Source organism: Macaca nemestrina, chromosome 1 (assembly GCF_043159975.1).
Source record: "Macaca nemestrina isolate mMacNem1 chromosome 1, mMacNem.hap1, whole genome shotgun sequence".
Lineage (NCBI taxonomy): Eukaryota > Metazoa > Chordata > Mammalia > Primates > Cercopithecidae > Macaca > Macaca nemestrina.
The window spans coordinates 63,642,111-63,927,639 of NC_092125.1; the positions used below are offsets into that span (position 1 = coordinate 63,642,111).

The following is a 285,529-nucleotide window of genomic DNA, read 5'->3' on the forward strand; positions in this document are numbered from 1 at the left end:
CTGGGAGCAGGGACAGCAATGCTAGTCTCCCCTTTGACTCTTCCTGAACATTGGCTGAGCATCAGTTTCCTACACGGGCAGAAGCGAGGCACACAGTAGGCTTTCAAGGACAGGGAGGAGGAGGACTGAATGCTTAGAAGACAGCAAAGTACATCACAGGCTATTGGGTTGGAAAGCACCTACAGGATCACCTAGTTTAATCGTTAGACTTGGTGGTTTTCTAACTTTACTGAGCATAGAATTATTTGGAATAGATTGTTTAAATGCAGATTCCTTTTCTTTCTTTCTTTCTTTTTTGTTTTTTGTTTTTTGTTTTTTGTTGAGACGGAGTCTCGCTCAGTCGCCCAGGCTGGAGTGCAGTGGCGCGATCTCGGCTCACTGCAAGCTCCGCCTCCCGGGTTCACGCCATTCTCCTGCCTCAGCCTCCCAAGTAGTTGGGACTACAGATGCCCGCCACCACGCCTGGCTAATTTTTTGCATTTTCCAGGGCCCTACCTACTGAAATACAGTCTCTTGGGTGGATTCCCAGGAATTTCATTTGTAACCAGCTCCAGCAGGTGATAGCCCATGCAGGTGGTCTGGGTGGACACTTTGAGGAACACTGCCCTGATTCCTGACTCCTCTCCATATTTCGACTACATTCCTGCCACATACCCATGAGAAAACTCACAGAAAAGAGTTCACAGAACGCCTCTGCTCTCAACTAATTCACAGTCTAGCTGGAGAAAGAGGACAGCCACAGGAGCAGTTAGTGCTCAGGTCCTGACCGAGGGGCTGCCATGGGAGTTCAGAGGCAGGCTGGCCCAGCTCAAGGCTCCGGGAGGAGACAAGGTTTGAGCAGGGCCAGGACAACCGGATATGGTTTTCTTCCCCAGTCAGCTAAGATCTGTTCTTAGTGGAGGTGCCCAATTAGCCAAGCTCATGAATTCTGCATGTCTGACTGACTTTCATCCACCTCCCTCTCCTCCCTTCAGATGAAACCCTCTGCTCTCTGGGATGTAATTATAATATCTGGCCTGTTTTAATGAAGGCAAAAATATTCAGTATTTGTATGCGACTTCTCCCATGTTGGAGACGGTTGGAGGGGGCAGGGCGGGGAGGCGGTGCTTTGGGAGAATGAGAGACTAATAACCGCACCTTGCACTACCATCTAGCGTCTCAGTTCACAAAGTCTGTTCACATGTATTTTCTCATGGAATCTGTGGCCCTACCACGGCAGCCAAGTGGTTTAGAACCACTTGTGCCAGCAAGGTGTGCCTGCATGGTGTTTTAAATGATGTTGACATTATGTCAGCTCAAGTAAATCAATATTTCCATGTCAACCAACTCATTTAGCTGGGAGTTCACATACCAGGATATCAGTTAACTTACATCAAAAATGTTTCATTAGGAAGTCAGTTTTTATTTCTCTTATTGTTCATGGTGATGTTCACTGACCTGTTCCTAGCATATTACACTAACCTTGAACCACTGATTGGAATAAGCACAATCATTTTACAAACCACTAGAAAAATAAAGAGCTTTATTAGTTACTATACAACCATTGCTTGTAAACTATGTGCCAATTTCAAAGATACTAAAATTTGAAAAATAATGCATGTTGACATCAGGAAAATGGGCCAGGCACAGTGGCTCACGCCTGTAATCTCAGTACTTTGGGAGGCCGAGGCAAGCAGATCACTTCAGGTCAGGAATTCAAGACCAGCATGGCCAACATGGAGAAGCCCGGTCTCTACTAAAAATAAATTAGCTGGGTGTGGTGGCAGGTGCCTGTAATCCCAGCTACTTGGGAGGCTGAGGCAGGAGAATTGCTTGAACCCGGAAGGTGGAGGTTGCAGTGAGCCAAGATCACACCACCGTACTCCAGGCTGGGCAACAGAGCAAGACTTCATCTAAAAAAGAATAAATAAATAAAAATAAATAAATAAATCAGGAAAATGGTTTAGGTGACAATGAACACAACAATAAACATTAGTCCACCTGACTTTGGCACGTGAATTTTCTTTTTTGAGATGGAGTCTCACTGTGTTGCCCAGGCTGGAGTGCAGTGGCACAATCTCGGCTCACTGCACGCTCTGCCTCCTGGGTTCACACCATTCTCCTGCCTCAGCCTCCCAAGCAGCTGGGACTACAGGCGTCTGCCATCACGCCTGGCTAATTTTTTTGTATTTTTAGTATAGACGGGGTGTCACTGTGTGAGCCAGGATGGTCTCTGTCTCCTGACCTTGTGATCCGCCTGCCTCGGCCTCCCAAAGCGCTGGGATTACAGGCGTGAGCCACTGCGTCTGGCTGGCACATGAATTCTTTTACTCAACATTGATCCCAAATTCAATAGCAAATGGGAGAGGTACAGAAGGAGAGAGATGAGAGGCAGTTTCCAACTTATCAAGCTAGAAGATCATAGGTCATTTTTCTTATGCTCTAAAAGAGCATAGAGACTTAAAATTTTACAGTTCCGTTTCACAGGTGAAATTACCAGTGCTCCAAGACAAACATGGCTGCTCAAGGCCACACAGGTAGGAGTGGCGTGGAACTCAACACTAGGGCTTCTGCTTCAAAATTCAGTGTCCTAAACAACTCAAATTCCATCAGCTGATGGGTGAATGGATAAACAAAATATGGCATAACCCTATGTTGGAATATTATTCAGCCAGAAAAAGGAGTGAAATACTGATACATGCTACATGGCGAACCTTGAAAACATTCTGCTAAGTGTAAGAAGTCAGACACAAAAAGCACACGTTTATTTATATGAAATATCTAGAATAGGCAAGTCCACCAACAAGAAAGCAGATGAGTGGTCGCCAGGGGCTGAGAGGAAGGGGGCAATAGGGAGTGACTGCTCAGGGGAATGGGGTTTCCTTTTGGGGGGATGAAATGTGCTGGAACTAGATGGTGGTGATGACACACATCCAATGTACTAAATGTCACTAGTGGCCGGGCATGGTGGCTCATGCCTGTAATCCCAGCACTTTGGGAGGCTAAGGTGGGCAGATCACAAGATCAGTTTAAGACCAGCCTGGCTGATATGGTGAAACCCCATCTCTACTAAAAATACAAAAATTAGCCAGAAGTGTTGACGCATGTCCGTAATTCCAGCTACTCGGGAGGCTGAGACAGGAGAACTGCTTGAAGCTGGGAGGTGGAGGTTGCAGTGAACCAAGATTCTACCACTGGACTCTAGCCTGGGTGACAGAGCAAGACTCCATCTCAAATAAATAAATAAAAAATAAATGTCACTAGTGGTAAATTGTATGTTCTGTGTATTTTACTACAATTGAAAGGAAGGAAGGAAAGAAAGAGGGAGGGAAAGAAGGAAAGAAGTAGAAAGCAAGAAGAGAGAGAAAGAGGAAGGAAGGAAGCAGGGAGGGAGGGAGGGAGGGAGAGAAGAAAGGAAGGAAGGAAGGAAGTCAGGGAAAATCGAATATTCCGTGTTCCCTCCTCCCTGATACTGTGCAGCCCTGGTCTGCAGGCTGGCACAGCATTACCTACCACACAGGGGGTGTTGAATACATTGTTGATAGAATTGGGGGTGACCGCTGTTTTAGAGAATTGTAGGAAATTCCCAGAGAAAAGACAGTTCATTGCTCTGGACGTAGGTCAGGAGGCTGGGGGCGGAAGGGGCAGAGAGAAAAAGAAGTGAGAAAAGGGAGCTGTGGAGAGACAGGCAAATGGGAGAAACAGGGAAAAACACAAGAAAGAAGAGAGAAAAGTGCGGAAGGGGCAAGGGCCTTCTCCCCAGAGAAAGCAGGGCAGGAAGGAGAGAAGAGGGCGGGCTGAGGTGAGAGGAGGAAGGAGGGGCAGCAGGGAGAAGCTGGGGCAGCTGGAGCGCTAAGGTGCCAGAGGAGAGGGCACAGTGGGCACTTGGCAAACCCATTCCCCACCCCCTGTCCGGGTTGTGCCCCTCCTCCTCCTGCAGGAAGATGAGCAGAGCTGGCCTGGGATCATCTGTCTTCATTACACCGTCCCCACTAGCCCCGTCACTTCTTGCCAGAAAACTCATCAATATTCCCCTGTGGCTTGTCAGACCCAGCCCCCTTCCTCCCCTGCCCCCACCCCAACCCCCTACACTGTCCTCCCAGGCCATGTGCCTGGACCATCTGATGAGCACACCCCAGTCCTCCACTCCAGGGTCCCTGCTGTCCTCTCTCTCCTCGGCAGATCCAGCCATGACCTTCCCTCCTGGCTGCAAGGTCCCTGCTAGGGAGGAAATGGACACATTCCCCGGAGCTGGGAAGGTTTCCCGGAAGTCAGCCGGGCTGAGAGGTGCTATCTCAGTGTGTCAGCCCCATGGGGAAGCCATCCTTGACCCCTGTGTTTGAAATTTCAAAGCACCCCCCAGCACTTGGTATCCCTTGCATCCACTTCATTTTTCTCTAGTCTAAACCCTTGCCCATTTTCTAGTATGGGCTCTGTATGTATTGCCTATAATGCGTATTTATGTTGTTTATTCGTCTCCTCCTTGTAAAATACTCTGAGAGGGCAGGGCTTGTGTCAGATGTGCTCACTGCTGCATACCCACGCCTAGGACAGTGCTGGGAACATAAGTAGAATGAATGAGTGTTGCAGTGTTGGGTTTGGATGCCCAGCAGCGAAGTGTTGGCACCTTATGGGTGCCTAACAGGCTCACTAAAGACTGGGATAGGGAAGTTTCAGTACTGAGATCCAATGGCTTCATTACCAAGAAACAAAAGCAGAAACCAGATTTAAAAATTCCTCTGATTCTCACCCATCCAGTGGCCTCTGTTACCTTTAGAGTAAAACTCAAACTATTTCCCAACCTGGCCTAACTTGATGAGGCCCCTGGCTGCATTTTTCATCTCATTTCCTACTAAGCTCTGCCTCTTTCACTCTGCAGAAGCCACTGTGGACCTCTTGCAGCTTCTCCAACCCTTGTCCCAACCTACCAAGGTTATTCCCCACTCAGTGTTTTAGCACCACAGCCCAGACTTTAATACAGGCAGGTGAGCCCGGAGAGTTCAGTCAGTAGAGCATCAGGCTTTTAATCTGAAGGTCCAGGGTTCAAGTCCCTGTTTGGGAGCCCTGTTTTGGCCGGACATGGTGGTGCACGCCTGTAATCCCAGCTACTTGGGAGGCTGAGGCAGGAGAATTGCTGGAACCCAGGAGGTGGAAGTTGTAGTGAGCTGGCATTGTGCCACTGCACTCTAGCCTGGGCGACAGAGTGAGACTCCACTCCGTCTCAAAAAAAAAAAAAAAAAATACAGGCAGGCAACTGGCTTCAGATAGCCTGTCCCTCATTCTATTTAGGTCTCAGCTAGAATCTCACCTCCTCAGAGATGCCTGCCCTGACCACCTGAGCTAACACAGTAGCCCCCATCCCTCTCCATCCCCTGACCTGCTTTTTCCCTTCTGGGGCTACCTGACTATATAGTACTTATGTTTGTTTATAGCTCTTTCATTAGAATGTAAGCTCCATGAGGGCAGGAGCTTTGGTTCACCCCAGATAGTAGGTGCTGTTGGTACTCTGCTCACCTCCTTTGCTCTAACTACAGAGCTGTGCTTAACCATCCACCAGCATCTGCATTTCTTTGCCAGATGGCTTTCTCCTGCTGTGCCTGCTTTGCTTGCCTTGTGATATGGTTTGGCTCTGTGTTCCTACTGAAATCTCACCTCGACTTGTAATAATCCGCATGTGTCAATGGCTGGACCAGGTGGAGATAATCAAATCATGGGGGTGGTTTCCCCCATACTGTTTTCATGATAGCGAGTGAGTTCTCACCAGAGCTCTGATGGTTTTATAAGGGGCTTCCTCCCTTGCTCAGCTCTCATTCTTCTCCTTCCTGCCGCCATGTGAAGAAGAACATGTTTGTTTCCCCTTCTGCCATGATTGTAAGTTTCCTGAGGTCTCCCAAGTCCTGCGGAACTGTGAGTCAATTAAATCTCTTCCCTTTTTAAATTACCCAGTCTCAGGCATTTCTTTATAGCAGTGTGAAAACAGACTAATACACCTTGCATCCAGCAAAAGTTAATTCTCAGGAAACTAACACACACCCCAGAAACTCTCAACCAATGGTGGTTAATAGCTCTTGGGTAGCAAGTATTATTAATAGCATAGTTCGTGAACCTGAGGTATTTTGAGTACAAACAAGTGTCACAAGTAGAGGAAAGGATCCTACTAGTGTGTAAAATAAGAAGTATGAGCTTGGATTAAGGTGTTCTCGTTGGTTGCCTCAGTGGGTGATGATGATTAGGGTAGAAACTAATCATTGCTGGGAGCTGGTGTATAACATACCTCTGCCCCTTTGCTTCCCAGGTAAAATGACTCTGTGGTGCAAGTTCTAACCTGGCTCCCAGAGTTACTCAGTGACCTTGAGCTTTGATGACTCCCAAGGGTAATTTGCCTGATAATGATCCTTTATTGGCTGCCTTCCCTTCCCAGTTTCCCTTCCCTATTCCACTCCTGGTAGTTCCTGGGATCACTTCCTAAGTAAAATTCTACAGTTAAAACTTTATTTCAAATTGGAATGCTTCATACATTGCTGGTGGAAATGTAAAATGGTGCAGCTGCTTTGAAAAATAGTTTGGCAGGTTCCCAAAATGTTAAATATGGAACTACCATATGACCCAACATTTCTACTAGGTATCTATACCTGAAAGAATTGAAAACATATGTCCACACAAAAACCTGTACATAAATATTTAGAGCAGCATAATCCATAATAGCAAAAAAGTGGAAACCACCCAAATGTCCATCAAATGGTGAATGAATAAGCTAAATGTAGTACATCCATACAATGGAAAAGTATTCAGCCACAAAAAGGAATGAAGTGCTGATATGTGCTACAACATGGATGAACTTTGAAAACATTATGCTAGATGAATGAAACTAGTCACAAAGGGCCACATATTGCATGATTCCATTGATATGAAAGTCCAGAATAGGGAAATCTATAGAGATGAAAAGTATATTTGTGATTGCTAGCGGTCAGGGGAAGAGGAGAATGGTACTAGCTGCTAATGTGTATGAGGTTTCTTTATATGGTGATGAAAGTGTTCTAAAATTGTGGTGATGGTTGCACAACTCTTAATATACTAAAAATCACCACATTATACACTTTGAAGGGGTAAATTATATAGTATGTGAGTTATAGCTCATAAAGTTTTTTAAATTTTTTTTTTTTTTTTTTTTTTTTTTGAGACGGAGTCTCGCTCTGCCGCCCAGGCTGGAGTGCAGTGGCGTGATCTCAGCTCACTGCAAGCTCCACCTCCCGGGCTCACGCCATTCTCCTGCCTCAGCCTCCCGAGCAGCTGGGACTACAGGCGCCCGCCACCGCGCCCGGCTAATTTTTTTTTTTTGTATTTTTAGTAGAGACGGGGTTTCACCGTGGTCTCGATCTCTGACCTTGTGATCCGCCCGCCTCGGCCTCCCAAAGTGCTGGGATTACAGGCGTGAGCCACCGCGCCCGGCCTTTTTTTTTTTTTTTTTTTGAGACAGAGTCTCACTGTGTCTCCCAGGCTGGAGTGCAATGGCGCGATCTCAGCTCACTGCCACCTCCACCTCCCAGGTTCAAGTGATTCTCCTGCTGCAGCCTCCTAAGTAGCTGGGATTACAGATGCCCACCACCACACCTGGCTAATTTTTTGTATTTTTAGTAGAGATGGGGTTTCACCATGTTGGCTAGGCTGGTCTCAAACTCCTGACCTCAAGTGATCTGCCCGCCTCAGCCTTGCAAAGTGCGGGGATTACAGGCATAAGCCACTGTGCCCGGCCAGCTTTTTAATTTTTTAAAAGCCCTTGTCTCAAGGTTCACTTCTTGGGAAACCTAAACTAGGATTCCCTAGAACCTAGAATTGTGACTAGCACATAGTAGGTGTTTAATCAACGTGGAAATACATGTTGAATGACTGACTGAATATTGAACAACAGCAAACTCAGGTTTAATACGTCACACACACACAACTGCTAATAGAACCATACCTCCATTCCCATAAGCCAGGCCTCGACTGCCACCTCATTCCCTACTGGAAACATCAAGTCTGCAGGCATGTCTGTTTGGAATTATGTTCGCTTGTGAAAGGAGCGGAGTGGTGTGTTTGTGTGTTAGTGAGATGCTGAGGGAGGGAAAGGGATGTGTGTGCTGTGTATGGGGTTGAGGATGTGTGTGTGTGATGTGTGTGTAGTGTGTGTGGTGTGAATGTTGTGTGTGTATATGTGTAGTGTGTATATATGTGTGCGGTGTGGTGTGTGTGTGCACGTATGTGTAGAGTGTGTATATATAGTGTGTATGGTGTGTATATATGATGCTGTACATATGCACGTGTGGTGTATGTGTGGTGTGTGTGTGTATTCATGTAGTGTGTTTATATGTGTGTGGTATGGGGCCCCTGCAGCAGGTCACTGTCACTCTGCAGGATGTCCCCACCCGCAGGGGTTTGGCCGACATCCTCAGTCGTCCATTGGTTGGCCAGTCCCATTTTTCGGGGTTCAAAGGCTGAGAAGAGAAAATGGAGCCCGACTCTGAACAGGTTTAGAGCAGAGGACACCCCTCACCCATGATCCAACATGCCAGACCCTTTCTCATCTGTTAGCAAGAAAGCCAGTCCTTGGGGGACTTAGAACACTCCAGTCACCATTAGAATGTGCTTCCCAACATCTGTCACTCAACATCCCCCTCAACAGAGTGAGGCTGTCAGGTCCCTGCCCCCATCCTCTACCCCTACCCGCCATGGCCTAGCTGAGCTCCAAGGGTGAAGACCACGTGGCCCCATGTGTGCCCTACGAGGCTGTATGTGGGGTGAGGAGTGCGCTGGTGAGCAGGGTGTGAGCCCTGGGCCTGTAGAGGCCCCGTAAGGTGCAGAGCAGGCTCCTTCCCACCTTGGCCCCGGTCTCCTCGGCGTGTGGTGAGGCACGGGGCTGGCCGTCTGCTGACACTCTGAGTCCTTCCAACAGGGTACATCCTCTGCCCTTCCCCGTGAGGGGGTAGCCATCAGGACTGCCCCTGTTCCTCAAACCCTGGCAGTTCCAGGGGTGCCCTCCGCCCCAGGCCTGGCCTGGCCAGCTGCCCCCTCCATTCTGCAGGGCCATGTGGACTCCCTCTAGCTGTCCCTGGTCCAGGCGCTCAGTGGCAGAACTGTAAATCCTCTAGGCTGGCTCCAGACTCTACCTGCCTGGGCACCTGCTTCGGAGGACGGGCCTGCCTTTCCCACCCCGGCAGATGGCCCCTGCGCCTTGGGATCTGCAAGCAGGAAAAGCAGCACCAAGCGTCCCCTGACTGGGCCTCCCTTGGCCCTGGCCTGCTTCCCTCAGACCCCTCCCCAGGCAGCGTGCCCCCCGCCTACCTCTGGGCAGCACTGGCTCTCAGCCCCAGCCCATCCCAGTGCTCATTCTGACGGTTAAGTCAGACGTCACTCCACAAATATTTTTGGCCTCCCTGCTCTGAACCAGGCACTGTGCCAGGCCCTGGGGATACCAAGATGAATGAGGAAGCTAGAGGGTACTGCCCACAAGGACTCGGGAGAGGAATGCAAGTAACACAGAACGCAATGTAGTAAAAGCAAGGGCATTGTTCATAAAACAGAGCTAACCACGCGCAGGCACTGCTGTAAGCACTTTATGTACATTAGGTCATGTAGTTGCACAGCTCCATGGTGCGAGTCTCATTATAAATACAGAAGCTGAGGCTCGGAGAGGTGAGGACATTTGTCCAGGGCCACCCAGCTACTACAGGGTTGAGGTAAGATTCAAACCCAGGCTGTCCAGCTGTCCAGCTCGAGCCTAGCATTTATTTAATTATTTATTTATTTATTTATTTATTTATTTATTTATTTGAGACTGAGTCTCACTCTATCACCCAGGCTGGAGTGCAGTGGCGCTATCTTGACTCACTGCAACCTCTGCCTCCTGGGTTCAAGTGATTCTTGTGCCTCAGCCTCCAGAGTAGCTGGGATTACAGGCATGCACCACCACACCCGGCTAGTTATTGTATTTTTCAGTAGAGGCAGGGTTTCACCATGTTGGCCACGCTGGTCTCAAACTCCTGACCTCAAGTGATCTGCCAGTTGAGCCTAGCTTTTAAACAACGTTAGACTGCTTCCAGATGAACCCAGGAGGAAGAAGCTCAGAGGGCATCTCAGCTGCCTGGAGAGGTCATGAGGGATCGCTGGGCAGCTGGCTTTCTCTTCCCAGAGACATTGAACTGATTTAAATATGGCTCTAAACACAGTGAGCTGGCAGGGCCTTGGGGCCTCACAGTATTAAGCCCTTAATGATGTAAAGCCCTTCCAGGTACTAAAGGGCAGCAAAGTTGGCCCTTGGCATGGGAGGGCAGGGAAGGAGGAGGGCCATGGTGCCAAGAATCTGTAACCACAAGACATCATGTCTTTAAAAAAAATTTTTTTTTAGAGACAGGATCTTGCTCTGTTGCCCAGGCTGGAATGCAGTGGCACAGGCTGGGCCCACTGCAGCCTCAAACTCCTGGACTTAAGCTGTCCTTCCACCTCAGCCTCCCAAGTAGCTGGGACTACAGGTGTGTGCCACCATGCCAGTCTAATTTTTTAATTTTTTGCAGAGGTGGAGTCTTGCTATGTTGCCCAGGCTGGTCTTGAACTCCGGGCTCAAGCAATCCTCCCACCTCAGCCTGCCAAAGTGCTGGGATGACAGGAGTGAGCCACTACTCCTGGCTAAGATACCCTGTCTTTGGCACCAATATCACCACATGAGCAGAGGGCAGTCCTGGGGGTCCTAATGAGGCCTCTCCCTCATTTATTTTATTCATTCCATTACACTCTATACTTTCTTGATCATAACTCGCCACACTTATTTCATTGCCTGTCTATCTCCTAAGTCTCCAAGTTCTCCGGGACCAGGGGCTGTGTGTGTATTAACCAAGGTCGTGTCCCCTGCAACTAATACCATGCTTGGCATAGAAGATAATGACTTAATGAAGCTGCCGAATGAATGGATGGATGGGTGAAGAATGGACGAGTAGATGAACGTGAGCCTTCCAATCATCCTGGGAAGCGGAGTAGGTATTGTTATCCCCATGTCATGGGCCCTGGGCAGTGGCATGGCAGAGCTGTGGGACCAGATCCCTGTTCTGACTCCAGTCCAGGAAACATTGTTGGGTCACTCTGGGGGCAGGTCCCTACGGTCATAGGAACCAGTGAAGGCCCAAACAAAGTTGGGGTGGAGACCTCTCACTATGACAGCTCCCACTTTCCTTCCCTTTCGCCCCCTCCCTCTGCTGGGTCCCCCAGGAGGCCGTAGTCCCTTTCCCTGACCTGGCCCGTCACTGTGTGCTTGAAACCCATAGTAGTGGAGCAGACACATGACCTGGGGGACACAAATGTGGGGTTGTTTTTTGTTTTTTAGAGATGGAGTTTCGCTCTGTTGCCCAGGTTGGAGTGCAGTGGCGTGGTTTCAGCTCACTGCAACCTCTGCCTCCCGGGTTCAAGGGATTCTCCTGCCTCAGCCTCCCGAGTAGCTGGGATTACAGGTGCCTGCCACCACGCCCTGCTAATTTTTTGTATTTTTAGTGGAGACGAGGTGTCACCATGTTGGCCAGGCTAGTCTTGAACTCCTGACCTCGTGATCCGCCTGCCTGGGCCTCCCAAAGTGTTGGGATTACAGGCATGAGGCACTACACCTGGCCCTGTTTTTTGTTTTGAGACAAGTTCTCACTCTGTCGTCCAGGCTGTAGTGCAGTGGCGCAATCATGGCTCACGGCAGCCTCGACCTCCCAGGCTCAAGTGATCCTCTCACCTCAGCCTCTGGCATAGCCAGGACTATTTTTGTAGAGATGGGGGCTTGCTATGTTTCCCAGGCTAGTCTGGAGCTCCTGGGCTCAAGCAATCCTCCCACCTCGACCTCCCAAAGTGCTGGGAGTACAGGCATGAGCCATCAAACCTGGCCAGGGCATGAATGTTAACATGTATCCCCAGGACCATTGTGACACCTGGGAAAAATCCTCCTACATCGACATAAGCACCCCCACTACAAACTCTCAGGGAGCTCCCAGAACTCTCCGGGAACAATGTTGCATCCATTCATTCAACACATATTTATCAAGGGCCTACTGTGTACCATGCAGGATTTAGGCACCAGGAACCCAGATCTGCCCTCAAGGAGCTCTAGTGCAGCAGGGGAGATAAAGAAGAAAGCAGGCAGCCACACACTAGGGAGAGCCAAGGCACGGGGGAGACCAGTAGCTGACTCTTGGGGGTGGACTGAAGACTGCAGGGTGAAATTATCCCTTTGAGGGGCCCAGACACTGAGCTGAGAAATGGCACAATTGCTAGAGAGAGAATTACAAGAAAAGCTGAGCCTCAGACGCAAACATGTGAGAGAGAGGGGCAGGAGAAGAAGCCAGGTTGGCAGGAGTAGGGGGGTAATAATCCCAGTTCTAACTGCTTCTACACAGAAAAACTAATTCAGTCTTCACAACAAGTCTATGAGGCAGGTAATCTTAAAATACCGATTTCATAGGTGAGAAAACCATGGCACAGAGAGGTTCAGTAACTTGCCCTTGGACACACAGCTAGAAAGTAACAGGTAGTTTTTTTGTTGTTGTTTTTTGTTTTTCTTTTTGAGAGAGTCTTGCTCTGTCACCCAGGCTGGAGTGGAGTGATGTGATCTCAGCTCACTGCAACCTCCACCTCCTAGGTTCAAGCTATTCTCCTGTCTCAGTTTCCTGAGTAGCTAGGATTACAGGCGTGCACCACCACACTGGGCTAATTTTTTGTATTTTTAGTAGAGGTAGAGTTTTACCAAGTTGGCCAGGCTGGTCTCAAACTCCTGACCTCAAGTGATCTGCCCGCCTTGGCCTCCCAAAATGCAGGAATTACAGGTGTGAGACACCGCGCCGAGCCACAAATAGGATTTGAACCCAGGAAATCCGGCTCCAGCATCTGTGCTTCTAACCACCATACTGCACCGCTGTGGCAAGCAGGAGTCAAACCATAGCCACCCTTTTGGTCATACTAAGGAGCCTAAAATGCTCTCCCAGGGGATGGGGAGACCCTGGAAGTTTGAACGGGAAAGAGGGATGAGACTGGAGGATGGGTTTCAGGGGTGAGGCGTGAGGGCAGCCAGGAGGCTGTTGCTACAGCCAGGTGAGAAGAGGGCCAAGGCAGCGGTGGGAGAGGACAGGATGAATTTGAGAAAAACCAAGAAGGTAAACTTGGCCAAATGTGTGACTGACAGGAAATGAAAGCTTGTGAAGAGGGAGGTGTGTAGAGGGGCTTTCCGATCTCTGGCTGGGTGCTTGGGGGAGGGTGCACCACCGGCCAGGCCACCGAACACAGGAGAAAGGCTGTCGGAGTGACGCTGAGTTGAGGTTGGGGTGTGTTGTCTTGGAAGTATTTGCGGGACGCCCAGATGGAGGTGCACAGCAGTCAGGAGAACCTCACAGCCCTGCTGCTACACCGGACCCACCTTCTCCCCACCCACCCCGCCCCTTCCCCCAGCCCCATCTTTCTCACCCCCCTCCTCCCTCCACCCTAGGAATCCCTCCTTCCAGATTCCTGGAAAGTCCCAGTGCTTCGTCTGGGTTCCAAGGCCTTGCACCTGTGTGACACCAGGGCCTCCTCCCTGCAGCAACAGTTGGCCTCCTGTGGAGTGGGCATCGCAGATCTGTACCCATTTCCTGCCTGCCCTTAATGTCCTCAGTTGCTGGGATGGGACTTTTCCAGTCTGTTTTCCCCTGGCAGCAGTAGGGACTTGATCTCCCTCCACATCATGTGGCCACAGCCCGTGACTCCATCCCTGTTATGTGAACCAACACCGAACTGAGGAAGATTCCGTGCCAATCTGCACACTGATAGCGCAAGTCTGCTCATCAGGGATCCTAGAGGCAGCCACCTGCGCTGTGGCAGGGGAAAGGACTGGGTGGGTAGGGGAATCAGGAAGGGGGACATGTGGCAGACAGAGCTTGGGATGGGATGGGACCCAGTGTGCCTGGGGGAGACCTCTCACCAGAGGTCAGGAATCTAGATGCTAACCCTGGCCCTGCTACTGCGCTGCTGTGTGACCTTGGGCATGTTACCCAACCACATGCATCTCCTCTGTCATACACAGGCTAAACAGCATAGCCTGGCAGCCATACACCTGGGCTCTGGACCTCCCTGTCTCACCCTCCTGCAGGGCGGCCTCTCAGCCATCAGGAAAGAGGAAGCCCACAGAGCCACAGTGAGCAGCGCTGGAGGGGTGGGCACTTGGCAGAAAACCCAGCAAGGTGTTTTAGCAGCAACAGGACAATAGAGCGGCTTAGCGCTGGGAGCTTATTCTGCTTATTTTCCCATCTGTGTGTCGAGACATGCCAGGGCTGGGTGTCTACATTTCGGTAAGCCTCTTGCTACAATAGCATTCTCAGCAGCTTCAGTCACTTAGACCACAGCAGTAATCCGCTCAGGAAGAGCCCGGCCCTCGCCGCAGCAGCCCGGGGGGCCGTATTTGGGGCAGAGCGCCCGCCTGCCTCTGCAGCCACTCCTATTGCCTGCCTGCCTCTTTTCCCTTGTCCAGTGTGTCACCTTCAGATGCCCTACAGGCCCCCCAACAAGGGCGGGTCAGTGGGAGCACCGATGGGTCCCTCCCAGCTGAAGGGAATTAGGTTAGACATGAGGAAGAACTGTCCCAGTGTTGGGATGGTGAGTAAAGAGGAAGGTGGCTTCTTTTTCCCTAAGCAGTTTTTAAAACAGTAGCTATTCTTCTATCTGAGGTACAATCAGGTGCATTTGGCCTGGGGACAGGGAGATGGCCACTAAGCCCCTGGAAAAGAGTTGAGTGGGGCTGGGTTTGGGGGTGGGAGGGCTACAGCAAAGACATGGGTGAGGAGGAGCTCTGGAAATAGCTTCCCAAGACACAGCTCCCCTTCCCCCTTGAGGTAACTGATCAGACTGTGAGTTCTGAGTCCCGGCTGTAAGGGCTGCCAGATTCTATAAGCCTCTCTGACTCCCAGGTTGCTCTTCTGTCACACAGTTTTTGAGTAACTATAAAACATCTCTGGGCTGGGTGCGGTGGCTCACGCTTGTAATCCTAGCACTTTGGGAGGCTGAGGTAGGAGGATCGCTTAAATCCAGGAGTTTGAGACCAGCCTGGGCAACATAGCAAGACCCCATCTCTACAATTTTTTTTTTTAAAAAAGTTAGTCAGGCATAGTGGTACACATCTGTCCCAGCTATTTGGGAGGCTGAGTGGGGAGGATCGCTTGAGCCTAGGAGTTCAAGGCTGCAGTGAGCTGCGATCACACCACTACACTCCAGCCTGGGCAACAGAGCAAGACCCTGTTCTCCCTCACCACTCCCCCTCAGAAAAGTATCTGATCTGACACAGCGTTTGATACTATTCACCCCTCCTTCCATTTTGAAATGTTCTTCCTTAATTATTGAAAGCAACATTCTTCAGGCTCTCCTCCATCTTCCATAGGAATTAGGAATCTTCTATTTGCAGGAAACAGACCTCTCTTCCTAACAGGCTAAACAATAAAGGACATCTATTCATTCACAAACGGTTCCGGCAAGGACTGATGGAGCAACTCAGGGATGTCACATCGGGCCAGTTCTTTCTTTCTGCCCCTCTGTCTTCCTCAGCCTCAGCCTCCCTCCTAGGCTGGTGCTCTTGGTGCCACCTGCCTCTTCCTTCACACACTTGTGACAGAAAGAGCTTCTTGTCCCAGGATGTCATTCAAAAGCCCTGTAAGTCTCTGGTTGGCAAGACTTAGAAGACATGTCCCCCTCGAATCAATCATGATACCATGTGCTCCACTCCAGAGCCAGAGATGCCTCCAGTCCCCAGAGTTGCCAGGATCTTCCAAATGAAAATAGGAGCTGCTGGGGTGGGGAAGGGGACCGGCCACTGGGGAGACCTCAACACATACCCTTGCCCTGACCCCTCCCGCCTCTAGTTCTCTTCCTGCCGGCCTCAGCCTCCCTCTCCACACTGGTTCCCCCGGCGTCCAGAGTCCCTCCCCAGCTGCACGACCATGCCCCTGTGGCTGACTCCCTCCTCATCCACATTGAAGCCCTGACTCTCTTCCAACATTCCGTCCTGTATCTTGATCTGTTCACAAAGCATTTCTACTTGATGTCCTCAAATTCACGCTCATATGAAAAGAACTAATGATCCTTTCCCTGACATCACACACCCGCCCCCAACACACACACACACACACACACACACACACACACACACACACACACTGCTTGGCTCTCCAGTTATTCCCATGTTGGGCTAGTCCTTCTCCTTTACCCCCAACATCACATCCTACAGGACACCCTGGCAGTTCTCCATTGCGTCTACAGTTAGTTATCTTAAGCCTGGGCCATAGAAACATACTCCCCTAGTCTACAAAAGTTACCCTTCCGTCCCAGACATCCTCCCAGTCTCCTCCTCCCTTGGTGTCAGCCTTCCTGAAATGCCACTGCTTCCTGTCCCGCCTCCCTCAAACACCTTCAATGACTCCCCATCTCCCACATGACTACATTCACCTCCCTTCGCCTGGCATTTGAAGCTCTTTGAGAACCAGCCTCCTCTAACTTGATGGACTTCGCTCTGCCGTCTGGTACAGATGTCTGTCTGGTTCACCATATACCTGGAAAGACCCTGAGCGTTCCTGCCTCTTCACTCCCCTGTAGCTTCCCAAAGGCCCCCATGCTGCTGGCAGCCTTCCCTGACCACCACAGCCCCACAATCTCTCTGTCACTGTCTGGGTCAGTTGCCTGGCCCTCAGACTCACTGCCCAGCCTCCCATTTTTGTGTGTGTAGAACCGTCTGCCTTTGTATTCCCAACTGCATCCAAAGCCCCTTGAGGTAAGAGTGCTGTCCTCAAATGCCCTGGGGAGCCTGTTCTTGATAGAAATGAGCTCCTGTGCATGGAAGCACCTTGTACCATTCTGAGTTCTGAGAGGGCAGAAAGGGAGGTTTGGTGTTTTACCAGGGAGGAGGTCAGGAGCAGGACCATTGAAAGAAACTGCAGATATTAGAGTCTCCTCAGGGAGGGTGCAGTTGTTAAGGGCAGCCTGCTTACAGGAGAGAGCCACATCCTGGCTTCAGAAGACACCAACTACGACCGGCATGGTGCATGGGCGCGGTGGCTCACGCCTGTAATCCCACCACTTTGGGAGGCTGAGGCGGGCGGATCACCTGAGGTCTGGAGTTCGAGACCAACCTGGCCAACATAGAGAAACCCCATCTCTATTAAAAATACAAAATTAGCCAGGTGTGGTGGCGCATGCCTGTAATCCCAGCTACTCAGGAGGCTGAGGCAGGAGAATCGCTTGAACCCGGGAGCGGAGGTTGCAGTGAGCCAAGATCAGGCCATTGCACTCCAGCCTGGGCAACAAGAGTGAAACTCTGTCTCAAAAAAAGAAGAAGAAGAAGAAGAAGAAGAAGAAGAAGAAGAAGAAGAAGAAGAAGAAGAAGAAGAAGAAGAAGAAGAAGAAGAAGAAGAAGAAGAAGAAGGAGGAAAAAGAGGAAGGAGAAGGAGAAGGAGAAGAAGAAGACACGAGCTATGATCCTAGCCACGCTGCTCACCAGCCGTGGGATCTTGGAGAAGTCACTTAGCCTCTCTGAGTTTTGGTTTCCTCACCTGGATGAAGGGGTATCATGTCGCGTGCTCTGCCTATATCCCTGGGCTGTTGGAGGAGCATGTAAGGCAATGTGCACGGAAGGGCTTTGCAAAACTCTGCAAATAGACTGGCCAAGGAGTGTTTACCCAGTGGCCTGGCCTCAGTCTGGCCTGCCAGTGGGAGAGGAGAAAGGGCAAGAAGGAAGCCTGTCCTGCCCCCAGCGGGAGGCTCTGCGCCCGTCTGGCCCTCAGCAGGCCATGGGGAGAACAGGAGCTGATCAAAGGCCAGGGTTGTAAACAGCAGGGGAGGGCACCTCTCCCCAGGCAGGGGGACCTGCAGACCAGCTCCATCTGACACCCTCCCAGCCGCCAGCAGGGCCTTCCTGCCCTCTAGTGGACATAGTTAGGAGGTGCGCCCACTTCTGAAGCTGAGCGGCCTGCGGGCTGCCTGGCCTAACAGCTGCAAGATCTACAGATTGCAGAATGCCATCTGGCACCAACAACTGTGGCATGAACTTTGTTATCTTTTGGAATTCTCAACAGCCTTTCAAGGTTCGCATTATTATTCTCCTCTTACAGAGGTAGATCCTAAGGCTCAGAGGGTATGGAATCACTCAAAGCCATAATGGTGGGGCTGGGCTTCCTCTCCGCACCAGAGGGTGTGTGGAGGGTGGTCTGAGTCCCTCTAGGCCAGGTCTCATGGAGCTGGGAGTGGGAAGGATGTGGGCTCATTGTCAGGAAAGCCAGGCATGGTGGCTGATGCCTATAATCCTAGCACTTTGAGAGGTGAAGCCGACTCAGGAGAATCGCTCATGCCCAGGAATTCAAGACCAGCCTGGGCAACATAGTGAGACTCCATCTCAAAAAAAAAAAAAAGAAAAAAGAAAGAAAGAAAAGAAAATCAGGACAGCTGGTGTTCTGGCAAAGACCCCCTGAAAGCCCACCCCCTTCCCCCCGTCTCTGTCTGCGCTTGGACTTCCCTTCCAATACGAGGGCCGAACCTGTGGCCCATGACCCTCATCCTCTAAGGTGGGGTTGACAAGCTTTTCTGTAAAGGGCCGGATGATAAACATTTTAAGCTTTGTGGGCCCTATGGTTTCTGTTGCAGCTACTCAACTCTGCTATTGTAGCAGAAAGCAGTCATAGACAATGCATAAGTGAATGAGCATGGCAGTGTTCCAATAAAACTTTATTTATAGACACTAGAATTCGAGTTTTTATATAATTGTCATGTGTCATGAAAGACTGTTTTTCATTTTGGCTTTTTTTTTCAGCCATGTAAGAAAGTAAAAACCATTCTTAGCTTTCAGGCAGTCCAAAAACAGAGGCAGGCCGTGATTTCCCGATCTCTGCCCTAAGATGCAGGAGTCCATCTCTAAAGTATTGATGCTTCAGCTCCTCTCGTGTAACTGTTCCAAGTCCCTTTCCCTTGTTCCATTTCTTCTTCCAGTGCCCTCAGTGATGTCAGAATCCAAGGTCCTGCCCTCAACTCTCTGTCCTCCCTTCCAGGGGACTTTTCATTCCATTGTCACAGTCAGCTACAGGAAGTGCCAGCGTATGCCCCTTTGCCCTCACTCCTCAGCCACAAAGCCTTTTCTGACCACCGACAGCTCACCCATCCTTCAGCTTGCCTCACACCTCACCTCAACATCTGTGTGTTTTAAGAGCCATTTGCTCTTAAAACAGTGGCTCACACCTGTAATCCCAACACTTTGGGAGGCCAAAGCAGGTGGATCACTTTGAGGTCAGGAGTTCAAGACCAGCCTGGCCAACATGGTGAAACCCCATCTCTACTAAAAATACAAAAAAAAAAAAAAAATTAGCCAGGCCTCGTGGTGGGTGCCTATAATCCCAGTTACTTGGGAGGCTGAGGCATGAGACTCCCTTGAACCCGGGAGGTGGAGGCTGCAGTGAGCCGGGATTGTGCCATTCAGCCTGGGTGACAGAGTAAGAGTCTGTCACTCTGTCTCAAAAAAAAAAAAAAAAAAAAAAAAAAGAGCCATTTGCCTTCTCCAAATCCTGAGGAGAGGCATGGCATGCTAGAGAAAGCAGACTGGTTTTGCCACCACTCTAACTTGGATCTAAATCCTGACTCTCCCATCAGCCAGCATGCGATCTTTATCCTTTCCCTCTCTGGGCACTCACTGTGTCCATGTTTTATGCTCGTATTGGAGAAGTAGTGTGATGCTGTGATGTGAGCACTGAGTAAGGAGTCAGGTGCCCCGGGGTCTGGTTCCAGTTCTGCATTTTGTAGCCCTGTGACTTGAGGGAAGTTACAAGGTGCTGGAGGGCTCAAGCCATTTGCATCAGGATAGACCTGGATCTCAAAAGAGATCAACATTTGGGGCCAGGCACGGTGGCTCACACCTGTAATCCCAGTACATTGGGAGGCCGAGGCAGGCAGATCACTTGAGGTCAGGAGTTTGAGACTAGCCTGGTGAACGTGGTGATATCCGTCTCTACTAAAAAATACAAAAATTAGCCGGGCGTGGTGCCGCGCACCTGTAATCCTGGCTACTCGGGAGGCTGAGGCACGAGAATCACTTGAACCTGGGAGGTGGAGGTTGCAGTGAGCTGAGATTGTGCCACTGCTCTCCAACCTGGGCAACAGAGAGAGACTCTTAAAAAAAGAAAGAGATAAACATTTGGGAATCGACAGCTTATAGATCAGGGTTATCCAATCTTTTGACTTCCCTGGGCCATATTGGAAGAACTGTCTTGGGCTCCACATAAAATACACTAACAATAGCTGATGAGGTTTTAAAAATCTCATGATGTTTTAAGAAAGCTTACGAATTTATATTGGGCCACATTCCAGGCCGTCCTGGGCCACATGCAGCCCACAGGCTGCAGACTGGATAAGCATGCTACAGATGGTCACGTAGCTGTGGCGAGGATGTCATCACCCAGAGAGAAGTTGAGTACCAGGGACAGAGTCCTGAAATACGCACATAGGGTCAGTCTTAACCCTCGGTGGCCAGGAGGTGGCAGTATATGCCATTAAGGGGTGTTCTGAGGGGCAGGAAAGGGGCACTCAGGAGAGAGAAGCAGGTGTCCCAAACTTTAGATTTACCTGCTAGCTGGGCAGTGGTGCCTTGCACCCAGGTGATGTGGTGAGTGGGGGACGAAGCAGGTGGAGATGAATCAGAGGGAAGTAGAAGTATATGTAGCTTTTTCCAACTAAAAACTCACTGGAGGCTAGGCGCTGTGGCTCACACCTGTAATCCCAGCAATTTGAGAGGCTGAGATGGGCAGATTACTTGATTCCAGGAGTTCAAGACCTGCCTGGGTAACATGGTGAGACCATGTCTCTACAAAAAAATTTTTAAAAAATTAGCCAGGTGTGGGTGGTGTGCACCTGTGGTCCCAGCTACTTGGGAGTTGGGAGGCTGAGTCAGGAGGATCGCTTGAGCCCAGGAGGGTGAGGTTACAGTGAGCCGTGTTCGCACCACTGCACTCCAGCCTGGGCAACAGATCTCCTGTCTCCAAACAAAAGCAAAAACACAAACCTCACTGGATGGGGATCAAGATGTTACATTGCGAGAAGCACTTAACTAGGAGCCCAAAGGGTAGGGTATCTAGGTTCAAATCCGAGTTCTACTGTTTACTAGCTGTGTGGCCTTGGGCAATCTATCTAACCTGTCTATGTTTCAGTTTCTTTGACCATAAAATAGGGACAATGATAGTATCTATCTCCATAGGGCTGTGTATTAGATGAGTTGACATATGAAAAGTTTTTAGAACAGCACTTGGCACATATAATGTGCTTATAAATATTAGCGATTAATGTTATTATCTTTAAAATCATCCCTGAATGGGAAACCCTTCAAGTCCCCCTTTCCTATGAAGAGGGCCCAAGATCTAAGTCTGGGACTCAGAAAGGTACCAGTCATGTAAGATCAGCTATTGGGAGAAGGGTCCTAGCAGACAGGTACCACACCATGCCATTCTAGGAGCCTCAGACTTCAGAGGCCATGCCAATGGAAGGGTAGGGTCAGAGGCCACATACCTCCTTACCTTGATTTGTTTTTTACTTGACCGGGGTTTAACACCTCCCTTTCTCCAGTGTCCAGGAGGAACTGGATCTAGAATAAACCTAAATGTGTGTGTGTGGGTGGGGGGTGCAGGTGGACAGGGGTGAAATCTCTCCTCTTCTCTGACCACTCCAGTTTGTCCCTGATCCTGAAGTCAAATGGTGAAGCAGAAAGACCCCTGGGCTGGGCATTAGGTCACCCGTGTTCCAGTCCTGGCTCTGTGACTTTGGGCAACTTACTTTCCCTCTCTGACCTCAGTTTCTCAAAGTTCCCTTCTAGCTGAGATATTTCATAATCTTTGAGTCCGCCTATGATTCTCCTCCCCAAGTCCTGCAGCTGCACTTCAGACTCCTCTTCCATTGTCCTCTCCCTCATCACCACCCCCACAACTCCAGTGTCCTTGCAAAAGGCTGCTAGATCTAGAAATGGCTTAAATTGTCTTTCGAGAGACAGAGAGAAAGAAAGAGCAGACAGACAGCCTCCCGATTTTCATTTCCCCTACAGCCGTGCTTCTCAGGGGTCAGTAGATGGGTCAAGACTGCCAATTTAGCAAACGCCTGGGCCCCTGGGAACAGGAGTCTGAGAACAGCTAAGGTGCAGGCACTGTGGTGGTCAGATGCTTCCACACAGGATGCAATGGAGGGAGGTGGTGGGCTGAGCTCCGGCTCCTGGAACACCTGCCCAGGTGATCACTTCCTGACCTTGCTGCTCAGAGCTCTGTGTCTGCCCCGGGCCTATAGCCCTCACCCTAGTGGGTGGGGAGGGGCCCCAGCACACTGCTGGGGCCCGGTGGAAGACGTGAGTCCCTGGAAGCTAGGGGCCTCTAACCTTTCGAGGCATTTAATATCTTGCTGTTGGGCTGGTGGCATCAGGGAGACCACCCTTTGTTGCCAGAAACCAGGGCTCAAGATTCTCCCTCAAAAATCCCTCTCCTCAGAACAAGCAGGGGTATGATCTGTTTTCATCTCCCTGAGGTGCCAGAGAGCGAAGGAGAGTTGTGGTTCTGTCTGGCTCACTCTGATTTCTTATAAGCAACAGCAAGATGCACGGAGGATAAGCAGAGAAGCATTTCCTGGGCAGACAAAATCATGAAATGATGAAATGGTGGCTTGTTTCATAGTGTGGGTCACAGGTAGTCCTTTCTGGATTCAAGGAACTAAACCCACACCAATAACGCAGATGGGCTAGATAATTTGCAGGATCTGATGCAAAATGAAAATGCAAGCCTCCTTGTTCAAAAAGTATTAAGAATTTAAACAGAACAATAAAGCATTAAAGCAAGCAGGAGGCCCTCTGAGTGTGGGGCCTTTCTGAGCACAAGCCCTGACAGACTGCATGATGCGTGCCCATTGAAGCCAGCCCTGCAGAGAACTATCATTTCTTAAGCACCTACTATGTGCCATGTTTTAATTTAATTTAATTAATTAATTAATTTTTTGAGACAGAATCTCATTCTGTTACCCAGGCTGGAGTTCAGTGGCACAATCACAGCTCACTGCAGCCTTGACCTCCCAGGCTCAAGTGATCCTCCCACCTCAGCCTCCTGTGTAGCTAGGACTACAGACACGTGCCACCATGCTTGGCTAATTTTTAAATTTTTTGTAGGGACAGAGTCTCATCATATTGCCCAGGCTGGTCCTGAATTCCTGGGCTCAAGTGATCCTTCCCTGCTTAGCTTCCCAAAGTGCTGGGATTATAGGCGTGAGCCACCACACGTGGTCCATGCCAGATGTTTTATATGCATTATCTCATTTAATTATCAAACAACCTTAGACAAAGGCATGACGAGGTTCTCTTTGTGGATGTGGAAACATAGAGAAGTTAAATGGCTCGCCCAAGGTCACATCTGCTCATGAGTAGCATCGGAATCCAGAGTCTTCTGAGGTCCGAGCCTATGTCCTCTCTTGAGTGGCGCTGCCTCTGATTCAGAGTCTTTAGGGGGCTGCCAGGAAGCAGGCGTGCACCAGAATATGGGCACACTGAGGTGTGGCAGAGACGCTCTCCTGAGTCTGACCTGCCCTGTGCTGGGCTGCTGGCGTCCCTCCCTGGGTCTGGAGCTGTTACAAAAGGCACACATGCTTGGGACTCAGACCTGGGTGCTCTGCCTCATACTGAGTGACTAGGAAAGTCAGATAACCCCTGTGAGCCTCAGTTTGCTCGTCTGTAAGATTGGCTAACCACAGCAACTTCGTGCTGTCCTGAAGATTCACTGTAGTCTGGTGTATAGGGTGCCTGACACACGGTAGGTGCGTGGCAAAGCCTGTTCTCCCCAGGACAGCACCCCACTGCCCCTTCCCTGCCCCCGCCCTCTCTCCTCAGCAAGCCCCACCCCACCTGCTCCTGCTGCTTTTGAAGCACCCCAAATTCACTGTCCCTAGGGCTTCTCCCCGAGGCCGCACTGGTAAGGGAGAGCTCCTGGCTGCCTCTCCCTGAAATCGCCCTTTGGGTTCCAAGATTCATTGCTAATCACACCAGGGAGAATTCAATTACAAGGCCAAGGGTGGGGAAATCACCAAGTTTCTGGATTCACCAGGTTTCTGGAGTGGCTGTGGCCTGACCGCTTTCTGAGGTGGCAGCCCCGGCCCTGGTACTCATGGACCACCCACTGCCATTCCTCACTGAGGGTCTCACTCCAGTCCCTGGTCTTTCCTCCTCCCCATCCCTTTTCAGGGAAAGGCCGCTTCCTGCAGGACAGCCTCCTTTCCCTGGAAGCCTCCGACTGGGGAGGCTCCTTCTCCTCTCAAGCTGGTGGTCTGGGTTTCTCACCTCCCGGCTGAGGTTCCTCATCTACTTGGCTTCACTCCTCTCAGGGACAGTCCCCTGGAGACAAAGTTCCCCTTCCAGTCCCCTCCCCAGCCCATGTCAGGAAGAGGAGGCAGATGGTTAGATGGGGAATACCTAAGGTCTGAGAAAGCCTCTGGCACCAGAGAAAACAGCAAATCCTCCCTTCCCCTCCCCCAGACCCAGCCAACTGCAACTCCAGGCTGCCTGGAGTGACACCTGCCCTTTTGCCCTCTTTCCAGGAGTAAATATTGGATCAGGTTCAGTCACCAGCTGTTCGACTAAGAGCAAAGTCAGTTGTGGGATCATGAATGGCTGGGATCTCAGGGAAGACATGCTGAGAAATATCAGTGCCCCAGGGGACCCACAGGAGAGCTCCTGGAGCAAACAGTAGGCCTGGGGAAGTACAGATTCCGGATGACAAATCCCTTTGTTTCCCTGGCTACACCAGGTACTGCCAGATACCAACCTGCAGAGCTAGGCTGGCCCTGGAGGAGCTGGCCCCCTGGCGTAGGTCTTTCTTGCCAGGACATTTGGCATAATGGTCTGATTTGGAGGCAGTTTGACATATTCAGGTATTATACCAGGTAAACTTACCAGGTACCACTGCCTGGCCACTTAGGTAGTGGCACCTGGTAGTAACCTACACACTCAGGTGCATTTTGGTTGGATATACCTGTTCATGTGGGTGCAGGCCCCTGAGTCTCGCTGATCATTCAGGATGTCTGAGCTGAACAGGCTTGATATCTGCCCCATCACTCCGCTTGCATGCCCGCGAAGCCCTGGTAACGCGAACCTCCCGGGGCTCAGCCGAGAGGAAAAGGAAGTGTGAGTTTAAACCCTGACCTCTTCCTCGCTGGTCCTGATGTGGTTCCCACCTTGCGCCTGTCCAGACTGTTCCCAGGTCCTGACCCCTCCCTGTTCTGCCAGGCCCCACTCCCATCCCTGGGGCCACACCTGGCTGCTCTGTGGGCCCCAGCCCCTCCCAGGCTGCAGGGAAAGGGGAACCTGGTCTGGGAGGAAATTAGGGAAATTAGCTGCAACTCCAGGAAACAATATCCCCAGGACTGGGCTCAGGACTCTGTGCTGGTCCCACAGGCAAGGGAACTGGGTGCCTCCAGGCTGAGGTGGGGGCATGACAGCTGTTTCTCCTCAGTCTTGGGCACAGGCCCCAAGCCTGGTCAAGGGCTGCTTCTCAAATTGAGCTTCTGCGTGAGGAGTGAGAGGAGCACAGCCTGCCCGGGCATTTCTCTGGGCTGTGCTAACCTTAGAGGACAACACTGTGAGTCACCACCACAAGGCTGTCCTCACCCCTGCCCCTAAGATGGAGGGAGGCAAGGAGTGAGCAGAGGAGGCAAGGTCTGGGGCCAAAAATCACAGTGTTGGGCTGGGGCCAATTGGAGCCAGAAGAACCACCAGGGGAGAAGAGCAGGGGCTGGGGGAATTTCTGTGCACTTTTCTGATGCTGTCAGCAGAGTTAGTTCCCTGGGCTCTAGCTGAATGCTGGCACCAATGCAGCGACTCAGTTTTAACATAAAATGCCATGCAAATCTCTGCCAAATAGCATCCACATCTTCTACCCATGCCCTGGTTTCAGAGGCTCTGGCCTCTGCGTCCCCCATCTCTGTCTCCAGTAAACTCGCCTGCTTCCCTGTGTTGCACGATTTTCTCTCAGGCTCTGTCCTTCCCTATCAAGATCCAGTGGCTGGAGCTGGAGCCTGGAGTCATCCCGGCCCAAGCTGCCCAGGCGGGGCAACCAGAGAACCCAGAGGTGGGGATGCAGGTGGGAGTGCTCCCCTCCCCAGGCTCCAGGCAGCTGCCTTCTCTCCTCTGTGTTTGCTCCCATCCTGGCTCTCCCTGGGCAGCAGCAGTTGGGTAGGATTTAGAAGCCTGGAGCAACTTCTCCATCCCCCCTGGTGGTCACGGTTGGCAGGAGACAAGTGGGCGAGCAGGGCAGGCTAGTCACTTGCCACCTCTTCATGGGGACATCTTTTAAATATTTGTTCAAAGTAGGTTTAGAAGAGATGCCAAGGGCTTTGTGGGGTGGGCAGCGAAGAACTGCTGGGGCCAGCCTTTGTCCCTCTCCCCTCCCCAATCTGGTCTGTGTTCCTCACCCAGCAAGTAAGAGCCCTGCTGTGCAGCCAGTCCCACCAGCTTGTCATTAGAGAAGTCACCATAGTGAGGGGCTCACTTACAGCTTACACACTTGTCAAACAATTTGTTTTTTCCTTTCTTTTTCTTTTTTTAGAGACGGGGTCTTATTCTGTCACCCAGACTGGAGTGCAGTGGTGCGGTCACAGCTCACTGCACCCTTGACCTCCTGGGCTCATGTAATCTTCCCACCTCCGCCTCCCCAGCAGTTAGGACCACAGGCACATGCCACCATGCCTGGCTAATTTTTTTTTTTTTTTTTTTTTTTGAGTCAGGGTCTCACTCTGTCACCCAGGCTGGAGTGCAGTGGTGTGATCTCAGCTCACTGCAACCTCAGCATCCCAGGTTCAAGCAATTCTCCTGCCTCAGCCTCCCGAGTAGCTGGGATTACAGGCTTGTGCCACCAAGCCTGGCTAAGTTTTGTATTTTCAGTAGAGATGGGGTTCTGCCATGTTGGCCAGGCTGGTCTCGAACTCCTGGCCTCAAACGATCCACCCGCCTCAGCCTCTCAAAATGCTGGGATTACAGGTGTGAGCCACTGCACCGGCCTAATTTTTTTTTAACTTTTGGTAGAAAGGGGGTTGGGGGGCTGGCAGGGAGGCAGTGGGGGAGGGACACTATGTCTCACTATGTTGCCCAGGCTGATCACAAACTCCTAGACTCAAGCAGTCCTCCTGCCTCAGCCTCCCAAAGTGCTGGGATTATAGGCATGAGCCACTGCACCCGGCCCCAAACAATTTCTCTAACCACACATCTTGATACTTTCCAAGGGCATTCTGTGGACCTGCCAGCTGGACACCCCTTACTCCAGTTCTGGCTACAAGGCCCTTTGGGGTCCACCTTGTCTAGCAACCTGACAGTGCCCCAGCATGCATCTCATCAGCCTTTGTCTGGCTCTAAACCAATGGAGTCTACGTGGGTGTGCTCAGATGTGGGTGGTGGAGTGAGTAGATGTTCTCAGACAATCCCCCTCTTTCTAGGACTTCATTTCCTAAAGTTGAACCTCAGAATATCCTGCAGAAGCCAGCGTGGCCCATTTGCTCTCTTGGTCCCAGGCGTTCAGGTAGGAAGAAGGTGGGACTCCCTCCTCTCATTCCATGCCCTTTCACTTCCTGTCCCAAATCCCCTCCCAAGGTCATGGGAGAGCCCTGGGCTGTCTGCTCACAGCTCACTCCTAGAAGCAAGGCCTCACCTTGGCTCTGTCCCTCCCTCACTGCCTCTGTCCCCGACAGGAGGGGTGGCAGGTGCCTCCATGAGGTTGGGATTTTGTGTTTAATTATGGAGCAGGAACTTGGCAATGAGGCGGCTCCCAGCAGGGTGTGCAGTGTCTGCCGGCACCCAGGCTAATGAGATAGTGTGGAGCCAGCTGACAGAGGCAGGCTGTGTAATTTACGGGTGCCTAATTGCTGTGGAGGCTATTGCTTTTAATATGATCAAGAGCAAAGGCCTTCTTTTCTTTTCTTTTTCTTTTAAAATCCATTCCCCTGGGGGAAGCAGAGTTCTGGTTTCTCTCCTAACGTGTTTTAACCTGGACATGCTATTCAGTGGCACTGGGACAGTCCATTCAAATGCTCTTTCCTCCTGAGTAGCTGTTTAGGGCAGGGTCCTGAGCTACTTGGGGGTTGGGAGATGCAGAGGGGAAGTTCAAGGTGCCTTAAGTGCACCTCAGACTAACTCCTCTTAGCATCTGTCCCAGTGGGATGCCACGTTCAGCACTCAGGTTGCTCACTCACTGGACCAGTGGCTCTTGGAACCTTTTGAGAATTTCACAAAAGTTCCTCTCTCTCTCAAAAAGAACAATAACTAGTGTTAATTGTCCTCTTAGTATGTTCCAAGATCTATGTTAAATGTACGTACTTATCCCATCTAACCCTCATCATGGCCCTATGAGAAGGGTGCTATACCCCCATTTTACAGATGAGGAAATGGAGGTACAGAGTACCAAATAATTTCCTCATATCACATAGACAGGACTTGAATATGGCAGATTGATTCCACTTGAACATGTTAATTTGTAGAGATTCTCTCTCTCTCTCTCCCCACCTCTCGACAGGGTCTCGCTTGTCACCCAGGCTGGAGTGCAGAGGTACAATCTCAGCTCACTGCAACCTCCGCCTCTCAGGTTCAAGTGATTCTCCCAACTCAGCCTCCCGAGTACCTGGGACTACAGGCATGCACCCCTATGCTGGGCTAAGTTTTGCATTTTTTTTTTGTAGCGATAGGGTGTCACCATGTTGTGTTGGCCAGATTGGTCTCGAACTCCTGATCTCAAGCCATCCACCTGCCTCTGCCTCCCAAAGTGCTGGTATTACAGGCATAAGCCACTGCACCCAGCTGAGATTCTCTCTTTAGAAACATACAGTCTCTGTTTCTCTATCTCACATAACACACACATACACTTACACTCACAATGTTGGCATATATAATGTTATGGGTTTTCAGACTCACTAAAGCCCTGCAAGGACCCTCTTCTACTGCTCAGGGATATAATAGGGATATAAATAGGTATATAGAACTCTCCTATTTAGAAGGCTGGAATCCAGACTATGAGGTGCCTGAGGGCAGGAACTGTGGAAATCACCAGGACTACTGAATTCAAACGCCACTTAATTAGTGTTTACTGAAGCAAGGAAAGGGGAAGGAGAGAGAAAAAGGGAAGCAGTGAGGGCGGGCACGATCCCTGCCTTCAAGAAGTTCAGAGGTCTGGCCGCAAGGTGCTTATGCCTGTAATCCTACCACTTGGGGAGGCCAAGGTGGATGGATCACCTGAGGTCAGAAGTTCAAAACCAGCTTGGGCAACATGGTGAAACCCCATCTCTACTAAAAATACAAAAATTAGCTGGATGTGGTGGCGGGCGCCTATAATACCAGCTACTTGGGAGGCCGAGACACGAGAATTGCTTGAACCCAGGAGGCAGAGGTTGCAGCGAGATGAGATGGCGCCACTGTACTCCAGCCTGAGCAACAGAGCGAGACTCGGTCTCAAAAAGAAAACGTTCAGAATCGAATTAGTCAGACAGTCTATTAATATGCAAAGACAAATGAGACTTGTAAATAACAGTTCAAAAGAAGAGAAGAGCCATCCCTCCAGTCCAAGCAGGATCCATTGCGCCAACTGGATAAAACCCCCGAATACTTACCACAGGAAGTCAGACAACAGAGAACCGCTGGTCTAGCGGGGATTGGGGTGGCAGGGGACTAGTTGGGCGACCAGGTGGTGGGCTTGGAGCTTTTCAAGAAGAATTCATTAAGGGTGTACACGGTGTTCCTGACAGCAGCTGTGTTTGCTTTCTCTCCAGGGTGGGGGTTGGCGGTGGGCAGGAGAGAAGGGCCAGGAGACTGGCACAGTCCTTAGCTCCTGTCTCATTTCAGCTCAGCCAAACAGCTCAGCAGCCACCAATTCTCCCAGTCTCCCTCTCCCGCCTTCCATTCACCCCTCAGCCCACCACATTCAGGCCTCTGCCCTACTCCCATCTCCAGAATTGCCCTTGTCAAGGTCACCAATCCAGGGTTACCAACCATCTCTGTTTGCCCAGGACTTTCAATGCTAGAACTGGAAGAATCCTATGCAAACTGGGCCTGTGGCCACCCTACCAATGGCTTCCTAGTTGCCAAATTCAATGATGTCTTTCAATCTTGCTCTGTGGGCACCTCCTGACTCCCCTTTCCTTTCTGACACCTCTCTTCCCCTTGCTCCTGTCCTAACTTCTGGTCTGCTTGTTCTCTTCTTCCTTCATCAGTTTTGCTTCCTCGGCCAATTCAGTTCTGCCATGTTGGTTCTCTAGACCAGTGGTCCCCAACCTTTTTGGCACCAGGGACCAGTTTCACGGAAGACAGTTTTTTCACGGACCGGGCAGGGAGATGGTTTCAGGATGGTTAAAGCACGTTACATTTAGTGTGCACTCTATTTCTATGATTATTACATTGTAATATACAATGAAATAATTATACAACTCACCATCATGTAGAATCAGTGGGAGCCCTGAGCTTGTTTTCCCGCAACTAGATGGTCCCATCTGGGGGTGATCGGAGACAATGACAGATCATCAGGCATTAGATTCTCATAAGGAGCGCACAACCCAGATCCCTCACATACGCAGTTCACAACAGGCTTCGTGCCCCTCTGAGAATCTAATGCTGCCACTAATATGATAGGAGGCAGAGCTCAGGTGGGAATGTGAGTAACTGGGAGCGGCTGTAAATACAGATGAAGCTTTGCTTGCTTGCCTGCTGCTCACCTCCTGCTGTGTAGCCCAGTTCCTAACAGGCCGCCAATAGTTGGGGACCTCTGTCCTAGACCCCAGTGAGCACCTCATATATACTAGTCCTGGGCATACAAAGGCTAAAGATGTGGTCTACAGTCTCAGGAAGCTCTCAGCCCAGTAAAGGAGGAAGACATGGAGCCCCCATGCACCGGGAGGCACACAGCGAGAGAAGTATATAGAACAGACATGCTTTCGACTGGGGAGTGATCAAGCCTGCGTAGACAACATTGAGCCTGTGTGTGCCAAGGAGGCAGTGACTCTTGAGCTGGGTTTTGAAGAATGAATAGGAGTTTACTAGGTAAGTGGTGAAGGAGAGAACCTCTCCTGTAGGTGGGAACATGTACCAAGGCAGGAAGGAGTGAAACACAGTGGCATGTACAAGAGAAGTACTCATAGTTTTATGTGGCCGGACACAACAAGAGAGGGAGAAAATCAAGATGAGTTGACGAGGGAGGCAGGGCTGGGTTGCAGGAGATCCATATGCCACAAAGGAGTCTGTGAATGAGCACAAGGAGGCCCATAGCTCCTGAAAATGAATGGAAAATATTGTGCATATGTGTTTTGACTCCTCAGATTTCATCAGATTCTGAAAGAGGGGTTGGGGACCCAAAGGCCCCCTGTTGAGGAGTTATTGGAAGCAACTGGGCAGAGGAGGAGCCACTGGCAGACTGGTTAATGGCTAAGGTTAAGGCCTCTCTGGCATCTGTCTGAAGGAGGGGTGTGGAGCCTGGAAGCTAAAGGCCAGCTGGGCCGGTGGGGCGGGCAGGGTTCGAACCTCGGCCTTCTTCCTTGGCCCTGAGCAAAGTCTTTCCCAGTCAGCCACCTCCAGAGCACCATCCGACAGGCCTCCGGAGCATTTCTAAAAGCCTTCACCAATATGTTCAACTGACTTCTCAAGTTCTACCTGGCTACGGCTAAAATCAGCACCTGTGCTTGGCCCATGGCAGATATTGAGTAACTGCTTTCGAACTGAACTGAGATCCAGCTGTCCAATGAACTCATGAGCTGGGTTTTAGGGTTTGGTTTTAGGTCCTCCTGGGGATCAATCAACTCTCTTGTGTCCAAAAGTCTCAAAATTCTTAAGGTTTGCTGAAAAGAAAATCTATGGTTCCTATCCTTATCAGTTGAGAAATAATTTCATTATATTTCACTATAATCCAAGTAGGAGCCTTTGACCCCATTCTCTAGGGGTAAAGAATAGGCTTAGAAAGCCCAGGTAAACCAGCTGTCTCTCCTCCCCCACCCTGCATAGAGATCCTCTCAGTGGCCCACCCCAGCCAGTGTGGCCTGCAGCCTCACCCCAAAGACTTCCAGTCTTGTTCCTAAGGACCACTTTCCCATTTACACCAGCTTTGTGTGGTGATTCTGTTGTCATGGCAATGCGTCAACCTGAAGGGAGTGTGTGTGTGTGTGTGTGTGTGTGTGTGTGTGTGTGTGTGTGTAAGTTTGGAAGGCACCACTGGATGCAGTGGTGGGGTTCTAATTGGTTTGATAGTTGCTAGGGTCAACTGGTCTGTGATTGGCTGACTCTATTTATGTGTCCACCCTGTCCTAGAACCCTCTGGGGATGCAGCTGTTGCCTCATCTGAAATCTAGAATGGGGTGTGTGTGTGTGCACGCATGCGTGCATATGTGTAAACACATGCATGGGTGCACACATGCCTGTACTTTCACTACAAATAGTGAAGGAAGGATATGACACTTGGTGCAGTGATAAAGCAGAAAGTCCCAGGCTCTCTGCTGGAATCACACTGCAATGAGGTAAATGATATTCTTCTCCTAATCATCCCCACTTCTCATAAATCACTGGGAAACAATGGCCTAGGTTTAGCCAGAGGAGGAGTAAGAGTTGGCTCAGTCTAGCCAAGTCCTGCTGTCCCAATGACTCACAGACCTCTAACTAGCTAGGCCATAATGGGTCAGTCCATCTTCAGGTCTCTGCTGCCAATCTCCCTCCTGCCTGCCAAAGGCAGGCTGTTGAGGTGAGTTTCTCTGTTCTCACTTGGCTTCTCATTTCTCATGTCTTCACTTGATTCCTGGAACCCTAAGAAGGGCCCTTTGGCCAAACACTAATGATCTCATACACATGCAGATCATTCTACAGTGTGCAAAGCACTTTGACGGTCACCTTTGCATTTAATTCTCACATTCTGAAAGGCAGGTATTCACACTATTCCCATTTTGCTATAGAGGAAAACAGAAGCCCAGATAAACAAAGTGATTTCTGCACCTTAGGGGCAGAGTCAAGTCTCCGGCTTCCTAAAGGTCCCTGCAGGGCTTTCAGAGATTGTGCCTGCTTGGATGCAGGGCCAGAGGGGAAGGGAGCCCGTGACAATGTGCAGAAAGGAGATTCTCTGTTGGCTGAACTCTCCTTGTCTGGATGCTGTGCCTCCCAGGGGAAAGTGGGGTGGGCGTGAACTTTGGTTTTTCAAAAGCTATTCAAATGCACTGCCCACACAGTCTGTGAGGGAGAGCTGTTTCCAGTTTCCCTGCTCAGCCCTCAGGCACCCAGGGACGCCTGTCCTATCTGCAGAGCAGTGGCATGTCACTGGCAGTGGGGAGGAGAGACAGGAGCAGAGCGGGGAGTGGGCTGAGCTGCCGCTGGGCCCACCATTGTCATGCTGCTCAGGCCTGCCAGCATTACACTGCTTCACGGCTAGTGTGACCAGGGCCTCCCAGGGATGCCACAGATCCATTAGACTAGCAGAGGGGAAGGGGGCTGCAGGGCCCACAGGGGATGGGCCCCAGGGACTGGGGTGCCAGGGAAACCCCCAGCTGAGAGTCTGTTGTCTGTCCCTCTGCAAGAAGGGAGTTAATGGGCTGCAGAAAAGAGAAACAGCATTGATTGGGTGCCAAGTTTACATCTTATTAAAACCTCACAACAGCCCCATGAGATAGGGACTGTTACCATCTCCATGTTATGGACAGGAAAGGAAGTCAGATACGTCAGTAACTGCCCAAGGTCACACAGTTTATGTGGCTTTAAAGCTCAAAGTATTGCTTGGTAAGGCAGCAGGGAAGCAGTCCCTCCTTAGTGGAAGACCTAGGTAGTGCTGCTTCGACTGTTTTGGGCTTATTGCGAGATGCACAGAAAGAAAGTTGGCATCGGAGGGCAGGGGACACCAAGGGTGTCCAAAGAGGGAATTTTTGGAATGATACAGATGAGAAGCAGAAAAATTAGGATGACCCAAAGAGCACACATACACAGGCCACTGATGTGTATGACCGCATATCACGGGCTCCCTATCCAGCTAGGAAGCCCTGCCCAGGGTCACTCTTACCTAGTTCCCCCCTCCCACCTGCCCATCTGCACTTCCCCTTTCCTGAGGTGGCCAAAGCTTGACGTGCCATTCTCCAGGCTTCATATAGATGCCCACCTGCAGTTCATCCTCTTCCTTCAACCCTGAGAAGCAAGATGATGCTTCAAAACTGAAGCTTTCAGAGATTCTGAAGCAATCTCATGTGGTGGGGGGGAGGGCAGGGGGTGACGTGACAGGCTCCGAGCGGGTGGCTGGCCCTACATCATTTCAGTGCCATCTCTCCTCTGTGGAGCTGTCCCAAATTCTCTTGGGCAGAGTTAAGGGTTTCTTCCTCTGCTCAGCCCATATTGCTTTGGTAGTTGACTGTTGCTCTGAACATCTTTCTCCCCCTGAATAGTGAGCTGCATGAGAATAGGAGCTCAGACTTAAAATAATCTATCCAATGCAAGGATTCAGTATAGTCCTTGTCACAGAGCAGGTGCTCAATAAATGTTTGTTGAATGGATGAATGATGGTAATTATATTTATTATCTATTGAGTTCTGCATTATGAGCCAAGTCCTATGCTAGGCCCTTAGCATACATTACCCTAATATTCACAACAACCATACAAGATTGATTTTAGCAACTTTGTTCTACAGATGGCCTCAGAAAGGTTAGTTCGCTTGCCCAAGTTCAGAGAGCAACCTAAGGAGGTGCTGGGAATCAAGGCTCACTTAAGAAGCTCCAAGGTTCCACTCAGCCTATCACATCAGTGCTTCCAATCTTGACACTCTTGGCTCCCTTATCTTCTAGAATCCAATAGTCACAAGGCTCTATGACCCTTTCTCCTACCTATCTCTCAAATCAGTTCTCTCCTCTCCTCCCTGATGCCGCTGTGTGGTCTAAGCTCATTCTCATTTTCCACTAGGATCAGCCTCCAAATTGGGGGTCTTCAGGACCCAGCACCTGCCTGCCTCTACAGTGTCACCTCCACCCCAGACTTTAAGCTCTGACCTCATAGAACTGTGGGTCCATATTCTTTCACCCCTGCACTCTGCACAAGGGATTATCCCTCCTGGAAAAACAGGTAAAACCCTTCCTCCCCTCTCTTGTCCCCTCATCCTGTAACCCTCACCTCAAGCAGAACAGCTCCTCCCAGGCATCCATAACACTAAGTTCCCTCCTATAGCATCCTAATTGTTTGCTTCCCTGCCCCATTACACCATGAACTTCTTGTGGGCAGGGACTGGGTTATATTCATCTTATGTGCCCAGAGTCCTGGCTATCATTTGGCATATAAGAGATGTTGAGAAAGTGTTTGTGGAGACCTCTTGACTTCACCCCCTTAGTTCCCTGAAACTCTACCCTTTGGCCCCACTCTCTTTAATCTGCTAGTAAAGCTAGTAAACAGTTCCTTAGCTGTAGTCCTTCTCCCTTTCCCTCCCTGCCCCTTCCAAACCTCTTCATGGCCTCCTGCTCCCCAGTCTTCCCACCACCCACTGGACTATGGAGCCAGGCAGGTTGCTGCACACCTAAAGGCTCTGGATCCATGCACCCCAATAACACTTGGCGGTTTCATTTTTAGGAAGTGCTTGTACCCAGGAAATCTGCATGCCCTAGCAGAGAAAGCAGAGGTTAAAAAAAGAGTTGGGAGGCCCCCTGTGAGATGTCAATTACCCACAGGTCACTTTCATGCATGGGCCCAGTGTCTTCCTCCATTCTCCTGTCTCCTGCTGAGAGGGGGACCTCAGGCCCATGTCTTCCAGAAGGAAACTGTTCTATTCTCAACAACTCACGGTCCCCAGGGAAAGGGTTCGGGTAGAAGCACATGTACACTGTGGAGCACCCCCTCCTAAGGAGACCTTCCCTGTTGGAGACCCCAGACTGAAGTAGCCAAGCCCGCTGGGAGGGCAGGGGACACAGACCTCCTTGACGAGGTGCGGTAGAGCCAAGACACATCTCCTCTCCTCACAGCCCTCAGGAGGAAGCAGAGATGAGAGGGGCCTGGCAGTGGGGACTGTGCCCTGCACCTCCATCCCCAGATTTTTGTTTTGTTTTTGTGATCCTTGAAGTCAGATGATGTGGGTACAATGGCCATTGGTCTGAGTTCTAATCATGGCTCTCCATTAATTCTGGTAGCACTTTGGGCCAGTTCAATTGCTTTGCTGGGCCTGTTTCCCCTTCTGTAAAATGAGAGTGCCACTAGCTGAACCAGCCATTCTGTAACTTTTCTTGGGTGATTCTCAAATATCCTGTGGAATTTAATTCCAAAAGGACACGTTGAATTATCCTTCGGGGAGGAAAATGGGAATGATGGCTGGTAGCAAGGGCTTCATTCAGGTCCCGGAGAGGTGGGAACTTTGTCTGGAAAGGTAAGTGACAAGTCCCACTGGATAGAGTAGAAGGGGAGCCCGAGGGCTACTATTGTCAAGAAAATGACCATCAAAATTTGTCCATGCACATTCGTTCCTAGGGCGCTAGGTACTGGGAGGTACCTAGAAGAGGTAGGAACACTGCTTTAGAGATAGGCAGGCACTGTCAGTGTACCCCTGGCGCCTTGGTGTCCTGGGGTAATCCAGTCCAGAAGGCCTCATCCCCTAGCCAAGGCTCTCAGGGCCGGCTTTAGAAACGAAACAAGAAGAGGCACTTGGACCCTGGTTCCCAGAGTGGGAGAAAGGGGTGGGCACCCGGGCAGAGGGAGCCCTGGGGATTGGTAGCGGCTGTGGGCAGGGCGGGAGGCCCGGGGGCGGAGTCAACTTGTACATGTGAAAAACTCTGGCGGGGGCCGGGCATTTTCCTTCCTCCTCCTCCTCCTCCTCCTCCCTCCTCTTCCCCACCTTCCTCCACTCCCTCCCTTCCCCTCCCCTTCTACCTCCTCCTCGGCCAGCTCAGGTTGCAGCTTCTCTGGGGAACTGCTCACCTTTCCAGAGCAGGGGAAGCTGCCCCGTGCCCGGGCGGAGACCCCAGCAGGGCACAAGGCACGGCACCTAACCCCGCGGCACCCCGGCCGTCGCGGGAGGGAGCGGGCGCACTGCAGCCCCCAGGACACGCGCGGTGAGTCCCGCGGGCCGTGCGCCGGGGAGGAAGGGGAGGTCGGAGGAGGGGGCACCGCGGCGCCGGGTGTACGGAGCAAAGGTAAGCGGAACGGCTCTTAAAGGCGCAGTTTTGCTTTTGCCCTGGGGCGGGAGGTTGGAGGGAAATACCGGAGCGGCGAGAGGACAGCAGAGGATCACGAGGCGTGATCTGTGTGATACTGTGTTGTGTGTTGAGGGGTGGGGGGTACCCTGGAAAGACCACTCCTAAGTTCCAGGTGCTGGAGAGGGAGGGCTATTTTGCAGTCTAAGACCCTGCGCCCCCTCAGGGAGTCTCCATCTGGGATCACTTTGGCCCCTGGGCTCCTGTCTGAACCCTACAAAGCAAAGTTTTCCACCCAGTCCCGAACCAGGCGCTTTCTAAGCTCCCTTCATTCTGGGAAGGGCAAGGGGCAGGAGTCTCCAGACACCAGAGGACCCGAGAGTGTGGGGCCACATCGCCGCCTTGAAGAGCTTCCTGGGCTCTGGTGAACTTTCCAGAGCGGCAGGCAGCGGGTGGGAGGCCGGAGCCCTGGGAAGAACGTGGAAGGACACGTGAAGCCCTGCAGGTCCCAGTTCTGGGGCAGGCAGGGGTCTGGGGAATGCTGCCTCTTCTCTCATTCCACCCCGGAAGACCAAAGGGGCAGTGCCCCCTCCACCCCTCATCGGCAGGCGCCAGAGGGTTAATGCAGCAGTGGGAAAAGAGGCGGGGGCAGGGGAGAGGGGGGGAGTAGTGGGCGGTGACCTGTTGGGCTAAGGAGATGTGCCTTGAGGATTCTGCTGTAGTTGGGGGAGACCATCAGGAATCTGAAATCCAAAATCGGGTCTGGACTGGAGGCCTCTGTTTTCGCCCTGTTGGGGGCGGGGATTCCCTGAAGGTGTCTGCAGACCTTGTGCTGGGTGGGAGTTGGGCTACAGAGACAGCGAGGGGTTTTCTGTGCTGCAGGGTCAGCGCCCTCTTAGGCACCGCCTCTCTTCCTTCTCTCTGGGCACCTCCTGGCAGTCGGGGTGGGAGGATTGACACTGTGGGAGTGGGAGGCCCTGGAACCTCTTCTGCGCTGTCTGCTACTGTCTCCCCTTCCTCTCCACCCCAGCCCAGCCCTCAGCAGTTACCCAACTGTGGCCTGGGCCCTGTGACTCACTGACACCACCGGCTTGCCCCTCCTGTGTCAGCACCCGGTGAGCTTTGGCATGTTCGCGTGGCATTCCCCACCCGGGCATGGGCACGCGGCACATTCCTGGACACTGTCCTGAGAGGATGCCTGGAGCGCCTGGTGGACTGGCATGTCCTCAGAGATCCTCTGCCTTTAACCTGGCCTTGGGAGGGGCCTGAGAAAATGGTGCTGAGGGTGCTGAGGGTCGGTGGAGTACAGGGTGACACTGGCTCCAGGTCTGAGTTTGCATCCTGAAGGCGTTCCAGAGAGAGGGTCACCTTGCCACAGCAAAGCTACTATCTCGGGTTACCCTGTCCCAGCCACCTCCTGCGCAGCTGAGGAGCCTGTGGGGCTGATCTCCCCCACCCTTAATCTGGGGTATACCTGACCATTAGGTTCCCAGGACTCTCCCCACTGGGTCTCCAGGACTCTCCCCATACCCTGCCAGGAGAATGGAAGAAGCTCTCCACGCGTGCCAGAAGAAGTTCTTCCCAGACTTATCGTGTGCCAGAGGCAGAGTAGACAAGCCTTAGTGGCCACCATTTGTTGAATATCTACTGTGTGCCAAGCAGTGTGTCACAACTTTATGAAGTAGGTATTATTATCATCCCCATTTTACAGGTGAAGAAACTGAGTCTCTGAGACCAGCTTTTCCAAGGTCACACAGAGGTGGGATCCAGCCCACTTCCTTCTGACCCCAAGCCTCTGCTGTCAACCCCTGCCCCATTATGGGGAGGTTGCGGCCCACTCTGGGGTTCTCTGGTCTGCATCAGTCCTCGGGAGAAGGAAGAATGGGGGTGGTGCTCCAAGTATTGAGGCTCCCATCTGTCTGTCCTGCACTAGGCAGAGCCAGGCTTCTTCATGGGGCACAGGAGAGAAGGCACCAGATTGGAGGAGCAAGTAGGTTCTTGTTCTGAGATCTTGTGGGATCAGGCTGCCAGCCCTGCAAACCCCCACTCGGATCTAGAGGACATGGAGCTGCCTTTCAGGGTGCATTTGCTTCCTCTACAGACCCGGACTCTGTCCTCTGCCTACTTGGGCCGTCCTGCACTCAGGGGAATGCGTCCCACACTGTAGGGCAGAGCCCAGCTTGACTCTTCCCAGTTCCTACCCTAACCAAGCCTCTACTTTCTGGGATCACCCTGTTGGGACTTTTGTCCGGCATCTCCATCTACTTGTCCTCTGATTCCTTCTGTTCTTCTCTAACTGAGCTGGAGACCTAAAGGGGAGGGCAAACCTCTGGCCTTGGTGGAATCCAGCTCCAGCATATAGTAGCTATGTGACCTTCCCTTCACTAGCACACTCATGAACTTCTCCCAGCATCTGTTCCCTCATCTGTAAATGAGGATCATAACAGAGAGGGCTGTTATAAGATTTAAATGAAATAATGCACAGTGCCTGGCATGTAGCAGAGACTAAATAACCGGTAGCTATAGTGGTTGGTGGTGCTTGTTTGGCAAGGGAATTTCCTAGTGATTGTACCAGGGCTGGTCTAGAGACCAAGGTAGATTTTCCCAGCCCCATCATGCCAAGCTCTTAGTTAGACAGAATCTTTACTGCTCTTCTAGGTTAGGGAGGAGGGCTCTGTGTAAGAATGGTGGTGGTGGTAGGGCAATGGGTTGGATGGAAATCTTCCAGGAGCGGCCAGGAATCTGTGCTGTGGGGGCCCTACCTTCTAGCAGGTATGAATGAGACAGGCACTGGGAGCTGGAGAGGCAGCAGCCTCCTGCTCTGAGGGGCCTCTGGCAGCGCCTTCTTCCCCTGATGTAGGAGGACCCTCCCCTGGTACTTAATTAATTGCAGTCCCTCTTCTGCTCTGTTGTTCAAAGTGAGTGGCTAGCCTGGTTCCAGGTCCACCTGATTAGGGCACCTTTGTGAATAAGTCACATTTCTCTTCCTCAGCCCTGTGTCCCACCATAACCCCTTCCGTCCCCTTCCCTGGACTTTTCACCTTTGCTCTCCAGGCATTCCCTGCTGAGTGGGCACTTTCCCATATCCAGAGGGTGGGAGCAGACCAAGGTTAATCTTGTCCTGGCTCCCACAGCTGCTTATACACACACACGTGCATGCACATGCACACACAGGCTGGGCTCACAATAGCTCAGGCCGAGGGTCTGGGACCCAGGAACACTACAGAGCTGGTAGCTGGGCCTGGCTGGAGCTGGCCAGTGGATCAGCAGCAAGTCCGGAAGAGGAAAAGCCGTGGGCGCATCTCTGCCAGACCTCCTGTCTGAAAGAGAGCCCATCTGCTCCTAGAATCTCCACAGCTACATCTGCAGAGGAGGAGGGGTAGTGAGGCAAGTGTGAGGTTTGGTTTTAAACTAAAAAGGGAGGTGGGTGGATTGCTTGAGCCCAGGAGTTCGAAACCAGACTGGGCAACATGGCAAAACCCCACCCCTACAAAAAAATACAAAAATTAGCCAGGTGTGGTGGCACATGCCTGTAGTCCCAGCTACTCGGGAGGCTGAGAGGGGAGAATCGCTTGAGCCTAGGAGATTGAGGCTGCAGTGATCCATGACTGCATCACTGCATTCCAGACTGGGCAACAGAATGAGAACTTGTCACAAAAAAAAAAATTGAAAAGGGTCTTAGGCTGGGTGTGGTGCTCACACCTGTAATCCCAGCACTTTGGGAGGTCAAGGCAGGCAGATCACTTGAGGCCAGGAGTTCGAGACCAGCCTGGCCAACATGGTGAAACCCTGTTTCTCCTAAAAATACAACAATTAACTGGGCGTGGTGACATGTGCCTGTAATCCTAGCTACTCGGGAGACTGAGGTAGGAGGATTGCTTGAACCCAGGAGGTGGAGGTTGCAGTGAGCCAAGATCGCACCACTGCACTCCAGCCTGGGCCAAAAAACCAGAAAAACAAAAAAACAAAAAAAAACGGGTCTTGAAGCAAAGCTCCCTAACAGCATGAGTAACCTGGAGAGACTGGACAGCTTGCTCTGGGAGACATGGGCCAGAACTTTTGAAAGGACTATGATGAGATCCTCTTCCCTGAAACTCTTGATAATGATCCCACCCTCTGAGCGTCCCTACCCCCACCATTAAATAAAAGTCTTCCCTAGAAATGGTGGGGTCGCGGTAGACAAGATGACCCAATAATGGCTGGCTGATGTACTCATGATTATTTATATGTTGAGTGTATGTCTCCTGTCCACGATGGGTGGAGGCAGTTTATGGACTTTGGGGTCAGTTCAAATTCTACCTCCTCCACTCAGTAACTGGTTGCCTTAGGTTAAGTAATTTGCTCATCCAGGTTTCAGTTTCCTCTTTTATAAAATGGGAGGATAATACTATTATCTCATGTGCTTACGAGGACTCCAGTGATATAATGTCCGCCCAGTAGCTCTTTGCTTTGCCTGATGTCATTATCGAGGAGTGGTGGCAGAGTTAGTGGGCTACATTTGGTAGTTCTCAGTGCCTTTGGCCCACTTGATATTTTTTCTGAAGTCAGGGTCCCTGCAAACATCAGGACTCGGCCCCCAAATTGGGAAGATAACTCTATTCTTAAAATGTTTCTGGCCAGGTATGGAGGCTCACGCCTGTAATCCCAGAAATTTGGGAGGCCAAGGTGGGTGGATCACCTGAGGTCAGGAGTTCAAGACCAGCCTGGCCAACATGGTGAAACCCCATCTCTACTAAAAATACAAAAATTAGCCAGGCGTGGTGGCAGGCACCTGTAATCCCAGCTACTCCAGAGGCTGAGGCACGAGAATCGCTTGAACCAGGGGAGGCAGAGGTTGCAGTGAGCCAAGATTACACCACTGCGTTCCAGTCTGGGTGACAGAGCGAGACTTTGTCTCAAAAAAAAAAAAAAGTCTACCCTCCCTCACTCTGAGCACTGTTCCCCATCTTATCATTATTGAGGGAAATTCAGACAGAGCTCTGGAATGATTACTGCCCTCACGACTTGCTTCCCTAAAGAAGCCTGCCCTTTTCTGCCTGGGGAGTCTTCTCAGGAACCAGACCTTCTTCTCTTCTCTGGCCCCAGCCATCCAGCACCCCAGGATGTGGGGTGACCAGCCCAGGAGGGGACAGGGCTGTCCTTCCCACATGAAGCAGGTGGGCGGTAGGTGTTATGCTAGAGGGCATCACTCTTGACAGAAGCAGCGCTGGCTCCCAACTCTGCCTGCAGCATGGGATGAGCCCAGGAAAGGGGTCACAGAGCCCCTCCCTGATCTTGCCATGGAGCCCAGCTGGCAGCATCCTCTGCTGTGGCTGGGCTGGGCGCCGTGTTCTGTGTGGATGCCAAACCTGGCATGGCTCCTTCCCCAAGGAAGGTGGCCCTTGGGGAGGCTGTGACTTTCTTGGCTGTGGTACCCAGTAAAGAGAGTGCCATCTCTACGCAGACCCATGCAGTCCCTTCCAACCCTGTACAAAGTCAGAAGCCCACAGTGTGGTTCCAGCTCTGCCCCATCACTCTCAGTGGCCTCGGGCAGATCGCTCACCTTTCTGAGCCTTGCCTTCTTTGCCTGAAACAGGGCGCAGACCAGGGGATTTCCAAAGCCCCTTCGGAGGCTGCTGGTCTGAGTCTCCGACTTTTGCCAGTGCTGCTAATGAGGCGAGCTGTGTGCTGGGGCCCCAAGAGGGGCTCAGCCTCCTGTTCCTCCAAACTGTAGAGCCAGGGGCTTCCCCCAGCTGATATCTGGGTACCTGGTCCCTGCCGTGCTCAGATGGGCAAGGAAATCCTGGAATGCCTCAGCCCTGTCAACTAGGAGGAGAAGAAGTACCTCGCAGAGAAATGGATGCTGGATTCAAACACTACATAGGCACGGGATGCTCATGGCCAAGGGTTGGCAAACCATAGCTCTTGGCCAAGTCCTGCCTGTTTGTGTATGGCCCATGAGCTAAGAATGATTCTTACATTTTTAAGTGGTCGACAAAAAGTCAAAAGAAGAAAATAAAGTTTTGTGACCCTTAAAAATTTTATAAAATTCAAATGTTAGTGTTCATAGTAAAGTTTTACTGGTGCGAGGCCAAATTCATTCATTTCCATCTTGCCCATGGGTGCTTTTGTGCTACAAAAGCAGAGTTGCAGAGTTGCAACAGAGACTATGGCCCGCAAAGCCTAAAATAGTGGCTGTCTGGCCTCTTACAGAAAAGGTTTGCTGACCCCTGCTCAAGATAATCATAGCTCTCTCCAGACTTTGCACTAAACTGCTCCAGGATCTCAATCTAAAAGTACTTTCTTTTCATTTAAAAATAAGTGTTGCTCTTTTCTTCTTATGTAAGCAATAAGTGTTCATTATGGAAATATTAGAAGATGCAGATAAGCAAAAAGAAGACATTAAAATCACCCATTAATTCTACCACCCAGGAATAACTACTGCTGGTGTTTTGACTTACCGCTTTCTGGGTTATCAGTGTGCTGTGTTTATATGTGCATGCCTGTGACACATGTGTATATCCTGCATACATACAGCTTTTACAAACTGTACACATCTGTCCTCTTCACTTAAAAACACATCTCGGCCAGGTGTGGTGGCTCACACCTATAATCCTAGCACTTTGGGATGCCGAGACGGGCAGATTACCTGAGCTCAGGAGTTCGAGACCAGCCTGGGTAATATGGTGAAACCCCGTCTCTACTAAAATACAAAAAATTAGCTGGATGTGGTGTCATCCGCCTGTAGTCCCAGCTACTCGGGAAGCTGAGGCAGGAGAATTGCTTGAACCCAGAAGGCAGAAGTTGCAGTGAGCCAAGATCGCGCCACTGCACTCCAGCCTGGGTGATTCCGTCTCCAAAAGAAAACACATACACACACACACACACACACACACACACATCTCAAACTGAACCCTTGGGGGACACCCAGGCAGGGTGCCCAGCAGGCAGCTGGACCCAAGCATCTGGAGCTGAGGGGCTTGGTGGGGCCACGGCTACAGATCTGGAGTCATCAGCACGTGGGTGGTGGTTTCCACTTCGGGAGGCGATGAGGTCACCCAGGAAGCATGCCCAGAGGGGAAGAGCAAAGGGCCAAAGAGGGAATTGTGGGAGTGTTGACATTCAAGAGACAGGTAGAGGAAGTGAGTCCACCAGACCCAGGAGGAAGGAAGAAGCAGGAGGAGACCCAGGCTGCCAAGGGAGTGGAATCCGAGGCCCAGGGCCCAGGACAGTGCCTGGCGCTGAGCAGGTGCTTGTGAAATGAGTGAGTGACTTTGAGGGGGCTGAACCCTGGTGAGTGAGTGACACTGAAAAAGGACATTTAGAGAACAACTGAACAACTATGAGATGTTCAGAGGCCTGGAGGAGGCCATGCAGGCCAAGGAGGCCTCCTGGGCCCGGCCTGGTGGGAGGGAGACGCGGGGCAATCCAAGTGACCAGAAACTGGGAGCTGGTCAGAGGAGCCCAGTGGAGTTCTTGGCGGTGACATGAAGCTGCTTTTTAAAGCCAGTTTCTCAGATTGGAATGAGGAAGGTTGGAGATGACCAGCCAGGGGTTCCTGTCAGAATGTGGGCACTGGGTGGCGTGGGCCAGCCTGGTGGGGGTGGAGTATAAATAGGAATACGGTTTAGAGATGCTGGGAAATCCTCCCCCTTCCCTCCCTCCTCATGAGACTGAGAGGTCCCCAGGGATGCCAGGCTCAAAGGCCCCTGCAGCTCTGTTGCCAAAGTTGGGCATGGAGAGAAACCCAGAGACATGACTGAAGGTCCCATGACAGGCCAGCAGGAGAGCTGGATGCGGGATGTCTGGCTGAGAGAGGGCTACTGGGTGGGTGGATTTGACACTCTTCATTTCTTCTCCGATTTATTGTATAAAAGATGGTAGGCGTCAGTTTCTGTGCCAGAGCAAGTGGAGAGGAAACAGAAGCTGTTTCCTCTGGGATTTAAGGAAGACCTAAGGAAAGGTTCCAGACTTTGGGATCTCAAAAACACAAGACAGTTGGGGAAGGACCTTCCTCAAGGGTCTTTAAAGAGGGCTGCTAAAAGGAGCAGAGAGGGCTCCTCTGGCTGGGAGAGTAAGGCGGGCTTTCTCTGGAGGCAGGAGGATGTGGGAGATGGAGGCCAGGCCTATCCTGGCCCCTTGCCCCTTCTCTAGTCTCTGATCTGGGATGTCTGTACGCCCAGGACCAGAACTGACAGAAGGGCTCCTTGTCCCATCTTATCACTTGGACATCCTGAGCCTCCTCAGAGAGTGCAGACCAGCTTTAGCTGGGCCCCCAAAAAGGGTCAAAAGGAAAATACCAGAAGATGCAATATACCTCTATTCCTTGAGCCTCAGGAAGCCAGACAGCAGCAGGGTGGACATCAGTAGGACTGAAATGGAGCCACACAGAGGGGCTAGACGCGAGGTCGTGTGGGGTCAGGAAGGGTCATCTGTAGGAGTCAAGGCCAACATCTGAGCCTGAGTAGTGCACCTGCCCTGCAAGGCTCTGAGAATCTTCCCTGAGTGACAGAGCCAGGAAGAGGGCCACAGGCCCCTCCAAACCCCATCCCCACAGCTCTGGAGGCCCTAGCTCAATGCATGTTGCAGGAGGAACTTCTCATTCGGGTTTTTCTCATTCCAGTCCACTCCTCAATGTAGGATGGCGCCTCCAGCCCCAAAACCTCCACAGACCTCACTGGGGGAGTAATTGCTGGGCAGGACACTGCTCCCACTGCCCCAGCCCATCTCCCACTGCTGTCGGGCCACATGCTGGCTAGAGGAGGAGGGTCAGGTTTCAGCTGAGGCCTAGAGTCCAGCTTTCATGTATCATTTGCTAGTCATTTGAGGGCTCACTCTGTCTTGGGCCTTGGGTCAGGCTCTGGGGGTGCAGTGACGAGTCACGCCACAGTGCTTGCCCTTAAAAAGCTCACAGGCAAACTAAGGAAATGACAAGTAAACAGTTATAGGACAGGGAGCCAAGTGCCCTGTCTTGGGACGTCAGAAAGCTGTGGGAACACAGAATAGGGACCATCACCTGGCTGGGGACAGTGGAGTTTCAGGCTAGAGGAGATGCAGAGGTCCCCATGGCAGGATGAGTAGCACGTTGTTGGTCTGTCCCTAGTCCCCCCTCCATCTGCTTGGGTACCAATCCCTGTATTCCTGTTCCCTCTGAGACCCAAGAGAACTGAGGAGGAAGCATGTCCTGGGGCGTCTGGGGCTGCGTGATTAGACAGTCTAGGCTTGCTCTAGTGTGGCCAGAAAGAGGACAGGGCCAGGCCCACCCCGTTCATGCTCAAGTCCCAACTAGGACAGGAGCTGGCCTGATGAGAAGATACATCTAGAAACAGGTCCCTGGCCTGCCTGAAAGTGGAAGGAAAGGCACCAACATTTATTGCACGTGGCAGTGTGTCCTGGATCTTAAAGGTGACTAAGATACGGTCTTTGTCCTTGAGGGATCTCATGTGTCTATCTCTGTAGAGGAAAGAGGTTTAAACAAGTCATCATGAAACAGTGGCTCGATGGCCTCATTCAGTCACTTGTCCATGCGTTCCACAAATGCTGAGTACCTGGTGGGCTCCTTACTCTGTGTAAGGCACCAGGGAAGCAAAAATGTTAAGGCCCTGTTCTTGTCCTGAAGGATCTCACAGTGTAGTTATGAGTGTGTGCTGGCTGCTCTGGAAGGGACAAGGAGGAAGGATCTCACTCTACCTAGAGGAAGAAGGTGTGGTCACGCACAGCCTCCCAGGGGAAGTGACCCGTGAGTTGAGTTTGGGAGTGGTTTTACCGAGGGGAAAATTGAGGAAGGGCATCCCAGGCCAAATGATTGCAAAGCCGTGGGGTGTGAGTGGAGTTTGCTCTGGGAATGCCAGGTACATCTGATAAAACCAGACCCTTTGGGGAGGGGTGACAGCTGAGACTCAAGAAGACAGGGATCCAAATACAAAGGCCTGGTCTGCCAGCCCCTGGAGTTTGGACTTTTTCCTGAAGGCAGTGTTAGCTTTGAAGGATTTTTTTTTTTTTTTTTTTTTTTTTGAGATAGAGTCTCGCTGCAACACCCAGGCTGGAGTGCAGTAGTGCCATCTCAGCTCACTGCAAACTCTGCCTTCTGGGTTCAAGCAATACTCCTGCCTCAGCCTCCCAAGTAGCTGGGATTACAGGCGTGCACCTCCATGCCCAGCTGATTTTTGTATTTTTAGTAGAGACAGGGTTTCACTATATTGGCCAGGTTGGTCTTGAACTCCCTACCTCAGGTGATCTGCCCGCCTCGACCTCCCAAAGTGCTGGGATTACAGGCGTGAGCCACCACCCCAGCTGCTTTGAAGGATTTTTTTTTTTTGAGACGGAGTCTCACTCTGTTGCCCAGGCTGGAGTGCAGTGGCGTGATCTCAGCTCACTGCAAGCTCCGCCTCCCGGGTTCACGCCATTCTCCTGCCTCAGCTTTCTGAGTAGCTGGGACTACAGGTGCCTGCCACGTCGCCCGGCTAGTTTTTTGTATTTTTTAATAGAGACGGGGTTTCACCGTGTTAGCCAGGATGGTCTCGATCTCCTGACCTCATGATCCTCCAGTCTCGACCTCCCAAAGTGCTGGGATTACAGACTTGAGCCACCGCGCCCGGCGAAGGATTTTAAATGGGCAAACGACACCATCAGAAAGCAGTTGAAAAAGTTAAGTCTAGGATGCTTATGGCGGTTGGATTGGAGGCCAAGTATTATTCTCAGTTAGCAGCAAGGAAACTGAGGCATAGGGTGTCTTCCCAGGTCACAGCTACTAAGTGGGGTTTCTTCCATGACCCCAAACTGCAGAGAATTTTGGAGAGCAGGGCTAGACACCCTGTGTTCCTCACTGCAGGACATTTCTGGTTGGAGTGAGACTTTAGGAGACAACGGTGCATTTGTCTGGAGCAGAGGTGACCCTGATCCCCACTTTGCCTCCTGAGCAGACATCCGACAGGTTTGCCCAAATTGCTCCCGGAAGGCCTTCCCCGCCTACTTCCTGCATTCCAAACAGAGGCTGTGGGAATCCTCCTGGAGCTCTGGGACTGTCCAGAGCATCTGTTCATTGGCAGGGTGACTGCAGGCCTGGCTATGCTCATTTCTGACCACACTGAAGATTTCAGGCCTGCAGCCTCTCTCATCTAGGCTGGGGCAGGGCAAGGTTGTGAGGAGGCCCCAAGGCTTCTGCTGCTGATGCCACCACAGCTGCAGGCACCTAAGCGGTGACTGGCTTCCCCTGAGGTTTGTCCCAGGCTCTTGGAGACTAAGGCCTCCAGCTGTGCAGAACAGGGTCAGCTGGAGGATGAAGGAAGAGATGGTATCTGCAGGCTCCCAGCAGGCACAGTTCTCCCTGGGAGGAGGGAATGTCTCTGAGGTCCTAGCTCATGACGACTGCAAACTTGGTCAGCCATGGCCTCTACTTATTTGAAATTCACCCAAAGCCCAAAGTGGCTGAGTGACCGAGGCGGGGGCAGGGACTGGGAGACAGGGTGTCATAGGGATCCTGGCTGGTGGTCAGCCTTCGTGACTGAGGGGCAGACCCTATGGGCTTCAGATAGTGGGCAGCCGCAAGTTACATCCCCCAACCCCTGCCCCCGGGCCCACAGAGACCAAGATTGAAAAGAAAAGCAAACAAAACAAAAAGAGGGACTTGGGGATGCATCTAACATGTGCCTGGAACACAGCAGATGCTCCATATGTGCCTGTAAAGCAGACATGTGCCTGCTGTATGCCACCAGCACCAGGCATAGAGACCAATGTGCTCCAGGTGAGGGAGACAGGTGAAAAGTCATGCCCCATTGAAGGAGGGGCACCTGGTGGTCCTGGGGGTGTGGGGTGAGTTCCGGGAAGCTCCTGAAGGCCCCATGGACTTATACAGCATGCAGGGGACAACGAGGAGGGGCAAAGCCAGAGAGGAAGGGGCCCCAGATCTTGAAGGGCCTTTAGGTGCAGGCTGGGGAATCGGGGCTTTGTTCAAGAGGAGGGCAAAGAGGCATCTTGAAGGGGTTTGCTGGGAGGAGACTCCAGTCCTGGCCCCAGGAGCTTAAGAAGTGAAGCTGGCTTTCCCGCTCTCCAGTGTACAGCATCCCAGATTCCCAGGATGCTCCATCAACCTCCTTCTCCACCTCCATGGTCTCTAGGTCAAGGTCTCTCAGGGGTCTGGCCCCAGGGCAGGTGTTAGGTCTGGGGCCTGGGACAGGTTGTCCCAGCTGTCAGTGGGCTGGGAATCTGCCCTGTCTGGACACTGGGGCCCTGGGGCTGGCCGGGCCTGCTCTGTGGAGCTTTCTTTCCTCCTAAGATAGAAGATGGAGATTGTCTGCCAGGAGCCAGGGTTCCCTGCCTTGCACGGGCCCCACCCTGAGTGGCCCTGCAGTTGTCTAAGGAGGGGGGACCCTGCCTCCCTGGCCCTTCTCCCCCTCACATCTGCCAAGAGATGATCCTGCTCCCTGTCTCCTGGCCCTCTTCTATCCTGGAATCCGAAAGCACTTTTCAATAAGGAAGTCTGCGTGGATGTTTGATGAAGTTTATATGAGGACTCTTTTTGTCTGGGCAGGAACTTGAGAGACGAGAGCCAAGCTTTGCTGGACATCTTCCCTGTGCCAGCGGTGTGTTGTGTTGGCTCACCCAGCATGTCCACTCAGATACCACTGGACATTGAAAATGTCACCTGCTCAACATCCAACTCGTGGTCTTCCCACTGAAACCACTACTCCCAGAATGCCTTGTCTCCTCCAGTGACTGTTCCATCCCTCCACTCCGGCTGCTTGGCCAAAACCCTGCAGAGTCATGCTTGACTCTTTTCTCACCCACAACATGCAATCCATCTGCAAAGCTCTTTGGCTCCACCTTCAAAACATAGCCTGAATCCAGCCACTTCTCACCACCTCCGCTGCTCCACACTGGTCCCAGCCACCACCAAGCTCTCTCCCCTGGGCCTCAGCAGCAGCCTCCTGCCCGGGCTCCCTGCTCTCCCATTGCTCCCCTTGTCTGTTCTCAACACAGCAGCCTGTTAAAGCCTCAGTGAGAACATGTCAGTCATCTGATCAAGCCCTCCTTACCCCTCGAGGCCCAACACAGCTGCTCCGCGCTCCCATCCAGCATCCTCTCCAGCCACATCATCATCCTGCAGTGAACCAGACTCACTTCTGCCTCAGGACCTTTGCCCCTGCTGTTCCCTGGCTGACCTGCTACTCCCAGACCCTGCAAGACTGACCCCCTCACCTTATACCTACTCTGGATTTCTCCTGAGATGTCACCTGCTTCTCGGGGAGGCCTTCCTGACCACCCTGCTTAAACTTGCAACTGCACTTCCCACACCTTCCCTCTTTCCTGCATGAATTCCCATCATTGCACTTGTCACCATCCATCATACTGTGTATTCATTCTGTGTATTGTCTGCACCTCCCTGCCCCTGTTGGAAGGTATTAGGAAAGGAATTAATATCTGTTTCATTCATCTGTGATTCTCAGGGTCTGCAACAGTGCCTGGCATGCAGCAGGTGTTCAATGATTGTTGAATGAATGATTGGAGCCAGGAGTGAGAGGGGTTTTATAACGTTATTGCGATTCCACAGCCCGCTAGTGGTAGCAGCAGAGTTTGGGTTTGTTTGGCATGCAATTCAGAGTGGGAGAAAACAGTCAAGCCTAGGCCACAGGGAAGGGGCAAGGGCAGGGAGGGCTCCAGGCAGGAGAAGAAAGGAGCAATATGGTCACGTTTGTGCACTTCGCAACAACCAGGAAACTGCTGCATGATCTCGAGCAAGTCATTTCCCTTCTTGGAGCCTCAGCATCTTCACTGGGCAAGGGATGGGGATGGAGGGTGTGTGAGCATCTTCCCCTGCTAACATTCTGGGAGGCCAGCCCTGCTCACTGGGTGCACAGTGGCCTCTGGCAAGTGCTGGCTTTCCTCCCAGCCTGGCTCCTCCTTCCTCCTTCTGTGCCACTCATGGCTTTGGCACCAGCAGGAACTTCTGGGCCGGCTGCTGTGTCCCTGGAAGGAAGCAACTGGAGCGGGCTGAGAGCTTTATGACTTACCTGGGCAGGGAGGTGGGAGGGGAGGCTGGCTGGGGTCTGCCTGCCCACCCTGCAGCTCCTCAGTGGGACTCTGCTCCTTCAACTTCCCCCACCCCCCACTGCCAGGCCAGCATCCCTGGATGCCCATTGCCCTCTTCCCCTGGCACCAGTTGCACGGGGACAGCCCCAGATGGCTCCTTGGCCTGAGGACAAAGGCTGTGCTGTGCCTGGCCCTGGGCTGGCCTCAGGCTGGTCATACTGAGTCCTTCTGTCCCCACTTGGGGGTGAGGGGCAGACAGCACTAAGGTGACAGGCCTTTTTCCTGTCTCCCTTCCCCCTCAACCCCCAAATCTGAGGAGCTGACTCTCCCAAGGGAAAAATGACAGAGGCATCTTGTGTCTTGACCTAGGGAACAACAGACTATTCACTGCCCAGTCTGCCCTGTCACACCCAAGACCCTGCTGGGTTCAATGCCCCGATTGTCCCCAGCAGAGAGAGACATCCACTCTGCTGTGGTCACCACCCCCACCGCCTGCTCCCCTGTCACCATCAGGAAGTCCATCCTACATCTGACCTCCATCCCTCCATCAGAAAGTCCATCCTACATCTGACCTCCATCCCTCCATCAGGAAGTCCATCCTACATCTGACCCCCATCCCTCCTGCTACTGACAGACACTTCCTCTCGGGCTCCTCTCCTGTGGGTGGAGAACAGCTGTTCTGCATCGCCTGCACTGCTTGGCCCCACATTCTTGCTCCACTCAGCTGCCTCTGGCCTCACCCTCCCTCCGTCTCCCTGCGTTCACCCCACCCCAGGCACAGGCTGGTGTCTCCTTGCTCCTCACTGAACCTTGGGGAGAGCAGGTGTGACTCAGGGCTGAATCTCCTTTGTCTTGCAGAAATGGGGGGCCTCCTTCCCGGAGGCTTTTAATGAGCTCCCCTCCCCTCAGCCTACAATCGAGAGCAAGGGTGTGAGATTTATGGCTGCTACTTGTAGATTCCTGAGCTGCAAATCCAACAGGCCATCCCATAAATCCCAGACTGCAGGACAGTTTTATGGGGAAGCCCTGTTTTTAGAAAGGGGTGTGGCTGGTCTCCCTCCTGGCAGAGCTCAGACCCCAGGGAGCCAAGTGCCCGCCTCTCCCCACCCCCAGAGAACAACCATGACAAAGCACGGGGACATCGGTTGGTGCCGTGCAGATGCGCCGGCTTCCAGGACAGAGAGACTTTCTCTCCTGTGGGGGGCCTCCTGCTCTGAAGATCCCCTGCCTCAGCACAGGAGGGTAGTCTGGAAGCCTGGGCAGATAACTGTCCCTGACCTGGACCTTAGATGTTTCCTGGTCACGGCTCCAGGTGTACATCATTGGAGATGTTTTTTCAAATGCATTTTCCCAGACACCATTCTCAGAACCTCAGTTCCAGAATCTCAGGGTAAGACCTAGGAATCTGAATTTTTTTACAATGCTCCCTGGTGATTCTAATGCTCAGCTGTCTTTGAAAATAGTTGGCTGAGTGCAGTGGCTCATGCCTGTAATCCCAGCATTTTGGGAGGTCGAGGCAGGCAGATCACTTGAGGTCAGGAGTTCGAGACCAGCCTAGCCAACATGGTGAAACCCTGTCTCTACTGAAAACACAAAAATTAGCTGGGTGTGGTGGTGCAGGCCTGTAATCCCAGCTACTCGGGAGGCTGAGGCATGATAATTGCCTGAGCCCGGAAGGTTGCAGTGAGCCAAGATCACACCACTGCACTCCAGCTTGGGTGACAGTGAGACTCCATCTCAAAAAAAAAAAAAAAAAAAGAAAGAAAGAAAAAAAGAAAATAATTGATCTGTAAAGGGGGCCATCTCCACTCTCCTATCTTACTTGGAAATGGGAGTCACCAGGTAGGAGTGTCTGGGTCCTCTTGTCACTGGGACCCATACCTCCTGCCACCATCACGAAGCCTCCAGTGGCCTGGATGCTATACACAAGTGTGAGGCTTGGTGGCTGCCCTCTGGAAGCTTCCTGTCTGCAAGAGTCCTGCAGACAGCAGACCTGAGACATTGCACAGAGCCATGGAGGAGCAGCTGAAGATGACTGACAGGAAGGAGTTTAGGGATGGGGAATCAGGAAAGTCCAAGGCTGGTGGGCTTTGCCAAGGAAGCCAAAGAGGAAGCACTTTCAGCTACCTTCTCATCAAAGGAGGCATCACCAGCCCCTGAGTTCCTTGAGAATAGGGACCACCCTTTACTTGCCTCTGAAACCCTCATGCCTGGCACAATGCTGGCGCATATTAGGTGTTCAGTTTTTTTTTTTTGTTTGTTTGTTTTTTGAGACAGAGTCTTGCTCTGTCACCCAGGCTGGAGTGCAATGGCGCAATCTCCACTCACTGCAACCTCCACCTCCAGGGTTCAAGCGATTCTCCTGCCTCAGTCTCCCAAGTAACTGGGATCACAGGCATGTGCCACCACGCCCCACTAATTTTTTTTGTATTTTTAGTAGAGACAGGATTTCGCCATGTTTGGCCAGGCTGGTCTCGAACTCCTGACCTCAAGTGATCCACCTGCCTCAGCCTCCCAAAGTGCTGGGATTATAGGCGTGAGCCACCATGCCCGGCCAGTTTGTTTATTGAGTGGAACTGAGTGAGACTTCAGGGCCCACTGACAGAGATGGACCTTCCTAGCACTGCAAACACGAGGCCTCCACTCTGAGAGGTGCCAGCCTGCTGAAGGAATGAAGGAGAGCCTGTTCATACCCAGCCATGAATCTCGGCTGGGATCAGGGTGGCTGGAGGGCCACCACTGAGCTGTGTTTGGGGGCAGCCAGGAGCATGCGCTGCCAGACAGAGGACCCTTTGCAGGCTGGCTGAGGACAGAAGGATGTGATCATTAAGCAAAGCCAACATGTTACTGATCCATAATCCCTTAAACCAGGAGGATTCGGGAAAGGCCTGGTCGCCTTGGCAACCAGGTGCTGGCCAGTGGCAGGGCTGAGAGCATCCTCCAGGAGTGGGCTGTGCCTGATGCATGGGTAACAGCTGGGAGCGGGTGCAGCGCAGCCCATCATAGGGCTCACCCCGTGGTGCCTTCTTGCTGGCATGGGCAGAAGCCCTTGTGAGGCCTCAAGGGCAATGTGTGCAGAGCAGGATGACGGGGGGCTGCACTGAGCATGTAGGAAACCATGAAGGGAAGTGGAGGGGAGGTGGGACAGTGCTGCTCTGGGTTTTCAGGGCAGGAGGGAGAAAGGAGGGTCTGCAGGAAAAAGCAGTTGCATGGGTCTCATTGGGTGGCCAGCAGGGCATCCTCTATGGGGGTGTCTCTGCCAAGAGGATAGAGCTGCAAGTCTAAGAGGGACAGGCATCAGCTCCCCTCCCTGCCTCTCTGTCCTGAGGGAGAGGAGGGTAGCCCCCCTCCCCCAGCCCTGTGCTCCTCCCCTAAGACCAGAGGGCACGAGGAGCTGGAGAGCCTGAAGAAGAAAGCTTTCATGGTTGGGGACAGGGCCGTGGGGGTGGGCAGAAAGCTCACACTGCTCCTGCATGGTGTTCTCAGTAGGGGATACCTGCCTGCCTGGAGGGCTCTGGCCTGGGAAGAGGCCAGCAGAGATCAGGCCTCATCTTCCCTAGGGCTCGACTGTATTTCTGGCAAGCCTCTGTGTTTGCCCTGAGACCTTCCACTGTTCTTGACCTCCCATATTTCAGCTGGAGAGGAGATGCAGCTGGCCAGCTCTGATGCACTCTTCCCCTCCCTCCTCCTTTTCCCCTCTTGCCTCCTGGGGCGTGCCAGAGCAGGGACCTTCATGTGTCAGTATCAGAGGTGAAATGAGGTTTGGACCCAATCATGTCCCAAGGGTGTTGGCCAAGCTGACATTCAGTTTATGGGCCTTGGTCAGTAAGATTTACTGGCCGTTGACACATTCAAGCCCTTGGACACAAGTTAGTAAATTTCTCCTGGCCCAATGACTGCCCGGTTCTGGCACCCTCCCTGCCACCCCAGCCCTTCCCCCAGAACTCTCTAGACCTCTAGCAGCTAAAGGGCTCAGGTCTGGGGGGCCTTCAGGATCCTCTTTGCACATCATGCCTGCTATTATGACCAGTACTTTGCTGGACTAAGTGGTCCATAGAGAACTGCACGGGGTGTGGCCGGGTGGGTTGTTGGCGGGAGATGGGGGCAGTGCTGAGAGTTGCTGAGAGGAAGAGGGTAACTGGGAAGAAGAGGGTGAACACCCACTCTCAGGGGGGTCAAACTTTGGAGAAGACACAACCCTGGCTCCCAGTGATGGTGGCATACAGGTCGACAGAACTTGATGGAAAGAGACAGCTGAATTCCCAGTTGGTGGAGACCCAGACTGGTATGCCTTGTTCATTTCACCTGCTCTTCTCACACCTCCCATCTCAGGACCTGGCTGCCCGGTCCCTCATGATCATGAACAAGATGAAGAACTTTAAGCGCCGTTTCTCCCTGTCAGTGCCCCGCACTGAGACCATCGAAGAATCCTTGGCTGAATTCACAGAGCAATTCAACCAGCTCCACAACCGGCGGAACGAGGGTGAGAGGTCTGGGTCCACCCAGCACCTCTCCCACTTACCAGACACTCCCCAGGCACCTCCTTCCCCTCCCTGCCCACCCCCTCCCCACTGGCCTTAGGAGAGGAGCACAGGGCTGGGGGAGGGGGGGCTACCCTCCTCTCCCTCAGGGCAGAGAGGCAGGGAGGGGAGCTGATGCCTGTCCCTCTTAGACTTGCAGCTCGGTCCTCTTGGCAGAGACCCCCCGCAGGAGTGCAGCACCTTCTCCCCAACGGACAGCGGGGAGGAGCTGGGGCAGCTGTCCCCTGGCGTGCAGTTCCAGCGGCGGCAGAACCAGCGCCGCTTCTCCATGGAGGTGAGGGCCTCTGGAGCTCTGCCCCGGAAGGTGGCAGGATGCACGCACAGGGGTGTGCACAGGAGGGCAGCTGCCTTACAGCCAGACTTTGTGAGTTCAAATTCCAGCTCTGCCATTCATTAGCTCTGTGACTTTGAGCAAGTTACTCAACCTCTGTGCACCATGGTCTCCTTGTCTTTAAAATGGTCATCATGGATTAAATGGGTTAATCTATGCCAAGTGCTTAGAACATTCCTGAACTTAGCAAGGGCTAGACAATTTGACTATTTGATCCACACACATAGGCCCAAATATATGAAAAAATATACTTACAGAATCAGTGCCTGTAAGGGCATGAGATTGATGTTGCACAGATGGTGATACTGTGGCCCAGAGAGGCGGAGAGTGACCTGGTTGTGCTAAGGTCACACAGCAGCCCCGGGTGTTCATGTGTATGTCTTGAGCACACACTGGGAGCAGCTGTGAGCTTGGGGTCACAGCCTGTGATTGGGCTCTGAATGGTTGTTCTGCAGGGAACGCTAGGTCCAGAGTGAGCGTCTGGGGCCCCACAGCCCTAGCTACCCTGAAGCCAACAGTGGTGTCCCCATCTCATCCCTGTCACCACAGGACGTCAGCAAGAGGCTCTCTCTGCCCATGGATATCCGCCTGCCCCAGGAATTCCTACAGAAGCTACAGATGGAGAGCCCAGATCTGCCCAAGCCGCCCAGCCGCATGTCCCGCCGGGCCTCCCTGGTGAGTCCCAAGAGGGTCAGAGGACACAAGGTGGGGTGATATGCCCTTCCCAGCACAGGCATATCAGTCCCAGCTGAGGCCTATATGGTGTTTCCAGGAAGATTCCTGGGCCTCTGGCGCCACCTGCTGGCTTGAGTGCATTCAACTAGATCGTCCTCCTACATCATCCATTTCCTAGATGGGTCCCACTTGGGCTAGAATGGGACTCTAAGCCCACACCAGGTCCCACGATCTCCACATGGTTAAGATCAATAGGCCAGCTGGCATGTGCCTTCCAGTCCTAGCTGCCTATCAGAGCTGTTTGGGACATCTTACAAAACACAGACTCTAAGACCCCTCCAGACGCCTATAGAATCAGCCTCTCCGGCTAGGGGGTCCGGGAATCCATCTTGTTAAGGGTTGGATACACCTGAGCTAGAAGTGTGCTGATGAGACACACCGTCAGGTAGGTGGGTTCTGAACTGGACACTCAAGGTAAAATGGGAAAAAAGGCAGCGTTCACTCTGGAGGAGCTTGTGGTCTCAGTCGGAGACACAGGTAGCCAAGATGTGCAACAATCCCAGGTGCCACAGCCCTGGGCTCCACACTCTCGGCTGTCCTGAGAGGAAGAAACTCACACTTCCATGAGCTCTGTCCTTTATCACAGGGATAAAGGGAAAACGAGCCCCTTCCACCATGGGGTCTCATCCCTTCCCTCCCAGAGGCTGGAGTTGGGGGAGGTGTCATGTCTGTGGAGCTGCTAAGGGCTTCAAGCTCATGGCATTCTGTGTCTCTCCCTCTCAGTCAGACATTGGCTTTGGGAAACTGGAAACATACGTGAAACTGGACAAACTGGGAGAGGTAAGAGGCTGGGTATGGTCTTCTCCAAATAGCCAGGCAGGATGGCTTGGAGGAGGGGCAGACCTCCCTGGTCGGCCCTCTCTGGTTGGCCCTCTCATGGCCCCTGCCCCATAGAGGTGCACAGTCTTGGTCGTGCACTCTGGCCCAGCCTTTGGCAGGGGTTGAAGTGGGCTCAGATCCTGAAGGAGGGCGTGAGGATAGAGTAGCCATGGCCCTGGGCAGAATCCAGTCTTTTTTTTTTTTTTTCTTCAAGTCCTTCTTGCCTGGGTTCAAAACCTACCTCCGCCATTTACTAGCTCTGTGACCTTTGGTGAGTTACATGACCTCTCTGTGTGCCTCAGTTTCTTCCTCTGTCCAATGAGATAGTAACTGTCCTATCACATAAGGTTATTGCGAGGATTGGGCAGGTTATGTACAGCACGCAGACAATGCCTGGCACGTAGGAAGTGCTATATCACTTAAGTATTTCTGTTGTCACTGTGCAGAGGCCTGGGGTGGGTGAAGGTTTACAGAGAGGGCAACACACAGCCCTTTCCCTCCAGGAGCCCAAAGAGGTGACCTCTGTGTAAACATCAGCATCATATAGGGAAGAAAAAACCTGGTGTTATCATAGAGGGGCACACGGCGTGCTGGGGCTTAGAGGAAGGACGGATTCACTCCAACTGGGGGTCATTAGGGATGCTTCCTGGAGGAAGTAGGCTTTGGAGGAAACAGCATGTCAGTGAAGGGAGGAAGGGCACTCAGGCCCCAGTCATAGCCCAGGCAGAGGCACAAATGGGGAGACACTGGGCAGAGGCCAGCAGCACCTGAATGTGCCTGGGACCGCTGCGGCCCTCCATCCCAGGGCACCTATGCCACAGTCTTCAAAGGGCGCAGCAAACTGACGGAGAACCTCGTGGCCCTGAAAGAGATCCGGCTGGAGCATGAGGAGGGAGCGCCCTGCACTGCCATCCGAGAGGGTACAGCGTCCTAGGCTCCCACACTCCCCCTGGGGCTTCAGGAGGAGGGGTTCACCAGCCTGCGCCCTGGTAGGAGCTGGGGGTGGAGGGTCATTGCTGGAGTGGGACTCCTGGAGCTGACCCCAAGAAAAGAGGGTATGGGGACACATGGCGTCCTGGGGACCCAGGCAGGCCCGTCTCCCCGCAGTGTCTCTGCTGAAGAACCTGAAGCACGCCAATATTGTGACCCTGCATGACCTCATCCACACAGATCGGTCCCTCACCCTGGTGTTTGAGTACCTGGTGAGAGTCGGGCTGGGGCTGGCAGCCTCTCCCTCTTGTGGTAGAAACAGGGTGTGGGTAGGGGAGTGGGAAGCTGAGGAAGTGGGAGAGGTGGGATGAGGGCGAACCAGGCCTTGTTCTGGAATCAGGTTCTCAGATGTTCCCGTGCAGGAGTGGGCCAAGAGCTCAGGCTTAGGGGTGGCTCAAGCCAGGGACCTGTCCCACTAGTGGGCGTGGGTCCTTCCCAGGGAGGGGCTTCCTCTCCTCAGCCTGTGTCCGGGCTTCTGGCCATGGGGCAGGACTGAGTCACGCTCTGTGTTCCAGGACAGTGACCTGAAGCAGTATCTGGATCACTGTGGGAACCTCATGAGCATGCACAACGTCAAGGTGAGGCCTCAGGGGCAGGGTCCCCCCATCTTGGCAGCCACCTGTTCAGAAGCCCAGTGCGGGGACCCACTCTCACCTCCAGGGATCCGGCTGCTGGGGTGGCTCAGACCTTCTCACCTGGGAAAGAGAGAGAGGGCAGTGCCATCAACGAGTCTAGGAACTGGGTTGAGCACTTTACCTCAGGAACAGACACACACTCTCTGCCACTGTCTAGCTGTTGGTATAAAATCCACTCCCAACTCTGAACATCAGTTTCCCCATCTGTCAAATGGGGGTGTGAGCTACCTGCCAGAATGCAGGGAGGCTTCTGGGGAAACTGGGGGTTATGAATGACCTCTTCTGGTGTTTGTTAAAGAATCAAGGCTGGGCGTGTTGGCCCATGCCTGCAATCCCAGCACTGGGAGGCCAGGGCAGGAAGATGGCTTGAACCCAGGAGTTTGAGACCAGCCTGGGCAACATGGCAAGACCTCATCTCTACTAAAAATTGAAAAATTAGCCTGGCACAGTAGCGTGCACCCATAGTCCCAGCTGCTTGAGAGGCTGAGGCAGGAGGACCACTTGAACCCGGGAGGTTGAGGCCGCAGTGAGCCATGATCACGCCACTGCATTCCAGCCTGGGTGACAGAGTAAAACGCTGTCTCAAAAAGAAAAAAAAAAAAAGATCAAGCACATATGTCTCCACATAGGCAGGCATCCTGACCCCCGTGCTCCTGACTGAGACTTCTCTGGCCTCCCCCACACTCACTGCCTCTTCTGCATCCCTGGTGTCCTCCCCTCTGGATGGGACTCCCTGGTGTGGGTTGGGCCCAGGATGGGGGCTGCAGGGTGGGCAGGAGAATGAGGGGCTTGTGCTGACCTCACTGCCAAACCCCTGCCCCCATCCCGGTCCCAGCCTTGGAGCAGAGGCTTAGGACCACCTTCCACCTCACATTTCTCTTCCCCCTCTCCCAGATTTTCATGTTCCAGCTGCTCCGGGGCCTCGCCTACTGTCACCACCGCAAGATCCTGCACCGGGACCTGAAGCCCCAGAACCTGCTCATCAACGAGAAGGGGGAGCTGAAGCTGGCCGACTTCGGTGAGGCTGGGGCTAGGGCCGGGGTCTGATGCCACTGGGGTGCCTCAAGGTGTGGGTGCAGTGGGGGAGGGCATAGCAGTCAACCCCACAGCACCTGTGGACAGAGGTCCAGTGACATGTCTGCCCCCAGGACTGGCCAGGGCCAAGTCAGTGCCCACAAAGACCTACTCCAATGAGGTGGTGACCCTGTGGTACAGGCCCCCCGATGTGCTGCTGGGATCCACAGAGTACTCCACCCCCATTGATATGTGGTGAGTGAGCGCTGTCGGGACCGAGGAGGGGAGGACAGGCCTGGCCACACCTCCAGACTCTCTTGCTGCCCCAAGGGCCTCGGGGAAGAACTTCCTAACTTCCTTTGCCTAAAAGCCATGTGACATCCTGCTGAACTAGATGTTAAAAAATTAAGTCTGAAATATAATCGGTTAGGGTTTCCCTGGCTTAAATAGACCCTCCCCCAGGGGCCTGTGGGAGGTTACCAGAGACCCAGAGAGTCCAGGAGGGCCCCTATAGTAAATACGATGAATCTTCCCCAAGCATCAGTCCCAGTGAAAATTTTGAAAGAGAAGTACTATTTTTATGTTAAAATGAACAAGCGTATGATTTGGTGTAAAATGAAAAATCAGCCCAAATTGCAAGCCGAACCGCCAGTGGTGATGAATGGCTGCTGTGACTCCGCCCCGAGGTTCCCCCGGAGAACGGATTTATGTACTTCTCTCTTCCAGTGGGGCACACAGTGGAGAGAGTTTGAGACAACACTGCTGAGAGAATTGCCACATGGGCGCTGGCTGCACAGACCCAAACCTCACAGAGCGAAAGGGGAGAGGTCGCAGCTTTCCCGAGCCCAGGGAAGCCCCCAGAGAGGGGCTGTAGTGGGGGCTGGGCAGTTCTAGGAGCCTCCACTGCCCTGGGCCACCCCTCCGCCGCCAGAGCCACGACCCCTGCAGCCAGCTGTGGCAGGTCGTCGTTGGTGCCCTGGTGGAGCAGCCCTAGGAAGGGCGGCCGCCCCTGCCTGATGCCGCCCCTGCCCCTTGCTCCCCGCAGGGGCGTGGGCTGCATCCACTACGAGATGGCCACAGGGAGGCCCCTCTTCCCGGGCTCCACAGTCAAGGAGGAGCTGCACCTCATCTTCCGCCTCCTCGGTCAGTCTCCCGCTGCTCCGCCCCTCTCACCACCAGGGGGCGCCGGAACTCCGTCCAGCCCAGGCGCCGAGCGGGACGGGGAGGAGCGGCTCGCCTAGTTCTCTCCCGGGCGGGGACCCCCCTGTGGCCTCGGCCATCTTTGCTCCCACCTGCTACGTTGCATTCCTTTCAAGTCGGCCTTGGCCCTGGGCCTCACTCAGGCCCTCCCCACCTTCTCTCGTCTCCCCAGGGACCCCCACAGAAGAGACGTGGCCGGGCGTGACCGCCTTCTCCGAGTTCGGCACCTACAGCTTCCCCCGCTACCTCCCGCAGCCGCTCATCAACCACGCGCCCAGGTAGCCCCTGCGCCCGCACCGCCCCTCCTGCTGTGGCCCTGGCTCTCCCACCCCCGCTCAGGCACAGCCTGTGTCCGCGCCTTCTCCTTGCAGGTTGGATACGGATGGCATCCACCTCCTAAGCAGCCTGCTCCCGGTGAGTGACCTCCCGGCGGGGCCCAGGGAGAGGCAGCCAAAGAGCCGAAGTCCCCGTGCCCCATGCTAGGCCTACGTCCCAACTTCTGTGGCTCGTGTGTTCACACGTCTTTGAAACATCTTCCCTGTACTCTCCACCCCAAGGCCCAGGGGAGCGCTGGCCTCCATACACATCCTCTGGAGTCTCTGCACTGCGAGCCCAAACCGTTACTAGCTGTGTAGCTCTGGGCAAGTTACAGAGCTCCTCCATGTCTCCGTTTCCTCCACTGCAAAGTGGGATTAATTCCTATTTTATAAGCTGGCAGTGAGGATACATTGAGATGACAGGACACACTTAGTGTGGTGCCTGTCTTCTAAGGCACACGATGAAGGGTCGTTATCGGCACAACGCTATGTTCTCCTTCTAATCATGGTTGGTTTGCATCTGTATTTCTATCTCAAGAGAAGGTCACTGTCCTCAAGTTTCATTTCTGGTTTTTTCTGGTGGCTGGAGACCAAGGAGCCTTCCCCTGAGTCTTGAGATGGCTTGAGGTTGGATTTGTGGTAGGGGCTGGAGGCTGACCTAGGGCTTCTCCTGTTAGTCTCAAGCCCCACCCACCTTGGTGCTCTAACCAGCACAAGAGTCCTGCTGCTCAGAGGGTTCCCTGCAGCCCCCCAGCCAGGGCCCAATAGCCCCACCCTGTGCCTTTCAGTATGAATCCAAGAGTCGCATGTCAGCAGAGGCTGCCCTGAGTCACCCCTACTTCCGATCTTTGGGAGAGCGTGTGCACCAGCTTGAAGACAGTGAGTGTTGTCCGGGCAGGGAGCAGGGCCACCCAGAACCAAGGAAAGGGGGTGGTGAGTGTGGGTAGAAGAACCAGAACAAAGAGGCCAGAAGCCCCAGGCCCAGCTGAGCAGCCCTGGGCACCTGGCCTCCCCTGCTGGGGTTCTCACTGCAAACTGAGGGGGCAAACAGTGGAAATGAGACGCTGCCTCCAGGGCTCAGTTGGTCCCGCTCCACCCAGCTCTCTCTCCACCATGTCCTCTCCCCCAGCTGCCTCCATCTTCTCCCTGAAAGAGATCCAGCTCCAGAAGGACCCAGGCTACCGAGGCTTGGCCTTCCAGCAGCCAGGTAGGGGCTTGTGCTCTCCTGGAGCCCTTCCCTTGTTAGTGGAAGCCAGGACAGGCTACCCCTCCCCAGTGGGGAATCCCATGGTCCCTCCGCCACTTTCTTCCCTTTGGAGTCTTCAGGGAGCAGAGAAGGGGTTGGTTTCTCCTGCCTAGGCTTCCTCGTCCAGCTCTTCCCTCTTCAACCCTCACCCCAGACAGGACATTGTGTTTGACAGTAGCCCTGGCAAAGAGGCATGCTGTCTTTGGTGCATTCTCTTTGCAAACTCTGAGCTCTCTAATCAGATTCCATCCTGGGAGAACGGTCCTTTGTTCCTAGAACAGTCAATGGCCTTGGACATTGACAAATGCTTCCCATGCATCCTGTCCTTTAATCCTTAAAACACCCCTTGAAGTTGGTACTACTACTGTTCCCCATTTCATAGTCAATGAAACTGAGGCTCTGGGAGGTTAAATCACAAGACATGCAGCTAGTAAGTAGCAGAGATGGGATTTGACACCAGGTCGGACCCCCTCCTGCGTGCATGCCCTTGCTTGCTCTGTCAGAGCAGCTCTGGGGGACAGTGACTGTCCCTGCTGGTCTGGGGTATGCCTTGGCCCAGCCTCTTCGCTGCAGCCCCACCTCCTCCATTCTCCAGGACGAGGGAAGAACAGGCGGCAGAGCATCTTCTGAGCCGCGCCCACCCTGCCGTGGCCCAAAGGACAAGAGATCACATGGACCACAAATTCGGGTAGGATGGAACCTGTGTGGCCCTTGGAAGACTGAAGAACGAGGGCTGACAGCCAGCCCAGAAGACCGTTTGGCAGCCCTGCTGGCCACGGCTGTTTCTTCTCTGTGCTTCCCACGTGCCTCCCCAGTAGTCCTCACCTGCATACCAACCCCTCCATTACCCACGTTGGGGCTGGCATGAGCTGCTTCCCTGAGAAGACATGAGAGGGAGGGGGGACCTTGTACCCTTTCCCACCCTGAAGTGTTTGGGCACCTGCGTGGGATGCACATGGGCGAGAGAATTAAGGCGCCAGGATGGGCACTGTGCCCTGGATACAGGCTTTACCCTCCTCCCCCAGGGGCCTGCCTAGGGCCAGTTTGGTAGTCCCCTTTTCTGGTCCCTTGGAGCCCACAGATGTGTCATCTTTTTCCCTTCTGAGAGCAAGAAGAGACATGGCATGCTCTCTGGGACCCTGGAATCCTAGGTAACCACATGTGTGCCAAAGCCTGCCCTACCTGGCAGGTGTCCCACAGCAACAAAAGGAGTAGTAGTCCCCTTTCTTTCCATCAGCCCTACCCCACCCTCATTCCCCCGACACCCTCTGGCTTGAACCGTGGCTGAGCAGCGCCGGCATGCTTGGATGCCCAGCTATGTCCGGAGGTGGCCTGGGTCCGCCAGTTGCACGCCTGCCACCTCAGCCAGCCCCCACCCAGCTCACCAGTCTGAATGGAGTTGCCTTAAATTGGCAGGTGGTAGCGTGCTCACTGCCCTTGGAGCTGTGACCGGCTCCTGCCTGTCCACCCCTTCCCCAGGTGGCTTCTGCTTATCTTATCATCCTGGGGCTCCGATTAGCCAGGCCTGGTCAGGGTCCTGGGGACAGCACCCAGATATGCAGAGTCACCCTGACGCTGGTACCGGGCTGACCTCAGCTCCCGGAGGGTCGCACAGCCTCCCCATCCCTTCTTCCCGGCCCTTGTGGCTCGTGTCCACCTGATCCCAATACCAGCTTTCCCGAGCCCCTGCCACCCCAGAGGGCAGCCACGACAGGGAGAGGTATAGATGCCACCATCTGAGGTAGAGGAATGTGGACCAGGAGCAGGCTGTGATGCTGAGACACTTGCCTCGGGGGGCCGGGAGCCTGGGGGGCCAGGGCCCCTGAAGAAGGCTCCCCTCTGTATCCCCCAGGTGTCCTCAACACTGGACTGATCCTGAATGGCACAGGCCAAGGGGAGGCTAGCCTCACCTTTCTACCCAGGGCCCCTGCCCTGCCCACCTCAGGCCCCCACCCTCCACTCCTCCCCACGGTACTGTGAACATCCTGTGACTCAGCGCAGAGACGGATAATATATTTAATTCATGTTGTACAGAAAGGAGCGAGCGGTCTCATACAGAAAAGCTGATTTTGATAGATTGATGCCAAAGATGGAGAACCGAAGGCCCCTCTCCAGGCCTAATGAGTGTGGGTGGGGCGTGCTTGTGTGCGTGTGTGTGTGTGTGTGTGTTGTATATATATATATAAAATGAGGAGAGAGTTTGATTTGTGTGTATCTCTGACCTCCGCCTCACCCCAGGCTGTGGGACAGGTGCCTAGCATTCCCCCTGCTGTATCCTGGGTGCTGCTGCGTTTGGAGCGAGAAGTTGGCTTTTGCTGAGGAGCATCACTGGTGGTTGTGGGTAGGCAGAGGAGCCCCAGGCCTGGGAGTCTGACCTGTGGCCTGGCATTGGCCCAAGTTGGTGCCTGTGGGGTGGGGCTGGCCAGGAGAGCAAAGAAGGACTCCTGGGCAGGGGTCTGGGGTCTGGCCGTGCAGATGATGCCTGTGTTCCCAGCACCAAATGGCCCCTTGGCTTCTGGGGAGGGAGGAGGCAGGATCAAGATGGGGTTGACATGGGAGATGGCCAAGACCAGGGCAGCAGGATGAGGGTGTGAGCCTTGCTGTAATTCAGGCCCTGCAAGCATTACTGCAGACCTCGAATACACCTCCTGCTGTTGCCTACACCACCTCCCCATCTTTGATCTGGACGCAACCCCTGCCCACATCACACACAGCTCCCAAAGTGCTCAGAATCCTGCTGTTGTCCAACTCAGTGTCCAGGTTTGTTCTTCCCGAGACCACTCTGAGAATACCAGGCCCCAATCCCTGCCTCGTGTCCTGTCCTCATGCCTGGCCTTAAGCACTTTGCAGTTTGCCGGCATGGTTTGCAGTTACTGGAGAGGGTGGCTGCTTTCCAGAGGAGGAAGCTCATGCTGAGGCTGATGATGTCTCCCAAGGCTCTGGAAATAAGGGGCGGGCCAGGGCTCCATTCTCAGCCCAGCACCAGTTCTACCCAACGAGACCTCCTCACTTTGCTTGTAGACAGCCAGACACCAAAGTAGGATTGTAACTCAGACAATTAATGCTTGAGGGGAGGAGAAGGGCTGGGAAATGCAGTGGTGGGAATTGGAAACCAGACATTTATTAAGCTCCCTGCTGGGTGCCAGGCAGCCCTGTGCCCAGGCATTATCTCACTGAATCCTCGTGGAAACCCCCTTTTCTCCCCACTTTGCAGATGAGGACATGAGCCTCCCAGGGGTAGCCTGGGGTCACATACCAAATTAGAATCCCAGATGTCTGCCCCCCAGCCCTGTGGTCTTCAAGGAGTGGCAGGCGTGAGGAGGGTTAGGTGGAGACAGTGCAGAGGCCCTGGAGGGAGGAAAACACACAAGGAAGGACATGGGCAGATGCTGCCTTAAGGAGCACTTTGCAAGGCCATCCTTGTGGCAGGCAGAGGTGGCCCGGCGAGGCTGCATCTTTAGGAGTCGCTGGGGGCAGCCATTCTTGCTGCTGCAGCTGTGGCCCTGCGGTGGAGGCACACACACTTCTGACATCAGGCACTCTGAGCTTCTGCCCTAGAAAGCTGCCAGGGCTGGGGATGCGGGCCAGCCTGGGGTTGTGGAACTCAGCTGGACAGGCCCACACCAGGCCTTGGATATGGTTGGTGCTCAAAAAGTGATGGCTCCGGAGAAGGAAGCTGGGTTCGGGCATGAAGAGGGGCTGAGTGATTTTGGCCATGAGCTGCTACTGGGTTCCCAGGGACCAGGCTGAGCTACAACACAACCCAATGTCCTGGAGTGTCGGTTTCCTGGGCACCCCTGCAATCATTTCCTTATGCTAGTGACTCTCAAAAACAGGAGCCTGCCCCATTCTGCAGGAATTCCCGGCCCAAAGCAGCCCTTTGCAAGTCATTTCCCCCTCTGGCCTCACTTTTGCCATCTGCCTGCTTCTGGGACAGGTCAGGAATATCCAGGGTGCAGATGCCTTCCCCTCCACCATGGCAACTTGGCAGGGGCATTTGAGGCGTGCAGCAGCCCTGCAGCTTCAGACAAAATGTCCTATTTGCTGAACTCTACAGGGTGGGGGTGATATCAGCTCCCATGCTTGGCACTGCCCACATCATCCTATACCCCGGTGGGATCTAGAGCTGGCTGTCCCCTGCCTCACCCTCCTGTGGGCTCCCACTCACCGTTCCCCTACTGTCTGGGTCCAGTGGTCAGGGCTGATGTCTAATAGGCTACCACTCCTCTACCCTGCTAGGCCCCCTGGGCCAGCCAAGTGTCAGGCACTGTTGCAGGCCTGCTCCTTTCCTCCCTCCTTGAAGCATCCCAGCCTCCTTTGGGCCATCTCCCCACCTCTATCTCTGCTCAGACCCTTGCTTTTGGCCGTGACACTCTACAGCACCCCCATTGAGCCCCTTTATCTCCAGAAGCAAACCATCAGCACCATGAATTGGCCACAGCTGCCTCCATGCCTCGCCCTGTGGTAGATGCCAGGACATCAAGATACATGACATTCCACCCCCACCTTCCAGAAGCTCAGACCTGCCGGCAGAGATGGCCTTGATTACAACAGGTTTTATCAAGAACCTGCTGTGCATCCAGTGCTGTGCTAGGCACTGACATACATCTGTGAACAAGATGGACAACCCCTATTCTCATAGAGCTTATGTTCCAGTGGAGGTTATAAGACGTTATCCAAATCAACAGGCATATCAAGGGGGTCATAAGTGTGATGAGACAAAATAAAGCAGGGGCAGGGTTGAGGGGGAAGAATGTGATAGCATAGGGTGGGGAACTGCCTGGTCAGGGAGGGACCTCTCCATCGGAAGTGAGCTATGGGCTGGGCATGGTGGCTCACACCTGTAATTCCGGCACTTTGGGAAGCCAAGGCAGGCAGATCGCTTGAGCCCAAGAGTTTGAGATCAGCCTGGGCAACATATCGAGACCCTATCTCTATTAAAAAAAAAAAATTAGCTGAGCATGATGGCTTATGCCTGTAGTCTCAGCTACTCAGGAGGCTGAGGTAGGAGGATCACCTGAACCCAGGTCGAGCTGCAGTGAGCAGTGATCATGCCACTACCGTCCAGCCTGGGCAATAGAGTAAGACCCTGTACAAAAAAAAAAAAAAAGTGAGCTAAGTTGTGTAAGGGGGCCAGGTGGACTGTCAGGGACAGAGTATTCCAACAAAGGCCCTGAGGTGAACATGCTTGAGAACGAGTGAGAGGCAGTGAGGCCAGGGCAGAGTGAGCCAGGCAGCATGGCAGGAGGGCTGGATCACGTGGGGCAGTGGCTCTGCCCATTAGATCCACCTGGGAAGTGTTTAAGATGCGCTGCCATCCGACCCCAGCTCAGATTGATTCAGATGACCCTAACATGTAGCCAGGGTTGAGAACCGCTCACTCTTGCGGGGGCTTGTGGGCTGTGGTGGGGGTTCTGGATTTTATTCTGAGATGGGAAGCCACTGGCCTGTGTTTTTAAAGGCTCAGAGGGTCTAATAGGAGATGTCAGTCCCTATGAGGACGATGCTGGGGCAGGGAGAGGAAGGGTCTCCCGTGTGGTAGTAGAGCAGCAGCAGGTGTGGTGGGAAGGGGGAGGGGAAGCACCTGCTCTCCTGTGTTGCTGTGAGAGGGACTGTCATCCTAGTCCCAGGGAGGGCCACAGAGGCTCTACGGTTAGGTAACCTGCGTGGCCACACAGGGAGTAAGGTGGACTGTCAGTTCCAACCCAGGTCAGCCTACCTGAGCAGCTGCCTCTGGGCAGGTGTCAGCGCTGGCACGGACATCCCACCTCAGTTGTTTGCATGGAGAATGGGCATCTGGTTTCCAGGGACTGGGAAATCTTTGCCTTCTGGTCACCTAAAAGCATTGTCTGACAGGCAGCCAGTAGGCACCTGGGAGTTGGGCAAAAGTCACTGTCCCCCACCCCACCAAGTGCCCCCTGCCATCACCCAGCCCCTCTTCTGGACCCTCAGAACCTCCTGCCATCTGCCAACTAAAGGCATCATTGGGCGCCGGGGCCCTGCTCCCACCCTAGCTGTGGAGGCCCGGTGGCTGGCGTCATTGCTGATGGTCAGTGCCCAGACTCCAGGCGAGTGTGTGCCAATTCTCCCAGACAGGACGGGTGGGGCCAAGGGTAGCTCTGATGAGATTGCAGGTGCCACATGGCCACTTCCACTTCCTCCCTTGCTTTCGCCTCTCCCTTCCTCCTGCTTCTTTTTCCTTCTCTCAGTGCCCCTTGGGGGCACTAGATATTACTCAGTGGGCGGCCCTGAGTAACTGAAATCCAGAGATCAATAATCTGACCCAGCCTCTTCTCTAAGGAAGGAGATTTTGTAGCCTCTCCCTTGAATCACCCAAGCTTCCAGATCCTGAGGTGTGTTCTCAATGCCAAGCATCAACCCTTGCTCCTGCACCCGTGGGCCCTTCCTGGCGATGTGACGCAAACATGGAGAGCTGAAGCATGGACAGGGCGTGGCTGGGAGGATCCCCGCTGCCCTCCTGCGTGTGGTCAGCACTCCTGCTTGCCCCTTTCTGGGCTAGAAACTTCTAGCCCAGTTCCTCATCTTCCTGTCTTCTCCAGAGCTCCTCCCTCCCTAATTTACTCATTATCCACCAGATGGTTCCAGACTCTGTGCCGGGCTCTGTTTTCAGTACCCAGGATACAAACTTGACTCTGACTTAGACCCCACTCCTAGTAGCTCAGCGTCTCAGAGGCGGCTAGGATGTAATCTTTTATTCCTCTCAGCTTCTTAAGGTCTCAGCTACTTGGGGGAAAGACAGTTGTCCATTAGTCATTCTATTAAAATTTGCCAAGTTTTTTTTTTTTCTTCGAGAACAATAAAATGTTTTAATGTCCTCATGTTTTCCCTGGAGGAGGGATTGGCTGAGTCCTGGGTTCCTGGGGAGAAGGAATCTTCCACAACCAGGGAAATATCACACAGACTCCAAAATCACACAGACTTGGATTCAAATCCCAGCTCTACGGCTTGCAAGCTGTGTCAAGTTGGGAACGTTCCTTAACTGCTTTGTGCCTCAGTTTCCCTTTCTGTAAAATGGAGATAGTGATAACACCTGTTTCACAAGGTTGTGAGGATTTAAGAATGAATATTCAGGCCGGGCGCGGTGGCTCATACCTGTAATCCCAGCCCTTTTGGAGGCCAAGGCGGGTGAATCACTTGAGGCCAGGAGTTCGAGACCAGCCTGGCCAACATGGTGAAGCCCCGTCTCTACTAAAAATACAAAAATTAGCCGAGTGTGGTGGTGGACACTTGTAATCCCAGCTACTTGGGAGGCTGAGACAGGAGAATTGTTTGAACCCAGGAGGCAGAGGCTGCAGTGAGCCGAGATCGCGCCACTGCACTCCAGCCTGGGTGACAGAGACCCTGTCTCAAAAAAAAAAAAAAAAAAGAAAGAAAGAATATTCAGGAGGGGCCTGACCCAGAGTGCTAGGTAAGTAAGTTTCACATCCTCACTCTGCACACTTCCACCCACTTCTCCACAAGCAGGAATTCCAGCTGTCTCCCTCCTGGAAGTAAAGCGGAAGATCATATGCTTTTATTTCTTGCATTCTTCACTCTTGATAAGATCTCAATCAGCAAGAATGTATTAAGAACATCCTACTTAAAATATTTTGCAAGACTTTTAAAATGACCTCAACCCAGAGTTTTTCTCCATGGGAGCTTTAAACGTAGCTGGGAAAGTAAACATGGAAAGAGAATTTATGATAAAAGGCACTGGGTCAGTGTCACTCAAAGTGAAATCTGCTGCCTCTTGAGGTAGTAAATGCTTTGTTCCCCAGACTGGGAAACCACTTGGGAATTCCAGGGGCACCACTGCCTCTGGTACGTCTTGCCAGGTTCCTGAGGAGGCAGTGGCCAGATCTGCACCCGGCCTGACCCTATTCCTTGGATCTTTCTTTTTTGCTGTGTGGAGTAGCAAAGTGTAACTGGCAGATGAGACATTCCTCAGAGAAGCCAGATGAATGTGGCAAAGCATGATTCTGGGCTAGACAAACACCATTGTCCTTGGATTGCAGGATGCCAGGGGTATCCTCTCAGTCCTGTCACTGGCTTTGAGGCCAGACTTGGCTTTTCAGGACCTAGGACTGATTCTGGGGTGTGGGAATGAACTAATCTGGGATTTTTTTTTTTTTTTTTTTTTTTTGAGACACAGTCTCACTTTGTTGCCTAGGCTGGAGTGCAGTGGTATGATCTTGGCTCACTACAACCTCTGCCTTCTGGATTCAAGCGATTCTCATGCCTCAGCCTCTCAAGTAGCTGGGATTATAGGCATGTGCCACCACATCCAGTTAATTTTTGTATTTTTTTTTTTTTTTTTTTTGAGACGGAATCTCGCTCTGTCGCCCAGGCTGTAGTGCAGTGGCCAGATCTCAGCTCACTGCACGCTCCGCCTCCCGGGTTTATGCCATTCTCTCCCTCAGCCTCCCGAGTAGCTGGGACTACAGGTGCCTGCCACCTCGCCCGGCTGGTTTTTTGTATTTTTTAGTAGAGAAGGGGTTTCACCGGTTTAGCCAGGATGGTCTCAAACTCCTGACCTCGTGATTCTCCCGTCTCGGCCTCCCAAAGTGCTGGGATTACAGGCTTGAGCCACCGCGCCCGGCCAATTTTTGTATTTTTAGTGGAGATGGGGTTTTGCCATGTTGACCAGGTTGGTCTTGAACTCCTGGCCTCAAGTGATCCACCTGCCTCGGCCTCCCAAAGTGCTGGGATTACAGTCATGAGCCACCATGCCCAGCCCTCAATCTGAGATTCTTAACATTGGAGTTGATGAGAGTAGGAGGGCCACCTCAGAGAACAGGGGATGGGGCCAGAGGTTAGGGCTCAGTACTGTTTCCTGCCTTGGGCAGATGGCTTGAGTGGGTGCCTTCAGCCACCTGTGATTCCACACCTCTGGCCAATGTTCCACTTGATAATGGAATTTACTGCCTGGCTTCTCTGTAGAAGAAGAAGAGTGGGGGTGAGACAAGGTTGAGATTTACAAGCAATAGAGGCAGTCCTGTGCCAGGCTGCCTCAGCCTGAATCCTGGCACCACCACATCCTAGTTGTATGACCTTAGCCACATAGCATGGCTTCTCTCTGCCTCAGTTTCCCCACGTGCAAAATGGGGTGATCATAGGATGAGTGTGGATTAAATGAATTAGTATATGAAAAGCACACAGAGCCCAGGCACGGTGGCTCACGCCTGTAATCCTAGCACTTTGGGAGGTCAAGGTGAGCAGCTCATGAGGTCAGGAATTCGAGAGCAGCCTGGCCAACATAGTGAAATGCTGTCTCTACTAAAAATACAAAAATTAGCCAGGCATGGTGGTGCATGCCTGTAATCCCAGCTACCCAGGAGGCTGAGGCAGGAGAATCACTTGAACCTGGGAGGCGGAGGTTGTGGTGAGCCGAGATTGTGCCACTGCACTCCAGCTTAAGCAACAGAGCAAGACTCTATCTCAAACAAAAAAAAAAAAAAGAGGAAGGAGAAGAGAAGAAGAGGAAAAAAGAGGAAGAAGAGGAAGGAGAGGAAGAAGAGGTAGAGAAAGAGGAGGAAGAAGAGGAAGAGGAAGAAGAAGAATAATTTCCTGGTCATGTAGAAAGCACTACACAGTGTAAGCTGCTGTTATGTCATCTTTCCCTGAGGGTAGAAGCAGGCATCACCTGCCTTCTCTGTGTCACTGTGAGGGCTGTGACCAGGAGCCAAAGGTTTCTTACTAAAAGGAGGAATGGTTCCGTGGGGCACACAAGTGAATAAAACCCTTTCTGTGTATGGAGAACTACCTATCTTCCCAAAATGCCATTAGAGTTTGGGAATTCTGGTGTCACTTATTCTAACAGATAGATGTTAGGCAAAAGGCGATGAACTTAACAAACATTACCTAAATTTTAAAACTTTTTAAAAGTTAAGAGACATTTATTAAAACTTTTGGGAGCCAGGCACGGTGGCTCACGCCTGTAATCCCAGCACTTTGAGAGGCCGAGGCAGGTGGATCACCTGAGGTCAGGAGTTCAAGACCAGTCTGGCCAACATGGTAAAACCCCGTTTCTATTAAAAATGCAAAAATTAGCTGGGCGTGGTGGCATGCACCTGTAATCCCAGCTACTCAGGAGGCTGAGGCATGAGAATTGCGTGAACCGGGAGGCAGAGGTTGCAGTGAGCTGAGATGGTGCCACTGCCCTCTAGCCTGGGCAACAGAGTGAGACTGTCTCAAAAAACAAAGAAAAAAAAAAACTCCTTGGGTCCAGGTCCAGTGACTCACACCTGTAATCCCAGTGCTTTGGGAGGCTAAAGCGGGAGGATTACTTGAGGCAAGGGGTTCGAAACCAGGCTGGGCAATATAGCAAGACCTTGTTTCTACAAAATACTTAAAAAGTAGCCAGGCATGGTGGTGCATGCCTGTAGTCCCAGCTACTCTGGAAGCTGAGGCAGGAAGAGTGCTTGAGCCCACGAGTTTGGGCTGCAGTTAGCTCTAATTGCACCACTGCACTCGAGCCTAGGCGACAGAGCAAACCTTGTCTCAAAAAAAAAAAAAAAAAAGTCTCCTTGGCTTAGACCACTCTGTGAAACACTAGAGATTCAGAAATAAATAGAGTGTTCTATCCTCAAGGAATTCACAGCCTGGTAAAGGAGAGAGACATCGGTTGCAGAAATAACAATGGCTTTGAAGTGGGCTTTGGTATCTGCATTTCACAGATGTGGTAGAGATTATCCCAGAGATTGTAAACAGCTGCCCAGATGACTTGCTCCTTCCACCTCCCTCCACTGCCCTTCCTCAGCCCCTGCAGTACCTACCTGGTTTGCAAGCCTCATAAACTGAGTTGGGCCTCACTGCTAGGCTCATAGCGGTGAATGAAAATATGAACATGAAATGTCTGCTGCATCAGGAACTTGCTGGAACCCACTCTTGCCTGATCAGCTCTCCCCCTTCCCTTCCATGCAGCAGCAGGCACCTCAGGGCTACCCCTGCTGCCTTGAGCTTAGACTTCAGACTCCAGTGCTCATTTACAGTCACGGGGTACAGCCAATTTGGTTCCAAGGTGATTCCAAACTCTACTCCCCAACCTCCACCCCTAGGTGTTCCTGGGCTGCAGAGGGGCTCCAGAGAGGCTTCAGGACATCCCGCTGACTGTCCCACTGTAACCACTAAGGGTTGAGCCTCCTCGCCAGCAAGGTGCCTAAGCCCCTTGGACCCTGGCTCTGACTTCTCTGCATACTCTACAATCTTGCTACTAGACCAAGGACCCATTTTCCCTGAGGGCACCTCTTTCCTCAAGCCCTTGTGCCTGAGTCTGTCCACGTTCCCTCTGTTTGGACTTCCTTCTTTCCTTCCAGCTCCCTGCAGCACCAGTTCCAGTTTCAGTCACTGCGCCTTGGGCAAACTCCCTCACCCGGCTGAGACCTTGGTGCTTCTGTCCCTACAATGAAGGTGGGCCCTGGATGCCCTCAGAGTCTCATTCTTGCTCCTGGATTTTACATAAACGTGTCTGCTGTCACTTTCGTGTTTTATAATCCCCCCTCTTCTTCTTTCAAACATGCCTCCAACTCCCTTCCTCCAGGAAGCCTTCCTTGATCAGCCCTGTGAATACTCCCATATGCACTCAGTTCTGTGGTAGCAAGTGGGCCTATGCCAATGCTGGTGCCAAGGGGTCCACAGGGGCCTTAGCTCCCTCATAACCTCCATTGCCTGAAAGGCCACCCGAATACCTACAACCTAAGTAAAAAACAGAGCTTAGCATAGGAACAGTGACCACTTCTCAGTAAATTTCCCAAGCATTCTCCCAATCCCCAACCAGACTTACCCCAAGCCAGACAGTCTAGAAATTCTAGCTGTCTATAGTCTACACTCTTTTTTTTTTTTTTTTTTTTGAGACAGAGTCTCACTCTGTCACCCAGGCTGGAGTGTGGTGGTGTTATGTTGGCTCACTGCCACCTCCATCTCCTGGATTGAAGCAATTCTTCTGCCTCAGCCTCTCAAGTAGGTGGGACTTACAGGCACCCGCCACCACACCCGGCTAATTTTTTGTATTTTAGTAGAGACGAGGTTTCACCATGTTGCCCAGGCTAGTCTTGAACTCCTTAACTCAGGCAATCCACCCGCCTTGGCCTCCCAAAGTGAAAGGATTACAGGCGTGAGCCACCACACCCAGCCTAGGCTACACTCTTGTATCTAGGTTTTCAGTGTCTTAAGTCTTTTTGAGGTTTAAGTTGTAAGCTGCCTGGGTTGAAAACGGCCATGCTTTCTAATTCCTGATTGTGACCTCCCCCAGTGGCTTTGTCAGGGTAATGACACCACTTGGTGACCAAGTAATTTTTAAAATAATTATTTGGGTTTTTGTTTGTTTGTTTTTATTTTTTGAGATGGAGTTTCACTCTTGTTGCCTGGGCTGGAATGCAATGGTACAAACTCAGCTCACTGTAACCTCCGCCTCCCAGGTTCAAGCAATTCTCCTGCCTCAGCCTCCCAAGTAGCTGGGATTACAGGTGCATGTCACCACGCCTGGCCAATTTTGCATTTTTAGTAGAAACAGGGATTCACCATGTTGGTCAGCCTGGTCTCGAACTCCTGACCTCAAGTGATCCACCTGCCTGAGCCTCCCAAAGTGCTGCAATTATAGGCATGAGCCACTGCACCTGGCTAATATTTTTAGTAATTACGAAAATGCTTTCATGCCCAGTAGCCCTTGTTGCCTCACCTTCTGTGAGGGAGACAGAGCATGCACGATTTCCCCAATTCAGTGGATGGGGAAACTGAGGCTTTGGGATTTTGAACTCCTTGCACATGGTTGGTTAAGTGGCAACAGTTGGCCTCCTATCAGGCACACCCCTGCCCCAACCCTGTGCACCATAGGTCAGTGACTCTGAACTGCTTTATTTGCCAGCTCAGGTTTTAATCCGTTTCAGCATCAGGGCAGTGAGCAGTGGCCCCAGGGCTGGCAGGAGAGCCAGAATAAGCAGATTTGACTTCTAATCTGACTCACCCAACTGGTTCAGAATGCAGCCAAGCGGGGAAATTTGGGTGAGCTCCTCCTCTTCCCCTCCCTTGCTTGCTCTCAGAGTTGTCCTCTAGCCCCTCTCTCTACCCTCCCCACCCCCCCATGTAGGGGCGGGGTCCTAGGAGGATGTGAGCCCAGGGCCGCGCAGGCGGGATGTTTTTCTCCTCGGCATTGTTCTCCCATGCCCATTGTATGCGCTGAGAGCAGCACGTCACCAAGTCGCCTGGCAAGCTGTCAGCAGAGCTGGGGAATGTTTCCGGAGTGGACTAACCCGTTACGAATGGCCGAAACTTTTTAAAAGCGCTGGCATTTCTTTGGATGGCCAGACTGGGAGAGCCAAAGAGAAGGAAGGACTTGGAAACTCCTGACTTTGAGGCTAAAGGTCCCAGGGACCTTGGCAGACCCATGGTTTGCCAAGAGGGCCGTTCAGACTGGGCCTGCCACCCAGTGAGGGATCTGGAAATGTCACGTGGAGGGGAAATGGCAGGTGGGGCAGTGGATGGAGGGCTCAGCTGGAAGTGCGGAGGGAGTCAAAATTGTATTATAGTTTGTTTACAACACCTGACCCCAACTTGGAACTTGGGATGGCTCACACCTGAGTATGGGAAAGGACCTAGTCACCTTTGAAAGCTTCACTGAGCTCCCCACAGAGGAAATGGAAAGTCAGAATTGTTTTGGAGCAGGTCAGTGTTTGCCAGTGGGTGAGCAATGCTCAGCGCTCCCAGCTCTTTCCTCCCAGAGAAAGTATTCCTCTATGCATCCCTCTCTTTACCACTAGACCGGGGGCGCCATCTCTCCGAGGTGCTTTGCGTACATTTCCTCATGGTTTGATTGGTCTTGTGAGGATCAACTCACAGCAAGACCAATAAGCTTGTGTAGTAACCCATTTCTTATAGATGAGGAAACTGAGTTTCACAGAGGCTGAGATTGCTCCAGACCACACAGCTACTTTGTGGCAGAGCTGGGACTGGAACCCAGGTCTGTGACACTCCAAAGTCCATGTTCTATGACAGAATTTCTCAAGTATTCATGTGCATAAGTGATGACTGGGGTGCCAGCTGAGAGTGCAGATTTCTGAGCCCTGTCCCCTCTTCCTCATCCTAATTTAACAAATCAGAGTTGGGGGCAGGGATCTGTATCTTTGACAAATAACAGGTGACTCGGAAGCTGCTGGGGCACAGGTTGAGAAACACTGCCTTGGGGCTCTGTTGTTTTTTGAGACAGAGTCTTGCTCTGTCACCCAGGCTGGAGTGCAGTGGCGTGATCTTGGCTCACTGCAACCTCCATCTCCCAGGTTCAAGCAATTCTCCTGCCTCAGCCTCCCAGTTAGCTGGGATTACAGGCATGTGCTACCACACCCGGCTAATTTTTTGTTTTTATTCTCCAATTTAAAACTTTTAATTAAAAAGTAAACTTTAATGTCAAAAATGCAAATTTGGGGAGGGCAGAAGTATCACACACAAGGCTGTCATGTCACACTTGGAGGGTTGCACAGCAGACTGGGCAGAGGTGCTCCTCACATCCCAGACAGTGGGCAGCGGGGCAGAGGCCCTCCTCACTTCCCAGACAGGGTGGCAGCCAGGCAGAGGAACTCCTCACTTACCAGACAGTGGGCAGCCGGGCAGAGGTGCTCCTCACTTCCCAGACAGTGGGCAGCGGGGCAGAGGCGCTCCTCACTTCCCAGACAGGGTGGCGACCAGGCAGAGGCGCTCCTCACTTCCCAGACAGGGTGGCGACCAGGCAGAGGCGCTCCTCACTTCCCAGACGGTGGGCAACGGGGCAGAGGCGCTCCTCACTTCCCAGACAGGGGTGGCGGCCAGAGAGAGGTGCTCCTCATTTGACGCCTGGCCAATTTTTGTATTTTTAATAGAGACAGGGTTTCACCGTGTTGACCAGGCTGGTCTTGAACTCCTGACCTCAGGTGATCCGGCTGCCTCAGCTTCCAAAGTGCTAAGATTACAGGCATGAGCCAGTGCACCCACCCAGGACTCTGTTTTATGACTTCAGCCAAAAGAGCAACAACCTGGTCTGAAAACACAGGCGCAGCCCAGGGCCCTGCTGAGCCCTCAAGGGGTGGCCCTCACCCCTCACTCCACCTTCACCTATGGAGTGAAACCCAGGAGAAGTAGCCCAGGCTCTCAGAAGGCAAAGGACCCATCTTCTGCCTAGAAAATCTTCCATTGCACTTTATAACATTTTCAACCCCCAAAAGAGAAACCTGAAACACACCGGAACATTTATTCATCCCTCAGAGGTTTATGGGCCCCTTGCCATGAGTAAGGGGTTGGGACAGATACCGCTCAGATGGGTAAAGCAAGTTTCTCAGAGATGGGTGCATCAGGACCCTCCTGTTTCAGAATTATCTGAGGGTTTGCTAAGAATGCAGAGTCCTGGACCCTACCCAGACCTCCAAAGTCAGAATCCCTGGGGGATGAACTCTGGGAATCTGCATTTTAAATACTCTCCTCAAGCAATTTTGTAGCAAGTAGAAGTTTGAGAAGCGGTTTCCTGAGAGTCTGGGAAGGAAAGGAACTGGGAACGCTGTAGCTTTGGGTCCTGCGGGTTAAAGACCATGGTAAGACACCCAAACTACATTTGTCAGCCAGGAATCCCTGGGGTGCAGCTGCGGATTTGTGAAAGGAGAGCTGCATGTGGCATGTGGAGGTCTGGGTTTGAATCCTGGCTTGGCTACTCTGTGATTCTGGGCCAGTGACTTAACCTCACGGAGCTCAATTCCTCACATGCCAAATGGGATACTCTAGTCTACTTCCCAGCATCACCACGAGGACCTAGTGACATGCCGCAGCTCCAAATGAACAGCGCGGGCTTGTGCTGGAAGGAGCTCATTCTGCATGATGTGGCTCTAGGCAATGCCATCAATGGGCTCCTAGTAGCCTCGAGCTGGAGCAGACCCACATCACTTTGCTGGGGAGCCAAGGGCTGGGGTGGGGTGGCTGGTTAGAGTTCAAAATCAGACTCTGGACTCATGGGGTGGCCCAGGGTACCCAAAGAGGGTCAGAGCTCAAGCTGTGCCTCACAAGACCCTGAAGAAGACAGTATAGCCCTGGCAGGATAGCCTTGTGGTTAAGGGCATAGGTTCTAGAGCCAGAGGGCTCAAATCCTGGCTAGAGTACTTGCTAGCTGAGCGACCTTGGGCCACTTACTTCACCTCTCTGTGCCTCAGTTTTCTTATGTGTAATATGGAGATATAAAAAACGTACCCACTTCCCTGACAGGGGAAAAGCCCTCAAAATATGTCACACATATTAAGCCATTATTGACTATTAATGGAAGGATTTTATGCATGGGGAGTCTTTTAATAGTTGACTTCATAGTTGTCTGTGTCTGTGGAGGGCTGTGTGCCCTCCACGTCCAAGTTTCCCCCTGGCTGCCCTAATCTGGAGATGATGGCGAAAATGGAGCCAGACGTCCAAGTCTTCCAGCTGGGATTTATCCTCTTGGTAAATCTGCTAGGATATAAGGATGAGGATGAAAGCAACGGCAGCCAGATTAGGAAGCATCTTTATTAGTATCTCTTAAACCAAGGCTTAAGAGAAAGCATAGATGGACATAAAAGGAATTCAACACTTGCTCTTCTCTTTTTTTTTTTTTGAGGCAGAGCCTCACTCTATTGCCCAGGCTGGAGTGCAGTAGCGAAATCCCGGCTCACTGCAGCCTTGACATCCCGGGCTCAAGCCATCCTCCCACCCCAGCCTCCTGAGTAGTTACAACTACAGGTGTGCCCCAGCATGCCTGGCCAATTATTTTACTACTTGTAGAGACGGGATCTCAATATATTGCTCAGGTTACTCTCTAACTCCTGGGCTCAAGGAATCCTTCTGCCTTGGCCTCCCACAGTGCTGGGATTACAGGTATGAGCCACTGCACACGGCTTGCTCTTCTCTTCCATTTCCTTTAGGTTCAGCCAGGGCATTGTGGCTCACACCTGTAATCCCAGCACTTTGGGAGGCCAAGGTGGGTAGAGCACTTGAGATCGGTTCAAGGCCAGCCTGGCCAACATGGTGAAACCCCGCCTCTATTAAAAATATAAAAATTAGTTAAGCGTGATGGTGCACACCTGTAATCCCAGCTACTCGGGAGGCTGAGGCATGAGAATTACTTGAACCCAGGAGATGGAGGTTGCAGTGAGCCAAGATCATGCCACTGCACTTCAGCCTGGGTGAGAGAGCAAGACTCCATCTCAAAAAAAAAAAAAAAGAAAGAAACCGGCCAGGTGCAGTGGCTCACACCTGTAATCCCAGCACTTTGGGATGCCAAGGTGGGCAGATCACCTGAGGTCAGAAGTTCAAGACCATCCTGGCCAACGTGGTGAAACCCCATCTCTACTAAAAATACAAAAATTAGCTGGGCGTGGTGGCACGTGCCTGTAATCCCAACTATTTGGGAGGCTGTGGCAGGAGAATCCCTTGAACTAGGGAGTCAGAAGTTGCAGTGAGCCAAGATGATGCCACTGCACTGCAGCCTGGCAACAGAGTGAGACTCCATCTCAAAAACAAACACAAAACAAAACACCCCAATATTTCCTTTAGGTTCAACTTCAATGTGGACTGGGGGCAGGGCTTGGGTAAGAGATGGGTGCAGGCAGTCTGTGAATTACGGGATCTTTGCATGCTGAGAAACTGGGAAGGAATGGGATTCTCGGCCAGCTGTGCTCTTCTCCATGAATCTGCTAAAAGGCAAGGAAACATCTCAAATCCTCTGAGAGGAAAGGAGACAGATTGGGGTTGGGCCCTGCTTCAGTCACTCCCCTGCTCCTGTCTCCTCCCCTCCTGCCCAATTTTCTTCTGGACAGGTGCAGGCAAGGAGACTTGGAAGGTTCCCAGGAGGGAGTGGAAGTGTCAGGACAAACGTGTTACCTGGGCTCCCAGCCCCACTTTCTCCAAGATTACTGATGGGATGTGAGAAAAAGCCCTCCTCCTGCCCCTCTCCTGAGGCCAACCAGCCGTCCCGGGAGCCCCTTCTCCTCCAGCTAGACCTCTGGGGGTTGGTCAGTACCCATCCTTGGTTTGGAAGATGCAGCTCTGTCTGAAGGATGCTGCTGAGTCGAGGGCCCCCCAAGTGGAGAACAAGCACCACAGCACGTCTGGCAGAACACCCTGAAAACAGTGATGCACAGAAAGGAGACACCGTGGTGAAGAGACGCCTGTGGCCAACTCGGACTCTCGTAACCCAGCTGTCTTACAGAAGGTGGAGGAAGCAACAAGGGCTTGTGGTTATTCAGCCTGCATTTGCCAGCACTTGGCACACCCCATGAGTCAAGGCGGGGGCCATCCCAGGTGGCAAAGAAGACAAGGTCCACACCCACCAGGAACCCAGGTCATTGGGAAACAGTTGGCTACATGGGCACAAAGGAAGGAGCCGCTGATTCTATCTGGAAGGGGGTGACATACGAGCTGCACAGTGGAGGCTAGTTCGCATTTCTGCAGGACAGAGGAGAACAACCAAGGGGCCATGTTCAGAAACCACCGATCCTGCTGTGCTGGGGGAGGTTGGGAAATGATAGGGGAGGAGGATGGAAATGCATTGAAGACACTGAGCTTGGTCCTGTGCACCATGTGGAGAAGGGCAGCATCCATTATTTTTTTTCTGATTATTAGAATTGATATGTTTATCATACAAAAATTGAGGGAGAAACAGAAATAGGATAAAGAAAATTAAAATCACTTGTATGCCAACTACCTATAAATAACCACTGCTAGTTAATATTTTAATGCTTTTGTGAACCAAGAATTTTCTAGGGCAGGTGTCAATTAATTTAGAGGTTTATTTTCGCCAGGTTAAGGATGCATGCCCAGAAGACAGATCTGTGCCTGTCTCCAAAGATGATTTTGAGGGCTTCAATATTTAAAGAAGAAAGGGTGGATGTTGGCGAAAGAGGAAGAAATTTTTAAAAGGCATGGGGAGATAAGAGGCGAATGGTTGCATTCTTTTGAGTCTTTGATCAGCGCTTCACGTGTGAGAGGTGGGTAGAGGTGGGTAGAGTCACCTATGCACTCATCTAGCTCAGTGAATCTGCATTTTTACATAAGATAAAATAAACATAGCGGCCAGCATGGTGGCTCAAGCTGTAATCCTAGCACTTTGGGAGGCCAAGGCAGGTAGATCATTTGAGCTCAGGGGTTCGAGACCAGCCTGAGCAACCTGGCAAAACCTAATTTCTACAAAATATACAAAAATTAGCTGGGCATAATGGCACATGCCTGTGGTCCCAGCTACTTGGGAGGCTGAGGTAGGAGGATCACCTTCCATCTTCCAGCAAGATGGAAGCTGCAGTGAGCTGTGATCACGCCACCATGCCCACTCTATAATCTCTTGCTTTTATAAACAGTGCTGCAATAAATAACTTGGTGCATATGTCATGTTTTACATGTACAACTCTGTATGCAGATAACTTCCTGGAAGTGAAATTGCAGGTCAAAGGGCAGGGACAGTTATAATTTTGGTGGATATTGCCAAATAGCTCTCCATAGAAGTGATGTTAATTGCTTTAAAATGTCCTTCTTTTGCTGTAAATGAGGGACACAAGCAAGTCTGAATTTAGAGGCAGTAAGGCTGGATTAGGGGAGGGTCGGCAGGGACCAGCTAGGAAGCTGCTACAGTCGTACAGGATAAATCGCCTGGAACTGAACTGTGGGCCAGAACCACTGGACTAAGGCAGTAGAAGAAGCTGGAGTCCTGAATCCAAGGAACATGCCAGACTTAGAACTGACAGGACACAGACATAATTGGCATTTGGAGATGAGGAAGCAAAGGTCTCTGACACGGACGAGTGGGAAGCTGCATCTGAAGTCAGAAACTAAAGTAGCCCAACAAGCTGGGCGTGGTGGCTCACATCTGTTATCCCAGCACTTTGGGTGGCCAAGATAGGAGGATTGCTTGGGCCCAGGAGTTCAAGACCAGCCTGGGCAAAAAAGGCGATCCCTGTCTGTATAAAAAATACAAAATTTAGCCAGGTGTGGTGGTGCGGTGCCTGTGGTCCCAGCCACACAGGAGACTGAGGCTGGAAGATCACCTGAGCCAGGGAGGTGGAGGGTGTAGTAAGCAGTGGTCACGCCACTGCACCCCAGCCCAGGCAACAAAGCAAAACACTTTCTCAAACAAAACAAACAAACAAAAAAAGAGCCCAACAGAGAAGGAAGGAGGCTCTCAGATTTCAGGAACCTCTGTTTCACACAGGGAGAGATATTCATTACGACGATGAAACTCTCAATTTGTTTCATTCTCCTATGTTAGGAGAATGACCATTCTGAAAAAGATAAAACATACACATTAAAAGGGAATTGAAATTTTCCATTCATGGGCCGGGCACAGTAGCTCACACCTGCAATCCCAGCACTTTGGGAGGCCAAGGCAGGTGGATCACCTGAGGTCAGGGGGTCGAGAGCAGCCTGGCCAACATGGTGGAACACTGTCTCTACAAAAAAAATACAAAAAATTAGCCAGGTGTGGTGGTGCACGCCTGTAATCCCAGCTACTCGAGAGGCTGAGGCAGGAGAATCGCTTGAACCCAGGAGGCAGAGTTTGCAATGAGCCAATATCGCACCACTGCACTCCAGCCTGGGCAACAGAGTGAGACTCCAAGAAAGAGAGAAAGAGAGAAAGAGAGAAAGAGAGAAAGAGAGGAAGAGAGAAAGAGAGAAAGAGAGGAAGAAAGAAAGGAAGAAAGAAAGGAAGAAAGAAAGGAAGAAAGAAAGGAAGGAAAGGAAGGAAAGGAAGGAAGAAAGAAATGAAATGAAATAAAATGAAATCTGCCAGCTGACCAGGCTGGCTCACTCTTAAATATGAAAAGACAAAGATCGTCAGACATTGAAAAATGACCTTAACATGAAAAAGAGACAAGGATAAATGGCGGTGGTGGTCAGGGCAGTGCTCCATAAGAAAGAGAAATAATTTAGGAAACGGAAGACAAAAGAACATTTTAAATATTTCAGGCATTCTCAGATAGATTGGAGAGGTGTTACATCCCTAAACAAGGACAGGATACTATGAAAAGGAGTAATCAGAGAGTAAGTGTGAACTACTGGAAATTAAACATAGGATCACAGAAATAAAAAAGTCATTAGAAGGTGTTGGAAAGTAAGAGAATTAGTTGTATATCTAAATGATAGTATATCTAGATCCTAAAAATTTCCTTAGAGGTAAAAAAAGAAAGAAAGAAAGGTTACCTAAAAATTTCCTTAGAGGTAACAAAAGAAAGAAAAAAGAAAGGGTACCTCTAAAAATATAGGCATCAGAGGCTGGGCATGGTGGCTCATGCCTTTAATCCCAGCACTTTGGGAGGCCAAGGAGGGTGTTTCACCTGAGATCAGGAGTTTGAGACCAGCCTGACCAACATGGAGAAACCCCATCTCTACTAAAAATACAAAATTAGCTGAGCATGGTGGCACATGCCTGTAGTCCCAGATACTCAGGAGGCTGAGGCAGGAGAATCACTTGAACCTGGGAGGCAGACATTGTGGTGAATTGAGATCTCACCATTGCACTCCAGCCTGGGCAACAAAAGCAAAACTCCGTCTCAAAAAACAACAACAACAACAACAACAAAATATATATATATATATATATATATATATATGTGCGTGTATATATATTTGCCTCTCTCTCTCTGTATATATATCTATATATATATATGCATCAGACTGGCCTCAAAATTCTCACCAGCAAAGGCTAGAACTATGCCTTCAATATTCGATGACCAAAGCAATTTTCAACCAAGAATTCTATATCCGTCCAAATTACCATTCAAGTGTGAGGGTGGAGCAATGATACTTTCAGACACGAGGGACTCAGTAAACCTATATACCACACACTCCTTGAGAAATTAAAGATGTGGTGCAGCAAAATGAGAGCATAAACAAAGAAGAAACAAGTAGAAGAAAGGAAGAGAAGGAGGGAAGGAGGGAGGGCTGCCCCAGGCCAACACCTACACCTGTGTGATGGAAGGACAGAGGGCTCTGTGTAACCAGTCCTGAGAAATAAGGCACCTCTACTCATTAGATGGAAAGGTGGGAGCAGACTTGAATAAATAACAAGGGCATTATTAAAGAATAAGCCTGGCATGGTGGCACCTGTCTGTAATCCCAGCTACTTAGAAAGATGGCTTGAGTCCAGCCTGGGTGACATGGTGAGACTCTGTCTAAGAAAGAGAGAGAGACAGAGAGAGAGAAAAAAGAGAAGGGAAAGAAGAAGAAAGAAAAAAGGCAATTCGAAACTCTTATGAAAAACTAGAAGAAATGAAAGAAAATTCATCACAGGACATTGTGTGGCTCTGTAATAAACAATATTTACATTGTCACAAAATGTGAACACTATTTATTGGATTTAAACATTACAAACAACCGATAAGCAAAGCACAGAAGACCTAATTATGGTGAGAAAATTAGAACATAAATGTTGTCAACATTGAACATTTAAAGTAAATGTGCCGGGCGCGATGGCTCATTCCTGTAATCCCAACACTTTGGGAGGCCGAGGTTGGTGGATCACTTGAGGTTAGGAGTTCGAGACCAGCCTGGCCAACATGGCCAAACCCTATCTCTACTAAAAATACAAAAATTACCGGGGCGTGATTGTGCATGCTTGTAATCCCAGCTAGTTGGGAGACTAAGGCAGAAGGATCACTTGAACCCAGGAGGTGGAGGTTGCAGTGAGCCAAGACCATGCCACAGCACTCTAGCCTGGGTGACAGATCAAGACTCTGTCTCAAAAAAAAAAAAAAAAGAAAAAAAGTAAATGTTCAGGAGACAGAAGTTGGGAAGGGCAGCCTAAAGGGAAAGGTAGGAATGATGATATCTTTATCCTATAAACAGTGAGTCAAAACTACTATCAACAGCTAGTGGGATGAAAAATAAAGATGTAGTCACTTAAAGCAACAGAGGTAATTGACAGATTTATTTTTATTTTATTTAGAGGAATTAAATAAGAACAGTTATATATACTGACAGTAGGGTGGGGGGAGGGTTGTTTGGATTAGATATGTGAACTAAATCCTCATTTTTTATAAATTATTATTATTATTATCATTGTTTTGTGTGTGTGAGACAGGGTCTGGCTTTGTCACCTAGGCTGCAACCTCCACCTCTGGGGTCCAAGGGATTCTCCTGTCTCAGCCTCCCAAGTAGCTGGGATTACAGGCACGTGCCATCACACCCAGCTAATTTTTTGTATTTTAGTAGAGACAGAGTTTCACCACGTTGCTCTGGCTGGTCTCGAACTCCTGAGCTCAGGCAATCCACCTGCCTCACCCTCCCAAAGTGCTAGGATTACAGGCGTGAGCCACCGTGCCCCGCCTCATTTGTGATAGTTATAAATTAATAGAGGATGTTTAAACTTGAAAAACCAAGGAACAGTGGCATTAGCATATTATTTAGAGATATGGAAGTTACTCCCAGAATAAAGAGCTAAAAGAGTTAGAAGCAGTTGCCTCTGGGGAGCAAGACTAGAGGTGGGAGGGATGAGGTAGGGGACTGTAAGCTCTTCTGATCTAGTTTATTTTTAACCATGTGCATGAATTACTTTGATATAAAAAATTTTAAGTGTGTCACAAGACAGTTACAAAGGTGGAGGGTGAGAGCTTTTGTGGCCATAGATGAGTTCTGGGGGCCCGATTCAGGTGAGACACTGGAGTCATGAAATCCCTTGCAGGTAGGACTGAAAAACAACCTAGATACATGAGGACACTGGAGATAGGAAAACATTCCGATTTTTACCAGGAGACAGAAGGTATTTCTGGAAACTATAGACCAAACGGCTCAATATAGAATCCTGGCAACATTCTAGCACAGATTATTAAACAGATGGCTTGGGAGTGCTTTGTGACTTTTTATTTATTTATTTATATGCCACCTCATTCCAAAAAGAGGAACCTGTAGTGGCTTACAGAAATACATACTATACTACAAGATAAAAACATTTCTTTAAATGAGGAAAGGGTCTCAAAAAGTTAAACACAGAGTTACTATCTGACACAGCGAACCACCCCACTAGTATGTACCCAAGAGAACTAAAGCATATTCACATAAAAACTTGTGCATGAATATTCTCAGCAGCATAATTCATAACAGCCAAAAAGTAGAAACCCAAATGTCCAACAGCTGATGAATGTATAAACAAAATGTGGTATGTCCATACAGTAGAATACTATTCAGTCATAAAAAAGGAATAAAGTACCAATATGTGCTACACCATGCATGAACCTTGAAAACATTATGCTAAGTACAGGAAACCAGACACAGAAAGCCACATACTGTATGATTCCATTGATATGAAATATCTAGAACAGGCAAATCCACAAAGACAGAAAGTAAGTTGAGGGGAAGACAGAATGAGAAGTGACTGCTAATGGGTATGGAGTTTCTTTTTAGGGTGATGGAAATGTTCTGGAATTAGTAATGATGGTTATACAATCTTGTAAATACACTAAAAACCACTGTACACTGTATACTTTAAAAGGGTGAATATTATGATATGTGAATTACCTCAATTAAAAAGCTTTATTGTAGAAAAAGTTCAGGAAAGGAGGGTGTGTTCGTCCATTCTCACACTGATATAAAGACATACCTGAGACTGGGTAACTTATAAAGAAAAGAGGTTTAATTGACTCAGTTTTGTGGGCTATACAGGCTTCTGCTTCTGGGGAGGCCTCAGAAAACAATCATGGTGGAAGGCAAAGGGGAAGCAGGCACATCTTCATATGGCCAGCAGGAAAAAGAGAGCAAAGGAGGAGGTGCTACACACTTTCAAACAACCAGATCTCATAAAAACTCACTCTTGAGAGAACAGCAAGGGGGATGTCTGCCCCCAAGATCCAATCACCTCCCATCAGGCCCCTCCTCCAACATTGAGAATTATAATATGACATGAGATTTGGGTAGGGACACAGACCCAACCATATCAGAGGGTGAAGAGAAAAAGACAAAAAATAAAGTGGAACCAAGTCAATGTGTAACACATACACCACAAAATTCTTTATGAGTGATAAAGATGGACCATGGCTTTGATCTTGAGATTTGCAGCAGCTACCACAAACCTGGAAAATAGTGTTAATTAAATGATTCCTGGAATCCATAAGATAAAAATGAACTGGTTGGTCAGAAGGATCATGGCCTTTTTTTGGTGCTGATGCCCAATAGGTATCTCTTCGTTGTGTCTTCATAAAGAGGACCCATTGACAACAACATCTCTCCATACCTCCAGTGACAAGAGTCACACAGTTATATCCTAGGGTCACTCAAATTGGACACAAAGCCCAAGTATAATTCAATAAACGCACTTTAGTGCAGGGCCTAAATGGTACAGGATATGCAGGCAGTTCTTCAGTGGTAAAATGTGGATTTTCTGGAGCAGTGGTTTCCAACCCTAGCTGCACATTAGGAAGCCCTGGGAACTTTTGCAAAATACCAACACAGGACTCCACCAACCAGAGATTTTGACTTTTTCTATGTTTCCAGGGGATTTTAATATATAGCCAAATCTGAGAACTGGAGATCGATACATTGTACATTTTTCATGAAATCCTCTATAATAAATACTATTTCTTGCCTCGGAGTTTCATCAACTCAAGGTTATAATACTTAAACACATTTTTATGTAGCTAATATTTTCTGAATGCCAGCTATGTACCAGGCAGGTGCTGCGCTCTAAGATGTAAGGATAATTGTGTGACCCAATCTCTATCCTCAAGGAGCTGATACAGTATTGATTCGGGTTACAGACACCTCAGCTGCTCTTCATAAGGGAAGGTGGTGAGGAGATGCAGAGAACAAAAGGCAGGCACCCGGGGCAGCTCTGGGTGGGCGGAGCACTCCCAGAAGAATGAACAACTTAGCTGAGTTCCAAAGGAAAGACTAATTACGAAAAAGTGGGGTGGGAGACTGGTACATTGTGGTCAATATTTTTCTCAATAATTTGGATGACTAGGAGGCGGAGCTTGCAGTGAGCCAAGATCACGCCATTGCACTCCAGTCTGGACCACAGAGCCAGACTCCGTCTCAAAAAAAATAAAATAAAATAAAATAAAATAAAATAAATAATAATTTGGATGACTATTAGTAACCATTCTATATGAATGTGAGGTGCCATGATTACTCAAGAACATCTGGAGGACTAGCCCCTTGCTACGTGACTGAATGGGAGACAAAAGTGCACCCGTGGACGAGAGGAACTCAAACCAAAATTGACACTCTGGATCGGGGGAAGGCAACTAAGAAGTGTGAGCAGTGCCACCCTGAGTGTTTTAACAGAGGCTTCACATGTGTTATCGTGTAATCCTACATTGACATTTTACAGTTGAAGAAAATCAGCCTTATAATGTCAAGGTAGCTGCCTTGAGTTGGCACAGCCAAGTGTGTAGCCAGAACTCAAGTCTAACCCTGTCTCACTCCACGGTCCAGGTTCTTTCTGTTATTCCACATGTATCAAGTCCTGTACTTAGATTCAAAGAATCAACTGCTCATAGACAAGTTAGGAAGTCTTGGTTCAACTGCATTTTCTGTGGGGGAAAATGTTAACAGCTATCAGCTTATGCAATAGTCTTAGATGTGTGTATTGGAGTTGAATGTGAGAGGCAGAACATTCTCGTGGGAAGGATCCAGACTTTCGAGTCAGGCAACGCAGGCTCAAAACTTAGCTTTGCTACTTATGCTGTGTGACTTTAGGGAAGTTACTCTGCTTTCCTGAGCCTCACAGTCTTCTTATCCATAAAATAGGGATAATAATGCCTACCTCACAGGACCATTGTGAAGATTAAAGTTAATGTATATGCATGGGAATGTTTTCCAAGATAGACCATATGTTAGGCCACAAAATAAATTCCAATAAATATTAAACAATCAGACTGGCTAGGCTGGGCATGATGGTTCACGCCTGTAATTCCAGCACTTTGGGAGGCCAAGGCGGGCAGATCGCTTGAGGTCTAGAGTTCAAGACCAGCCTGGCAAACATGGTGAAACTCCATCTGTACTAAAAATACAAAAATTAGCCGGGTGTGGTGGTGTACGTATGTAATCCCAGCTACTCAGGAGGCTGAGGCAGGAGAATCGCTTGAACCTGGGAGGCAGAGGTTGCAGTGAGCCAAGATCGTGCCACTGCACTCTAGCTTGGGCAACAGAGAAAGTCTCCATCTAAAATATATATATATATATCAGGCTAGCTATGGTGGTTCATGTCTGTAATCCCAGCACTTTGGGGGGCAAGAGGATTGCCTGAGCCCAGGAGCTCAAGACCAGCCTGGACAACATAGAGTGAGACCCCAGCTCCATGAAAAAAAAAAAAAGAAATTGAAACCATACCAAGTATTTTCTCAAACTACAATGGAGTGAAACTAGAAATCAATAACAAAAGGACCCCTGGAAACTATACAAATACATGGAAATTAAATAATACATACTTGAACAATCACTGGGTCAATGAAGAAATTAAAAAGGAAATAAAAAAAGTCTTGAAACATGAAAATGGAAACACAACATACCAATACCCACAGGATGCAGTAAAAGTAATACTAGGAGAGATGTTTATAGCAATAAATGCTTATATCTAAATAGTAGAAAGGTTTCAAATAAACAACCCCATGATGCTCCTCATGGAACCAGAAAAGCAAAAACAAATTGAACCCAAAATTAGTAGAAGCAAAGAAATAATAAAGATCAGGGCAGAACTAAACAAAATAGAGACTAAAAATAGTACCAAAAGATGAAAAACATGAAAACTTGTTTTTTCTAAAGATAAACAAAATTGACAAATCATTAGCTAGACTAAGAAAAAGAGAACACCCAAATAAATAAAATCAGAAGCCAGGCACGGTGGCACATGCCTATAGTTTCACAACTTTGTAGGCTGAGACATGAAAACGCTTGAGGCCAGGAGTTCGAGGCTACAGTGTGTGATGATCGTGCCTGTGAATAGTCACTGCACTCCAGCCTGGGCAACAAAACGAGCCTCCATCTCTTAAAAAAAAAAAAAAAAAATCAGAAATGAAAAGGGAGACATAATTGACACCACAGAAATACAAAGAATCATTAGAAACTATTATGAACATCTATATGCCAACAAATTGGAAAACCTAGAGGAAATGGATAAATTCTTGAATATATATAAACCACCAAGATTGAGCCAAAAAGAAAACCTGAAGAGACCAATAATAGGTAACAAGATTGCAAGACTGCACCAATCATGCCACTGCATTCAAACCTGGGTTACAGAGCCACACCCTGTCAAAAAAGGAGAGGGGAGAGGGGTCTTACACAAATTCTTCTCAAATTATTCCAAAATAATTAAAGAGGAAGGAATTCTTCCAAACTCATTCTACGAGGACAGCATTTGATACCTACCTAATATCAAAAACCAGACAAGGACAAAACAGAAAAAGACAACTATGGGCCAATATCTCTGATGAACATAGATGCAAAAATCCTCAACAAAATATTAGCAAACAGAATCCAACAACACATCATAAAGGTAATAATACACCATGATCATGTGAGATTTATTCCAGGAATGCAAGAAAGGTTCAACATTTGCAATTCAATAAACATGATACATCACTCAACAGAATAAAGGACAAAAACCATGTGATGATCTCAATAGGTACAGAAACAGGATTTAAAAAACTCTACATATTCTCATGATAAAAACTCTCAACAAATTAGATTTAGAAGAAACATACCTAAATACAATAAAGGCCATATATGACAAATCCACAGCTCACATCATACTGAATGAAGAAAAGCTGACACCCTTTCCTCTAACAACTAAAACAAAATAAAGATGTCTATCCTCATCACTTTTATTCAACTAGTACTGGAAGTTCTAGCCAGAGCAGTTAGGCAAGAGAAAGGAACAAAGGGTATCCAAATTGAAAAACAGGAGTCAAATTGTCCCTTTGCAGACAACAGGATTTTACATAGAGAAAAATCTAAAAGACTACACACACACACACACACACACACACACACACACCCTCTTGGAACTGATAGATAAATTGAGTAAAGTTGCAGATACAAAATCGACATACAAAAATCAGTAGTATTTCTATATGCCAATAATTAACTAGCTGAAAAAGAAATCAAGAAAGCAATCTCACTTATAGTAGCTACAATAAAATAAAATACCTAGAAATAAATTTAACCAAGGAAGTGAAAGATCTCTACAATGAAAACCATAAACACTGCCGAAAGAAATTAGAGACACAAAAAAATGAAGACATCTCATGCTCATGGATTAGAAGAATTAATATTGTAAAATGAACATACTACCCAAAGCAATCTACAAACCCAGTACAATCTGTATCAAAATACCAATGACTTCTTCACTGAAATAGAAAAACAATCCTAAAATTCATATGGAACCACAAAAGACCCTGAATAGCCAAAGCAATCCTGAGCAAAAAAAAAAAAAAAAAAAAAAGAAAAGAAAGAAAGCTGGAGGCATCACACTGACTTCAAAATATACTACAGAGCTATAGTGACCAAAACAGCATGGTATTGGTATAAAAATAGACACATAGACCAATGAAACAGAATAGAAAACCCAGAAATAAATCCATGTATTTTCAGCCAACTGATTTTCAACAAAGTTGCCATAAACATACCCTGGGAAAGGATAGTCTCTAGAATAAATGGTGCTGGGAAAATCAGATATTCATATGCAGAATAATGAAATTAGACCCTCATCTTGCACTATGTATAAAAGTCAACTCAATGGATTACAGACTCAAACATAAGATCCAAAACTACTAGAAGGAAACATAGGGGAAATGCTTCAGGACATTGGTCTAGGCAATGATTTTATCCATAAGACTTCAAAAGCATAGGGAACAAAGACAAAAATAGACAAATGGGACTATATAAAATGAAAAAGCTTCTGCATAGTGAAAGAAACAATCAACAGAGTGAAGAGACAACCTGTAAAAAGGGGGAAAACGTTTGCAAAGTATTCACCAACAAGGGACTAATATCTAGAATATATAAGAAACTCAAACAACTTGACAGAAAAAAAAAAAAAATTAAAAAGTGGGCAAAGGATAAAAAAAAAATAGACATTTCTCAGAAGGATACATAAAAATGGCCAAACAAATATAGGGAAAAATGCTCAGCATCACTAATCATCAAGGAAATGGAAATCAAAACTGCAATAAGATATAATCTCACCCCAGCTAGAATGGCTGTCATTAAAATGATAAAAAAAAAATCAATGCTGGTAAGAAGGCAGAAAAAAGGGAACTCTTAAACACTATGGGTGAGAATGCAAATTAGTAAAACCATTATAGAAAATAGTATGAAGGTTCCTTAAAAAACTAAAAATAGATCTACCTACCATACAATCCAGCAATTCCACTACTGAGTATTTATCCAAAGAAAAGAAAATCAGTACATCAAAGAGCTATCTGAATCCTCATGTTTATTGAAGCTCTATTCACAATAGCCAAGATATGGATTCAACCTAAATGAACATCAACAGATGAATGAATAAAGAAAATGTGGTTTATATACACAATGGAATACTATTCAAACATGAAAAATAATGAAATTCTGTTATTCACAGAAACATGATAAGTCTGGAAAGCATTCTAGTAAGTGAAATAAGTTCAGGCACAGAAACATAAATGTAGCATGATTACATTCATGTGTGGGAGCTTAAAAAATTGAGCTCATAGAAGTAGATAGAGATAAGATTGTGGTTATTAGAGATTTATAAGGGTAGGGGGATGGGGAGGATAGGGTGAGGATGGTTAATAGATACAAAGTTACAGCTCGATGGGAGGAATAGGTTCTAGTGTTCTGTAGCACTGTAGGGTGAACATGGCTTACAATAATTTAGTGTATATCTTTGAATAGTTAGAAGAGAGGATTTTGAATGTTCACAACACAAAAAAATGATAAATATTTGAGATGATAGATATGCTTATTGCCCCAATTTGATCATTACATACATTACATACATTATACCTGTATCAGAACATCACCCCCTGTCCTCAGACTGTGAAGATAAAAAAAATACTCTGTACCCCATAAGTATGTACAATTATTCTGTGTAAACTAAAGATAAAAGGAAAAAATAATGTATGTGCAGGCAAGGAAAAGGTATTTACAATACATGTAACCGACAAAGAACTCACATCCAGCATATATCAAGAACTCCTAAATAAATTTCAAAGAGATAGACAACCCGATTTTAAAAGTAGGCTGAAGACTCAAAGGAATATTTCAAAAAAGAGGATGTGCAAATTGCCAATAAGCATATGATGAGATACTGAACCATATTTGTCATGAGGGAAATGCAAATGAAAACCTTTGAGATACTAGTACCCTTACAGGGGAACGGAGAGGAGGGGAGGGGAGAGGAGCAGAGGGGAGGGAAGGACTGACAATGCCAAGTGTTGACAAGGATGAGGAACTAAAACTCTAGTAGGAGTGTACACTGGAACAACCACTTTGAAAAACTGTCTTGCTGCATCTGCTAAAACCAAACCTATCTGTGACATAGTAATTTCACTTCTGGACATAAACTGAATAGAATTGGAGCTTCTGTCCACCAAAAAATAAGCATACAAATGTTTAGAGTAGCTTTATTGTAGCTGCAAACTGAAAACAGTCTGAATGTCCATCAACAGTAGATGAGAAAAATATATTGTGGTATATCCATGTAATGGAATACTACATAGCAATGAAAAGAATGAACTACTGCTCTCACATACATAATGTGGAGCAAGTACACTACTGTTTCTGGCATGGGTGCTGGAAATGTTCTATATCTTGAGGTGGATGGTGGTCACATAGATGTGTACACATATAAAAATTCATCAAGCTATTTAAGACTTGTGCACTTTAATACATGTAAGTTTAACCTCAATCAAAATAGTAAACTAAAAAATACTGTATGTCATGTGCTTGGCATGGAGTGGACACTGAATAAATAGCTGTCAGGATTTGTAGAGAAGAGGAGGCAGCAAGCCCATTGCCCTGTGCACTGCTCAGACCATTGGGGAGCCCTGGGTGCAGTGCTGGGAGCCATCCTATTTGAGAGGGTCGCTGACCGTGAGAGCATGGCATGACAGTGCAATAAGAATAGCAAGGGAGTACTTGGTAAATGAGAGATGGCTGAAGGAAGCAGAGATGATGATGTCAGGAATAAGACTTGAGAAGAACATAGAGTGTATTCCAATAGTGAATGGCTCTCTGTAGAATGGGAATTAGACTTCTGCTTTGTGGCTCTAAAGCAGTGATTCTCAAACTGTAGCTGCATCTCAATCCCCTGGAGGGCTTGTTAAAACACAGATTACTGGCGGGCATGGTGGCTCACACCTGTAATCCCAGCACTTTGGGAGGCCAAGTCGGATGGATCACTTGAAGGCAGGAGTTTCAAGACCAGCCTTGCCAACATGGTGAAAACCCATCTCGGCCGGGCGCGGTGGCTCAAGCCTGTAATCCCAGCACTTTGGGAGGCCGAGACGGGCGGATCATGAGGTCAGGAGATCGAGACCATCCTGGCTAATACGGTGAAACCCCGTCTCTACTAAAAGATACAAAAAACTAGCCGGGCGAAGTGGCGGGTGCCTGTAGTCCCAGCTACTCGGGAGGCTGAGGCAGGAGAATGGCGTGAACCCGAGAGGAGGAGCTTGCAGTGAGCTGAGATCCGGCCACTGCACTCCAGCCTGGGTGACAGAGCAAGACTCCGTCTCAAAAAAAAAAAAAGAAAAAAGAAAACCCATCTCTACTAAAAATAGAAAAGTTAGCCAGGCGTGGTGGCACACGCCTGTAATCCCAGCTACTCAGGAGGCTGAGGAAGGAGAATTGCTTGAACCCAGGAGGCAGAGGCTGCAGTGAGCCAAGATCACACCACTGCACTCCAGCCTAGGCGATAGAGCTAGACTCTGTCTCAAACAAAAACAAAAACAAAACAGGTTACTGAGCCTCACCCCTAGAGTTTCTAATTCAGCTAGTCTGGGGCAAGACCAAGAGTCTGAATTTCTAACAAGTTCCCCAGACATGCTGCTGCTGGTGGTCCAGGGACACGCTTTGCCAGCCACTGTTCTAGTGCACAAAATGAGGATGGCAGTTTGTGTTGTTGTTAATAATAATAATAACCGTGAGAATGTATTGGGAACTTGGTGTACTAGCTCCTGTGTTACATACTGTCTACATTTTCTCACAGTAAGGGGGTTCTTATTCACCCCATTTAAGAAACGAAGAAACCGAGGGTTGGCTTCTCACTGATTTCACAGCCTGGGCTAGATTCTCTGATTCCAAGCCTAGGTGTGCTCAAGCTGAGGCCAGGTGGCTACCTGCAGGGATGCTATAAGTGGAATCCCATTTCTGAGTGGGAAGTTGCACTAATTTCTTTATTTTATTTATTTATTTATTTATTTATTTTATTTTTTTTTTGAGACAGAGTTTTACTCTTGTTGCCCAGGATGGAGTGCAATGGTGTGATCTCAGCTCACTGCAACCTCTGCCTCCTGGGTTCAAGTGATTCTCCTGCCTCAGCCTCCTGAGTAGCTGGGATTACAGGCATGTGCCACCATGCCCAGCTAATTTTGTATTTTTAGTAGAGACGGGGTTTCTCCATGTTGGTCAGGCTGGTCTTGAACTCCTGACCTCAGGTGATCTGCCCTCCTCGGCCTCCCAAAGTGCTGGGATTACAGGCGTGAGCCACCATGCCTGGCTGGTTGCACTAATTTCAGGGGGTCCTTCCAACTGTCTGTTAGACTAGCTTCAACTAGCACTTTTAAGCACTAGCACCTAGTAAGCCCCAACTAAATGCCAGACACTAGGCAACACTTCTCCAGGGTGTTTATGGCCACTGGTCTAACTCTAAGATGTTTCCGGGTCATCTCACCTCCTCCTGTCCCTCCCTTTCTTGGCACTTGTGTGACCACTCCCTTTACCTTCCAGGCAGGCTAGCACTAAGTAGCTCATCCGGATATTTGGTAAAGGAGGCTCTTTGTACACACACCCACCTCTGCTGTATTTGCATTCATGTGCCTTAGGATGGCTGGGCCATGCAGGTATAGTCCTTGGCACCAAACTATCTGCCATCTGCCCCATGCCAACCTCAGACAGAGCCTTCCAATCCACCCCCACACTCTGGCCAGCAGAACAACCATACAGGGAGTGACAAGACAAAATCCGGAGATGGGGGAGGGTTGGCTTCATGACCCTGAGTGGCCAGAGGAACTGCAGGATGTGCTTAATGACCTTGAGCTGGAGACTTCACTCTACTGCTCCTGCCTGGCCTCTGCAGAATCTGCGAAGCAGAAACCAGAAGGCCCTAGGGACAGAGGGCAGCCCCAGGTCACTAAGAGGATCCTGCTAAGCATGAAATCAAGCCCAAGTCCCAGTGACTCCCCACTAGGCTGATGAGAATCAGGCCTCTTCTCTTTATATCTTGTTTAAATATTTAAGGTTTTCAATTCTAACAGAAACAGTAACAAAAACAAAATACACTACATGGGTTTATACACAAGGAATTTCTGCAGCTGTAATGCATGTAAAAGGATAGTGGTAAGGGTATCTAAATCTTATTTCATTGTTTGCTTACTTTCTCCTGTGTGTTTCCACGACATAGATTACCTATAGATGGTCCAAGATCTGCAGGTGATTTATTGCTTCTCAACTTCCAAGTATAAAGCATAGGAGTTCAGCCGGGTGTGGTGGCTCACACCTGTAATCCCAGCACTTTGGGAGACTGAGATGGGCAGATCACCATGGGCCAACATAGTGAAACCCTGTCTGTACTAAAAATACAAAAATTAGCCAGGTTTGGTGGCATGCACCTGTAATCCCAGCCACTTGGAAGGCTGAGGCAAGAGAATCACTTTAAACTGGGAGGCAGAGGTTGCAGTGAGCTGAGATTGCGCCATTGCACTCCAGCCTGGGTGACAGAGCAACACTCCATCTCCAATAATAATAATAATAAATTAAAAATAAAAGAATAAAAGGTCGGGCGCGGTGGCTCATGCCTATAATCCCAGCACTTTGGGAGGCCGAGGCGGGTGGATTATGAGGTCAGGAGATCGAGACCATCCTGGCTAATACAGTGAAACTCCGTCTCTACTAAAAATATAAAAAAATTAGCCAGGTGTGGTGGTGGGCGCCTGTAGTCCCAGCTACTCGGGAGGCTGAGGCAGGAGAATGATGTGAACCTGGGAGGCGGAGCTTGCAGTGAGCCAAGATCATGCCACTGCACTCCAGCCTGGGCAACAGAGCAAGACTCCATCCCCCCCCCCAAAAAAAAAAAAAAAGCACAAGAGTTCAGCATAGTATTAACACCTCTCACCAAGGAGTCAGAAATCCAGGCACCCAGTGATGAACCAATCCTGTGGTCCTTGCCTTGGAAGGGCGGCACTAAACAGAGAATGAGCACCAGGATAGATTGGGAGCCCCAAAGAGGGAGCCTAGGAAGGTCAGAAAAAGGCTTCTGGAGAGCCAACCCTTGAGGCAATAAATAGATTTCAGTCTCCAAGAGCTTAAGAACCCTTTACTCCCACAGATCCTTTATTCCAATTAATGCAACATTTCCATATTTGGGAGTCTCAGATCACTTTCCATGGCTTGTGAGGGTGGGGGATAATTCCCTTCTAATGTATAAGGGGGAAATCAGAGAGTAGTTAAAGAAGGATGCAAAGTTTTGCCCTTCAAATTTAAGAGTAACCACAAGGTGCCCAACTAAGAACCGACATTTGAATACACAGCACAAAGGAAAGACTGGATAGCCTCTGCCCTTGGGGAACTTGTAACTTGGAGATAGGACATGTAAATGTAAAGCCAAAAGTAATTATATAATTTTTGTGCAAACAATTCACCTCACCAGCTATTTATCCAGGACTTGCTATCTGCAAGGCATTCTTTTATGTGAGGCACATGAGAAGGGGTGGAGTTAGAACACAGGTAAATATGCTACCAGCCGTTAGGAACTCATGATTTAACTGGCTCCTGGTAGGGGCTGGAGGAACAGTCCGTGGAATGTAATACCTGGCCCTGTGAAGATGGGGTAGAAGTACAGGAGTAGATGAGAGTCTTGCTGGAAATGAGAATTTAATAGAATTAATTCATCTGGAAAAGATGCTTAGAGGAGGTGGACAGTGTGTGATGCTGGAAAATAGAAGAGACAGAGAAAAGGATGAAGAAAGCAATAATAAGTAAAACCTTTTCACATATAGACTTGTCTTTCAGACCCCGCTCAAAAGTCGCCGCTTCCATGAAGCCTTCCCAGGCAGAATTAGACACTTATCTCTCCAGGCCCTCAAACCGCCCCATTACAGAACGTACCTCACTGCTGTACAGTGGCCCCCGTCTCTGTGGGTTCTGCATCCGTAAATTCAACCAACTGCAAATCAAAAATATTTCAGAAAAAAATTCATCTGTACTGAACATGTTCAGACTTTTTTCTTGTCATTATTCCCTAAAAAATACAGTATAACAACTATTTACATAGCATTGACAGTGTATTAGATATTATAAGTAATCCCGAGATTATTTAACGTATACAGCAAGGTACTGTAGTTGGGGAGCGCCATTTAGGGAAATTATGGAAGGATTTCAGGTGTTTGGGCTAGAGAAGCAAAATCACTAGAGCAAGGTCATTTTGGGTGTCAAGGACTTACATGACAGAGCGATTAGATTTGTTCTGTGTGGGGCCGTGGGGAGCAGTTACAGGGTGGAGATTTTCAATTTTGCCTGAGACCCTTTCTACAACCAGAGCTCATCCACACTGCAAGCAGAGCCCCGGGAATATGCAAGGTCCCCAGCACTAGAGGTGTCAGTCAAGAACAGGACTGGCAAGCATTCAAAGGCAGTTATGGGGAGGGGACAGGGGACTCAGTTGGAGGCTATTCCTTCCAACTCTGAGCTTCTATGGTTCCTGGAGTTCTGTGATAGTGGCAGAGAAGACTCAGTCAAAAACTTGTGGTTATGATTTGTTTAGTGTTTTTTTTTTCCCCCAGAGGGTAGCTTTTTAGTTTATTATTACTGTGCAGGCCCCCCATCATCACTATCAAATAAGTACTTGTCATTACCCACAGAGTGATGAGCCAGAGGGACCCTGGGACTCCCCCCTCTCTGGGGCTCACTGTCCAAGGAGGGATGGGGCAGATACAGGGGTGCCACTGTGAGATGGGACCAGTACCTGCAAGATCAATTGGTTGCCCCACCTCATGCCAAGTTGTCTTGGGGACACCCGCCCACATACCTCCTCAGTCTTTTCAGCCCTGGTCCCCCTGGTGGGCCAGTGGACATGGTGTCATGGCTCCTGTCACTACTAGAACACCTGGGCAGAGGTGACACCGCAGGGCCTTACTGTTCTGCCTCTAGGAACCAGATCCTGGCTCCCTTAGGAGCGGGACCACACAGAACCCACCAGGAGCCAGAGGCTACCTGATGAAGGGACAACCTAGGTCAGCTGCAGGCTCCTGGAAGGACACCCAGTCTAGAGACTAATCAACCCTTACTCACTGCCAAGGCTTTATCCATCGAAGAAAGGATTTTCCCCAGAAGTCTTTTTAATTTTTTTTTCCAGGAGATTATTTCAGAATTCCTCCCGGGGTTCCTCCAGGACGCGGTCCTTCCCCCTCTGCCCTCCTCCAACTAGTTAAAAGGAGAGAGACAGAGAGTCAGCATAGACCAGCGTCATCCTCCTCCCTGCCGCACCTGGCCAGGGCAGGGATGGGATGAGGCTGGGAAGGGCCTCATCTCAGGCCCTTCCAGGGAGCTTAGTGTGAGGAAGATGTTAAGTTTCTAGGGTTCTCCTTCCAAAGGGCACTGTGATTAACCTCTTGGGGTTCTAATGAAAGCCATGCACGAATACTCTCCCAAGAAGAAACGTATGTACAACAAGATTTTGCCTTCTGTTCTGGGGGAAAAGGGGGTGCCGTTAGACCCTCGAAGTCCATCTGTGAAGCGCCTAGGTTTAAAGGGGTCCGGGTTTCCTCCACTGCCACAGCCCGGGTGCGGGGAGAGGGCCCCTAGCCTCTCTCTGGAGATACAGGATGTCGCGGGCTCTACATCTGCCGGGCTCTAAAATGGGCGCTCGGGCCCCTCGGTCCCTGGGGGCTGCATCCGGAGGCTGGTGGGACTGGTCGAGGGAGAGCGGGCGGGGGGCAGCGCGGCTCCGGTTGGTCTCCGCAGCCGGGGGAGGGCGAGCATGTGCGCTCGGGTAGGAGGGGGAGGCCGGCGCCTGGCACCGCACGGGGAAGGCGCGGGAGCGGACGCGCTGCCCACCCGCCGCAGAGGCGCCCCCGCCGCCGCCCGGGCCCGAGGGCGGGGCCCCTCGCTGGGGCGGCCCCTCCCCGCCCCTCCCTCCCGGCCGCGGGCCTCCCCAGCCCGGCCGGCCCTCCCGCGGGCGGCACTCGGGCACCGGGCTCGCCGGGACCAGAGCCGCGAGCCCGCCAGCCGGCGCCATGGGCTGCGACGGCCGCGTGTCGGGGCTGCTCCGCCGCAACCTGCAGCCCACGCTCACCTACTGGAGCGTCTTCTTCAGCTTCGGCCTGTGCATCGCCTTCCTGGGGCCCACGCTGCTGGACCTGCGCTGCCAGACGCACAGCTCGCTGCCCCAGATCTCCTGGGTCTTCTTCTCGCAGCAGCTCTGCCTCCTGCTGGGCAGCGCCCTCGGGGGCGTCTTCAAGAGGACGTGAGTGCCGCACCCTGCGCCCCCGCCCCGCGGCCCCCGGCACCCACCCTCGCCGGGCCGACCCTTCCCTCCTGCCCCGCGACCCGGCCTCTGCCCCAGCCCCGTGGGGCTGCCCGTCGCCCCCGCCTCCCGGCTGCGACCACCCCTCCCAGCTCCGCCTTGACCGAAGAGCTGCCTCCCTTCCTCCCTTCCTCCCTCCCCCGCAGCTCTCCCTGGAAAACTCTCTCCAGAGACTGAAGGTGACTTCTGGCTTATTTATTTGTCATCACTTATCCCTGTGAGAGGATAAAACCAGTTCCCACCTGCTTCCCCCACCCACCGCCCCATGGGGAGAGGAGTGATAGAGTTTGCAGAGGTGGGGAGGGTGCCCCTCTTACACAGCTCCTCTGGCGTTTATCAGTAGCCCCGGCTGCCAGGGGCGGGATTGGCAGTGAGGTGGAAGGACCCTGGGAGGGCCAGCTCTGTGGCGGTGCAGGGTGCTGGAGGTGGCCTGCGGCTTGACTGATTCCCAGGGCCGGGCTCCACTGTAGGCAGCTCCACATCAGCTAACACAGGCTGTCCCTTCCCCTGGGTAGCCACGGAGTTGGTGGGTCCTGTGTAGCCCTCCTCCTGAGGCAGCCAGAACATGGTTCCTGCGTTGGCCTCCGAGACACACAGAACCTCACCGTTGAGGCCAGGTTGGGAGGGGCAGGGCACTTTACCCATAGCTTGGTAAGGTGACACTCCAGCCTGGTGCCAAGGTTCCCCTCCACTCCCCCCCAACCTCATGCTACTCCTGCTTGGCCTCTGCCCCAGGACAGGGCTCTGGACTCTCCCTGGCACCACCCCCAGAAATCCCCCTTTGATACCATTGCAGAGCCTTATTCTCTCGACTTAAATTGAACAGGGCCACCTCCGGGGGCCCTTGTGGAAAGACAGCAAGATTCACTCTCCCAGTGCAGCATGGAAAACAGAGACCCATAATAGAATAGGGAATAGATGACTTGCAAACCAGAGGCTGTTGCGTGATTTCCCCAGTCCCCAGCTCCTGGCTGAGTGGTTTCCCAGATCCCATGGACTCAGTCGAGCAAGCAGCCGGCCTGGAGACAAAACCGCAGTTGGGCTATCCCAGAGAAACCTCTGGAGGGGCTGTAATGGGCTGTGGTCATGCCCTTTGGCTCACGCCTAGAGGTGTTCGTGAGGGCAGGTGTTTCCATCCATCCACCTCGCTTCCAGAGCTGGTGGAGGGAGCACAGGTGTCAGTACAGATGGACCCCACTTTAAGCCTTAAAAACATGACCAATTTTGGAAGTGATTATCCCCATTTTCCCCAAATCCTCTTGTAAACCAAATTATTCTCCTCTTAAAAAGCAAGTCTCCTTGTGTACACCAGTGTTTTGTGGGTGTGGTACAGGATTGGAATATACAAAAGATTCAGAAAATCTTAAGAAAAAGCTCAAGATTCATTCTGCCTAGAGGTTTAATTAGAAACTAAGGTAAAGGATCCTGGCCGGGCGCGGTGGCTCACGCCTGTAATCCCAGCACTTTGGGAGGCCGAGGCGGGCGGATCACAAGGTCAGGAGATCGAGACCACGGTGAAACCCCGTCTCTACTAAAAATACAAAAAACTAGCCGGGCGAGGTGGCGGGCGCCTGTAGTCCCAGCTACTCGGGAGGCTGAGGCAGGAGAATGGCGTGAACCCGGGAGGCGGAGCTTGCAGTGAGCTGAGATCCGGCCACTGCACTCCAGCCTGGGTGACAGAGCGAGACTCCGTCTCAAAAAAAAAAAAAAAAGGATCCATGGCTAGCAGAGGTTTTTTGGTTTTAAGTACTTTGACTTACAAAAGCTCCTTTACCTAGAACTTTTAAAGAACATATGTAGTGCAAAGAACACCAAGGGGAATGAGGATAATTTGAAATGACACGTTGGCAGGGCAGGGTTTGTGAAACCAGCAGAGATGCACACCCACCCAGCTGGGCCATCTCTCCGGGGGTAGCTTTGTGTCTCCCTCAGCACTGCTTACCCAACAGGGGGCTCTGAACAGGCAGCAGAGAGAACCCTGCAGCAGGAACTGGCTCACAGAAGAGAAAAAAAATCATGGTAACAATGATAACTAACTTTATTCTGCACTTACTGTGTGCCAGGCACTATTCATAGTACTTCACATGTATCAGCCCATTTAATCTTCACAACCACCTTGCAAAGTAGTACTGTTATCTCCATTTTATGCATAAGGAAGTGGAGGCACAGAGAGGTTAAGAAACTTGGCCCACAGCGCATGGTTGTTAAGAAGAGGCCTAGCCAGAATTTGAACGCAGGCGTTGTCTGTAAAACAGATACTTAGGCAATGCCTCTTGTTTTGTGAGTAATCAGTGTAAACTCTGCGGATCAGGCACAGGTTTGGGATGAGTAGCCCTGAGGATGCTCATGGGCTGGGTGTTCCTGAGCTCTGACAACTTCTAGGAATGTAATGGTGACCCTCTGGGGCTTCCTGCTGAGATCTTTGGGGGGTGGGGTAGATCCTATCAGTGGTTGAGGTTTAAATTCTGAACCTCAGTCCTCCCACCCCCAAGACCAAATGCCATGAAGAACTCTTGCCTTTGGTTAAGAGAAGAGCAGATATACAGTGGAAACAGAGGGATGTCCAGGGGTGGCCTTGAGTGTAGGCGACAGTCTCCCTCCACCTCGATGACTCTGGGCAGCTCTCATCACAGTCTCCCATCCCCGCCGACAGAAGCTCCACCAGCCCTGCAACAAAGCTTTAAAGCTGGATTCCGTGGGACCATGTCTCAGTTAAAATGCAATACCCCTGCAAGCAAGTGCTTTGCAGCTTAAGTGATTAGCAGCTAGCGCTCTCGCTTGGTTTATACTTGTGAGTGGGGGATTGCTTTAACAAATCTGTGAGAGCCAGCTGTTGCGGGGGAGTGGGGGAAAGTTTAGGATGACACATGGGAGAGGAGAGTTGGGGGCAGTGTCTTTCTCGTGGGTTCCTACTCAGGTCCTGCCTACTGCTGGGCCCAGACTGAGGGCGCAGGCTGATTGGGGCTTCTGGATGCCTCCATAGGGATGTACTTTGGGAGGACTACGTGTGGAAGGTGGAGAGCCTTGGTTATTGGAGTGGGTGCAGGGGAAGACTTGAGCTCAGGGCAACACCAACTTGCTTACTCTCTCAGAGAAAAACTAAAAGCCACCTGTTTGGCAAGGGTGTGTAGGTATGTGCTTTGTCAGGCAGGAAAGGGGAAGGGGTATTTAGATTAAAGATTGGGATTTTTCCTGGTTTCTTGGGGACTTGTCTAACCACCCTAGGCAGTTGGGAGACCCCTTTATCTCGGAGGCATCAGCGTAGGTAAACAACTTTCAGAGCTTCCCCAGGCTTCTCACAGCCTCACCTTGGCCTCTCCCCAGCCTATGCTCTCTTAACAGAGGGTTTGTCAGAGTTCTTCCTCTGTTAAGTTCTTCCTCTCTTTGCCCTGTTCTCTTTCTCTTTTTCTCTCTTTTTTTCTCCCTCAAATTCCTTCTAATATGCAATCCTACCCTGCCCCAGACTTAGCTATGACTCGCTCCTGGCCATTGCATCAAACCCTGTCTTCCATACACCAGTTGTACAGGCCACCCCCAGACACGCTGGCCCCCTCCAGTCCCTGGAACACAGGACAAACCAGCTTCTCCCCCTGAGCTGGGCCCTGGTTGGTCTCCTATCCAGAAAGCCTCTGCCTCTCCCTCCAGCACCTTGTCTACCAATCAGCATGCAACAAACCTGTGCCAAAAGCCTACTGAGTGTCCAGCACCAGACATTGTCCTTGTTTTAAAAATCAGTCTCAACATGGGACTGTCATATGGTCCCAACTCCCAAGTATGATCCCCAAAGAACTGAAAATGTATGTCCACACACTAAACGTGTACGTGTATGTTCATGGCAGCATTATTCATCCCAGTCAAAAAGTAGAAACAAACCAAATGTCCATCAGCGGATGGATGGACAAACAAAAACGTGGTCTATTCAGCCAGGTGTGGTGGTGGATGCCTTGTTGTTCCAGCTACGTGAGAGGCTGAGGTGGGATGCTCTCTTGAGTCCAGGAGTTCAAAGCCAACCTGGGCAGCATAGTGAGACTCCAGTGTCAAAAGAAAACAAAACAAAAATGTGGTGTATTGGCCGGACGCGTTGGCTCACTCCTGTGATCCCAGCACTTTGGAAGGCTGAGGCGGGTAGATCACCTGAGGTTAGGAGTTTAAGACCAGCCTGGCCAACATGGTGAAACCCTGTCTCTACTAAAAAAAAAAACAAAAAAAAACCACACACACAAAAGTTAACTAGGCATGGTGGTGCATGCCTGTAATCCCAGCTACTCGGGAGGTTGTGGCAGGAGTATCGCTGGAACCCAGGAGGCAGAGGTTGCAGTGAGCTGAGATTGTGCCATTACACTCCAGCTTGGGTGACAACAGTGAAACTATGTCTCAAAAAAAGAAAAAAAAAAGTGGTATATCCATGCAATGGAATATCATTCAGCCATAAAAAGGGATGAGGTACTGACACATGCTATACCACAGATGATCTGGAAAACATTATGCTAAGTGAAAGAAGACCGACACAAGAGATCACATATTATATGATTTTATTTATATAAAAGTTCAGAATAAGGAAATCTACAGATACAGAAACTAAGTTAGTAGTTGCCTGGGGCTAAGGGTAGGGTGTGGAGATGAATGGAGAGTGACTACTAATGAATATAAGATTTCTTTTTTCTTTTTATTTTTTGAGACATAGTCTTATTCTGTTGCCCAAGCTGAAGTGAAGTGGCACGATCTCGGTACACTGCAAACTCCGCCTCCCGGGTTCTTCTTCAAGCAATTCCCACGCCTCAGGCCTCCCTAGAAGCTGAGATTACAGGCATGTGCTGCCACACCCGGCTAATTTTTGTATTTTTAGTGGAGACAGGTTTCACCATGTTGGCCAGGCTGGTCTCGAACTCCTGACCTCAAGCAGTCCACCTCCCTTGGCCTCCCAAAGTGCTGGGATTACAGGTGTGAGCCACTGCGCCCAGCCTGGATATAAGATCTCTTTTTGGGGTGATAGAAATGCTCTAAAGGTAGATTGTAGTGATGGTTTTACAACTCCAAATATTCTAAAAACCATTAAATTGTATGCTTAAATATGTGAATTTTATAGTATATAATTTATATGTCAATTTTTTTAAGTTAAAAAAACCTCAGAGCTAGGTTCGGTGGCTCACACCTGTAATTCCAGCACTTTGGGAGGCCAAGGTAGGAGGATCACTTGAGGGCAGGAGTTCAAGACCAGCCTGGGCAACAAAGTGATACCTTGTCTCTAAAAAATTTTTAAAATTAGCTGGGCATGGTGGTGCACACCTGTAGTCCCAGCTACTAAGGAGGCGGGAGTGGGAGGGTCACTTGAGCCTGGAGGTTGAGGCTGCAGTGAGCTGTGACTGTACCACTGCACTCCTACCTGAGCAACAGAGCGAGATCCTATCTCAAAAACCAAAATAAAAATCTCAAAACTTATCCCACCCATTAATTCACTCATTCAACAAATACCTCTTGAGCCGGAGGGTCTGTTGTATTCACTTGTTTTAAGGGTGAATACAACAGACAAGGTAAAAGTCACTGCACTCATGGAGCCCACACTCTGGAGGATTTTACATTGTGAAATGGAGGCAATCAAGCAGGGTAGCATGGAGAGTGGCACATTTTGGGGGCTACTTAGCCAGGTGCTCAAGGAAGCCGTTTCTGGGGAGGTGATATTAAAACTGGCTCTTGCATGACAGGAGAGAGCCAGGCATGCAAAGAAATTGAGGGAGAGGTGTTCCAAGTGAACAGACTGCAAGTTCAAGCTCAACCAACATCTAAGGAGCACGCCCTGTGTGCCCAGCACCAAGGCGGGCCCCAAGGGATGCCGTCATGCACAAGTTACAGCTCCCAACCTCAGAGTCTAACAGGGTGGTCCTGCCGTACCTTGGAATCTCCCCATAGACCAGTTTGTCTGCCCCTCCCTTTGGATCTCTCCAGCTTTAACATGGGGTCCTGAACAACTGGGGTATCAGTGTGAGGGCTGGGGTGACCAAGTTAGAGGGGGGCCTTTTTACCCCTGGCCTTACCCTCAGTCTCAGCGGCCCCTTCCCCATCAGCCTGGCCTGAGATAGAGTCACCCGCCTGCCCTAGCTCCCAGGGGGACCCTTGTCACCTGGTTTCTTGTCCTAGGTCCCCAAACCATCTCCTTCTGGGCTGCTGCCCCTTTGGGCGTGGATAGGGGCTAGGGACACTTCCATCTGTGACTCTTCCACAGTTCTGCTCTCTGCACCTCTCCCCTGGTCCTTTGAGGAAGGAGATTATCCAGGCTAGGAGGGGAGAGGCAGGAGGAAGATATCCTGAGCGTCCCTGCTGGGCAGAGGGATCACCTGGGACAAAAATGTGAAGAGAATGTCAATGCCATCAGGCCCTACCCAAGGTGGCATGGGGGATGGGCCTCAGCAGCATTCTTCCCCACCCCTGGGGTGGCAGGCAGGAGTGGGCTGCTTGGCATCTTACTTCTCAGGACCTTCCCCTGTTTGGGAGCCAACCATTCCCTCCTCTTTTCACAGAACCAGGAGGGCAAGAACAGGTGCCCAAGGCAGAGCCAGGTCAAAGTGATCATGTGTCCCCTGTGGGAAAGGCAGAGCATGGGGCTGAAGGGGGTAGCAGCAGCTCAAGGTCACCCAGCAAGAGGGGCTGGGCAGGTGACTCCAGCAGAGCCACAGCTCACCTGGGGGAGATCTGGCTCCACTCCTCTTCCCTCTCCCACTTAGACCTTCTGTGTGGAGCCATTAATAAGTAACTTGGTCATTTCTGAGACTTCCTGAAGTAGGTTTTCCAGACTGTCCAGGCTATTTCTTGGGTCTCTCTGGGCCTTGGGGAAAGTGAGGCTGTTTCTCTAATTGGACTGAATTAACCTGTGAGCCCAGGACCAGGGGAGGGAAGATCAATGCCACTCTGCTACTCTTCCACTCTGCTGGCTTTGCCTGGGTTGGGAGCCCAGACTTTGGATCCTGGCTTAGTTCTACTGCTCTCTTTTCCCCTATCTGGGCCTCAGTTTTCTGATCTGTAAAATGAGGGACAGAACTCATGTCATTGCTGCCACCTTAGCTGGGATGCTGCCCAGGGTGGGGAGTTAGTGGGACAGGGGACAAGGGGCAGGAGCAGGGGTACCTCTCTCCAACAGTTCCTGGGCCAGCCTCCCAGGGTCACCCCAAAGGGCATTGCAGCAGGAATAGGGGCAGGCCTGGGAGGGTGGAATCTGGGAGCTGGCACTGGTCTCTGTACCCTGTCAGCTCAGTGCAGTTCTCTGGGCCCAACATTGCTCTTTGGGGAAGTCAGGGCCAGCAGGGAGGCAGTGAGCACCTGGGAGGGGTGGCAGGTGGCCAGGGGAAAATCCCAGAGAGTGAGCAAAGGAGGATGAAATGTCACATCACATGGACTCCTCCTGGCAGCCTCAACCTCATGCAGAGCTTGTTATCCCCATTTTACAGCAGAGGAAAGCGAGGCTCAGAGGGGCTAAGCGTAAGTGGCTTGCCCAAGCCACACGACTGGGAAGTGGCCGAGGTGGGCCTAGAACCCAGTATTCTGATTCCAGATCCCACTCCATCCTGGATGCCAAAACTGTTTTGACATGGTTATTCCCTAATTTTTAATGATCCACATTCCTAGAAGGGGCTATTGACCAAGCCATTTAAAACAGGCAATAAATGTATTTCAGTCTGGCTCTGGGATGTGTCTGGAACTTCCTTTTCCTTGGCAACAGCATATCATTCTAAAGAAATTTGTTCAGGCTGATGTTTGGAATGCCCAGGCACAGCCCTGTGGAAGCATTTAGGGAGGGTGGGCAGCCTGGGATCTACAGACAAGATTTCCTGTGGTACAGATGTCCCCATTTATTGGGAACAGGTCTCCATCGCCCTAACCTCTGGGCCTATCAAGCTAAAATCACAGCCCAGGGAGATGCAGGGAGGGGATTTCCCAGGCGTGGTTCTCTCCAGCCTCCCTTTTCCGTCTTTTCTCTCTTTATTCCTCCCTCCTGCCTATGGCTGAGCCTGGGACAGACCATGTCCCCAGTGGGCACCTAGTGTCCTTCTCAAGAATGACAGGTGAGAGGAGACAAAGAGCAGCGAACAGGACAGAGATGAGACCTGGACAGGGCTTCCTGACCCGTTCCAGTCCTTCCTGACCCCTTCCCCTTTTCCTGATCCCCCACCGTGCACCTGGCACCTTCCTGGCAACCCATCCCTACATGATTCTTTCTCTGCCTCTATCTCTGTCACCCCTATCAGATAAACTAGCAAAACTCGCACATCAGCCTCCCAGCAGTGCCTAGTCCCTTCTACCAGGCCATCCTGTGTGGGGTGGCAAGACAAGCATTCCCCAAGCACTGCGCCAGTCACTAGCCATGTCCAGGAACCTGGGTTGAGCATCTGCAGGGCCGAACTTAGGGCCAGGCATGGCTTCCACAATGAACAGGCGGAGGCAGATGCCTGGGGAAGCTGGTGGTGGAGCCAGCAGTGATGCTCGAGAGCATGTGGAGCTCTGCTAACCCCCGCAGAGGGGTGTTAGAGGCGCATGTTCTAGAGACTGCAGCTGCTCTCCAGTGCTTCCTAGCCCTGCCATTCAACGCTCTGCAGAATCTGGCCTCCTATTCTCGGCTGGCGCTCCCCTCTCCAGCCTGGCTGGGTCTGTGGCTCCCTCCCCTCCCCTCCTGTATTTGCACCTTCTGAGTGGAGCCATTAGTGAGTAACTCGGTCACATACCCATACACATGCACCCACATGTGCACACACACACTCCTCCTTGGAAAAGCAGCATAGCATAGGGACTATCAAGCCAGAAGACCTTGGTTAGAGTTCAGGCTCTGTCTGCTGCTATCTTAGCCTTTCTCAGCCCAAGTTTACTCACGGGTCAAATAGGCACAACGACAAAGCCTGCCTCACAGCCTTGTCATATGCACCAAATGACAAACGTTAGCAGTTGTCAGCAGACCACAGTAGCACTCGATGTTATCCTGGTTTCCTTTCCCATACCTCTGCGCAGCCCCTGCCCATGTCAGTTTACTGATCCCAGATCCCGTTCCCCTCAGGACTTTGCTGCAGGATGCATGATTTCACCACTTCCCTGCAGGACTGAAAGGCAATAATGATAATGGGCTAGTTCTTCAAGGGAGTTTTTGCACTTGCCTTGTGGCATCCCTGCTTACCGCAAAGTGAGGTGGTAAAAATGTCGTGTCCTGGTACTGGCGTCAGTGGGGGGACCTCTGAGAGTGCAGACAGGTGACCCTCTTGCTATCCCTGAAGTCAGGCCACCCAGGAGGCTGCCTAGTCTGTCTTGTCCAGGGAAAGGGAGGGGAAAGAGAGAGAACTATGATGAGCAGCCTGCTGTTTCATCAGCCCCATGGTGTGTGTTAGCATTGTCTCCCCATGACGCACTCTCCCTCCATCTCCTTCTAACAGCTGGCCTTGAGGTTGGTCCCCTTCCCCTCCCCCATGAGTTCTGAGTTGGGAACACACTGGGGTCATGACTGTCATGATCGGTAATCTCCCCAGCAGATCAGCCTGGAAACAAGAAAAGAGAAAATAACGAACTGCTGCTATCAGCAGAGCCGTTCTGATAGAGGATTTAATCAAAGATGGGGCAAGATGAGGTGGCTGAGGACCAAGGCCAAGAGCCAAGGGGGTCAGGGTAGAAGCTCTGGAAAGACAGCCTGAGGCCCTCCCCTTTTTTTTTTCAGTGTGAAACTCCGAGAGGCCTTTCCCCCTCCGTCTCTCAGCTCCCACCTTTCCAGGTCCAGCAGCCACAGTGGAGGCTGATGCAGGGGCTCTCTCACTTTTCATAATCTGAGAAAGTTCCTCTACAACCTCCAGAACCTTCCTGCTGCCCAATCTCTCCTCTCTGACATTAGACTTTCAGACTGGTCTCAGAAAATACAAGGCTTAATCCTTTCTCTGAGAGTCTGGTTATTGCGCAGAGTGTCCTAAAAAGACCTTGACAGAGCCTGAGACACTTCATCCATTCATTCACTCATTCATTCATTCACTGGTAGGGTAGCAGGCCCTCCCCCTGCCTCCTGTGGGCATTTCTATTATCTGAAGAAGGGGAAGATCAACACAGTCACCTCTCAGTGGGGATGGCCGCAGCGCCTCCTTTCCCCACTTCTGCACATTTGCCAGGTACGGAGCCTGAGACCTCTGCCTGCTACAGGGGTCACAAAATCACCTGAATACCTGGGCTGTGGGCGCTGGTGCGGGTGGCTCAGGCCGGGTGCCTGTGAAGTAGTGGCTGCCTCACCATTCCTGTGTGGGGAGGGCACAGGGCAGCCAGTGCCAATGCCTGCACAGGAGGAAATGCCCAGCTCAGGGACTTCTGGGCTCAGGTTCCATCGGGTCCCACCTGCGGTTGCATGCCTGTGGCACAGGTCTCTTGGATGCTCAAAGCAGGTTCCCTGAAAAGGGTGGGAAATATTTTTGCATTTAATTGCTTTTAAGTAAACCATTTAGGATTTAAGGAAATAACATACAATTGTTTGTCAATAGAATAATAGTGGCTAGGCTTTGTGAATTGTCCTGCAGCCACCTTGTGAGGTAGATTGTTATCTGAGCAGATGTTGACAACTTGCCCACAGCTAATAAGTGAGCAGCTTCTTCCTCAGCTCTCTTCCTTTTCTGCCAGAGGGGGAGAAATGTCTTGGCTGCCCAGACCACCCAGTGAATGGAGGAGAAGCAGGAGAGGATGCTTCCAGCCCCCTCCCCTGACATCACCCTTCCCTCCTGCAGCCTGGCCCAGTCCCTATGGGCCCTGTTCACCTCCTCTCTGGCCATCTCCCTGGTGTTTGCCGTCATTCCCTTCTGCCGCGATGTGAAGGTGCTGGCCTCAGTTATGGCGCTGGCGGGCTTGGCCATGGGCTGCATCGACACCGTGGCCAACATGCAGCTGGTGAGGATGTACCAGAAGGACTCAGCCGTCTTCCTCCAGGTGAGCCCTGCCAGCAGGCACAGGACTGGGAGCTGGGGAAGGTGTGGGAGCTCCCTAGGCCCCCTCAGTCTCTCTCAGCCTGCTCCCCCAGGGAGCCATTTACCAGCAGGGTTAGTAAGTTCTGGACTCCCATCTCTAAAGCAGAGCAGTGATCCCTGCCCTCACTGCAGGGTGTCCCAGGAGCCTCAGCGCTCAGGAAATAAAATTCTTTGTGAACTGGAAAGAGGGTATGACTCAGGGCTTGCCTCCCCTCTCCTTCCCCTCCTTCCCTCTCTCTCCTTTCTTCTTCCTTCTCCCCCCAGGATTCAGCCAGTCCTTCCCTTTTTGTGCCTGGGATTCAGCCAGCCTTTCCCTTTTTGTGCCCCCTTCCCTTTAGGGTGTTAGCTGGTGGATGCTACCATGGGGATCAGTCCCAGCTGGGGATTGATAGAGATGGGGAGGGAACTGGGCACTGTCACCCGAGTCATCCCAGGCCGGCAGCGTGGTTGAGAAAGGAGTGTCACTCCTCACCTCTCCTCACCTTTCCTGCTTCCTACCCCCATGGCTCCCTACTCCAGGGCTGGGCAGTAGCCCCCAGATGGGGCAGAGGGTGGAATTGGGGGAGGAGGCTCAGTGTGGGTACTCTGGGCTGGAGGCCAGGCCACTGCTTCCCTGGCCTGAAGACTGAGCCACGTCCCCACCCGCCACCTCTCCTCTGTCCCCAGGTGCTCCATTTCTTCGTGGGCTTTGGCGCTCTGCTGAGCCCCCTTATTGCTGACCCTTTCCTGTCTGAGGCCAACTGCTTGCCTGCCAATAGCACAGCCAACACCACCTCCCGAGGCCACCTGTTCCATGTCTCCAGGGTGCTGGCCCAGCACCACGTAGAGGCCAAGCCTTGGTCCAACCAGACGTTCCCGGGGCTGACTCCAAAGGATGGGGCAGGGACCCGAGTGTCCTATGCCTTCTGGATCATGGCCCTCATCAATGTGAGTGTCCCTGGGGCGGGCCGGGTAGGGAGCTAGTGGACAGTCCACACATCCCAGTCCACCCCACACCCAGTGCAGATTCTTCAGATGCTGAGAGTGTGCTGGGGCTGAGGTGTGCATCCCAGAGGCAGGAGGATTGGAGGACTAATCCTCCCCGGGATCCCCCACACTACTCCACCTGTGATTGCAGTTCTCGACGAAGGTAAAACAATGAGCAGGCTGAGTGCAGTGAAAATCAGGGTCAACTGTCGAATTATCGGAGGCTCTGTGGGAAACTAGTTTTTTTCTCCAAGGCCAGATAAAGTGGGCCCTGGACAGACCCTGGCAGGAAGTGGCAGGTTTTTCTCTGGGGCCTTTCATCGACGGTGGGATTCTCTTGTACCCTGCTGTCAGGGGCTCCTGTGGAGGCTAGGGGACAGACAAGATGGCCTCTGAAGGGCCCTGCCTGCCAAGGCAGCCTGTGGTGGGAACAGTGAGAGACCACTTCACTCCATGACTGCGTCAGATACCGAGGCCCGCTTTGTACACCCCTGCCAAGTGAGCACTGACTCAGGCCTCTGGCTGGAAACCTCCTCTGGTGCTCTGCAAACCCAAGTTGGGATCTCTCATGTTAACCCATACTGGAGCCAGAGTGTCAGGTGGGGAGACCCTCTACCCACATCCGCCTGGCTTGGGGAGGACTGTCGGGAACACCAGAGAAGCCCTGGCTCCTGGGCTGGGGGTGGGAAGACTCCAGTGGCCACTGTCCTGGCTGTGGGGTGGAGGCACCGTGCTGCTTGTCATGGTGGCTTAGAGCCTCTCTTTGCAGTAGGTGGACTTCTCAGCTCTCCTGGGGCAGGTAGGCTGGACTCAGGCACTAGAGCAGTGGCCCAGCTGCTGCTGAGCCTCAGAATATGCCACACACATAGCACTGAAGGGAGCCTTTGAGACCACCATTCCAATGAGCAGCAGGGCGGCGGGGGGTGTCATGCCATCACCAACTCAAAGCCTTGACAAGGGACTGGTAGGGGGCTGAGCCCGGCTGGAAGCCCTGACCCTCAGCATAGACCATCTACTGGCTGCCCCCTCATCACCAGTCCTTTTCCTTCCTTTCCTTTGTAGATTTCCTTTCCCTGGTCGGAATCTCCTCTAGGGGCTCTCATAAATGCACCCTCTCCCTCTGCTCCTTCCCTTTCCAGCCCATGCCCATCCAGTCCTTCCAGGAGGGACCTGCGAAGGGAAGGAGCAGTGTCAGTAGAACCTCTAGGCTGGGACTCCCAGACCAGGAAGCCGGAACGTCCGGCTTAAGCCCGAGGTTTGTTCTCTCTTGCCCCACGAGGTGCAGACTGGAGGGACTTTGTTTGCTGCAGGATTTCCGGACTTTTTCTGTTGGTTTGTGTCTGAAAATAAACAGTCCAGCACAGAGGAAGATGGGGCTGTGCATATACTCATGAGGGTGTGCACACACACACACACATGCACACCCCACCTGTCCTTCTCTGACTTAAGGTGGGGCTGCCTTCCCTGAATGGAATTCTTATAACATCAGGCGTGTTCCTGCCAGCAATGCCAGCCAATCCTCTGTGAAGCCCTTCCCAGCACCCACCTCCCTGGAAAGCCCCACCTGAGTGATCACGCCTCTTGTACAGCTGTTTCCCCTTGGCCTTCACTCAGGCACTCTGCCACTACAGGCCTCTGTGGGTGGGTTTCCTGTTTCCCCCCTCACACTGGAGGGAGGGCTGTGTCTCCCCCATTAGGGCTCAGCAGGGGCTGTTCTCTCCCCACTCAGGCCTGACTGCCAGGGGCCACATCTGACCTTGACGTCTTTTTGAGTGTGCAGAAAGGCTCCCAAGGTCACCATAGGGAGGTGCCAACACAGGGGTGGTTTTTGTCTTTCACTCCTGTTAGGTGACTTTGGGAAATACTGGTGAGAGCCAGCCTGCCTCCAGGGGCAGGGAAGGGCTCCCCGAGAACAGCACCAGACAAGGGCTGGCAGTCTGCCGGTCTTCCATCTCTACCCTGCCGGCCTCTCCCATGGGCCGTGCAGACCCCAGTAGCTGGGCGTTCTCACCAGCCTCTGGGACACATCCGCAGCTCCCTGGGCTTCTTCTCTTTCCTAAGCAAAAGGAACTGGGCTGAAGCTGCAGCAGGAAGGACAGTAGTTAGACTTGAAGTGGTACTTCCTGGCAGCCAGGGTGGTGAGACACAGGCAGGGGCCTCTGAGGGAGGTGGTGGAGGCTTCCCCAGGCAACTTCAGAAGCAGGAGCCATTTCCCGCTGCTCTGAAGGAGTTCTGATTTAGCACAAATAGCAGCAGACGAACATTGGGCTTATGTGTATGGGCTGCTCGTAAACATGCATTTTTCAATCAAAAGGAGACCACGTTTTTGTTTTCAAGCCCCTGAGGAGAGCCTCTGTGCCCTGCTAGGATACACATCACCAAGGCGGCTCCTCAGGTGGAGACAGCGCTGGAAGAATCAGGATGCCAGGCTCTGTTCTGGCTTTGCCCTGAGTCCACTGTGTGACCAGGGCAGTCTCTCAGTCTCTAGTTTATCCCTCGGATCTCTTCCAGTTCTAACAGGTTATGACGAAGTGATAACATCCCCCAGCATATTTTGTGGAGATGTGATGCCCAAAAGCAAAGCTGCTTTGTAAAGCATCATGTGACCCACCAGCATGAAGGAGAGTGAGGTGTGATGCTCCGGCAGGCTCACCCCCAGCACCTCTCCTGGGCCGGCAGAGAGTTTGAGTCTAAGCTTTGCATGTGACAAATACCTGTCTTTTCAGGGCAGTGAGTATGTTGATCAGGCAGGAATTACACCAAGCTTCCCCACTCCTACCTTGGTCAAGGCACCTGGCTTCTTAGGTAGGGATGGCTCAGCTCTTAGCTGGGCACCCTTGGAAAAGAGCTGTCTTGTCCCAGGACTATGCACATGCAGTGTGTGCAGAGGTCAGGCGTGGGAAGGGGGAGCCTTCTCCTGACCCTCTGCCTGCTCCCCAGCTTCCAGTGCCCATGGCTGTGCTGATGCTGCTGTCCAAGGAGCGGCTGCTGACCTGCTGCCCCCAGAGGAGGCCCCTGCTTCTGTCTGCTGATGAGCTTGCCTTGGAGACACAGCCTCCTGAGAAGGAAGATGCCTCCTCACTGCCCCCAAAGTTTCAGTCACACCCAGGTAGGGGCTAAGATGAATTTGCATCCTCACAGCCTCATGTTGAGGCTTCCTTGGTAACCCCTCTCCCAGAGAGAAGGAATCTAGATCACAGGTGATTTTTTTTTTTTTTTTTTTTTGAGACAGAGTTTCACTCTCGTCACCCAGGCTAGAGTATAGTGGTGTGATCTTGGCTCACTGCAACCTCCGCCTCCCAGGTTCAAGCAATTCTCCTGCCTCAGCCTCCCAAATAGCAGGGATTACGGTCGCACATCACCACACCTGGCTAATTTTTGTATTTTTAAAGTAGAGACGGAGTTTCACCTCGTTGGCCAGGCTGGTCTCAAACTCCTGACCTCAGGTGATCCATCTGCCTCAGCCTCCCAAAGTGCTGGGATTACAGGTGTGAGCCACCATGCCTGGCCACAGGTGATAGTCTTTTTTTTTTTTTTTATGGTGCAACCTGGCCAAGAGAATGAGGAAGGCAAACTTCTGGCTCCACCCTCCATTCTGCTCAGCTTTGCCTTTTGTTATGTTGGGCAAGTCACCTGACCTCTCTAAGCCTTGCTTCCACCCAGACTGGGAGATGGACGGGGGTTGTCCCTAACAGAAAGGTGGTGAAAGTGGAGGTAGTAAGTGGGCCCCATCCTGTAGGGCTCTTCTGACTGCCAGCCATGGCCCTGGGACGTGCAGAGGGAGGGAGCAGAAGCTGAGACTCACCCCTGTTTATCCTGTGCCTCCTGCAGGGCATGAGGACCTGTTCAGCTGCTGCCAAAGGAAGAACCTCAGAGGAGCCCCTTATTCCTTCTTTGCCATCCACATCACGGCCGCCCTGGTCCTGTTCATGACGGATGGGTTGACGGTGAGCCTGCCTCAGAGGGCGCCCCCTATTGGGGGACCCTTCACCCCAAGACTCCAGTCTGGGAAAGGCAAGAGAAAGAGAGGAGCATGAAGGTTTCCTGGAGACCTCTCCTGGAGTACAGTTGATTCAAAAATTTAATCTAAAGCCCTAGGGAGACTGTCTCCAGAATCAGTCACAGCGCGTTGGTACTATAGGCTTCTGTCTTGGCCAATTGTTTTTTATTTTTGTTTTATTTTTGTTAGTGCTATAGGTAGGGGCCTAACTGGTTTGTTGTCAAGGACAGGCTACCTGCATTTTTTAAAAGGGTGGTGCCCTATTCCCCAATTAGAGGTCATGCTATATAAACGCTAGGGCACTTTGCTTCCTGGAATACATTACAAACCTGGGTGTCTTGAGCCATTGTTGTAAACAAGCTTCAGGTGGAATTTAGGCTCAGCTGTTCATTCCACTAGTGATCTCTGTTACGTTAGTCAGCACCTTTTTCCAGAAACTTCTTAGGATTATATTAGGGCAGTCGTAAATGGCTGACCAACTGATTGCCATATGATGGCCTCTCCAGAGAAAAAAGCCCTAAGAACTTAGATGACCTGATGGAAAGTATTCGTGCCAGTACTGGTTGGCGTCTAGCACTTGGTGTGACCTTGGGCAAGTCACTTCTGTCTACTTTCTCATCTGTAAAACCAGATGCTTGCACACACCTTTTTTTTTTTTTTTTTAAATTGGTGTTCTACTCTGGTTGAAGTGGGGAGCAGTGCCTGTCTGCCCAGGCCCTGCAGGCACTCCCATGGAGATCCAGAGCCACCTCTCTGGAACCCCTAGGTCTCCGCGGTGCAGTCTGTAAGCTAAGGCACCCCGGGTTCTGTCCTTAACTTTGGCAAAGTGTGCTCTGTGGCCTTGGCTTAAAGCCCAGCACTGGCTGAGCCTCTGGGAGCGGAAACAGGCAGTCCTCCCTCTGCCCTCACCACACGTGCCCAGCCTGGGCTCCCTTTGTGAGGGTCGTCGTCTGGCTGGGCTGCAGGTGTGCTCAGCGGCACCCGGTCTCTCCACAGGGTGCCTATTCTGCCTTCGTGTACAGCTATGCTGTGGAGAAGCCCCTGTCTGTGGGACACAAGGTGGCCGGCTACCTCCCCAGCCTCTTCTGGGGCTTCATCACACTGGGCCGGCTCCTCTCCATTCCCATCTCCTCAAGAATGAAGCCAGCCACCATGGTTTTCATCAACGTGGTAAGCAGCTGAATAACCTCCTCTCACTTCCCCTCCTGGCCCTACCCGAGGCCTGCACTCTGCCAGCAGGATGGGAACTCAGGAGTAGAGGGAAGACAGGAGAGAGAGGATGACGAGGAAGGGGTGGGAGCCTGGGAGGTGGAGCCTACCTGTGTGACCACGAAAAGTCTCTTCCCCTCTCTAGGCCTGTGATCTTATACCATTAAAACATAAAAGGAAAGGTCTGTAGGAGGTGCTGGCTGCAGTGTGTGGAGCCCCTCCCAGCCGACAACCGGCCATGAGGATGAGGAAAGCCAGTGCTGGCCCTGGTCCTCCTGGGTTTACCTTGGTGCCCAGCTGCTTAGAGACCTCCAGTCAGTGGAAAGCTATGGAGGCCAGGGATCCTGCAGCCTTTGGAGTCACCACCTTGGGCTGGGGCCTGGGGATTTGCATTCTGTAGCTCTCCTAGGGGATTTTTTTTTTTTTTTTGAGATAGGGTCTCACTCTGTCACCCAGACTAGAGCTCAGTGGTGTAATCTCAGCTCACTGCAACCTCTGTCTCCCAGGTTCAAGTGATTCTCCTGCCTCAGCCTCCCAAGTAGCTGGGATTACAGGAGCCTACCACCATGCCTGGCTAATTTTTGTATTTTTAGTGGTGATGGGGTTTCACCATGTTGGCCAGACTGGTCTTGAACTCCTGACCTCTCAAATGATCCACCCGCCTTGGCCTCCCAAAGTGCTGGGATTACAGGAGTAAGCCACTCTACCCAGCCCTAGGTGATTCTTAAGTAGGCAGAAGGGCATGGAGGATGGCCTTCAAGGAACCGATCTGCCTGGGAGGCAGGAGGTCTGGGCCTGAGCAGTGGGTTAAGACTCTTGCCTTGGTGTCCATACACATCACCATCCATGACACAGGGGTCCACATTACAGACTCCTGCCAAATCGTCTAGTCCAACCTCCCATCAGGCTGAGCCACCTCTATAACATCCCTTCCAAAGGGTCCGCTGTCTGCTTAAACACCTCTAGTAACTGCAACTCACTACCTTTCCAAGTAGCCCAATGAGGGTACTAAGCCCAGGAAAGAAAGCATTTCCTTTGTTGAATTTCTAGCAGATAAGGGGTTTGGACATAATGTTGCAGTTTCAGAGACAAAGATCATGATCCCTGAGAAAGGCCTTTGGATTTGACCTTGTGCCAGCTGACCCTCAAGAGAGAAATTTCAGTTCAATGTAGATGGGAGGTGGGTGGGTAAACCCAAACTCAGGAGGTTGAGGGTGAGAGGGAGATGAGCAGTGGAGGAATTTGCATTTCTCTTTGTCAATATTTTTGAGTTGAAGGGAGTTGTGTTCCGCAGGACTCGGGGTGACATGGGCCTGTTTATAGTAGAGGATACAGGGAGGACACCTATTAGGAAGAGGGGTCTGTGAAAATACCATTGTGGGAGAGTAACTGAATGAGGAAGGCCCTGAGAGAGGGGAGGTGGGATGGAGAGTGGGAGTGGAGGAAGCGCTAAGCTCAGCAAGGAGGAAGGCCCCTGTCCATGGAGCGGGGGCAAAATGATGTCAAAGGGGAAAGGTTCCAGAAGAAGAAGGGCACAGACATGGTGACCAGCCCTGGCTTCCTTGTCTGGGTCAGACACAAGGCCAATTGCTAAGACAGAGGAGAGTGGGTGGAAATCTGAGTTTGGGAAAATAAAGGTCTGAAGCATCCACATGTGTTAGGCATTGCCCATAGATACTCACCTGGGGTGCTGGGTTTTAAAAAGGAAAATCAGGTTCCTGGGCCCAACCCAGACTGACTAAATCCGAATGTCCAGGAGGAGGCATAGCAATCTATGTATTAAACAAATGCCCCATGGGAATTACATCATCCAGCAAGCTTAGGAAAACACTGTCCTAGAACAAGTGACTCCCAAATACATTAGATTCACTGGAGCTGCTTTTTGAAAATAGGATCATGAAAAGGCCAGGTGCAGTGGCTCACACCTATAATCCCAGAACTCTGGGAGGCCGAGGCGGGCGGATCACGAGGTCAGGAGTTCAAGACCAGCCTGACCAACATAGTGATACCCCATCTCTACTAAAAATACAAAAATTAGCCGGGTGTGGTGGCGTGTGCCTGTAATCCCAGCTACTCAGGAGGCTGAGGTAGGAGAATCGCTCGAACCCAGCAGGTGGAGGTTGCAGTGAGCCGAGATGGCGCTACTGCACTCCAGCCTGGTGACAGAGCGAGACTTCATCTCAAAAAAAAAAAAAAAAAAAAGAGAAAATAGGATCATGGACCCTGTACCCCAGAGATTCTAATTTAGGAGGTGTGGAGAGGAGCCTGGGCCTCTGGGTTGTTTTGGAAGCTTTCCAGGTGCTTTTGTGGGCACCCTGTTTGGGAACTGCAGCTGAGTGGCCCTGAGCAAGCCTCTCCCGTGTAGATGCGAAGTGCCTGTGTCATATTCACTGTGACTATTTCTGAGTATTCCTCTCTAGGTTAAATTAATGGCCACCTGTTCTTAGCGTTCTCCTGGAGCTCAACAGCTACTTCCTGACTTAGTATGTTTGTGCTGTGTGCAAAGCCTTGCTGCAAACTGCAGGCCGCCAAGTTCTGGAAGACAAGGTTCTTACTTTCAGAGAACTTATGGCCGGCCAGAGGAGGGCAGTGTGCCCTGGCACAGATGGAGGGTGAGGGGGTGTAGGCAGTGGGGATGCAGGCTCAGTGCCAGACTGAGTCACTGGCTGAGGCAGGGGCCACACCGCGTGGGAAGAGAGTTGGTGGAGCTGATAGTTCGCCCTGGTTGTATTTAGTCTTCTATCACCAAGGCTAAAATAAGACTTGAGTGTCTTTAAAATGTCCCCAAATCTGGGGATTTTCAGGGTGACAGTCTTTGAGGCTTGGCTGGAAATGCATGTAGTTTGTACATGGGATAGCCAGGTGGAGGAAGAGGAGCAGGAGTGGTGGCTTCCAAACCCCGGCATCTGTCCCAGGCTCCTAAGTTGAACACTGAATATCAAGAAGGTGCCAGCCCCTGAAGGCAGGAGGTGAGCAGGCCTGGCTGAGGTTCAAAGGCCCATGTTCAAAGGCCTGGGTTAGCGGGTAGGAGGCTAACTTCGGGGAAGCATGGTAGGCAGGGTGGGGGATGGGGAGCAGAAAGAGATGAGGATGGGAAGTAGACAGGGGCTACATCCTCAGAGTTTTGTAAGCCGGGCTTTGAATTTTATTCTAAGTGGGCAGGAAGCCAATAGAAGGTTTTAAAAAGGTCTGTATTGCATTTTCTTTTTATTTTTTTTGCGTCTCACAGATACATTTATTCATGCTATGAAGTAAACGGCACTTATACAAGCGTCCCATGATGTTTCACATTTCCATCTAACATAGCTTGCATTGCATTTTTAAAATTTATTTATTTATTTTTTATAGAGACAGGGTCTCACTATGTTGCCCAGGCTGGTCTCGAACTCCTAGGCTCAAGCGATCCTTCCTGCCTCAGCCTACCGAAGTGGTAGAATTAGACAGGAACCACCATCTCCAGCCTCTTGCACTGCATTTTAAAAGTGTACTCTATGTGGAAGAACAGACTGTAGCTGGCAAGAGTTAAGCATGCACTGTCTGTTATTGTAGTCCAGGCACAAGAGGGAGGCGGTTGGGTTGCGGGCAGTCTGGATGGATCTGGAGCGGTGCAAAGATTGAACATGTTTTTTGAGGTGGTATGGACAGGACTTGCTGCTGACCCAGGTGTGGGAGGAATCAAGGACCTTAGACACAGGACTTGAGCAACTGCATGACTGGGATGCTCTCACAGGATTGGCAGAGGAAATTAAAAGTCCAGTTTGGGCCACATGGTTAGTCATCCAGGGACTGACTATATCCAAGGGGCAACTTTAGGTTCAAGTCCGGAGTCCTGGACACAGCTCATGGCTAGAGGGATAGATGTAAGCACGCCTGCTGTAGAGGCAGGTGAAACGTGGAGCAGGGCACTGTGGATATGGAAGAGCCAGAATAGAATCCTGGGCCACCTCAACTTTGAGAGAGTGAGCAGAGGGGGCAGCAAGAACAAATGGATCTCAGGGACCATGTTCCATGCCAAAGAAAGACATGACCTTTGGAACCACAGATAGGCTATTACTTTCATATTTTTACTGCATGAAAGAAGTCTTTTGTCTTTCCATTTCCATTGTGAAGGGAAGGTGTTTCTCTCTTTCAGCCACTGTTTTGTGGTTGATCCCTCCCCAGGGCAGGAAGTCTGTCTGGGTAAGGCCTCTGAGCCTCGAGAACACCTTCCACCTAACGGATCCTGTGGCAGAGACCGAAGGGCTGCTAGAGGAGTGTAAAAGCCTCAAGGATTAGGAGCACCGCCTTTGATTTTCCAATTGGAGCAACTCTCCCAGGATCGGCTCCCAACTCTCCGAAAGTCTTTTCCTTTCTGCATGCCCAGAAGTGGAGGGGTTGGGAGCTGGATGAGATTTCTTGCCTAGCTCTATAGTCCGTACTTACTTTTTAAATAAACAGATGTCCTCATCCAGGAGATTTTTACCTCAAAGCCATAGGCTGCTATAGAAGATCCTTATCTCCTGAGATGTCTAAGAAAAGCCCACAGAGAAACACTAGGACTCATATTTGTCTGATGCACCACAGTTTACAGAGCCCCTTCATTTATATTATTTCACCACCACTCTTTAGTGTGGCTTTTGTAACTATTCCTATTTTGCAGATTAGGAAGTTAAGAATCAGAGCAATCAACTACTTCCGGGTTCCACAGCTGTAAAAAACACCATCGGGACTTCCACCTGGGTCTTCTGACCCCAAATCTTGTGCTGCCTGGGTTTATTCCCAGATACATCTTGCATAGAAGTGACTCAATGCAGACATAAAAACGTGTTTAAAGAACTTAGAAATATGGTTATATAAACAAAAATATGCTTGAGTGACAGAGACCTTGACTGAACTAGAAAGATTTGGCCGGGCATGGGGGCTCATGCTTGTAATCCCAACACTTTGGGAAGCTGAAGCAGATGGATTGCTTGAGCCCAGGAGTTCAAGACCAGCCTGTCAAAATCCTTTCTCTACTAAAAATACAGAAAATTAGCAGGCGTGGTGGCACGTGCCTGTAGTCTCAGCTACTCAGGAGGCTGAGGTGGGAGGAACGCTTGAGCCCTGTAGGTCGAGGCTGCAGTGAGCTGAGATCGCACCACTGTACTCCAACCTGGGCAACAAAGTGAGACCCTCTCTCTCTAAAAAAAAAAAAAAAAAAGGTAAGAAAAGAAAAAAGATTTCTGGGTCTCCAATCATAGGTTAGCATCTGCCATGGGAATCTGAGTCAAATCTGAGGGTGCCAAGCTGAGCCACTGACCCTCTCCCTGGGAAGCTGGCTAGGATTCCCAGAGGATGGGACCCTGCTGCCACCATCCCTTTTTCCCTGCTATCTGATGGCTTCCTGTCTGTGCACTCTTGGCCTTCAGAAGAGAAGCAGCTTCTCACAAAGAAACAGAGGACTCTCCTACCCCCAGGGCTGGCAGGGCAGAGAGAGCTGATGAAACTGGCTTGGGTGGAGTTCCCGTGGTTACAGATGAGACCTTGGGGACAGGTAGTCCTCAGTCGCCAAACGCTTACGCAGGGTGTGCCGTAGCTGTTAGGGGAGATGTCTAGGTGGGGAGATGTCTAGGTGGGGAGATGTCTAGGCGGAGTCTCCTTTCCACGCTTGCTTCCGGATGTCAGAACGGTCCCGGGAACACTGCGGTTCCCGCCCGGTCCACGGGGTGGCGCGCGGGTCACACAGCTGGGCTCCTGGGGCCAGAGAGGAAACGCCGAGTCAAGAGACGCCGACTCCTGGCGGTTCCTCAGCACGGATGCTCGGCTTTTCGCAATTCCTAACCGCCTCCACCTCTGCCGCGACAGGTCGGCGTGGTGGTGACGTTCCTGGTGCTGCTTATTTTCTCCTACAACGTCGTCTTTCTGTTCGTGGGGACGGCAAGCCTGGGCCTGTTTCTCAGCAGCACCTTCCCCAGCATGCTGGCCTACACCGAGGACTCGCTGCAGTACAAAGGTGAGGGCCGGGCCCGAGCCAGGAGGCGCGCTCTAGCTGGGCGCCGCCGCCTCGCTCTGCGCCCTCTCTGTGCTCTTCTAGGCCAGCACCATCTCCCAGCGAGAACGCTGCCCTAGCTCCCTGGAGAAACGAATGCCCCGCTCCTGACTCTGGCGGGAGCAGGCTCACAGCGGGGGTCGTTCTGACCCGCTGGGCTCCCTCCATTCAAAATTATCCCCGTAATGATGGGATTGCAGGCCACAGAGAGCAGTTAAGCTTCTTTTTTCTATCTGCTTTGTGCCCATTGTAACGTCTGCTGACCTGCAGCTGACATTTTGTGCGATATGCATGTGCTGGAAATGCCAAGTTCAAAGAGAAGCAAAGATGCACAGGAGAAGTTATGGCATAGGAAAGGCATTTTGTAACCTAATTTTCAGTAACAGTACGTGCCTGCCTCGTGGCTGTGGTGGATGTTGTTAAAAACATGGAGGATTAGAACACTGACTCCACATCTGGTTTCAGGAGTGACACAGCCTCTTTGATGTCAGAAATCTCGAATTCTCTCTACTAATCTCCCTCCCCTTTCCCTAGCCTCCCAAGTGCCTATAGCAAAGATCTCTTTTTTAATGAGTTAATTAAAAATAATTATGTTTTGAACATCACCAGAGACGCACTAGAAGCTGGAAAACCAGCATTAAGATGAGCAATTTCTGGCCGGGCGTGGTGACTCACGCCTGTAATCCCAGCACTTTGGGAGGCCAAGGCGTGCAGATCACCAGGTCAGGATATCGAGACCATCCTGGCTAACACGGTGAAACCCCGTCTCTACTAAAAATACAAAAAATTAGCCGGGCGTGGTGGTGGGTGCCTGTAGTTCCAGCTACTTCGGAGGCTGAGGCAGGAGAATGGCGTGAACCCCGGAGGCGGAGGTTGCAGTGAGCTGAGATTGCGCCACTGCAGTCCAGCCTGGGCGACAGAGTGAGACTGTCTCAAAAAAAAAAAAAAAAAAAAGATGAGCAATTTCTTTAGAGAGGAGTGGGGGAAGTTGGTGTACAGGGAGAGTCAGGGCAGTTAGAGCTGCACCCAGCTGTCATCCACAGCCTGGATCCTTGAAATCGAGGGATAAGCCTCAGATAATTTTAGCACATAACATCACCATCAGTCGTTAGGAATAAAATCTTTTCTATGATAAAGCTGCACACTTTTTGTTTTGTTTTCAAAATGGAATTTTTTTTTATTATATAAGTCGTATGTGCTCACTGCTAAAACCTCAAACAATAGAAGCATAGTTTAAAGCAGTAAGTGAAAGTAACTGAAAATAACCCTCTTAGCAGTTCATTTCCTCCCAGATCCCTTCTGAGCTTGTGAGACCATTCTCTGCGCTGTTTAATTTGTAGTTTAGAAGACAATTCCTGTGAGAGAGTGAATTAGAGATTCAAGTGCATCTGAGTTTCTTTGGCTTCTGGCTCCTCTGAGTGGGGGTACTATACATCATCTGAGAAACACCCCCAAATCAGGGCACACCTGGTATAAATTCCATTGCATCGTGACTCTGAAGAGATCCTGGCCATGGTGAAAACTGAGGGCAGAAAATGCATCAGCCAGTCATCATCCAGGCAGCCCCTCACTCACCCGTCTTTCTGCTACTCAGGACATCATGCTGGGCACTACGGGACATGGCCAAGGAAACACAGCCTCTCCCTGCCGCTTGTCCTAACAACAGGACAGCCACGCACCCAGCTCCCACGGGCGAGGGCCCAGGAGCCCTCAGACTCCTCCCTCGCCCGTCAGTCTCCAAGAATCAAGGGAATAAATGAAGTAATGAAATAAGGTAGCTATCACATGTCACACAGCAAAACTCAAGAGTTTTAGGTGATCAACAAATGTTAGAGCTTAATAATGATAAATGAGGCCGGGTGCGGTGGCTCACGCCTGTAATCCCAGCACTTTGGGAGGCTGAGGCGTGAAGATCACTTGAAGTCAGGAATTTGGGACCAGCCTGGCCAACATGGTGAAACCCTGTCTCTACTAAAAATACAAAAATTAGTTAGGCGTGGTGGCGGGCACCTGTAATCCCAGCTACTTGGGAGGCTGAGGCAGGAGAATCGCTTGAACCCGGGAGGTGGAGGTTGCAGAGAGCTGAGACTGCACTCCAGCCTGGATGACAGAGCAAGACTCCGTCTCAAAAAAAAAAAAAAAAAAAAAAAAAAAAAAAAGTGATATTGATTGATTCGCCTGCAAATGATCACTCAAATCCATTCTCTTCATTTCTTACTGTCCCTGCCTAATTTAAGGGCTTTATCTTCATTGACCTGCTTGGACTAGTTAATGGTACCCAGCTTTTTCCAAGTTCTAATCACCTCCATCCCTTCTTTGATGGGTCTTGACTTGTCTCCTTGTCTTCAGTCTTGCCTCCATCTAACCCAGCTGGCTGAACGTTAAAATCACCTGGAGCTCTGGTACCAAAACCCAGTGACTGGGCCTTACCTCTGAGTCTGATGCAACTGACCCAGAGCTGCTGGGTGATTCTACTGTGCAGCCAGAGGTGAGGACCATGTACTAAGCCACCCTCCACACGGTAAAACAGGGCTGTGCTTACTTCAGCAGCACATGTACTAAACTTGGACCAACACAGAGATGATTAGCATGGCCCCTGTTCAAGGATGACATGCAAATATGTGAAGTGTTCCCCAAAAAACCCAGAAAATAGAGCTGATCACAACCTCCAGATCTACCTATGGAGCGTCTTTCTCTCCAACCTTCTCTCTCCCTGCTTCCCCTCGAAGCCTGCATCCTAGCCACAAATTACATGCTATTCCCTGATAGCACAAAAACTGTTCTGTACCTGCCTGCTTTGGCACGTGGTGAACCCTCTGCCTGGAACGTCCTCCCCGCTCCATCTCGCCCCTTTATCTGCCTGCTCTTCCTTCCAGACCCAGTGCAGGAAGCATCCCCCTCCAGGAAGCTCCTCTGATCCCCACTGGAAAGGTGTGCCTCCCCTTTGTGCCCTTTGACGTTGCCCCTGTCTCTCATGTTTGACCCATCTCAAGACTTTTGTACCTATGTTATCTGCTTCTTCTCCTAGACAACATGACCCCAGCAAGGGACAAGGGTAAGAGCATGGGCTGTGCAGGCAACTGCACACCTGGCAGTCCTGCCTCCAGAGTTACCGGCTTTATGACCTTGTGCAGTTTCACTTCCTTCCCCTCTCTGAGCCTCAGTTTTCTCATCTGTAAAATAAGGATGCAAATACCTGCCTTTTATGATTGTTTTGTGAATCAGAAAAAATGTAAAGCTTTTGACTTAGCATCGAAGCTGGCTCACAGGCACTCAATGTCTTGTTAACTCTTAGTATTCACCTGAGCATCCTCAGTGGTTAGCACAGAACCCAGTGGTCCTCAGTTTCTTAAACAAATGAGTGGAACAGACAGTTGGGTGCTACTGGAATTCAGGGAAGGGAGTGAGGGGGCAGTGTTGATTTAAATAAAAGTAGCTTCATAGAGGGGATGGGATGTGAGCTGGCCCAGAATCTAGAAAAGCAGAGAGGAAAATGGAAAGGCATTCCTGGGCAGGGTGGGGCAGTGAACAGAATGAGAGCAAAGGCACAGAGACAAGTCTGAACATAAGTGAGACTGAACGAGCTAAAAGGAACATGAAGTCCAGAGTAGACAATGATGACAACCATTTTATTAAAAAAAAAAAAAAAAAAGTGTCTACTATGTGTTAGCTGCTGTGCTACTAACAAGCACTGGTTTATGCCAGTGATCTATATGACAAGGCATGGCCATCCTCTCCTGGGCTTCCAGCCTTGTGGGGAGGGCTGGCTGGTCAACACAGTGTGGTGAGAGCAGGTGTAGGGTGATAGCACAGCACAGAGAAGCAACCCATCCAGGCTTGGGGACCAGGGAGGAACATTACTGATGGAAGTCAAAACTAGGACCTAAAAGATGAATGGGAACCAGCTGGCCAACATGATGGAACCCCATCTCTACTAAAAATACAAAACTTAGCCAGGTGTGGTGGTGCATGCCTATAATCCCAGCTTCTTGGGAGGCTAAGGCACTGTACTCCAGCCTGGGTGACAGAGCAAGACTCTGTCTCAAAAAAAAAAAAAAAAAAAAAAAAAAGGTGAATGATAATTTACCAGAAAAGAGGAGGAGGAGGAATGTTCAGTGGGGAGTAAAGGTGTGTGTTGGCCTGGAGGTGAGAGTATGGGGGTTGCAGGGGGAGAGAGAAGCCTGAGCCGTCAGCAGGGGCAGAGTCTAAAGGGCCCTGCAACCACATGAAAGCCCTTGGCCTTCATCCTGAAGGCAGTGCTGAAGGGCTTGGGCAGAGAGTTGGGCTGGTTTTGAGTTTACTGTGTGCCAGTCCTATGCCGGGCTCTTGGCATGTCTTACATCAGAGTTACCCACACAGTAACTCTGTGAAGGATGTGTGAAGCCCATCTTACTGAGAAGGAAACCAAGGCCTAGAGAAGTTAGGGAATTTGTTTAAGGTCACATGGCTATGTGACTTTGAACCCATCTGACTCTGAAGCTTGGGCTCTGAAGGTCTGCACCATGCTGCCAGACTCATGAAAGCGTATGGCTGGTCAGTGCAATGCCAGGACAGCGAAGATACCAGTCTGCCTGCACCAGAGGGTGAGTCTCAGGATATCAAGAAATCTTTCTAGAAAGGTAGGTAGCAGTCAGAATGGGAATGGTGCTGAATGCCAGGGCTAAGCAAGATGGGATCTACCCTGAGAGAGTGATGAGCAATTGAAGGTTTCAGAACAAGGAAGGGACAAAATGACAGTAAGACCTCGGCATTCCCAAAGCAAAGTTACAGGCTCATGTCTGAGAAATCCAAAGTAGTCCTTTCCACCATGCCATCTTCCAGAGGTTTCCCAGAAGCAACCTAAGTTTGCTTTTTTTTTTTTCCTCCCCCTTTTTTGAGAGGGTCTCACTCTGTCACCCAGGCTGGAATGCAGTGGTGCGATCATGGCTCACTGCAGCCTCCAGCTCATGGGCTCAAGGGATCCTCCCACCATAGCCTCCCAAGTAGCTGGGACTACAGGTGCACACCACCATTCCTGGCTAATTTTTTAAAAAGTTACTTTTTGTAGAGACGAAGTCTTGTGATGTTGCTCAGACTGGTCTTGAACTCCTGGCCTCAAAAGATCCTCTCACTTCTGACTCCTAAAGTGCTAGGATGTGCCTCCCAAAATGCATACGCCACTGCGCCTGGCCAAGAACCTGGATTGTAACACTGACTTCTGTCTCCTTAACTTGCGTTTACCAAACCAAACCTTCTCTTTTTGTTAGGCTGTGCAACCACAGTGCTGGTGACAGGGGCAGGAGTTGGCGAGATGGTGCTACAGATGCTGGTTGGTTCGGTATGTGGGGACCTTTAAGGGCGAGGGGAGCATTTGGGGAGCACTCCTCTGACAGGTGAGAAGATGCAAATAGCCGCCTTCTGAACTCAAACTGTCCCTTTCCTGAGTCTCCTGCAAAGCCAGCAGGGCCCCTGTGCCAGCGTTACCTGTTTCCGTTTCCAAGCCAGCCCTGAGAGCTGAGTCTCCATATGTGGGATCTGGAGATGTGAACGGATGCATGGAAAAGTCCAAAGCAAACACAAGCCATGTCTGGGAGCGGAGCCAGAGGTGGCCCGTGGGAATGCTATTTAGCTCTCAGAGCCTGAGATGGGTTGGAACTGCAGTCAGAGTTCTTTTTCCATCCCTTCGGAACCCACCACTCCCTACCCCACCTCTCACAGCCTCTGGCCGCACTGCAGAGGGCCCGGCTTCCTGCCCAACTCCGGCCCTGACCGAGAAGGCCAACTCTTCCAGTTCTCTTCAAATCTACCCATGTTTCATTTGTTCACCAGGAAAAAAAAAACAAAAAACCTAACATCTACTTTTTATTGAATACTATAATGTAGATTATTCCCCTTTTTACAACAGAGGATATGGAAACTCAGATGAATTTAGCAACTTGCCCTAGGTGAATCACACTTCTAGTAACTGACAGAGAGGACCTCACATCTAGATCTTTCAGCCTCCAAAATCTCCCTCATCGTGACTCAATTCTCCTTTCCTCCTCTTTTGCCCTGCTGGAGGGAGAGAAAGAGCTACATCTCACCATACCCTCCTCATTGAAATGACATGATGTCTGGGACTTGCTTTAGTGTAACCTAGTGCAGAAAAGAAGCGCAAGGCCACAGATGAAACTGGTGCTGACTGCTAAAGTTGAGTGATGGGTTCGTTGGAGCTCCATATACTACTTTAACATGTTTTAAATTCTCATAATAAAAGATTAAAACAATATATCCTTTGCAAAGTTCTGGTTAGGGCTTATGGGTATGGAAGTACCTAGTATGACTGAAATTTCAGTGATGATAGAGATTGTCAGAAGGTTCCAGAACACAGAGCTGCCAAGGGACTGCAGGGGGTCACGAGGTCCAGCCCCTGCCTTAGAGCAAGACTTCTGCCTTCTCCAGACACATAACTTGAAATAAGGCCACGGTCTCCCTCCTCCCCGTGATTCCATCTCTTGGTGTGACGGGCCTCAACTTGACTGAAAAACCAGCCAAGGATGGAGAAGGCTGCTTCCTCCAATACGCCTTCCACATGAAGTTTTAATGGTCTGTGTCTCTGTGTTTTCCCCTTTGGCAGATATTCCAGGCTCAGGGCAGCTATAGTTTCCTGGTCTGTGGCGTGATCTTTGGTTGCCTGGCTTTTACCTTCTATATCTTGCTCCTGTTTTTCCACAGGATGCACCCTGGACTCCCATCAGGTAAGGAAAGAATCTGTTTCTACACAAGAGGAGGAAAACAGAGCGGGGGTGGGGGGTGGGGGGAAACAGGGGACATGCTATGGATCTTAACGTGCCAGAAACGCTGCTCTGTTCCAAGTAAAATGCAAGGAAATGTTTATTTTTCTACAGCTTCCTTTTCCCCTCTTCCTGCTTTCCATACGATTGTCTGCGCTGGACTCTTAAGATAGGCGAGAGCTGGGTCAGCTGACTCATGGTTTCTCCATTAGCAGAGGGGCATGGATTGTGAACTTGGCTTCCTGCATCCCACCATACCATGGAACCATGAGCCAAGAATCTCTTTCCAGCCTGTTCAGGGCACTGAAAGGCAGAGCCTGACTCCTTGGCTGGAACTCAGCCCAACGGCCTAATTGGCCATCTCTTTGCAGTTCAGGATTTTGATTCTAGTCCAAATGTTTTTTTCAAAAAGAAGTCCTTCAGGCCAAGTAGCAAAGAAAGCCTCCTTCAGGGCAGAGACAACTCCTAAGAATAGTCTCCCTTCTAGAGACCCCAGGCAGGGGGAGTCCCAAAGCTATTTTCATAACCCTGAGCCCTTACCTGCCCTTTTGCCCACTGCTTTCAAAGTGCCCAGGGACTGTATCGGCTGTGTGCAAAGCCAGTTCTTAAAAAGAAGGTGCCCAGGCAGAGACTTTGTCCTCTCTATAAAAAGCAAAATAATCATGAAAAGACTAAAGGAACAGGCATCCACCATCTGCTCTCAGTGGGTTAACATATCCATCCTCTAAACACTCAGTACAAAGGCCCAGAAGGAAAGGTGGCCCCCAAAACAGCACTAACTAGAGCCTCACTTCTGAGACAGCAGTACTGATTCCCACAGTGCAGAGTTTCATTGAAGACCTACATTCAATTAATATTTACTGAATATTAAATGAGTAACACTTAATGGGTTCCTTACTCATGGGAGACAGACACATTCCCCAAGCCCTAGACAGTAGTCTCAGGAAACTGCCTCCACCAACTGTTCGCCAGAACTAGGGGGTCTGACTTTTCACTTTGCTCCCTCTAGAGCCACAGAATGGCAGAGAAACAAACAGACTGGGTAAGTTCTCAGAATGAATCATCGCTGCATCTCATCAGAGCTGCTGAAACATGCTACCTGTTTGTTTTGTTTTTCTTTTGTAGTTCCTACCCAAGACAGATCAATTGCAATGGAAAACTCTGAGTGCTACCAGAGGTAAAACTGGGTGAAGGAGGCAAGAGAAGACTTTCAGCCTCTTGATCACCAGCACGACCATACTGTTTCAGAAAGCTGGGTGGTGGTGGAGGCGCTCTCAATGACCGTTAGTCTTCTCCACTAAAACTTGTTTGGGTAGAGGAAATTAAATTGGGTCCTGGTACCTGGTCAAAATCATTAGAAATTTACCTGGCTTCTCAAGTTACCTTCTTCCCTGGTTCAGACTGTTGGTAAGAGCTGTCCAGATACCCAGATGGGAAGGAAGGAGACAGCCACGTGCTTCACTCCATTTGTCACCTCATGCATGGACCATACTCTGGGTTTGAGATCATTCTTCATTGAAGTTTGTAAAAATAGGTTGAAATTGTAAAGCTCCACGATCATTGCTATATGTAGATATATTTCAATTTAAGCAAAACAAGCTGCAAGTTATTCTCTGGCATGCTCAAAGGATTTTTGTGCTTTTCACTTAATAGTCCAAAGTCCCTTAAATTCCCGCTGCAGACATCAATAGCTTATCTATATTCTCAGACACTAAAAGGAGAAGTTGAATCTTGCTCTCTTTGGTATACTAATGTAGTGGTATGCTAAGCTAGCTCATACCAGCTTAGAAAAGCTGATTGTAAAATTTTCATGTTGACAGCTGGTTATTAAATGCAGCCATTATTAAAAATCAAATCATACAAACTTATAATTAAATCAATTACATTTAAAACAAAGGTAATAAATATTCAAAGCATATCACTTCCTAATTTTATCTTGCTGCTCTTGAGGTAATTTCTGTCCATGGTACCTGTGTGGTGGAATTACTATGTATGATGGTGTGCTACTGTGCACCTTGTCCAACCCCACTCTTGGTGATAGCATGTTGGTAGCCTGCAATCAGCCAGGTGGGAGTGTTAGCATGGACACTGGCAAAAGCTACAGATCCCAGAGAGCCAGTGTTTAAACATTTACCAGCATACCACTGCTAGTAATCAAGGCTAACTGGTCCAGAAATCGCCCGGGAGAAGGAGATGGATGTTCCATTTTTCTTTACTGACACTGACTAGCATATACAAGATATAGAAACAGCACTAAGAATTTCTGAAAATACCTAATGAAAATGATACATCTTTTTTTGTTTTGTTTTTTTTTTTGAGACGGAGTCTCACTCTGTCGCCCAGGCTGGAATGCAGTGGCGTGATCTCAGCTCACTGCAACCTCTGCCTCCCAGTTTCAAGCGATTCTCCTGCCTCAGCCTCCCGAGTAGCTGGGACTACAGGCACATGCCACCACGCACAGCTAATTTTTTGTATTTTTAGTAGAGACGGGGTTTCGCCATGTTAGCCAGGATGGTCTCTATCTCACTGACCTCATGATCTGCCCGCCTCGGCCTCCCAAAGTGCTGGGATTACAGGTGTGAGCCACTGCACCCGGCCAAAAATATTACATCTTTTATAGGGGGAAAAAAACTCTTTATACCATGGCAAGGCCTTTTCTTTCACAAAAAGCTGGGCGTACTGAACAATTCAAGCTGTGCAGTAGTAGACTGAAAGCAGAATTTGTTCAGGAGTTACCGCTTCTGTCCAGAGCAAATCCTGCAGTGATACAAGGAGAATGTAAACTTGCCAGCTTTAGACAGGGATCAGTCCTGAGACTGTTGGCAGTAGCAAATGGCTGTTAGAGTAACTGTAAAATGGTTTTGCCTGCACCTTCTCTATGTATATACAAATGTACATGTATAAATATAAAAATTAAGTGATCATGGTTCTTGGTAACCTGTCCCAAGTGCTGTGATTCACATGCCTGACACTAAAAGGTTCTTCCTGGTCCAGTCAGCCAGCTGTGACCAACAGCAGCACAGCTGAGTGCTGAGAATCTGGCTGGAAAGAGAAACGTGGCTCAAGCACTGGCTCACCTTCTAGCTGTGTGGCCCTGGGCAGGTTACTGAGGCTCTTCCAACCTCACTTTTCACATGTAAAATGGCATTTCTAAAAGTACCTACCCTACCTCAATGGAATTCTGAAAAAATTAAGCGAATTTGTATAAAGCACTCACAATATGCCTGACACAGAAACTGCTTAATAAATGTTAGTAATTTTTAAAACCTCTTCATAAGCAGCTTAGAAATTATTCATGTTTGGTACATATTTATTGCAAGTCAAGCAGATCCAACTTTTTTGAAAGCTGGTGGTCTAGGAGTATAGTTTTAATTATGTTTGTAAATACTCAGAAGTATTAGATGCCAGTCTAATTTAAATGCAGTCTGACTGTAGCGAGTGACTGACCTGGGCAATGAAAAAGCAGTTGTATTTTTCTTGCGGTTTTTCAAGAAAATATCCTTTTTATACAGACTTAGAAAGAAGAATCAATGGCTATATTGAAGTTGATTGTGACTAATTTGTTAATACAGAAAACAACATTAAAACAAATCTAAGAGTACCTTTCCTAAAATAAAACATTTCAACTTACTAAGTGTGTTATCCATTACGAAGAACAATTGATCCTCTTGTATAAACTCAGAAACAAATGGCCTGATGTTCCCAGAGACAGGTCTCTCTCATACTATAAGTTAATATGGCTTATATTTTAGAAGAAAGAAAACTGTCTCACAAGGGAAACTGATTTTTTTTAAAAAAGAAAAAAAAATTAAATAAAAGAAGAACCTCTCATAGCAGGGCTGAGTGCTACTATTCCCTATTACATAAAATCAGAATAAGGAAAAGGCAGACTGATTCTTACACCACACACTTCTCAATCAGTTACACAAGTAGGACTTTCTTCCTCAACTTCCTTTCAGGAATTTGGACATTTCAGAATCCTGTGGAATCAACGTTTTCAGATTTCCCTCTGCTACTTGTGTATGGAAATCTAACCCATCAGGCGCATCTGATTCACTAAAAGAAGACACAGTGACATAGAGTTCTTTTAGAGTGAATTTCATTTATTCAGTCAAAAAGGATTTGTTAAGCACCTGCTATGTTCAACGCACTAATCTAGGTACAGACATACAGTGGTGACTGAGACAGAAGTCCCTGCCTCACAGGGATTATACCGCAGGTGAAGACATACAGACAGCAAACAAATTATGTAACATGCCACAGGGTGAGGGGTAATGTAGCACCACAAAGAAACATACAGCAGGGAAGCGGGGCAGGAATAGGGAATGTCAAGAGATGCTCTGGGGCCAGGCGCAGTGGCTCACACCTGTAATCCCAACACTTTGGGAGGCTGAGGCGGGCAGATCACCTGAGATCAGGAGTTCAAGACAAGCCTGGCAAACATGGCAAAGCCCTATCTCTACTAAAAATGCAAAATTTAGCTGGGTGTGGTGGTGCACACCTGTAGTCTGTAATCCCAGCTACTGGGGAGGCTGAAGTGGGAGAATTACTTGAACCCGGGAGGTGGAGGTTACAGTGAGCTGAGATTGTGCCACTGCACTCCAGCCTGGGTGACAGGGTGAGGCTCTGTCTTAAAAAAAAAAAAAAAAAAAAAAAAAAAAAAAAAAAAAAAAGGAGAGAGAGATGCTCTGGAAGGCCTTTCTAAGGAGGTCCTATTTGTGTAGAAAACTAAATGATATGTAAGACCAAGCTATCCAAGTATGTGAAAACATCCTATCAGGCAGGGGACACAGCAAGTACAAGAGCCTTAGGCTGGAATATGCTTATGGTACTGGAGGAACAGCAAGTAGGCTGGTATGGCTCAACTGCAGTGAGGAAGAGTCACACAGAACAAGTGGGAGTGGTTGCTACAGGCCAGATCTTATAAGTCATGGTATGTGTAGAGGTTTTTTTGAGTGATATAAGATGACTGGGAGAGTTGTGAGCAGGCAAATGACACGATCTGATTTACATATGTGAAGTATCACTGATTGCTATGGAAAAGAGACTGTGGGGCAAGCATGGAACTGCAATAGACCGAAAAAATAATGGTGGCTTGGAAATGTAGATAGCAACGGAAGTGGTGAAAGTGACTGGATTCAAGCAATATTTTGAAGGTGAAACTGACAGAATTTGCTGATGGATTGGGTGTAGGGTGAGAAAGATAAGAATCAAGGATGAGCCAGGCACGGTGGCTCATGCCTGTAATCCCAGCACTTTGGGAGGCCGAATCAGATGGATCATCTAAGGTCAGGAGTTCGAGACCAGCCTGGCTAACATGGCAAAACCCTGTCTCTACTAAAAATACAAAAATTAGCCGGGTGTGGTGGCAGGCGCCTGTAATCCCAACTACTTGGGAGGCTGAGGTGGGAGAACCGGTTTAACCTGGGAGGCAGAGGTTGCGGTGAGGCAAGATCACGCCATTGCGCACCAGCCTGGGTGACAAGAGTGAAACTCCGTCTCAAACCAACAAAAAAAGAATCAAGGATGACCTGAAGGAATCTGACCTAAGTAACTGGATACATGATGAAGCCATTTAACTCTGGAATGCCATGGGGAGACATTTAGAGTTCTATTTTGGACATGATCATCTTATGATGCAATCTTGGATGTCAAGAAGGCTGTTAGATATAGAAGTCTAGAGTTTAAAAGAGAAGTCAAGGCTGAAGATATAAATTTTGTGGTCACATTGCCCAGGTTGGAGTGCAATGGCGTGATCTTGGCTCACTGCAACCTCCGCCTCCCGGGTTCCAGCGATTCTCCTGTCTTAGCCTCCCAAGTAGCTGGGATTACAGGCATGCACCACCATGCCCAGCTAATTTTGTATTTTTAGTAGAGACAGGGTTTCACCTGTTGGTCAGGCTAGTCTCCAACTCCTGACCTCCAGTGATCTGACCGCCTCAGCCTCCCAAAGTGCTGGGATTACAGGCATGAGCCACTGCACCCAGCCCACTTCTGTTTCATTTAATAAAATGAAGTCATTTTCATTGACCCCCTGCAGTTACAAGATGTCCTCCAGTAAGTACAGTGTTTTGTAGCAACAATCAGTGTAAAATCATATAACTGTTACTTATTATCTCCTACCTGATAATGCCAACCCTGGGAAATTACCCAATATTAGGGTATTAGTTTGTCATTAACTGCAACTATGAAACACAGAAAGTGCTTGCAAAACAGGTAGGCTTCTCAAAAGAAGTGTCAACAGTCAGAAAGGTTAGAAAACGGTGGTGACTTAAACAGGCTTTTTTTTGTTTGAGATGGAGTCTCGCTCTGTCGCCCAGGCTGGAGTACAGTGGCACGATCTTGGCTCACTGCAAGCTCCGCCTCCTGGGTTCACGCTATTCTCCTGCCTCAGCCTCCCGAGTAGCTGGGACTGCAGGCACCCACCACCACGCCTAGCTAATTTTTTGTATTTTTAGTAGAGACGGGGTTTCGCTGTGTTAGCCAGGATGGTTTCGATCTCCTGAACTCGTGATCCACCTGCCTTGGCCTCCCAAAGGGCTAGGATTACAGGCATGAGCCACCGCGCACAGCCTAAACAGACTTTTTAACTGAAGGGCTTGGCACTCTTTATATTCTGAAATCCCTTTTGAACTTCTGTGAAGAACCCATTTCCCAAACTGATTTTGCCTCATGGGGCTGCCGTCGCAGGTGATACTCTGAGAGCAGTGTGTTAGGAGCATGCAGCACTCCTCACTGTGCCCCACATGCTGACTGACCCACCAACCAAAGGGACATTGCACCCATTTCACCAGGGTAGTGAACTGCCCCCTTTGCCCCAGAACAATCTGTCACTCTATCCTCCTGTGATTTTCATTTAGAGATATGAAACAGCTCTCTCTGCCGTCATTTTGCCACCTATACACCCCACTTTTGGGCTGGGTGCGGTGGGTCACATCTGTAATCCTAGCACTTTGGAAGGCCGAAGCGGACAGATCACCTGAGGTCAGGAGTTTGAGACCAGCCTGACCAACATAGTGAAACCCCGTCTCTACTAAAAATACAAAATTAGCTGGGTGTGGTAGCACATGCCTGTAATCCCAGCTACTCAGGAGGCTGAGGCAGGAGAATCGCTTGAAGCCAGGAGGTGGAGGTTGCGGCAAGCCGAGATCGTGCCACTGCACTCCAGCCTGGGCAACAAGAGCAAAACTCCGTCTCAAAACAAAACAACCCACTTTCCCTTACGTATATTATTTTGACCCAATTCTGAAAAAGCCTAATTTAATTTGCTAAGTGAAGTCTAAATTGCTTTTTACAAGGGCTAGATAAAAGCCTCTAATTTTTTTTTTTTTTTTTTTTGAGATAGGGTCTTGCTCTGTCACCCATGCTGGAGTGCAGTGGTGTGATCTCAACTCCCTGCAACCTCTGCCTCCCAGATTCAAGTGATTCTTCTGCTTCAGCTTCTCAAATAGCTGGGACTACAGGCACACCCCACCACGTCTGGCTAATTTTGGGAGGATTTTTAGTAGAAATGGGGTTTCACCATGTTGGCCAGGCTGGTCTCAAACTCCTGACCTCAGGTGATCCACCCGCCTTGGCCTCCCAAAGTGCTGGGATTACAGGTGTGAGCCACTGCACCCAGCTGATTAAATTTTTAAAAACTCTTTTTGAATGTAAACAAATTTTTCAAGTAAAATAAGAGATTTCGCATAGTGAATATTTTTTCTAGCCACTCAGTTCTCTCTTAATTCCTTTTATGTCAACAATCATTTTACAATCTCCCGTGTTCACCACCTATCTGAATCTAGACTTTATATACTTTAATGCAGATACATACCAAATTGTTGAAGGCCAGATTTTAATGATAACCATTGGGAAAACAACTCTTTCCTGACCCACAGTTAGCATGGATGAAAATGTAATACAGAGACTGCAAAGAGACCACTTCAATGAATGTGAGAGAAGGGAAATAAATAATCAATTCAGAAAATCATTTTGTTAAAAATATTTATTTAAAAAAATACAATTGCTGTCCATATCTAGTTGCACATATATCTATTAACATATCTGTATACTTTTAGACTTGTAGTAAATTTGCTACAGTGCTTTTGTAAAGCCAGCTTGCATTATACAAAGCAAATTCCTCTGTCAGTTTACATAAAATAGATTTTTTAAAATGTATATCTTTCCTAAAAGATGCATAATATCACCATTATAGAATTTAACAAAATTTTTGCATAAAACCTGGGAAGTGATAGAAAAAATGATCACCTGATTGGTCAGAGCAACCCCTTACTATGTCTGGAGATGCACTTGAGTATCAACTACACATTTATTTTTCAAGCAGCATATTATTATAAAGCCCTCAAAGTGCTTTCGCATCCTTTTGCTCACCTCTACACTCTCTATAAAGTTTCTCTGCCACATACAGATAGAATTCAAGACTCTAGCTACAATCATCCTACTCAATCTTAGAGCAGTATCTCTTTGTTTCCCAACAGGTAAGTCAGACTGCTTAGCTAGGTGATATGGCAGCTTCCCTCCAGCTGTTTCATCAACTAATATGAATTTTAATAAATGTTAGCAGTGACCATTTTAATTGCTTTTTTAGGAAAAAGAAAAAAAAAGGTGCTTCTAATACTCTGAAGGTGCTTTTTAGGTGTCCCTAATGTAAATTGTGCTGAAATTAACTAAGATAAGCTATTAGTAACACTTTAACAGTTATCCATTCCTTTGGGTAGGTATGCACTTACATTATATGTAAGTATCTCTACAAAGTGTTAGATACTGGATATGAGATATAGATTTCAATAAAACAAGGGAAAAAATAAACAATGAAGTAATTGTCTTCTCAGTTGAGCTGACAGGTTTGAAGAAAGCACTCTTGACATGTTCTTACTACCACATATCCCAAACTAAGACATATACATAAAATAACACATCTGTCCTGTGTTAACACTGATGGAACGCACTGCAATAGTCCCATGGCAGACATATGCTTTTCTTCTGAATTACAGATTGGTGGAATGAAAATTAAGAGTTTATTATTAAACATCTTTTAATTTTTAAGTGACGTCCATACTTGATGGTTCACAAACTGCCACTGCCACTGTGTTTAAATCACTGGGTGTATGAAATTTAAAATAATCTAACCTAGAGTTATTTCCCATTAATCAAACTCATCCCTAATTGTCTCTTAGGAAGGTCTTCTTAAAAGAAGATCGAGTAGGGCTCATGAAAAATTACTGGTTTGTTCTTCAAAATGAAAAGTTACATACCCTTATTTTTTAGCCAATTTGATTATTTGATAAAGCAAGGGCGTAATTCTAAGTTTTAATCAAAAATTTTTACTTGCCTCAAACTAAAGCCAACCGGTAACAAAATGACTGGACTGAATTCATATTTAATCTTCCCTGCCCACAAAGATAAATGAAAATGCTCAAAGGCAAAAGTAAAGAAATATAATTGTGATTAGAAAAGATCCAGGGCCAAAACAAATAAATAGGACTCAACAAATAAAAAATTAATTGTATTCATTTCTTTTCTATCTTTACATATATGCATCTGTTAATTTCACTAATACTGAACAGGGAAGTTCATAAAAATGCTACTCTACCACATAAACAATAAATGTAAGCAATGAATGTACATACAAAGGCCACTGGTTAATACTGCCCCAAGAAACAAAACAATGAAATATCTTAGGATTGTGTCCCCTACACAATAGACAATAAGCAACAATGACCAAATGGAAAAGAAACTTAAAATTGGATACTTTAAAAATTTAAGTGTAATCTATCAATTGCAAATTATTTAAAAAAATCGTTAATGTTTACAAAGCACAATATTAAAAGCTTGCAAATTATTGTAAAATATCCTAGCCAAAAGGGCATACCTTAGAGAGCCCAGAGGAACGGCTCATTAGGTAACCCATTTATCCCTTCTACAAACACCCTATAAATTCCAGAAAACATAAACAAGAAATAAACCTTACTTCCCTGACCCTCAATATCCTTAAGTTGAAATTAAACAAAAATAATTAAGTGCTTCCAGTTATTAAAAATCAAACAGTGCTAATATTGGTGCCCAAGAAAGTGCCAAGTGATTAACACCAATATATGGCATTCCCACCCCTGAACTTTAGGCATTCTTCTTGAATGATTCCATTGGCTAGAACTCTGGGCTAGCCACAGGAAACCCCCACCTCCTCCCTGACCCCATCCAGAAGACACCAGGCCTGTGTGAGCATGACTCACAATCCCTGCAAGGGAAAACAACCAGAAGGAGCCTTTATGAGATGGGAAACAAGGCGAAGTTGAGAAGATCATTCAGCCCAAGACACTCTACTCGGAGGTTTTGGCTAATACTAATGACATACAGTTTAAAAGGATAAATTAGGCCACAATGCCAGCATTCCTCCACTACTGTATTCAATCCATGGTCGAATCCCTGTACTTTAGAAATACTGCTTCCAGTATAAACCTCCTCTTGGAGAAACTTATAACACAAACTAATAAAGATTTTACACAAAAGCAAACATAAATGTAGAAATTTTAAGAAAGGACATCCTTATTTGCTCAATGATACATGAACCTAAGAGAACAGTTTACGATGACTTTGTTTAGAGTATGTCACATGTAAGCAATGTATTTCTAAAATGTTGGCAAGCAATTCGTCTTTAAGGCCTACTGAAATGTGCAAAGCATTAATCTTTTAAAAAGTGGCAACTGCAAAGTGCAGCAAAATTTTTTTAAGTTTTAGTATAAAATAGACTAGGAGCCATCAATGTATGTTCCCTCTGAAAACAGATTTACACACACACACACATTCAGTCAACACATCAGTATATATGCATACACATACATTTACTAGGACAATAAATCAGAATGACTTGGAAAGAAATGGTCTAGTCTCCCAATTAAATATTTCAAAGTAAAGTTTTCAACCTCATAAAACTTCCTGATGTGGACTATACTCAAATGGTTAGCACTCAAGAGATTAACTATGTTGACTGTATCCCTCATGAATATTCTTGTTAAAAGTTTCCTTTAAAATTATGTCAACAACAGCATGAATTTCCTGTTTTCTGTAGAAAGCTTACAGCCAGTATTTCCCCTCTCACACAAACCACTCTGGATTTTCATATTTCACAATAAGTAAGTGTGGATGGCAGCACCTTAGAAATTGCTATTTTCTGGCAGGCTATCCATCTATCACAACTTTTTTCAGAGAAGTGACTTGAAGAAACTGACAGCTTCAAATGAAACAATTATACTACCATTAATGATTCACCTTTCAGATTTGCTCGGCTTACAGGTCAAAACATGACTCCTATAGTAAAAGGTTCCACCAAGTACAAGAAATAAAATCAAACCACCTTCTTTTCTTAATATACCACCAGCCACAAGAATTCTAGATTCTAAGATTAAAACTTCAACTTCAGTAAGCAGAGTTCTGATGACATAAGAGGAGTAACAGGGCACTTTGTTTCAGGCAATGCCAGCAAAATTAAAACAGTAACACAACATTTGTTGATCCCAAACCAAGAATATAATTCTATTTTCCATAGAACCCGGTCTCTCGTCAGAGTATCTGCTGAAGAAAGATAATTATGGCTGACCTCCACACTTCACCTACACTACAATGGACTGAATAATTAACTTCTCAATACTATTTTAGAAATAATATATTCTATCATAGCTTCAGATGACACACTACATCATGAGTAGTCTTTTTAACTTTCCTACTGGTTTGGTAAATTCATTTAGAGCCCCAGGTTTCTGCACAGAGACCTGCATTGGTCTCCAAACTTGTTTTCACACCTAAGAATGGCACCTAAGCACGATTCTAGATTCCTGGCACGGGTAAATAAAACATATACAGTCAGTGAGGTTAAAAACAGAACAGACCTATGAAGAAAAGTATTCCTTCAGTTGCTGAAATATCAGATTTTAAAAATAAAAAACGTATTAATGCAGCAAGAAAATGTAACTTGTTATGTATTTTAACATAAAACAACTTGAAATAATTCTAAATTTGTTGGTAAAATACAACATAAGGCCCAAACAAGTTTGTGAGCAGACTAGTAAAATAAAAAGAGTCATACCTAACATGAAGATAAGAGACAACAGACTGACGAAAGTAATAAGAATGAAGCCGTGGAATACATATGGTAATGGATGATTATCTGGGAATTTATCAAAAAGAATTAATGTGAAATTTCAAAAGCGGACAATAAGCTCTCCTGAAAAACTCCAAATCTCTAGGATTTCTCCATATATCATAAGAGGAACATCATACATGTTTGGAGATCGGACTGGGAATGTGTTGAGTCAGCAGTCTTTAGGTAAAGCGTATGCTTCTGGAGGACGCACAAGACAACGAACTGGGGTGTGGGAAGAAAGTATTATAACTGCTCCTCAAGATTTACTCTTTATGCCATCCTTCATTTCAATTTTTGTGTATTTTTTATAACAGACATATTACTTTGGTATAGCGGTATATAGTTTAACATATACCCATATGAATTCTTAATAGGGAAAGTTTTTATGTTTGATAACTTTTACAGATCAATTTGTGTGTTCAAAAAGGCTGGACACTCCTTTTCTGAACCACTGCTTCAGAGGTATTGAGAAGTGGTACTGAGTGGCTCTAACTGTGCTCACATTCACCAAAAACATAAAGAGACACTTGTAAGAACTTGAGAATCACGGTAGAAAGTCTGAGATCAGGATGAAACAATGCTGTCAGACTGGACATCACACAATGCAGGGGTGAATGGAACTGAAGTGATACTATCAACAGCCTGGAGTTACAGCTCCAGAATTCCAAACCTCTGATTTACTTCAGTCAGTCTTGACTTTTAAAGTCTGTAATATAGTATGTAAATCTTCAAGGAATTTTCCAGTTAAAAAAAATCCAGTAGCCTAATAGAAGCTCATGGGCTTACTGTCCCTATCAAAATTTCAACTGTCAAAATGTGGGAAAAAATTAAACTCATATTTTAACTCTAAAAAGCTTACAGTTGACCTTTTAAGGGCCTCTAATTCTTTTTTTTTCTTACCATAGTCCTCAAAATCTAGATTCTTTGTGCATAAATTAAAAAAAAAAAAAAATCAATGAAAATTTCCACCTTTGTTCAAACACATAAAGTATGCCATGAGCAATACAACATCACAAACATACTGTGACAAACCATTAATAAAGAAGGATGACTAAGCCAGGTGTGGTGGTGCATGCCTGTAGCCCAGCTATGCGGGAGGCTGAGGCAGGAGGATCACTTGAGCCCGGGAGTTTGAGTCCACCCTGGGTAACACACCAAGACTCCATCTCTAAAAAATTAAATTAAAGGATTACTGAAAGATCTCATTTCTAAAAAAAAGAAAAAGAAAAAGATCACTGAAGTCAGACATGAGATTTTAATTTTGTATTTTTAAAAGTCAGTATATAAACAAGAAAAATTATTTTAGAAATTATGTGAAAATCCACTCTTGGGTGGAGTAAATGCAATGGTTTGCCAGCACTGGCTCTGAGCCAACTGTGCACATCCCTTCTCAACTCTAAGGTGGTAGGCTTGAAATCAGCCACAGGGGGAGTAATTAATTTATATCAAAGAAATCAGCAAATGCTACAAATTCAGGGCTTCCCCCACCACCACCCCAGAGATCCTGGTTGTTAAACATTTTCTAGCACACGACTGAGTGGACAGTGGCCGGAGCAGAAGGAAAGCTAAGATATCAGAGATGTCTCAAAACCCCACTCAATCTGTTCCCCTTCTGTAACTTAGGCTACTGCTGCCCAACAGCATTCATCCTGGCAAAGTGACTAGGGATGGATACGAGCTACAGCTACCGAATACAAGTCTCTCCAGTGAAAACTGATCTGAAGTGGTACATCACCTTTCACACTAAGAATTCTGCGCATATTCAACAGAATATGAAGCTGAGACTTTTCCAGGAAGGAGGTAGTCTATAAACTGAACTGTCTGCCTCATACACCTGCAGTAAGGTTGTAAACTTTGACTTAAAAAACGATACGCACACATACATTTCTCCAAATTAGTTGATCTCAAAGAGATAGCAGATCACCAATCTGTGACAGCCTTACACCTCTCAGAGGCTATAGGTTTATGCAAAAAGGACTCACTAAAATGGTTTGCTAGGAAGTTGCTTCAACTGAGTTTCAATGGTGCCCTTGGTTCCAAGGTACTTCTGTGCTGAGACAGTTAATTATGAAAAATACCATCTGTGAAAACAAATCAATGGCTTTTCTCCTTTAATTCAAAAAGATAAAATACCTTTGTGCTTTCAAAATTTAACACATCTAGTTAAATCAACCATCTATATCTACTTATTTAATGTACAAAATGTTAACCTAATAAAACTATTCCAAAGTGCTGCTGAGAGGTCCAATTTCAAACAGGCATGCAAACTAAATAATTCAATATGGAAAAAAAGTCCAATATGTCTGTTCCCCATCACTATTAAACGCTACCTTTCAACACTACTATTGCACATCTCAGGAACAGAACCTTCAGCTGATAACCACAAATGAACCAGTAACAAGTCTCCGACACTACAGATACAAAGGCAGCTCACTGAATATGTTCCCTCTACTAAGTTAGCTAGCATAGATGTCCTTCTTATATAAGAGCTTCTCTACACGTATATAAGCACATTTAAAGTAAATACCATGCATCTGAAGATGCTGGTTTGTAACAGTGTCAGTTTGAGCCTTCAAGTCCTTACTCCTTCATTCCATTTAGTTCATGTGATTCTACAGGGTTAGAAGACGAGTTTAACCAGTGGGAGAGGTTGGTGGGGGAGGGTAGTAGTGGTGGTAAATGGTGACAACATATAATTTAATCCTGGACTTTAATGCCAAATTTTTCAAAAGACTCCACTGTGAACTGATATCAATTCAGTTTGGAGAACCAACAAATTTGTACCTGGCATTGATTACCATATGGTAATATTTTTAAAATTTGGTAATGTAGAGAAGAAGGCCTACATTTTTTACTACTAATATGAACAATCCAATCCCTATGTATAAGCATTCCTAAATGAACTCTGTTCTTTAGCATTTAAAAAACAAAAAAGTTGAAAGAAATAAGCACATCTTTACTTCGCTACTGACTGGGGAGGCTTCGCTTTGAATTCTACCTTCCTAATTGCATCTTTAAAACTATCATAACCTCTAACAACCTTAAACATAAAGGAAAGGTCATAAATATTTAGCAGAAAATGAGGTAAAATGAACAGGAAAAACACAGGGTCCTTCACTTGGTTATCTTCTAATTGAGAAAACCCCTACATGTTGTTTCAAGTTATTTGATCAAATCTTTTACTCAGAGATGTTTCAAATATTCAAAATCCAAGTTCATCCTCCTAAAAGTGATCCTTGCCCATGCTGTATTCCATGGGCATATAATCATACCACCCAGAGGGCAAACAGCATTTCTGTGCTAGATGTGAAGTCCCACATTCTCACAAGGTGTTCCAAAAACTGTCTTAAACCCCAGGTCTAAAAATCTTTCTACAGTGAAATAGACTAGCTCCATGCTCTGTTGACAGGTTCAGACAGGATCATACATATGGCTATGAGACCCACCCTGAATAAACGTAAACAAGATGCCTTTTCATGGAGTTGCTTACACATGTTACAGTTCACACAAAACAATCTCCCCAGTATGACTGCTCCAATCTTACTTTGTATGAATAGGAATGATCCTTCTTTCTCCCCTGCTTAGGAACAGCTCATTTTAAGCCATTCTACAGAGCACACTTAGTCCTAAAGATACCAATTCATTTCACAAATATTTCTTTAAATAACAGATTCTAAGCATAATTTTTCCTAGCCAAAGGGTCCCAACAGACAGAAGGAGTAACTTTGTTCTTCATTGCTCTTGCAAAGCACAACCACTAAACCCCACCACAAATTTCTTCAGCACAAAGCTCAAAACATTTTGAAAGGAGAAAAGAAAGGAAGGAAAAGAACGAAAGAAAAAGAAAAGGAAAAGACAGAGGGAGGTGGAGTTTGGACTCCAATTAAGGCATTTTTATACATATAGTCCAACTTGAGTCCTATTCAAAGACAATCCTAAAAAGATGCTTTCAATGGGGAATGGCAAAAATCACAACAGTCTATTATTAACATTGTAGAACTATCAATTGCTCACTTCAAATGCAATCATGTTGAATGTCTCTCTGTTCTTTGTTCCTCGGTTCACTCATTCCACAAGTGCATAGGTTATGTCTTCTGTAGGTCTGGGGAAAATGGGCCAGGGGTGGAAGGTCCATCCAGCCCAGACAGAGTGAACGGCCCATGACTGTTCAGTACAGAAGGAAACTGAGAAATAAAATAAAACACGTTATCATCCTATTACTCAACCCCAGCTTTTACTTTCTGTCCTACTCTATTACCCGAGGCAAAACACAACAGCCTTCTGCAATGGCTTACAGGACAAAGGCAGTGGCTGTTTATCATGAAAGAATAATGATGTCATAACAAAAACTAAAAACAAAAATCGTTTGTCCTAACATATTAAATATTAACATTCTCCAACTTACCTCGATGGAGTAGAAACAAAGAACAACCTGTACCTTCCTTCACATCCTAAGGTACACAGGTTTACAATTAACCTCAAATGAAGGTTTTAGAAAGTTCGAGAAAATGACAATATGCACTATAGAGTGTAATTCAATTATGAAGCAAATCATAAACCCTCAAAAAGAGATCCAGAAAGGTATGAACAGTTAGAGGGTGTTCATAATAGAAAAAGGTTCCCCATCAAGTATTCTGAGGCCAGCTCTATAGGGAGATTCCAGGCTGAAGCTATAGGAGCACTAGACTTTGCTTAAGGTCTCACCTGACTCTATAACTCAATCTGCTCATGAGCGGCAATGAAAAAACATATGAAAAATTCTCAACTTTTTTTCCTATTCAATAATTTTAAATGTTTGCAAAAAAAAAAAAAAAGCAGAAGTAGATTTTTAATTTTCTTCTTTTTCCCTACCATTCCATTTCTAAAAGAATGAGAAGTTAAATTACAAAATATAAGAAAATCAGAGATAGTCAACCCTGAATAAGTAAATGAATTGGCTCCAAGAAAGTCTTTAAGTTATAACGTCTAGGTGTTTTGGGCAAAATAATGGCTAAACCTATTAGGAATGGCAAGAATTTTCCTAACATCTTGGTGAAGAGATAATACAATATTCACTTTTTAAAAACCGTATATATAAAATGTTGATTATCAATTCTGAGTGAGGGAGAAACGGGAGTGTTTGATGTACCATTTTCAACACCTTTCTCTATTAAAAAAAAAAAAATTATTGGGCCAGGCGCAATGGCTCACGCCTGTAACCCCAGCACTTTGGGAGGCAGGCCGAGGCGGGCGGATCACCTGAGGTCAAGAGTGATCACCATGGAGAAACCTCGTCTCTACTAAAAATACAAAATTAGCCTAGTGTGGTGGGCATGCCTATAATCCCAGCTACTCAGGAGGCTGAGGCAGGAGAATCGCTTGAACCCGGGAGGCAGAGGTTGCGGTGAGCTGAGATAGCGCCATTGCATTCCAGCAAAAAAAATCCTTAAATAAAAGAAGGAACCTATGTGCAGAGTTTCCCCGTATGTGTATGTGTGAATGTGTGTGTGTGTTTGTGTGTGTGACAGAGGGAGAGACAGGGAGTGAGAGAGAGAGAGAGAGAGAGAGAGAGAGAGAGAGAGGATTTTGTTTTTTTTGAGACAAGGTCTCATTGTGTCACCCAGGCTGGAGTGCAGTGGTGCCATTATAGCTCATTGCAGCCTTGATCTATTGGGCTCAAGCGGTCCTCCCACCTCAGCCTCCCAAGTAGCTGGGACCACAGGCACGTGCTACCATGCCTAATTTAATTTTTTTTTTTAATTTTTAGTACAGACAAGGTCTCCTTAGGTTGTCCAGGCTGGTCTCAAACTCCTGAGGTCAAGCAATCTTCCTGCCTCAGCCTCCCAAAATGCTGGGATTACAGGCATGAGCCACACAGTGCCTGGCCCATTTTTTTTTTTTTTTTTTTTAATTTTTTTTAATAGAGAATTTCTAGCAACAAAAAGATGGGGTGGGCTCTAAATCTCCTACAGTATAGAACAATTCTTGGTCTAACTCAAATGTAATAGTAAATAATGAAAATGAAACTTTGCTGTATTTATCCAAGCTGTTTGCCAGCTAGAAAATTAACATTTGGAAATTCAAAAATAAATCTAAAGAATATTTATTGGGCAGGGCACAATGGCTCACGCCTGTAATCCCAACACTTTGGGAGGCCAAGGTGTGCGGATCACCTGAGGTCAGGAGTTGGAGACCAGTCTGGCCAACGTGGTGAAACTCGGTCTCTACTAAAAACACAAAAATTAGCCAGGTGTGGTGGTGCACGCCTGTAATCTTAGCTACTCCGGAGGCTGAGGCAGGAGAATCGCTTAAACCTGGGAAGTGCAGGTTGCAGTGAGCTGAGATATGCCACTGCACTTCAGCCTGGGGCGACATGGTGAGGACGCCATCCCAAAAAATAAAAAAGGAATATTTATTAAATAGAAGTTTTATAATGATTAAACTGAATAGTGGGACCCTGCCTTTTTGCCTCTTTCTTCATTTAACATGCTCCAACTACAGAAGACAGACTTTTACAAAATTACCTGGAAAAGTGTGTTAGCACCTTGCAGTCTGGCTGGACTTAGGGGAGCAACGGGACTGAGAGTACTCCAAAAGTGGATACTGGAGAGCAAGGGGCTTGGAGTCAGTATGATGGGTGTCTGTAATACACAAAGCAAAAATATTCACTGAATGACTTACCAGGATGTTTTATCCTTGAAATAGCATACAAATAACCCAAACCTAAATATTGCCCTATCCTCCACTCCAAGTATCTCCAAGTCTGAAATTTTATCATGACAACTCATAAATGATTTTTACAAGCTAAAAAAGATAAAGGTGATAATAACTACTTAAAAATTTTTAAATTTTTATTTCAATAGTTTTTAGGGGTACAAGTGGTTTTTGGTTACATGGATGAGTTATTTGGTGGTAAATTCTGAGATTCTGGTGCTTAACCTCTTTTTAAGTCAACATTTATAAAGTCTTTTCCAAATAGAAAAACCAACCGGGGCCGGGCGCGGTGGCTCAAGCCTGTAATCCCAGCACTTTGGGAGGCCGAGATGGGCGGATCACGAGGTCAGGAGATCGAGACCAGCCTGGCTAACACGGCAAAACCCCGTCTCTACCAAAAAAATACAAAAAAATACTAGCCGGACGAGGTGGTGGGCGCCTGTAGTCCCAGCTACTCGGGAGGCTGAGGCAGGAGAATGGCGTAGACCTGGGAGGCGGAGCTTGCAGTGAGCTGAGATCCGGCCACTGCACTCCAGCCTGGGCGACAGAGCAAGACTCCGTCTCAAAAAAAAAAAAAAAGAAAGAAAAACCAACCGGAATTCAGGTACAGAGGAATAATGGGTAACCAAGACACCAACATGTTTTTTTTTTTTTTAATAATGAGGCCTGGGAAAAATCTATTAAAATGTTCTATGAGATGAGCAGGTTAATAAATAGCTAAAGTAACTGTACCAACTTGTTACTCAACGTCACACTGGTCATTTTTCTTATGGTTCTCAGGACCTACTGTTTTCTAACTTGAGATTATCACTGTTTTATAAGGTACCAACGAGTTTTATAAGACTGAGAGACAGCAAGAGAGCGTGTGTACTTTCTTTAGGAGGAAACAGAAAAATCAAAATATTTATTTAATTGTAGAACAATGAATTTTTTAAGAAAATACTCCAAACTTTCTATTTTAGCAATCCTAATTAAGATGAGAAATGGGCCAGGCGCGGTGGCTCAAGCCTGTAATCCCAGCACTTTGGGAGGCCGAGACGGGCGGATCACGAGGTCAGGAGATCGAGACCATCCTGGCTAACACGGTGAAACCCTGTCTCTACTAAAAAATACAAAAAAACTAGCCGGGCGAGGTGGCGGGCGCCTGTAGTCCCAGCTACACAGGAGGCTGAGGCAGGAGAATGGCATAAACCCGGGAGGCGGAGCTTGCAGTGAGCTGAGATCGGGCCACTGCACTCCAGCCTGGGCGGCAGAGCGAGACTCCGTCTCAAAAAAAAAAAAAAAAAAAAAAAAAAAAAAGATGAGAAATGGGGTAACTTTCACATGATAGTCACACATAACCTTTCTAAGACAAACCTAAGTAAAAGAAAGCAAACTTGAGTGTATAAATTCTGGATTTGCTTAAAAGGGCAAATAAATGAAAGCAATGGTGATACCATAAAGAGCGAGTTACCTGTGAAAAAAATGCTGGTGTAAGAGAAGCTGTAGGGAGAGATGGGCTCAGTATTCCCAGTGGGCTTGGATCACTGCTTGTGATCACAAGGGTGGGTGCCAGTTCTAACCCTTTGGGTTTCTTGGATCTTGATGAATTATTTGCTTTGTCCTTTTCTGGCAAGACTGAATCCTGGTCTTTAGGCTCCAGTGACAAGTTCTCTGCAAGTTCCATTGGCTGAGAAGCCACTGAATCAATGTCTGTGTCGATGTCTGGGTGAGAACTCAGTGGTGGTGAAGGTGTTCTGGGAGGTTCCTGCAAAGGGGGTATAGACGAAATGGGTGGTGTGGTGGCAAAAACAGTTGTTACGTTAGATGCAGAAGTTGGGGCTTCCAGGGAAGGAAGTTTTGGGGAAACCAATGTCTCCAATGCTTGGATAGTTTCTTCTGAAGATGGAGAAATACTTGGGCTGGTTGAAATAGTAGCAACAACAGGTTCAACCAGTGGCTTTTTGGAAGGTGTCGTGACAAATTTGATGACAGATGGTGTGGGCTCCTGAGGAGATTTTTTCTCTGCCAGTTTCTCGGCTGGATTCTCAGTCTTTATCAATTTGAAAAGCTTTACATTGGAGGAGTTCAAAGAGTTGAGAGTAAATGAAGAATATAAGCCAGAGTGTATGTAGTCATTGCGGCTAGAGGTCTTGGCACCAGGCTGAGGTGGTTTCTCTTTCCCTCCATTCTCCACATCTTTGGAACTGCTGCTGACTTCACTGAAGTTTAAACTTTCACAGTCACCTTCAATCCTGCCCACTGTCATAGGATCCATGTTCAAAATCTCTGGATAAGAGACAAACTTGTACACAAACTTCTGACCATTCACTTTTTTGATGATATTCTGTAGGTTTAAAAAAAAAAAAAAACCAGCATTCTTATCCTTTCTTACAAATTTTATCCCATAGTTCATGAAAAAGCTGGCGTCGGCCAGGCGCAGTGGCTCACGCCTGTAATCCCAGCACTTTGGGAGGCCAAGGCAGGCGGATCACGAGGTCAGGAGATCAAGACCAGCCTGGACAACATAGTGAAACCCCGTCTCTACTAAAACAGAAAAAATTTGCAGGGTATGGTGGCGTGCGCCTGTAGTCCCAGCTACTCAAGAGGCTGAGGCAGAGGAATCATTTGAACCCAGGAGGCGGAGGTTGCAGTGAGCCAAGATCAAGCCACTGCACTCCAGCCTGGGGACAGAGCAAGACTCGGTCTAAAAAAAAGAAAAAAAAAAGAAAAAGCTGGTGTAATAAGGTTTGCCATTTTAGAAGTAGACGTCACTTACTTAAAACTTTCAAAATCACCTAAATTCATCTAGCCATACCAAACACAGTCCCTACTATTATGGAGAAGTTAAGGCAAGAACACTTCAATGTCTTATTAACAAAACCGAGTACGTTACATAAAAGCTGAAGAATTTTAATTGCTTACTACTCTCAACCAAGTATGTGTACAGGTGAGAAGTCCCTGAACTGCAATCTCAAACAATTCCAAAGGTATAACCCATACACAGCCTGAGTCAGCAAAAAGGAATTTATTATTTATTTTTTTGAGATGAGGTCTCGCTCTGTCACCCACGCTGGAGTGTAGTGGTGCGATTCAGCTCACTGCAACCTCTGGTTCCCAGGTTCAAGCAATTCTCCTGCCTCAGCCTCTCAAGTAGGTGGGATTATAGGCACACATCACCACGCCTGGCTAATTTTGTATTTTTAGTAGAGATGGGGTTTTGCCATGCTGGCCAGGCTGGTCTTGAACTCCTGACCTCAACTGATCACCCACCTCGGCCTTCCAAAGTGTTGGGATTACAGGCGTGAGCCACTGTGCCCAGCTGCGAAAAAGGAATTTAGAACATAATATCTGTTAAGGTTCTTACTTCCTTCAGAAATTCCAGTTTATCTCCAGACAGGAAAGCTGATAACATCAACCACTTAACTGTGAAAGAGCCCAGCATGGTGGCTCACGCCTAAAATCCCAGCACTCTGGGAGACCAGGCGGGTGGACTGCCTGAGATCAGGAGTTCAAGACCAGCCTCCTGTAAAGATTGTGAAACCCCATCTCTACTAAAAATACAAAAAGTAGCCAGCTGTGGTGGTGCATGCCTGTAATCCCAGCTACTTGGGAGGCTGAGGCAGGAGAATCACTTGAACCTGGGGGGCAGAAGCTAAAGTCAGCTAAGATCACGCCACTACGCTCCAGCCCAGGTGACAGAGCGAGACTCTGTCTCAAAAAAAAAAAAAAAAAAAAAAGTGAAAGAAATTAAGATCTCAGCAATTTTAAGTAAAAAACCAACTCTGTGTATAAACAACTACTACTTAAGGTATAAGGTGTTAATTTGTATTCCCTGGGTTAAACTAAAACTAAAAATTAAGATATAAAACAAGTATATATATGTAGATATATATGTGTGTGTATATATACATATATGACGCCCCCCCTCCCCCAAGTCAGGGTTACTTGTCACTCAGGCTGGAGTGCAGTGGTGTGTGATCATGGTTCACTGCAGCCTCGACCACTTGAGCTTAAGCGATCCTCCTGCCTCAGCCTCCTGAGCACTGGGACTACAGGTGTACACCACCACCACGCCAGGCTGTTTTATTTTTTGTAGAGACGGGGTCTCCCTGTGTTGCCCAGGCTGGTCTCAAATTCCTGGGCTCAAGTGATCCTCCTGCTGCAGCCTCCCAAAGTGCTGGCATTACAGGCATGAGCTACTACTCCAGGCTTCACAATTTTTAAAGTAAATTATGACACACACGAGAATATTTATGTATCCTCAAGAATCTCAAATTGCTTTTGTCATATTCCAATTCTGTACATACTTTTTCTTTCAAAGACAACTGTAAATAGGAATAAAATATGTGTAATGGGAATAAGTTAATAAATAAGATCTGGGGTGGCTGGGTGTGGTGGCTCACACTTGCAATCCCAGCACTTTGGGAGGCCAACGCAGGTAGATAACCTGAAGTCAGGAGTTCGAGACGAGCTTGGCCAACATGGTGAAATCCCACCTCTACTAAGGAAATAAATAAATAAATAATAAAAAATTAGCCGGGCATGTTGGTGGCCACCTGTTATCCCAGCTACTTGGGAGGCTGAGACAGCAGAATAGCTTGAACCCTGGAGGCAGAGGTTGCAGTGAGCCAAGATTGCACCACTGCACTCCAGCCTGGGCGACAGAGAGAGATTCTGTCTCAAAAAAAGGAAAAAAAAAAAGAAAAGAAAAGAAAAGAAAGATTTGGTAGAAATACAGCCTGAACATTTATACCTTGTATCCTAATTCCAAACTGCTGCTACAAAATACACTGGATTAAAATAAACTAGGACATTGGTATCTATAACCTCAACAGAAAAGAAGGAATCATTCTTTTTTTTTTTTGAGATGGAGTCTCTCTGTTGCCCAGGCTGGAGTGCAATGGCGCGATCTCAGCTCACTGCAACCTCCGCCTCCAGGGTTCAAATGATTCTCCTGCCTCAGCCTCCTGAGTAGCTGGGATTACAGGCACCCACCACCACGGCCAGCTAACTTATTTTTGTATTTTTAGTAGAGACGGGGTTTCACCATGTTGGTCAGGCTGGTCTTGAACTCCTGACCTCAGGTGATCCACCCTCCTTGGCCTCCCAAAGTGCTGAGATTACAGGCGTGAGCCACCGCAACCAGCCAAGAAGGAATCATTTTTGTCTTGAGGTTCTCTGTATAGTGTAAGATCAGGATGTGTACTACCTTTACATAATAGTATCTGAGGGCTCGGCTGAGTTTGTCATAATTCATGTTAGGTTTGTTCTTGCGAATCCCCCAGAGACGAGCCACCTCTTCTGCCTGCAAAAGCTTAAACTGCCCATCATTAGAGGTCCAACAGATCATGTGCTTGTTCTGAGGCTTCTGCAGGAGCTGAAGAAGGAACTGCCACAGGGTGATAGCACTGTCCATAGCAATGAGCTGAAACAATATAGATAAGATATGTGATAATATTAACAGCCTATTTAACACTGTATGTCAAGCACTGTTTTAAGTGCTCTAAACATATGAATTCATCCCCACATTTCTATAAGGTAGATACTACTGCATCCTCATTTTACATAAGAAAAAACTGACTCATAAGCAGGTTAAGTAACTTGTCCAACATCACACAAGGAAATAGTGAAGCTAAGATCTAAGCCCAGGCAATCTGGACCCAGAGTCCAAACTCTTAAGGATGCCACGCTGCTTAAGAAATGCCTTAAGCAACAAGCAACTTGCAAGGAGGAGAAGCTAGTTCCCTAAATTATAGCAAAAGACAATGATTGTCAATCACTAGTGACTGTCAATCACTGTTGTTAAATTTGAATCCTAAAATCTCACTGCTGTATTCTCTCAGGAGACCACCATTCCAGCATCTGTCTAAATCAACCCGATTTGGTTATTTGCCTGCGAGTGTGTTTGTGTCTATCTCAGGATGGCGCAGGGGCTGAGGTGTAGGGAATAACCTACTTTTGCTCCAACTGGTTTCCATCACCATAAATGTCATTTACATACAAATTGGCAGCATTTTGAATTCAACAAAGTGTTCTCTTAATTTCTCTGTCACTGTTCTGTCCACAGGGATTCCATCTGCAAAGATTCTCCTTTGATTAGCAACCTTTATGTGATTATCAAGACATGGGTTGAAGACAAAATCTTTTAGTATCTTAAGTTTCAGGATCTCCCTATTTAGGCCACAGTTTCTCGATTTTGGCATTATTGGTTTTGGGGGCCAGATAATTCTTTGTTGTGGGCAGTTGTCCTGTACACTGCAGTTTGTCTAACAGCATACCTGGCCTCTACCCACTAGATGCCAGTAGTACCCCCTGCCCCACTGAGACCATCAAAAATATCTCCAGACATTACCAAATATTCCCCTACGGGTCAAAATCATCCTGGCAGATAACCATTGGTTTAGGCAAAGGAGCAGCAAGGAATGCTCTCTCATAAAGGTATTTTCCTCATAGAATTTCAAAACACCTTTCTATTAGGAAGAATTCTTTAGGGCAGAAACTCTGGCCAAATCCATGTAAGTGTGTCCTAAGATTCCTATGATTGAATACTTCACAACACAACAAAACAAAAACAGAAAACCTTCCTTTCTCTAGTAATAAGATCTCAATGGGTTAGAATAGAGTTTGAAAACAAATTAAATCAATACCATTAAAACACTACAAGAGGCCGGGCGCGGTGGCTCAAGCCTGTAATCCTAGCACTTTGGGAGGCCGAGACGGGCGGATCACGGGGTCAGGAGATCGAGACCATCCTGGCTAACACGGTGAAACCCCATCTCTACTAAAAAATACAAAAAACTAGCCGGGCGAAGTGGCGGGCGCCTGTGGTCCCAGCTACTCGGGAGGCTGAGGCAGGAGAATGGCGTAAAAACCCGGGAGGTGGAGCTTGCAGTGAGCTGAGATCCGGCCACTGCACTCCAGCCTGGGCGACAGAGCCAGACTGAGTCTCAAAAGAAAAAAAAAAAAAAAAAAACACTACAAGAACAGATCAAAATTGGACTGCATCAAAATTTAAAACCATTGTGCTACAAATAATGCCATCAAGTGAGAAGACAATCCCCCAAATGGGAGAATATTTTCAAACCATGTATCACAAAAGGAACCTGTATCCAAAATACATAAAAAATGCCTACAACTTTAAAAAAAAGTAAAGAATTTGAAAAGACATCATAGCAAAGAAGATATACAAATAGCCAATAAACACACAAAAAAATGTTCTACATTGGCTGAATCTGCCCACATGTCACCACTATCACCACCACCCCCATCCTGGCTCCCCCAGGTTCCCTCAGCCCAGCCTAGTTCAGCCTGGTTACCGGGAGGATGAAGTTCGTGTACAAAGAAGAGCATCCGTTCAAGAAACACGCTGCTCCCAGAGCGAGAAGATTGGAACGAAATACCCAGACTGGGTGCCAGTGATAGTAGAAAAAGCTCCCAAAGCTTGGATAGGAGACCTGGACAAAAAGAAATACCTGGTGCTTTCTGATCTCACAGTTGGTCAGTTCTACTTCTTTTTTTTTGAGATGGAGCCCCACTCTGTCACCCAGGCTGGAGTGCAGTGGCGCAATCTTGACTCACTGCAACCTCCACCTCCTGGGTTCAAGCGATTCTCCTGTCTCAGCCTCCTGAGTAGCTGGGATTACAGGCACCCACCACCACGCCCAGCTAATTTTTGTATTTTTAGTAGAGGCAGGGTTTCACCATGTTGGTCAGACTGGTCTCAAACTACTGCCCTCATGATCTGCCTGCCTCAGCCTCCGGAAGTGCTGGGATTACAGGTGTGAGCCACCGCACCCGGCCCAGTTCTACTTTTTGATCCGGAAGCGAATTCATCTCCGAGCTGAGGATGCCTTGCTTTTCTCTGTCAACAATGTCATTCTGCCCACCAGTGCCACAATGGGTCAGCTCTACCAGGAACACCACGAAGACTTCTTTCTCTACGTTGCCTACAGTGATGAAAGTGTCTACGGTCTGTGATGCTGCTGCCCCTGAGCTGAAGGTGGGGGTCTCATTCTGCAAAGAGAGGTGGCCTCCCTTTCTTGACCTCCTCCTCCAAGCTCAAACACCACCTCCCTCATTCAGGACCGGCACTTCTTAATGTTTGAGGCTTTCTCTCCAGCCTCTCTTAGGATGGGTAATGGTGGAGTTGGCATCTCGTACCTCTCCTTTCTCCTTTCTTCCCCCTTCTCTGCCTGCCTTTCCCACTCTGCTTTAGACTTCTTGATTGTCAGTCTCTGTAACATCCAGTGGTTGTTTTGGTTTCTGTTCCTTTTCTGATCGCCCAAGGGGCTCAGAACCCCAGCAATCCCTTCCTTTTACTACCTTCTTTTTGGGGGGTAGTTGGAAGGGACTGAAATTGTGACGGGACCACCAAAAAAAAAATGCTCCACACAGTTATTAGGGAACTAAAAATCAAAACCACCTAAGAAACCACCTCATGCCTACTTGGAAGGCTATAATCAAGAAGATAGACAATAACAAATATTGGCAACGATGTAGAGAAATTGAAGCCCTTGTACATTGCTGGTGGGAATATAAAATGGTGTAGACACTTTGGACACATTTACCACATGACCCAACAATTCTACTCCTAGGTATATACCCAAAAGAAATGAAAAATATGTCCATACAAAAACTTACACAGTAATGTTCTTAGCAGAATTATTCATAACATCTAAAAAGTAGAAACAAACTAAAAGTCCGTCAACTGATGAATGAATAAAATGTGGCACATTCATAATGGGGTATCATCCAGCCACAGAAAGGAATGAGGTACAGACACACACACACACACACAAGGACGAACCTTGAAAACATTATGCAAGTGACTAATAGAAGCCAGTCCACAGAAGACCACATATTGTATGGTTCCACTTATATGAAATGTCCAGAATAGGAAAATCCATAGACATAGAAAATAGATTAGTAATTCTTTAGGACTGGGGGCCAAAAAGCAGGGGGAAGAGAAGTGGAGAATGACATATAATGGGTACAGGGTTTCTTTTGGGGGTGATGAAAATATTCTAAACTTAGATTGTGTTGATGCTTGAACAAAACCCACAGCATATTACACCTAAGGAGATGAATTTTATGGTATGTGAATTATATCCCAATAAAGATGTTTAAAACAACACAACAAACATTACAAAAGTTAGGTCTGGGAAGACTAATTCTAACAACAACTCACAGAAGATGGGATCCTTACGGGTCAACTATGCCTACTTCCAAAAAGGGCAGAGATAAGAAACTGTAGTGGAAAATAGTTGAGTTTCCATAACTTTTCTGAAACACTGAGAATGTCCTCCAATAATCCTCATGATTATCACTTTGAAGCTGGTTGTACAGAGATAGTCATCTAAAAGTAACGATGCAAAAATAATAAAGGATAGAAAGGGAGAGATGCTGCCCACAGTGAGAATTCATGGAAAAGCTGAGGCCATGAGTCCCAAGTCTCTTTCATCGCAGTCACATACTCTATCCATTAGGGAAACCACTTTCCCAATGGATAAAAGCACTCACATCATTGATTGATTGTTAAAAAAAAAAAGCATTACATATTAGATACCGATAATAATCCACAAATATGAAGTGCTACCTTAATGCCAAATAACCGTGCCCACTGGAAATCATAGTTCCCCATAGCCTCACTTAAGCGGGGCTAAAATAGTGTTTTATACTATATCCGTTAAGCATGGTGGAGGCAGGTAGGGGTTCCCTGTTATGTCTCTGAGTTTACCTGATAGGCCTTCCTTCTGATGCCAAATGATGGCAAGTTACTGTTCTACAACACAGTTTTCCCACTTAAACAATTATTTCTAATCTAATCCTGTTAAAACTACTTTCTAATAAATGTTATCTTAAGCCAAGAACTCAATTTCCACATTTCCAGACATCACCTTCATATAAGACTGCCTTTAGGGGTGGAGTATGAATCCATTTGTGAGATGATGAAGGAAAGACAGAGAATGGGAGTCTCTAGCCTACACAAATGGGGTGCCTATTACTCCATTTGTTTTTGAAAAAATTCCAACACCCGAATCCTAGAGTCTTAATACCTATCATGTAGATAACATTTGAGCCCTGTAAGTTTAAAGCCTCGGCTATACATCTAAAAAGACAAAAACAACAAATTAATGTCCCCATAATGAGCACTCAAGGAGATTCCCCAAAATACAGGTGTTCCCCAGATGGTACAGTTAACTTGCACCTTCCCTGTTGGTTATCAGTGGAGCAGCATGTATTCAGTCAAACGCTGGTGAGCTGTTGGCTGCTTTAGGGTAGAACTGAGCTGTTGTGGAAAATGCTGATGCTTCTTTAGCATCTAGTGTGTCTACGATAGAAGGTTGTGGACAGCAAAAGAAAAATGGCTTTGGCCAGGTATAGTAGCTCACGCCTGTAATCTCAGCACTTTGGGAGGCAGAGGCGGGTAGATCACGAGGTCAGGAGATGGAGACCATCCTGGCTAACAAGGTGAAACCCGTGTCTATTAAAAATACAAAAAATTAGCCGGGAGTGGTGGTGGTGGCCTGTAGTCCCAGCTACTCGGGAGGCTGAGGCAGAAGAATCCCTTGAACCTGGGAGGCGGAGCTTGCAGTGAGCCGAGATCGCGCCACTGCACTCAAGCCTGGGCAACAGAGACTCCCTCTTAAAAAAAAGAAAAAAGAAAAAATGGCTTTGAGGTTTTAGACTGAAGTATTAGAAATGATTTTGAGAAAAACAAAGATATAAAATGGACATTTTCAGTGGGTACTTTAAAGGAATATTTTGTTAATTCAATTATGATATTGTTATTCTTTTGATTGAAAAGCACCTAACGTCTTCGTATATAGTTAAGTCAAAACTCTTCATGTTAGTTTCAAAAAGTGTGGTATTAACTATGATCTTCAATGATTTCATCAGATATAAAAGAGAGCTGGCCGGGCATACGTCTATCATCCCAGCACTTTGGGAGGCCAAGGAGGGCAGATCACTTGAGGTCAGCGGTTCTAGACCAGCCTTGGCCAACATGGTGAAACCCTGTCTCCACTAAAAATACAAAAATTATCTGGGCATGGTGGTGGGCACCTGTAATCCCAGCTACTCGGGAGGCTGAGGCAGGAGAAACATTTGAACCCGGGAGGCGGACGCCACAGTGAGCTGAAATCACGCCACTGCACTCCAGCCTGGGAGACAGAGCAAGACCCTGTCCCAAAAAAAAAAAAAAAAAAAAAAAAAAAAAAAAAAAAAAAGGCTGGAGAAAAAAATCCCCTAAGACAGTTATTAAAAACTACGTGGTGGCTTCATGCCTGTAATCCCAGCACTATGGGAGGCCAAGGAGGGAGCTCGAGCTCAGGAGTTCACGACCGGCCTGGACAACATGTTGACACCCTGTCTCTACCTAAAATACAAAAAATTAGCCGGGCATGGTGGTGCGTGACTACTCGGGAGGCTGAGGTGGGAGAATGGCTTCAGCCTGGGAGATGGAGGTTGCAGTGAGCAGAGATCACATCACTGCACTCCAGCCTGGGCAACAGAGTGAGATCTTGTCTCAAACAAAAACAAAAACACAACACAACACAACAAAACCTTTTATTCTTATCAAAAAAAAAAAGGAAAATTACTTGATTTTCCTTCTCACAAGAATCTCGAGTTTTCTACAATTGCAATTTTTAAAGTTTAAAATTATAACAAAGGAAGAAAACACTTAACTGGTCCAAATGAAGGAGTTTGATTTTTGAGGTGGTAAAGGCTGAAAACATAATTGATTCTATTTTAACACTTCAAAGATAGACCAATCCCTGTGCTAAATTGAAAGAAGTGAGCATGTTGAAGTAATGTGTTAAGGAAAGGAAGTCTCTATTAAATAAAACCTTTTCCACCCTAAACATGTTTATAATACACACAGTCCAGTTGCTGTGGTGACCCATAGCCCAACTATTTTTCAGAGACAGTAGCTAAGACCCAAAAAAACACAAAGTCTCCAAATTTTCTTCAGCCTGCTACTTGAAACCAAGTATCAAGCCTAGTTTCGAATCAAAATACTCACGGTTGTCAAAAAGTAACCAAAAGTAACCAGACGTTTTTAACTACACAGGCTCCTAAAAAATATTCTCTTTGTATAGGATCCTGCAGTCCTTACAATATTCTTACAATAAAACTTGAAGACACTATTTCACTAGGAGTGAACAGATTCCACTTACGCAGTTTTAATGTTTAAGTAAAATCAAAGAGAAGAGTGTTCCTGAAGGGAAAATATTGAATCATACTACATTTTAATGAAAACACCGCTGCCAAGCCTAAATATTGAAGCACCGTTTTCCAAGCCAGGGGGTGGGAAGAGGACACAGGATCTTATCTATCAACCAAAGAGATGGGCAGACCATTCTGATGAGGCATAAAACTCCAGAATCTTTATTTAAATTCCCCAAATTTCAAAGAGCAATAGCTGGAGAAAGTCAAGTGTGTACTTTTGACTACTTCAGTCAACAACATCCCTATTTCCTTCCGAGGCCAGTTACTATCCCGCCCCGAAAGATGTTTCCAATTGATCTTCCCAGGAACGAAGCTACCAGCCTTGATGCAGCTGTGCACAAGGCGGAAAGTAAAGAGGGGCGGGGGGCCGCTGGAGCGAAATAGCAAAAGAAATGAAACTCGACACCGGATGACTAGCGAGCTTGGGGAGAGGAAGAAACACGGACGGCCGCGCGTGCCCCACAGGAGATCAAAGTCCAGGGGAAGAGGTGCAACCTCACCGGGCCTTGGTAAGCACTGAGTTACTGTACTTTCATTTTCCAACTTCCTGTCACTACAGAAAGTCAGAATTGCTCCCCTCCTCCCCACCCACGCCGAAAAAATCGCCGCCACCTTTCGCCCACGGGACCTCGGGGGACCAAATAAGAGGCGACGAGAGCTGAGCGGTGCGCTCCGGCGTCCACCTGCGCGCCGCGGTGCCCGGCCGGCCGGGGGCGGACCCAAGAGGAGCGCGCGCCCGGCCCCCGCCCCCACTTCCTGTTGTGCCGCGCACCCCTCGGCCCCCGTTCCAGCTCCCGGCCGGTGAGGCTGCGGCCGCGAGATCCCGAGGGGGTGCGCGGGGCTGGCCGCTCACCGACGCCACGCGCGGGGCTCCCCCTCGGTCTCCGCCTCGAACACGATGCGCCTCTCCGCCCTCAGCCTCCTCCTCACGCTGGAAACTCGAGGACGGCGCGGCAGCCGCTGCGACCCCCGCGGCGGATCCGGAGAACGCGGCGGCGGCCCAGCCGAGCCCGCCGGGTGCCCGCAGCCGCCCGCATCTCCCGCCGCCGCGGCTCCTCGCGCCCCGCCCACCCCGCCCCCGCACGCGGCAGCGGCGGCGCGGGTCTTGGGGCCGCTACACGCCGGGCGCGCGCGCTCGGGGCGTTCCTCGCAGCGGCGGGGCCTGCCAAGCGCTCCGCGGCCGCCGCCACTCTCAAACCCCCCGGCTGCGCCTGGGTCCCTCCCAGACGCCGTAGTCGCCAACGTCACTTCCGGGGGGAGGGGCCGCGATTCCGAGAGGGTGTTGTGAGCAGCGGCTGCCCGCAAACCCGGGTTTGGTGTGGCTAGGGGATGCAGCTAGGGCGCCTCCTGGAGTCGTCTCGCCGCTGTCAGCGGCGTTCGGTGCAGTTGCTTCCAGTTCCCTTAGGCGCCCGTCCGGGACGCGCCAGCACCCAAGCTACCGCCTGGGCCGGGACGTTGGACTACTCAGGGGCGCGCCACGTTCTCCTCGGTTGGAGGGAAGAGGTGGCGCTCGCGGAGCAACCTGCTGGGGACCACTTCTGTTGGTGTTAAGCTCTGGCAAGAGGCTCCTCCCTCCTGTGTTGCTCGTCTGCCTTACCACTCGCTATTAGAAGTTGGGGTCGCTACAGCTTTCTCACCGAAGTGCCAGATACCAGGACATTACAAACGCTTGATAAATACTAAGTTAGCACTGTGGCTTTCTAGCCTGGGGACTAACAAATGGGAGCGCTGGAGTCGTGGGAAAAGTTTGCCATGGCGATGGAGGCAGTGACCAGAAATCCATTCGTGGCTCTACCCCTCACTAACTCACCAATTTTAAGCAACCTTAACCTCTCTAAAACAAGGATGGAGAGAACCCAGTCTCTCAGAGTTGTTGTAACGAGTAAAGAAGCTAAGGTGCATGAAACACCTAGCAAGAGTTTCTCGCTTAGAGGTTCTCATTAAGTAAAATTCTTAAGGAATCAGGTCACACTTGGTACAAGAAGCTACTTGAGCAGTTTAGCACCAGAAGGAATGTAAAGTCATAAATTAGGACAGCTGAACAAAACCTCCAAGAAATAGATTACATGTTTGTTTAACAAGAAACCAAAGCCAGGTCAGTGTCTGAGTTACTGGTTATTCGTGACCATTTACTAGCTGTGTGACCTGTAGTGAGTTGCTTAACCTCTCTGAACCTCGGTTTCTTCATGTAAAATGACGATAATAAGCAGCATTGCTGAGAGGATTAAATGAAATATAGGGCGTAATGTACTTATGTACCTAGCATATAGTAGATACCCAGTAAATAGTGGTGTCATTTATTTTTGCCCCCACAATTGAATTTATAGTTAATTGAACTCACTGAAATGTGATTCTGTCATCCTTTTGTAGGCTTTTGGAAGAGAATTATCACTTCCTTGATTTCCGGCCTCCTCCATAATGCAGAGTAATTATAATCCACAAAGGTAGCTTATTCCTGTAAAAAACAACTCTACCAAAAGATGTTAGCTTTCCAAAATAAGTTTTACCAAAGCATGCAAACGTATTAAGACATATGTTTTATAAGGAACATACGGTATCTGAAAAGCTCTAGCAGTCTTGGCCCCTAACATAAAATTTTCCTTGCAACAACTTCCATCTTGAAAACCAAGAAAAAAAAAAATTATTAAAGTAGGCTGTTTAAGATATACCTATTGGAAACATTTGTTTATAGAAAGATTTCATTTTAAAGCCTCCTACCAAGAACAGTTAAGGGTTGTGGAGATTTGCAGACTACCCTGCTGTGTTCAAACTGGCAGTAAACATCTGATTCAGCCTTAGGGTCAGTAGTTGTGTCATACCCCTTTTAGACTGAGCTTACAGCATTGTCAATTGCAGTGTATTTTTGGAAAACAGCCTGCTTTGGGAGTTCTTAAATTAGTCATAGCAAGTCTGTCTGCTTTTAAATTGACTTTTTTTTTCTTTAAGGCAGTACATGTTGACAGAAGAGAAAGGAAGAAAAGTGGATTTCTAACTAGAGAACTTGAGGGGAAAAGTTAATTAATGTGCCTGGTTTTCCCACTCAAGATTCTATAAATACGCAATCTCTCTCCATGGTTCCTCACACAGCAGATGGTTCTGTTTGTGCAAACTCCATGGTAGTTACGTTGGTCAACCAAAAAGAGTCAACCAGAAAGACCGTGCTCTTTTTCGTTATCTTGTTTGGTCACTTTCCCACCAGATACATGGATTCCTAATCTTAGCCTTAGTTACTCAGGGCCATCCCAAAGAACATTTGTAGGTTTTATTAAAATGTTTATTTGTTTTTTTGAGACGGAGTTTCGCTCTTCCTGCTCAGGCTGGAGTGCAATGGGGCAATCTCAGCTCACTGCAACTTCCGCCTTCTGGGTTCAAGCGAGTCTCCTGCCTCAGCCTCCCAAGTAGGTGGGATTACAGGCATGCGCCACCATGCCTGGCTAAATTTTTTTGTATTTTTAGTAGAGAGGGAGTTTCTCCGTGTTGGTCAGGCTGGTCTTGAACTCCCAACCTCAGGTGATCCGCCTGCCTTGGCCTCCCAAAGTGCTGGGATTACAGGTGTGAGCCACCATGCCTGGCTTAAAATGTTTAAATATGTATTTTCTACCTGGTCTGCCCGAGATTTTGTTTCTTTTTCTTTTTTTTTTTTTGAGACAGAGTCTTACTCTGTCACCCAGGCTGGAGTACAGTGGCACAATCTTGGCTCACTGCAACCTCTGCCTCCCAGGTTCAAGCAATTCTTCTGCCTCAGTCTCCTGAGTAGCTGGGACTACAGGTGTGCACCACTACGTCCGGCTCATTTTTGTATTTTTAGTAGAGATGGGGTTTTACCATGTTGGCCAGGCCGGTCTCAAACTCCTAACCTCATGATCCGCCCGCCTCGGCTTCCTAGAGTGTTGGGATTACAGGCGTGAGCCACCGTGCCCGGCCTAGATTTTGTTTCTTAATCATTGCAGTTATCTCAGCTCTGCAACCCCTTCCCCCTAATTTAATTACATTTCCTATCCCAATAACACATAGTTATGATAATTACTTCTCAAGACAACTTCTTCTTCCCTCTCTTTTATTTCACTGCTTCATCATTACTCCCAGTCACTATCCCTTTTTCCTAAAGAAGTGTTTTCACAGATTATGACTGACTAAGCAAGCATGGAGCCATCCAGTTGCCTGTTACGTCTTTCAAGCAATGTCTTGCACGTGACGTCAAGAAGAGATATCTTTTAAGTCAAAGAGAGCACCCACAACCCCAGGTGGGGATAAGTGTGGAGCAAATTGCAACATGACTGAGAAGAAAGAAAAAAAATCTGGGATATCTGGGTTCTAGCCTTTGAGTCTCCCTAAACTCAAAGCTTGAAAGTTACCCTTTCTGGGTTTCACTTTCAATGTCTTTAGAAATAAAAGAGACATACCTTTCACTTCATGCCTGTGATGGATAGACTAAAAGAAAAAGGTAGTAGGCTGGTTGCGGTGGCTCATGCCTGTAATCCCAGCACTTTGGGGGGCCGAGGTGGGTGGATCACCTGAGGTCCGGAGTTCAAGACCAGCCTGGTCAACATGGCGAAACCCCGTCTCTGTTAAAATACCAAAAAAATTCGCCAGGTGTGGTGGCAGGCACCTGTTATCCCAGCTACTCGGGAGGCTGAGGCAGAAGAATGGCTTGGACCCGGGAGGTGAAGGCTTCAGTGAGCTGATACCACGTAACTGCACTCCAGCCTGGGCGACAGGATCGAAACTGTGTCTCAAAAAAAAAAAAGGCAGATGATGAAATGATGCTTTGAACTCTTGGTAAATGGCCCTATTGCTATTATATTTGTGTGGACTGAGATCTTAGATAGAGGGAAAGTTATCTTTGAAAAGAAAACTCTGACTAGCTGTATATTGAATCTGGCAGCACTGGCAACCCCTACTACCTGTTAAGGTCCTAAACTTTACCAAATATAGCCAGTAAAAGTTTCATCCCCAATAATAAGGCTTTTAATCAGAAGGTATTCAGGGCCCAGAGAAAACCCAATCAGAAGGTCCTTGAACAAGGTACCTGTGGTCTCTATAGACTGAAGTAAACTCATGGCACCATCTTTCAGGACTTGCTGTAACCTCCACACAGTACATTGTTTTCTCAGAGAGGGCATGACAAGACATATGTTATTGCAATTACTCCCTGGGGCATAGCAACTATGTAATATGTTTGATGACCTGTCACAAACACAGCTCAGAAAATAGCTTCATATAATTTTCATTCTTGATCTCTATACCCAGTCTACTTATTTTCTTTTAATATTTTTAACCTCAATTTTACTGGTCTTTGATAAATGTATTAATTCTAGGCCTATAAAAATCGATATGGAATATATAATAGAGAAAGAAGAGAGAATATATCAATTTTTGTTTCTGAGACAAAATCTCACTCTGCCACCCAGGCTGGAGTGCAGTGATGTGATCTTGACTCATTGCAACCTCTGCCTGCCGGGTTCAAGCGATTCTCCTGCCTCAGGCACCTGAGTAGCTGGGATTACGGGTGTGTGCCACCACACCTTGCTAATTTTTGTATTTTTAGTAGAGATGGGGTTTTGCCATGTTAGCCAGGCTGGTCTCGAACTCCTGACCTCAGGTGAGCCACCTGCCTTGACCTCCTAAAGTGTTGGGATTACAGGCGTGAGCCACCTTTGGAAAAGGTGTTCCTTAACTGATAAAAGCTCATGAAATCTGCCTCTTATATAATTGTTTAAGATTCTGGTGTTTGGACCAGCTCCCTGCAGAATACATATTGCTCTGAATTTTAAGCCAAAAGAATTTTTCCTCCCTGGTGTATTTTATAATCACTGTCTGAAAAAAAATTCTTCAATTAAAATTAATTAAGGAACCACCAGTATATGATAACTATGCTGTTATTACAGAAGAAACGCAAAGAGCATTTGCTCTTCTAGGAATTTTGAGTCTTACATTGGCAACACTGACACTCTCAGGGACCATCATTGCTATCCACGACTTCAGCATTTTCAGAATTCTTTTGCTATCCCATTCACATGAACAAAGAATTCAGCTAAGGATCCAGAAATGATGGGAGAGGCAGTCAGGCTGACAAACGAAGATGTAAGTGCAGCTCTGAGCAGGGTTTTGTGTTGCTGTGAGGGAAGGAAAGTGAGGGTTTGGAGAGAGGAAAATTGCCACCTCCTACTGCATTAAAGAACATTTCCTGGAAAAGGTGGAGTTTGAAAGACTTGGTGCTAATTCAAAGAGGTGGAATGCCATCTTTTTTCTTCCTTGCTTTATATATCCAGCAGCAAAACAAAATTGTTCTGCTGTGCTAGAGAATTTGGCTTGTGAGTTGTGTACACAACTCAGGAGTGTGACACAGCTACCAGCTTTCCTCCTTCTAACTCAAGGGAAGAAAATTCAAGTTCCATCTAGGCTTGCTCTGTAAAGTGGGAAACTTGCTGGTTTTGTAGGCTTTTTTCCCCTTCTTTCCTTTTCTCAGCTTCTCCCTGCTTCTCAGAAGATGCAGTTGTGATGCCTGTAACTTACCAAATTTATCTATGAATCAGATTCCAATGGGAGACCCCTAAAGTAGAGGGAGAATAAGGGGTTCTCCCCATGATGGAAAATACCCAAAGACAAGGTTTTATGGAGCAAAGAATTCTGGCTAGATTTGGTTTGTAAGTGGATCCCTCCCCACTGTATGTACACTATCTTTGTGTCTTTGCTTCTTCCCCACCCCCTTTCCCAGCTCACTCGCTCGCTCTCTCTCTCTCTCTCTCTCTCTCGTTCTCTGAACCCTTTTTCTTCCTATGCATACTTTTTCCTTTCCCTTTTTAACCTCTATGTCTTAATCCTACCAATGGCCCTCTGAAAATTTATTAGCCATGACAGGGATTCTTAGGCCTGAGATTTCTTATCAAAAAATATTTTTAAAGCATTAACCGTATGCTGAGCTCTGTGCTGGATATTTTGGGAGATTCAAAAATAAGATCAGTCTCTTCAGAAGTTTCCAGTAGTAGATAAAGGGGTAAAATCACTATAATATAGGAAAGAGTATTTAGTGGAGGTAAAAACTACGAATGTTGAGAGTAGGGAGGAGAAGATCAGGACAATCTTCGTGTTCCCACCAGAGAACAAACCTGACCACTCCGGGGTATGGTCTTCAGGCATTTGGCCTAAATGTCTTCTCCTTTACTCTCTCCCATCTGACTGTCTCCTACTTTAGGTCTCAGCTTAGATGTCCCCTATTCCAGGAAGTCCCCCAACACCCTAAACTGGCTTTGGGACTTTGCAGTGTCTCGCGTCATGTCCAGTACTGGTCCTTCTTGCAGCACTCTCCACACTGACTTGAAGTTTCTTGCTTGTCTCTTCAAGCCTTTGAAATGAGTTCTGGAGAAGAGAGCCCCGGTTGTTTAGCTTTGCAGCACAGCTCCAGAATAATCCCTGCCCCAGGAGTGGCTCAGTAAAGGTTTATTGAAGAGATCATTCAGGCGAAGGGAATGGCATGGCAGAGCTCAGAGGCACAAACTGCCTGGCATAGAGAATTGCAGCATGGCTTGCACTGGAGCCTGTTTCCTCTGCCTCTCCATGGCCTTTGCTTCACCCACTATTGTCTCTCTCACCTGTGGCCTCTCACCTCCTTCTCCTTCTGCTAGTAAACATGCTCAAGTCCCACCCATTCTCAGAAAACTTCCCCCTTCAATTATCAGCCTTTCCTTCTCTTTAGTATCAAACCGCAAAAAATAATGGTTTGTATCTCCTGCCTACCCATCCTCACCTTCTGCTCACTCTTCAACCCGCTGAATCTGTCTGCTGTTTCTACCACTGACTTTTCCCTAGTAAAGGCTACAGCTACCCTGATTGCCAAATCTCACATTCCCTTTTCAGGCACTGTCCCGTTCGCCGTCTTCGGCTGTTCCTCAAGACCAGTTTAGATGTCGCCTCCTTAGGTACACATCCCCTGACCTCCAGAGCAGACTTAGCTGTCCCTTCCTGGCACCCTCCTGGAAACACTCTCTTCTCTTGGCCTCCGTGATTCTTCTATCTCCCTGACCAGTTTTTATCTCTCTTTTGGGACTTCTCTTCTACCAGCTCTGAAAGAAGGTTCTGTCCTTGCTTCAGGTTTCTATCTTCGGCCTGTTGTCCTTCAACACACTCCCCGTAAGGGACCTCATTCTCTCCAAGCCTTCATTCATCACCCAGATGCTAATGAGCCCTAACCTTTATCCTGACTTCTCCTGTGAACTCTGGATCCAAGTTTCCAGTGTCCTACAGGATTTCTCCATCTGAATGTCCTCATGACACCTCCATCTCAGAATATACAACTTGAACTCATTACCTATACCTGCCACACCAAACTAGTTTCAGTTGAAAGTGTTACCCAGACACCTCAGTCATCCCCAACAATTCCTTCTGCCTTACCCTCCACAGACAGTTGGTCACCATGGCCTGATGTATGTACCTTTAGAATATCTCACATTAATCTGTTCCTCATGCCTGTCCCCAAGGCTCTCATCATCATCTCTCTCTCTCTCTTTTTTTTTTTCTTTGTTGAGACAGAGTCTCGCTCTTTTTGCCCAGGCTGGAGTGCAGTGGTGCTGTCTTGGCTTACTGCAACCTCCGCCTCCCAGGTTCAAGTGAGTCTCATGCCTCAGCCTCCCAAGTAGCTGGGATTACAGGTGTGTGTCACCACTCCCAGCTAATTTTTGCTTTTTTTTTTTTTTTTGTAGAGACAGGATTTCACCATGTTGGCCAGGCTGGTCTTGAACTCCTGGCCTCAAGCTTCCCAAAGTGTTGGGATTACAGGTGTGAGCCACCATGCCCAGCCTCTCATCATCTCTTGCTAGGACTATTGCAGTAGCCTTCTAACTTGTCGCCCAATAACAAGGCAATCCAGTCCATCCTCCACATTGCCACATGGAAAATTTCTGAAGTACACATTTGATTGTGTCACTCAGCTGTTTAAGAGTAGCCAGTGATTGATTTCTCTGCTGCTTCCAGAATCAAGTTCAAACTGTAACCTGAAAGACCTGAAAGCAGCAAAGTTTAAAGGCCATATCACCTTCCACTGTTCCCTACTTTCACCTTTTACTGTCTAGCCCTTTTTAAGCCTAATCCCCTCCCTCATAAACTGTATCCTCTGCAAACACATCAAGCGTTTTTAGGACTCCAGCCTTTTGTTTGTATAGTGCTCTCAGCCTAGATTGTCTCCTCTATTCCATGGGATTCCGAAAAAATAAATGCTGTGTCAGTCATCTCTGTATATCCAGTGGGTCCTTGCCCAATGCCTGGCATAAAATAGGGACTTAGTAAATATTGAATGATTAATTCCCACTTCAAGGAAGACTCAGCTCTCAAATGTTATTTCTTCCCTGCTTCCCCTGACCACTGCCCACCTCTACCCTATGAGATGTGATTGTTCCTCCCGTGTGAATGTTCCTATGTATTTAACAAATATTTCATGAGTTCCTGCCATACACCGGGCACTGTGCTAAGAAAGAGGAATATAAGATGCTTTCAGGGCCAGGCACAATGGCTCACACAGGTAATCCCAGCACTTTGGGAGGCCGAGGTGGGCAGATCAGTTGAGCCCAGGAGTTCAAGACCAGCCTGGGCAACACGGCAAAACCCCATTTCTATAAAAAAATACAAAACTTAGTTGGGCATGGTGGCATGTGACTGTAGTCCCAGCTACTTGGGAGGCTGAGGTAAGAGGATGAGGATCACCTGAGCCCAGGAGGTGGAGGCTGCAGTGAGCTATGATAGCACCACTGCACTCCAGCTTCGGTGACAAGAGCGAGACCCTGACTCAAAAAAAAAAGCAAAAAACAAAAAACAAAACAAAAAAGAACAAGACATTTTCAGTTAAGGTTAATAGACTGATAACCAATTATAGCACTGTATGAATTTGACTTCTCTAGGAACCTCATATAAGTGGAATCATTAGTATTTGTCTTTTTGTGACTGGTTCATTTCACTTGGCATAAATGTCCTCAAGGTCCATCCATGTTAGAATTTCCTGAATAATACTAGAGACTCACTTTTATAGCATATCCGTTTGTTCTAATTTGTTTTAATGGAGTCTCTGTCATCCCAGCTGGTGTGCAGTGGCACGATCTTGGCTCACTGCAACCTCTGCCTCCTGGGCTCAAGCAATTCTTCTACCTCAGCCTCCCAAGTAGCTGGAATTACAGGTGCCCACCACCGCGCACGGTTAATTTTTGTATTTTTAGTAGAGACGGGGTTTCGCCATGTTGGCCAAGCTGGTCTTGAACTCCTGACCTCAGGTGATCCACCCTCCTCGGTCTCCCAAAGTGCTGGGATTACAGGTGTGAGCCACTGCACCCAGCCTGTTCTGCCTAAATTTTTTTAAACGGTGCATTAATGATGCAATAGTCACCTCTTACATGACAGCTTTCCTTGCTCTCCAAACTGTGTATTATTCCCATCTCTTCTGTATCTAACAGAGGAGGAAGAGAGGTGTATATGCCTCTTTATAGCCTGCGTAACATTCTGTTTTGTATTATAGCCATGTGTGTACTTGAGATGGGGACCCTAGTGTCTCCTGCTGAACAGAGTGCTTTATACACAACAGACAAACCCGTTTGGTTGGATGAACGGTCATATTCAACCTCTTCAGATGCCACTATTCATAGCAATTTACCATTGTCCACAGCCTCAAATCAGAGAATCTCAAGGTTAGAAGGTACTTAAAAATAATGTAGCCCAAGCATCCCTTAATGCTTCAATCTCCTTCACAGCCCTGCACCAAGCAATTATCCAGCCCATGTTCCAAAACCTCCAAGGCAGAGCCCTTGACCCTTTGCCTACCAAAACCTGTATTCCTGTAACCTCTCCTGGCCCCATTCTGATCTCTGGGGAACAGAGAACAACTCCATCCCTTCCTCCTCAGAGCAGCCTTTTCAATAGCTGAAGACTGCTCTTGAGTCTCCTGAGGAATCTCTTTGCCAGGCTAAATATATCTCCATCCTCTAGTGGATTTCAAGAACCTTTACTATCTTGCCCATTGCCCTTGCTCTAAATAAGAGGTAAAATGACAATAATGGCCAGATTGGGCACAGCATGGGTTTTCTGTTGCAAGCTATTGACCCCAAATGAACAGTCATAAGCTTTATATAAGCAAAAAGAAAAAAAGTTTTACATCAGGTTTGAAAATAGGCTACCAGCTGCCTCACTGCTCCAAACACCCTGCTGCCCACTTTGCCACCAGCTAGCAGGTGAGATTAGTGGGTTGTACAGTGGGAAGAGCCTTCCTCGTTGGGCCTCAGTTTCCTCATCTGTAAACTGAGGGAGTGGTTTGATCCCCACTTCCATAACACAACCAGGAAAGGGGTGGCATGCCTAAAAATGCCATTGTAAAGAAGACACGATGCAGTGCTACTGCTAGACTGTTTGCAGAAATCTTCTACCAGCTCACTGAAATTAAGCATTGGGCCAGCTCCAGCCATTCATCCCTCTGGATATGTACTGTTGATTTAGTTTCCCAGCGTAACATAGACTACAGTGGTCTGGGACAGCTCTCAACAGAGTAACAAAGAGGCAAGGTCTTTGGGCCTGGCCTGCGCCTCCCGTACCCCGTCTCTCATTGTCTTGAATGCTCACTTCCAAGAACCAAACTGTGCTCACTGTGGATAGTTTGCTTCTGTGCATCTTTGAAACTCATTGATCAGGGATCTCTGAGAGGATAGGGACTGTCCTCTTTTCACCCTGTGCCCCTGCCTTCCCCCATTGCACCTTGCTCTTCCGAAAACAAAATTCATCCAATTGTTTATATTTTCATATGAATTTATTTCATATGAAAATTTTCCCATTTTAAGTCTTATTTCTAATTATGGTCTCCAATTAAGGGGATTCCATCCTCAGCTAACAGGTAAGATTAGTGGATTGTGCAGTGGGAAGAACTTTCCTCATTGGGCCTCAATTTCCTCATCTGTAAACTCAGAGAGTGCTTTGATCCCCAGCTCTGCTATCTATGGATTGATGATTTATTTGATATTAGTAAATAAGCCTAGGGGCCCTCTGTGCATTCCCAAACCCCTGTGCCCCCATCACAACACTGTCACCTTGTATTAGGCAGAGTCTCCAGATAAATAGAACCGTGTGTGTGTGTGTGTATGTGTAAAGAGATTTATTAAAGTGAATTGGCTATGCTTATTGGAGGCTGACAAGTCCCAAGCCCCAAGATCTGCAGGGTAAATCAGCAAGCTAGAGACCCAGGAAAGCCCATAGTGTAGTTCCAGTCCAAAGGCCAGCAGTTACAGACCCAGGAAGAGTCAATACTTTAAGTCCATAGACAGGAAAAAGTCAATGTCCCAGTTTAAATGCAGTCAGGCAAGAGGAATTCTCTCTTACTCAGCACAAGGATCTGTTTTGTTCTGTTCAGGACTTTACTGATTAGATGAGGCCCACCCACATTATGGAAGGCAAACTGCTCTACTCAGTCAGCCGATTAAATGTTCATCCCATCCAAAAACATCCGGAATAACATTTGACCAAATATCTAAACATCCTGTGGCCCAGTCAAGTGGACACATAAAATTCATCATCATACCCTTAGAGGTAGGTAACAGCCACTCAAAAGGCCTGGCCCTGTCATGAACAAGAGACATCAGACAGGCAAATTCTTTGAACTCCTGGATATAAAGAAAGGTAAGGCCCATCCTTGATCTCCGACTCCACCTCTTCCCCCAACACCCCTGCCCACCATTCCTACACTTTCTTTCCACTGCCATTCACACCCTTTTTTTTTTGAGACGGAGTTTCACTCTTGTCGCCCAGGCTGGAGTGCAATGGTGTGATCTCGGCTCACTGCAACTTCCACCTCCCAGGTTCAAGCGATTCTCTTGCCTCAGTCTCCTGAGTAGCTGGGATAACAGGCACCTGCCACCACACCCAGCTAATTTTTGTATTTTTAGTAGAGACGGAGTTTCACCATTGTTGGCCAGGCTGGTCTCAAACTCCTGGCCTCAGGTGATCCACCTGCCTTGGCCTCCCAAAGTACTGGGATTACAGGCATGAGCCACTGCACCCAGCTACTTTTTTTTTTTTTTTTTTCTACATTAAGAAAATTTTAAGCCAGGCGCGGTGGCTCATGCCTGTAATCCCAGCACTTTGGGAGGCCGAGGCAGGCAGATCACTTCAGGTCAGGAGTTTGAGACAATCCTGAACAACTTGGTGAAACCCCGTCTCTACTAAAAATACAAAAATTAGCTGGGCGTGGTGGTGCATGCCTGTAATCCCAGCTATTCGGGAGGCTGAGGCCAGAGAATGGCTTGAACCCAAGAGGCAGAGATTGCAGTGAGCCCAGATCACACCACTGCATTCCAGCCTGGGTGACAGAGTGAAAACTCTGTCTCAAAAAAAAGAAAAAAAGAAAGAAAAATTTAAAGGATGTTTAGGAAAATATCACTTATAAAATTTCTAGATATTCATAAATTAAATAAAATTATGCTTTTTATAGCACACGGAAACAAAAGCCACAAACTCATCTGAAAAACCGTGAAACCACTCATCATTCATAGAGTATTACTAAACTGAATCTAAAGGTCACAAAAAAGTACTGCAGTAAACCACATGATATGCAAAAGTAAAACACTTTTATCTTAGGCACAGCCACCTGCTATTAGAAACCAGAGCGTTGCCGGGCACGGTGGCTCACGCCTGTAATCCCAGCACTTTGGGAGGCCGAGGCGGGCGGATCACAAGGTCAGGAGATCGAGACCACGGTGAAACCCCGTCTCTACTAAAAATACAAAAAATTAGCCGGGCGCAGTTGTGGGCGCCTGTAGTCCCAGCTACTCGGGAGGCTGAGGCAGGAGAATGGCGTGAACCCGGGAGGCGGAGCTTGCAGTGAGCCGAGATCGCGCCACTGCACTCCAGCCTGGGCGACAGAGCGAGACTCCGTCTCAAAAAAAAAAAAAAAAAAAAAAAAAAAAAGAAACCAGAGCGTTAAGCTGAGGTTGTCCACTTGCTCAAAAGTAATACAGTTTTCATTTGCCCATTCATTTTGTTTGCCCAATAATTCATTTAACTAAACAAGCAAATGTAATGAGCACCTACTATGTGTAAATACAGAGCTAGACTGGGGGCAACACAACAATGAATAAGATACAGCTTTTCCCCGGAAGATCTTGGTGGAGGACCAGATTGCAAATTCTTGCCTGGGCTTCAGAAATCAATTTAGTGTCATGGCTGGGCGTAGTGGCTCACACCTGTAATGCTAGCACTTCGGGAGGCTGAGGTGGGCAGATTACCTGAGGTCAGAAGTTTGAGATCAGTCTGGCCAACATGGTGAAACCCCATCTCTACTAAAAAAAAATACAAAAATCAGCTGGGCGTGGTGGCACGTGCCTATAATCCCAGGTATTGGGAAGGCTGAGGCAGGAGAACTGCTTGAACCCGGGGTGGGGAGCTGAGGTTGCAGTGAGCTGACATCGAGTCACTTCACCCCAGCCTGGGCAAAAGAGCAAGACTCTGCCTTAAAAAAAAAAAAAAAAAAAAAAAAGCATCGTTTCTCCTGGGAAGCCCTCTTTGATCCCCCAGGACCCCTCTGAGACTGGGCCCCTGCAGCCACTTCCCCAGGCCTGCACCCCCATCACAACACTGTCACACATTCTATAATTGCCTCTGCATATCTCCAACCCCCTCACTGCTTGGGGACATCCAAGAGGACAGGGACTGCATCTGTCTCTTTACCCTGTCACAGCCCTAGCATGTGGTAGTTGCTTAATAAATGTTTGTAAAAAGACTTAGCAGATGATGAAGTCAAATAAATTTCTGCCCAGTGAACATGAGGACCACAGTAGCAGTATGCTATGGGGAGACTGAGGCGGGAGTGATTAACTTCAGAGGCCATAGAAGGAAATGTTTAAGCTGAGGGTTGGAGAATAAATACAAATTCAGTAGGCAGAGACCTCTCCATGAAAAGAATGCAGCCAACAGCAAAGACACTTAGGATCAAAAGAGCAAAGTTTGCTTGAATGGAGGGAAGCAGGTCCTCATGGCTGAAGCAGAATTTGAGGGGCTGGGAGAGCTGGAGTGGTGGGCAAAGGAGATAAAGAGGTGTACAAAGCCACACGTGAAGGGCTTGTTTGCCACATGCAGAAACATGAGTTTCCTGAGGGTCCTCTGCCAGCCCAAGCATGCTGTAGTCACCTCAGTGCTCCGGCCAGATAACCCAGGCTGTAGTACAGGCGTGGACCCAGCGGAGGGACAGGTGTTACTGGAGAAAGGAAGAGGGATGGGTTCATATGTGAGTCCAGAAAGAGATGCTAAGGGCCCAACCATGACAGTAGCAGTGAGGATGGCAATGAGACAATCGATGTGAGGGATATGTAGGAGATAAAATCAATAAGACTTGGTGAGGTTTTTTTTTAATGACTAATGCATGAAGACTAGGAAAATATATGTACAATCAATTGAAGTGCTCATGTCTTTCAAAAGAGTTCATTATGTCAAAAACATTCTGCAGCTGTTTCATACAAGGAAATCTTTTTTTTTTTTTTTGAGATGGAGTCTTGCTCTGTTACCCAGGTTGAAGTGCAGTGGTGCCATCATAGCTCACTGCAACCTCCGCCTTCTGGGTTCAAGCCATTCTCCTGCGTCAGCCTCCTGAGTAGCTGGGATTATAGGTGCCCGCCACCACACCCAGCTAATTTTTTTTTTTTTTTTTGTATTTTTAATAGAGACAGGGTTTCACCATGTTGGCCAAGCTGGTCTTGAACTCCTGACCCCAGGTGATCCACCTGCCTCAGCCTCCCAAAGTGCTGGGATTACAGGCATGAGCCACCGCACCCGGCCAGGAAATCATTTTTATCCCTATTTTAAAAACCTTCTAGTGGTAATTTCTCTCCACTTCCCCCAACTTTGTACCTCAGTGTACTATTGGCACTTATCAAACAGTCTTGTGCTGTTAGAAATAACTTTTCTGGCCAGGCTCGGTGGCTCATGCCTGTAATCCTAAAACCCTGGCAGGCCGAGGCCGGAGGATGACTTGAGGCCAGGAGTTTGAGACCAGCCTGGGCAACATAGTGAGACCCCATCTCTAATAAATAAAAGAAGAATAATCATAAAATAAAAATTATTAAAAAATAAAGGACTTTTCACTTGAACATGTGTTATTTTCCCACAGGGAAAACTGAGAACTCAAAGAGAGCAAGGCCAGCGTTTTAGACATCTTCATACTCACCCCATAGTTGTACGTACCGTGGTGCTTTATACCTACGAGGTATAAAGGGAGGTTCCCAGGGAGAAAGGATCAACCAGTAAACAGCAATGGCTGGTTGACTGGTTGGTTGGTGTGTATCAGAAGGTGATGAGATGGGTCAGAAGTCCTCCACTTTAAAAAAAATAACTGGGCCAGGCGCGGTGGCTCACACCTGTAATCCCAGCACTTTGGGAGGCTGAGGCAGGCTGAGGCCATCTTCTCACTGTGTCTTCACATGGCAGAAGGGGTAAGGGAACTCTTTTAAAAGGGCACCAATCCTATTGATGAGGCTTCCACCCTCATGACCTAATCGCCTCCCAAAGGCTCCACCTCCAATGCCATCACACTGTGGGTTAGGTTTCAGCATAATCTGGGGAGGAGTACACTCTGTAGCAGCCGCCTGCACACTATTCACCCATCACTGCAATAAAATCACTGAGAAGAGGCCAGCCAGTGCCGTGTTCTCTGGGTCTAGAGCCTCTCCAGGATCAGGTCCCTTGGCAGTCAGGCAGCTGCTCCCTGTCTGCCTCCTCAGAGCCGAATCTGGGCTGCCAGTGTGTCTTTCATTGCCACAGCCCCAGAACTAACATGAGGCTCAGCATACAGGAAGGTAGACAGATATTACTGGATGGAAAGAAGGACAGTGCATTAACTAGGGACTGTAAAATGCTAAACGGTCAATTGGGGGAGGGGAGTATAGAGTGAGGTCCTGGAATTCTAGAGTTGGGTCTGTAATCCCAGCACTTTGGGAGGCCGAGGCGGGCGGATCACGAGGTCAGGAGATGGAGACCATCCTGGCTAACACAGTGAAACCCCGTCTCAATGAAAAATACAAAAAATTAACTGGGCGTGGTGGCGGGCGCCTGTAGTCCCAGCTACTCGGGAGGCAGGAGAATGGCGTGAACCCAGGAGGTGGAGCTTGCAGTGAGCCAAGATTGCACCACTGCACTCCAGCCTGGGTGACAGAACAAGACTCTGTCTCAAAAAATAAATTAATTAAATAAATAAAATAAAATAAAATAAAATAAAATGATCTGCTAACATCCTCACTTGTTCACACAGTAGTAGAGTAACTGTCCAAGGTCATATGCTAGTCAGGGGCAGAATGGGGCCAAGTGCTTCTGTCACAGGGCGAGCTGCCCCTAATGTACATGGAGATCTAGTGACAGTGTTGGGTGCCAGAAAGTCCCAGCTCTAAACAGCCCTTCTGCCAAGGGTGATAAAACCGTCAGGCTGCTGTAATCAAATCTGACCCTGGAAACCAAGGGCTTTTTCCCCAGCAGCACCAGGAGTAACCTTAGATCCAAGCTCCCCTGAGAGAGATTCCCCACCCCTACGCTGGCTGCCCACTGCCCCATCTCTCTGTAACTGGTTCTGCAGGGAGGGATACCCCAGGCCAGAAGGGAAGACCCATGAAATGTGCAAAGGATGGGGCATTGCCCATCCAGTACCCCTCCAGCCCCACTCTCTCCAATTCCCAGCCTCAAATGCAGGCCAGAACCCAGGGCTCCACCCCCCTGTGGGAGATGGGCAGGACCCAGCATGATGGGGCAGTGAGGGCTGCTCCCTCCTCCTCCCCACCAGGAGTAATGATGCACCTCCCTCCTCTAAACTCTATTTGTGGCTCATGTTCTGCATGTTCTGCTTTCATCCTCCCTGACACATCTATGCACATTTGACTCACACATGCTTTTTCCTTTCCACCTAAATTAAGTGGTCCTTAAGGGCAAGGGCCAGATTGCACTTGTCTTAGACCCCAGGTGGAGAGACCTCAGTAAACGTGACATTTCTGAGGCTACTTGCAGTTTCTAAAGTCTTTCTCTTCTTCCTGATTCTCTCCTCGCTTCTGTACTTCTTAGCAAGTTGATGTTTCTGTGAGGAATGTGATTTAAAATCAAGAAACTACCAATACAAGGTCCCAATTGCCTCTGAACTGGTTTAGCGGTCCTGGATATTTATTTATTTTTTTGAGACAAGTTTCGCTCTCTCATCCAGGATGGAGTGTAGTGGCGTGATCCTGGCTCACTGCAACCCCTGCCTCCTGGGTTCAAGTGATTCTCCTGCCTCAGCCTCCTGAGTGGCTAGGACCACAGATGCACACAACCAAGCCCAGATAATTTTTTTGTGGTGATGGGGTTTCGCCACTGTGCTTGGCTTTGGTCTCAGTTGTTTAAAACGTGTGCTAGAAACGCTCCTCTGTGCCCCCGAACTTCCTGTTCCTTAAGGACTTCCAGGCTCCTTTTGTGTGCCCTGTTGAGTGTCAGGACTGAAACCATCCACACGTGAGGACAGCTCCTGTTCCCAGGGAGAAAGGATGAATGCGCCTGTGGACCAGGTTCTAGGTGTTGTTACCACATTAAGGCTGACACTGATGATTGACTGGTGGTTCTTCTTCTCACATCACCCTTAACACCCACCTCCACACCAAAAGCCTCTGGGCCAGGCCTTTAACTCTGTTTCAATGGGGGAGAGATTAGAGAAGTTGCATGTATATAGAAGATACACAGTTCTGAACTTACATTGGAAATATCGATACAAACTCACAATGTAGTTACATTTTTCAGCCTTGCACTGTGGCTGGAGCCTGTAATCCCAGCACTTTGGGAGGCCGAAGTAGGAGGATCGCTTAAGCCCAAGATACCGAGACCAGCCTGGGCAATATAGTGAGACCCCACCTCTATTTAAAAAAAAAAAAAAGGAAAGAAAAAAGAAAATAAAAAACATTTCCTGGGCACATGTTCTCAGGGCCTCCTGAGCCTGTGTCACAGGCCATGATCCTTACACACAAAATCACACATTTCCTAGCTTTGTCAACAGAAAAAGCCTAAAACCAATGACCAACTCAGTAACAACAAACACTTCTGATGGTCATGGTATTTATGGTCTCTAAATCCCATTTCCACAAGAAGCAACTAAAGACCCTTAAAGAAATAGCTCATTCCAGGTCTGTGGCAGCAAAAATACAAGCTAATCCTGCACGTCCAGTCATGCTAGAAAGCAAAGAAGCTTTCAAAGACCACTTAGTCAAGACTGCAGTGAGCCATGAACGCACCACTGCACTCCAGTCTGGGCAACAGAGCAAGACTGACTTCAAAACACAACAAAACAAAGACCATTTAGGATTGTGTCAAAAGGACTCAAATCAACTTGAAGAGGCTCCCACTGGCCAGAGATGGGGACAATTTGAACATGAATAGGGATAACAACTGCAAAGGACTTAAACACAACAAATATGTTTAAATCCATGAATACATCATAAACTAAGGAAGAAACCTCTGCCATCATCAGGGGATGCTAGGGAATCAATTCATTATTTTGAAAACTGGTGAGTACAAGGAAGAAGGTAAGAACTTGTTGAAGAAATCATAGAATATCCTGTGGTAGATAGAAATGATAGAATATCCTATGATAGATAAAAATGATAGAATATCCTATGATAGACAGAAATGATAGAATATCCTATGATAGATAGAAATGATAGAATATCCTATGATAGAAATGATAGAATATCCCATGATAGATAGAAATGATAGAATATCCTATGATACATAGGAATGATAGAATATCTTATGATAGAAATGATAGAATATCCTATGATAGATAGAAATGATAGAATATCCTATGATAGATAGAAATGATAGAATATCCTATGATAAATAGAAATGATAGAATATCCTATGATAAATAGAAATGATAGAATATCCTATGATAGAAATGATAGAGTATCCTATGATAGAAATGATAGAATATCCTATGATAGATAGAAATGATAGAATATCCTATGATAGATAGAAATGATAGACTATCCTATGATAGAAATGATAGAATATTCTATGATAGATAGAAATGATAGAATATCCTATGATAGAAATGATAGAATATCCTGTGATAGACAGAAATGATAGAATATCCTGATAGATATAAATGATAGAATATCCTATGACAGATAGAAATGACACGGCCGGGCGCGGTGGCTCAAGCCTGTAATCCCAGCACTTTGGGAGGCCGAGGCGGGTGGATCACGAGGTCAGGAGATCGAGACTATCCTGGCTAACACGGTGAAACCCCGTCTCTACTAAAAATACAAAAAAATTAGCTGGGCGTGGTAGCGGGCGCCTGTAGTCCCAGCTACTTGGGAGGCTGAGTCGGGAGAATGGCGTGAACCCAGGGGGCGGAGCTTGCAGTGAGCCGAGATCGCGCCACTGCACTCCAGCCTGGGAGACACAGCGAGACTCCGTCTCAAAAAAAAAAAAAAAAAAAAGAAATGACAGAATATCCTGTGATAGATAGAAATGATAGAATAGCCTATGATAGATAGATACAAATGATAGAATATCCCATGATAGATGGATAGAAATGATAGAATATCCTATGATAGACAGAAATGATAGAATATCCTATGATAGACAGAAATGATAGAACATCCTATGATAGACAGAAATGATAGAATAGCCTATGATAGATACAAATGATAGAATATCCTATGATAAATAGAAATTATAGAATAGCCTATGATAAATAGAAATGATAGAATATCCTATGACAGATAGATAGAATATCTATGATAGATATAAATGATAGAATATCCTATGATAGGAATGATAGAATAGCCTATGATAGATAGAAATGAGAGAATATCCTATGATGGATAGAAATGATAGAATAGCCTATGATAGATACAAATGATAGAATATCCTATGATAGATAGATAGAAATGATAGAATATCCTATGATAGACAGATAGAAATGATAGAAGGCGGAGGTTGCACTGAGCCGAGATCATGCCATTGCACTCCACCCTGGGCAACAAGAGCGAAACTCTGTCTCAAAAAAAAAAAAAAAAAAAAAAAAAAAAGCCAAGTGTGGTGGTGCACACCTGCAGTCCCACCTACTCAGAAGGCTGAAATGGGAGAATCACCTGAGCCCAGGAGGTCAGGCTGCAGTAAGCCACCACTCCAACCTAGGTGACAGAGCGAGACCCTGTCTCAATAAAAGAAAAAAAAGCCAGACAGTATATGCTCCCTTATATAGAAGTACAAATCTATTAAGTATTCTTGCAAAAACAAGCAAACCAAATCTGTTGTCTCTGACTTTAATTACTAGTTTACAGAAAATACAGGGGCAGTAAAAAAAAATTACCATGGGAATGCAGATGGTCTAACAGAAACTCCAAGTTTAACAAATACAGAAAAAATAATCAAAGACATACTTTGGATTACAAGGTTACAAGAGAAACAGGCGCTGTGGCTCACGTCTATAATCCCAGCACTTTGGGAGGCCGAGGCGGGCAGATCATGAGGTCAAGACCATCCTGGCCAACATGGTGAAATCCCGCCTCTACTAAAAATGCAAAAAAATTAGCCAGGCGTGCTGGCAGGCACCTGTAATCCCAGCTACTCAGGAGGCTGAGGCAGGAGAATCGCTTGAACCCAGGAGACAGAGGTTGCAGTGACCGAGATCACGTCACTTCATTCCAGCCTGGGTGACAGAGTGAGACTCTTTCTCAAAACAAACAAAAAAAGATTACAAGAGAATTTTAGAGACATATCAGCCCATTGCAATGTATGGAATTTACTTAGATTCCAATTTGAAAAAAACTATACCCCCAAACATTTATGAGGCCGGGAAATGTAAACAGTGACTGGATATTTACTTACCTTAAAGAATTACTACTCTTAGGTATGACAATGGTAGTGTGACTACTTAAAAAAGCAGTCCTGGCCGGGCGCGGTGGCTCACGCCTGTAATTCCAGCACTTTGGGAGGCTGAGGTGGGCACATCACCTGAGGTTAGGAATTCCAGACCAGCCTGGCCAACATGGTGAAACCCTATCTCTACTAAAAGTACAAAAATTAGTCGGGCATGGTTGCTCATGCCTGTAATCCCAGCTACTTGGGAGGCTGAGACAGGAAAATCGCTTGAACCCAGGAGGTATAGGTTGCAGTGAGCCAAGATCGTGCCATTGCACTCCAGCCTGGGCAACAAGAGCGAAACTATGTCTCAAAAAAAAAAAAAGAAAAAGAAAAAAAGTCCTTATCTTTTAGAGATATATTCTGAATTATTTCCTAAAGAAATATGATAGCTGGCCGGGCGCGGTGGCTCAAGCCTGTAATCCCAGCACTTTGGGAGGCCGAGACGGGCGGATCACGAGGTCAGGAGATCGAGACCATCCTGGCTAACACGGGGAAACCCCGTCTCTACTAAAAAATACAAAAATCTAGCCAGGCGAGGTGGCGGGCGCCTGTAGTCCCAGCTGCTGGGGAGGCTGAGGCAGGAGAATGGCGTAAACCCGGGAGGCGGAGCTTGCAGTGAGCTGAGATCCGGCCACTGCAGTCCAGCCTGGGCGACAGAGCGAGACTCCGTCTCAAAAAAAAAAAAAAAAAGAAATATGATAGCTGAGATTTGCTTCAATGTTATGTAAGAGGAATGTATGGAAGTATTGATGGAACAATGTTGACCATGAACTGGTAATTGCTGAAGCTGAATGATGGGTACATTGGCATTCTTTATACTCTTCTCTCTGCTTTTGTAGGTATTTAACATCTTTAACATCTTCCATGATAAGAAGTTTAAAACAGGCCAGGCGTGGTGGCTCACGCCTATAATCCCAGCACTTTGCAAGGCCAAGGCAGGCAGATCACTTGAGGTTGGGAGTTCGAGACCAGCCTGGCCAACGTGGCAAAACCCCGTCTCCACTAAAAATACAAAAAAAAAAAAAAAAAAATTTAACCAGGTGTGGTGGCATGTGCCTGTAGTCCCAGCTACTCAGGAGGCTGAGGTGGGAAAATCGCTGGAACTCGGGAGGTGGAGGTTGCAGTGAGCTGAGATGGCACCACTGTACTCCAGCCTGGGCAACAGAGCGAGACTCCATCTAGTGTTATTGACAGCAATATATTCATATTGTCACTTTGGAAACTTCTGTAGACTGAATGATAAAGCATATAAGTAATTATGTTAATATGACTAGGAACCTAAAATTTCAAGACAATTGATACAAATGAAATAAATACAAACCCTGCAAATATATATATATACACACACACACATACACACACACACACACACACACACACATATATATATTTTTGAGATGGAGTCTCCCACTGTCGCCAGGCTGGAGTGCAGTGGCACAATCTTGGCTCACTGCAACCTCCGCCTCCCAGGTTCAAGCGATTCTCCTGCCTCAGCCCCCCGAGTAGCTGGGACTAGAGGTGTGTGCCACCATGCCCTATTTTTGTATTTTTAATGGCTATTTTTGTATTTTTAATAGAGACGGGGTTTCTCCATGTTGGCCAGGATGATCTTAACCTCGTGATCTGCCCGCCTCAGCCTCCCAAAGTGCTGGGATTATAGACGTGAGCCACAGCGCCTGGCCCCTGCAAAATATATATATTTTTGAGATGGAGTTTAGCTCTTGTCGCCCAGGCTGGAGCCCAATGACACGATCTCGGCTCACTGCAACCTCCACCTCCGGGTTCAAGCAATTCTCCTGCCTCAGCCTCCCAAGTAGCTTGGATTACAGGCATGTGCCGCCACACCTGGCTAATTTTGTATTTTTAGTAGAGATGGGGTTTCTCCGTGTTGGTCAGTCTGGTCTTGAACTCCAGACCTCAGGTGATCCACCTGCCTCAGCCTCCCAAAGTGCTGGGATCCAGGTGTGAGCCACCATGCCCAGCCACCCTGCAATATTTAATTTGACTTGGAACATCAGTATTAACTTACTTCTTGTTGTTTCTGAAAGATAAACATCTCCTGGCTATGCCCACTGAAAAAGACCTTTAAAAAAAAAAAAAAAAACTAGTAGCAATCCTAGGACTCAGAATGTGGTCTCTGACATGCACCAGAGACTGAGAAATGGCCGAGTCCATGTCTAGGGCAGGAAATGGACAAGTTGAACTTGAGCTATCTTGTGCCTAAAATCAAGGAAACATCAAAGGCTACTGGAGTGGTTGAAAGAACACAGGAAACATCCAGAAGGAGGTCCCAGATGGACAGCTTGAGCCTCAACAATACCAACTGCAATGGATTGAAACACAAATGCATGAAATCCACAAGTTTGTAATGATAATTAATTTTTTTTTTTTTTTTTTTTGAGACGGAGTCTGGCTCTGTCACCCAGGCTGGAGTGCAGTGGCGCGATCTTGGCTCACTGCAAGCTCCGCCTCCCGGGTTTACGCCATTCTCCTGTCTCAGCGTCCCGAGTAGCTGGGACTACAGGCGCCCGCCTCGCCCGGCTAGTTTTTTTTTTTGTATTTTTTAGTAGAGACGGGGTTTCACCGTGTTAGCCAGGATGGTCTCGATCTCCTGACCTCGTGATCCGCCCGTCTCGGCCTCCCAAAGTGCTGGGATTACAGGCTTGAGCCACCGCGCCTGGCCGATAATTAATTTAAAACAATAACCTCATTGATCACCTTTAGTAGCTGTTAGAGCATCATCTGATTATTCCAAAAATTGGTAAGTGATGGGAAAGTATCAAGCGTTTATCATACTTTTCCCATACAAACCATATTTTAGCATAATCAAATAATGAATAAGGAAAACATTTTCTTTATGGAAGACTCATACCCAATTAAGTAATTAAGGAGTGATAGAACTAGAAAATCATAACTTTGCAATATCTAATGCAATAGAATCTAGGCAATGATCATCAATGGTTTAGGAGAAAGATTAACGAGAAACTTTATAATGGCCAACGTGGGCAACATCTCTACAAAGATAAAAACTAGCTGGTGTGGTGGTACGCACTGTAGTCCTAGCTACTTGGGAGGCTGAGGCAGGAGTATTGCTTGAGCTCAGGAGGTGAAGGCTGCCGTGAACTACGATTGCATCACTGCACTCAGCCTGGGTGACAGAGTAAGACCCTGTCTCCAAATAAACCAACGAACTGTATAATAGATCAGTCTGGTATCACCTGAACCCACTGAAAGTGGAACAGCAAGGCATTATGTGCCACATGAGATGATGCCAGCTCCACTTATGAAACAGTCCTGTCAAAAAATAAAAAAAAATCTGGCTGGGTGCGGTGGCTCACGCCTGTAATCCCAGCAGTTTGGGAGGCCAAGGCAGGTGATCACCTAAGGTCAGGAATTTGAGACCAACATGGTGAAACCCTGTCTGCACCAAAAAATACAAAAAAATTAGCCAGGCATAGTGGTGCGTGCCTATAATCCCAGCTACTTGGGAGGATGAGGCACAAGAATTTGCTTGAACCTGGGAGGCGGAGGTTACAGTGAGCTGACATCACACCACCACACTCCAGCCTGGGCAACAGAGCAAGACTCTGTCTCAAAAATAAATAAATAAATAAATAAATAAATAAATAAATAAATAAATCTAAATTTATTCAACCTCCTAGCTCTTATTATCTTACAGAAAAAAAAAAAAAAAAAAAAAAAAAGAGGACAAAGAGGAGTATCTTTTTATTTTTTGCACAGATGGGGTTTCACCATGTTGCCTAGGCTGGTCTCAAACTCTTGGGCTCGAGTTATCTGCCTGCCTCAGCCTCCCATAGTGCTGGGACCACAGACATGAGGAATCAGTGCCTGGCTCAAGAGGAGCATCTCGGCAGGACGCGGTGGCTCACGCCTGTAATCCCAGCACTTTGGGAGGCTGAGGCGGGCGGATCACAAGGTCAGGAGATCGAGACCACGGTGAAACCTCGTCTCTACTAAAAATACAAAAAAAAAAAAAAAAAAAATTAGCCCGGCGCGGTGGCGGGAGCCTGTAGTCCCAGCTACTCAGGCAGGAGAATGGCGTGAACCCGGGAGGCGGAGCTTGCAGTGAGCCAAGATAGCGCCACTGCACTCTAGCCTGGGGGACAGAGCGAGACTCCGTCTCAAAAAAAAAAAAAAAAAAAAGAGGACCATCTTAGACACCACTCTGAGGATACAGTTAGCCAAATATAGAATGGGGGCAATTCTGTAGGAAAAATTATTGTTCATCAATAAGTAGCATTGAAAGAATAGAAGAGCTGGCCGGGCGCGGTGGCTCAAGCCTGTAATCCCAGCACTTTGGGAGGCCGAGACGGGTGGATCACGAGGTCAGGAGATCGAGACCATCCTGGCTAACACGGTGAAACCCCGTCTCTACTAAAAAATACAAAAAACTAGCCAGGCGATGTGGCGGGCGCCTGTAGTCCGAGCTACTCGGGAGGCTGAGGCAGGAGAATGGCGGGAACCCGGGAGGCGGAGCTTGCAGTGAGCCGAGATGGCGCCACTGCACTCCAGCCTGGGCGACAGAGCGAGACTCCGCCTCAAAAAAAAAAAAAAAAAAAAGAAAGAAGAGCTGTTAGAGATTAAAAGAAACCTGAGAGACACAGCAACTAAATACAATTTGTTTATCTCAGTTGATTCCTGACTCAAACCAACCAAATAATTTTTGAGGCAATTGGAGAAAACTGTCCATGGACTGGATAATTGATAAGGAATTACTGTATACTTTGTGGGATATCATGGTATTGTGATCAAGTTGTTAAAAATTTAGTCCTATTTCTTAGAGACACATACAAAGTATATACAGGTGAAACTAAATTGTCTGACACATGCTTTAAAAATACCCTAGGGGATTGGAGGGAAGGCAGATAGATGAAACAAAGGGGCAGAATGTTAATAACTGTTGCAGCTTGGTTCTTTATATTCTGGCTCCTTACTTGTGTACATTTAAAATTCGCCATAACAAAAAAGTTAAATGTAGAACCTTTTTAAAAAATAAGCAAAACAAGCCCTTGCACAGGTATTCACGGAACTGAACTCTTGGAAATTTAAGGAACTGGAAAGCCAGTCAAGGCTGGAGGCATTGGGGAGATGGCAGGGCAGGGAAGACTCTGAGTTTGACCTGGGCCTGGCATGATGGTGGAAGAGAGGGGAAGGGGCATGAACCAATGCATAGTAGGGTCAAAAGCCTCATCGTGCACATGCCAAGTGCATTCCCTGTTCCCATGCTGTGGGTGATGGGTGCTTGTTCCATCTCCTGGCCACACTATGGAGCCTTTATTTTTTTTTCATTTTTTGAGACAGAGTTTCACTCTTGTTTCCAAGGCTGGAGTGCAATGGCACGATCTAGGCTCACTGCAACCTCCACCTCCTGGGTTCAAGCAATTCTCGTGTCTCAGCCGCCCGAGTAGCTGGGATCACAGGCACACACCACCACACCTGGCTAATTTTTTATATTTTCAGTAGAGACGGGGTTTCATCATGTTGGCCAGGCTGGTCTCAAACTCCTGACCTCAAGTAATCTACCTGCCTCAGCCTCCCAAAGTGCTGGGACTACAGGCGTGAGTCATCATACCCAGCCCTACTCTGGGGTCTTTTAGATGAAAAATGCCACCATTGTCCCACACTTCAGACTCTTCCAGACCCCCTCTCCCCAACTCCCAAACCCCCCAGTCCAAGGTGCAGCACCGCCCCACCCAGTTGGCAACTGACACAAAGAATGCTGGTCTATGCCTCCACCTGCTGGTGGCTACTGGGAAGTGAACCTGCCAAAAGCCAAAGGGCCCCCTGAACAGGGAGTTAAGAATGTTGAAGAAAGATCTGGTCTTTCCCTCATAAAAGACACACATGCCAATAAACATATAAGAAAGCCTTTAATTTCATCACCATAAACATTATACTGATTGCTCACTTACAGTATAAAATATTTGCCCCGCTAAATAAATAAGACATTATTGCAAACGGCACTTAAACCCCCCTGAGAGATAAGACCTCCTTAGCTCAGGCAGGGGGTGCTCCTGAGTTTCTGTGTGAGATTCCCCAAGCACAGATATACTCTGGGGGGCTGAGATGGACAAAGGCCTGGGAAACCACACTTTGTGCTTCTGGTCCTGCAACAGCTCCAAACAGGGTTGTGGAGCCAGTGGGGAAAGTTGGGGGTGAGGGAAATTTCAGGCAGTGCCTTCATCAGCCCAGTCCTAGAGACAGTAGAGGGGAGTAGAAGTGGGGGGAACCAGGCTGGGCCAAGAGAAAAGGGGTGGTTAGGGAAGCTGTTGAGACCTGAAGCCCCACCCTCCACCTTCCTTCAACCCCCTAACCTTGGGTAACAGCATTTGGAATTATCAGTCGGGATGAGTAAAATTTCCAAGGTCCTGGGTTAGGCATTTTGAGGAGCCAGACCCCAGGAGAAGAAGATTCTGGCAATGATCAGCCCAATGACCAGTGATCTCAGTGGACCTGATTGTTGGGGATCCCACCCTACCCAAATCTTAGACACCAACACAGAAAAGCTAGCAATGGATTCCCTTCTACTTTGTTAAATAAATAAGTTAAATATTTAAATGCCTGTGTCCCTATGATGGCAACAAAGGGACCAATAGGCCACGTCCTGATAAAAGGTAAGAGTCGGGGGATCAGCAAAAAGGCAGTGCTGTGGGCTGAGGGGACCTGGTGTGTTGCCCCTCAGGACTCTTCCCCTACAAATAACTTTCATACGTTCAAATCCCACGGAGGAGTGTTTCATCCTAGAAACTCCCATGCAAGAGCTACATTAAACGAAGCTGCAGGTTAAGGGGGCTTAGAGGTGGGAAACCAGGTGACTGAGTTTACTCAGCTCCCAAAACCCCTTCTCTAGGTATGTCTCAGCCAGGAGGCTAGCTGTTAACCCTGAGCCTGGGTAATCCACCTGCAGAGTCCCCACATTCCAGTGCATGGAGCGAATCAAATGCCCTGCCCTTCTAGCCTCCCTGTAGAAGTCCAGACTGAAACCCCCTTGGAAGGCTTCCAGTCAGGCAGCCCTAGAGACTGGGGAGAAGGGAGAGGGATGCCCCAGCCCCCAGCTGTGCAGCTACGCACCTCAGCAGCACAGGGTGGCAGCAGAGAGCCACATTACTTTGGCAGCAACAGAAACTGGCGGCCAGCCCAGCAGCCCCATGGGGCTAACAAAGAGTGGGGAGCTGGGACCCAGTGAGGCAGGCCCTCCACCCCAATGTGCTGGAAGTTTTCTACACCGAGTATTTGGCCAAGTCGCTCTTGTCAAATACTACCTGTGTAGCAAAGTAAATGGCAACCAGACCCAGGCCTGCAGCAGACACCATATAGGCAGTGACAGACTGGCTGAGCTGGACGATGGAGCCCATGAACAGGGATGGGGCCACCTGGGACAGCAGGAAGGCACTATCCAGGATGGCGAGGTCCAGGCAGATGCCCCGGCCCGGAACCACCCTGGCCTCGGTGGGCTCACCCACCACCACACGTACAGAGACATCGCAGGCAGAGGCCCCGCAGAGCGCGGGTGGAGGCGGAAGCAGGCCACTGCCTCCAGCACCCACGTGTCCATTAGGGAAGGGAGCTCCAGGCTTAGGGCCTGGCAGGAAGCTGGTCATCAGGCTGTCCTCACTGCTAGTGCCTCCAGCGTCCCCTCGGTATTTGGGCAGGAACACCTAAGGCGGAGGGGTGAAGGAAAGGGGAAGAGGACAGGTGTGTACCCAGCACTGGGCCCCCCATGCCCCCCAGCTGTGAGACTGGACCCTCACCTCCACCCCAGGGGCCGGAAAAACACAGGCAATGGGGCTTCATGAGAATCAGGAGCAGGAGAGAAGATGAAGACCTTACTTGGTGCAGGTCTAACCAGGACCCTTCCTCAGGAGTGAGAGAAGGGTAATGGGTGGGGCGGGGACAAAATGTGAACCCCAAAGTCTAGGTCTCCTCTAGCCTCTTAGAACAGGTAAGAGGCAGACAAACTCAATACCACAAGTCAAAGAGAGAACAGAGCTCCAAGGTAAGGAAAAGACACAGGGGGAATGAAGATGGTGGGAGGAGATGCACAGAATAGAGGAACAAAAGCCAAGGCAGGGCCCCTGATAGCCCAAACGCCACGCGGCTCTCCTAACCTTCCTTCCTGCCTGCCCTCCGCTTTGACATCTGGAAATCCTCATTGCCCTGTGCATAGAAGCTCTGCCTCTCTGGCATCCCAGATGCCACTAGGGTAGCTGCCCTGCCATGCGCTCCCTTGTCCCCAGCCTTGGGGCAGGGAGAATCCAGTAGACCTCAAGCAGGAGGAATGCCCCTCTTCCCACCTCCTCCAGCCCCAGCTGTGCTAATGTTGAAGGCTTCCTACTTCCTTCCTGTCTGACTTAGATCAGAGTGACTGGTCGACCAGCATCCCCACAACCCCTGCCCTTGATGGCCCAGAGCCTCCTATTTAAGGACAAGGCCAGGTCTTATCCAACATTGTCTCCATGCCAGAAGAGTTGAGTTGGCTGCATTTGCGAGCTAGGAGCCATGGCAAAGCTCAAACCTGACACCAGGGAAGCCCACAGCTCACCATACAGCTCAACAAGTGGGTAAAGGAACAGGCAGACAGCGTGCAGTGCCAAGTCTGCCATCAGCTGCTGTTAGGAAGGGGCTTCCCAGGACTTCTCCTCTCTGCCTGCCACCCCAGGAATGTCTGCTAAGGCTGGAGTCTGGAGTGGTCCGAGGATGGACATGCTGCTGCATCTGGAAAAGATGGCTAGCCCCAGAACGTTCCCTGGCACGATGGCACACACTCAGGCCTGGCTGCTGATGCCAGCCCCCTGCCCCCAGCCCAGGCAAGCAGAAGAGTGAAGGCTGAAGGTTATCAGTGGGCTAACAGGGGTCTCAGGGACCAGGCTCCCCCAACCAAAACCTTAGCCCCTCCCCTCCATACCTCTCACCCCTGCAGCTACCTGCTTAGTTAACCAGCCTCTCAGCTACAAACTTACCTACTCCTCCTCAAGTGCTGTGAGAGGCAGGGGCAGGTTTTCCCTACAGTCTGAGAGCTCTCTGAGAGCAGGCCTGCATCTCCTCCTCCCTTGGGACACCCCAACTGCATGCCCTTCAAGGCAGAGTCCAGCACCCAGGGTTGTAGCTCAGTGAGGTCACTGGAGGGGACAGGGTGACCACACTGCCTGGGTTAGGTAGCTTCCCAAGGAAGGGAGCCCCTGGAGGGCTGGTTAGTGTAGGGCCAACCAAGCAGGAGGTCCCCACGACTCACACAGTCCCCAAGTGAGTGGGTCAGGTGTCAAGCTCAGATATCTGCCATGGGGGAAGGGGAAGGGGAAAGGGAAGAACAAAGGAGGGAGGCAGGAAAAGAAAAGGGAATTAGAAAAGCCAGAAAGGAAGTGGGTAGGAAGGAGCCCGCCCTATCTACAGACCAGAGTAGGACACAGGCTAAGTCAGGTTGCTGCTCCCTGAAGAAAGAGGTGTTGCTAAGGACGGACCATTCCCACTCCCATCTGCTGAGGCTGACAGGGGTCATCCGATCTAGCGCCCTGCCTCTTCATAGAACAACCAGCCTAGAAACCTATGGCTCCTGCTGGCCTGACTCTTCGGGATTCCCGCTAATGGTTTTGCATTTCCTGCAATCATCCATTCAAGTGCTACACAGTCCTGACCCCAGGAAGTCATTCCCAGAATCTAATCTACACTCTTCTGCAGACCAAGCCTCTGGCCCTGGGGCTAGGATGAGCTTCCTCTCTGATTCAAAGAAGCCTTCTCCCAAGTTCCTTGCCAGGTATCAGGTTCTGGGCTAGTGGGCCTCCCAAAAACCCAGACCACCCCTCCCACCCTGACTCCACCCACCAGCCAATGAGTACCTGCCTCTCCCGGTGGTAGAGGGAGGCCAGTGTGTAGGGCAGGATCTGCAGGGCTGAGAAGGTGAACCCAGTGAGGGCGGCTGAAGCCGTCACCACAGCCACGCTGTGGGACAGGCACGTGGCACCGGCAGCCACAGGGAAAGCTGCCACACTGGCCAGATAGACTGCTCGAGTGCCGAATCGCTGCACCAGCCGGTCCATGACCAGAGAGAAGACCAGGGAGATGGCGCACTGCAGGAACAGCCCCAGACTGCCCATCCGAACGCCTGCAGAGGGAGAGAGGCCATCAGACAGGGCCTGGCAGGGAAGGGTACGCGCAGTCTTGAGGAGATGAGAAGGCGGGACCACAGGCACCTGCTGCACAAGACCTGCTGTGGACCAGCCCTGCTCCCCAGCACCCTTCCCCTTTCTACCTGTAGCAATGGGAGTCCAGGTTCTTCCCCTGACCCTCAGAGAATGTGGGCAAAGCCCCTCGCTGAAGGCAGAGGAAGGTGGTCCGAAGGTTTCTTGGGAGTCTCAGCTGTGGGGACAGGAGGGTGAGAGGGAACACAAAGACAGATGGCCATAGGCTTCAAGACGATTCTAGGACACCTGGAAGGCACTGGTGAGATTATTTGGAAAGTCGTCAGGGGGAGGAGAGGCAACACTGCGGCTGGAACCAGGCAGGTCTAAAATCCAGCCCTGACTCCTCCACTCCCTCAAGACTTTGAATAAGCTCCACCTTTCCTTCTGTCAAACTGGGGCAATGACTCTGATCAAACTCCTAGAGCAGCCAGAGGCCCTCCTGAAACTGCAGGCAGAGATGTTCCACACCCGTGAGGAGCTGTGTGTGCAGACTGGGTCCATCCCCACTTTCCTGACAGAGAAGGGCCAGGATGGAGAGGCACCAGCCCAGACACAACCCCAAGTGTCGTCTCTGGTGGGCGGCTCCCACACCAGCCTCTGCTGGCTGCCGAGGCCTTACCTTCATCATAGTGTCTCCGGGCCTCGGTGCCCAGCTCAGCTCTGGGCACACCCTGGTACAGCCCCTCGCCCACGAAATCCGTGTAAAACAGCGTGAAGGTCATGAGTGCCATCCAGCTGCACAGCTCAGCCACGAAGAGCTGGCGCAGGGTGCGGGGCATGCGGCAGCACAGCTGGTGCAGCCGGGGAAGCAGGGTGCCCAGGTTCCGGAAAGCCAGGCGGGCCCAGCACGGACAGCAGTGGGACGGCAGGGAGGGGGCAGACAGCCCTTCCGCTGGCTCGGCGGGGCCCAGTGCTGCCTCCTCGGCCACCAGCAGTGTGGCTGCTACGCAGGTGAGGAAGATGAGGGTGAGCAGGCCAAAGAGGCACTCCTCCTGGGTGCCCAGGTAGGGGGCCAGGGCACTGGTGTCCCAGTCAATGGCAGGCAGGAGGTAGCCCAGGCAGCCCCCAAGACTGATCATGAAGGCATAGACGGAGTAGGCCTGGCGACAGTGGTCCGGGTCCCGGAACAGGTCAGAGAGCAGGGCCTCCAGTGGAGTGAAGCACACCTGGCCACAGAAGTCCAGCAGCCCCACGCCCAGGATGAGCAGTGCCAGCTCCAGGGGCCTGGGATCTGGGCACAGCAGCCCTGCCAGCCAGCCGGCCCTTGGGATGAGAAAGAGGCTCAGCAGGATGCCCAAGGACAGCGCCCAGATGAAGGGCCGCCGGCGGCCATAGCGTCCGCGCCAGTGGTCACTGGCTGAGCCTAGGAGCGGGACAGAGACCAGGCCCAGCACTGGACCGATGCCTGCAAGAAGGGAAGTAGTATGAGTCAATGGCTGGGACAAGTAAAGGGCAAGGGGAAGGGGACCCAAGCTCTGTGAGAAGGATGGAAGTAACATTCCGTACTCGACACTGTGCTACATCTTCCCAGGGATGCTGTAATTTACTCCTCATAACACAGGCATTACAGATGCCCCCATTTTCAGATGGACAAACTGAGGCATGGAGCAACTAAGAAGTGATACTTATTCAAAGGCACAGACCTAGGGAGGGTAAGAGGCAGTGTTTCAACAAGCAGTGTGACTCCAGAGCCTGCAATCCTCAGAGGGACACCTCTCCCTGGGGGTGAGGGGTTGTCACACAATGGTGACTACTTGCCTTCTGTGGCTTTTGCAGAATTTATCTGCAGAGTCAGAAGCTTGCCCCTTGTCCTAGGGGTAGGAGCAAGCCCCAGCTGGGAGACCTTGATGGAGTCCCAGCTCTACTGTTCAGCTGCTATTTGGCTTCGGCTAAGGCTTACCTAACCTCTTAAAAGCCTCTGCTTCCTTCTCTGTAAAATGGATCACCTCAAATGGTAGTTGTAAACATTGAATGAGATAATCGCTGTAAATTATAAAAGAGCTAGCCAAAGGTTAGGAGCCTTTCTCCAGTGTCTCCTATGAGCCAGGCACTGTGCAGGACCAGGGATCCAGAGGTGACTAGGGTATGTCCTTGATATTCTCTTCTTTCTCTTGGTGTGCCCCCTCAGCCCAGGGTCACCCTCCTGCCTAGCAATGCCTTCCCAGCAGACCACCTCTCCCTCCAAGCAGCTCCCAGGGCAGAGGTACACCTGCCCCACATCCCAGGTGGCACGTATCTGGAACAGGAAGGAAGGAGGATGTTGTGACTCACCCAGCACCATGGTCATGAACTTCTCTTCTACCCCCACTTCCAGCAGCAGAGGCGGCACATAGGTGATGCCTGCGGCCAAACACACTTCCAGGCCAAAGGTTAGCAGGTTGATCAACAAGAGCTGGGCTTTCCGGTGCCGCAGCAGGCGGCTCACCCACAGCCTCTGGACCATAGTGGGCCAGGCGGGTAGGGCTCAGGGGGCCGTTTAAGCACTCCAGAACTGCTTCGTCTCCGCTCTGCTCCAGAAGCCACGGCCTCTCCTCCTTGCTGCCGCCAACTGCCTAGGAATCAGCCAGGCGCCCATTTCCGCCAGCCCTTTGGTGCCGGTCCAGCTTCTCAGCCCATGCTCAACACCTGCTGCTGTGGGGCACCTCAGTGGGGACACATCTCATCACTCAGATCCTAAAAGGGCAGGGCAATCACAAGCACACAGGGTGTTAAGTTCTGGGAGCCAGGTCTCCAGGATTTGCTCTAAATTGTCTGGATCCTGATCATTCACAGGCTGGCGATTGGCCCTGCCACCAAGGTGCCACCCCCTGCTGCCCAGTCAGGAAATGCATGTTAATATTAGCCTAAGGCTGACATAATTAATAAGGTAAATATGATTTTTTAAACCTCAGCACTCTCCAGAGCCAAACAGATGTTGGTTGTTCTCTGTTTTGAAAAATCTACAATTGCCCTTCCCTGTTAGTATTGGGGAGGGGAGGGGGTAGCAATCAAACCAGCTAGCAAGGTGCCCCTGGAGACCCTCTGCCAGGCCTGGTTTGTTTGCCTTTCTCTTTCTACTCCCCAAACCTGGGGTGTTCAATTCTCATTTGTTAAGAGTAACACTTCCTATTCCACATTGCTTGGCCATGAGCCACACTGCACCACAACCCCTAACCCCAAAGACCAGGATGAAGGGGAAAGGGAGGAGAGGCTGTTTTGTTACGTTGGGTTTTAACTTAGAGAAGGCTCCCTGGGATGAGCCGAGGCCTGAAAATCTCTACCTTGAGTTCCTCCCTGAGGTGAATGTTCAAGGGGAAGAAACAATCCCACACGTGACTGTCCAACTGTCATGGGAGAGTGGAGCCGTCCCCAGGTTCTAGCTCACAGGGACATGAAACCACACCACCTGGCAACACCTGTAATGATACCAGGGACTCCCCCAAGCTGGCAGGATGCCCAGCCACTTCCAGGGCAGCCCTTCTGTGCTCCCTAAATGGCAGAGAAAGAAATTTTTCTGTGCTCCTTTCAATTTTCAGCAGAGAAGTCCCACACCCCTTCCTGCTATACCTGCCTCCTGTGCAAAGAGAACCATCCTGTATCTCCCCCGCCAAGCAGTGGCCTCCAAGTCTTACTCCCTGACAATACACCCATTGCAGTCACCTCTGCTTACAAGTGACTATGAAAAGCCAGGTGTGGTGGCTCACGCCTGTAATCCTAGCACTTTGGGAGGCCGAGGCAGGCGGATCATTTGAGGTCAGGAGTTCAAGACCAGCCTTGCCAACATGGTGAAACCCTGTCTCTGCTAAAAATACAAAAATTAGCCGGGCGTGGTGGCAGGTGCCTGTAATCCCAGCTAATCAGGAAGCAGAGGCAGAACTGCTTGAACCCAGTAGGTGGAGGTTGCAATGAGCCACTGCACTGTAGTCTGGGCAATAGAGCAAGACTCCCGTCTCAAAAAAAATAAATTTTGGGAAGCCAAGGTGGGCAGATCACCTAAGGTCGAGAGTTTGCAACCAGCCTAACCAACATGGTGAAACCCCGTCTCTACTAAAAATACAAAATTAGCCAGGTGTGGTGGCTCATGCCTGTAATCCCAGCTACTTGGGAGGTTGAGGCAGGAGAATCGCTTGAACCTGGGAGGCAGAGGTTGTGGTGAGCCAAGATCACGCATTTGCACTCCAGCCTGGGCAACAAGAGCAAAACTCCATCTCAAAAAAAAAAAAAGTGACTACAAAAGAGGGAACCAAGTCACACATCAAGAGTAGATACTACAGAGGGTGAGCCTTGGTGAGGAAAGGCAGGAGGCTCCTTATCTGTCATCCATCCCAAAACAGAGGAAGGGGACAGAGCTTCCTGGCACTCGTGGCTGGAGCACCTTCCTTCTCCTCCCTAATTCAATCCCATAAATGCTACTGAAGGGCACCTACTCTGGTGCAAGGACCACAGTGGCTGAGGGCCTGGCTCCAGTCTCCTCCACCAGAGACCACCCCCAGGCCCCACTCATGCCCTCTGCCAATCTCAGCACCTCATAATAAAAGGCACTTCGACTTCTCTTATCTTTTCACGTAATACTAAGCCCCATGGGGCCTTGCATGTTACAAAGCGTGTTGTGGGTGCTCTGAGCTGTGCCACAGAGAAATCAGGACCAAGTGTGGTGGCCACGCCTGTAATCTCAGAACTTTGAGAGGCCAAGGCAGGAGGATCACTTGAGCCCAGGAGTTTAAGACCAGCCTGGGCAACACAGCGAGACCCCCCTTCTACAAAAAATTTAAAAATTAGCCAGGTGTGGTAGTATGCACCTGTGGTCCCAGCTACTTAAGAGGCTGAGATGGGAGGATTGCTTGAGTCTGGGAGGTCAAGGGTGCAGTGTGCAGTGATCAGAACATTGCCTCCAGTCTGGGTGACAGAGGGAGACGCTGCCTAAAAAAAAAAAAAAAAAATTAGATGGCTATCAATCCTGGGTAAGGTCTGTTCACTCCACCACCACCTTCAGGGGCTTTGCAGCTGGCAGATCATGAAGGAAGGGAATTGAGATAAGGCTGGGCAACCAGCAGCCTCCTCCCCTAAATCCTGGTCAGACTCACCCTTTGGGATGGGGCACAGGGCCTCCTATGGAGGTGGCATGAGAAGGTGTGTAAAATACTGACCCATACTGTCTTCAAAAGGAAGGTGAAGGCCAGACCTCAGTCTTAGCTGAGCTGTCGTAGGTTCAACTTGAGTCCCTCATTGCTGCATTTCCACAGTGCCCCCAAGAAGGAAAGCAGGAGACAGCACAGAGACCAAGAGGCAGTGCCATCCAGCCTAAGAGGAGGGATTCTGTGGCCAAAGGCTTCCAGCCCATTCCACTCCCCACCCTTGTTCTGGGAGGGCCCTGAATGCTAACCTGCTCTGGGTTTTCAGGAGACCAGGTCCTCCCTGAGCAAACAGAGACTTTGTTAGACCCAGCCTCGCCCAAAACCTGCACCCATTCTCTAAGTCCTGGCTGCTCCCTATTGTTTAAAATAATTTGCAGGCCAGACACAGTGGCTCACATGTGTAATCTCAGCACTTTGGGAGGCTGGAGTGGGAGGATGGCTTGAGGACAGGAGCTTAAGAACAGCCTGGGCAACATAGCAAGACCCTGTTTCTACAAAAATAAAAATAAAATAGGCAGGGCACAGTGGCTCATGCCTATAATCCCAGCACTTTGGGAAGCCAAAGCAGGCAAATTACCTGAGGTCAGGAGGTTCAAGACCAGCCTGGCCAACGTGGTGAAACCCCATCTCTACTAAAAATACAAAAATTAGCTGGGCATGGTGGTGTGCGCCTACAATCCCAGCTACTTGGGAGGCTGAAGGAGGAGAATCACTTGAACCTGGGAGGTGGACGTTGCAGTGAGCCAAGATCATGTCACTGTACTCCACTCTGGGTGACACAGCAAGATTCTGTCTCGAAAAATAAATAGAATAGCTGGGCATACTACCACACCTGGCTATTATAGGTGGTTCACGCCTATAATCCCAGCACTTTGGGAGGCGGAGGCAGGCGGATCACCAGGTCAGGAGTTCCAGACCAGCCTGGCCAACATAGTGAAACTCCATCTCTACTAAAAATACAAAAATAGCTGGGCATGGTGGCGGGCACCTGTAATCCTAGCTACTCAAGAGGCTCTGGCAGGAGAATCACTTGAACCCGGGAGGCAGAAGTTGCAGTGAGCCAAGATTGTGCCACTGCACCTCAGCCCCTGCAACAGTGCAAGACTCCATCTCAAATAAAATAAAAAATAGGCTGGGCACGGTGGCTTACGTCTGTAATCCCAGCACTCTGGGAGGCCGAGGCAGGTGGATCACGAGGTCAGGAGATCGAGACCATCCTGGCGAACACGGTGAAACCCCATCTCGACTAAAAATACAAAAAAATTAGCCGGGTGTGGTGGCAGGCGCCTGTAGTCCCAGCTTCTCGGGAGGCTGAGGCAGAATGGTGTGAACCCAGGAGGCAGCGGAGCTTGCAGTGAGCCGAGATCGCACCACTGCACTCCAGCCTGGGCAGGACAGCAAGACTCCGTCTCAAAATAATAATAATAATAATAATAATAAAATAAATAATAAATAAATAAATAAAATAAAAAATAAAAATTAGCTGGGCATGGTGGCATGCACCTATAATCCAAGCCACTCAGGAGGCTGAGGTAGGAGGATCTCCTGAGTCCAGGAGTTCAAGGCTGCAAGTGAGCTATGATCGTGCCACTGTTCTCCAGCCTGGGCAACAGAGTGAGACTTGATCTCTAAAAAACAAATAAATAAAAATAAACCACAGCTGTCCAGCAACCATTAATCACCCCACCTGCCTTGCCCCTCCCTTAATCCAGTTCCCAGCCCCCCCAGGAATTAGCAGGATCCTTCTTAGCCCACATGGGAAAGACAAAAGAAAGGGGTAAAGAGAAGAGTGCCCCCCACCATCCTCCTACAGCCCAGAGAGCTCATTAGTAGCTTCCCCCTTCCTGGGTTGTCTTTCTCCAATGCCCCCCACCCCCACCCAGAGATTCTTTACCTGGTAATTAGGGGTTAGGCCAGGTGGGGAAAGGATTTGACTAGGAAGGGGGCAGGCTTCAAGCACCCCTGTATTTGGTTGCAGAGCCCGTCCTCCCTTGTTTGAGTTCTACTCTGCCCAGGGGTCCAGAGTCCTCTTGACACCCCCAGACTTTACTCTTCCCAGCTCAGAATTGCCTGAGGAGTTCCAAGCCCATAAGCACACTCTGCCCTCCAAAGCCCCCTTTTCTTATCCTTGCATCCTTTCCAGTGCCTTGGTCCCTGTCATTTCATCCCTACTCCAGGGTCCTCGGGCTAAGGAGACCACAGAGGACTCCTGAGCACTAAGTCCAGTGGCTTGCCATCCCCCTTCCAGGGCCGCCTTCCCTGGAGCATAAATGGAGGAGCCCAGCCTTTCTCAGTTCTCAGGCTCAGGGAGGTCAGAGAACAAGAAGTCTTTCAGTACCACTTTCCTGGCCACCACTCCCATCAGCAGCCCCAGGGCAAGCTTCTTGCCAAAGCTTGCAAGTGACAGATCAGTGTTGGAACCCCGCCTCCTGCCCCAAGTCTGCGGAACTCCCCCGTCCTCCTGGGGACAGGGTCCTATTCTCCCCTACACCCTCCAGTCTTGGAGACGCTTCTAAAATCCTCCTGCCCCACTACTCCTGGAACACTTTGTCTGGCAAAGACAAGATCAATCAGAAGAGCCAGCCTCACAGTGTTCACCTGGCAAGGAGTGGGCAGGAAGAGGAAGGAAGTGGAGGGGCTGACCTCTCAGAAAGGCAAGGAACAGGCAGCCTTCTAGGACAAGTCCTTCTCAAGTTCCAACCATCTCCCCTCCTCTCTGGGCCCAGCAATGGCAAGAGAGCAAGAAAGCTGGAGGAAACCCAAGGCCTCTGGGAACCTTTCTGGAGCTCTGCCCCAAGTCATCCTTCCTCATCCTTGGGGGAACAGAATCAAAACCCAGAGAGACTGAGGGCCCTGGGCAAGGTTAGTCAACCTGGATCCTCACTGCTCCCCTCTAGGTACTGGGAGATACATGCCCCTATGCACCCCAATATATAATACCCCCAGGGCTGGCTCCGGCCCCAGCAAGAAAAGGGACCTAATGAATGAATGGCTAAGAGCAAGGGGTGGCAGTAGAAGCAAGGGTGAGGGCTTCAGTCCTCCTCCTCTCACGTGCTCCCCACACACCGAGGACTTTCCAGGCCCAACTCCAGAGGGAGCAACTCCTACGGGCTCAAAGGTGGTGAGAGGCTCAGATAAACCCTCCTGGATTGGAAAGCCCCCACTTCAGACCAGACCCCGAGCAGGGAGTTTTGGGGGAAATGAAACTGAGCAACAGGAACAAACTTGGCCTGAACTTTGTCCAAAATACAGAAGCCAGAGTGGCAGAGGAGGAGGAAAGCCCACCCGAGCCCACTCCCTGGTAGCTCCCTAAGGGAAGGGAGGGTCAGAGGGGGATGCATAAAGAGGCCTTTGAGGGCTTTCAAAGGGGATCCTGCCACCCCGCACGGCTGAGGTGGAGCTAGGGGAGCAGATTCCCTCTGCTGACAGACAGAGGCCAGTGGAAGCCCAGGCTGGGGGCAGCCCCCGCCCCGGGCCTGTGTCAGGCAGCAATTCTAAGGCTTCTTTATGCAGGCCAGCATCAAACCCCACCCAGGCACATCAAACGGCTGCAGCCCCCACCCCGACCCCGCAGGCTCGGCGACCCTGCGTGTTCCCTGCACACTCACAAAGACCCGCTGCTTTCTCCCAGGCTCCTCAGAAGCAGCTCCTCTCCCCTTCACAGCCACCCCGCAGCCCTCCCCACAGAAGGGGAAACCGGGGGCTGGCGAGGCACGAGGAATAATGACTCAGCGGAGGAAAGCGGGTGGGGTCACCCTGGGCCAACCTCCCGGACACACACCCCACCAAGGCTGCCCTGCCCCAGGTCGGTGAGATGGCAGAAAAGGGCGACCCCAGCACCTTGCTCCAAACTGAGCTCTCCAGGGTCCTCTAGGTTGGGGACAGGAAGCGGACCTCTCAGGTCTGGGGGTTCCCCAGCCCTCATCCCCACTACCCACCCCCAACTCGCCCCAGTCCCAGGGGACCAATGCTGTCAGCTTACCTAATGAAACCTGGTACACTGCACTCCCCACATGAGCCCCACCCTCACAGCAGCTCCACAGGAGCCTTGGGGACACCCGAGAAACAGCCTGTACCAGCCAGACCTGGAAATGAGCATTCTTGTGAGACAATGAGCTCCTCATGACAGATCCCTTGTGAGAGGTGCTGTGTGCTTGGGCTGCCACGGAGATGGCGGGAGGGACACGGCATGAGACAACCACGGCTTTGGTGACTCCCAACCCACTCAGTCTTTCATTCTCTGGGGCCAAACATTCCCAAAGCAGTGAGGGTCTCTGCTTTCCCCAGTCCTGCCCTAGAGAAAAACAGTGATTTGCAGAAAGAGCGGAGGCTCACAACCTCACAGGGCTTCCAGGGGCACCTAAGGACCCCACTCAGAAGGAAGCCCCCCCACCTCAGGGACTCCTAAGAAAGACTAAGGGCCAGCAGTGGGACGGGGAAGCCCAGCCCCACCCCAGACTTGCTCCTGGCCTCCCCCAGGGCCTGGAGGCCAGGGATTTAGAGTTCGCCCTGCTGAGCTGCCTTTTCTTCACTGGGACTGGAAGCCTTCTGCTTAGCAGCTTGTCAGAGAGGGTGAGGGGGCTGCAGGCCGGGACACAAAGGGGGATTAGGGAGAAACCTCTCGGCCTGCAGAGTAATCCATCAAACTCTCTCCGGCTGCCAGCGCCAGCCCCTTCCCACTCAATTCCCCTTCCAGCTGCTGCTGGCCCCCACCCCCTCCGGCTCCTGAGCCCATCACATCGGGCAGCAAAGAGAATCCCAGGCCCTAGGGGGGCAGAGGGGGCACACCACAGACACTGGGAAAAGGGCAGCGGCTCCCTCCCCCCACTCACCCCCAATGTGTGAAAACCCAACAGGTGGCAGTGGCGTGGTGGAGAGTGGCTTTTGTTGCCCTGTCTGAGAGCCCCAGTCCAGCTTTGGAAAGGAAACAAATGCCAGAGGAGATTGGGGGAAGGGGAGGGGAAGGGACAGAGGGGCAGTCCCTGGAGCCAGCACTGCCCTCCCCTCCCCTCTCCTACCCAGTGACAGGGATTCTGGGGCTGGCCTGACCCTCACCTTGGCCAGAGTCAGTCCTGGACAGCCTAAGCTGGGGCTGAAGCATGCAAGGGTCACCTGGCAATCCCATGGTGACAGTCAATATAGACACAGTCTGACTCCAGGCACCTGGGCCTCCTGATCACACTTCGTTTCTGAGAACAGCTGCGACCCAAGGTCACACTGGACATGCCCTCCAAACCAGGACCAGCAGGGCTCTTCAACCTGGAGCTCTCTTCCACCCGAGGGACCACAACCCTCTGAATCCTGACGTCCCCAAACCCTGGCAGATTCTGTAGGTTGACCTGGGTTTGCGAGTCTGCCCGACCTGGGTTTGCATGCCAGCTCCACCACTTATTAGAATTGCATGAGCCTGTAACTTCATCTCCCATGCCTCAGTTTCCTCATCCACAGTGAATAATAGCAGGCCGGGCACAGTGGCTCACGCCTGTAATCCCAGCACTCTAGGAGGCCGAGGCAGGCGGATTACCTGAGGTCAAGAAGTTCTAAATCAGCCTGGCCAAAATGGTGAAACCTCGTCTCTACTAAAAATACAAAAATTAGCCAGGCCCAGGCATAGTGGCACACACCTGTAATCCCAGCTACTCGGGAGGCTGAGGCATGAGAATTGCTTGAAACCGGGAGGTCAAGGTTGCAATGAACCAAGATTGTGCCACACTGCACTCCAGCTTGGGCAACAGGGTGACTCTGTCTCAAACAAACAAACCACAAACACACAAAACAGAAAAGAAAACGCACAATAGCAGCCAACATTGAGGTTGTAATACATGCCAGGCACTCTGCCATGCGTCTTGGTCTTCCAACCATCCGATGAGGTGGGTACAATTAGTATACCCATTTTACAGGCACGGAAACTTAGATTAACACCACCAACTTTATAGATGAGGAGTGTGTTTGAGATACAGGATATGAAAGTTCCTGGCAGCCACTTCTTTGGTTGCCTCCTCAATGGAGGAAGGGCTTTCTCATTCCCAAACAGGAGCAGCCGTGGTTAGGGGAAACCAACTACATTTTCTTCTCGGTTTCCATTCCCCTCTCACCCATGTGCCTCCCTCACCGCACCAGCGCCTCTTCCAGCCCCTAGCAGCAAGAGGAATGCCAAGAATGCAACTGCCTCCCCAGGTGCTGGCCCCAACAGGTGAGGAGAGGTCACTGCAGCAGACCTGCCTGCTGGAGGAAGGCTGAGAAGGGAGGTGGAAGGTGGGACAAAGATCCCATAGTTATGAGACAGCACGATTTCCATCCACAGGGAAAATGAACACAGTGGCCGACCCCTACTAACTGCCTCAGAGGCGTCTAGCATGTGCTAGGTACTTGATATATTGTACCTTCTCTCCAATAACTCATAATTCATACACTCCAAATCCAAGGTAGGTATTTAATATTCATATTCAAGGATGAACAGCTCAGTCTCAGAACGTAACATGCCTAAGGTTGCACAAATAAACAGTGGTTGAACAGAAAATTCGAACCATTTGAAAATGCTGGAAGGTGCTCTGAACTGGGAGCCAGGAGACAGCAGTCCTGTTTCAGCCACTTTTTTTTTTAAGAGCTGTGTGCCCTAGACAGGCCATCTCACCTCTCTGGGACTCAGTTTCTACATCCGTAAAATTAGAGCTAATCTGGATAATGCCGAAGGTTCTTTACATCTGTGCAGCCAGGTGATCTCACATGCACCCCCTACCCCCGGTAGGTGATTTTTCACCAGCAGCTACCCCCTAAGGGCTCACTGACGAGGCTACATGGCATTCAGGAAGGCATTCATGTTCATCCTTGTGAAATAGGAATATAAAATCCCTACTTTGTATTTGGACTTTCATGGCCTCCTACCAATGAGTCAAGGGGAATGAGGTGGAGAAGGATGCCCAACTGCACTCACCCCAACCTTTACCTGCCCACACACTCTCAGGCACCAACAGAGTGCCAAGGGTCAGCGGTCACCTGAAAGTAAGCTGAGTAACCAGGACATCTGGGGGCAGAACTGCCCTCTTCCCTAGTCCTTCCCAGAGTTGGACTCTGTTCCTGGCAGAAATTAGTAACTGAATTCTCTCCTTGGGCCACAATAAATGCTTCCCTACAAGGTGGGGCAGCAGTACCAAGAAATTCCTTGGTCCAAGGTAGGGGAATAGGAACATGGGAGGGTAAGAGGGAGCTTGGCACAGCGTCCAGGCCACTTGGAACTTCCTTCCCTGCAATCCTGCCTTTTCATACAGCCCCTGAAAAGAGAAGCCTGAATGGCCTTCCTCCTACTGAACTTGACCCTTGCCAGTCAGCCAGGCTAGACAGCTCTCCCTATCCATGTACAGCCAATCCTACTCTTCCCTTTAGCCTGGCCTCCCTTAGGAGGTGAGGTATACAGGAAAGAGGCCAGGAGACTAAGGATCTGCGCAAACCTACAGATGGGCAGCGCCCTGGACCAAGAGTCAGACCACGGTGCTGGTTCCACTTCTGCCATGTCCCACCTCTAGGGTTTCAAACGCAGTGGCCTGTAAGGCTTTATTAGATCTGAGTCCTAGAGTCTGTGATCAGTCCCATTTATAAACAGAGGGCTCCAAGTCAGACTCAGTACTCAGAAAGTGTATTCTCAAAAATAGTCACTCAGTGGTGGGCAAGGAAAGAGTGGGCCCCCAAAGAAACTCATTTTCTGATTTCAAGATCCCAAGCTTGCTGACCCTTAGAAGTATACCTCAGTGCATGCAACCTAACCTCCACTACGGGAATGTCAAACAGCACTGAAACCCACCCACCCACCCCCCCACCACCACAGAGCCTCAGTTGTGCGTAAGCTCGCTGTGAAGGTGCTGGGGACACAGAAACAACAGATCACAGCTCCCTTTGGCAAAAGGGATAAAATGCAATCGGTGTGCAATGAGGTGGTACAAGTGTGAAGACACAAATCCATGGGGGGGACCCAATGTGGGGGGCACATGCAGTTCTTCCAGGGCTTCCTAGTGGGAATGGCCATGTTGCTTAGCCTTGGGGGATAAGCAGGTAGGTACTATGCAATATAGGGGTGGGGGTGGGGGAGATCCTTTTTTCCTCCCCATCATAAAGGTCAGAACTGACACTTCTATAACGAAAGATATGGTAACAAGAGAAAAGCATAACAGGCTGGTCGCAGTGGCTCACGCTTGTAATCCCAGCACTTTGGGAGGCCAAGGTGGGAGGATGACTTGAGGTCAGGAGTTTGGGACCAGCCTGGGCAACATGGTAAAACCTTGTCTCTACTAAAAATACAAAAATTAGCTGGGTGTGGTGGCACGTGCCTATAATCCCAGTTACTCAGGAGGTTGAGGCATGAGAATCACTTGAACCTGGGAGGCGGAGGTTGCAGTGAGCCGAGATCGCGCAGGGCAACAGAGTGAGATGCCATCTCAAAATCGACGCTGTTTACAAAAAAAAAAAAAAAAAAAAAGAGTGAGAGAGAGAAAAGCATACAAATTTATTTGATCATAATTTTACATGACACAAGAGCCTTTAGAAATGAAAACCCAAGGTCGGGGACGGTGGCTCACGCCTGTAATCACAGCACTCTGGGAGGCCGAGACGGGCGGATCACAAGGTCAGGAGATCAAGACCATCCTGGCTAACACGTTGAAACCCTGTCTCTACTAAAAAAATACAAAAAACTAGCCGGGCGAGGTGGCAGATGCCTGTAGTCCCAGCTACTCCGGAGGCTGAGGCAGGAGAATGACGTAAACCTGGGAGGCGGAGCTTGCAGTGAGCTGAGATCCGGCCACTGCACTCCAGCCTGGGCGACAGAGTGAGACTCCGTCTCAAAAAAAAAAAAAAAAGAAATGAAAACCCAAAAACCCAGGGTGAAGTATCTTTTTTTTTTTTTTTTTTTGAGACTAGCTCTCGTGTTGTTGCCCAGGCTGGTGTGCAGTGGCACGATCTCAGCTCACTGCAACCTCCACCTCCTGGATTTGAGCAATTGTCCTGCCTCCGCCTCCCGAGTAGCTGGGACTACAGGTGTGCGTCACCATGCCCGGCTAATTTTTGTATTTTTAGTAGAGGTGGGGTTTCACCCTGTTGGGCAGGCTGGTCTTGAACTCCTGACCTCAGGTGATCCACCCAACTCAGCCTCCCAAAGTGCTGACATTACAGGCATGAGCCACTGCGCCCAGCCTAAGTATCCATTTTTATGCTTAGGTTTGAGGAAGCACACATAGGATGCAGAAATGTGATCAGACAAAAAGGGTATGAGCTAATGCTAATAGACTGAATGGTGAAGCCCAGCCAGACCTGTCCAGATTGCTCTCGGCCTCTCTGTTGCAGGATCTCTTCCTCCCAGGAATGGGGTGAGACCCCTCTGCAATGAGGGCCTTACTACCTACTATCAAACAAAGTAGCTCAGATCATTTATCGCCGGTTCTTACCCAGAAAGCCAGGAGAAAGAGCAATATTTTTAAGTTATATGGCTGGCTTTGGGGAGAAGGGTTCTAGTTTCTATGACCTGCCTTGGAAAAGAGGGATTCACTTTGGCCTGCCTCAGGAGATAATGAGGGGTGAGAGACAGGAGGTCAGACAGAAATTTTGCCTCTGAGGCCTTCACTTTGGGGTATTGTTTTCTGAGCCCCAACAGCAGAAAAGGGTATATGTCTGTAAACCAAGGCCCTTGGAGCCTGGGACTTCTAATCACTCCCACCCCTCCTTTTGGCCTCTCCCCAGTGAGGTGTGCTGGAAACAATACCGGACTCAAAATCATGAGACTGGGTTTTGATCTCAGATCTGGGCTGGCTATCTGTGTGTCACTAGATGATTCAGCATACCTCCATGGGCCCCCAAATAAGAGAATTCATTAGCACTGGGCTTGTTTTTGCTTCCAACGTGGTCACCAGGCTCTGGTTTCTTCCCCTTCCTGGACTGCCTCTCCCTTCCACCTGAGCCCTGCCCAGCTCAAATCTCACACCTCCTCCACAGCCCCCTGGAAACCAAGCAGTCAAGTATCCCCTCTCCCCGCTAAATCTCAACTGCTTTAACCAGGCAGTCCCCAGGGTTGGAGGCTGCCCACAGTCCTCGGGGTCTCGGATTTGCAGTCCTTCCCACTAGTGCTTCAGCTCCTGGAAAGCAGGAAGCACAGACCCTGAGAAAAGTTGGTGCCCAATAGAAGGCCTATGGGTAAGGCTGAATCAGGATTCCCGTCGGATGTGATTTTACCAGTGTGCCTGGGATCCAGGCAGGGCCACGTTCAAGCTACCTGGGTGCTCCGGTCACTAAGGACAGGAGCCAGGAGTGGGAATCTAAATTGCCACATCCCTAGGGATGGGCCAGGCACTCCTAGCTTGAACACTATTTGCCAACTCAAAGTACACTTGAGATTAGCAAGGCCAGGGGGCAGGGGGGCACACAGCGACCACAGGGGAAAGACAAGAACTGCTGTTGTGGGCTGGCTACTCCCGAGGGTATCCTCTCTGGCTGGGCATCCTGTCTATCCTGGATATGGTGACTGGGGATTGTAGACTACAGTGCCAGGAGGTGGCCTCCAAACCCCTTCTTGCTGGCTGATCCCCGCTCCCCAGAAAGTGATCTCCAGAAGTAACAAAGAAGGGGAAAGGAACAAACATCTATGGGACACCTGGCATGTGCAGGCGCTTGGCTGAATATGCACATCACATTTAATCCTCACCATAACCATGCAAGGTGAATCTTATCTCCATTTTACAGGCAATGAAGTCGAGGCTAACAGGGGAAGCAGGCCCATGTCCAGCCTCAGAAGCAAGAGATTCCACAAGTCAGTCAGGGCCGGTGGCAAAACTGTGGATTTCTTCCCGTGGAGGGGAAAACACAGACCATGTAGTAGAAAAAAGGATTCAACAGGAAGTTCTGGCGAGGGATCAGGAGCATCCCATGACGGCTCTGTCACCAGCTGCCCCCCTCCCTAGCCCAAGCAGGGACACTTAATACACTGGACAAAGCTCAACACTCCAGCTCTACTGCTGGGAGTCGAGTGGCATCAGTGTTCAAGACACTGGGCCTGGTACCAGCTGGTCCAGTCTCCACCCCTGCTGCCCAGCAAACAGGGCCACTAACTGTTCAGAGAAAGCTAGGCTGGGTTTTTTTTTTCTGGACACCAAAGAACAGTGCAAAAGATCCTAAGGGTTGGGGAGGGAGGACAGAGCAGAATCCCAATTTCAGGACACCCTCCCTATGCAGTTTTCCTAAAAACAACAACAAATAACTGTTTGCATAGAAGGTTCTTAACTTCTCAGGATATACATTCATGTCCATGGTACCCTTTTCCAGCCTGAGGGGTATACTCTGGGAAGGTAGGCTGGGTAGGGGTTTCTGCACTAATTAAATACAAGTCACACAGTAGCAGAGCAGTAGACGAGAGACATGGACATCCAATCTTGGTGTGATCTTCGCACAGGACCACAAGTTCAACTGCAGATGTGTCCTTCGTAGCTTACATACAGTTATCTATGGGCTAATTCCCTTGCTAAGAAACTCTGGTTTCTAAGTGTAAACCACAATGATTGGCTCCATTGTCACCAAATAACAGCAGCTGACATTTATCAAGCTCTTTTTACAAGCAGCTGCTGTGCTCAGAGCTTTACCTACATCAGCTTATTTAATCCTGGAAATACTGTGAGGTAGGTACTATTATCCTCATTTTACAGAGGAGGAAGTTGAAACAGTTTAAATAACTCGCACAAGAGGAAACCAGATTCAAATCATTTTGCCAAAGCTCAATCTCTCAACGGACTCCTCAAAGTCCAGGAGACCTTGCTACCCAAGAAATAAGGTCTAGAGCAGAGTTTTGTTTTGTTTTTTAAGAGCAAGGCCCAAGAAGAGAGTCCCAGGCTAGGCACTGTTGTCCATTCAGTCCCAAATGATTGATATAATATATAGTTGGTACTAACATTTATTGAGCACTTACTATGTGTCAGACACACAGTTTAGTACTCTATATATAATAGTGAATAAAACTATAATTTTTAGACTTTATATATTACGTAATTATATGTTTATAAATTTTATGTCTGTTATAATCTACTTAACAAAGCTATACAGTAAGTATTATCCCCATTTTGCAGCCAGGGATACTGAGGCTTGGATGAGGTTAAGTAACTTGCCAAGCTGGTGGAGCTCACCTAGCGAAGCAGCTAATATAATAACTGTCTTTCAGGCGGGGCACGGTGGCTCATGCCTGTAATCCCAGCACTTTGGGAGGCTGAGGCGGGCGGATCACGAGGTCAGGAGATTGAGACCATCCTGGTTAACGCGGTGAAACCCCGTCTCTGCTAAAAATACAAAAAATTAGCCAGGCATAGTGGTGGTGGGCGCCTGTAATCCCAGCTACCTGGGAGGCTGAGGGATGAGAATCACTTGAACCCAGGAGGGGAGGCTGCAGGGAGCTGAGATCGTGCCATTGCACTCCAGCCTGGGCAACAAGAGTGAAACTCCATCTAAAAAAAAAAAAAAGAAAGAAAGAAAAGAAACTATCTGATAGTCTGGGTTTTTATCCATAATGTTGACTTATCAGGCTGTGACGTCCAGATGATAGTGCTTAAAGTCTTCAAGTTAACTTTACTTTGAGTCTTCAGACCAGCCCTGCCCAGGCTGAGAGCTCCAGTTTGGGTAAGGGGAGAGCGGGAGGGAGGCCTCCACTATCCCTCCACCACCCAGTGGCCTGGAAGGGGCTCAGGAGACCACCAGGGATCACTGTCTACTCCTCCTCCTCCTTCAAGGTTATTCAGGGAGCCAGGAGGGACGGGGAAGTTCACCACACACTCCATGAATACATAGGAAAACTCCCCCTAACACACACCCACTAAATTGGGGCCTATCTGTCCACAGCTGTACATTCATCCACAGCTGTATTTTTATCTTCAAACTCATTCTGCTGACTCAAGCTCCATTTTCTGAGCACTTTCAGAATAACAGAGTCCTGGCTCCACGACAGGCCTGGTGGGAGGAGATAAGGGAGGAATGAGGGAATGGGACTGATCCAACAGAATGGCCTGCGACCTCAAATTACGACCTCAAATTACGTCCCACTTACCCCTACAATGTGCTGCTCTATGGGTTTCCTCAGGCTTCCATTCTAGCCTGGGCCTCCCAGGCCCTTCCCACTCCCAGCCCACAGGCCAGCCTGTTCCCCAGCCCTCGGGCAGGTGAGTCCACACCAAAGTGGTCTCTGCTCTGAACGGAGATCTGCTAAGTGCATCAGGAAAGGTAGTCCGAAGCCCCTAAGACCTCAACCCCACCCCTGAGCAAAGGTTCCAGGACCCAGCAAGGGTCACTCTGGGCCCCGGTCAACTGGCAATGCCCGGCTGCAGACTCCAGGGCAGCAAGACAGCAGCTGGGCTATTCTTAGTCCCTGCTCCACTGGGATCGGGTCTGTGTAACAGCTGAAGGGCGAGTCCTCACCAGGTACCCACCATGCCAAACCCCTCCCTACCCACAACTCTGGCCCCTTGGAAAAAGAGGAAGCATAGGGAACATGCCCTGGGGTGGGGAAAAGCTGAGCAGGTCAAGAGTGTCTGTCAGGAAGATGGAGACTGATTCAGAGGTCAAGGGCAAGAGCAACTCACAGGACTGCAGTGCCTAGGGGGAGCGAAAGACTACAGGAAGGCCTGACCCGCACTCCGGAGAAAACCTGCAGGTCCCTGGGGCTTTTCCAGCAAGCCTGCTTAGGCCTACAGCTCTGAGAAGCTGCACGGGATGCCCAGGTACCACCACATCACACCTGTTTGCCGTTTGCAGCACTCTCTCCTTCCCCACCTGAGACCAGGGAGGCAAGGAAAAAACAGCGGCCTTTCTCTCCCCACAGAGGGGGAAACTGAGGCTGAAAAAGGGACACAGTAACACACACACACACACACACACACACACACACACACACACACACACACACGGTCCAGCCCCAACTCTGTACGCAGAGCTCGCCCCAGGTCTAAAGTCCAAGAGGGCTCCGTCCCCTTTCCCTCTCTTAACTCTCTCACTCTTCCTCAAGAAAGCCGAACCCGGCCTGAGCACCCCGCGGCGCCGCGGCAGTCGGCCCCCGTCCCCAATCCCCCAAGTCCCGGACTGTGCGCGCCACAGTGGCTCATCCTGCCCCTTTCCGGTGAAGCCCAGACAAGAGAAGAAAATAAACGCAACTTTCCAAAGAAAAGTCTGACGCGGGAGGCTGCAACAGGAGCGAGCGGCCGGTCAGCCAGCCGTCGGCCCGGCCCGACCCGGCCCGGGGCTCCGGGGAGGGGCCGCTCCCCGCCCACATCGCCCCCCGGCCTGGGACAGCGCGGGCACCTCCTGCCTGCCCGCCCTCCGCGGAAGAAAGCACAGCTCAGCGGGGACCCGTGCAGGCGCCGGGCACTCGGCACCCGCCACGGCAGAGCGCGTGGGACGCGCCCTTCTCTGGGATTCGCGCGGGGCTCGGCGCGCAGCGCCCCGGACGGCCACGGCGCGGCCCCATCCCGCGGGGCGCAAAACACGCGACACCGCGGAGCTCGGCCGCGCACTGCTGCTCCCTTTCCGCCGCCGGGACCCTCACCCCTGGGAGAGGAGGGGCCGCGCTCCTACCTGGCCTAGGCGCGCGGCTGTCACCCGGAGCCAGCGCGTGCAGACTGGTTTCCCCCCTCTTTTCCTTGCCCCCCACGCGCGCCAGCCGGCGGCTTTTAAATCTCCAGGTTACTCCGCGGGGGGAGAGAGCATGCGCGCTGGGACTGCCAGGAGGGGGGCGGGGCGAGGCGGGACGGAGGTGGGGGGTGCTGCGAGGGGGGATAGAGGGGTGGGGCTGGTACCCAGGGGAAGAAAGCGGGAGGTCTCCAAGCTGGCTTTGTAGCCGCACCGCGACGGGCAGCCCCCGCGTGGCTCCCAGACTGCCCTATCATTACCTAGGGCAGGGCACCGCCCCCTCTGTCGCTTGCCACCAAACATTTAGGTGAAAGCTACCCGGCTTCGCAGGGCACCTCCTCTCCCCTCCTGGGAGCCAGTCTGCTGCGACCATTACCCAGGCGTGCCTTTCTGGCCACCCGATCTCCAGGCAGAGCTGCACCCTGTCTGTCCAGGACCATCCCTTCAAAGGAGAGGTCACATTGTTACCGAATTACCCTTCTGCTCTTTGCTATTCTCCAACGCAGATAGAGCTAACTCAATCCCTTTTTCTGCGCTAAAAACCAAATTCCATTTTTTTTTCTCCTTAAGAGTGTGTATGGGGAAGAATGGATGATAAATTGCCAATGAAATGTTCTCTTTGTCAGCTGTTGAGCAAGGTCCTAACAGACACCTGTTCCAGAATGCCTTTGATAGAAACGTGCAGGTGAAGGCGGAGAAGTGGAGTCCCAGGCTGGCCCTGGAGGTGGGGGGTGGAGGTGGGGGGCAGTTTTGTCTTTTTTCCTCCATGGAGTTTTATTGGGTGGAGAGAAATCCAATTTAGATGGATCGTTGACTTGAATACTACGAAGTCCCAGGAAGATGCCTTTGAAGGGGAAGACCTGGTTGGCCTTAGCCCTGGACTGGGCATTGTGGCACTGGGTTCCAATGCTGGCCCTGTGTCAACAGCTGTGTGATGTGGGCCAAGTCCCTTCCATGTTCTGGGCCTCTGTAAGTGGGAGTTAGCCTAATGATCTAAGGGCACCTTCCATTGAGAGGTAGAGGGAGGCAGAGAAGAAAGGGAGATAGAGAAGAGAGAGGAAAACAGTGGCACCCTGGTGGTAGTGGGGAACAGAGAGCAGGTGCCAGAGAGAGTTGAGAAGAGAAAAATCAAGAATTTACCTTCTGAGTCACTAAACAAGTTTAACTTGAAAACTGTCTCAGCGTTGCCTCCCTGGAGCACACACGCCTCTACCTGGGGACCCTCCTAGCGATGGCTTTCCAAAGTCTTCGGCATACCCTCTTATGGCCAGCAGAGAGACCAGGGTGGAGTCCAGGGTCTCTGAGCTGGTGTCCCCTCTCCTCCAGGAAAGAGGTCAGGAGTCAGGGGAAATTTCAGGTCAGCTGGAAAATTACAGAGCCAGGAGAGAGTGGACGGTGTAATTTTGCGGGCTTGGGAAAGAACACGGGGAACATGAGAGAGTTGTCCCACCACAGACAAGTAACAGCCCCCCTCTTCCTCCTGCCTCCCACCACTTCTTTCCAGGGGCCCTTGTGCTTTATGCCTTGTGACAAGGGGATGAGGAAGGAGAGCTCAGGGAAGTGAGCACACAGCCTGGATCCCATAGTGATCCTGGGCCCTACCCAATCACCCCCCCAACCAAACCAGGTGGATGCGCTGGCCAGGCCCCACCCAATACAGGGTACAGTAGGGCTCTCTGCTCTGAAAATCCCCCTCTTTCTGTTGATGTAGCCTCATGTTATAATAATAATAGTTAACCATTACTAATTGTGCCAGGCACTGTTTCTAAATACGTATTAACTCATTGAATCCTTAGGATAACCCAAGAGATGGGTACCATTTTCAGATAAAATGGAGGCAATTGGCTAGGTGTGGTGGCTCACACCTGTAATCCCAGCACTTTGGGAGGCCAAGGTGGGCAGATCACGAGGTCAGGAGTTTGAGACCAGCCTGGCCAACATGGTGAAACCCTGTCTCTACTAAAAATACAAACTTTGGTGGGTGTGGTGGTGCACACCTGTAATCCCAGCTACTGGGGAGGCTGAGGCAGGGGAATGGCTTGAACTTAGGAGGCAGAGGTTGCAGTGAGCTGAGATCATGCCACTGCACACCAGCCTGGGTGACAGAGCAAGACTCCGTCTAAAAAAAAAAAAACAAGGCAATTCCTCAGGCCAGTTACTTCCCCGACAGCCCCTGATTACACAGAAAAAACAGTCTCTGGGCCCCAGAAACAAGGCAGAGGCAGCAGTCCCTCAGCAAGCCTGGCCAGTGACTTCAGAGCCTCAGAGAAAACCCATACTACTCTCTAGGATGCTGTGGCATTCTGGGCAAATAACAACTTCTCTGGGCCTCACTTCTCCATGAGGTCAGCTGGAGGAAAACCACCACGGCCCCTTCCCTTCCTCTCTCTTCCCTCCCCCACCACACACACACACACACACACACACACACACACACACTACTCCCCAGCCACTTCCCATTTATAGGAAATGGGGGATGACGTGAGGAGCAAGGCCATCCTTGGGGAACTGCTAATAGTCTAGCTGGATATTGGAGAAACCAAAGATGCTGGCAAAATGCATTAGCAGTCTCTGCCCCGGCCCCACACACAGCCCCTCCTCATTGTCCTTGGGCTAAGAGCAAGCATCCTTCTCATTCCACAGAGACAAGATACCCAGCTGCATCAGGTTGGCCTCATGGAAGCCTGAGAGGTCATGAAGGACCTGGAGTTCCCTCGCTGTTCCCGTCTCTTGCCATCTCCATCATCCAGGGCCGGTGGTCCACTTTGAGCTCTCTGTGCTCCTTCCTCTGTCTGCCTCAGGATGAGGGTGAGCAGTCTCTTCAGGCATAAGGGCCAGCAGCAGGGCCAAATCCTGGCTGTGGACTTGGAAGGAGGAGGGATGAGCCCCCCGGGACACAGCAATTCCATTTCTGGAATTTCTCTGGTGGCAGAATAATCAGAGATGTGTATATCAGAAGTGTGGAAGAGTTTTTCATCTCATCATTCCTTATAATAGTGAAAAATTAGAAACAATTTAAATGTAGAATAATAAGCCATTGGCTAAGCAACTTATGGCAAACCCACTCAATGGAACACTATGCTGCCATTAAAAATGATGGCATAGAATAATTTTAATAGGCTAGGCATGGTGGCTCACGCCTGTAATCCCAGCACTTTGGGAGGCAGAGGTGGGTGGATCATTTGAGGTCAGGAGTTCGAGAGCAGTCTGACCAACATGGCGAAACCCCACCTCTACTAAAAATACAAAAATTAGCCAGGCATGGTGGCGGGAGCCTGTAATCCCAGCTGTTTGGGAGGCTGAGGCAGGAGAATTGCTTGAACCTGGGAGACGGAGGTTGAAGTGAGCAAAGAACGTGCCACTGCACTCCAGCCTGCACTCAATTTTTCTTGAGATGGAGAGCGAGACTCCACCTCAAGAAAAATAAAAAAAATTTTTTTTTTTTTTTGAGACAGAGTCTCGCTCTGTTGCCCAGGCTGGAGTGCAGTGGCATGGCACGATCTTGGCTCACTGCCACCTCCGCCTCCCAGGTTCACGCCATTCTCTTGCCTCAGCCTCCCGAGTAGCTGGGACTACAGGCACCTGCCACCACGCCCAGCTAACTTTTTTTTTGTATTTTTAGTAGAAATGGGGTTTCAGCTGTTAGCCAGGATGGTCTCGATTTCCTGACCTCATGATCCGCCCGCCCTGGCCTCCCAAAGTGCTGGGATTACAGGTGTGAGTCACCACGCCTGGCCCAATAATAATAATTTTAACAGCCTGGGGAAATGTTTATGGTTTTTTTTTTGTTTTGAGAGAGAGTCTCGCTTTCGGCACAATCGTGACCTATCTCAGCTGACAGCAACCTCCGCTTCCCGGGTTCAAGGGAGCATGGACAGCTAGGTTTTGTATTTTTAGTAGAGATGGAGTTTCTCTATATTGGCCAGGCTGGTCTTGAACTCCTGACCTCAAATGATCTGCCCACCTCAGCCTCCCAAAGTGCTGGGATTACAGGGATCCCATCCCTCCGAAAGTGCTGGGATTACACGCCTGGCCTTATGGTATACTAGTAAGTGGAAAAAGCCAGCAACAAAATGGTGTACAGTGGGATATACGTTTTATTTTAAATTATATATATACTAATGCAACAAGATTGGATCTTAGAACAGAAAAGGGATATTAGTGGAAAAACTGGTGGAGTCTGAATAAAGTCTGTAGTTTAATAAATAGTGCCGCCAGTGTTAATTTCTCAGTATTGTTTTTGTTTTTGTTTTTGAGACAGGGTCTTGCTCTGTCACCCAGGCTGGAGTGTAGTGGCGTGGCACAACCATAGCTCACTGCAGCCTCAACCTCCTAGGCTCAAGCGATCCTCCCACCTCAAGTCTCCTGAATAGCTGGGACTACAGGTGTGCATTTTTTGTACAAACGGAGCCTCATTATGTTGCCAGGGCTGGTTTCAGACTCCTGGGCTCAAGTGATCCTCCTGCCTTGGCCTCCCAAAGTGCCGGGATTACAGATGTGAGCCATCAGGCCTGGCCAGTTTCTCAGTTTTTGTTGTTGTTGTTGTTGTTGTTGTTTGTTTTTTGAGACAGAGTCTCACTCTGTCGTCATCTAGGCTGTAGTACAGTGGCATATTCTTGGATCACTGCAACCTCCACCTTCCAGATTCAAGCAAGTCTCATGCCTTAGCCTCCTGAGTAGGATTACAGGCATGCACCACCATGCCTGACTAATGTTTGTATTTTTAGTAGAGATGGTTTTGCCACGTTGGCCAGGCTGGTCTTGAACTCATGGCCTCAAGTGATCCACCTGCCTCAGCCTCCCAAAGTGCTGGGATTACAGGCGTGAGCCACCACACCTGGCCAATTTTGCAGTTTTGATCATTGTAATATGGTATCGTAAGATGTTAACATTAGGGGAAACTGGTTGAAGGGCATGTGGGAACTTAGTATTATCTGTGCAGTTTTCCCATAAATCTAAAATGATTCCAAGATAAAAAGTTGTTTAGGTATATCTCTAAAGAGAGGATATTATAAGAAAAGACAGACATAACCATAATGTGGATACTGTTTTTTTGTTTGTTTGTTTTTTGAGATGGTGTTTTTGCTCTTGTTGCCCAGGCTGGAGTACAGTGGTGCAATCTCCTCTCACCACAACCTCCACCTCCCGTATTCAAGCGATTCTCCAGCATCAGCCTCCCAAGCAGCTGGGATTACATGCATGCACCACCATGCCTGGCTAATTTTGTATTTTTAGTAGAGATGGGGTTTCTCCATGTTGGTCAGGCTGGAATGCAGTGGCGCCATTTCGGCTCACTGCAACTTCCGCCTCCCGGGTTCAGGTGATTCTCCTGCCTCAGCCTCAGCCTCTTGAGTAGCTAGGATTAGAGATACCCGCCACCACACCCAGATAATTTTTGTATTTTTAGTAAGAGATGGGGTTTCACCTTGTTGGTCAGGCTGGTCTTGAACTCCTGACCTTGTGATCCACCCACCTCGGCCTCCTAAAGTGCTGGGATTATCGGTATGAGCCACCACGCCCAGCTCGGATACTGGTTTCTTTTTGAGTGGAAGAATGACTTTAATTTTGAGGGAGTGCTAAGAGAACTTTTTCGAGTCTTTAAGTCTTCTATGTGCATCAAAAATTGCTTTTGTAAATATAAAATAATCAATAAAAAGTATTTTTAAAGGGCAGGAATAAAATAACATGAAGGAAGGAGGAAGCAAGAGGAATGAGAGATCACCATGGCGGGTGTTCACCTGTGTGGACTGCTAAACTCCACTTCCATCCAAAGGACTGGAGTCATGGAGAGATCAGGAACCTGAACAGGAGAACCAGCCCCAGGAGCCTCCTTAACTGAAACACTTAGGAGGGTCTGGTGAAAAGAAGTAAGATGGAACAGAGTTTGGAAAGGGGTGAAGAAAGAACCAGCACCTAGCACTCTGAGCTTTTGGATACTTTGTGAGGACAGGACTTTTTTTTTTTTTTTTTTTTTTTAAAGAGATGGGGTCTCCCTGTGTTACCCAGGCTGGCCTCAAACTCCGGGACTCAAGGGATCTTCCCACCTCTGACTCCCAAAGTGCTGGGATTTCAGGCATGAGCCACTCCGCCTGACCGGAGGACGAAATTAAAACCACTGAAAGGAGAGTTGGACAGCTGCTTCTTCCCTCTCAAATCCCAAGCTTAGGAATGACCGTGACCTCTAGTTCTGGAGGTCACCCGTGCCCCACCTTGACTGTCATCACAGGCTGGCAGAGCCTTGGAGCTGCTGACAGATGAGCCCCTCACTACACAGCTGGTGATGCTCAGATTTGAGTGTTGCCCCTGCAGGGAAGATTTTGAAACAACAACAAACATGGCCTTCAAGGGCGCTTTCTTCAGGAAATATCCCCCTGACAAATGAACATCAGAAACACTTCTGTAAAGGGATCTTTCCTCCCAATTTGAACCTCCTTCTGCGTCTTCCCCTTCCCCACCCAGACCTACGCGGGAAGTCAGAGAAGAGACCAGAAGGGCCTCCAAAGCAGAAAGATTTAGCTGAGCAGAAAGCAGAGGTGGGGAAATGCTGAACCCATTCTTGCCATGGAAACGTATTGGCTCTTCTGCAGGCAAAGTCCACGCTGAAAAGAAATGGCTTCGCAGGGCAAACCTCCATCAGAGGAGACAGTTCGGAAGCCAGATCAGAGCTCAAGTTAGGGAAGAAGAGGTCTAAGGGAGTTTCCCAAAGGGGCAAGTCCCAAGTGGCTTTAAGCAGAGATTAAGCATGATGGAGACATTGTGAGACTTTCAGGCACCAGGTAAGAGGTGAGGCTGAATGAACACAATGGTCCTTTTCAGTTCTGAAATCCAATGAAGCCCGTCACAATCTCCTCTCAAAGACCCAAGTAGCTGGGTCTCAGCCTCTCATGTTTTAGAGGCAGCAGCAAAATGCTGTGATGGCTCATATTTTAGAAACGGAAATTACAGGACAGATTGGGATTGGGGTTAGGCTGCTTGGTGGAGCTCAGTCAAGGCTGAGAGGCAGAGGCATAAAAGGTAATGCTATCTCCTTCCCCCTGAGGGTTTCAGGATAGAACCAGACAACCTCCCAATAAATCTCTAAATAGCAAAGACACCATGGTGACTGGACTGGCTTCTGAAAAGCCTGGAGCGAGGAGGTGATTATGTCACTGTGAATACCAGGGATTCTACTCCCAAGCTCAGATGCCTGAGGTGCTAACTACAGGGTGGAGTTTGAGACTGGGGAGGGACAGCCAGAGGCGACAGAGCTCTGCCAGCTCCACATCTCCCATGGAGATCTTTCCCCAGCTAAAATCACTGAGAAGCTGTGTGCTACACTGGAGAAACTGTGTGCTCTGGAACCAGACAGACCCGGTGCCATGTACCATGCATGCAGTCATTCATTTCTCATTCGATGACCATTTAAGGAAATAACAATTACAAATCAGGCTCAGTGCTAGGATCTAGTAACCTTATGCCTGTGAGTAAGTCATTTAACTTCTGAGCTTCTTTTTTTTTTTTTTTTTTTTTTAATGCAGAAAGCTTTTTTTTCTTCTTTGAAACAGGGTCTTGCTCTGTTGCTCGGGCTGGAGTGCAATGGCGCCATCACGGCTCAAGTGATTCTCCTGCCTCAGGCTCCCAAGTAGCTGGGACCACAAGTGTGTGCCACTATGCCTGACAAATTTTTTAAATTTTTTTGTGGAGACAAGGACTCACTATGTCTCCCAGGCTGTCTTGAACTCCTGACCTTAAGCGATCCTCTTCAGCTTCCCAAAGTGCTGGGATTACAGGCATGGGAGCCACCTTACTTGGTCACAATGAATGTTTGTTCATTCTTCTGTCTGTATAGAATCCTAAATGTGATGCTGTGTGGCAATGGAGACGATCATATAAGATACAGTTTCTGTCCTTGTGGAGATGACAGTCTTCTCTGGAAAATGGAAAGTTGTACACAAACGTGACCCAGCAACATGGCAGCAAATGCAAAAATCTCAAGGCTGCAAACCAACTCCAGAGGGTAAAAATGATTCGAGTTAAGTGGGATAAATCCAAGGAAGCAGGGTGGAGTGGGGGAAGTTCTGAGCTGAGTTTTTGAGGCCAGTTGGCTGGTGATGGTGAAAGATAATTACTTATTTCTGTGCTATACTTAAGGGCTTTACTAAGCACTTTAATAAACGTCGTCAGGTTTGATTCTCACAAGTACCTCTAAGGTGGGCAGGTGCCACCTCCTTTTACAGATGGGGAAACTGAGGTCAAGTGACTTGCCTAAGGTGGCATCTCTGAAGAATGAGAGCTGAGGCCCCATCAGCTGGGTGTGCTCTGAGAGCCCTGAGTTCTCTGTGGGGCAGCAGAGGAGAGGGCTTGGCTGTCACTAAATTAGATCTGCACCTCAGCAGTGTGTTACGGCGGCAGCAGCAGCAGGCTCAGACAGAGCCCAGATCAGGAGGCTGAGGAGCTCAAAAGGGATTTGGTTGCCGGCTGTGACTCCACAATCTTCAGAGTGGGGAATATAAAAGGGTCAAACAAGGGGCAGGAGGGCGCAAGGGGAGAGGCCGAGAGGTCTCATTCCCATTCTCCCCTGTAGGGCTGACTCTCTGACTTCGAGATAGGAATAAAAGGAGGAGGAGTCTGCTACACCCACCATTAAGTGTGCTCACAGTATTTATTCAACCAGTGACAAGGAGCGCCAAACAAGGGGAAAAATACTAGAACTGCAGCAAGACGGATGGGAATCACACTAGGGGAGGGACTTCCCAGGGCATCTGAGGCAAGGTGTAAAATCTCTACCTTCTCCTCCCTAAATGTCCCCACAACTGAATCCAGTGCAATACAGCCTGAATATGATAGATGGGTGAGATGGCATATGGAGGCCCCACTGCAGGGCTCTGATCATGGGGGTCCTCCTGGCTGAGTAGCTTTTCCCATTCTGGAAGGGATGTCCTGAATGTGCTAGGAGTTGTGTGGGATGGCTGGGATTCCAGTAACTTTTGGCAGGATTTACTACTGTATCTGGACCTTTGGGGTTGAGGGAGGAGCAAGAAGCTGATACTGCCTACTTCAAGTGGCTATAAAGTCATTCTCACGGTCCTGATGCAATGCTCAAGATAAAAAGCAAGTGAGTAATTAATAACTAGGTTGTGAACTAACCTCTCGCTCCAAGGCATAGTACCGTTTTGCACAATCCATCCCCAGGCCTGCGGGAAGGAGAGACACTGGCCTGAGTCCAGGTGTCTGAGCAGGAACACCAGCCCCAGACTCCAAAAGAAGCTCCAGAAGAACAGAAGGAGTTGGTGGGAAGGGTCCCTCTGCTGGGCTTCAGGGCCAGGAAAGGGAGAAGGAACAGACATAAGTAGTGGCAGAGCACCATCCAGTCATGTTGGTCAGATAATGCCTCCTTTGTTCAGTAAGAAGTGAAGAGATAGAATGCTAGAACATTCAGCCGGGCGCGGTGGCTCACGCCTCTAATCACAGCACTTTGGGAGGCCAGGCGGGTGGATCACTTGAGGTCAGGAGTTAGAGACCAGCCAGGCCAACATGGTGAAACCGTGTCTCTACTATTAATAAAAATACAAAAATTAGCCAGACGTGGTGGCACATGTCTGTAATCCAAGCTACTTGGGAGGCTGAGGCAGGAGAATTGCTTGAACCCAGGAGGCGGAGGTTGCAGTGAGCTGAGATCGCGCCACTGCACTCCAGCCTGGGTGATAGAGTGAGACTCTGTCTCAAAAAGAAAAAAAAAAAAAAAGAATGCTAGATCATCCATTTGTTTCCTGGCTGTCCAGAGCTGATGGTGCCACAGATGAAGCAGCACTTGCAAGCAGTCACACCGAGGTGTGCTTACCATGGGTACTGAGTCTAGAGGACCTGCAGAAGGCACCTGGTCTGCATTTGAAGCAAAGAGCGCCCTCCCTCTACCTCCCTTCTTCACAACACCCCGCCCCCTGTGACACTCCTCCCCCCCCCCCCCCCCCCCCCGTGACACTCCTCCCCCGGTGACACTCCTCCCATTTACATATCCTTTTACATATCCTTTTTTTTTTTTTTTTTTTTTTTTTTTTGAGATGGAGCCTTGCTCTGTCGCCCAGGCTGGAGCGCAGTGGCACGATCTCTGCTCACTGCAACCTCTGCCTCCCGGGTTCAAGCAATTCTTCTGCCTCAGCCTCCTGAGTAGCCTGGACTACAGGTACACACCACCACGCCCAGCTAATTTTTGTATTTTTGGTAGAGATAGGGTTTCACCATGTTGGCCAGGCCGGTCTCGAACACTTGACCTTGTGATCCGCCTGCCTCGGCCTCCCAAAGTGCTGGGATTACAGGCAGGAGCCACCGTGCCCGGCCTCCATTTATATATTCTTTCCCATGTTTTTTTCTTCTTCTTTCCCATTCTCAGTTATTCTTTATTGTTTAACTCCCTCTTTTCCTAGACTTTTTTCTTTTTCTTTTAATTAGTTAATTAATAAATGAATTAATTTCAGTGTGTCTCCCAGGGCTTCCATGTACAGTTGTATATGTGATTCACTTCCCAGGCACAAATAGGCATGCCTCATGGTTGTATCTACCTTGTTCTAAGTTGCATAAAAGCACTATATAGACCAGCAGTAGCCCTGGCACTTTCTTTGGGCCAGGTATTGTGCCAGGCATGTAGAAATACTTCCTGTCTCTCACTTCTTGTATTCCAGTGAATTCTTCTCCTCCTATCTCCATTTTACTCTTATGCCTACCCCCAGAATAGGTTTTCTGGAAACTTGGTGGAGTGCAAAGGTCACAGACTCTGGAGTCAGACAGATTTGGGCTTGCTGGTCAACTCTGCCCTTACTAGCCATAAACTTTGGGCAAATTGCTGAACTTCACTGAGCCTAGGTTGCTCCTCTGTAAAATGGGTGTTACAGTGTCCATATCACGGGCTGTGAGAGGATCAGAGAATGCTTGGTTTAGTGTCTGACATAGAGCACTAAATAATCATTTCCCCCTGCTCCCCAGGCCCTCCACACCTTTCCCCCTCTGTCCCCCAGCTCCTGGCTCGGGCCTGCTGCCTGTTTCTGTCCCTATTATCCCGCCAGTCTGTGTCCGCTTCCCCATTTCCCATCCCACGAAAATCGCTGTCCCTTGCATGGAAATGGAGCCATTTTCAAAGCACTTCCGTAAGCGCCTCACATTTGCTCCTCAGCACTCTGAGAGTGGACAGGAAGGGAATCGATTCTGCAGTTTATGGGAGGAGGTTCAAGCAGTGAAGATTAAGTGACTTCCAAGAGCTCCATGGCTACTGAGTGGCAGGCCTGGACTAGAGCTTGGGGCCTACTCCCCTTCACACTGAGCTCCCCTTCCAAGGATAAAAGAGGAGAAAGGGAGTGGCACCTGAAGTCCACCACATTCAGAACCTCACCTCCACCCTTCCTGCCTTGAACAGCTGAGCAGCAGAGGAGGGCCAAGACCCTGGAGAAGCTGCAGCACCAGAGTGGGGGCAGCAGACCACTATCACGGTCCAACTGCCAGGGTCGAACAGGAAGGCTGGGCCCTGTCAGAGACGCTGAGATCAGACCACAGGCGTGATAGCATCTCCAAGGCCTCCTAGCTGTTGGAAGGGCCTTCCTCTTCTCACTCACTTCTCCTAGGTTGGATACAACATCTTGGTGATAGAAGCCTCAATCCCGTGGCCAGGCACAGTGGTTCATGCCTGTAATCCCAACACTGTGAGGCCAGAAGTTCGAGATCAGCCTGAGCAATAACATAGCGAGACCCCAGCTCTACAAACATTTTTTGAAAATTAGCCGGGCGTGGTGGCATGCCTATAGTCTCAACTACTCGGGAGGCTGAAATGGGAGGATCCCTTGAGCCCAGGAGTTAGAGGCTGCAGTGATCTATGATCGTGCCACTGCACTCCAGCCTGGGTGACCATGCTTACGTGTGCGCACATAGATCGTAGCTTGTTCACATGAATATTCCTTCCTGGGCTTTATAGTTTTCAAAGTGGTTTTATGTGCAGCATGTCATTTTGTCCTCACAATGACCTTGGGAGACAGGTGTTATTATATGAAGGAAATGTAAACTTAGAGAAGTAGTGACTCGCCCACGAAGCCACTCAGTGTTGGAGCACGGCCTCAACTTCTACTTCTTCATCCAGATCTACTCCTAAGGAAGGTGACCCAAGGGGGCAGAGGCTGCCAGATGCTTGAAACTGGGGATGCTGAAAAGGACAATGTTCTACCTTTGTTACCTGAGAAGTCTGGTAAAACAGGACTTTTCTTCCCTGGAGGGCGCAGGGCAGTGGTGGGGGTTGGCCCAGCCCTCCAGACTTCCCAGAGATGGTGGAGGAAGGACAAGGGGAAAGAAGGAGGCATTCAAGGGGTGGGCTGGCTGCACGGCCACACTCCTGCACTGCACTGTGCCCTTGCCCCTGCACTCAGGAGGGCAGCCACTGTTTCCTCCTACTCTCAACTTCCTGTTCATCCCCAGTACCCTAGCCTTTGCAAGGACAGAGCCTTTGCGTTTGCATTTAAATTCCTGTCCCTTCTCTGCACAGCCCTGTGAATATGCACACATACCCCACCCCCAAGGCCACACAGCAGCCTTCTTCAATGTCGTTGGCTCCATCAGCCCTGGTGTCTCTGCCACACGAAGGGGGAGCCTCCCACGGTGATTATAAGCTCCCTAGAGAGAGAGGCCTGTCATTAGGAGCAGAGTTTCCACCTCCCTGAAGCGGCTGGCTCTCCTGCTTTTCCTAAGAATAATCTACCAGGGCTCTCGCAGACTGCCCGCCTACATAGGGCCTGCAGTGCAGATGTGCAACAGCCTCTGGGAGGAGAGAGGGTGCACAGGGCTCCCACTTGGGGTGGGTTGCCTCTGTCTTGGAGAGCTGGTGTCCGGAAGTCCAGCCACTTTAACCATGCCACCCTCCCTACCTTCTGGAGAAAACTAAGCCCAGGAAAAAGGGAGGTCAGAGGAGCTGCCACAGGGCAAGTGGCTCGGGGATGGGGGGTTCTCCCTGGGGGGGCTTCCCTCTGGGGCTCCTTCCCTAAAACACTTAGGAGGCGGACAGCTCCCTCAAGCTCTCTCTGGGCTCCAGGAGGCTGGCAGTGCCTCTGCAGCCAGAGGTAAAACAGAATCTTCTGAAGCATGCAGCAGAGAGCCCCAAGAGAAACAGTCCCCTGAGATTGGCCTGTCCTCTCCTTGTCACCACACAGTCTCTTAGACAAGCTCCTTATTAGAATCTGTAAAGAGTCAGATGGGAAATATTGCAGGGGCTATATAGTCTCCATCACAACTACTCACCTCTGTGCTTGTAGCACGGAGCAGCCATAGATAATACAGAAATGACTGGGTGTTGCTGTATTCTAATGAAATTTTATTTATGCACACTGAAATTTGAATTTCATACAATTTTCATGTGTCATGAAATATTATTCTTCTCTTGATCTTTTTCAACCACTTAAAAATGTAAAACCATTGATTGCTCAGGGATCATACAAAACCCGGTGGTGTGGCCGGGTGCGGTGGCTCACGCCTGTAATCCCGGCACTTTGGGAGGCCAAGGCGGGCGGATCTTGAGGTCAGGAGATCGAGACCATCCTGGCTAACATGGTGAAACCCCATCTCTACTAAAAATACAAAAAAATTAGCCGGGCGTGGTGGTGAGCGCTTGTCGTCCCGGCTACTCGGGAGGTTGAGGCAGGAGAATGGCGTGAACCCATGAGGCGGAGCTTGCAGTGAGCCGAGATTGTGCCACTGCACTCCAGCCTGGGCGACAGAGTGAGACTCCGTCTCAAAAAAAAAAAATTAGCTGGGCATGGTGGCATGCGCCTGTAGTCCCAGCTACTCAGGAGGCTGAGGCAGGAGAATCGCTGGAACCCAGGAAGCAGAGGTCACAATGAGCCAAGATCGTGCCACTGCACTCCAGCAAGACTCCGTCTAAAACAAAACAAAACAAAACAAACAAACAAAAAACAAACAAAACAAAACCCAGCGGTTGTCTGGATTTGGTCTGTGGATGGCGGCATTCTGTTTATCCCTCCATCAGGGTTGCCTCGTATTGCAGCCTCCTTAAATGAAGAGCATGATACAGTTAATTAAAGGAGTGGAGGTGAGATTAGTGTGTAACGGCAACCAGACTCTATTTTACTATCTCTGGATAACCACGTGGATTGTTTTTAATCTATATCTATTTTGCACTTTCATGTAATTCTCTCATCCTCACTGCAATCTTAGAAGCCAAGCGATAGCATTTCTGTTTTACAGATGGGGAAAATTAAATTCAAAGAAGTAAAGTAACTTGTCTGGGATTACACAGCTAATATATGGCAAACCTAGGATGCAAACCTACACTTGTTTGGTTTATTTTGTTCCTATGCTTGGTTTTCTAGTCTCTGAGGTCAGCGTTCTGCCCACAAATGGGCCTTCTCCAGTCTCACTGCAACATCAGAGGGATTCATTTATCACCCGACGAAGTATTTGGCTGGGTGCGGTGGCTCACGCCTGTAATCCCAGCACTTTGGGAGGCTGAGGCGGGCAGATCACAAGGTCAGGAGTTCAAGACAAGACTGACCAACATGGAAAACCCCGCCTCTAATAAAATACAAAACAAATTAGCCAGGCATGGTGGCGTGCGCCTGTAATCCCAGCTACTCGGGAGGCTGAGGCAGAAGAGTTGCTTGAACCCGGGAGGTGGAGATTGCAGTGAGCTGAGATTGCGCCACTGCACTCCAGCCTGGGCGACAGAGTGAGACTGCGTCTCAAAATAAATAAATAAATAAATAAATAAATAAATAAATAAATAAATAAAAGCCAGAGTAAGAGAGGCAGAAATGGGGTGAGATAAGTGGGCAGAAACCAGACCACATGAATTTCATTCTCACGCAACAGGAAGACATTAAAAGGAGTCAAGCAGAGGAGCAACATGATGTAATTGACTTAAAAATTTTTGTTTCTTGAGCCAGTGGCTTGCTCTGTTGTCCAGGCTGGCGCCATCATGGCTCACTGCAGCCTCAACCTCCTGGCTTAAGTAAGTCTCCTGCCTTAGCCTCCCTAAGTGCTGGGACTATATATATATAGGTGGGAGCCACTGCACCTGGCCATAATGTACATTTTTATTTTTATGTTTTATTTATTTATTTTTTTGGGACAGAGTCTCTGTTGCCCAGGCTGGAGTGCAGGGGCGTGATCTTGGCTCACTGCAACCTCTGCCTCCTGGGTTCAAACAATTCTCCTGCCTCAGCCTCCCGAGTAGCTGGGACTACAGACGCATGCCAACATGCCCGGCTAATCTTTTGTATTTTTAGTAGAGACAAGGTTTCACCATGCTGGCCAGGCTGGTCTCGAACTCCTGACCTCATGACCTGCCTGCCTCAGCCTCCCAAAGTGCTGGGATTACAGGCATGAGCCACCGTGCCCAGTCTACCCATAATGTACTTTTTTTTTTTTGAGAGGGAGTCTCGCTTTGTTGCCCATTGCCCATGCTGGGGTGCAGTGGCACGATCTAGGCTCACTGCAACCTCTGCCTCCTGGGTTCCAGAGATTATCCTGCCTCAGCCTCTCGAGCAGCTGGCATGCATCACCATACCGAGCTAATTTTTTTGTTGTTGTATTTTGTTGTTGAGACGGAGTTTTGTCCTGTTGGCCAGGCTGGTCTCGAACTCCTGACCTCAGGGGGATCTGCCCGCCTTGGCCTCCCAAAGTGCAAGGATTACAGGCATGAGCCACCATGCCCAGCCCCATAATGTACATTTTTAAAGGTCATTTTGGGAGGTATAAATTTGGCAGGGATCAATAAAACCAGTGAAAAAAGTAATGATTGCCACAAAGAAGTTTGGAATAGAACAGAAAATGTGCTGTGACCACTAGAGTGGCGGGGAGGGTCTTGAATGAGGTGGGCGGGCTCTTTTAAACTGGTCATATACAAAGCAAACTCTATCTCTATCTTCCTCCTTCTATCTCCCCTACCCCATGCCCACTCTGGAGGAGGCAAGACCAGAGGCCCAAAGGATGATGGGAGAGAGAATTGGCAGACCATGCATTCAGGAGTGCAGTGGCCTATTGTCCCTGGTCACCACCACCATTGGCTTCAAAGGCCAGGGGCTCTTCCCACCCACATCTCTGGCTCCAGGGGGAAGCAGGAGGAAGTCAGGAGCTGGGAGGTGCCAGAGGCAGGAAGAGTAGATGAGAGCAGGAAACAGAGACTCGAGAGCCTGTGATCCCCTTCTCTTCCAAAAGACCCGAAGGGAGGTAACCCATGTCCCAAAGAAACAAGAGTGGGAACAAGGAAAGGAGGGTTCTATTTCCCCCTCATTCCAGTGGCCCACGATGGGATCAAAAGGTCAAGTGTCTTCATGAGATCAAAGGTAGCCATGGGAGGAGGGCTGGCAGGGCCAGGCACTTTCTGGAAGGCGTTGGAGGGACCAAGGACTTTGGCTGCTTGGGGTTTGGAATCTGAAGAAGGGGTGGTTGAGTGGATGGTTTGCATGTGCCAGGCTGGAGGAGAGGGGCAGGCGAGCATCTTGTCCAACACACCCTAGTAGCCGCTCCAAAGAGGGATGCCCACTGTCTGTGTCAGGCCTTTAATAAAGCAAGGAGAAGCTCACCTTGAAAGCAGAAAAAACAGAGTGTGGAGTACCCAGCCAAGCAGTAACTGAGCTAGTGACTCCTTGGGCCAAACCCTATTTGTGAATTCCTGCTCTGCTTTGAGGCAAACCCTATGCTCCAGAGGGGGCCTGTATCTAATTCAGTCCACTGCTGAGTCCAGTCTCCCTACCTGAGTTCAATCTGTCCTCTGTCTTACTCATATGCCCCCTACAAGCTTTCTTTAAACCAAAGTCCTTTTCAGAGGTCTTTCCTGACTAGCCAGCCCCAATATCTTTTTCTTTTTTTTCTTTTTTTTTTTTTTTTTTTGAGATGGAGTCTTGCTCTGTTGCCCAGGCAGGAGTGCAGTGGCACAATCTTGGCTCACTGCAACCTCTGCCTCCTAGGTTCAAGTGATTCTCCTGCCTCAGCCTCCCCAGTAGCTGGACTACAGGTGCCTGCCACCACATCTGGCTAATTTTTGTATTTTTAGTAGAAACAGGGTTTCGCCATGTTGGCCAGGCTGGTCTCGAACTCCTGACCTCAGATGATCCGCCCGCCTCAGCCTCCCAAAGTGCTAGGATTACAGGCGTGAGACATCAAGCCTTATTTTTTTTGTTTGTTTGTTTGAGACAGCGTCTTGCTCTGTCACCCAGGCTGGAGTGCAGTGGCACAATCAACTCACTGCGGCCTTGAACTCCCAGGCTCAAGTGATCCTCCTGCCTCAGCCTCCTAAACTGCTGGGACTACAGGCATGAGTCACTGCACCCCTAATATCTATTACTTCTTTACTTCCCGTTAGGGAGGGCAGGCAGAAAAGAAACTAATATTCATTCAGGGACTACTGTGAGTCAAGAACTTTATGTATCCTATTTTACTCATTCCTCAGGACTCTCATGAGAAAAATACTATTATATCTTCATTTTACAGAATAGAAAATGTAGTCTTAGAGAGATTAAGTACCTTGCCCAGAACACACAGCTAAAAAGTGGTGGACGCAGGGTTTGAATAAGGTGTTCCCAAAGCCCCTGCTGTCATCACTGTTAGAGCTACTTCAGGATTCCTGTGACCTGCATGTATATCATTTCACTCACTGTCCCATGCCATGTCCACTGTCACTCTCACCCATATATCACCATTTGTTCCCTATATGTAATTTGGCCTCCTGTAGTCCCAACTGCTTAATACTAATGATGACCACGCATCCTTTGATCAATCCTTTCCTCAGACTGAGCCTTGATTTTTGGCTCATTGTTCGTGGAAACGACCACCCCCCCACCATCATTCTTGCTTTCTTCCCTACTCCCACCTGGACTGCAGTGCTAGAGCAGATTGTCCTGAGTCATTTCCAAGGAACGCTGACTGAAGATCTGATGTGTGCCCGGCATGATACTGTCACTGGATAGACAAACACCTAAAAACTTGATGTTCACATAAAAATGAACTGTCACATGAATGTCCATAGCAGCCTTATTTGTATAGCCCCAAATGGAAAACAACTCAAATGTCCTTCGACAGGTGAATGTTCAAACAAACTCTGGTACTAACATACCAAAGATTACTGCTAAGCAATAAAAAGGAATGAACTATCTTTTTTTTTTTTTTTTTTTTTGGGACAGAGTCTCGCTCTGTCTCCTAGGCTGGAGTGCAGTGGTGCGATCTCGGCTCACTGCAACCTTTGCCTTCTGGGTTTAAGCAATTCTCATGCCTCAGCCTCCCGAGTGGCTGGGACTACAGGCACACACCCCACGCCCGGCTAATTTTTGTATATTTTGTAGAGATGAGGTTTTGCCATGTTGCCCAGGCTGGTCTTGAACCCCTGAGCTCAAGCATTCTGCCCACCTGGACTCCCAAAGTGCTGGGATTACAGGAGTGAACCACCGTGCCCAGCCAGGACTAAACTTTTGATGTATGCAATGACTTGGATGGATCTGTAGGGAATTATGCCAAGAGAAAAACCAATCCCTAAAAGTCACATGCCATATGATTCCCTTTATAGAACGTTTTCAAAAGAAAATTTAGAAATGGAGGACAGAATAGTAGTTGCCAGGAATTAGGTACAGAAAGGAGAATGGGAAGGGAGGAAGTGTGGTTATAAGAGGGCAACATGAGGGACCCCTTCGTGTAGTAACTGTTCAGAATCTAGACTGAGGTGGTGGATACTCACATGTGGGTGATGAAATTGTATAAAACTCAACACAGACACACACACACACAGGTACAAATAAAACAGGAAATCTGAATAAGGTTGTTGGATTGTATCAGTGTCAATATCCTGGTTGTGATATTTTACCGTAGTTTTGCAAAGTATCATCAATGGGGGAAACTGGGCAAGTATACAAGAAATATCTCAGTATTGGCCGGGCGCGGTGGCTCACGCCTGTAATCCCAGCACTTTGGGAGGCCGAGGCGGGCGGATCACAAGGTCAGGAGATCGAGACCACGGTGAAACCCCGTCTCTACTAAAAATACAAAAAATTAGCCGGGCGCGGTTGTGGGCGCCTGTAGTCCCAGCTACTCGGGAGGCTGAGGCAGGAGAATGGCGTGAACCCGGGAGGCAGAGCTTGCAGTGAGCCGAGATCGCGCCACTGCACTCCAGCCTGGGCGACAGAGCGAGACTCCGTCTCAAAAAAAAAAAAAAAAAGAAATATCTCAGTATTATTTCTTATAAGTGCATGTGAATCTACAATGATCTCAATAAAATGTTTAATTCAAAAAAAGACTTGAGGCCAGGCGCGGTGGCTCATGTCTGTAATCCTTGGGAGGCCGAGGTGGACGGATCACTTAAAGTCAAGAGTTCGAGATCAGCCTGGCCAACATGGTGAAACCCTGTCTCTACTAAAAATACAAAAATTAGTCTGGTGTGGTGGTGCACACTTGTAATCCCAGCTACTCAGGAGGCTGAGGTAGAATTGCTTGAACCTGGGAGGCAGAGGTTGCAGTGAGCAGAGATCACGCCACTGCACTCCAGCCTGGGCGACGGAGCAAGGCTCCATCTCAAAAACAAAGCAAAACAAAACAAAACAAAAAACAACCAAACATAAAAGACTTGAAAGGTCTCCTGCCCTCAAAGGGCTTGTACTCTCAACTGTGTTCCTGGTTTCTTTCCTCTGCCTGTTTCTCTTATCTAGCTGAATGCCATCAGTGCACAACAAGTGACTGTCCTGATTTTCTTCCGGGAAGACATTGCTAAATGATCGGTGAAGGACCATATATTCAGGTCACTCCTCTTCCCAATTTCCGCAATCCCAGTCTCTTCAACTTTGACATGTTATGTTTTTAAAGGAGAATTGGGAGGTGGGAAGCTCTTAGAAACTTCGGGATAGCCCTGTGTTTCTTGTTTGTGTTTGGCCTGTTCATGTGTATGATAGAGAAATAGAGGCAAAGTATGAAATTTTTGTGTATTTGGGAGGGTGAGGGGCTGAAAGAGAAGAGGCCAGAGATTTTCTCTTGTGTAATCCCACATTGCCAGGCTCCCAGCTGACCAGCTTCCATCTCACTGTAGGTATTGAAGAGACCATGGAACCGCTGTGGGTCTCTCTCTCTCTCTCTCTCTCTCTCTCCAGTAGTGGAAAGAGGAAAGGTGCCCAGAACCCTCACATCCTGGAATCTGCTCCATGAGTAACCTCTCTAGGGAAACAGCAGCCCAGCTGTTTCCTGGACTGGTAACTTCTCTCCCCAGCCCTCCTCACCTATAGTCCCCAACTGACTGTTTTCTGAAACCACCTCCCAGAGACTGTGCTGACTGAGGGAGGCTCTGGAGCGAGAGGAAGATCTCGCAGCCTTGTCCTGGGACTTCAGCCAATCTCCCCTGCCTCCCCACTGTGTCCCTGCCCCCAACCCCAGCCAAGCTTGGAGCAGCCGGCTCTGTCCCCAGCAGCTGTACGCAGCAGGGGTGGGGTACAGTCACACTCCCTCACTCCCAGGCTGCGGCTAAGGGGCTGTGAATAATGAATAAAAAACTTGACTTCCTCAGGGGTCTGGTTGACATCCAGCCTGTATCCACCATCTAATCCCATCCTTTGCTTGGGTTTTCTCAACGTATCCATGTCCTGGCCATGCCCAGTGGCAGGTCTGGAGGCTCCTGCTGGCAGAAGGAAATGGTTCCTGTCTCCAGGTGGGGCCGGGCACCCCTCGAGAGGGTGGGGAAGGCAAGGAGTAGGAGCAGCTGCTTCCTTTCTTGTCCTTCCCAGATACCCATGACGAGGGGGCACCAGGGACTTGGGTTTCCCAGCTCAGCTGAGAAACTATTTCCTTTCATTAAAGAGGCATGTAATTAGCCCGGGGAAATGGGAGGACCCTGGAGAGTGAACACATCCTTTGCTGCATTGACAAGACAGGGGCTCCAGAGAGATGAGAAGCCCCTGTTCCAGCCCCCCACCCTCCCAAACACACAAAAATTCCACACTCTGCCCCTCTATTTCTCTACCATACACATGAACAGGCTAAACACAAACAAGAAACACTAAGTGTGCCCTAGGGTGCATAGAAGCCCCTTAAAATCTTGCTGCATTAGGAGCACTGTGCGCAGGAGGCAGGCAGATGCAAGCCCGGCCCCAGCTATAAGTCCTAGTTGTGCGTTCCTAGAGGTGCTGTGCCTCCTTGTGACCCTTTTGTCTCTGCTTCTAGTCCAGGTCTGGGTTGCCAGATGGATTGCAGTGGTCAAGGTGAAAAAGCAGAGCTTTCTTGGGGCTCCCTAAGCCAGGCAGGGCAAGTGGGGCCAAGGGTTGGGCTTCTTCCCCTGAAGCCAGCTTTGTCCCTTGCTCTTTGATAAGACCCATAGAATGAAAAACTCAAGACCAAATCACTAGGAAAAAAAATGTAGGAAACATTTAGATCAGTAGTTCTCAGTTGGAGGCAATTTTGTTCCCCAGCGGACACGTGGCAGTGTCTGAACACTTTTCTTTTTATTTTTTTAATAATGACTAGGGAGGCTGGGTGCGATGGCTCATGGCTGTAATCCCAGCACTTTGGGAGGCCAAGGCAGGCAGATCACGAGGTCAGGAGTTTGAGACGAGCCTGGCCAACATGGTGAAACCCCATCTCTACTAAAATTACAAAAATTAGTGGGGTGTGGTGGCGTGCGCCTGTAATCTCAGCTACTCCAGAGGCTGAGGCAGGAGAATTGCTTGAAACCAGAAGGCAGAGGTTGCAGTGAGCCAAGATCATGCCACTGCACTCCAGCCTGGGCAAAAGAGTGAGACTCCATCTCAAAAAACAAACAAACAAACAAACAAAAAAATGACTAGGGAAGAGAATGCTATTGGCATCTGACAGGTAGAGGCCAGGGCTGCTGCTAAACATCCTACAATGCACAGGACAGCTCCCCCAAACAAAGACTTATCTGTCAATTTGTGCTAAGGTTACGACATCCTGATTTAGGCTAGGGGTGGTGGCTCACTCCATTGCACTCCAGCCTTGGTGACAAGAGTGAAATTCCGTCTCAAAAAAAAAGGAAATCCCGATTTAGATAATCCAATATTTCTCTGACTCCTTAGGATAAAAATTTCTCCTTCCTCCCCATCCCACAGGAAAAAAAAAAACCCCACAAAACTGTCCACTTAACAAGGTATCACTTCCTGATCACTTCAGGTCGATTTTTCTTCTCTCAAGGAAAAAAAAAAAAAAAAAATGAAAGCAAAGCTCCCCACTAACAAAAAATGTGTCCTCCATTTAGCTGGCAGATCAGCTTTCATTCCCTTCCACAGTGGCACATTTATATATATTAAAAAAAAGGAGAAACACAGCCAAATAATAAAACAATATCTCCGTAAGTAAAGAGTACAGCCTTGTTTACCTAGTTGCCACTGTTTATTCTGAAAGCCTACACTAAGCAAATAGTGAGCCTGACAGCTAGGTTGGAGGGAAGAGGTTTCTAGGCCACGAAGGTGCAAAGCCCTCTTTCAGATCACAGCCTCCACCATTTCCCTTCAGAATGGTGGGTGCAGGACCACCCCCAGCCGTGAGCAACTTGAGTTCCTAGAGGGAGGTGGTCCTTTTCTTCATGCTTCATGCTTCTTGTTCACCTTCTATTCACCATCAGCTGTTCTCTACCTCCCAGCAAGACCCAGAGCCCGCAGTTCTACAAAGCTGACAATAAGAGTCTATCCACCTATGTGTGGATGTGAATTCCCCGCCTCTCCACCACACTCTGACCCTGCTAAGCCCCTGTAGGGAGGCAGAGGCGAGCCAAAAGCTGACTGATGGGAAATACCCAGTGTGGCCTGTCTTCCTCTCCAAGGCTCAAATAAACTCAAGTCATGTGCACCAAGGGAGCAAGGGAAAAGGAACAAGAGAGCTGTGTGGGGTTATTCTGCATCTCAACAGCCCACCACCGGCCCCTCCCTCCTTTTTAGGAATCCACTGCAGCATTAGAGAGAGAGGTGTAAGAGCGAGTTCACAGTACTCCCAACCCACTCCACTGCCCAGCTCTTATTATTATGGTCCCATTTCCTAGGGTAGAGCTTCCACATTCAGTGTCTCACAGGGGGTACCAGTTACATATTATTTCCATCATGCCTTCCACCCATCACCTAACCAGGGAGATCTGACCAGCCAAGAGAATGTTATGAGGCCAGCCTGGTTGGTGCCCTTCTGAAAGTTAGGGCATTCCAATAGAGACCTCTGTCTGGCTCCATCCACAAGTATCAGAATGTACATAAGAAGCGTGTTGTTTGCCAGATAGTTCACAGAACAAGTATAAATAAACAGATAGCGTCTGCAGCAAGGCAGCCAGGGAGGCACAGAGGGAGTCAGGAGCGCTGAGACATGGTGGACCGTAGGATTCCAACCCGCCCTCCCTTCCCCTTATTTACCCAGTTTGCGCCATCATCCCACCCTTGAGAGAAAACATGGAGAAAGGGAACTTCCCTCGGCAGCAAGAATGAAAGGTACTGTGGCTCAGCAACCAAGGCTGCTCCTTGTTTCTGCTACTGATGTCCATTTAACTTCTTATCTCCCAGGGTGAAGATATTACTGCAAGGTCTTTTGTCGGGCAGTTTCATGTTTGATCCTTATGACAACCCTGAAAAGTAGATGTTACTGACCTGGTTAACAGTCTCAGAAACTGAGACTCAGAGAGATTGCGTTCCCAAAGACCTAGCTGGTTAGTGGGGAGCCAGAACTCAGACCTAGCTCCCTAACTTTCTGTCTGAGTTTTTCCCACTCTATCTCTCTTTTCATCTATTTTTGGTCAATTCACTGCTCCCTGATGCTTCTGCTGGAGGCTCGATATTCTGGGAAGCAAGTGAAGGGAAGCAAAATACAGCTGATCGGTGCTGACCTTAGTCAACAAAAAGCTTGCAGAGAGTTGTGGTTGTCAGGCTTTGCTGCTTAACCATCTCTAGACCTCTGTTTCTTCCTCTGTAGTTTGAGGACAGTAATATTACCTGTAACTCATGGGTCAGTGGTGAAGATTCAATGATAAAAGGCAGGATAAGTGCTCAAGATGATGCCTTGAACATAGTAAGCCCTCAATAAAGGGGAGCTGCGGTTATTACTAAGACAGTGTTGGAGAAAGTATATAAGAGCCACAGTTTCTCCAGGGTAAGACATAGATTATTAAAGGCTGATACTGTATATGTTCTCTTAGCTCCTCTCTTGAACATGAACATCTGTGGTTTCTCAAAGACATTTTCAGGATCCAGTTTTCTTTTCAAAAAGAGGAAGGAAAAAAACCCCAAGGCCTGAATCTATAGGAAGTCCAAATGCACCCAGGATTCTTAAGTCACAAGATAAAAAGTGGAGATGCTTGAAGAGGCATCTGACAGTGGAATTCATCGAAGAGGAAAAGGTCAGCTCTATCTCTGGTGACTCTAACAGAGGGATGAAACCATCCAAGAATGAAGAAAATTATTTCCAGGAATGGCAAATGAGGATGGAACCATAGAATTTAGTTATTGTTGTTAAACCAAACCCAGAGGGTGCAATAATGGGTCTGTCTCAATAACATCACTCCGGCCAAGTTGCTTTTTCCAAGAAGGAAAGAATAAGGATTTAGTCCAGCTGATCCTTCGGCATGATTTAAACCAGCAGTCGTTGTCAAACCTTAGTGTGCCTCAGAATCAACTGGAGGGCTTGTTAAATCCAAACTGCGAAGTCTCATCCCGAATTTCTGATTTAATGGATTGGGGGTGGGACCCAGAATTTTGCATTTTGAACAAGCTACCAGCTGATGTGGAGACTGCTGGTCCATCCAGGGACCACATTTGAAGAACCACTGATTTAAAGCACGTTTCTATGGGCAATCAAAGAATATCAAATCGCAGAATTCTTTTTTTTTTTTTTTTTTTTTGAGACGGAGTCTGGCTCTGTCGCCCAGGCTGGAGTGCAGTGGTGCGATCTCGGCTGTGTGCTAGCTCCGCATCCCGGGTTCACGCCATTTTCCCACCTCAGCCTCCCGAGTAACTTGGACTACAGGCCCCCGCCACCACGCCCGGCTAATTTTGTTTTTGTGTTTTTAGTAGAGATGGGGTTTCACCGTGTTAGCCAGGATGGTCTCGATCTCCTGACCTCATGATCCGCCCACCTCAGCCTCCCAAAGTGCTGGGATTACAGACGTGAGCCACTGCGCCCAGCCTCAAATTGTAGAATTCTTAATACCTTGATACTCAATATGTATAACAGTTGCATTTACTTATTAGCCTCTCTCCTCTCTTCATTCACAATGATTTGAAAATGAATATGTTCTCAATTAAGAATCTTATGGTAAAACAGGAAAAATCAAGAGCAAAAAACCCAAAACGAGAAACTTCCTTTGCAAGTCTGATTGACATAACAAGAACTAACTTGGCTTGTCAAGTAGGTAGACACGGGGGCTCCAGAAGCAGAGCTGCTTATTTCTCACTCTACTCCTTCACCACTGAGCGTCTTCAGACTGAGAACCGGCCTTGCGTATGTTTATCTCCAACTAAGTTAGTATTCTGACTCCACAAGAATGTTGTGAAAGCGAAGCCTCAGGAAAAAATGCTATCCCAGTTTTCAGTGAAGTTTTCTTAATACCATCCTCTTAAGAGGGAACAAAATCCAGTTCTCACGACCTTAAATGCTGACACTTGTCCAAAAGGCCTAATGAGGGGGAAGTATGCGTCACGCACATTAACAGAACTCAGTGATAGAAATTGTGTTGAGACAAGTGAAAATTTTACCAAAGCCAAATGACTAGTTCTATCTCCTTCAGCAAGATAACATGACAAGAGGAACTTCAGACTTCTGAGAGTTATCTTATCTATCCAAGCAGCACACATGATGATCTTAGCAATCTGGAGGAAGTGGGTATTACAAGATAACAGGCTCCTGACCAAAATTTCAGTATTTATACAGTCTCTTACTCAACTTACATAAATCAAACATTTAAAAAAGGCCTCTTCACTGTGTTGAAATTGGGTCTTCCCCACAGATTGAAGAGAATTTGCAGGGGATGAGGGCGGTGTCTATCTTATAGCTTGTCCCTGGGGTTCCATTGCCAAAATGTTATCAGTCTATGTAAGGGCTTCATGATAGGGGCCATCCACAAAAAACATTCTAGTGAGGCTTCAGTATTGTGAGAACACAGGATGTCACATTTCATCAGTATAACAGCCCAGCTGAGCCGCAGGGTTCTGTCCCCAATCATGGCTCCTATAAGTTTTGTGGCTTCCTTTCTGGTATTGAACTTGAAAGATCAAGGACACAAAAATAGGATGGTTTCGTAGACTGAAAATATGCTATTGACAAGTATTTCTAATCAGGTTTCCAGTCCAAAATGAATGTTCTCTCACTTGTAATATATATCCCATAACTTGAAATACAGTTTGAAACCATTGGATAAAATTCTTTTTTTCCTATGAGAAGCTAAAGAAGCATTCAAGATCCAATCAATAATTCTGTGTATGCACACTGGGAAGAAACAAAACAAAACAAAACTTTTACTAGTGCAGGTGACTTGGAAGTTCCTGTCACTCTTCCCTCCCCTCTAAAACCATCCTATACTGCGAGTTGGTTAAAGTTTACCTTTCTGCAAGAGTGTTCTTACTTATAAATAACTCATTTATACTTCACAGACAAAACTAAAAGGATTTCAGTTCTGCAGGAATGAGGTTTTCAGCCCCCATAAACCTTGCCTGGAGGTACATCGCTGCTTTTGTTTGAGGCTAGTTGGTCTACAATGCCAACAGCAACACATGTGCATAGACAGCCTGTGTTCCAGGCATTGAGTACCTATGGCTTCACTCATTCTCATAATGTCCCTTTGTTTTTTTTTTTTTTTTAGACGGAGTCTTGCTCTGTCACCCAGGCTGGAGTGCAACGGTGCAATCTTGGCTCACTGCAACTTCCACCTCCTAGGTTCAAGCAATTCTCATGCCTCAGCCTCCCAAGTAGTTGAGATTACAGGCGCCTGCCACCATACCCAGCTTTTTTATATTTTTAGTAGAGACAGGGTTTCACCATCTTGGCCAGGCTGGTCTCGAACTCCTGATCTCAGGCGGTCTGCCCGCCTTAGTCTCCCAAAGTGCTGCGATTACAGGCATGAGCCACAGTGCCCGGCCCCATAATGTCCCTTTGAAGCAGAGGAGAATCAGTCCCTTATAATCCTCATTATATAAAAAGAAGAAGCGAGCAGAGTGGGAGGTAGGCGGATAAGTTGACTTGCCCAAGATCACCCTGTCGATTGATCTGACTTCATCTGCAACCAGCCACATAGCGTCTCCAAAGCAGGTCATCAGACAAGGAAAAGTGATTGGGGATTCAAATAAAACAAATGACTACTCATGCTATAGTTAGCACTATGTGCTGTTCTGAACTCTGCTGTGGAACACCTGTTGTACTTTTCATACTATTCACATGCATTACCTGGAATACTCCAGTTTTCAACATTGCCTGCTTCAGTTCCTTAAACCTTAGAAATATCCAGACATGCCAATATTATGAGACCAAACTATATCTTAAACTGTTTTTCCTGTTGAGGAGTATGAAAGAACTCTTCACTGTAGCACAGGTCCCAGTTTTTGGTTGGAATATAGTCACCGTAATTTTCACTGTCAATAAATACTGCTGGCTAATTCAGAGGTGACCTGTGGAAGCAACACGTGCTCTAAGAACTCCTGTTTCCACTGTCTGGCATTATTAGTGTGTCCTTACTTAGACCTAGCTCTTCCAGAGAGAGAGCCATCTGCTTCTCAATGACTGCGCAATGGTGTTGACTTCTAGAGAAGAGTAGCCCAAGAGCCAAATATTAGAGGTCTTACTGCTTCCCTTAAGTGCATGGCAAGAGAAAGAGGGAAAGCAAGGTGATAAAAGGACTGACTTGCTTTGCCAATGGCCCAGCACTGGTCCATTTTATAAAGTCTAGCACAAAAACCACTCTTTTGAATTAGATACTGTGTATATCCTGTGTACTTCAAGTCATACCAGCATTCCCTACAATAGAGCTTAGGAATGCTATTTATCTTGTACTCAGGCCAACTGTGTGGCTCTCTACTGAACAGCTGGTTCCCCATCCACCTCTAGGGCTACCTAGTTCATGTATAAACAGTATTTTTGCATCAAAAACACTAACCCCATGGAAACTAATTGTTCATCTACACACACACGCGCGCACACGCGCGCACGCATTCATGCACACATACGCACACACAAGAAGGAAAATCAAGATGGGGCAAATTAGGTCAGAGGTAGGAGGAAAAGACAAAACAGGGGGAGCCTGGGGTTTGTAACTGAGATGTGGCATGCATTAGATTTGAAGTCAGGTTACTGAAGCCCCAGGTTATGTTCCAAGGTCTAAACAGGACGTCCATTGAGTCTTTGATTCCTAAAGACATTTAATGCCTTATAAAAGAGCTTTGCTATATCATTATTCCTAACTACCTCAGAAGTAAAACGATATTTTTAAAGTGTTCAGTATTTGTATACCTCTAGGCTGAATTAGTAAACTACAAGAGACCCAATTTATAGCCACAAAATGAGGATCTAGTGTGGGTCACTGTCTACACACTTTTTAGTAAACACCAGTGTTTCACAATCTATTTTTTGTTAATTATTATTTTGTTAATCTTTTAAGAGACAGGGTCTCATTCTGTCACCCAGGCTGGAGTGCAGTGGTGCGATCATAGCTCACTGCAGCCTTGAGCTCCTGGGTTCAGGTGATTCTTCCTCCTAAGCCTCCCCAGTAGCTGGGATTACAGGTGCATGCCACTATACCCAGCTAATTTGTTTATTTTGTTTTTGTAGAGATGGGATCTCACTGTTTTCCAGGCTGGTCTGAACTCCTGGCCTCAAGCGATCCTCCTGCCTCAGCTTCTGAAAATGTTGGGATTAGGCCGGGCGCGGTGGCTCAAGCCTGTAATCCCAGCACTTTGGGAGGCCGAGGCGGGCGGATCACGAGGTCAGGAGATCGAGACCATCCTGGCTAACACGGTGAAACCCCGTCTCTACTAAAAATACAAAAAGAAATTAGCCGGGCGTGGTGGCGGGCGCCTGTAGTCCCAGCTACTCCGGAGGCTGAGGCAGGAGAATGGCGTGAACCCGGGAGGCGGAGCTTGCAGTGAGCCGAGATCGCGCCACTGCACTCCAGTCTGGGCGACAGAGCTAGACTCCGTCTCAAAAAAAAAAAAAAAAATGTTGGGATTACAGGTGTGAGCCATTGCACCTTATTTTTTGTTAATTATATTACTACACATGTTCAGTTCATTATGGATACTTCTTACCGGATATCCAATCAGGTAGGGCTACCAAATTGGTAGTTATCATATCCTAAAATTTAGGCCATCATTTTTCTTGGATCAATGACTTTCTATCTCCTTCAGAGCCTTACTTTACCCATCTACCCAATCTCTTATAATCAGGAGAGCTCTGACTACATATAGACTATGTATTTCTGTTTCTACCCAAGATGGAAAAAGTGTAACTATTAGACACATTGCATTGCACATCAGCCAAGGAGGTGGTCTTACACATTCTAATAAAAGGGTTTGTGTATTCAACTTAATAGCTAAAACATTACCAATAATAATATATATGTGTACTCTTCCTTGATCGACCTATTCCTTAACATTAGATTTTTAAACAAATCCCTTCTGGGTGCCAGCTTACTGCTAAATCAAGGCAAACAATTATTTCCAACATTTTGTTATCATATTTTAAAGTAATTATTTGCTTTATTAGGATGGGAACTCTGGCTGTACCCTCTCACTCCCTGGCCCCAGATTTAACACAGCATTTATTTCACAATATTTGTGCAGGGCTTTATTGAACCAGGGGACACACCCATGAGTAACATTGATTTCTCTTGGTGGTGACCCAGCCGGAGCATGTCAAAATGAGTACCTATCTATTCTATTAAGATAATAGAGGAAAAGAGAAGCATGCCATCAAGATAAAGGAACACAAACTACCACATTACCTTGAAAACAAATCTGAGTATTTGTTGTGTGTGAACACATTATCAGTGTTGCTTGTGCAAGAAACAAGGCTTTTGAGCTGGAAGGCAATTTCAAAAGACAACACCTGTTTCAAAATAGGGCAAAGAGTTCACAGCTGCATTTTGAAATTTCAGTGTGCACTTTTATTTCGGGATGTTATCCATATAGGCTTAGGAGATGTAAAGACGGAACACCACAAGAGGACAGATGCGCATGAATCAAGAAATTCTATTTCCTATTTAAAATTCAGAAAAGATTGTTGCTACGTACACTAGGTTGTTAACTGGGTACACTGATCACAGAGCTTCGATAACCCAAGTAAGTGGCAAGGTGTTGATACACTTGCAGAGTATCAACTGAGCCTAGCTGACAGTATCTAAAAATGTCCTGAGCCTAGCCCATAGTATCTAAAAATGAGATGGGAAGAGCAAGCACTCCACTATCTATGGAGGACAAACACCGCCCTCTACTGGCAGACTGTAACTGCTATATAGTCAATATGATGAACATTTTCCTCAACAGTCACTATCATGAGACATAATCAGAAAACAAAAGCTTTTAAATAATTTGAGGTTTTGTAACTAGGGGTTACCAGGATTTTCAAGCAAACTGAAATATTCAATGAGAAATCTCCTTACTCAATGGTTTCCGATTTTTCCCATTAAATCTTTGATGTAACTCATTGGACTGGTTCGAGTATCACTGTTACTGGGAGATGTGAGAGAACAGCAAAATGCTCAAAAGCTCAATACCAGTAAGGAGGTTTAACGGACCCATTTATACCAAATGGAGCTGGCTTTAGAACGAACAACTGTGATAACTTAAAAGCACACAGAACTGATTCAAACCCTTGTTGTACTACATACTAGCTACATCAGGTGCCACATCAAACCTCAAACTGAACCAGATTATTTTTTACAATATTGGAAGAACAAACACTTGCCGAACTCACACTGTTGGAAAAATTAAATGTAATATGTGTTGCACAACTACAGTGTAGTACTCCATACCAATGTTCATGGATAGGAGTCTAGGTAGCTCCAAGTTGTGTTTTACCTCTCTTTATCTGTTTATCCACTTGTTGGTTTTTGAAATTCTTTAAATCAGACTGCATTTTTCTTCAGCACTGTCCTGAAACATAAAATTGTCTATGTCATCCATAAAATACCTAAGGATTATGAGGAAAAGTAGATGGTTAATGTTCATCCAAAGTCAACGTTAACCTGAGACAACTGAAATAAATGTATGTGGGTAGGGTGCTTGCACCTGTAATCTCAGCTACTCATAATCTGAGCTACTGGGGAAGCTGAAGCAGGAGGATACCTTGAGCCCAGGAATTTGAGACCAGCCCAGACAACATAGCAAGACTCTCATATCTCTATAAAAGAAAAAAAATGGCTGGGAGGGGTGGCTAACACCTATAATCCTAGAACTTTGGGAGGCCGAGGTGGGCAGATCACTTGAGGTCAGGAGTTCAAGAGCAGCCTGGCCAACATAGTGAAACCCCGTCTCTACTAAAAGTACAAAAATTAGCCAGGTGTGGTGGCATATGCCTGTAATCCCAGCTACTTGGGAGGCTGAGGCAGGAAAATTGCTTGAACCTGGGAGGTGGAGTTTGCAGTGAGCTGAGATTGCACCACTGCACTCTAGCCTGGGTGACAGAGTGAGACTCCATTTCAAAAAAATATAAAAAATGAAAAATAAGGCCAGGTGCAGTGGCTAACGTCTGTAATCCCAGCACTTTGGGAGGCCAGGAGTTAGAGACCAGCCTGGCCAACATGGTGAAACCCCATCTCTACTAAAAATACAAGAATTAGCCGGGTGTGGTGGCGGGCGCCTGTAATCCCAGATACTCGGGAGGCTGAGGCAGAAGAATCGCTTGAACCCAGGAGGCGGAGGTTGCAGTGAGCCGAGATCATGCCATTGCACTCCAGCCTGGGCGACAAAAGCAAGACTCCGTCTCAAAAAAAAAAAAAAAAAGTAAAGTTAGCTAGAAGCATTTAATTTCAAAGCCAAATTTGCATTTAAATTATAGTATTTAGCTGACAAGGCAAGTATGTAAACAAGAGGAAAAGTTGAAAAGAAAAAAGCCCTAATAGCTACAATATCAGCCCTGTTCTAAAGAGGGATCTTGTACCACATTCTCCACCTAAGGAGTAATCTTTAATTCAAAATTCAGTGTAGTTCTTATGGGTATTTGGAATTGAATCCAAGTGTGTTTTTGAGTATAAACATTATCTTTTATTATATATGATTGTTAAACTTTGCTTTCCACAACACTTCATAACCTTGGATGTAAACATGAGAAAAAACGCTAATTAAGAATCCTTATGCACCCAGTCCAGTGCTCCCTTAATCAATCAGAAACTGGTAAATCCACTGCTTCTTGATTCCATCCTGAGGTATTGACTTTTGAACCGAGACATGCTTATCTTTTACCAACAACAGGGAGGGTCACAAAGTTTCTAAATAATTTATTAGGGAAGTAAGTTCCCCCAAAGTCAGGCTGGACTGAGAGCTGATCATCAAAGCTGTGTAAGTTAGTGTGTTTGCTTTAAAGTATTACAAGAAGTACACAGAGCACACATCTGGGTTATAAAAGCCCTTTTATAAAGCCATTTTTAAACAAAACAAAAAAAAAGTTTACAAAAGAAAAAAGATACAGAAAAAGAATAACTTGCTTCATATGTCCCAAAAAGAGAAAAAAATAAAGGGGACTATGCCAACATGCTCAACAATAAAGGGTTCTTTTTCTTATTTTTTTTAATACAAAATACAAGCAAAGGATACACATACTTAAAACAGAGCTCAGGAGCAGACACGCAGTCCTGGAAACCCTTCAATAAAAGCAAAGCAGGAGTTTGTTTTTTCTTTGTCTATGCAGATACATACAGAGACTGGGATATGTAAAAATTAAGGATCACAAAAGACCATCACACGATTCTACCAATGCATGTTGCATCTATAATTCACGAACATGGTCAACAAAATCATGTTCACTTCAACCTCATTTCATTTAAATTAAAGAAAAAAACCCTTTAAATAAAGTGGTTACATTCAAACTTTAACTTCCTTAGTACCATGCTGCAGATTTCAGCACTGTTAAGGTATTGCAAGAACGCCCAACCCTCTGGTGTCTGATCATGTATCCAGCAACATTGCAGTATGAAGAAAAGAGATGCCCCGGTCTCAGCCCATGGACTAGTTAATACAGTAAAGCAGGTTCCTGTCTTTTACCCTTCCTGCTCAGAACATAAAAGATTAAGGACTAAAATCAAGCAACTGGGAGTTTTAGAACTGGCAAAATGAAGTCTAAAAGATAAATCAAAGCAACCAATTACTGAGAACCTGGCTGTTGCTTAACCTGGCAAGTCTAAGTCTTTCTTTAACCTTGTAGGAATTAGATGCATAAGGTTTGCTGCAACATGTTCATGGTAAACAAACTAAGTAGAGCTCTTATTTACAAATCTGGTAACAAATACTTCTGGAGGAAAAAGAGAAAAGAATTCACTAAGTTCCAGAAGACAAAGCTTTAATTGCCAGACGTATACAAACACACACTCACACACACACACCCACACAATACTTCAGGGGTTTTTATACATGTTATTTTAGGGCATAAGCTGAGTACTATACCCCCACACCCCATCAAAAAAGGAACAACAAAAAATCCCAATTTCACCCTCCCCCAGTAATCTAGAAAACCCTCCCTTCACCCCTGATGTACAAAGTGTATGCACAACGGTGGCATTCTACCAGCCACACAAAGCATGCTCAAACAGATGTCACCAGTTCAGTCACTCCATTGGCATGGCAACAGGCAGGTTTACGGGATTTTTCCCAATAGTGGTTATTACACAGTCAGCACCACTGTGAATTCTGTGAATTTGAAAAAAAAAAAAAAAAAAAAGTATAATTTACGGATTCAGGATTCAAAAAGAATAATTTGTATCGAATTTATCCCAGACAAAGGGAAAACTGGTTGCAACTGAAACTTGGCTATAGCTTGATGTCCCAATATTCAAACAATAAACCACCTCTCTATTTTCAAGTAAATCCAGCTTCATCCACAGAGAAACAGACAATTTTCTAACCTCAAGAGCAACCAGCTTGTTACATTTTCCCTATCCTGTGGCAGGAAATGCATATTACTTCTGTTCTGTTTAAGTATCTCAGTCTAAATGCCATGAAGACCAGAGCCCAAGTTTCTTCCCTTTCAAATTCTTAAGGTGAAAGTTTTTTCTTTTCAGTGCAGCTACCAATGATGCAGGCAAAGATCTGTTCAAACCAGCACTCATTCTACAAAGCTGCAACAATGGCCACCATGATCTTTTATAAAGCTTTCCCCGTTGCTCCTGATATTTATTTCTGCTTTTGTCTTACACTCAAAGCATCTCGTAAAAGTAATTAAAAGAAAAGCACGATTCCCTTCCCCAACCGGTACTTGAAAATCCACTTATCTGAATGTTCACAGATAAAAAATCATTAAAAAAAAAATCAAGTTTAGTCTAGCTGACCATATTCACAAGTGTTAAAAACTTTACTGGTGTATAACCTCAAATTTCACTCTTGATTTGTTATCTATAAGAAAATGCTATTTGAGCCAGTACCAAATTAAGTATTAAACTGAGGATTGAACTGGGGCAAACAGGTTACTGTGGAAACAGTCAGTATGTAAGCTCCTTCAAGGGAAATCAACTACTATTCCTCAAGATTAAAAGATGTCCACACTCATTACATTACCTCCCTACAGGAGGAAACACCCTTTAATTTTCCCTTATGGAATCAATATGGAGTGGAAATATGAAACGGGGAGATGTTTTAGAAAGCAAGACAAATCTACCTACCATTACTGGAATTAAAATGTATCCTCTGGGCCCACTCCATTGATTCCGATCTGAGGTGAGGAGGACTAAAAGCAGCAGCAGGTTACAGATAGATTGAATAAGGTGTAAGTATGCTACGTATGTCTAGCTGGGGAAGGGGGGATCTGGAAAAAAAATCTCAAGAACTAGAATGTAGTGTCAGTCAGCATAGCTGCCGAAATCTACGTTGTAGAGGTAAACCTAGCAGAGCTAATACAAACAAGCACCTTCAAAGTTAACGTCCCACTTCCTGAGCACTGCAAAATACGACAGTGAATGCTATTGCCATTTCACCATAGGCACACTAGAGAAAAAGAGGAAGGTTAGTCAAGGGTGGTGCCAATGGCCAGTCAGTATCGGCTTACAGCTTGTAGTGCATTCTGACATCACTATCAAGCCTGACTATTGAGCACCTGTATCCAGTTGAGTCACCACCACTGTCCTCCAATTTGCATGCATGATTTGAGGGGAAGACTTTTAAAGTGTTTTAAATCAATAAAAAGTGGAGAAAACAAAGGTTATTCAGAGCCTGTCTCACTTGGGGACACAGATCCTTCTGTCCAGTCTATCAGAAATATAGAGTACATTTTTCAATCTAATGAATTAATTTTAAAAGGGACTCTAAACAAGAAGCCCAATCAAATGCACACAAGTAACCTAGAAGACATGATTACCTCTAAAATATGTGCGTATATCACAGAGATGTTAGTGCAGATTAATATATTAAACAGACTGTTACACAAACAATTGAGGCTGAAGTTTTAAAAGCGCCCTCCCCCCGAATCTTCACGAAACATAACCTAAGAAAAGCCCACATGTTACTAGGAATGTAAGACTTAAAATTATAAACTCCTAAAAAATAGAAGTGCATGGTGGAAACACTGATCGGTCTTTTACTATATGAACACAAACCTCTTTGTTAAAAATGGATACCTGAACAAACCCATTTAGGCAAACAGATTAATCTTTAACACCCTCATTACAAAGTTCACAACTCTGAATTTAACCATCATGAAAGAGAATGATCCAACTGCTATTTATGTTCAAGTCCTGTATTTTTGGCCATGTACTGAAAACTCCTTATTCATTCTTTAACACACAGTGCAATAGTGAAATGACTCTGCCACTGTGTGTTTTTTAAAAAAAATCAGAGTAAGCATGTTCCTAGTAAACCACAAAGTAGGATATTGAGGAAGCAAATCTAGATTAAAAGGCAGGAAAAAAAAGGCAGAAGTTAAATTTCACTAATTTTTCAATTTATTAGCATACCAGGACCCTTTAAACCTTGTTCCCATTAGCGCCTGGTATCAGATGTGAAGGATCAAACCTATGGATCTATCTCCTGACTGCTTTTATAAGGCATGCAAAAAGTCTATTATCAACTGCACACAGGCCTGCTAAAATGCCTGGTTTCTCTAGTCCCTCCTGCTTTAAGCAGCATAAGCAGTAAAGCAGGGGTTGGACCAACTAAAAAGACAAGAGCTAACTTGAATTGTATGGGAGCAGCATTTAACATATTCCTAGTCAAGGACAGGATGGGAAATAAGTGAAGAATAGGGCCAGGAAAATAGTGTCCTATAGCAGAGGTGGTCGGCACTCAGGGCAGAGTGTGCAGTGGTGCCCTACGAAGCAGCAGGATCACAAGGATGTACTTCTTATCACATTTCTATGAAGAAATGGGAAGATCGGGATATGAAAAAGAAAATGTTCTAGCCCCAAATAAAAGCAGAACATGGTTAATGGGACCTGAATGCACATTTATAGCATAGAAGAATGTCAATTCTATCTCATAAAGGAAAAATCTCAACTCTTTGTGACTGAGTTTCACATTAACTGGAACTTTATTTGCTTAAAACCCATTGTCAGTTTGAAAAGAAATCCACTGTGACGTGTAGAATGATCTCGTCGATTAAATTCTAGAGTATTTTTTTTTTTTTTTTGATTCTTGGTAAAATTTTATCCAAAAAACAGGATACATATATATTTAGAGAAGGAAATATGAAATCAAGAGTGATTTCAGTTTTGGAGGCCCTTGCTTATTTATTTATTTATTTAGCTCCCTAAAGACTGTAGCAGGATAAAAGGATCACTGGCTCCGAGTCTCTTTGAGATAACAAGTGATGAAATAAAAAAGAAAGCCCACACCCTCAAATAAAGTCAGGTAACCCCACTGCCCACCCTCCCCACAAGGTAAAAAAATGAGTACTTTTAGTAACAGTTCAGAATTCATCTTTATCTCCTACCTGCCTCATCAGTGGAAGTTTAAGGTCATGGTTTTTTTTAGATATTGATACTTGTGTCTATAGACAAATAAACTCTATTAGATGACAATTGATTTTTTAAAAGTCTAGGTAGAGAAAGGAGCAATCATTTTGAACTAAAATCTATGTTTTTTGATTACTATTCAACTTGCTATTTTTTAGCAAAAAGCAAAGTTTCAATAATGTTCATCTCAAATCTTATTGCTTTACAACTGTGGTATACCTTTCATTAAAAACAAAAAGATGAAGCAGTCAATCCAGTGATTAATTTGACATGGCTTTCATTGGGAAAGGGGAGGGCTGGCAAAGAGACCAATAGACAAAAAGGTGACTTAAACACTTAAACATACAATGGTTTGCTTTTAAAAAAAAAAAAAAAAAGAGAGAGAAATGTTACTTTCAACAAATGGAAAAAAGCACTGAAAGCCCATGAGTCAAGCCATAGCCAAAACCATGTTCTATCTTAAGTAGGTTCTTTTTTTTCCTCCCTCTTTTTTCTTTTTTTTTTTTTTCTTTTTTTTTAATAAAATCTCTCCCCAGACCATCATCACTTCTAATCCTCCCCAGACGGGGCTTCATCTTCAGACCCTTCATCCCCAGATTTCTCGGGTGGGGGGCTTGTAGATGTTTTCTTTTCTGGCGGGCTTTCTGGTTCCTCATCTTCTTCTTTGGGAGAAGGAGTCTTTTCCTTTGATGCCTTTGAAGCTGTGGGGCGACCCACTTTCCCTTTGCCTTTCACTGGACTTGGCGTCACTGAAAATAGAAAAATAATTTGGGGAAGGGAAGAGAAAAAAATGTCTTTAATACAAGTCAGCTACAAAATAAAACAATCTGTAAGAATAAAATCTATAAAGACAATACGCAACTTACTAAAAATCAAGGTGGGCACAAGGGAGCGCATATATCCCTAAGTAAATCTATCTCAATTTCTAAACTGTTCATAAGTTACTATACTATGTTGCAGTATTTCCCATCAGTTTTTACCAACACTCTATGATGTTAACAGTAATACCTGTAATGAAGAAGCACGTGCACAACATCCTTAATTGCTTGGTAAACTAACAGTTGTTTATGCTAAAAGTTGTTTATAAAAAGAAGGTCAAAAAGAGGGAAGGAAAAGAATTAATCTGATTCAGAAACTAAAGCTATCAAATAAACATTTGATAGTTCCATCATTCCTAACAGTAGGAAGTGATAAACAGAAGTTTAACAATGACTAGTTCTACCTAACAGAATAAAACCACCTACACAAAAAGCAAATTGATTTCTGATTTAGTTAACAAATTAGTTCCAACTAGGAGAACCCATTAGGGCGCAGAAAAAAATTAACTCATGTCATCAAGTGTGGTTTTATTCTGATAGCACAGAGGATGGGGGCAGAGTTCAGAACATGGAACTTAAATGTATTACTCTAGGTTTGTGCATTTTCACAATTAAGTCTTTGCTGGCTGCTGAGACTGATACCAGTGAGGAAAAAAGAGCAGTAACAGCTATGATGATACAGCATTTCTACCACTGTGTCTGAAACAAATAGATCATTCTCTGAAATCTTGCTCAAGTACTGGCAATAGTTGAAGAACATGGCTAAGCCCACTAGACTCTTAAACAGGCTAGTGTCTTTATTAATAAGAGATACTTCCAGTTGCAGAATACAAGACCCTTTTAGATTTCTTGTATTCCTGCTAAACATCAGGTCAATGCCAAATCCTAATGAAGAATTTCTGTATTGAAAATAATGTTTCTCAAAAAAATTTTTTTTTTTTTTTTTTTTTGAGACGGAGTCTCACGCTGTTGCCCAGGCTGGAGTGCAGTGGCGCGATCTCGGCTCACTGCAAGCTCCGCCTCCCGGGTTCCCACCATTCTCCTGCCTCAGCCTCCTGAGTAGCTGGGACTACAGGCGCCCGCCACCGCGCCCGGCTAATTTTTTGTATTTTTAGTAGAGACGGGGTTTCACTGTGGTCTCGATCTCCTGACCTTGTGATCCGCCCGCCTCGGCCTCCCAAAGTGCTGGGATTACAGGCTTGAGCCACCGCGCCCGGCCTGTTTCTCAAAATTTTTAAAGCAGTACATTTAATTTCACTTCTGCAGAACTTACCTGTAGCCTTTAGCCTGGGTTTCGGCATTTTCTTTTCTTTTCTTTCAGGTTTGGACTTCTTAACCATCTTTTTGTTTTTCTTTTTTGAACTGCCATAGTCACTATCATCATCATCTTCCATTAGGAAATCTTCATCGCTGCCGGAATCTTCTGAGAAGAAAGAAGAATTTCAACGTCTAACTTAATGTACGTATCCTTCCAAGTGAAAAAGGAAGAGAGTACTAAGAATGACTAGAGGATGGGATGGGAGTCAAACACCCTTGGATTCTATTTGGAGCTGTAGCACCAATTTGACTGGAGTCATCACCAGCCTCAGTTGTCAAATGGATTTTGCATGCACCTTACATGAGAGAGTTACATGAGTGATGTGTTTGAAAAGTAGACTGAAAACAGGAAGAGTAAGAGCTGATCTGAATCAAAACTGAAACTATCAAATAACTTTTGGTAGTTCCATCATTTCCATGTAGTACTGGTTGAGACCAGGGAAACAAAACTGAACCGACAGGGCCTTTTTGGTCCAATTATGAATAAGTGAAACAAGAAAATCAAACACGAAACAAAAATACACAGAATTAACTAATCTGGGCCGGGTGCCGTGGCTCACGTCTGTAATCCCAGCACTTTGGGAGGCCAAGGCGGGTGGATCACAAGGTCAGGAGATTGAGACCACAATGAAACCCCTCTCTACTAAAAATACAAAAAAATTAGCCAGGCTGGTGGCGGGCACCTGTAGTCCCAGCTACTCGGGAGGCTGAGGCAGGAGAATGGCGTGAACCTGGGAGGCGGAGCTTGCAGTGAGCCAAGATAGCACCACTGCACTCCAGCCTGGGCGACAGAGCGAGACTCTGTCTCAAAAGAAAAAAAAAAAAAAATGAACTAATATGACTAACCTGTGAAACACCTAACTTTTGTTATGAACATTTTTTTTTCTGTGAAAAGAGGTCTACAACCTCCTCCACCAGGGCAAAATACAAATCTCTATCACAGTGCCTAATGTGACTGTTACTTAAGCAACTGTTCATTCAGTGTTTGAACACAAACATCATTAAATAAAGAGTGCAACCATTACAAATGGTGGGCAATCGTGAGAATCTCTGAACCTTTAAAATATTAACAGGAACCAACACAGTCATCTCTTTTAACAGGGGGTATCTATCCAATTTAAGGGACTGGTTGTAACATTTAGCATCCTAGAAAATGCCAAAGTAACCAAGGTCACAAACTACAATTATGATCAAACGACCAAAGTACACAAAACAACTTCACATACTCTCTTGGAACGGTGCCTCATCCTCCTCTTCTTGTTCTTCCTCACTGCCCACATCTTCCATGAGCATCTCCCTCTGTTTAGAAGCTGCTTTAGACGCCGCCTGCCGTTGCTGGCGCACGTTTTTATGATCTTCTTTTTCATCTTCACTATCCTCTGCAATATCAGAATTACCATGACATAATGATTAAAGAATTTTGTATTTGACACGATAGTGCAAAAGATTAATAATTGACTGAAAATGTAACTGACTGAAAAAGCCAACATAGTGGCCAATATAGGATATAATCTGCAGCTTTATTTCATTGTAAAAGGGCAAATTCTATCCTTCATTTCTGCAAAATGATGGAATCAACTCAAATGCCCATCAATTATAGACTGGATAAATAAAATGTGGTACATACACACCATGGAATACTATGCAGTCATAAAAAGGGAAGGAGATCATGTCCTTTGCAGGGACATGGATGGAGCAGGAGGCCATCATCCTCAGCAAACTAATGCAGGCACAAAAGACCAAACACTGCATGTTCTCACTTAAAAGTGAGAGCTGAACAATGAGAACACATGGACACAGGGAGGGGAACAACACACACTGGAGCCTGTGGCAAGGGAGGGGGCAGGGTAGGGGGATGGAGAGGGAGAGCACTAAAAAATAGCTACTGCATGCTGGACTTAATACCTAGGTGATGGGTTGATGGGTGCAGCAAATCACCATGGCACACATTTACCTATGTAACAAACCTGCACATCCTGCACATGTATCCCAGAACATAAAATAAAAATTAAAAAAAAATTCTACAAAATATATAAAGGAGGACCTAAATTCATAAAGAATGAGCTTGGACAAGACTATGTACCCACTAATACATATAAAGCAACAAAGACATGTAATTTTAAGCAGTAGCTAAGCTGAATTAAAGCGTGAACACATAACTCCTATACTTTAAAGTTACATCACTGCTTTGCTCTAAAATTCTCAATTACATTCAAATCTATGTTCACTGTTTTTAAAAGCTAGTTAGAAAAATATCAACATAGTATGAGAGGGAAAGAAGAATGTCTTCCAATAATCTTTTTTTTTTTTTTTTTTTTTTTTTTGAGACGGAGTCTTGCTCTGTCGCCCAAGCTGGAGTGCAGTGGCGCGATCCTGGCTCACTACAAGCTCCACCTCCTGGGTTCACGCCCTTCTCCTGCCCCAGCCTCCCGAGTAGCTGGGACTACAGGCGCCCGCCACTGCGCCCGGCTCATTTTTTTTGTATTTTTAGTAGAGACGGGGTTTCACGGTGGTCTCGATCTCCTGACCTTGTGATCCGCCCGCCTCGGCCTCCCAAAGTGCTGGGATTACAGGCGTGAGCCACCGCGCCCGGCCCAATATTCTTTATTCTAAGACATAAAACATGAAAACCCTAAAATAATGTCAAACTGTTATCCTTTATAATGAATGGCTTGTGACCATTTCAATTTAGAGGGGATTGAGGAAAATCTTTTTTTTTTTTGAGACAGAGTTTTGCTCTTGTTGCCCAGGCTGGAGTGCAATGGCGCAATCTTGCCTCACCGCAACCTCCACCTCCTGGGTTCAAGCGATTCTCCTGCCTCAGCTTCCTGAGTAACTGGGATTACAGGTGCGTGCCACCATGCCCGGCTGATTTTGTATTTTTAGTAGAGACGGGGTTTCACCATGTTGGTCAGGCTGGTCTCAAACTCCTGACCTCAGGTAATCCACGCTCCTTGGCCTCCCAAAGAGCTAGTATTACAGGCGTGAGCTACTGTGCCCGGCTGGAAAATCTTTAAAATACATATTTAGATCAACTAGTGAAAGATGTTTGGAGAAGCCTATAAAAAATTTACTTTCACATATTCTTAGAGTCTATTAATTAAAAATAATATATATATTTTTTTAAATTTGGAGTCTCACTCTGTCACCCAGATTGGAGTGCAGTGGCACAATCTTGGCTCACTGCAGCCTGTGCCTCCTGGGTTCAAGCTATTCTCCTGCCTCAGTCTCCTAAGTAGCTGGGACTACAGGCACGTGCTGCCATGCCTGGCTAATTTCTTGCTGTTGTTGTTGTTTGTTTGTTTTTTAAGATGGAGTTTCGCTCTTCTTGCTTAGGCTGGAGTACAATGGGGGGATCTTGGCTCGCTGTAACCTCTGCCTCCCAGGTTCAAGTGATTCTCCTGCCTCAGTCTCCTGAGTAACTGGGATTACAGGCACCCGCCACCACGCCTGGCTAATTTTTTAAAGTTTTAGTATAGAAGGAGTTTTGCCATGTTGGCCAGGCTGGTCTTGAACTCCTGACCTCAGGTGATCTACCGGCCTTGGCCTCCCAAAGTGCTGGGATTACAGACATGAGCCACTGGGCTCAGCCATATTTTTGTATTTTTGATAGAGACAGGGTTTTGCCATGTTTGCCAGGCAGGTCTTGAACCCTTGACCCCAGGTGATCCACCCGCCTTGGCCTCCCAAAGTGCTGGAATGGTGGGCATGAGTCACCATGCTCAGCCTAAAAAAAACTTTTTTAACACACAGTTGTGTTTGTGAATAAATTTGGTTAAAGGGTAGGCTGCCAGCCTGTTGCCTCTGGAGTAAACCATATTTGCATTAGTCTCTACCTACAGCCCTTCTCCTGAAGTTTTAGGCTCCCTTATTCTGTCAAGGTTAAGTGGTCACTCTTCTGAAAACACTTCTAGTCCTATGAGCCTTGCCATGGTCAGTGTTCAAGTCATCTCTTTCACTTTTAAAAATCTCATCTAGAGACAAACAGAATAAAGCTGACATGGCAGACCCAAAACTAAACCCACCTGGTAGAAGCTTAGTTTAATACTAGTACAGAGTTATTTATCCAGAAGTACTCAATAAACTAGCAAGTGTAAGAGATTCAAATTAGGATTTACAAGGCAAATGAGTGAAAGCATGTACTATATTATCACAGGATCACCAGATAGTGCAAAATTGATTAATATAGTTTCTTTTCAACTTAGGTAGCCAGATAGTATACTTGAACAGACGGGAAAGCAAAACAGCCAAGCAGAGTGAATTTAGCTGAACTTTGTCTCTCCCCTTTGTATTAGCTAAACAGCAGTCTCATTTAAAGGGAGATCCAGGGAGACAACAGCAAGGGAATGCAAGTGAAAACTAACATGGCTGGAAGTAATATGGATTAAAAATCTCAATTCTTACAAGATTAAATTTAAAAATAAATACCAACAGCAAGTAGAATCATCAGGACTGAACATTTTATTTGGCCATGGAAACTCCGCATTAATTCATATTAATTCTTTTAAGTTAAAATTTTTACAAAAAAAGCTTTCTCTATGGCTACTGTTTCAAAAGACTATGTCTCCGCTAGAAACAGTGGGAATGAAACTTTCATTTGCTTTTCCACCCAGAGTCCACCACTCCCCCTTTTTAACACCTCTATTTTACCAAGTTTTATATTTATATATTATTCTATTTAGTCTGATGTCTTTTGTTTATGTAAATGATTTCTAATATTGACCATGCATAATAATGTGTAGATACTTAAAGAAAACCAAGCCCCAGCATCCCACTGAGATCTATTTAATCAGAAATTTTGGGACAGGACCCAGAATATGCATTTTTAAAAAGATTCATAGATGACTGTAATAAGCCACCAGGACTGAGAATCATTAGGAGCTCTTTGAAGATGGAAACATCTTTGTAATCCCAGATTTGCAACAGTACCTGGCATACAAATCGCTTATTAAAACATCTAATAAAATAATATATAAATAGAATTATACCTCTTACATTTAAAATAGTTTACTACCTGCTGAGTGAGAATCATCCTTCTTGGTCTTCACATCTTTGTCTTCTGAGTCCTCACTATAAAGGGAGGCAAAAAAGCAAATGCATGTAAGTCTTAGCTCAAAATTTAAGTGAACACAGATCTCTGATTTCTGACTTGAGAAGTGAAAAATACCTCTTCTATATAAAATGTTCAAACAAATGCTAAGGAATACTTTATTTCCTTACTTTATAGGGATGCTGGTGAATAGGCACAATTTTATCTACGTTACAAACTACTGCTTCCAAAGACTCAAAGGAAAAAAAGAAGGTGTCTCAACACAGGCTGGAATTTTTTCACCTACGGACAAAGCTTGGTTCACAAGAATATTTAATAAGAAAAATATTTCTTGAATAGAGGCAGAGTATAAAATAGTAAAATACTAAAAGATCACTAAATATACATGTGAAAAACTGCTAAAATATCTAAAATTATTAAAAGGAATTGTAGTCCGGGCATGGTGGCTCATGCCTGTAATCTCAGCAGTTTGGGTGCCTGAGGTAGGCAGATCGCTTGAGGCCAGGAGTTCAAGACCAGCCTGGGCAACATGGTGAAACTCTGTCTCTACTAAAAAATACAAGTATTAGCTGGGTGTGGTGGTACATGGTTGTAATCTCAGCTACTCAGGAGGCTGAGGCAGGAGAATCACTTGAACTCGGAAGGTGGAGGTTGCAGTGAGCTGAGATCACACCATTGCACTCCAGCCTGGGAAACAGAGCGAGACTCCATCTCAAAAAAAAAAAAAAACAAAAACCAACCAGAAACAGGAATTGTAGTTCAGTTATCTAACTTACAATATGCCTAAAAATGTACCTAAAACAAAATGGAAAATAAATTGATTGAATTATCCCCTATTAATATTTCCTTCCAATATTTCTTTGCATCAGAAACATCAACATATAGTCCTGCCTGGTGGTACCATGGAGAAAATAAAAGCGAGCTCAAAATCACTCTCCAAAGTAAAATAAGATGTTAAGGAGCTTCAAAGCTCAATGGGAAGTTTTTAAAAACAATTTTTAGTCACAACCTAACACATTATGTCTTCATAAGTCTTAACTCCAGAATCTGGATTCTAGTATCCTATCTCTCTTTGTTAATTTACGTATTTTTAAAAATAGAGATGGGGTTTCACCATGTTGCCCAGGCTGGTGTCAAACTCCTGAGCTCAAGTGATCCACCTGTCCTGACCTCCCAAAGTGCTGGGATTATAAGTGTGAGCCACCATACCCAGCCCCTAGTAGTCTATCTCTTTGTCATTAGTTAGTTGTATGAGCTTAGGCAAATCATTTGGTATTCTTCAGTGCTACAATTTTATGATTCCATGCAAAATTCTGAAGAAACAAAAACCAAAAACTCGCACATAAAAACTGCCTTCAAAGTTTTCCTTTCTCAAATAGCAGGTCTTATAATTATTGGTATTCCCCATACTCTAGATCACACTCAAATGAGAAAATACTGAATCCATGATTCCTAAGCAAAGAGAATGATCAAACATATTCCTTTACTAAGCAACTTGAATCCAAGACACTTTATAATTCTGAAATCTGTGACTGTTCTGTATAAATGTTTTTTATGCAAAATAAGCACCAAATTCATAATTCTAACACAATGATGAATTATATTATTTTTTCTACCTCTTTTATTGAGTTTATAGACTACATTAATCTTTGAGCACCACTACAGCAAAATTAAGTGAAGGCTGAACTTTGAAAACAGAAAAATCAACAGAGTACTGGTCTGAGAATAAATACACAAGGCATACAGATAGGAATAAAACCTATATTTATTTCAATCCTTCCAGCACTTAGAATAATAAAATCAAATGACTGCAACAAGAAAAACTGTAAGCTAGAAGTTAATTATGTAAATGAGACATTATAACATGCCACAAAGCAGGTCTTTCCTAGGAGAAATAAGATAATGAACATAATGAAAAATAGTTCTGAGTTGGGCTGCCATATAAAACTGTTTGGCCGGGTGAGGTGGCTCATGCCTGGAATCCAGCACTTTGGGAGGCTGAGGTGGGTGGATCATGAGGTCAGGAGTTCAAGATCAGCCTGGCCAACACTGTGAAACCTCATCTCTACTAAAAATACAAAAATTAGCTGGGTGTGGTGGCAGGCGCCTGTAATCCCAGCTACTCGGGAGGCTGAGGCAGGAGAATCACTTGAACCCGGGAGGCGGAGGTTGCAGTGAGCCGAGACCATACATACCATTGCACTCCAGCCTGGGTGACAGAGTGAGACTGTCTCAAAAAACAAACAAAAAACTATTTTAGGCTAGGCATGGTGGCTCACACTTGTAATCCCTGCACTTTGGGACGCTGAGATGGGAGCATCGTTTGAGCCCAGGAGTTTGAGACCAGCCTGGGCAACATGGCCAGAGCCCATCTCTATTAAAAACAAACAACAACTATGTTAGACATATACCAAGAAGCTCTAGATGGCTTGTTTCCAAACAGTATAATTCTGTATTATTTTTCCTTAAAAGCATATTTCTGAAATGCTCCAGCAAAAAAAAGTATTAGAGGTTGTCAACATAAATAAAACTACTAGGTAAATATATGAATTTAATAATGATTTTGGTGCTCCAAGATTCTTAGGAGAACTAGTGAGAAATATTTCATTTATTTGAACTGCTCATTTGTAACAGTATTATTTGGAAGCGGTATAGAGCTCTAATGGTTAAAAAATGTACTTTGGAGTCCAACAGACATGGTTTCAAAACCTGTTTGTCCATTTGCTGGATAACTTTGGTTAAATCACAGAACCCCTCTAAGTTAATATTTACCCAAATAGAGATGTTGTGAGAATTAAATGATAGTGTATGTAAAACACATAATAGAGATTGTCACATACTAATCATAAACAGTAGCCATCATCATCACTATAATCACCATTATCACCAAGAAGGTCTTAAAGTTACATTATACCGAGTGTGAGAGTGTGTATACCTTTACTAAGCGGACAGAAATTACAATATCCTGTTCCCCCCACCCCCCCCCCACGAGACAGTCTTGGCTCTGTCACCTGGGCTGGAGTGCAGTGGTGCAATCATAGCTCACTGCAGCCTTGAACTCCTGCGCTCAAAGGATCCTCCTGCCTCGGACTCCTGAGTAGCTGGGACTACAGGCAAGTGCCACCATTCCCGGCCAAATTTTATATTTTTGTGTAGAGACGTGGTCTCCTTATATTGCCCAGGCTAGTCTCAAACTCCCGGCCTCAAGCGATCCTGCTACCTAGGCCTTCCAAAGTCCTGGGATTACAAGCATAAGCCACCGTGTCCTCCTAATATCCTGGTCTTATGAGCCAAAATTATAGTTAAAATCACAACTCATTTGTAAAATGAAGGGAAAAGAAACTCTCCAAAATGGTTAAATTATTTAAACAAAGGAGAATTGATTATGAGACAGCAAAATGCAGCAGGCTATACAACTTAAGATTCTACAAGCTTTAGTTATAATTGTGCCAGTGATTTGTGACTGAATGGGATATACCACTTATTTTTTGTTATCACTACAATGAAAGTGTCAATATTAACCTTAGATAACAAGTTACATACTCAAGCACAGCCTGAGATAATATGAAATATGCAAAATATTAAGTGGACAGTAAGTACTTTTCAAAAGTATGAGATTCCAACAATTTAGAGATCAGAGACTACTCTCATCTCAGAGCGGTGACAATGTAAGCAGGAACAGAAAAACAATGCCTCTTACCTATCTTCCTGTGAATTCTTTCCAGATCGCCTCTTATTTTTAGCTTCTCGGGGAGATGATCGAATTTTCTTAGTGGGAGGGCCCGAATCTCTTCCATAATCTTCATCTAAACAGTGTTTTTCAAACTTAATTAACTATGAGTTTTGCATGTTAAAATCACCACTATATTTACTGACACAATTATCTCATGCTGTTTAAATGGTGAGAGGAGCAGGATTTCCCAAATAGTTTCTTTCAGTTTTAAAAAACTAAATTATTTCCAAACCAAGTCCTATCACCTTAACTTCATTTTTGCATATTACCCTCTAGTCCTTATGATATATATTTCATCTATTTTTAGCTAAGCCTCTCTTATCATTTTATACCCTCCCCTTCTGATTTCAACACCTTCACACTTCTTTGAAAATTATCGTAATATGGTTATATTACCAACATTTCAGGAAGTAAACACAATTACTATTACTAAGCAAATTACTTTTAAACTAAAGTATTAAATACAACATAATCTTGCATTTGAAGAAAATATTTCCAATTTCAAAAGCCCTATAAAACTAACGAAAATGACTCTACCTTAAAAGGAAATTATTTCCAAAACTGTTTACTGCACCATTCACACTCACACACACACGATGGCGAGATGCTGGAAGCAGTCCAGAGCATCAGCAATTATTAAGTGGTCAGAAACATTATAAATTCCATTATGGGATATTATATAACCATTGATAGGAATTTTCCAAATACCTTTTAATAACATAAAATACTCAAAATAAAAATAACAGTATATCACATATTAACAGGATTATTCTAAGTAAATATGAAATACAAACATTTGAAACAATTCCTGACATGTAGCAAGCATTTAATAAATATTAGTGCTACACATTACTTTTTTTTACTCTTCTTTGTATCTTTCAGTATTTTCTAAGTCTTCCCAAAGGGCACATATTATCTTTATAAATAAAAGTTAGAATAAGAAGAAAGAAAAAAGAATAGTAAACATATCTGGAAAGTAGTGAGATTAAGGAGACAACTCTGAAAAAACCTCTTACGACTAAGACTTAGCTACAACACTCATTCTGTGATGAATTAGTTCACAAATCAAAGCTGTTTCACAAAACAGACTCTCATCTTAGTTGCTTTACTATGTAAAAACATAATACAAGGCACAAGTTTTACTGTAATAACAGCAGGAGCTTTTTTTCCCCCTGCAAAGTGCTGGGATTATAGGTGTGAATCACTGTGCCTGGCTTGTAGAATAATGTTTTTTTTTTTTTCAGACAGGGTCTCTCTGTTGCCCAGGCTTGAGTGCAGTGGTGCCATCTCGTCTCACTGCAACCTCCGCCTCCTGAGTTCAAGGGATTCTCCTGCCTCAGCCTCCAGAGTAGCTGGGATTATAGGCGCATGCCACCACTCCCGGCTAATTTCTATATTTTTAGCAGAGATGGGGTTTCACCATGTTGGCCAGGATGGTCTGGAACTCCTGACCTCAACTGGTCCGCCCACCTTGGCCTCCCAAAGTGCTGGGATTACAGGCGTGAGCCATGGCGCCTGGCTGACAGCAGGAGATATTTTAAGTAATGAACACTATATCAGAATTACTGGACATTTAAACTTTGGACTCCAAAACCAAGTAAGAAAAAAATGGTTTAATGTTTATTATAAATGATTTACCATGGAAAAGTTAAAATCCATGTAAGTTCAACTTTTGCTTTGGTTGACACAGATCATGACATGGTTTTGGTAAATACTCTAAAATAAAAAAGTAAAACTTATTCCAAAAGCATAATAAAAGTATATAAGCTGGTAACCTCCACTGGTTCAACTTACAATTTGTTGAAACCATAAAACTTACCTGCATCATCGGATTCCTGAAACTGTGAGTAATCAACAACCTTCCTATTTCTGTAGAAAGAAGAGACTCCAATTAAAATCATAAAACTGTAGGATTTTTCTAAGACATCAGAACACACATTTCTCTTTCATAAACACAACTGAAGTAGCTCTTTGAAAACTATTTAATTGCCGGGCATGGTGGCTCACACCTGTAATCCCAGCACTTTGGGAGGCCAAGGCGGGCGGATCACCTGAGGTCGGGAGTTCAAGATGAGCCTGACCAACACAGAGAAACCTCATCTCTACTAAAAACACAAAATTAGCCAAGCGTGGTGGCATATGTCTGTAATGCCAGCTACTTGGGAGGCTGAGGCAGGAGAATCGCTTGAACCCAGGGGGTGGAGGTTGTGGTGAGCTGAGATAGCTCCACTGCACTCCAGCCTGGGCAACAAGAGTGAAACTCCGTCTCAAAAAAAAGAAAAAGAAAATTATTTAATTAATTTTTTGAGACAGGGTGTCACTCTGTCGCCTAGGCTGGAGAGCAGTGGCACAATCATGGCTCACGACAGCCTTGACCTACTGGGCCCAAGTAATCCGCCTGCCTCAGCCTCCTGAGTAGCTGGGACTACAGACGCATGCTGTCTAATTTTTTTCATTTTTTGTAGACAGGGTCTCCCTGCATTGCCCAGGCTGGTCTCAAACTCCTAAGCTCAGGCAGTCATCCTGCCTCAGCTCCCAAAGTGCTGGGATTACAGGCACGAGCCACTGCACCCAGCCAAAAAGTATTTTTTAAGGGCCCCCACTTCTCAAGCCAAAATACTTAACTTTCTGTTACAAGAAAGCCTAGTGTAAACCACAAGTATGTCAAGCTACAATTCTCATACTGCTCATCTCAGTGATAATTCCAATACCATTCTTTTCTTCTCTTTTTTTTTTTTTTGAGATGAAGTCTTGCCCTGTCGCCCAGGCTGGAGTGCAATGGCAAGATCTCAGCTCACGGCAACCTCTGCCTCCCAAGTTCAAGTGATTCTCCTGTCTCAGTCTCCCGAGTAGCTGAGATTACAGGTAACCGCCACCACGCCCGGCTAATTTTTTGTATCTTTAGTAGAGACAGGGTTTCACCACGTTGGCCAGGCTGGTCTTGAACCCCTGATCTCGTGATCTGCCCGCGTTGGCCTCCCAAAGTGCTGGGATTACAGGCATGAGCCATCACGCCTGGCCTCAAATACCATTCTTTTCTACAAAACAATCTCCCATCTCTCCAAACAAATATACATAAAACAGCAAAATGAACCAAATCATCATGTACCTATATATTCATTATATACAAAGATACCATATTTATAAGCTAACATTGTAAATGATATCTTACTCTTACTGCTACACACCTATATATGTATACTTGATAAACAAGGTTATTACTAAGCTTTTCAAGGCAAAGGCAATTTTTAGGTATAGTACAGTTACATTATAATGCACAAAAATTATGGTAATGTTAAGCCTTATACAGAAGGGGAAGGAAACAAATTAATTGGTCCAGTCAAAAGATGCTTTATTTAAAAAACTATGAAAGCCTCACAAATTTATGTATATCTATGTATTTGACTTTATTCTTTTGTTTCTAAACTTTTTTTTCCTTTTCCAATTTTACAGACCTGGTTTATCAGCAGCATTTTATAAAACTAGACCTAGGGAAATAACTAGTTCTGGGGATATATGCATGATCTTAATAAAGTGAATGGTTAGCCTGTCCTATTATAAAATCAAAACAGTGAGAATATTTGCACAATCTATTTAACTCTAAATGATTTTAAGTACTCCCTAGCAAGTAAGGTACCTTTAACATCTCAAACAAAGCTTCATTTCTATTTTTGTACTTTGCATTCTAAATCTAAAAGTTTAATACTCCTTCTCTAGAGAGAGATAGATATATGCTTCCATGTTAGTACCCAAACAGCCTGCCTGGCAAAAGAGCCTTAGATTAAAAAATGTACTTTTACTGTAGGCCTAACTCAATCAAGTGAATTTAAAAAATTAAGAGAAATATATGCTACCACCTATACTCAAACCTGAGCAGAGGGATATTCTTGGTTGTATAGATTAAGACATCATTTAAATTCAAAGACAGGATGGTCAGAATGCAAACACTGGTCCACCTTCTAGTATAGTATGTGGAGATGATATGGATGGAGGTGAATTATGGAAAAAATGGCTTGGGCTTATATGTAGAGGAAGATATAGTTACGTACTCAGCATTAGAAAGAGAAAAAAACAAGGCTCTTACGGAGTTCCACCTTCTGTTTTTCTTTAGTTTAATCACAACCATTAAATATACTCCAACTATATATTTTATTGTAAGAAGCTGAGTTTATATTACCAAAGATACCGTATTATTAGGGAAGCTAACTTTAAATATGACCATTAATTCCATATACATGAGGGACCTAGAGTAGATGAATTCTAGAGACACAAAGTAGAGTGGTGGTTGCCAGAGGCTAGAAGAGTGGGGATGAGGAGCTATTGTTTAGTGGGTTTAGTTTCAGTTTTGCAAGATTAAGAGTTCTTTACAACAATGTCAAATACTTAACAGTACCGAACTATATACTTAAAAATGGTTAAGATGGGCCAGGCGTGGTGGCTCGTGCCTGTAATCCCAGCACTTTGGGAGGCCAAGGTAGGCGGATCACAAGGTCAAAAGATCGAGACCATCCTGGCCAACATGGTGAAAATCCGTCTCTACTAAAAATACAAAAATTAGCTGGGTGTGGTGGTGCGTGCCTGTAGTGCCATCTACTCGGGAGCATGACGCAGGAGAATTGCTTGAACCCAGGAGGCAGAGGTTGCAGTGAGCAGGGATCGCACCACTGCACTCCAGTCTGGCAACAGAGCGAGACTCTGTCTCCAAAAAAAAAAAAAAAAAAAAAAAAAAAAAAAAAAAGGTTAAGATGGTAAATTTTCTGCTAAGCATATTTTATTACAATAAAAATATATTTTCTTTCTTAAAAATATGACTATGAAAAAATCTAATATTTTGGGGCTAATATGGAAATGCCTGCCATGTTCTGGCAAAACAGTGATTTTTAATGACAAATGCCATGGAAAATAGCATGATGATGATAATGCAAACATGACCATTTTCTGTATTATTTAGGATTAAAAAAAAGGAGGGTCATGGAAACAGGGGAAGGACGGTATCTAGAAGAGGAACTCTTACATCTTATCCTCTAATAATTAACATACAGGTTCTGAACTTGTAGGTATAATTCTAGCTTATCTCATGCTTGTGGGGTGGCAACTAACATTATTACCCAGTTTCTGGGTACAACGTAGCAATAGATATATCCTATGAAACTATATAAGAATGGACAATCAGAATGGTAAATGATATATGAAGTACAAATGAATAAATTGAGAATATTTAACTTGTAAAATGGGAAAACATGTTAGCTACTTTAGGGCTTTGATGTGAAAGGAGTAGTAGAGGTACAGCTGAGCTTCAGCAATCCACATTAAGTGTAGGTTCGACATAAAGAGCTTTAACTGTTTGCTAACAATGGCTACTTCCTTACTCTATCACTAGAAACACTCAAGAAAGGTATTAATACAGAATCTTTGTACTAGGAATCCTGGGTTCTGGTTCTAGAATGTCAAGAACATCATATAATTCCTCTGGGCCTTACTTAGTTCTTCCTCTGTTGGAACTGATAACCTAAGTTGCTTGACAAATTTAAAAGATATTCTACACAATTAAATAAGTTTAAATAATAAATTAAATAATAAATATTAAATTAATAAATATAACGGTTGGCATTATATTAAAATATAATACAGAAAATGGTCATTGCAAATGATCATACTGCATTATGATCACAATACTGTTTTTCATAGTATCTGTCATTAAAAATTAACTGCCCTTCACAACAGAAAACTTAATCGCCTTATCTATCTAGACAGACCTACCTACCTATCTTCCATCCATCCATCCATCCATCCATCCATCCATCCATCCATCCATCCATCCATCGAGACAGGGTCTTGTTCTGTCACCCAGGCTGGAGTGCAGTGGCACAATCATAGCTCACTGTAGCCTCCAACTCCTGAGCTCAAGTGATCCTCCCACCTCAGCTCCTGGAACTACAGAAAGGCACACAGCCACCATGCCTGGCTAATTTAAAAACAATTTTTTTGGAGAGACGGGGCCTTTCTATGTTTCCCAGGCTGGTCTCAAACTCCTGGCCTCAAGCAATCATCTCGCCTTAATCTCCCAAAATGCTGGGATTACAGCTGTGAGGCCTGGCCTGTAACTTGTTACTTTAAACCTAAGACATTAAAAAGGATACTTTTTATTTAGTACATTTTTTTCTATCCTACTTTTCAACAAACAGAACTACAGAAATGCCATGTAGACTATATTGACATTATATAAAAAATTAAATTTCAAAATTAAATTGAAAGACTATCCCCCTTCCATTGAAATACGAAATATTTTAACTTTCAATGATCTGAAAACAGCCAGAATTATCTCATACAATGCCATTTATCACAAAAACCATAAAATCAGTGTAAAGCAAATTCTGAATATAGAAGCAATTCTGCCTTATTAAGGACAATCAGTCAGAAACAAATATAGTCATCCATAAATGCTAAAGAGGGAAAAGATAAAATAACTTAAATAAATAAAAGATCTGTGATAACAAGGGCCATTCATGATGACTCATAATGACTCATAATAATTTGGTTCAGGCCGGGCTCAGTGGCTCACGCCTGTAATCCCAGCACTTTAGGAGGCTGAGGCGGATGGATCACCTGAGGTCAGGAGTTCAAGACCAGCCTGACTAACATGGAGAAACCCCATCTCTACTAAAAATACAAAAAATTAACCAGGTGTGGTGGCGGTCGCCTGTAATCCCAGCTACTTGGGAAGCTGAGGCACGAGAATCGCTTGAACCTGGGAGGCAGAGGTTACAGTGCGCCAAGACTGTGCCACTGCACTCCAGCCTGGGTGATAGAGTGAGACTCCATCTCAAAAACAAAAAACAACAACAACAAAAAGTTTCATTTCCCAAACAATGTCCTGTCTTCTAAAGATGCTTATTCAAAATAATATAAATAACATTATTTCCACCATTTAGAGGCTTGCTTTGTCTAGGCTTGAAATGCATTTTTGATGAATTTGTTCCTAATGAGAGGACAGGACAGAAATCCAGCACTTAAGAATTTTATAAGTCCCAGGGCATGAGAGGTTCTATTTCTAGGTGAAAACAAAGAAACATTCTAATTTCTTCAATACAATCATGTGCTGCATGACATTATGGTGAACTGCATACATGACAACGGTCTCATAAGATTATTGTTCCATATTTTTACTGTACTTTTTCTATGTTTAGATATATAAATACCTACCACTGTCTTACAATTACCTACAATATTCAGTACAGTAACATGCTATACACATTTATAGTCTAGGAGCAATAGGCTATACCATACAGCCTAGGTGTGCAGGAGACTATACCATTTGGTTTTGTGGAAATACATGCAAATCGCCTAAAAATGCAGTTCTCAGAATGTATCCCTGGTGCTATATGTCACATGATTGTATTAAGTTAAATGTCAAGCTAAACTAACTCTTCAATGTAAAATGAGTATCAATAACTAGAACTGGAGGATAGCATTAAATTTCAATATAACATAGAGGTTAAAAACACAGATTCTTGAATTTACGTCCTGACTCTTACTAGTTGTATATCCTCAAGCAAGTTACTTCTCCTCACTGAACTTTAGTCTCCTCATCTGTAAAACAGGAATAACAATACCTGTTATAGGAATAACAAGAGTGTTGAGAACATTTCAGAACATTTATGCAAGGTATATAAATATCAAAAATAGCTATTATTACTTATAAGTATTAACTCATTCCACCCAGAATACCACTGTAATTTTGAACGCATAACTAACTCTTATTTGGATATGATGATGAATCACTTTGTTGAAAAATATGTAAGTTTTAAAAGTATCGGTTCTAGTATCATTCAGAAAGATTGTCTTTGTTTTCCTGTTCATTTCACTAAAATGTAATACCAAAATATCCTTTTTTTTTTTTTTTTTTTTTTTTTGGAGACAGGGTCTGCTCTGTCATCCAGGCTGGAGTGCATGAAGTGCAGTGGTGTGATCATAGCTCACGACAGCCTCAAACTCCTGGACTCAAGCAATTCTCCCAAATCAGCCTCCTGGGGAGTTGAGATTACAGGTGTGTGTCACAATGGCCAGTTAATTAAAAATTTTTTTTTGTAGAGACCAAGTTTTGCTGTTTACCAGGCTGGTGGTCTTGAACTCCTGGCCTCAAGTGATCCTCCCTCCTTGGCCTCTCAAAGTGCTAGGATTACAAGCATGAGCCACCACATCCAGCCTTCTCTATTTTTATTTCTGACTTCATGGCAAAGTTCAGGTTACCATTTAGACTAAAAATTTTTAAACCATTTTTTAAGTTTAAAGCATTCATAAAGCCTATCAAAGCTTGATGGTAATGGGGTAGGAGATATGGTGGTGCCGAGAGTATTATATGTAGTAGAGCTGGACAATCTAATTCAACCTTTAGCTTGTATCCTGTTAACAAATATCCCTAGAAGGGAATGACTGAGAACCTCTCGTGATCTCCAAGGCAGCCTATGCTAAGAAAATTCCAGTAATTGCCAGGCGTAGTGGCTCACCCCTGTAATCCCAGCACTTTGGGAGGTCGAGGTGTGTGGAGCACCTGAGGTCAGGAGTTCAATACCAGCCTGGCCAACATGATAAAACCCCATCTCTACTAAAAAAAAAAAAGTTAAAAAATTAGCCAGGCGTGTTTGTGGGCACCTGTAATCCCAGGTAGTTGGGAGACTGAGGCAGGAGAATAGCTTGAACCCAGGGACAGAAGTTGCAGCGAGCCGAGATTGCACCACTGCACTCCAGTCTGGGCGACAGAGCAAAACTCTGTCTCAAAAAAAAGAAAGAAAATTCCAATAATTAAATAGTTCTTTACAATGAGATGAATCTGCCTCTAATGTCCACTCACTGGTTCTATCTAGTTCTACCTCCTGGGATTAGCATGGTCTAAATCTAACCCCTCCTCTTCAGAGCATTCCTTAAATTTATATGACTATTCCCACTTTTTCTTTGAAGCTAAATACTAGGGTTCCTTTTTAACACTTCCTCATATTTCAAGTACTCTCTTCATGCTCTAGCTGCTTTCCTCCATACCACCTTGGATTTAGTAAATATTAAAGCAGCGCCCAGGATGAAACATAATATGGTTATAAAAAGATGGGGAATGGGGAGCGGAGCAGATCAGGATTATGACCCTCCTCTTCCTATTCTACTCTATACTTAAATGCAATCCAAGATTTCAGTTCCCTTTTGGACTGTTCCATCATTCAGTGGACTACATATCGTAATTCCAATGACTAAAACCTCCTTTTCCATAATCTAAGACCATTTGATATCCTGATCCTGCTATTTCAGCATATTATTTATCTTCCCCAACTTCTTATCAACTGCAAATTTAATCAGCACACCATCAGTGTCCTCATCCATATCATTAATTATAAGATACACCAAGAACAGAACCCTTTCAGGCATCAGTGGAAAGTCTTCCAGGGTAACTATTTATTTGCCAGCCCTCTCTGGGTAAGGCTGCTCAGGCAAAGTCCCTCACACTGAACTATCATTCTGCCTGTATTTCTCCATCTTACAAGGACCTTACGTGAAGCTGTCAAAATCCTTGTTGAAATAAAACCACGGTATTTTCACAGAATTCTTTTGCTCTAATAAATTTTTTTTTTTTTTTTTTTTTTTTTTTTTTTGAGACGGAGTCTCGCTCTGTCGCCCAGGCTGGAGTGCAGTGGCCGGATCTCAGCTCACTGCAAGCTCCGCCTCCCGGGTTTACGCCATTCTCCTGCCTCAGCCTCCCGAGTAGCTGGGACTACAGGCGCCCGCCACCGCGCCCGGCTAGTTTTTTGTATTTTTTAGTAGAGACGGGGTTTCATCGTGTTAGCCAGGATGGTCTCGATCTCCTGACCTCGTGATCCGCCCGTCTCGGCCTCCCAAAGTGCTGGGATTACATCTAATAAATTTTTTAAAAAGGAAATTAGTTCATTTAAATCAGTGACAGTTAAACTTTTGAGCAGTAAATACTTTTTGTTCGAACAAAATCTTCCCAGGAATCATAAAATCGAACACAGCTAATCAAAAGTATTTTAAAAGTATACATTTGTCTTATAGTATCATATTTTAAAAATTATCTCATTACAGAATTGCCCAACCTGTGTTCTGCCAAAATAGGTTTTCTAAGAATTTACTGGTAATTATCAATTGGATTTTATCAATATTACCTCCCCAATAACCATTCAAAATGAATTTTAATGTGAAAAACTGAAAGTTCCACATTAAAGAAAACTACTAAACTTTACTTCCAAAATTGTATTTATCTATTTTTTTTTTTTTTTTTTGAGATGGAGGGATCTCGGCTCACTGCAACCTCCGCCTCCCAGGTTCAAGCAATTCTCCTGCCTCAGCCTCCCCAGTAGCTGAGATTACTGGCGCCCGCCATCATGCCCGGCTAACTTTTTTGTATTTTTAGTAGAGACAGAGTTCCCTCATGTTGGCCAGGCTGGTTTCAAACTCCAGACCTGAAGTGATCTGCCCGCCTCGGCCTCCCAAAGTGCTAGGATTACAAGCATAAGCCACCATGCCCAGCCTATTTATTTTTAAAAGACAGGCTTTTACTGTCACCCAGGCTGGACTGTTGTGGCTCACTGTAGCCTCCAGAGTACCTAGGACTACAGGTGGACACTACCATGCCCAGCTAATTTTTTTTGTAGAGACAGGTTGCCCAGGCTGGTCTCCAACTCCTGGGCTTATGCAATCCTCCCACCATGCTGAGATTACAGGCGGGAACTACTACGCCTGGCCCAAAATTATACTTAAAATTTGAACCAGGCGTGCTCACTTCAGTAGCACATATACTAAAATTTGAGCCAGGTGTGGTGGTCCACAGCCCATACCTGTAGTCCCAGCACTGTGGGAGGCCGAGGTGGGCGGATTGCTTCAGCCCATAAATTCGAGATCAGAGATCAGCCTAGGTATCATGAAGAAACTTCATCTCTACAAAAATAAATACAAATAAATTAGCTGGGTGTGGTGGCACGCACCTGTGAAGTCCCAGCCATTCCAGGGGCTGAGGTGGGAGAATAGCTTGAGCCCGGGAGGCTGGAGGTTGCAGTGTGAGCCGAGATCACCACACTGCACTCTGGCCTGGGTGACAGAGGGGGAACCTGTCTCAAACAACTACATAAAATTTGAATCAAATGTTTAAGTTACCTCCAAAAGCAAACATTATGAAGACTACTGATCTATAAGATATTCTTTTTGTGTGTAAATCCACGGTGACTTTTAGTAGTAATTATAACAGCAGTTACTTCAGATATTTGAAATATACTACTTTGTCTAAATTCTCATTTAATTCTCACCCTAATGTCACAAGAGGAGCTAATTAACTGAGGAAACTAATGCTCAAAAGGCCAAGTAACTTTACTGCAAGCCATTAAGTGGTAAAAGCAATTTTCCAACTCAAGTCCTTCCAAACCTATAATCCACACATGCCACTGTTGATGCAGCTTCTCAAGCCTTCCTTTCCTAAGTCTTTACAAATCTAACTCTTCCAAATAACTGATGCAATTAAAGTTGCTGCACACCAAGTACTGCTACCTTCCCTTTAAAATTTGGAACATTTACCTCTTTCCACTCTTCCCACCTCAAAGATGATTAAGAAATCTCACATGCAAGATTTTCTCAGCATGTAAAAACATTTGAGGGCAGAATGCCTGAACAGAACTCAAATTTTTTTTTTTTTTTTGAGACAGGGTCTCACTCTGCAATGACAGCTAACAGCAGCCTGGACCTCCTGGGCTCAAGCGATCTTCCCACCTCACCCCCTACTCCAGTAGCTGGGACTACAAACACTGGCTAAATTTTTTTGTAGAGATGGAGTTTCGGCATATTGCCCAGGTTAGTCTCAAACTCCTGAGCTCAAGCAATCCTCCTGCCTCAGCATCTTAAGTAGCTGGGACTACAGTTGTGCAACGCCATGTCTGGCTGATTTTGTTTATTTTTTTTGTAGAGATGAGGTCTCCCCATTGCTCAGGTTGGTCTCGAATTCCTTGACTCAAGTGATATGCCCTCCTTGGCCTCCCAAAGTGTTAGGATTATAGGTGTGAGCCACTGCACTGGCCACCTCCGGGTAATTTCTTACAATAGCTTCACTTATCTTGACCTTTAAGTTCCTTTTGGCCTAAATACATTGTTTTGACTGTATTTTACATCATCCAATTATTTACTTTAGGTTTTTTTGTTTTGAGAGAGTGTCTCCCTCTGTTGTCCAGGCTGGATGCAGTGCAGTGGCATGATGATGGCTCATTGCAACCTCTGCCTCCAAAGTTCCGGTGATTCTCCTGCCTCAGCCTCCCCAGTAGCTGGGATTACAGTTGTGCACCACCACAGACGGCTAATTTTTTTTTTTTTTTTTTAATGTTTAGTAGAGACGGGGTTTCACCATGTTGGCCAGGCTGCCCTCAAACTCCAGGACTCAAGCAATCCACCCACCTTGGTCTCCCAAAGTGCTGGGATTATAGGCGTAAACCACCACACCTGGCCCATCCTATTCACAATTTAAAATATCAAATTCCCTCCGGTTGTGGTAGCTCACACCTGTAATCACAGCACTCTGGGAGGCGGACACGGCAGGATTGCTCAAGTACCAGGAGTTCGAGACCAGCCTGAACCACACGGCAATACCGTCTTTTCTAAAAAAAAAAAAAAAAAATCAGCCAGTCGTGATGGCACGCGCCTGTAGTCCCAGTTACTTGGGAGACTGAGGTGGGAGGATCGCTTGAGCCCAGGAAGCTGATGTTGCAATGAGATCAGGCCACTGCATTCCAGTCTGAGCGACAGATTGAGACCCCGTCTCAAAAAAATAAAACAAATATAAAATTCACAACAAAGCCACAAGATATGAGAAAGCAAAAATAAAAACAAAATCCCCAATAGCATTATAGAAAAGAGTTCCTAATTTTTTCAAATCGGATGTTTCTAATTTCTGCAGAAAACGGAGGTGGGTAAAGGTGTTCTGAATGACTAAGCCAGACACATTTACTAGATCACAATTTCCTACTAAGTATATATATATATATTTTACCAACTTGTTAATGGGTTAGCCCTACGAATAAGTATTAACTCTTATAAGGCACTCCTTATTCCCAAGACTCGTTACTTTATTTCACAACTTACCAGGTTCAGTTTCACCGTATAGGAAAATGTTTTCTTTTAAAGTCACACACTGCTGGGCGTGGTGGCTCACGCCTGTAATCCTGCCTTCAGAGGCTGAGGCGGGCAGATCACTTGAGGTCAGGAGATCGAGACCATCCTGGCTAACATGGTGAAACCCTGTCTCTACTAAAAATACAAAAAATTAGCCGGGCATGGTGGCGGGCACATGTAGTCCCAGCTACTCGGCAGGCTGAGGCAGGAGAATGGCGTGAACCTGGGAAGTGAGCTTGCAGTGAGCCAAGATCGCGCCACTGTACTTCAGCCTGGGCGACAGAGCAAGACTCGTCTCAAAAAAAAAAAAAAAAAAAAAAAGTCACACACAAATTTCAATGAGCATAAGATAAAGTATTTGATAAATGAAGTCAGCTAGGTTAGATTTTTCCTAATGGAAGCTTAGTGTAAAACCTATGCAACTGGAGACAGAGAAACCTCCAATGTATGAGACTGAAGGGGTCTCAGATGCGCAATTACTGAGTAGAGTCCCATCATCTTGGAAACCTCGGTGGTATCTTCGAAACTGTCTAACTCAAACGCTAGGGACAAACCTGTAGCCTGACAAAGTTAGGTTTATTAACTGAATACAATGAAGGACAAGCACATCAGAGAAGTGTGGAGCATCTCACATAACAGAAAAAGTTACAGAAGTTTGCAGAAGTGTAGAACTAAGATAAATGAAGCAGTATCTTGATAGACTATAAGCACAGAACTGTGTTAAAGGGATCAATATCAGGTCTGAACTGCAGAGTGGAACTAGGGTCCTATTTCCTGGGAAAGAAGTTAGGGTAGATGCAGAATTTTATCCAAAGCTCTGAAGTTGTAAATCAAAGCTAGTTCTCTGTGTCAAAATGACTTAGATCTTCCTGACAAAGTGTGATGTTTCATTTTTACTGATAGAATTCCAAACAGTAAAGTTTCTGACAGTCTCTGATTTTACAGAACTAAGTTTCTCTGTAAGAAAGCAGTAGTCACTCAAGGAAGAGGGGTTGTTATGAATCTCTAGAGCTGCAGCAAGTCTTTGGAAGATAAGCAGCTGTATGTTATCCCAGCGTAAGAGGTAGCAGGACCGACTTTTACTCTTTCAGTGGAGCTAATATTTAGTTTCTTCAGCAGTTCATTTCCTAAGTTATTTTCTTGTGACCTAGAACACTCCAACCAAAGGTAGCTGGAAAGGAAATCTCCCTGAAGATCGCCTTGCTTAGCACAGAACTGAACAGATACACAATTCAAATAATAGATAATACCAAGAAGCACCTGAAAACTGCAATACCTAGTTGAAACACTCTTAAGCAGCCTGTGGCCTCTTCATCTAAAGTGTTTCAAAGACTTATAATTAAGACCATTTAGTTATTTTACAACATGGCAGTATAACTGTATAACGATTAGTTTCACTTCCTAGAATCTAGACAGCAATAATTTTTACCCAACAAAACAAAGGGATGCCCAGTTTGACCAAAGTGGTCTTGTGCTAAAAAATAAAAGGTTTCCTCTTGGGGCCGGGCGTGGTGGCTCAGCCTGTAATTCCAGCACTTTGGGAGGCCGAGGTGGGCAGATCACAAGGTCAGGAGATCGAGACCATCCTGGTTAACACGGTGAAACCCCCGTCTCTACTAAAAATACAAAAAAATTAGCTGGGCGTGGTGGTGGGCGCCTGTAGTTCCAGCTACTCAGGAGGCTGAGGCCGGAGAATGGCATGAACCCGGGAGGCGGAGCTTGCAGTGAGCTGAGATGGCACCATTGCACTCCAGCCTGGGCGACAGAGCGAGACTCTGTCTCAAAAAATAAAATAAAATAAAAAATAAACAAACAAATAAATCAAGCTTTCCTCCTATTGTCCACAACATGCGAGTCTCCTAGGTGCAGTCTCCAGTCTCAACAATTCAAATAGCTACTTCTGAATTTAGAGTAATACGGTCACTTTCCTTTTACAGCTAGGAATTGTTTTAAAAATGCAAATTAAACACTTTTCGGCATGCTCAATACTTTTTAAGTTCAAAGTTTCCAAAGTAAACCATTTGGCTATGCAGATTGTAAATCACACAACTCTAGAGAGACAACATTCACGTAGATTATAACAGGTGCAGTATCCCAGAGTTACACAGTATGGTGACTATTACATTTTTGGGGAAAATAAGCCAAAAAACCCCAAAAAGCAAAAACCTTTATTCAAAATTAGCTTTATTTAACTAATGGTGTTTTTTGGGCTAGAAGAAACCAGTGAGAAAAAGCTTTGAAAATTGTAAAATGCTTTATTAACTGCAAAATACTATTACTCCAATGGAGTTCAACATCTCCATTTGCATTAAGTTTTACAATAGGCATTACACCTTTTTCTTTTTTTTTTTTTTTTTTTTTTTTTGAGACGGAGTCTCGCTCTGTCACCCAGGCTGGAGTGCAGTGGCCGGATCTCAGCTCACTGCAAGCTCCTCCTCTCGGGTTCACGCCATTCTCCTGCCTCAGCCTCCCGAGTAGCTGGGACTACAGGCACCCGCCACTTCGCCTGGCTAGTTTTTTGCATTTTTTAGTAGAGACGGGGTTTCACCGTATTAGCCAGGATGGTCTCGATCTCCTGACCTCATGATCCGCCCGTCTCGGCCTCCCAAAGTGCTGGGATTACAGGCTTGAGCCACCGCGCCCGGCCTACACCTTTTTCAAATGCAATGGTTTTTCCTTTAGTCTTTCAATATGTTGACTCACAGAAACAGATTGTTTTGTTCTTGGGACAAACCCTACTTGATCACATATATTTTTAATACAGTTAAGTTCTCACTTAATGTCACCGACAGGCTCTTAGAAACCCGGGCCTTAAGCGAAATGTTGCACAAGACTGTTCTTTCTCATCAACCTTGTAACAAAACATTATTCAAGAACCTGTCTACTGTATATCCTTTTGCTTAAAGTTAGAAGTTTCCAAGAGCCTACTGATGACAGTGAGTTATTGTATGCATTGGTTTCAGTTAGCTAATAGTCTGTTTAGCATTTTTTGCATCCATATTTTTATGTAAAATGAGTCCCTCATTTCCTTTTTGTCCTTTAGGTGGCTTTGGAATCACCTAGTCAAGGGGAAATGCCCTCATATTTTGAAATGTATAAACTTAAAACAATGCCACCTAACATTTTCTAGGCAAAGGCTCACACTAAACATTCCACTGGTTTTTCCTTCTGTCAGGTGTATCTCCCGTTAATCTCTTCACATTTTCTCCTCTTCCTCCCTAGAAAATTAGGCCTCTCCACAAAAGTTCTATTATGAACTGTAACTTGCTCCAAAGGAGACAAAATGTGCTAACACTGTGACAAAGTGTACCCTGTGACAATGTCACATTGAAAAGATCACGAACTGGCTTTGGGTTGTTCACAGTAGGATTCAAATTCCTGCTTCATCTCTTAATAGTTAGGTGAACTGTGTCAGTTACTTTATTTATCCTAGCCTCAGGCCTAACATATGAAATGAGGATAACATATGCCTTGAAGAGTTGTGCATGATTTTGAAATATGTATAAAGTATCTGGTGGAATTATTTGGCACCTAAGAGTTGCTCAGTAATTGATAATTCTATTAAGCGAAGAAGTGATTTTTTTTCAGCTCATGCTGTTAAATGTCCTCAATCACCAACCCACAATTTCGAAATCCAAAAAGTTCTGAAAATTAAGTATTTTCATAACTTACATGGTGGCAAAACATGACGACCTAAATGTGAGGCCTTTCATATCTGTATGAAAATTCTTAAATTCACTAGAGATTTTTTTGTTTTGTTTTGTTTTTTGAGATGGAGCTCTTGTGGCCCAGGCTCGAGTGCAATGGTGCAAGCTAGAGTGCAATGGTGCAAGCTCACTGCAACCTCCGCCTCCCGGGTTCAAGCGATTTTCCTGCCTCAGCCTCCCAAGTAGCTGGGATTACAGGCGCCTGCCACCACGCCCGACTCATTTTGTATTTTTAGTAGAGACAGGGTTTCTCCATGTTGGCCAGGCTGGTCTCAAACGCCTCAGGTGATCCGCCCGCCTCAGCCTCCCAAAGTTCTAGGATTACAGGCGTGAGCCACCGCGCCCGGCCCTCACTAGAGATACTAATGTGATTGTTTATAGGAGTACTATTCTAAACTAGTGATGGTACATTACTATACAGTACACGCATCCTATTACCTTTTGGGAATTCCAAATTTTTCAATAATTTAAAACCACATATGGCCCCAATGGTTTCAAACTAGGAATGTGGACTTCTAAACATTCTCTGTAGAATCAAATACTGTAAATACAAAGAGTAAAAAGGATATTTATGCCATCTAAATCTGGCCTATTATCTCTACACTAACTCCTTGGGTTCAAAGTCATCACTAGTAAACTGAAGGAACTGGACTTAAGTTCTTTCTAGCTTATTTATTTTTTTAACTTAGTACTGTTAATTCTCTCTCTCAGCCTGGACAACATGGTGAAACCCTGTCTACAAAAAACTAGCCAGGTATGGTGGGCCACACCTATAGTCCCAGCTACCGGAAAGTCTGAGGTGGGAGGATGCAGTGAGCCTGTCATCACACCACAGCACTACTGCCTGGGCGACAGTGAGACCCTGTCTCAAAAAAACAAAAAACAAAACAAAACAAAAAGTACCTCTGAAAATTATTTTAAATATTGAGTTGAGCAAAAATGCTCATGTTAAACATTTTGGCTGTTTTTCCTAAAATGTTTTATACAGAGAGCTAAAAATCAATGTATATAGAATGTATTCACCATTGAGGAGATACTAAATAAAAAAACTTGACCATCTTCACACTGAATACTAGGCAAGAAAGATTAGTACCATGGAAAAAAATGCTAGTTTTGTATTCGGATCTGGGCTCAAACCTTAGCTCTGCTATTATAGCTCTGTAACTGTAACATACTCTTTAAGCTTGTTTTGTCATGTTACATGGTGATAAAGAAAAATACTTGTTACAGGGTTGTTACAGGGTTGTAGTAAGGATAAAACAAAGTGAAAACCTCTAGCACAGTTCCTGACTCTGCACTTTTTCTCAATGTTTGTTAAGTTACTCTGAAAACATTTTAAACATTGTAATTTTCAGATAATTAATTACATGTATGTTGAGCAAAAGTGAATACTTTTCTTATAAAATTAACTTCCCGGCTGGGCCGGTGCTGTAGCTCATACCTATAATCCCAGCACTTTGGGAGGCTGAGGTGGGTGGATCACTTGAGGTCAGGAGTTCGAGACCAGCCTGACCAACATGGTGAAACCCTGTCTCTCCTAAAAGTAACAAAAATTAGCTGAGTGTGGTAGTGGGTGCCTGTAATCCCAGCTACTCTGTAGGCTGAGGCAGGAGAATCACTTGAATCTGGGAGGCAGAGGTTGCAGGGAGCCGAGATAGCACCATTACAGTCCAGCCTGGGCAACAAGAGGGAAATCCTATCTCAAATAAATAAATAACTCCCCCATTATTCAGGTGTTGTAAATTATGTAAGATATCTTTGATGGCGTGTCTTTGAAGGAATTATGTCTTTTTAGAGGAAAGTGACATGTAATTTTAAGAAGTATAGATCCAAGGTTAATAAACTCACACTTCACACACACACATACAAACTACAGAAGAGAATGAGCCAGTCTCATCTACAACCATATTAAACTTGTGTCTTTGTGTGCACATTTGATAACAAATTTTGAATTACCTTGAATTTTCAAGTTTCTAGTTTTTCTCTTTAGCTGAGGACTTCTTGAAACTAACTGTTTTGGGGGAGAGAATATTAATTTTTAGAATCCAGGCATGGCCCAAACAATTCTCTCTGAATAGAAAGCAAACTGGAATCCTGGCAAAGCAGTTAATTCTCAACATTACTTGTAAACATGACAAACAATAAAATAAATTTTATAACAACTTGTAAGAGCTTATGTTTTCACATCTAAATTTTCAATGGCAAGGTTCCTTACAATCTCAAGTGTTAAAAGACAAGGTATCAAGCACACTTAGGTTACAAGGAGAAGCAAAAAGATTGATTTGAGCAACCTGGATCACTTTCAGTAAGGGAGGAGGATCTCTGGAGAATGTAACAAAGCTGAATTTCAAGAAATCTGGTTTCTAGTTTGGGCAAGTCAGTAAATCTGAGCTTTCTCACCCCTTAGAAGTAACGGCATTTTCCTTCCTTCCTCACAAAGCTGACTCATGAAAGTACTTTAAAGTTAAAAATGTTATACACTATGTTCTTTAATCAGCACTAATAACATTAATATTGATCGGGCAGAAGGTACGGTGATCATGCGGGTGGGGACCAGCAGAACTGGGAATTGGGAAATCCAGGTTCTCGGCCCAACATTTGCACCTGCTAGTTCGTGATGCAAGGCACCTCACTTATTCAGGTCCCCATTAAACTAGGTTTAATAAAGTGAGTTTGCCTAAACCTCTTCCTAGCTCCAAGACTAATTTTAAGGTATTAATTTGAATCCAAGGTCTAAAATATTTGAGCTCTCATTTAGAAGTCAGCCACTGCAAAGGGTAAAGACAGCAATCTTGTATGAACAAAGTTAAACATAACGTGCTAGACAGAGGTCTATGCTAAGCCATGCAGTAGCCAAAAGGTCCACCATACCACCCTTCATTTGGAAACTGATGTTAAGGTGCCACTGGTACACTTCCAAATGCTCTTAAAATGTTTAGGTTCATATTAAAATAAAAATGGATATTGTAAAATGAGAACCAGAAAAGCTCCAAAATTATACACAGGCCTAAGGGCAAAAATACCCCAAAAGACTACACAGTGACAATATTTTCCAACTTTTGCTTTTTTGTTTTTAAAACAAAGCTGATGATTCTGAAATCAGGTCAAGTCTATCACTTTTTTTGTTGATGTTAAATGCAGTAACACAGATTCTTCAATTATACTTTGAAACAACAGCATTTCCCTAAGTCAGGACTTTTTTATTGCAAAATTTAACAAACCACCAAACTCAAGTTTAATTATTTCTGCTTTATTATTGGTCATGAATAAAGACTTCTTTTAAAAAATAATTACAAAGAAAATTTATGACTAAAATATACTCGGTAACCAACGTGCTCTGAAATTAATAATTTGAAAATGGCAAAAAAAAAAAAAAAAAAAAAAACCGGCCCACACATATTAACTTCACTCTTCAATTAGGGGCAATAAACAAGGTCAAAATTAGTTTAAACAACATACTGAGTAAGAAAAAAGTTGTGAAGTCCCAATGCCTCCAAAAAACTGATAGAATGTGCTTAATATATATATCCCCACATGGTAACATAAAAAATCCAAGTTTTCCAGTAAAAATGTTCTGTTCATGTTCCAATACCTAAATCTGGGAAAACAAATTCAGGCAGATGAGATAAGAATGTCACCACAATAAAATAAAGTCATCAAAACTTAGTGAATTAAAGTTTAAAAGGTAGAGAAAAATAACCTAATTTGACCACACAGTAATTACTTCCAGAAGACAAAAGATCCAATCCAGGTAAAATAAATCTTTATTTTATTGTATATTTTACCTGATCCTAAAGAAAATATTCTACGTGAGTTGATGAGATACATCGGTCAAGTTTTATGCCAAGAAATTATGCATACTATAACTCTGAAAGAGCTATCTAGACTCCTTACCAAAAGGCCAGCATAACTTTCAGAGTAGAGATCGTGAGTTACCACAGATGCTGATTGAAACAGAGCTAACAGCAGCTCTTTCTCCTCATTCCCACCCCGTGTGTAGGAGTATGCAGTCCCATGCCACCACCAGTTGGAGGATGATCTAGTCTGGAGACAGAACGGTGTAGAACAAAACCCTTTCCACGGTCCCAAACCTCTCTTTAGAACTCTAATTAAAGATACTTCCGTTTCTCATACAACTTGGAATGAAGAGGAAGCAACAACTGTTAAAAACATTTAAAAACTAAGCCTTTATCTATTTATTTAGAAAACACACTATGCAAAGAAGCCAATTCCTTACATTAAAAATATTTATTTGCAACAGCTCTCCTTTTCAAGGCCTCAACAGATTGGACTAAACCACACCCCTCCATAAATGGCACATTCCATACAATAGCCTGGAGGATGGCATAGGACGATTCCACCGACCGCTGGGGGAATAGCAAACTTGTTGAAATTCCGAGAATGGAGTCTGATGGTTACCCGAACCTAGCCCTTTTATTACTAAAGTCACTCGGGGACAAGAGGGTTACAAAAATATCCCGAGACGCGTACGCGGGTGAGAGTGGAACGAGAACCACACGGGATTTGGGCTGTGCTGTTAACCCGCACCTCCCTGAGTACGGACATTTCCCCGAGGAAGGACATTTCTAGTCGGAGAGAAAGAGCGAACTTTGGGGTTAACTCTCTCAAAACTCCGAGGTGGGGAGAGAGGCAGCAGCCCATTATTTTCCAGGATCCAGTCCCGAACTCTCACTTCTGCCCGGGGGGAAAAAAACGGGTCCCGCCCACGCTCGGCCCGATCCGGGAGGCGGGGCCTGCAGCGACCCCGAAGGACAGACGCGGGGCCGGTTGGGTGTGCTGCCCCTCCCCCTTTGCCTGGAACACCCCCGTCCGCTAGAGAAAAAGAGCTCAGGGCCCCCACCCCCGCGCCAGTCGCGGGGGGAAGGGGCAATACGGGTGCCTCCGCCCCTCCTCGCTGAAGGTGGGGAGTGGAGCTCGAATCCGCCCGCCTCCCAGCGCTGGCTCCAAGGGGACGGCCCCGAGGAGGTGGGGCCTCTTGGGGGCGCTGACTTCACACCCCTCCCCCTCCGGCGCTGGCGGTTCAGGGACACCCCGCCCGCTCCAGTGCGGTGGGTGGGGGAGGCAGCTGAGCAGACCGGAGCCCTGCAGCGGCGCGGGGCGGGGAGGGGCGCGCGCACGGGCGCGCAGCCGCCACCCCCGCGCGCCAGCAGGGCCCCCCACGCGCAAGGGTGCGCGCGGGCCCCGAAAGGGAGGAGGCCGCGCGTGGCACCGGGGATGACCGACTCTAGCCTTCTGTCCCCCACTCTTTTCACCACTCGCCCCCAGCCCCCTCCAACCCGCTCCAGGCCTCAGACTCCGCACTGACCTGACAGGCCGCGACATGTTCGCTGTCGAAACAGGACCGAGTCGAGAAGCCAAAGACCAGGACCCCCCCCACCCCGCGCGCTCGGCGCCCCACCCCCCCCGAACTTCAGCCGATGGGACCGCTGCTGCCGAACCCCGAGCTGCTGGCTCCTCAAACTCCGCTGCTCTTTGGTTCAGGGCTCCTGGAACAGACGAGCCCCCCGCTCCCCCGTCTCTTCAAAATGGATGAATCAAACCAGCCGAAAATGCGCCAAAGCCGCCGTGCAACCAAACCCACTAGGGTTTGTGCGCTCCTCCCCAACACGCCTGCTCATTGGAGACTTCTGCCAGATGCGCCCAGATCATTAGTCCGTTTGAATCATCACGTCTTCCAGGCCCCGCCCTACTCTCTGACAGGCTCCACCTTCACCGTGGGGTCCTGTTAGTCAAGATGCTCTGAGAGCGCACGGCCGCAAAACAAAAATGGTCGCTGCTTAGCCCGCCCCCTGGCTTCCACTCCAGAGTTGCAGATTCGTCTGGGGTCGTATCTTAGAAAGACTAGAAAAAAAGATTTGTATAGAGTTCAGCGTTGCTCAGTGTTAGTTTAATGGTGTTTCATCTCGTCCGCCTTGATAACCTAGAAAATCCTCTAATAGCAAAACCTGTGGGGTAGGTAGCAGATTCGTCACTAAGGGGCTGCTACAGAATTGGAGGGAAATTCCTTAGGTTCAAAAAATTTGACCTTAAACCTGCAAGCCCCTTACCCTGGCTTCAGCATTAGCCCTCAGGGACCTAATCAGGCTGCTGGAGTAAAGAGGCAGGATCATAATCAATGAATATCTTCACCCCCAATTTCCATTCTCCATTCTGGACCTTGAGATCCACTTCAGGGTCATTAAAGTCCCAGTCTGGTACATTACTATTTTAAGAGTCAGGTGTACAATAACTAAAAGCGTGAGCTCAGGGGCTACA

At 47.7% G+C, this 285,529-nt stretch overlaps 5 protein-coding genes, 2 long non-coding RNA genes, 2 other non-coding genes and 1 pseudogene across 25 annotated transcripts; 4 read left to right on the forward strand and 6 right to left on the reverse strand.

The window, feature by feature from the left end:
- The first annotated feature begins 36,790 nt into the window (after window positions 1–36,790).
- Window positions 36,791–67,688, forward strand: LOC105484819 (cyclin dependent kinase 18). 4 transcript variants are annotated; one of them, XM_024793780.2, is made up of 15 exons: window positions 36,791–37,048; window positions 55,469–55,619; window positions 56,558–56,683; window positions 57,467–57,523; window positions 58,368–58,482; window positions 58,670–58,764; window positions 59,068–59,130; window positions 60,082–60,205; window positions 60,336–60,456; window positions 61,247–61,344; window positions 61,574–61,679; window positions 61,773–61,815; window positions 62,507–62,597; window positions 62,848–62,925; window positions 63,560–65,419. In XM_024793780.2, the coding sequence occupies exons 3-15, from the start codon at window positions 56,585–56,587 to the stop codon at window positions 63,592–63,594; spliced, it is 1,125 nt and encodes a 374-aa protein (XP_024649548.2). In that variant the 5' UTR covers window positions 36,791–37,048; window positions 55,469–55,619; window positions 56,558–56,584; the 3' UTR covers window positions 63,595–65,419. The 4 variants fall into 4 exon arrangements, with proteins under 4 accessions (XP_024649548.2, XP_024649549.2, XP_011745133.2 ...); XM_011746831.3 differs by lacking the exon at window positions 36,791–37,048 and adding an exon at window positions 55,809–56,041 and having other exon boundaries at window positions 52,942–55,619; window positions 63,560–67,688; XM_011746832.3 differs by lacking the exon at window positions 36,791–37,048 and adding an exon at window positions 55,809–55,951 and having other exon boundaries at window positions 52,947–55,619; window positions 63,560–67,687.
- An 11,728-nt stretch (window positions 67,689–79,416) lies between these two features.
- LOC105484821 (uncharacterized) lies at window positions 79,417–101,522 on the reverse strand. Of its 2 annotated transcripts, none has more exons than XR_989235.3 (4): window positions 101,411–101,522; window positions 100,408–100,539; window positions 99,226–99,283; window positions 79,417–81,057 (listed from the first exon to the last, which is right to left on the reverse strand). It is a non-coding gene; the product is annotated as an uncharacterized lncRNA (long non-coding RNA). The 2 variants fall into 2 exon arrangements; XR_011613262.1 differs by having other exon boundaries at window positions 79,417–90,903.
- LOC105484820 (major facilitator superfamily domain containing 4A) lies at window positions 101,292–135,169 on the forward strand. Its single transcript, XM_011746839.3, has 10 exons — window positions 101,292–101,581; window positions 112,369–112,567; window positions 113,272–113,532; window positions 116,512–116,680; window positions 117,403–117,518; window positions 118,568–118,741; window positions 124,604–124,751; window positions 130,034–130,104; window positions 131,383–131,503; window positions 132,665–135,169. The coding sequence occupies exons 1-10, from the start codon at window positions 101,352–101,354 to the stop codon at window positions 132,718–132,720; spliced, it is 1,545 nt and encodes a 514-aa protein (XP_011745141.1). The 5' UTR covers window positions 101,292–101,351; the 3' UTR covers window positions 132,721–135,169.
- On the forward strand, window positions 127,322–127,428 carry LOC112427261 (U6 spliceosomal RNA). Its single transcript, XR_003018769.2, has one exon. It is a non-coding gene; the product is annotated as a U6 spliceosomal RNA (small nuclear RNA).
- An 11,507-nt stretch (window positions 135,170–146,676) lies between the features above and the next one.
- On the reverse strand, window positions 146,677–163,570 carry LOC105484824 (ETS transcription factor ELK4). The gene is made up of 5 exons (XM_011746841.3): window positions 163,441–163,570; window positions 155,566–155,781; window positions 151,828–152,700; window positions 150,185–150,301; window positions 146,677–147,865 (listed from the first exon to the last, which is right to left on the reverse strand). Exons 2-5 carry the CDS (start codon window positions 155,770–155,772, stop codon window positions 147,767–147,769), a joined length of 1,296 nt encoding a protein of 431 aa, XP_011745143.2. The 5' UTR covers window positions 155,773–155,781; window positions 163,441–163,570; the 3' UTR covers window positions 146,677–147,766.
- Window positions 157,457–158,333, forward strand: LOC105484823 (gamma-aminobutyric acid receptor-associated protein-like; annotated as a pseudogene).
- A 26,777-nt stretch (window positions 163,571–190,347) lies between the features above and the next one.
- On the reverse strand, window positions 190,348–214,490 carry LOC105484825 (solute carrier family 45 member 3). Of its 12 annotated transcripts, XM_071079103.1 has the most exons (7): window positions 214,372–214,474; window positions 208,106–208,229; window positions 199,453–199,569; window positions 196,946–197,347; window positions 195,294–196,079; window positions 194,330–194,595; window positions 190,348–192,154 (listed from the first exon to the last, which is right to left on the reverse strand). In XM_071079103.1, the coding sequence occupies exons 4-7, from the start codon at window positions 197,115–197,117 to the stop codon at window positions 191,717–191,719; spliced, it is 1,662 nt and encodes a 553-aa protein (XP_070935204.1). In that variant the 5' UTR covers window positions 197,118–197,347; window positions 199,453–199,569; window positions 208,106–208,229; window positions 214,372–214,474; the 3' UTR covers window positions 190,348–191,716. The 12 variants fall into 12 exon arrangements, with proteins under 12 accessions (XP_070935204.1, XP_011745147.2, XP_070935216.1 ...); XM_011746845.3 differs by lacking the exon at window positions 208,106–208,229 and having other exon boundaries at window positions 199,453–199,573; XM_071079115.1 differs by lacking the exon at window positions 199,453–199,569 and having other exon boundaries at window positions 208,158–208,229.
- A 32,448-nt stretch (window positions 214,491–246,938) lies between these two features.
- On the reverse strand, window positions 246,939–284,836 carry LOC105484826 (nuclear casein kinase and cyclin dependent kinase substrate 1). 2 transcript variants are annotated; one of them, XM_011746855.3, is made up of 7 exons: window positions 284,580–284,833; window positions 264,217–264,266; window positions 262,365–262,470; window positions 258,629–258,684; window positions 254,841–254,993; window positions 253,571–253,720; window positions 246,939–252,228 (listed from the first exon to the last, which is right to left on the reverse strand). In XM_011746855.3, the coding sequence occupies exons 1-7, from the start codon at window positions 284,594–284,596 to the stop codon at window positions 252,029–252,031; spliced, it is 732 nt and encodes a 243-aa protein (XP_011745157.1). In that variant the 5' UTR covers window positions 284,597–284,833; the 3' UTR covers window positions 246,939–252,028. The 2 variants fall into 2 exon arrangements, with proteins under 2 accessions (XP_011745157.1, XP_011745158.1); XM_011746856.3 differs by having other exon boundaries at window positions 251,033–252,228; window positions 253,571–253,717; window positions 284,580–284,836.
- LOC112427275 (small nucleolar RNA SNORA72) lies at window positions 265,856–265,984 on the reverse strand. The gene has a single exon (XR_003018781.1). It is a non-coding gene; the product is annotated as a small nucleolar RNA SNORA72 (small nucleolar RNA).
- On the reverse strand, window positions 270,342–284,569 carry LOC139358424 (uncharacterized). Its single transcript, XR_011613223.1, has 2 exons — window positions 278,199–284,569; window positions 270,342–277,879 (listed from the first exon to the last, which is right to left on the reverse strand). It is a non-coding gene; the product is annotated as an uncharacterized lncRNA (long non-coding RNA).
- Window positions 284,837–285,529: the final 693 nt, after the last annotated feature.

Excerpts from the sequence above, each read along its gene's own strand:
- LOC105484826 (XM_011746855.3), bottom strand. Across the intron at positions 262,471-264,216 it reads TCAGGAATCCGATGATGCAG|ATGAAGATTATGGAAGAGAT; the intron begins GTAAGTTTTATG and ends AACACTGTTTAG. Across the intron at positions 253,721-254,840 it reads TGAGGCACCGTTCCAAGAGA|AAGATTCCGGCAGCGATGAA; the intron begins GTATGTGAAGTT and ends CTTTCTTCTCAG.
- LOC105484824 (XM_011746841.3), bottom strand. The coding sequence starts at position 155,772 with ATGGACAGTGCTATCACCCTGTGGCAGTTCCTTCTTCAGCTCCTGCAG. Across the intron at positions 152,701-155,565 it reads TCAGATACTATTATGTAAAG|AATATCATCAAAAAAGTGAA; the intron begins GTAGTACACATC and ends TTAAACCTACAG. Across the intron at positions 147,866-150,184 it reads GTGCTAACACACTTTTCCAG|TTTCCTTCTGTACTGAACAG; the intron begins GTAATTTTGTAA and ends TTTATTTCTCAG.
- LOC105484825 (XM_011746842.2), bottom strand. The coding sequence starts at position 197,117 with ATGGTCCAGAGGCTGTGGGTGAGCCGCCTGCTGCGGCACCGGAAAGCC. Across the intron at positions 194,596-195,293 it reads CCGGAGACACTATGATGAAG|GCGTTCGGATGGGCAGTCTG; the intron begins GTAAGGCCTCGG and ends CTCCCTCTGCAG. Across the intron at positions 192,155-194,329 it reads TCTACCACCGGGAGAGGCAG|GTGTTCCTGCCCAAATACCG; the intron begins GTACTCATTGGC and ends CCTCCGCCTTAG.
- LOC105484820 (XM_011746839.3), top strand. The coding sequence starts at position 101,352 with ATGGGCTGCGACGGCCGCGTGTCGGGGCTGCTCCGCCGCAACCTGCAG. Across the intron at positions 112,568-113,271 it reads ACTCAGCCGTCTTCCTCCAG|GTGCTCCATTTCTTCGTGGG; the intron begins GTGAGCCCTGCC and ends CTCTGTCCCCAG. Across the intron at positions 130,105-131,382 it reads TACAGATGCTGGTTGGTTCG|ATATTCCAGGCTCAGGGCAG; the intron begins GTATGTGGGGAC and ends CCCCTTTGGCAG.
- LOC105484819 (XM_011746831.3), top strand. The coding sequence starts at position 55,235 with ATGGGGGCAGTGCTGAGAGTTGCTGAGAGGAAGAGGGTAACTGGGAAG. Across the intron at positions 60,457-61,246 it reads TCCACCCCCATTGATATGTG|GGGCGTGGGCTGCATCCACT; the intron begins GTGAGTGAGCGC and ends TGCTCCCCGCAG. Across the intron at positions 61,816-62,506 it reads TCCTAAGCAGCCTGCTCCCG|TATGAATCCAAGAGTCGCAT; the intron begins GTGAGTGACCTC and ends TGTGCCTTTCAG.